Genomic DNA, 243,793 nt, shown 5'->3' with positions numbered 1-243,793 from the left:
ATTTTAAATTTGTAAGATTTTGATTTCTCTCTCGTAATTTTAAGTTTTGTTTTCTCAAAATGTTACAACTATATTCTCATAAGATTTTATATTTTTACCTTTTTTTTAAATTTATGACAATTTATTTATTATTTTAATCTCATTATATTTAAACTTTATTCTTGAAGAATTTTGCCTTTTTTTAATCATAATTTTACGCTTTTATTCTCAGTAATGTTTTTACATTTTCTAACTTTTACTCTTTTTTTAAAAAATTGTATTTATCTATATAGCGCCTTAAAATGACTGCAGTCAAACAAGGTGCCTTACATTGAAAACCCAAGTTTTAGGATTTTTTTACAACTTTATTCTCTTTAAATTTCGACTTTTTTTTTTTACAATAAAAAATAAAGAGTTTTCCCTTAATTTGATTATTTTTTTCTGACTTTATTTTCATGAATGTATTGTTGTTTTCTTTTATGGTGGCCCTAACAAAATTGAGAAAAAACTGAAGAATACAGATTTTTTTTCTTCTCGAAACTAAAACTAAATCATAAAAAAGTAAAAAAAAAAAATATTTTTTCCCCCCGCAGAAATACTCTTTTAGATTTTATAAATAAGTCAATCTCTGAGGGTTTCTTCACAAAAATATCATGTTTGCCTTTTTTTCTGCATGAAGCTGCACACTCTGAACAATGCGGATGATGGACGCGTCGTCTGACCGACATTTTTACATCATTTCATCCCACAAATGTGTAGCTTCCACACAAGTGGAAGGATTTTTTTAAAGACCCTTTAAACGGTTTTAGTCCGGGTCAAATCCTTCTCTGTCCTTCAACATTTCACGTGAAAAACCTTTTCTCTCCAGAACATCGTCAGAACACCATCTGTTCCCTGGAGGGGGCGGAGCTTGAGCCGCGGCGGCGGTGGTCACAGGTGCTGCAGAGCCTCCTGCGCCTGCTCCGTGTACACGTCGTCCTTCCACAAGCTGAAGCTGGAGTGAAGCTGGCCGCTCTGCTGCGAGCTGCGCCGCTTATCGCGTGAGAAGAAGCTAAACCTGCAGAGAAGAAAGGCGGGCAGACGTTCTTCTTACAAACTTTTACAGCAGCATTTTAGAAACAAACGCTTAGAAACCACACAGACTTCGGTTTAGCCACGAAAAATCTGATCAAAGAAATCCTGTGGACACGCCTTAAAGGTTACTTTGCTGTAAATGTTCTTTTTCAGGGAAAGTTTTGTCCTTTTGTCACAGCGAACAATTCACAGCTTAAAATCAACCTTTGACCCCTAACCTCAAGCTCAAAACACGCTCACTGCAGAGGACGGCCAGGATGTTTCTGTCGGATTAGCATGAGCGCTTTTAGCTCTCCAGCATGTGAGCTTGTTTTTTTTGTCTTTTCTTGTTTGCGGCCATCGTGTTAGCTTGTTTTTATTTGTTTGCAGCGCACATGTTAGCTTGTTTTTTTTGCAGCCAACACGTTAGCTTGTTATATTTGTTTGTAGCTTACGTGTAAGCTTGTTTTTTTTTCTTTTTTCTTGTTTGCAGCTAATGTGTTTGCTTGTTTTGTTTTTTAGTAGCTAACGTGTTAGCTTGTTTTTTTTGCAGCTAACATGTTAGCTTGGTTATTTTTTGTTTCTTTTGCAGCTAATGCGCTCGCTTGTTTTTTTCTATGTTTGCAGCCAATATGTTAGCTTGATATTTTGTTTGTAGTTAACGTGTTAGCTTGTTTTTTTGTAGTTATTTTTGTCTTTAGCTAACGTGTTAACTTGTTTTTTGTTAACGCTATTGTGTTAGCTTGTGTTTTTTTGTGTGCAATCAACACGTTAGCTTGTTATTTTTGTTTGTAGCTAACGTGTTAGCTTGTTTTTTTATGTATGAAGCGTGCGCTGACTAAAAGCAAACCGTCACCAGAAGCCAGCTCTGAGCAGGAGCGTGCGCAGACGTGCAGCCAGGACTTACAGGCGTTTGATCCCTGACTCCTGTGGTGGAGAGGAGCGCGAGCGATTCCTCAGTTCAGGGGAGGGAGACGGAGAGGGAGTCACGATCTCCTCCTCTGCTTCATCACTGCAAAGACAAAAAGAAACTTGGCTCAGACTATCACCTGGAAAACAACAGGAACCGTGTGATGAAGGGGTTTGAAGCCAATCCTTTACATTTTTGATTTCCACCATCTTAACAGGATATGACATCACTGAACCTCTTGAAAAATGAGTAGGAAGGCGGCAAAGCTGACTGTTATTAACACAGGGAACTGAATGCAGGTTAGTTCCACATGTAACCTGTAGATGGCGTCTTAGTCAGACAAACGGACTCAGTGTTATCTTCTGAGGAGGTTCCATTTAACGCCTGACAAAAATGTACATTTCATGAATATGAGCATTAATAACATCATTGAGATTAGGTTAGAATGATTGATTGACAGATGGTCGTGGAACCATATTCCAGGTGAGTGTATTGCACCTGTTTGCCCATTTTTGGAAAGGTCAAGTTTTGACCACAGAGCTAAAAAAGTGGTTCTAAAAGAACCCAAACAAACCAAAAGGTCCATTTGTGGATGAATGCTCACCTGTTCACTTAGACCACGCCTCCATTTGACCAGATTTAAAACGAAACAATGGGGTTTAGACAAAAAAATATATTTGACAAAAAAGTGGAAAAACCTTCGTGAACTGGCCGTAAATGGGTTTATTGATTTAGTAGAACTAGATGGTTTCACATTTCAGTGAAAGGAGACTTAATCCTGTGTGTAAAGACTCTGACCTGACTCGGCTCCAAAGAATTTGGTTTTCAAAAGAGCTTCATTACGGAAGTAGACAAAAATGATAAACGGAGGACAAATATGACATATTTAGAAAAATCTGGAATCTTTTTCAAATCAATGCTGACTGTGCTCTTTAGATCCATAACAACATTTTTTTTAATTGTTAAAAAGAGTTTCTGAACAAAAGAAAGGTTGTGGTTTTTGCAGAGGAGAGCTCGGAGAAGGGAAAGAGGCGGACCTTTGACATCCAGTCGCCGTTAAATGAGGAAAAAAACATGCCGATCTTCACCTTTTGTAGTACGTCAGCTCCTCCTGCAGCAGGAAAACTTTGGCCTTCAGCTCGTTCCTCTCGTGGAGGACGTCCCTCAGCTCCTGCAGGGTGAAGCGGGGTCTGTTGGGGTCCCTCAGGTCCAGGCCTCCAGAGTCCTCCTCGCACAGCGCCTCCTGCAGGGAGAACAGCGCCAGCAATCAACAAACAGGAGGAGGCGGTGAGGAAGGGTGGAGGGGGAGAAGGTGGAGGATACCTGGGTGAAATATTGGAACACAGCAGGCATGTCTTCACCGCACATCGCCTCCTGGTGGCACATGTCCAAACTACAGGTCAGGCATGGCTGTTTTGTTCCAATACAGACTCCCTTCTTTTATTTGGAACTTTTTTAGTCATTTTTTAACTCAAAACACAACGATGCTTGTTAGTGGAAAAACCCCACAAACACACATTTCTCTGGAGAAAAAAATGTTCCTTCCAACGGAAATCCTTCATTTCTGGGAAACAAAGCGGCGAACACAGGAAGTGAGACAATAAAAGTTTCTGCAGAGAAATAATCAGCTTTTAGCAAACACATATTACATTTATATATAAAGTAAAAGAGCCACCAGCTACAATAAATGCTATAAATCTTAGTTTATGAATGTGTGAAACCTGGGAATCTTCTTTCTCTTTCGGCTTTTCCCATCAGGGGTCGCCACAGCGAATCATCCTTTTCCACCTCACTCTATCATGAACATCTTCTACCCTAACGTTAGCCAACTTCATGTCCTCTGTTAAGACATCCATGTATCTCCTCTTTGGCCGTCCTCTTACCTTCCGGCCAGGCAGCTCCATCTCCAACATCCTTCTACCAATATATCCACTATCCCTCCTCTGAACATGTCCAAACCATCTCAGTCTGGCTTCTCTGACTTTGTCGCTAACACAGGCAACATGAGCCGTCCCTCTGATGTACTCGTTCCTTATCCTGTCTAACCTGGTCACTCCTAAGGAGAACCTCAACATCTTCATCTCCGCTACCTCCATCTCAGCCTCTTGTCTCTGTCTCACTGCTACCGTCTCTAACCCATAGAGCAGAGCTGGTCTCACCACTGTCTTGTACACCTTTCCTTTGAGTCTTGCTGGCACTCTTCTGTCACACAACACTCCTGACACTTTCCTCCAACCGCTCCAACCTGCCTGCACTCGCCTCTTCACCTCTTTTCCACAATCCCCATCACACTGAACTGTTGACCCCAAGTACTTAAACTCCTGCACCTTCTTCACCTCAGTCCCCTGTAACCTAACGCTTCTACCTTGATCCCTCTCGTTCAGACACATGTATTCTGTCTTACTACGACTGACCTTCATACCTCTTCTTTCCAGAGCAAACCTCCACCTCTCTAGCTGTTCCTCCACCTGCTCTCTACTCTCACTGCAAATTACAATGTCATCCGCAAACATCATTGTCCAGGGAGATTCCTGTCTTACCTCGTCTGTCAGCCTGTCCATCAGCATAGCAAACAAAAAAGGACTCAAAGCTGATCCTTGGTGTAGTCCCACTTCCACCTTGAACTCCTCTGTCTGACCTACAGCACATCTCACCACCGTCATACTTCTCTCATACATGTCCTGAACTACTCTGACATACTTCTCTGCCACTCCAGACGACCTCATACAGTACCACAGCTCCTCCCTCGGCACCCTGTCATACGCCTTCTCTAAATCTACGAACACACAATGCAGCTCCTTCTGACCTTCTCTGTACTTTTCCATCAACATTCTCAAAGCAAAAATGGCATCAGTGGTGCTCTTACGGGGCATGAAACCATACTGCTGCTCACAAATCTCCACCTTCTTCCTAAGCCTGGCTTCCACTACTCTTTCCCACAGCTTCATTGTGTGGCTCATCAACTTTATTCCTCTATAGTTGCTGCAGTTATGCGTGTCACCCTTGTTCTTAAAGATCGGAACCAGAACGCTTCTCCTCCATTCCTCAGGCATCTTCTCACTCTCTAAAATCCTATTGAACAACCTCGTTAGAAATTCCACTGCTGTCTCTCCTAAGCACTTCCATACCTCCACAGGTACGTCATCAGGACCAACGGCCTTTCCGCTCTTCATCCTTTTCAGAGCCTTCCTAACCTCATCCTTTCCAATCTCTGCTACTTCCTGCTCCACAACAACCACATCTTCCTCCCTTCTTTCCCTGTCATTTTCCACGTTCATCAGTTCCTCAAAATACTCCTTCCATCTTTTCTGTACACTCTCCTGGGTTGTTAGCACCTTTCCATCTCTGTCCTTAATCACCCTTATCTGTTGCACGTCCTCCCCATGTCTGTCTCTTTGTCTGGCTAGCCTGTACAAGTCCTTCTCTCCTTCCTTTGTGTCTAACCTGTCATATAGCTCATCATAAGCCTTCTGTTTGGCCTTTGCCACCTCTCTCTTCACTTTACGCTGCGCTTCCTTGTACTCCTGTCTACCTTCCTCAGTCCTTTCTACATCCCACTTCCTTTTAGCCAACCTCTTCCTCTGGACGCATTCCTGTACTTCCTCATTCCACCACCAAGTCTCTTTACCGTCTTTCCTCTTTCCAGATGACACACCTAGCACCTTCCTACCTGTTTCCCTGATAATCTCTGCTGTAGTTTCCCAGTCCTCTGGAAGCTCATCCTGACCACCCAGGACCTGCCTCAACTTCTGCCTAAATTCCTCACAAGTTTCTTCATTCTGTAGCTTCCACCACTTGGTCTTCTTTTCTGTTTTCCCTCTCTTCTTCTTCCTGACCTCCAGAGTCATCTTACACACCACCATGCGGTGCTGTCTGGCTACACTCTCTCCTACTACCACTTTGCAGTCATTAACCTCTCTCAAATGACCTCGTCTACATAGGATGTAGTCCACCTGAGTACTCCTACCTCCACTTCTGTATGTCACTCTATGTTCCTCTCTCTTCTGGAAGTAAGTGTTGACTACAGCCATTTCCATCCTCTTCGCAAAGTCCACCACCATCTGTCCCTCCAGATTCCTTTCCTTCACACCAAACCTGCCCATCACCTCCTCATCACCTCTGTTGCCCTCACCAACATGCCCATTAAAGTCTGCTCCAATAACAACTCTCTCTCCTCTGGGAAAACTCTCTATGACCTCATCCAACTCACTCCAGAATCTCTCCTTCACTTCTAACTCACAGCCAACCTGTGGCGCATACCCACTGACTACATTCACCATCACCCCTTCAATTTCTAACTTTAGGCTCATCATCCTGTCTGAGACTCTTTTCACCTCTAGAACACTGTTTACAAACTCCCCCTTCAGAATCACTCCTACCCCGTTTCTCTTCCTATCAACACCATGATAGAACAGTTTGTATCCTCCTCCAATACTACGTGCCTTGCTGCCCTTCCACCTTGTCTCCTGCACACACAGTACATCTACCTTCCTTCTCTCCATCATGTCTGCCAGCTCTCTGCCTTTCCCTGTCATTGTGCCAACGTTAAGAGTCCCTATTCTCAAACCTATGTTCCTGCCTTTTCCCTTCTCTCTCTGGCCACGGACCCTTCTGCCTCCCCTCTTTCTTCCACCAACAGTAGTCAAATTTCCACCGACACCCTGTAGGTTAACAGCATCGGTGGCGGTCGTTGTTAACCCGGGCCTCGACCGATCCGGTATGTCTAAAGTGTTGTGGATGATTCGCATGGTTATTTTGGCAATTTTTTACGCCGGATGCCCTTCCTGACGCAACACAGAAGTTACTGGCTTGCAACCCCTGTGGCTAGATTGTGTGAAACCTGGGAATAATTCAGCTTTATTTCTGCCGAACGCACTATATAGGGGTTAGGGTGGGAATTCCGATATAACCTACAATTCCAAAATCAGGTGACCTGGAAATTTCCCAGAAGTCTCTGCAAAAAACCAGTGTGCATCGATGCTCACTAGATCGGCGAATATAGACCACAATGCATTGCATCTGATCAATTTTAGCCAAAAATGTTTTATGTCATTTTTTAAATAAACCATCAACCTCAATGACGTCATATCCGCCGTTTAAAAGAAAGAAAGAAAAAAGTAGTGAGCATGGTGTCTGAATTGCTTTTAAAATTCAGGGCACTTTATTGACCCGCACTATATATTTTTTTAGTAGTTAGGGGTTAAGGGCAGGAGTTCTGACAGGGGAAATGTCTATAAAATTAATATATTTAAATATCTTTAGATGTGAGTGTATCACATGCAGTTTGACTGTATTTTTTTATTATTACTTACAAATAAAATATGCTATAAAAAGCTTTAAAAAAATCCAATGGAGCAGAAGTTTGGTTGCAGAATAATTTTCCCTTTAAAATAAAGCAGACATGGGATGAGCGCCCCCTGGTGGCTGGTTGCAGAACGGACATTTCACCCAAACAAAAGATAGATAATCGGGAACTAAACTTCACCAAAACGCAGCAGATTCCATAAGAAATTGATGTTTGCTGTCTGTTTATTCCAGTATTTAAATGTTAAATGTCACAATTGTTATTTTTAGGATTTAGTCAATCATTTAAAAAAAACTTTTCAGCTTTAGTCCATAAACTTTTTTGCTTTCCTCTCTAATCTGTCAAGTTTATTGTCAGAATTTTAAATTAAAATGTTATCACAAAACCCTGAAATGGCTGTGAAACAGGATTGGGCTGACAGGGAGTGAATCATCAGCCAAAATTGTCAAATTCCTTTCCTTTTTCTCTCTCTCAGTAAAATCAAAGAATCCTCGCCTTCATCCTGGCTTTCAACTATGGCTGAAATGAGGAACTAATGAGCTCAGGTTGGTTCTGCCTTTCACACTTAAACCAGTTTCACGCAGTATTTCAGTTTCAGTTTCCATCTGAGTTGCTTTGAGTTTCATGATTCATGATTGTGAAGCACAAACTCCAGAGCTGTTAGGTGCAGACGGACGTCTGCAGCTGCAGTCGAGGAGAACAACCTGCTGCAGATTCGGTTAGTCCTGCAAACGTCATGCAAAACCGCCTCTGCCGGCTTGTCACAGCATCACACAGGCAAAGTCAGGCTTGAACTTCGGCATTACCCAGAAAAACACTGCTTCGTCCTCTGCCTCCTCATCCTCATGAACCTCAGAACTGAGGGAGCCTGACCGGACCTGCGGGGTCGGGTCAGACCCAGCGGGCGTCCATTTAGACGGGTCGGGCCATCGCGACCCACCCTGAGCAGCTTGACCACACTGGTGGAGTGAAAACACTTCATTTCAGCTTCACCCACGATGTCACTTCCTTCCGAAGCTTTTATTTTGAAAGGCTCAATTCAGAGGAACGTTTCAAACTGAGTTCTGGAAACATAAATAAATAATAAATAAAAAAACGGCCGAATCTGAACTTAAATTCATTGATCTGCAACACGGAAGTTGAAACGAAATATTGAAATATTTGAAAAAAGAAAATCCTGGTTTTGTTTAGGCAAAATCAGATTGTGAGGAAAATCTGAGCCTAATGCTCAACCGATGAAAATCAGTTAATTTAAAGACTTTCAAGCACATAAATCCGGGTTTTAATAACAGAAAACTTTGTTTGTTTTTTAAAAAGCCGAAAACCCTGGAATGAAATAAGAACATTCAAAGAAATTAATTTTAAAAATGTTTAGAGCACAGAAACATTTCAGAACTGAACAGCAAATTAAAAAATGTGTCGTGTTGAACGTCACCACTAGAGGGCACCGCTAGAACCTATTTTTGTACAAAAATCTGAGGTTTTAGATTGAGAGAGCATCATCTTGTCACGTGACGTCCTTTAAATACGTTTTATGTCATCAATAGTATAATTAATTATAAAATTAACGTGTTAGAAAATGAAACGATGATCCAAAAACATTTGGTTTAAGTGGCCTCTGCTCTGTTTTCTACACTCAAAACCTTTGGGCTCTTCTCTCCAACAGCCGTTTTACCTCGGCAGGGGACGGCGGCTGTGGTGGAGCGTTCCCAGAGTCCCCTGCGGGCGGCCCTCCCTGAAGTCGCTCCCGTAATCGCGCCACTTCCTGCCGCAGAGCGCACACTTCCTGCGCCTGGGCCTGAGCGGCGGCCTCCAGCTCTACCTTCTGGCCGATGAGCGCCTTCCCTTGAGCCTCCACCACCGAGGTCTTGTGCCGCAGGTCGTGGTTGATTTTCATGAGGCGGGACTGCTGCTGCTGCAGCTGCAGAGACAGAGGGGAAAATCTGCTTCAGAAACGATCCTCACGGAGCAGAAAAGCACAGATTTATTTATTTTATGTCTTTTATAATAAATAAAACAAGAATTTGATGTTTTGAATCATTTACAGTTATTACTAATAATAAAAAATGCTGCTTTAAACTTAAAGATCACATCAGAGTAACCACTTTTTCATAAAATCTCAAACTGTAATACATGAAAACGGCCACAGGGGGGCAGCTCAGTACACAGCAAAATTGGTTGCTGAAAGTCGTTCGTCACTCTTGTTTAGAGAATATCGCCACTTGTCTGAATTATCCAGACACTCAAAAGTATGTTTTGGGTTTTTCTGGGTCACAAAAATCTGTTTTTCATGATATTTAAAAGTTTAGCGACATTTTAAACACTTTTTTTTAATTCTGTCAAAAAAAACTTTCCACAGAGCTTCCTCTTCAGCCAGAAACTGTTTTAACAAGAGCAGCTCTGCTGTAAAAACCTACTTCTGTTGTAAAACGTAACTCGATAAAAAGACTACAGCGTCTTGGTGTCATTAGACCAATCAGAAGGGACCAGGCCTCCATGTGGGCGGGGCATCACCCTGAACTATCCTTGTTGGAGTCGAGCCGAAAGAAAAGGATCAATGTGATTTTTCTGGAAAAGTACAAACAATTAAGCTGAAGTGAAATATCTCAAATTAAGATAAGATGTTCCACCATGATGTGACGAAAAAGAGGCTTTTATTTTCTAAGCTGGAGCGGCGGTTCCGCCGGTTTCCTGTGCTTACGGCCTCCACGTCCTCGTTCTTCAGCGTCAGCTCGCGGTCTTTGGCTCGGATCTCGTCCCTCTGCTTGTCCACCACCTCCTTCAGCTTCACCATCACCTGCTTCTCCCTCTCCGTCATACCTGGGGAAGCGCAGGCGGAGGAGTGAGATGGAGAAACAACGCAGACGCGTCTGCGTCCTGCAGGTGGCCTGAGGGACTGAGGCGGCTCTGTCTGCGGCGGATCTGTGGCTCCTCTGTGAGCCGCTGCAGCACAGAGAAGCTCTTTGTCAGATTTCAACCACATTCTCTTCACATGTAGCGACGTTTCTGAACACACTCCTGCAGAAACGTTGAGGAGATTTCTGGAAAATCCTGTGTAGTGTCGTCAAACATTTATGTTTTTAGGAGCTTTTTATTCCTGACTGGAGCGTCGGAGCGCGCGTTCTCACCCTCGTGCCTCTGCAGGTCCTCCTCGTTCATGGTGTCATTGATGGACATGTTGGAGAGGAGGGCTTTGTTCTCCTCCTGCAGCTGAGCGATCTGGGAGAGCAGATCCTGAGCTTCTCCTCGCCACACGTCCTCCACCCGCTCCAGCTCCTGCAGTCACAAAGCATCCATCAGCTCCACCTGCACGACGGCCTTCATGTGAGTACTTCTGACAAAAACGGAAAAAACGTCCTTTTATTGAAGATTCAAAGGTTCACTGCAACCCTCTGTTATTTAAGCTTCAGCACATTTATATTTATTCTTGTTATTTAGGTTCTTCCTCCATCAACAGAGGAACCAGATGTTCAAAGATGTTCGTGGAGCTCAGAGAAAAGATGAAGAAAAAAGGTGAAAAAGTCGGAATAGGTTTCTTCCGTCTGAACTTTCTCCTGACGGTCAAAAGAAACCGAACATTTCCAGAAACGCTGATGAAGAAAAACATCAAAAACGACCGTTAATAAGAGCACAAATCAAAGTTGAGCTTTTAAGTGTTTTATAATGTTCATTCCTCACAAAAAACAACCTCAAAGTGTTTTTTGGATCCATTCATCTCTGAGTAGTCCTCTAAAAACCTGCTCTCTGAGCACCAGCCCCTCCCAATCCACCGAAATGACATTGTGATGTCACAGAGTGAGGACCCGCCCCTTCCAGGAAGAGTCTGCACTGCCAGCCCCGCCCTCAGGCTAAAACACACACGCCCACTTTCTCCGTGGAGCTAGCGGTGATCGGCCAAAATGCTTTCCTTTTTATATTAACAATTCGCACATCCGTCTTTGTAAAAGTTCGGATGTTGTTTGTTTTTGTGGACGAAACGCAGACGAAACGAGGCCGACACTAGGATGACATGATGAAATGGGCGGCACCCACAAGGAGCGAAAGTCGTCTTACTTCCTGGTAGGAAAATGAGCTGTGGAAACGACTAATATTTAATTTTCAGAAATAGTTCTATAGTGTGCCAAATGTACTAAATGACCATAAATGATGGATAAAGTTTACGCTGAAAGGCTTGTAATAGCAGGATTTATGGCCTTTTATTTTATGACAATTATTTATGGAGCTGCTGTTTCTGATGATGAGAACTTGCAGAATTTGTAAAAAAAAAAAAAATGTAAATACAATTTTTCTACTGACATATTCAAACACAATGCATTGTGGTCTACAATTGCCAAGCTTGGATGCCCTCCAGTATAGAGCACCAAGTAGTGAGTAGTGAGGGGATTCGGAGCCTCCTTAGTGATTGGTCCAAGTTCGTTTCTATGGCAACCACTCCCACCAATCAGAAGGGGGCTTGTTGGAAGGCCACACCCCCACAACTTGAAGGCGAGCCACGAGAAAACAGCTGAAATGTTTCAAATATTGGGTGGGCAGCAGGCTCCACCTACTTTGAATTGAGACGTCCGATTGGTCCGTTTATAACGAACTACAGCAAGAATATGAAGAACAAACAGGGGATTATCAAGATCAATAAAGTGAGCAGACATGGTTCTTCTGATGCAGTAACAGCGGTTCAGTTCTCTACAGAAGTCGATGGGGTTTTGGATTATTGGAGCCACTTCCTGTTTGGAACGCCATGGGGGGGCGGGGTCACTCAGCCCAGGTCTCATTTACAGTGTTTTCAGGTCAGAGTTCAAAGCTTTGATGCTGACAGTAAAGTGTGGAATCATTAAAGTCAGGAAATCAGGAAACATTTACAGACATGTATGGAGGGAAGAGACCGCTGGACCTGAAAGAGTCACCAACGCCAACCTTTTACGACGTTTTCCACAGTTTCTATAAAAACGTTCCACACGGGGTTGAGGGTTCGACACTGACCTGAAGCTGCTCCCATGAAAGCCTCAGACATAGGAAAATGTTTTAAAAAGCCCCACTTTAACTGAATATAACACTCTATGGAAGAAAAATCTTTTTATTTTAAACAGGAAGTATGTTTTTTTTTCAAAGCAAACGTGTCTTTTTGATCCTTCATTGATGTTTAACCTGCAGAAGCCGTCCACGCCATGACTCGGCGTTAAAGGAACTTCTGCTCCGCCTCTCAGGACCCGTGGGACGTTCCTCCCCTTCCTGCTGACATCGTTGGTGAGAAATTCCCCGGCAGCTCAGAGTTTCCTCTCACGGCGGTCACGAGTGACCCGGTCACGAGAGGCTGACCTCTGAAGCTGTTTATAGCTGTGGGCGTCGGCCCGCCGACCCGCCCGCCACATCCACAAACAACCAAGATCGGATTTGGAGCCGTGAAAATCTGACTGATTCTGCTGTGATCCACTTAATAAAAAAGGGTGAAAAGTTTTCATTCATTCTTTTTAGGGAAAACAGGAAATGATACGTTTCCTTCAAAATAAAAGTCTGTGAATCTTCACAAAAACAGATGTTCGCTCCAGACATCAAGAATGGGGGTTTATGTTTGTAAAACAACTGCCTTATTTTAATTATTATTATTATTTTTTTTATTCATCTTTGGCTTTTTAAAATCCCATCATGGTCTGCTGGTAGTTTCTGATTTAGATCAGAAACTCTGTCGAGTTTGTGACGGTTTTGTTTTTTTCACAGAAACAAAAAATATTTAATCCCATTAAAATTCAAGACGGATCTTAAGACACATTCCACATAAATAAGGCTGCAGTTTTTCTGACTTCAATTTAAAAGTCAATTTGTAATAATATTTCATTTTAAACATTTTCCTTAAAATAAACAATAAAGGTGCAACTTCTGTTTGGAACTCTACAGACGTTTATATCTAGTTTTACTAATTAAATAGAGAGTTGGAAGAAATCCTCTCAAAATTTATGTTGTTTGTTTTTTTAATGTCAACAATCTTTGTAAATTACTGTAAAAGAATGAATGAACGAATGAATATTTCCTGAGGCTTTGTTCGTTTGTGGCCCCGCCCCCTGGCATTCCAAACAGGAAGTGGCTCCAGAAACCCAAAATCTCACAGATTCTATAGAGATACAAACAGCTGTTACTCAGTCATTCTATTTTGTAAACATCTTCTGGATAATCCTCTTTTTTTTTCTTTTTTTTGTAGTTCAAGTTCAAAACTGACCAATCAGATGCCTCAATTAAAGTAGGAGGAGCCTGCTGGCTTCCAACATTCGAAACATTTAATTGACAGTTTTTGTGTAGCCTGGTTTCGAGTGTTAGGGGTGTGGCCTTCCAACAAGCTCACTCCTCATTGGCCAGAGTCGTTGCCATAGAGACATTGAAAAGCCAAGCTTTAACACACTGCAAACATGAACCGGACTACGTATGAATTCCCTCGCCTACTAGTAACCAAAAAACTCTCTTGTGCTCTGGATTTTAAAAGCGATTCAAACGCCACACTCGCTGATTTTGTTTTTAAACGGCAATTTGGTTGCCTGAAATAACAACCTAACAAATACGAGCATTTTACGACGACTATTTATGAATCCACGTCTTCTGATGATGAAAATGTGAATGATTTATTTACAAAAAAAAATTTCGCGCAAAAATTGCTCCAATGCAATGCATTGTGGTCTATATTCGCCGATCTAGTTAGTGAGCATCGCCACAGACTGGTTTTTCGCAGAGGATTCTGGGAAATTTTAGGGCACTGGATTTGGAATTGTGGATTCGGACAGCACACAAAATGAGGAACGCCCAACATGGAGCGCCATTCGGACACAGCATCGTGTAGGCGGGGCGTGGCAAAGGATATAGCTTTATTGGCTCCACCCACATGCCAATCAAACAAAAACACGCCCCACATAATGCAAAAATTTGAGCTCTAATAAAATTTAAACAGCAGAATTTTTTAATGTTTTGGATGTGGTCGGGGTTAGAGATCTGGAGGTTGGATTTTCCACAATGACGTCAGCTTGTGACGTCAAAATCAGTGAAGCTTGTTTTCATCGACTTAAAGTTCTGCATAAAAACTTCACAGACTGCATCATTAACTCCATAGTGTGCTTCCTTTAACATCTCCGGCTGGAGTGGAGGTGGACTCGTGCGCGTGCGCGCGCGTTGCGTTCAGGTGCGTCCTGACCTGTCGGTGCCGCTTCTCCTTCTCCAGCCGCTCCAGCCGCTCCATCCGCAGCCGGTCCAGCTCCAGCCGCAGCTCCTCGGTCTCCGGACTCATTCTGCGGCTCACCATCACCTCCAGGATCTCCAGAACCCGAACCACTTTGGGCATCAGGCGGGACAGAGCCTCGCAGCCGTACTGGTCTATGATCCGCTCGAACTCCTGACCCACCACCGCGGCCATGTCGTACACGTCCATCACCGTCAGGTCAGCCACGTTCTTCTCCAGGGCCGAGCCGGCGTCCTCCATCATGTCGGGATGTTGTGGCCCTCCCCGGCGCTCCCGTCGCCACAGAAAACTTCCTCCCGACTCGAAACCAGCCGAGCCGCTAAGTTAATCTCTGCGGCCGAAGAGTCACAAACTGGGTCCAGATTGACCCGGCACGCGGCGGAAAACACTAAACTGAGCGCGCGCCCGCCATTCGCGCCGCAGAGCAGGCTTCACTTCGATTTCTTATTTCAGGTATAAATCGGCGGTGACCCATCGCTGTCCCACCACAGGCTCTTCCAGCAGCGGTCACCATGCTGGAGACTTCCGGCGACGGCCTTTTCACAATAAAACCCTTCTGGGAAAAATAAATGTATAAACGCTAATGCTATCTTTAACGTTTAAAACCCCACTCCGGCGCATTTTTTCCCCTGATGTCGGTGGACATAAATAAAGAAAATTTATCTTGAAATAGCATTTTCTAAATATAGTTTTTCGCATTGTTATGAATCAGGAGCAGGCATGAAAATGGGGGTTTGCAAGAGGTTGTGTTTGTGACGTAGAAGATACTCCTTTACACTTGTAGATCACTAGATCCATGTATGTCTTCATTTTCTTCGTCTGAGGATTTCTCCAATATTGCGTGTCACAAGTTTTTAGATTTTGTCTAAAAACAGCACAATCAAAATTAAAAGACAACCGGGAACATTTTAAAAAAAAGATGATCGGAGTGGGACTTCAGCAAAACTTATATTTTACAACAGAATATATTACTTTCTGCATGCACTGATACCACATTTACTTTGCAGTACTAAAATATGTGTAAAAGTTATTCGAATTTCCATGTTTTCATAGGTTTTTACCAAAAAAAACAGGAACTATAAATGACCGATTTAAAGATTTTGTAAACTGTTATAAATAAAACATTTTCTGTCAAAATTCTTTACATTTAATATGATTTAATCCTTGAAAACGTTTTTTTTTCTGCAACTGTTCCTGAACTCTCATATATCATGCCTTTCTTGTTTAAAGGTAAATTCTCTTTTTATGTGTTCTACATTAACAAAATTGGCCAAAAGTTCTGTCTTTAATGAAATAATTAACACTGGTTGTTCATTCAAAATAAAAGCAGGCTACCTAAATGATGACCATTGAATGGACAACAGTTTCACCAGTAAAAACAATTCCAACATCCAATGTCCTGGTGATGATTTAGTTTTTATCTTTTGAGTTTGATTTGAAGTGTCCTCACAGAAGATAAAAAAAAAACCTATTTAATAAGCCTAGCTTTAATATTTACAAAATGTGTTAGTACTCAATCCAGTCTGTGAATAATGGATCAAAATTCACTCTGAACCATAAATCTTAATTCAATATAAAAGTAGTACTTTAACAGTGTTTGCTAGTGTGGAAATACAAAAGTTTTCGTCTTGTGTTTTATTATTTATTGCAATACAAAGTCAAAATGTTTCTTTTTTTTGATAATTTTGCCTTTAATGTTGAAGGCGAAACTGTCCATTTCCGGTTTGTTGCCTCGTACCAACTTTACCCCCCTTCTCGTTTCCACGGTGGTGAGACTGCAGTTTCTACTGCGCATGCCTGAAATATTTGAAGAGCCGAGCTCGCACAGAGACGGAATAAACACGAAGAAAACTTTACATTTAGGATCAATTTGGGCTTTTAATAAATTGCTCAGACAACAAAACCATCAGTCAGATTACAAAAATAATAAACATTAATTTATTTCTACGTTTGACTTAAAAATTGCAATTAATTAGTAATTTGTCATTTAAAGAGTTAGCCTGTCATTTTTTCAGGTGAATACTAGAATCATCGACTCCTTCGGTCTTCAGGACTCTCCGCCTCCAGTTTCTCCTCGTTTGAACTGAAATGAAAAAGTTCAGCGTTGAACATCCTGAGCAGCACAGAGAAGAGGATCCGAGAAGGAGAACCGACTCACCGCGTTCTTCAGCAGGTTCCCAGACTTGGTGAAGATGCTGGGTCTCTTGAAGGCGTGCTTGGGGGAATCTGTGGCGTTCTGCTGAGGAGCAGGTTTGGCCTGAGCCAGGCTGGATGTGAGCGACGAGGGAGGGGGGTAACTCTGGGCTGGGTTTGGGATGTAGGGTTGAGGCGGGATGTAGGGCTGTGAGGGGGTGTAGGTTTGTGAGGGGGTGTAAGATTGTGAGGGGGTGTAGGTTTGTGAGGGGGTGTAAGATTGGGAGGGGGTGTAAGATTGGGAGGGGGTGTAAGATTGTGAGGGGGTGTAGGTTTGTGAGGGGGTGTACACCTGAGGCTGCATATAGGCCTGTGTCACCTGGGGGTTTAAATAGGGCTGGGACTGACTGAAGGATGGCGGTAGTGGAGTGGAGTCCAGTAGAGTGGGCGGCGGCGGCGGCGGGAAGCTGTCCTCTTCCTCCTTTAGGTTGGAGGTGGGCCCAGACGCCCCGAGATCGTAGTGCCTCTTCCTCAGTTCCCCCAGGCGGACGCGCTCCTGTTCCAGCTGGTTTTCCAGCTGCAGGACCTTCACCTATGAGATCCAGAGAACTTCTTCAGGGAGTCTATGCTTAAACAATTTACCTTCCTCATATTTCCATGACATGTACATTGAATAAAAGGGGAAAATAGTAAAGTAAAACTTTAATGTATTAATAATAAGAATTTATAACAGTAGTAATAATTAAAGCCGTGAATAGCCCCTTACTCTCTCGCTCTGCACGTAACACCCTGATGCCACATGACACATTCATGAAAAAAACAAAAAAAAAATTCAAAATGGCGGCTTTTCAATTGGTTTAATCTCCATAGAAACCATTTTATTTTTTGGTCGCCTGGAGGTGACGAACAGGTCGATGTCATTTTTAGAAGAATCAGCAAAAGTAAGTTTTTGGATTTCCTTAGCAACAGAGATTTTTTGTGAGCCACGCCCACATTTCTCATATGTTCATATCGCATGATATATGGTTTTGTTCAGCTTGAGCCAGGGATTCATATATCAACCTTTCACAATATTCCAGTAAAAAATGCGCGAGCTTTCCTGTTGCTCGCGCTTTTGGGAGCTCGCTACGCTAATGCCGTTCGAAATCTACAAACGTTATTTCTAACTTGAGGAGTTAAGAGGTAATAGACTGAATCCCCAGGAGGAGTTTAGATTTCACCCGTACTCTAGCCAGTAATAAAAGGGACGGCCTCTACCCGGGGTGGGCCTCAGCTGGGCCTCACACCGGGTGTTTGGTGTTTGCCAGCTTTGGTGAGTTTTGTGAGTTTGTGGCAGCGGTGAAATTTTTATGAATAGTTGTTTTAATGTCGTTAGAGCTCAATTTTGTACGATTCAGAGGTGATCCGCCCAGTCTCTACACCTTTAGAAAAGACAAACTTTCAACAAAAACACAAAAAACCCTGAAATTTCACTTATTTTCCTTTCAAACAACAATAATTGACTTCATATTTCCAAATAAGTGTTTTTTTAAAAGGTTAAAATGTTCTAATTCCCCATAAGGAGATGCTGTGTTGTTGTTGAAGTGAATAAACCTGATGAAGATGAGATCATCCTTTCATCTGGAAGAGGGCTCACTTTCTTTTTGGGTTTTCTTACCTGAGCTTCCATCTCCTCCCTCTTCAGCTTGATCAGAGACATTCCTGAGAAGTCCATTATCCCTACAAAGCACCAAACGCCAATGTTTACAGGTGAGGGATGATCAAAAAGGTTCAAACAGGTGAACTTCAAAGTTCTGGAACGCGTCTCACCGTGATCAGAGATCTGCTTCTGGCCGTGTTTGGTGGAGGTCACGACCACGGCGGCCATGTCGTTCACGTGCCGCGACGCCTGCTGCAGCGTGTTCAGCTTCTTGTTGCTGCGGTCGGCCTTCACCTGAAACACCAGCAGCCAGTGAGAACTATCCAGGTGACGTGGTTCTGACCCAATATACATGTAATGGTGGCACTGATCAGAAAAAGGCGGTTTTGTACCTTGGAGGCTGCAACCAGCTGGGCGGTGCTCCCAGCAATCTCGTGAGAACATGCGATGAGTTCCTCGTACGTTCCCTTTTCACACACAACCCGGTCAGCCGAGTCTCTGCAAAGAGAAGATGGAAAAGTTGTGACGCGCTTCGTGGTGAAGTGTCTTCTAAACTGGCGGCTTTCGGATGCTCACAGCAGCTGAGTGGCGCCCCAGCCCACGGCTTTGGAGGCAGAGATCAGGCCCTCAGTCCAGCGAGAGTTCTTGGCGTAAAACTCAGTTGTGGATGCTGCCCCCTGCAGGACAAACGAGGAGAAACCAAACTCTTCATCATCGTCTCTGTTGTTACGCTGGTTAAGGACATTTTAAGAGCAGCTTTGGGTTCATTGTGTTTGTGTTTGTTGTGTTTGGGTTCTTTGGGTTTGGGTTTGTTGGGTTTGTGTAGTTGTGTTTGGGTGAGCTGTGTTTGGGTGAGCTGTGTTTGTGTTTGTTGTATTTGGGTTCATTGGGTGCGTTGTGTTTGGGTTTGATGTTTGGGTCAGTTGTGTTTGGGTCAGTTGTGTTTGGGTCAGTTGTGTTTGGGTCAGTTGTGTTTGGGTCAGATCTGGGATCACAGACTTACCCTGCCTCCTTCCACGATGTCTTTCTGCAGGTCGGTTGCGGCCGTCACCAGGATATGAACTGCCTGGTGAGAGAAAAAACCCACCAGACTTTTTCTTTGGCGTCCACTAAACCAGAATCCACACACATCACGACTGGTTTGACAGAATTCTTACCTTCATCAGGTCAGAACAGGATCCCAAAATGCTGTAAAACAGACGAGAATCAAACATTGGTCATGAACAGAGAGGAAAACGTCTGGATCCACCGTACCTCTGGTTGACCTCCAGCTTCAGGCCCGTCGTGTCTTTCTTCGCCTGCGTCAGAATCTCCTGGAAAAGGAAGGTGACGATTTGTAGCTTGAAGGAAATCCAATATACTAAAAGCAGCTTTAAAGAACTGTATTTCTGACCGACAGAAAGCTACATTTCTATTGAGATGATGACGCGTTTTCCCTTACGTCCATACGCAGCACGGCCTCTTCAATGGCCGTGGACGTGGCCACCATCTCTTTGTCCACCATGGTGCCCAGCTCTTCTCTCAGCACGTCTTGTCCTTTCGGCCGCAGATCCTGAACAAGAACCGTGCGACAGGGGAACTTGAGAATCCATCGCCATGGCAACCAGGGGGCTTCTCTTGTTAACCATTTCACACCGAAGCGGTCGCCCGCGACGGCAAAATAACACCTGCTCTTAGAACTGAAGTAACTCTTCGACAGGTTACGGACCTTTGGGGAATCTGACGTGTTGCGCTTCGGCACAAAGCCGCTTTTCCCACCGTCGGAATCAGTTGGAAGGACGGAAATTGTGTGAACGGTGTGAAACGGTTACAGTGTTTCATAGGATTAAGGATGGCCAAAGCCCAGCACTTATGGAGATAACATGAACAGACATGGTTGCGATCTTTATTTTGCTGTTTTTAACAGAGTGAAGGAGATATTCTAGACCAACTTTTATAAAGTCCAGCTGCTCCGAAAAGCAAAATCCTGCCAGAACACGACTGAAAAGACCTGAGAAAAAACCCAAATATAATATTTTTATAATAAAAACTTTAGTGGAATAATTGTTTACTGTCATCAATTTTATATTAAATGTAATCCTTGAAGGTTATTATAGCATTCATTGTCATTTTGGGAGGCGGGGTTGAGGTCTGACTCTGTCTGTAATGGTGGTCACACGTCTCACCTGACCCATGGCGAGGATGCGCTGCACGCTGTAGCGAATGGCAGCCGCGTTGGCTTGTGGTAACGTGGCCTGGAACTTCAGGTCCTTCAGGAACTGCAGGCACTGATGGGCGCAGTCCCGGCAGCCGTCGCTCAGACCTGCGGGACACAAACAGTGACCGGTGTGCTCTCCGCCCGCCAGCTTCAGGGCGCCGCAACTCTGACTGTCTTACTGTCGGCGTGATCCACAGGGGCGGAGTGGGAGGTCGCCGCTCCGTTTACGATGGTGTCGGCCGCCAGGTGGGAAAACTGCGTGACCGCTCTCAGCAAGCCGCTGGCGTCTGCAGAGGACGAACAGCATGAGGACAGCGAAGACAGAGACGGGGGACGCCGACGACCTCTGACCTACCGTTCCTGTTCCCCAGGTAAACCAGGTGACTCTGCTGCAGTTTGTCGATGGATCCCAGAGTGACTTCAGCTCGATTCACCAGGTAATCTGAGAGAAAACGGCGGAACGATCACTTTTCAGTCAAATTCCATTTTACTCCACAATTAAATAAATTCATCAGAAGATGATTTTTGTTTTTGTTTACGGAGGAAACGACGAAGAAACATAAACAAAAATAGTTTATGGTAGAACAACAAAATATCATTAATTTAAACTAAAATTGAAGAAAGATGCACTTCCATACGGGGTATCAGGTTATGGAATGATCTTCAACCACCAATCAAAGAGGCTAAATCAATACATATATTAATTCCAAATATATGATCATTCTGTTGCTCAGTGAACCCGTAGAGTAAAAATGTTCATTTTTCTCTGCAGGCAACAGGTCGTAGCGAAGACGTATGCATGTAAGGGTAAGTGGTACACATGATACACGTAACACACCCACATCAATGGTACGTTCCGTCTTCGTTTTGAGGTGGCCATATGAGCCTCAAGGGAACAGCAAGATGCACCTGCGCTCCCCTAAAGATGCAGCTGCTCCTCTCTACGACCCTCCACAGACCCGACAACCTAGAGGCCCGTGCGGGTCAAGACTCGGTTTCATGGGATCGTGAATGTGTGTGCGGGGCGTCTTTACCGGGAGAGCTGACGCAGCGTATGTGGATGGGGTCGTCCAGTTTGGCCACGGCGTCCAGGATGATGCCCTCGGCCTCCACCACCGCACACTGCAGCAGAGCGAACTGCTCGTTCTGCAGCTTCTGGGCCAGCTCTGTTTCCCGGTGGGCCTGTGGAGACAGACGGCGGTTAACGGAGCCGTCAGATGCGTCGCCTCGACCTCGGGGGCGCACGGTGGCGGGCACCTGCTGCTGCAGCTGAGCCTGCAGGCTTCCCAGCTCCATGCTGCTCCTCTGCCTCTCCTGCTCCAGGGAGCTGTGCTGAAAGTGGGACTGCTGCCGGAGGGAGTTCAGCTCGGCCTCCTGCTCCCGAACCGACCGCAGCAGCGCCTCCTTCTCCGCCTGCAGCCCAGCAAGACTGCTGCTGAGCTGAGTGCCGCTCTGAGGAAAACAGGCCCGTTGGTTAGACGCTCCATCGTCCCACCGAACAAACCCCACAAAACGAGGGGAAATCTCCCACCATTTCTCTGCTTTGCAGCGCGCTGTTCGCTCGGGTCAGTTCTGCTCTTGTGGAGTCCAGCTCTCTTCTCAGCCGGTCGATCTCCTGCTTCTGCTCAGCGTTGATGGCGAGCTAAGAGGAAAATCCCATTCCAGTCAGATAAATACTTGACCGGATGTGGTGGAGGTGAGGCCCTCCTGTCGGCGGGTACCTGCTGCTGCAGCTGAGCTCTCAGCGCCTCCAGCTCCCGGCTCATCCGGTCCTTCTCCAGGTCCAGGAAGCTCTGCTGCTGCTGCGCCTGCTGCCTCAGCGAGGAAAGTTCTGCGTCCCTCTCAGCGGCAGATCGCAGCAGCGTGTCCCGCTCGGCCTGCAGTGCCGCCAAGGTGCCGCTCACACGAGATCCCTCCTGAAGAGGTTCAAGGAACATCACAAAAAGGTGAAATGAGTTTTGGAGGATCATGTCTTCATTTGGGATCCTTTAGCTATCCCCGCAGCCTGTCGTTTTGGACTGTTGACCCGCCTCTGCTCCCTGTAACCTCATCACTCCACTAGAGTTCCTCTCATTTACACCCAGATGCTCTGTCTTACAGCTGAACTTCATTCCTTCTTTCTCTAAATCAAACCTCCACCTCTCTAGATGGTCTTCCACCTGCTCCCTGCTCTCACTAAAAACCACAGTGTCATCTGCAAAAGTCATGATCCACAGAGATTCCTGATCACCACAGCAATCAGCTGATCCTCGATGCCGTCCCACCTCCACCTTCAACTCGTCTGTAACCCTCTCAGTCCTTGATTATCAGCAAGGCTAATTATCTGCGCCGATATTTATTATTTGGACGTATATCGGCATCTGCCTCTCCGGCATCGTCCCGCCCAAACCAGCCGCAGGTAGAGCCAATCAGAAGACAAAACTGTTTGGAGGGTTAGGGTTAGATAAATAGAGCTGAGGGCTCCTCCTCACCGTTTCTTTGCTCTCCAGAGAACTGCGAAGGAGCGCCACCTCCGCCCTCTGGTCCTGCAGCTCCTTACTGAGGCGCTCCACCTCCTGCTGCTGCTGCTGCACCTGATGGAGTAGAAGCACCATCGTTGAGCGCTCAGCCGCGTCACGGACGAGGCTGGCGTTGGAATGAAGAGCTTCACCTTGTTCTGTCTGTCCCATCGGAGGTTTTCCAGCTCCTTCTCCAGATTCATCTTGGTGCGGAGCAGATCGTCCTGCTCCTGCTTTGAACTGGACAGCATCCTCACCGCCTCAGCGTTCTTCACAGAGATGTCAGGAAGCAGAGACGGTCTTTCACTGGAGTTTAGAGACTGAAGGTGAGCAAAAAACCAAACAGACCTTCTTCATTAAGTCAGCGTGGCTGGTGACGAGCTCTGCGTGTCTGTCCTTCAGCTGGGAGAAGCGAAGCTCTGCAGCTTGAGCTCTGCCTGCAGACAAACAGAAGCAGGAAAAACATCTCACTTTGAGACGTTCAGACGTCCGTCTCTGCTTCAGAAACCAAAACTTACCGTCTGCCTCCTTGTAGCCGATCTGCGCTCCCACCCCGACGACATTAGCCGCTCGGAGAGCCTCCACCTCCATCCTCAGGTGTTCGTTTTCGATCAGCGCCACCTGGTTGTGGGTACGCTGCACATCCAGCTCGGCTTCCAGGTGGCTCAACTGAGTCGTTAGTTCGATTACGGACTTCTGAGCCTGAGGAAGAGGAGGAAAAAGAAGGAAGATTAGCCTGATTGGCTGATATATCTGGTGGATGAGTGGGAAAGCATTCCCTTATGTTGACTAGGAAGATCTTTTCTGTCTAACACAGCCATTAATACTTTACAGAAAAAGTTTTATTGTTTTGTTGTAGGAACTTCTAATGACCTGGTTTATGACGTTCTAATACGAAACTTTTGTTTTTTATAAATCTATAGTTTAAATAACACATAAATCTGACAGCATTCATGAAAAAATCCCCTTGAATAAGTCTATATTTACAGCTCAGACATCAAACCATCTCACCTCATTCTTGATGATCTGGATCTCTGGTTTCAGTGGCTCCATCTCCCTCCTCCACCCATCAGTCTCCGTTTCTATGGGTTCAGGTGGAACTTCAGGAGCTCCCATCTGGCTGAGCAAATAGTACTGTTCCCACAAAGACCAAACTGTTAGCATGGCTGCGGAGTAAATCCTTTCATTTCGGGCATATTCAGGCGTACCTGAGGCATTTGGGGCGTCTCCCTGAACTCAGGATGAGTCTCCACCTCCTCCTCCTGGTAGTCCTCACCCGGCATCACAACCACTGGCTTTTTATACTCCGCCAAAGCTGCAGCTCGCAGGAAGTTTGGAGGTTCCTGCGACGCGAGAGAAAGTAAAAGACAAAATGTAATCGAAAGAAACTCCCTGGACAAATGCGCATGGAAGTTCATGATCCCTACATCTGGAAGATCAGGAATCTGGATCACACTTTTGAAGAACTCCATCTCCCTGGCTCTTTTGTAAAACTGCGTGAGGCTGCAGAGCAAACACAGCTGTAAACCAAACAGGAGGAAAAAGAGACGACTTTTGGCCCAATAGTGAAGACCTACCTCATGAAGAGGTCTCGAAACCTCTCTCTGTGTCCGAGAAGAACATCTGAAGATACACCTGGACCAGAAATGAGGAGGAGGTTTAAAGCTGGACCTGCCACGGAGGGATCAAACAAAGCAAGGGTTTCCACTCACGACTGTGAAGCTTGAACATCAACCGGACGGAGAAGTGATAAAGGAAGCTGCTGTCCAGGATGAGGGGGATGAGGGGAGTCAGTCTGCACTGTCCGGCCGGGGTGGTGGATTTGGCTCCGTTGGCGTCCAGCTGACGCAGGACTGCAAACGTAGAGACGAAAACGGCACCCGTTTGAGGACAAGTCATTTCAAGACGTGGACATGTTTGTCCTCAATCAAAACATCTATTCATGTTCCATAAACTGTCCTTTAACGAACATTTATTTAGGGACATATTAATGAACGTAGCAAACAAATGTAATTAAAGCAGCATGGTATAGGCCGTGAAGGCTACCCACCCCCCTGCCTCCATGGTCCAGGATGCATGTGGCAATTTATCCCCAAAAAAAAAAATAATTTTTTTTTTTTTCAAAAATGGCAGCTATTCTATGGGTTCATCTCCATAGCAACCACTTAATGTTTTGGTCACCTGAGGCTGACGGACAGGTCTAAGTCATTTTAAGGAAAATTGGCTAAAGTAAAATTTTGGATTTCCTTGGCTACGCCGATCATCTTCTGATCTGTAATCAAATTTTTTTTTTTCTTTGCCAAAATCTAAAAACCGGTGTTGTTTTCTAGGACATAACTTCTGCAGAGCGGCAGGAGTTCATCAGAAATTTACCTCTGAGTTGTAAGCGTGCATTCATTAATATGCACTTTTAATGACAAATGCACTTTTATCTGGCAACAAATTAGTTTTATTTTCCTGTTATTAGCCACAGATTAATGCACTTTTTATGTATATTTGTTTTCAAGGTGATATGTTTTGAAGTTTGTTTTAGTGATGCACAGACAAGAAAGCACTTTTTGAATTTCATTTTACTTGTAAGAATGACAACCATCCTGTTCTTTTATACTCTCCCCGTCTAGCTTACAGCCCCTCATACCCCAACCTAACATTAGCGACGAAAATCGGGATATCGGGATATGTATCGTATCGCCAGACTCTTGCCAACACACACCCCTAATATTTGCAGTTATATATACAGGACACACACTGAATTCATTTAATATGTTTGTCAAATAGGGATTAAAAAATGTATAGACAAACTTATGTACCTCCCTTTTTTATTTATTTTTATTTTTACTTTTATCATAATTAGGTTCCTAATAACTATTTTATTATTGATACTTTTTAAAAACCCACTCCAATGAAAAATGTGTTTCCAACATGTAGCATTTTTCACATGATGAAGAATATATATATAAAGATTTAAACTGCATTTATGAGGATTTCTTTTATCAAATCGTTGTGAATCAGAAGCAGAGAAAACGCCTGTAGCAGCGACGTAGGTGCTACAGGCTGCAACATCCATGCAGCTCTTTGTTTTCCTCATCTGAGCTGGTATCTGGATCCAAACTGTACAGTTTATTTACATATTTCTAGAAAGCAGTAAAGCAAAAGTTCCAATGAAAATATTGGGGGAAACCCAGCGTAAGAGCCCAACTCTGATTGGCTGCTGGTTTCATTGCCTCAGAATCATAAATTTAGCTTTAAACCAGGGGTCGGGAACCTTTTTGGCCGAGAGAGACATAAACGCCACATATTTTTAAATGTAATTTCGTGAGAGCCACACAATATGTTTAATATGTTGTCCAAATACAAGTGAACGCGTGCGTTTTATGTGCATTTCAACACTTTTAAAGTACAATAAGTCTGTGGATTCAGTTTTAATAACATTCTATTGTAGCTGACTGAGTTGGATTGGGTTACGTTCTAAGTTCCGGAGTTCATTGAACGCATCAAGCAGAGATGCTGGTTGGCCCTCAGTTCTGTCACTCAGCCTGTCGCTGGGGAGTTTGGACCAATGGGGTTCAGCTATGGGCCGAATAAGGAAATAGGAGGGCTGGTGCGAGGGAATAAAAAGAAGGGGGGGGGGGTGTCTTTTGGTGGGAGAGTTGCTGAATAAGTTGTACGGCGTTGGTTACGGCCTGCAGTAACCAGAATAAAGAACCTTAAAAGAGGCTAATTTCCACACGCCTCAGTGTGGGAAACGGACGCTGCATTATGCTGTTGCTATTAAATGATCCATTAATGTGACTCCTGGTGCTGCGTGGTAGTTTTGCTGATGGTCTAGTCTGGTTGATACGTGGTGAGTTTCAGGTTCATGCAGCCGTTGAGACTTCCATCCGTTAAACGTGATCATAGGTCTGAATGTTCTTTAGATGTGAGACAGACTGCTCACATGCAGACGTCAGTACAGCCATGCTCACACGCTGCAGTGTGTGGTATGTGACGGGCAGCGTGTTCTCATCAGAGCGCCGTTTCACCTTGCTGCCTGTGCCCACTACCCCTCCCCCCTTTTCATTCTCAAAGGTGGGAGCGTCCATCTGCCGGGACGGCAATTCACAGGTTTCAGGCTGCTACAAACTGGCATCGCATCGCGCCCGAGAAGGACTGGTCTAATTAAACTTTTTTTTTTTTTTAACAATTAAAGATTTGTCTGCGAGCCAGATGTGGCCATCAAAAGAGCCAGACATGGCCGCGGGCCATGGGTTCCCGACCCCTGCTTTAAACGGTTTACATTTCTACGGGGTGACGGTAAAATCCCTTTGGCCTCAAGGCCATGTTGCCTGCCGGTTGTGCTAACTGTTGCCAAGCGGGTTAGAAGCTAACACAGCTCTGCTGCCCGGTGAACCCGAGTGTGCACGGACACGAGCAGGTTTCAGATCTGACCTGTCTCAGCCATCTTTAGTCCAGCATCCAGGGAATCCAGAAGCTCCTGGGTCATATCTAACCTGCAATACCAACAAACAAACACACATGTCATCCTTTTTTCCTCTTAGAAGCACTCGGTTCAGATTTGATTAAGGAGACTCACACTTTAGTCATGTCAGTCCCTGCTTCCTTTTCCAAAGTGTCGTCTGTAGCCTCCATATTACCTGGAATCACCTTGTGCTGGACACAAAGAAATGTATTAAATTGATCAAAATTTACCCAATTTAATGCAACTTTACATTCATTTTATTCAGTGCTTACAACAAAACTCCTCACTGAAGTGTTAGACTTTAAACTCATCCAAACCATCACATAAAGTACATCAAAAACAATTTAATCCATAACAATGCTGTAAATGTTTTAAATATACTTTGTTTTACAGCTGCCTCTAACAAACAAAAGCTCAAAAATACAAAGGAATGGCTAAAGATAAGGACATTAGGTAAAACACAGCACCAGAACATCCAATAGAACGGATGTTTTCACCTTTGCGTGAAATTCCATTTTCAGGTGAAGGTATTTGGCGTACAGGGCAACGATGTGGCCGTATCGATCATGCAGGTTTCCCTGAAAAAAAAAACCAATAACAACCTGAATTATATCCACACGATCGTTCTGTGTAAAAATGTCTAAATTAGATCATAAAAAAAGACAAAAAAAACATATTTAAATAAGAGTTTATGTCTATTTGTGAACAGAAAATTAAAATTACGTGGACTGTAAAAGTTTTCACATTTTTCTTCATATTTATCATTTCTCAAGGTTGACACATAATGACTGCATCCCACCCATAAGGCTGTCATGGCAACCATTGAAAACTCATGCCGTTGTTATCCTAATGTTCTTTATAAAACCTTAAACCATGGTCCGGGTGAATCCTCAATTCTGATTGGTGTTTTTCGACCAATTTTCATTCGTGCAATATGCGAAAAATGTCCGTCGTGGCTGTGTGACACGGCCTCAACACATCGTTCGGCATATAAACCACCTTCCTCTGCTGGCTAGTCCCCATACACCGGAGTTAGAGGCAGGTTCTGTTACCATGACAACGCTTTTTTTCCCCCTGTAGGACAATGCCCTTCCAGGTGTCCATTTGCATTCGATTGTTGGTTCTGCCAAGCCTCAAATATTATCCCCCAACATATTCATCAGTATGGTTTCTCAGACTATTCTAATAAAAATGTGACTTTCAGCTCACTTTTGTTCAATGCAGCTGAGGCAAACACACAAACCAATGAAGATTTGGACCGTTCAGATCTGTTTTCCAACGGGACCAGACTTACCCATAAGACCCCCATGTCTCTGACTGTGCGGCTGTGTCTGTGGGAATCTACCACACTCTGTGGATCAACCAGAAACAATGACGGTTACATCTCATCATCACCAGCAGATCCAGGACAACCAACGAGGAGGTGCAGATCCTGAACTGACATTTCGGTGCCCGTCCCTGAGGACTTTGTGCAGCAGGTAGCAGAACTTCCAGCTGACCATCGAGTTGCTCGACACAGGCAGGTTCACAGCGTAGGACCAGAAGGTGGTGGCTCCGGTTTCTTTGTAGGTTCCCAAAATAATGCCTTTGAAACTGTTAAGGACACTCAACACTTATGACAAATACCAACCGAGGCTAAGAGAGACCTCCCTAGTGATTATTGTATGTTCTGACAACGTTAACGTCTGATTTTTGTAGTTTTACTTTGATATTTATAATCAGTATCAATGACAAAGAGCTCAGTTTACCCAACAAACCTAACTACAAGCTATAAACCTGTGGTGCAAATGAGGTGCTTTTTTATCTGCCTACAACAAAAAGCTAAATCTAGAATAGATTAAAAAGTCTGTTTTTGTCTGAAATACTGTCTCTCTATATAACTAATAAAGACAAAAATGTCACAATAAATGAAAAAAGAATGACAATAATTGGCAAGTGGCACTTGATATGACAGAAATATTATATTAGTAACATATGGAGCCACTTTAAGGTACGATTTTACTTAATAATAATAAAATGCTATAATCTCGGGGGTAAAAAAAATCCTTTTATGTGGCTTAAATAACAGCCTAGTATAAATGTATGCTGTACATTTACCTTTGACTGTAACATCAATAATATTGGATAATCTTTAAACCATGACACTATCAAGATTTTTGGATTTTTTTAAACATTTTTCCAAGTCAATTAAGTCCAAATCTGTTTAAAACCATATTGGCTGTGTCTGAATTCCCTCACTAACCCTAACCCCTTAAAGACTATACAGCATTACAATTCAGGGCCTTTCATTTTAATGCTATTCAGACACACAATTAAAAAAAAATATATATTTATAAAGCTGTCAAACATTGCGTCACCCATTTTTAAATATGAAATATGAATAAATCCGTTGTGTTCTAAACATGAAAACTTACTCATTTCTTTTTTTAAATACATTTTTTCAAATGACAAAAATTTCAAACGCAACACATTGTTGTCTATATTCACCAATCCAGTGAGCATAGATGCTCACTGGATTATTGCAGAGAATTCTGGGAAATTTCCACTGAATTTTTTTTTTATTGTAGATTTGTGGACACCCCAAAAAAAAAAAAGGTGAACGCCTGATATAGTGCACCAAGTAGTGTGTAGGGAAGGACACAAGTTTTGTTTAGGTTTAGCCAAAAACTGTACGTTATCGTTTTGTTTTGTGACAAAAAGCCTCAAAGGATACTGCGTACATACTTCTCCTTAGGTGGTGTTTCAGTTGTGGCCACGATTTTACTGAGGCTTTGGAGCTGAAAAATAAATGAAACAATTAAAAAACAAACAAAAAAAACATGTTTTCCAAAAGAACTCAAAGCAAATCATGTAATCAGTAACTATAGAGACAGATGCTCCAAGTTCAGTCTTTCTGAATTTAGCGCTGAGTAATGTTAAAATGAGGAATTTGTCTAACTTTTTTGCTGAAGAAAGTTCCTTTATACTCATCTAATCTAATTAAATACTTTAGTACAGCAAACTGGCTTAAATATCCAATGCGATAAAAAAATATATTACATAATCAGCCTGAAAATGTGAGAACCTGAAACATTTCATGTTTTTTTTTAAATCAAGCCGTAAGACTTTAGGTTTTAGGCTAAGACGAAGTAAAAAGAAAAAAAAACAGTTAAAACTGCGTTGTAAGAAAGGAAAACCAAAGTTGTTGAGAAAGGAAAGACTAAAGAAATTCTTACCTGTTGTTTACCAAACTGTTCTTTTTCTGCAGCCAAAGCTTTTTCAGTCTTATTTTCATTTTTTTCTTTGGTTTTTGCTTTGCTCATATTGTTAACCTGAAGTCAGATTAAAAAATCCAAAAAATAAAGAACAAAGATCCTAATCTTGAAGCTCAAATCGTTCAGAGCGTCACTCCTTCAACAGCACAAATAAATCCAGATCCAGATAAATAAAGCTTCTTTGGGGCCGAAAAGAGGCCAATGTTGACAATTTACTGTTAAAGTTATCACTGCCTGGGTTAAAAAAATTCACAGGCCTCAAATTCCCTCAAAATACACCAAAGAGGAACGAGACAACATCCAGGTTAGAAGATGAGAGAAGCTCTGAGAACAGCAGATACTTCCTCAGAGTCAGCAGGTAAATCTGGAGGCAGTGAAACTGGAAAGACGACACGCCACTCCTCCGTCCTGTAAGACTGGTTTATGCCACCTTCAATGTAAAATAAAGCTTTCAAAGAGGTTTAAAAATGGCCTCTTTGTCCATGTTAGTCGGTATCAGAATAAAATAATGATGTATATGCAGAAAATATCAATAAAAACTTTATAACGTTACAACAACATTTCTTTTTTTGTAAAATGTCTTCATTAAGCTACATCTGTTTAGGTTTTTTCCCGCAGTACAGGGTCCCTGAATGTCACTTCGGGAAAACACCACGGAAAGGTCCGGCGTTCCCGTGTTCACGCCGTCCACGGCGCCGAACTGGGACAAGGGCAGGCTTCGGGTGGAGTTGGACTCGCCTGTTGGGGTGAAAACAAAAACCAGTTGCATCTTTTGACACCCCAAACCACAGCACCTTCCAGCCTCCATGCCACACCCTGTGAAAACAGAAAGTCCTCATGAAACCGCTCTACCTGGACCCGGGAGGCGTTTGGCTGCTGCTGACGCCACGGAAACCCTTCCGGGTGACGTGGTTGAACGGTTCCGCCATCACCAGCGGAGTCGGTTTTCTCCGAAGAAACCAGGAGTTCGTCCATCAGCCGCTGCAGAGAAGATCCGGACAGATGACCTCCTCCCTGACGGGACGCACAAATAAAACTTCAATTTAAAGGTCGTGTCACAGTCGTTTTGTATGTTTTGCACATATTGGACAAATATAAATTGGTCATACATGAATATACGTGGAAAATGTGTTGTCTTTACGTGAAATGTTCACAGATGTATAACAAAAGAACCACGCTAAAACCAGAAGAAACCACGCAAAGAACACGTAAACAAACGTAGAACATGACTCGTGCGCGATTATTGTGCTGTTTATATGCAATTCATTAGTGATTCATGCATTAATTACATAATTGGAACATGATCTCTGAGCCGTGCACACACTATAAAAGTTATACATCGGTGGTTCATGCGTGAAAAGACGTTAGACGAGCGTGGAACGGTCGTGGAAAGACACAAATCCACGTATTCATTTTGCAAAAAATCACGCACAATTGTGGACGATTTACGAAACAATTGCGTGTAAACTACGTAACAGCTCAAAAATGAATGAACATAAGGACCCGTCGCCTGAAATCCTCAACGGACTTCTGAGCACGTCGACAGGCAAGAAACACGTATGACGTACATTGAAATTTCATACATGGAAAATCAGCAAAATGTGCATAAAAGATGTGAAAATGAGTGAATTTCCAGAAAGCAGCTTTTTCCACCTATTTTTTTCTTCACTTTTTCTGTTTTGAGTTTTTAAATCTTCCAAAAAGGAGACAGGTCCACAAATAAAATAATTACTTTGCTAAAAGTTGAGTAAACTCAGAAAAAACGATTTAATGTTAAAAAAACGTCTGAATTAGATGTAAGAGTAAAAGTATTTATACAGCGAAACAAATTAAATTCTTACTTTGTCGTCTACCCTGTCTTCAATTTTGAGATTTATTTCAAACGTGTAGAACAATAAAACATAGTCCAATAAAATAAAACACAAAATAAATAAAGTCAGACTGAACACAAAAAAATACATGTTTGAAAAGTTTATTTAAACCTATCACTATACTTTTCACATATTAGTCAATGTATATAAACAAATACACAAAAATACAATAAATACACAAAAATACAAGTAATAATAATTCAATTTAAACCAAACAGGATCTTCTGATTTCTATTTTTTAAGCTTTTTAACAAATTAGCTCTCCGTGTCAGCCTACTTTCACCACATGCAGCGTCTCAAAGTGTCAACGACACAACAGAGTGATCATCTTTAATGAAGGATTTGGGTTTTTCCACAATAAAAGCACATCTACATGCACAGTAAAAGACAATGATACAAATCTTTAGGTTTATGGTTCTGACCCTTTTATCAGATCACAAATGACTTAAATGTTTCAGTTTTTCTAAAACTCCTATCAAACGTTTAGAGTGAGTTGTGACGGGGATTTTGTGTCTCACCTGTGTCAGGTAAGGAGGATCCTGCACAGGTGGAGGCGTTTTCCCTCCCAGCGATGAAGGCGACTGATGGTTTACACATTTACACGTCGGCTCCCCGAGGCTGGGACACAAAAACATGTTACTTCTGTCAATTATATTGTCATGCTTTCAAACTTTTACTCGTTTTAAAATTTTTAGAAGAGCTCATTTGTAAAAATAACCGATGAAATGTCTTAAGTTTCTTCACAAAATCTGTGTTTGAGGTGAAAGAATGGAATGTTAAAGGACCCATTAATGACTGATTTACTTTAATTTTTAATTGTAAGTTTTTATGTAAAGACAATAAACGTATTTCTTTCCTTGTTTGTGGATTTTTCTCCATAGAATGGCAAAGGTTATCTATAAAAAGGCTTTTTTTCTACTTTCCGAGTCAAAGTGTGCCCGTTTCAGTTTAATTTCATTTAAGAGATGCTGAAAACAAAGCTCACAAAAACCTAAAGTTATCTTGGCTAAAAAGGTTCAGAGAGCTAAAAGAACAAAGTTAAAACTTTCAAATGGAAACTAAAAACAAAATTTGTTAATGGAAGCTAAAAATAAAGACATAAAACATCGCTGAAGAGTACTTAAATGCTCAAATTAAATCATGAAACTGTTGATTAAAGTGCTACATCAATTAAAAAACATTATAAATGCTGCAGAATGCCAACAATAAATGACAATAAGCTGCTAAACGTAGCTCCGTTACAGGTTTTATCAGCTAAACAAACTAAAAGAGTATCGAGAAAAGCATTGAAAATATAAATAAAAAGTTAAATTTACCGTACTGTTAAAAAAACGTCTGTTCTAAACTAATTAAAATAAACGTATGACGTCAAATATAGTATTTGCCCGTCATCATCAGGAAATGCCACAAGAACTCGTTAAAAGCAGTTTTTTTTTTAAAAAGCTGAACCGCTATAGATGCTAAAATTACCTCAAGCATTTGACACAAAAAAGCAGCAAATCAAGAACGATCACAGGATTTTATGAAAAGGAAATCAATAAGCCGTTCCTGCAGATCAAATGCATTATTAGCTAAATAAGGTGGATGCAGAAAAAAACACAAAGGATTTAAAGCTTCCTCTGATTTTAGCTGTGGACTTAAAAAAAACAAAAGCCAAAATTTATAGCAGAAATCATTTGAATGTTTTGACTTTGGATGCATTTTATTCTAAAAACTCTTCAGACATAGTTGCGTCTTAATCGTCTTCTCATCTGGATGCTAGTTGAGGTTATTTCAACCTAAAAGAGAATTTGCTTCATCTGCGGGTTACTGTGTAGCGTGAAACCTCACGCCGTCTGCCGTTTTGCTTCACCTCTCACTGGTCTTCTGCCTCAGAGCTTCGGGAGCTCTTCCCTGGTTCAGATGTAGAAGCTGCAGCTCCTGCCTCTGATTTTCACACACCTGGACAATGCAAACAAAAAAAAATGTTGTTACGGAGCCCCTAAAAAATATTGAAGGAGAAAAAAAATTCAAATAGAGTTAAAGTAAAATATGTCCAACACAAGAGGCCTTCAGCTCTCATCTGTCTGCCCAGCTGTTGGACAGGACAATTAAAAAAAAAAAAATTTCAACAAAAAAAACAGACAACTAACAGGTGTGCACCAGTTACTAACAGGTGCGTAGTAGGAACTGGTTCGCACCAGTTAGTAACTGGTTCCCACCTGCTACAGGTGTGCACCAGTTACTAACAGGTGCGTAGTAGGAACTGGTTCGCACCAGTTAGTAACTGGTTCCCACCTGCTACAGGTGTGCACCAGTTACTAACAGGTGCGTAGTAGGAACTGGTTCGCACCAGTTAGTAACTGGTTCCCACCTGCTACAGGTGTGCACCAGTTACTAACAGGTGCGTAGTAGGAACTGGTTCGCACCAGTTAGTAACTGGTTCCCACCTGCTACAGGTGTGCACCAGTTACTAACAGGTATGCAGTAGGAACTGGTTCACATGTAGCAGGTGGGAACTGGTTCCCACCTGCTACAGGTGTGCACCAGTAACTAACAGGTATGCAGTAGGAACTGGTTCACATGTAGCAGGTCGGAACTGGTTCCCACGCACCTGTTACTAACTGGTGTGCACCAGTTAGTAACTGGTTCCCACCTGCTACAGGTGTGCACCAGTTACTAACAGGTGCGCAGTAGGAACTGGTCCGCACCAGTTAGTAACTGGTGGGAACCAGCAGGTGGGAACCAGTTACTAACTGGTGGGAACCAGTTCCTACTGCGCACCTGTTAGTAACTGGTACACATGTAGCAGGTAGGAACTGGTGCCCACCTGCTACAGGTGGGCACCAGTTACTAACAGGTGCGCAGAAGGAACTGGTTCCCACCTGCTACAGGTGGGCACCAGTTAGCAACACACCTTTTTTTTAATTACTTTAATTTTTCTTCTTGAATGTCCCTTTGGGGGCTCCGTAGGCTGCTTTTGGTTTGTGCAAGGAGAATCTTTTGGGAACATTTCCTGACTGTGGTGCTCAAACCTGTCAAAGGTGTTTTTTTTTAGGAACAAATCAGATGTTTTCTTCATGAATGTGTCATGACGGGATAATAATGGATGATTTTAACTGAAACTTTTGAACAACGTTGACTTTCTTTTTCAGAAAGTTTAGAGTAAAATCAAAACAATATCTAAGCCATCCAAAATGAGTTGAGCTAACTTTTAACCGCCTCTGTCCGTGACACAGACTGGAGCAGCAGAAGACCTGCAGGCAGGAAAAATGCTGCTGAACCAGAATTTCCCCTCAGACACGGGAATGAGGAATGAGGAAGCCGCCCTGTGGCCTGATGCGGGACATCTCCTTTGTTTTAAAGTGAATTAGGAAGCTGATTGTTTCTGATAGTGTGTTTTCGTGCGTCTTCTGTTAATGGGTTACCTGCCTGAGGCAGTGGAGTTCTGCCATGATGCGCTCCTGTTTGGACCGGCACAGATCCAGCAGCTCATCTTTCCAGCTGTCGCCCTCTCCTGGTGAAAACAGGCACAACAGTTCCCTTCAGATTTAGGCAGAGAAGGACCTGTTCCGTGAGTCCCATATCCACCTGTCCACCTTGATAATCTGACAAAAGTCCCTCTAAAAACAGTTCTGTCTTTTCTCTGAATGGATCAATGTTTTGGGAAGGAAACGCCTCATTAAGACACACAGTCTGTACGGTTTTTTTCTGATTTTCTCTGTTTTAGAGCCGTTTCCTGATGGGATAAAGCATAACGTTCTGACCCTGTTGCCTTTTTTACAGTTGGAAAAAAGATAGTTTAGTTTTTTATAAAATAAGGGTTAATGTGTGCACATTGGTGGTCACTTTGTATTAGCTGGTTGTTCCCCACACTAGTAGTAATGGTTTGGGAGGGAGCACGTGATGCTGTAGTATCGCGAGAGCCGACGAGAGGAGTGTGGTGAGTTTACTTGGCGGCGCGTAAGTTGTGAACAAACATTTTTGATTTATTTAATTACACCGCCATATTTAAATAATCCAGAAAGTTTAAAAAATAAAAATCTGAAAAAGTTTGTCAAGCATTTGCCAGCCTGGATGACCTGGAGGACCTGGAGGATCTGGAGAATTACATCGACGAGTGTTTCAATACCTGCCTCATGAAGAAATCCAACACCGCCACTCCGTCCACCAAACGCAACCGTCCCGAAGACTCCCCGGGGGCTGCCTCCTCCCCAGGCAGCAACATGAGTGATATCCTGGATTCAATTGATAAAAGGCTCTCCAGCCTTGATTGCCGTTTAAATCTGCTGGAGATCCTCCATAAGGAATTCCAAGGTCTGCGAGAGTCTCTGGAGTTCAGCCAACAGCAGGTGCAGGAGCTCGCAGCGGAGAACCAGGCCCTCAGAGAGACCGTGAAGATCTTGGGCCACGACACCGCCCGTCTCTCTGAGGAAAACCGATCCATCAAGGAAACCCTCCTGGATCTTCAGGCGAGGAGCATGAGGGACAATCTAGTGTTCGCAGGGATTCCAGAAGAGGCAGGGGAAGTCCCGGAGAACATTGTTAAGTCCTTTATAGAGGTCCACCTGAAACTCCCCAAGGAAGAAGTCCAGAAGATCTCCTTCCACAGGGTTCACCGGCTCGGAGGAAAGAGGCCGGACAATCAGCGTCCCCGTCCTATTGTTGCTAAATTTGAACATTATAAACAAAAGGTGCTGGTAAAAAGCAGAGGGCGAGAGCTGAAAGACACACAATACAGCGTGAATGATCAGTTTCCAGGCGAGATCCTCCGCCGGCGGAAAATCCTCTTCCCGCTGAGGAGGAAGCACCTGTCTGCTGGAGCACGCGCGGTGGTTGCCGTTGATAAACTTTTTGTGAATGGCAAGCTGTTCCGGGACCCAGAGGTAACACCCTGGCTGTGCTGAAGGCTTTCAGAGGCGCACTGACATCTGCGCTGCCCAGAAGAAACCCGCAAACTTATTTAACTAGGAAATAATCGGATCATCAATAATCCACACCTCTCAGGAAAAGTGTTTTTTCTTTCTCTCACATTCATGTTTCTGTTGTTGTTTCGTTGTTTTTGTTTTTTCTCTTTCCCTCTCTCTTTTCTCTTGTCCCCCCCCCCTTCCCATCTCCTCATATGTGAATCAGGTAAAGTCAACGCAACCACGGTGAGTATTTATTTATGCACGGAACGGGCGCGCGCGCATACTAGCGCACATAAGAGCATGCTCACGCGATCCCGCACACACACGTTGATAAACTGCAAAAACCTCACTTAGGCTCACACAGGACGCACATAACATGCAGCTCATAGCCAAGACACGTTCACCCACAACGCATAGCGCTTGTCAGTGTAGCAGGTACGCACAGCGGGCACGCGCACACGGACGGGCACACGCACTATTTAGCCTTGCACTCTCCCGGTTAGAACAGCTATGAACAGTCTTAACATCGTTAGCTGGAATGTGCGTGGACTTGGTTCTGGGCCAAAGAGATTGAAAGTGTTAAATCACCTGAATGATCTTAAAGCAGATATAGCTCTGCTGCAGGAGACCCATTTATCTTTATCAGCTGGTCATCTCCTGTGCTGTTCCCAGTATCCAGCTATGTATTCTGCCAGTTTCAACTCCAAACAAAGAGGGGTTGCAGTTTTGATTAATAAAAATGTTACATTTACTCATAAGGATACAGTTACTGACCCAGAAGGCAGATTTGTAATCATTAATATATCCATTCAGAATAAAGACTTTTGCATCGCCAGCATCTATGGTCCTAATGTTGACGACTCTTCCTTCTTTCACAGATTCTTCACCTCACTCTCAGTTCACTCTGACTCCACAATCATTATAGGAGGAGACGTCAACCTTGTTTTGGACCCTGAACTTGACAGACTCAGCACAGCAGCAAACCAGCGTACATGGCAGTCTGCAAGTATTCTAAAGCAGTACATGAATGATCTGGGTCTCTGCGACGCTTGGCGCTCATGTCATCCAAGCACTAAGGGGTTCACCTTTTTTTCTCCAGTTCACCATTCACAATCTCGTTTAGATTATTTATTAGTCAGTAACTCCCTTTTGAAAGAAATTAAAAGTTCCAACATTCATCCAATTATTATCAGTGACCATGCACCAGTTTCTGTTACTATTTCAAGGGAAGTACCCAGACCCTCGGGTTCAACCTGGAGGTTTAATACGTCTCTGTTAAAAGACCAGGAATTTATTGAATTCTTTAAAAAAGAGTGGGCAACCTTCTTAGAATTCAACGATACTTCTGAAATATCACCAAGTATTCTTTGGGAAGCAGCAAAAGCAGTCATGAGAGGGAAAATCATCTCTTATTCAACGCATAAAAAACGCAAGGAGAAAGCAGATTTATTAGAATTAGGAAATAAAATAAAAACTCTGGAGACTGCTTATGCTGCTTCTGCACAGGAACACATACTGGGGGACCTGAAAAATTTAAAGCTGCAGTTAAATGACATCATCAATAAACAAACACAATTCCAGATACAAAGGCTTCGACTGGAAAGATATGAAAACTCAAATAAATCTGGCAAATTTCTAGCTAATCAGCTTAAAATTAATAAAGAAAAATCAACAATCACTTCGATTATGGACCAAACAGGGAATGTCACCCATGACCCGGTAAAAATTAATAATGCGTTTAAAGACTTTTATCAAAACTTATACACTCCACAGATCAATCCATCAGAACAAAGCATCAACTCATTTCTCAACAATATAAACCTGCCCAGGTTAAACGAAGATCAAATCACAAATTTAGACTCTCCGCTCTCGTTGTCTGAGCTTCATGAAGCTCTGTTACTTATGCCTAACAGCAAAGCACCAGGACCCGACGGCTTTCCTGCAGAGTTTTATAAGGAATTCTGGGAACAACTGGCACCAACGTTTTATAAAACGGTAAAATTTATCAATGAAAGCCAATCTCTACCACCTAACATGAACTCTGCCAACATTATCCTTCTTCTAAAACCAGACAAAGACCCCACGAGTCCTTCAAGCTATCGCCCTATTTCTTTAATTAATGCAGATGTAAAAATTATCTGCAAAGCACTAGCACAGAGAATAGAAAAAGTCACTCCTCACATAATTGACTTTGATCAAACTGGATTCATCAAAGGCAGACACTCGGATGACAATGTCCGCAGACTCGTTAACATAATAGACTTTGCCACCATCAAAAACCAGGAAATGACTATACTATCACTGGATGCTGAAAAAGCCTTTGATAGAGTAAATTGGAAGTTCCTCATTGCTGCCCTCCATAAGTTTGGGTTTGGAGAATCATTCATCAATTGGATCAAAATATTATATCACAACCCCAATGCATCAGTTAGAACTAATAAACAGACTTCCAACAGGTTTTTTCTTGGAAGAGGAACTAGACAGGGTTGCCCACTCTCCCCCTCTCTTTTTGCAATATTTATCGAGCCTCTAGCTGCAGCAATAAGACAGAATGAGAGTATTAAAGGAATTAAAACCAAACACAGCCATCATAAAATTAGTCTCTATGCAGATGACATATTACTGTTTTTAAGTAATATACATTCTGTAAATGAAACGGCAACAATCATTAATGAATTCTCTTCTATATCAGACTATTCCATTAATTGGAATAAATCTGTTTTATTACCACTGAACAGTAATGCGGAGCAAGGACTCACAATACCAGTTAAATCAGGCAATATAAAATATCTAGGTATTTATTTTTCCCCCAAAATATCAGAACTGGTGCTGCTAAACTACACCCCATTACTGAAAAACATACAGGACGACCTAACACGCTGGACCAACCTGCCTTTGTCCCTTATGGGCAAGGTAGCCACGGTTAAAATGAAAATCTTACCCAAAGTTAATTATCTCTTCTCAATGATTCCCACACAACCGCCATTAAAATGGTTCAAAACATTAGACTCATCCATATCAAGCTTTCTATGGAACAATAAACCTGCAAGAATTAGTCTAAAAACTTTAAAATCTGCAAAAAGCTGTGGAGGATTAGAATTACCTAACTTCCACAATTACTTTCTTGCAAATAGATTACAATACATCTTAAAATGGTTAAAAAATAATCCAGAAACCAACTCATGGTTAGACTTGGAACAGGCGTTATGTGGAAAGATCAACCTGTCAGATCTTCCATTTATTAGTCAAATAGTTAAAAAACAGGATTGTTTCAAAAGTATTAATATAAATGCCACTTTAACAGCCTGGTGGGAATTTCTCAAAATATCAAAATCATCAATTCAACCGTGCAAAATGACACCCATCTGGAACAACCCAGACATCCTCATAAACAAAAAAATTATCCACTTCCCAGCTTGGCAAGCAGGGGGCATAAAACAACTAGAGCACATAATTATTGATAGAAGATTCATAACTCCCCAGGAACTTCAAGACAAACATGGAATATATAACTTCTTGGAATATCAGCAACTTAAATCAATTATTACTAAAAAGTTTAAATACAGAGACAACGATTTAAAGCTACCAGATGTAGTTACCACTCTGATCAATTTATCAATGAATAAAACTCTCTCCAAAATATACAAACTTTTATGTAATTTAGATAACAATATTTCACTTCCGACAACAAAATGGGATGCGGATTTGAGCATCAGCACAGATGAAAGTTTTTGGTCAGAACTTTGTCTAAACACCTTTAAAATGACAAAAAATCCAAATCTGCAGCTAATCCATTTCAAAACTCTTCACAGAATTTACTACACTGGACAGAGGATGTTCAAGATGGGTCTCAGTAACTCAGACATTTGTCAGCACTGTGACAGTAATCTACCCGACAATTACATGCATGCACTATGGTTCTGCACGCCTGTCCAGGCTCTCTGGCAGCAGGTATGTGCCGATCTATCAGTCTGGCTTAAGGTTTCAATCACAGCTTCACCGTCACTTTGTGTGCTTGGTGACATGAGTGCCATCGATGTAGAAGGAGGATTAGGCTCTATCATTTTCATAACTCTTTGCATTGCTAAAAAAACTATTTTAATAAATTGGAAAAGCAAAAAAAATATAAATATAAGTCAACACAGAAATCTGCTGCTTGATCATATCAGCTTGGAAAAAATGTCAGCCCAAAGTTCAAGTAACTTTGAAAGAATTCGGTCTCTCTGGTCTCCCATAGCTAACTCCGTGACTTAGGGGGTGGGGGGGCATGGTCGTCGCTGCTCCTTGCCCTTCTGCCGTGGGCCGGGGTGGGGGTCGGGGCCTCCGGTGCCTGGCCGGGGGTGGTGGGGGCTCCGTTGGTCGGGGGGTCGGGTCCGGCGCCTGGGTGGGGCGGCCTGGGGCGCTGCGTGGTCCTCTGGGCTTGGGTGTGGGGGTGCGTGGTGGGGGGGGTGGGGTGGTGGTCTGGCTTGGCTTGGGGGGGTGGTCCCTTTGCCTGTGCTGGGGGGGGTTGGCGGGGGGCGCTGCTCGGGGGGGGGGCCCACCGGCGCTGGATGGGCTTCCCGTCTACACCTGGGGCTGGGATCGGCCCTTCCCTGGCTCTGGGGCGGGACGGGACAACCCTCTTGGGGCCCCCGGTCGCTCTGGGTGTCATCCGCTTCGGCTGCGGGGTCTGGGGGTGGGGTGGGATGGGGGTCTTGTCGGCCCTGTCCTGTGGGGGGGCATTCTGGGGGAGGGGGGGGGCTACTATTGGTACGGGGCAGGGGGGGTTGACGGGTCGGGGTCTCCGCTGAGGCCATCGGCGGTTTCCCCGGCCGGTTGGCTGCCTCGGTCCCGTCGAGGCCTGACCAGAGCTCTTCTAGGGCCGGCGTTTGGGGGTGGGGGCCTGGGCTTGCTCCGGGGGGGGCCGGCGCTTTCTGGCTCCCCTCTCTCTGTGTGGGGGTGGTGGTGCTGGGCCTGGGGTGTCTGCGCCTCCGGGGGTGGGGCCCCGGGGCTGGGTGGGCCTGGCCCCCTTGCTGGGGGGGGGGGGGGGCGGGGGACGGCTGTTTGACCACCGGGGGACAGTCTATCATCTGTCCCCAACTTACCCCCTTCCTCATATAACCTCATAATAGGGTGAGGGGGTGGGGGGCTTAGCCTGCGATGAGCCTTGGGGGGGGGGTTTAGTAGGCAGTGACCCCCCTCCTGTGGTTGCCGTATGGAGTGGGCCCCCCCTCTTTCGGTTTTATTTGCACCTTAGACATGTAGGGCCCTTGGTAGGGGGGGTGCTTGGACATCACTGCCAGCAAGCAGCGGATGTCCTCCTAGCACCCTACCCGCCAATTTTAATCGCACCCCCCTTAGTACACACACCCCTCCCCCCTCAATATATACATCCCAACATAAACACACACACATGCACACACACACTCTCTCAAACACACATACACGCACACACATTTTGCAAGGAAGGTGGGACCTAGGACCATCTGTCCCCTGCCTCTTCCCTGGTGGGGGGTACGGGCCCCTTTGCAACGGCGGCTGTGTCCCCGGGTGCTGGCTTCCTGGGCCCGGCGGTGCTCTCTCCGCGCGGTGGGGGGGTTCACATTACATCTGAGCCGGGGGTGTTCGTGTCCCTGGGGGGTGGGTTCTGGTCCTTGCTCCTGAGTGCTGGGCCCCGCCAAATTTCCAACTGTGGCCGAGCCTGGTCGGGCCATATTTACAACACCCCTTGTGGGCCCTCTTTTTTCCCCGGGGTTCCCCCCTCCTGGGCGGGGGCGGCGGGCCCCTGCCTCGCTCCTCCCTGGACCAACCGTGGGCCGGGCGGATGGCTGCCTGGAGTGCGGAGTGGGTCTCCCTTGGGGGGTCCTGGCCCGTACCTGGGGTTGGGGCGGGGGGATGCCCGGAACTCCTGGGTGGTGGTGGGGTGCTCGTCTGGGGCTGTGGGCGTCCTTCTCCGGTGGGGCCCTGCGTTGGGTTCTCCCGGCGCGGCGGGGGGGCTGCTCTCCTGGTTGGGCTGGGGCGGCGCCCTCTTTCCCTCCATGCCTCCCTGCTCTCTGGCTCTGGGGGCCTTGCGGCGGCCCTGCTGGCCCTGGCCTGGGTGGCGGGCTTGGTCGCCCGGGCGGCGGTTGTTCCCTGCCGGTTCCCGTGTGGTGTTGGGGGGAATCCGGCTGCCGCTGCTGGTGCGGTGGGGGTCTTGGGGTGGGGATGGCTGGGCACTCTCCCTCCTTCTTTTCACGTTCCACCATCCATTTTAGAAGAACATAAACACTCACCTGAGCACAGGTGTTGGCTCAACAGACTGAATGACTGAAATATTTCACACTAGTTGGTTTTAAGGCATAAGTATGCGTGTGAACACTATCTGTTTTGTGTACATGTCGACAGGTGGACATTTTTGCAACTAACAGGTGTGTTTATAACATTTGAGTGTGTGTGTGGACAGGCTCCGCCCTTTTTTTTTTTTTTTTTTTTTTTTACATTTGAACCTTACCATAATGATTAACAACCAGTAAACTTGTTGCTTTATGCTGCTTCATGGTCTTATCCCCCTTCCCCTCCTATTATCACCCCCTACCCCCCCTCTCTCTAACGTCCCTCTTTCTTCTTCCCCTCTTTCCTTTTCCGTCCGGTCCAACACCAAAGATTTTCAGACATGTTTGAAATTAATAAAGTTTGGCCTCAATTACAAAAGGGGTTTATTCAGACATACCTTTGGTTTGTCTGAAGATTAATAACCCCTCTTGTTAAAGTAAAATATGTCCAACCCAAGAGGCCCTCAGCTCTCATGTGTCTGCCTAGCTGTTGGACAGGACAAGTTAAAAAAAAAAAAAAAAAAAAAAAAAAAGTAATGGTTTGCTTTAGCATAAAATGTCCACCATGTTACTTTTTTCGACCATGTAGTGTATTTATTATTCATTTGATAAGGATTTATTGGTTAATGCCCAGTTTAGATGTTCCATTAATATCATAACTATTGTTCTACCACACAGTAGAAGCAAAGTCCCCATAAACTTTGTGTGCAAACCCGGAGTCAGACCTGCAGCTGACTTTAGACGACAGACGCATCACAGGAGTCAGGACTGGGTTTGTTTACCGCTGAGAGCCACGTCTCTGTGAAGAAGCTGCAGCTCCTGCTTCAGTCGGATGATCTCCTCTCTCTGCGTGCTGCTCTGCACCGCCTGCTGCTGCACCTGATCTGTTCACATGTGCAAGAAACACTCTAACCATCACTCTGATCTCAATCCAGACTTCAAATCTAAGAATATAAAGGGTTTGTTTAGCTCAGGTCTTAAGTCTTTAGAAAGATCAAACTGATTAGTATTTATGTTATTCTTTCTATTATGATAAATACAAATAAAGTATTGTTTTTGGTGTCAATAAATTATAAACATATAGAGAAATTACACTTTTTTTTACGTTTATACCTTTTGAAAGAGGTTGATATGAGTTCCTTTCAAAATAAAAGCCCCCCTAGTACCATGTAGGATCATTTCAAAGCAGCACATGTAGTAGTGGGGGAAAAATAATAATGCCCCGTGTGTTTTACTGTAGTTGGTGCACCTCAGCTAGAAACTGAAGAGTAAGTGACCCTTACTGCAGTTTGGAAATCCTTGAAATCTCCTATGGAGTAATATTTATGCCACCACGTTGCAAACAAAACTTTCTACGTTGCAAATGAAAATATTAAATTTTGGCTTTCAAATACTTTTATGTTTGCTTTCAATTTTTATTCTTGCTTTCAAAAATGTACTTTTTGTATGTATTCTGGGTTTTACTCTGAAAGAAACGCCCCTGAATGGTTGAAAACGGCAGATTCCCGTTCGAACTGAACCGATACAAAGTCCATGTCTGCCTCTGAGCACAACGCCAGACAGAGACCCCTGATTGGTTAGAATCCGGACCAATCAGCAGCTGTTTGATGGCAGCTTTGTCACGCTAAACTGAAACTTACGAGACCAAAAATAGGAAAACAACGCAAAAATATTTTTCCTAATATCTTAAGCAAAAAAAATTTTGAGAAGAAAAACAAATTTAAAGCACAGATAAAGTATTTGAAAGCAAATATTTAATACTATCATTTGCTACTTAGAATGTTTTGTTTGCAACGTGTTGGCATAAATATCCCGCCATAATCTCCAACAATAGGAAATCCTCCTTATTATCCGGCGCCCTGTGTGAGCATTCTGGTTGTGTCCGTACATTCATGCCAAATTTGGTTCTTGTGCCAAAAAAATGCCCAATTTGTCTGAAATATCAACCAAACCGGCTCCACTATCTGTTACACCACGGAGACGGGAGTCGGGTACCTTTGAGCCATGAGGCTTCGTGTTTGGCTTCTTTGGAACGCCGTTTGTGGTCGTCCATGTCTCTCAGGAGTCTGCTCTCCTGCGAGCGGCTCTCTGTCAGGAGCGCCTCCACGTCTCGAAGGCGTCCAGAGAGGCTCAGGATCTGGGCCGCGGCCTCCGTCGCATCTTTCTCCTGGCGGATAAAAACACCACTCAGACGCACATGGGAGCTTCAGACGGATCCCAACCGAAGGTCTCATCCGGTCACCTTCAGTCTGAGCATGGAGCTCAGCTCCTCCTCTCTGGCCTGCAGGGAGCCCACCTGGGTGGACAGCGCCGTGACGGTGGAGCTGAGACTCTGGTTCTTCTCCTGGAATATGAGCAGAAGAACTGTTGCTGATGCTGTTGACATCAACCCATCTGACAAAAGAAATGTCTACGGCCGATGCGTTGGAGAGAAAAACCTCAGAGGGTCGATTGGAGCCGCTACCTCACAGTCCCGACATCTGTCTCTGATGACCCTCTGCTCCTGCTGGAGACCACAGAGCTGCTGCCTGGCCGCGCTCAGCTCCTTCTGGGCCTCCTCTTCTCGGCTTTCCACGGCCAGCATGCGCGTGGTCACGGCTCCGATCAGCTCGTTCCGTTTCTGCACCTCCTCTGTGCCAACACGGAAGAGCAAAAAGAACTTCAACAAGGGAGGAGAGGATTCTCAGTGGAGTTTGCATGTTCTCCCCGTGCATGCTACATAGATTCATGCATGGGTGTGTGATTTGTTGCCCTGCGACAGACTGGCGACCTGGTTACCCACGAGTGACCGGGATAGGCTCTGTTAGCCCCGTGACCCAGAAAGGGACAAAACGGGTTTACAAGACGAATGATGACCTTCCCTGAATTAAAAAGGACGCCATCCAGACGTCACCACCAAATCAAAGTTCAACCTGGTTTGACTGGCAATGGCTTCACGTTTTGTGCGCAGAGGCCAAAAACAGTCGTAGAAACTTGTTTTTAACAACACCGGAACCGCAGGTGAAGCTCAAAACGCACATTTGCACGTGTTTAGATAGACTTTTTATTGGGTTGAACGTACACTCCCAACACCGGTGGGAAGCTTCAAGAGGAGCGCAGGTCTTGCCGTCCCCTTGGCTCGTACACCTCAAGGCGACGTCACAAAAATGGAACGTACCATCGTCGTGTGTGAGGTATTGAGGTGTATTTGTAAGGTTAATGGAAGTTGCACACACTTATGATGCTTTTGTGCAGTGTACTTACGCCACACTCTAGTTGTTAAGTAAGGTGCGAATACTGGCTCTTTACTGACCAAGGGGAAAATGCGCTTGCACAAGGTGTGCACATGATATGCAAGTGCCCATAAGTTACAAAACACATACAACATGCCTGTGTCTCACCCTTATGTGCTGTATAAGTGCTCACTACAACCTGTTGCCTGCTGCATGTCCTTAGAACAAAATGTGCAAGAACCTTTTTCTCTCTATGGGTTCATCAAGAGCACTACGACCTTGATATATTATGTGCGGGACACCTGCGTGACCGTTTATCCACCCCCAGACAACCCGTATCCACCCCTAACGACGGTTGGCACTACGGCCTAAAAGACAGTACAAACACGATGACGTTGGGGTGGAATTGGAACCCTCACCATGTAGTCGTGCACACCTCTGCTCTAACATCCGCACCGTCTGCCGGTCTTGTTCCCAGACCTGATGCTGTTTGTGATGGGAGGTTGCCATGGCGTTCAGCTCCACCTCTCTGTCCTTCAGCTCCTCCATCAGCAGCTGGATCTCCCTCCTCTGCCTCTGGATGGTGGAGCCGCTCAGATCGTTCACGGGGAGCTTTGGGACCCAAAAGAAACAGGACAGTTTCAGAGTAAAATCAAGGAATTGGTTTTGTCTTTTAGTCATCTCAACTCAAATTCTTAGCAAACCAGGTCAGATAAAGTCAGCAGATCTGAATCAGCCTGAAATGTTTGACTGATATGCAGTCAGGTCTGATCTTACCTTTGTTTCTTGCAAACTATAAAGACTGTGAGAGTCCGGTGGATCCAAAGAAGAGCCTCTGAACCCAGGGTTTGTACTTCTGTCCATCGGCCCTGACGGCTGACCGGACCCAACGCTCCTCTGAAAAAGTATGTTTGTGCAAATTAAGATATTGAATTCAAATGTTTTTAAGGCCCCTGGAGAAATGTTTGAAACTTCAGACCTCTTCCAGTTTGAGGAGAGAGTCACTGACCTGTTTGACAGGAGTGCTGTGCCAAAGCTGAGCGGCGACGTCTGAAACAGTCATGACTGGATGGTCAGTTTCTGAAGCTCCTCCCCCATCAGAGCTGTTCTTCAAAACCTTGGACTGTTTATCTTAGGAAGTGAACTGAGTGGCCCCTCCCCTTTGCCGTTCCAAATAACAAGTTCCAGCTGGCTCCCAGAAGCCAAAATCTTTTAGACTTCTATTGAGAACTAAAAGTAGGCGGAGCCTGCTGGCCCCCCACGGCCAAAACATTTGATTGACAGATTATGTGTAGCTGCTTAAGAGTGGTAGGGGTGTGCCCTCCAACAAGCTCACTTCTGACTGGTTGCCATAGAAATGCTGGCTCTGACCCCTGAGTGACTAAATGTGATGTCATCCATAGAAAATTGTTACTTCCACCTTCAGCAACCTGCGTCCATTTCAGCAGCGATTTTACAATAGTGGCGCCACCGTGTCGGAGCCGGAAATTATCAGTAAAGCAGTGATTGGTTTGAGTGGGTCTGAGTCAACGTTCCTATGGCAACCACTCTCGCCAATCAGGCGTGAGCTTGTTGGGAGTCCACTTAAAAGTGAAAAAACAAGAATGTTCAGTCTGACCAATAGAATGACTGAGAACGGTAACAGTTGATTAATTCTCTATAGAAGTCTAGGGGATTTGGGCTTCTTGGAGCCAGCGGCTACTTCCTGTTTGGAACGCGAGGGGCGGGGTCACTCAGTCCAGTTCTCATATACCACAGGTCTGCAACCTGAGGCTCTGGAGCCACTAGTAACTCTATTATTCCTGCATCGTGGCCTTTTGATTTTGATGAAAACTGCAAACAATTTGAAATAAGTGATGGGTTTGTGGTTCAGGAATGATAGTAAAGTGTTTAATCAACTGATTTATTCTTAGAATGAGCTAAAAGCTCAAATTGTTATCATCTGCTGCACAACAGTGTGTAGTTGCTGTTCTAAACTGTATAATTACATTTACATGTTTAGATCTTTTTAAAAGGGGTTCTACACAGAGGTTGTCCAGTTTAATTTTGCCAATATAAGGAAAAAAGGATGAAGAAACCCCAAAGTCACCATGTTTGATCTTCTCATATTTTTGCACCAGGACATTTGACACCGGATGTGCTTTAATTTGAAAGGAACTTGAACGTTACTGCTGTCAAGTTAAAGTTAGAGGAAAAACAAATGACCGTGATAAATAAGTTGTTGTGAATGTTTCAAAGCTACACGTTATAAATGAGGGCTTTAATGCCACAAAGACATAAATGAAGTGTATTTTTCCAAACACTGAGGTTGAACTGGGTTAAAAACTGGACCAAATGTCTCTTAGTGTTAGAGATTGCAGACCTCTGTGATATACAGTCAACATTCATAACTAACCCGATAGAAACTGTTTTACCCTTTGACCAGAGGGAGCGGACTGCCTTTCCTTCTGAAGGTTTTCCTCTGTCAGCCATCACTTCCGTCCGTTTTCCCTCTTTTTCACCGAATTCAGCGTCCGCGTGCGACCTCACATCCAGCCTTCCTTCCCGCTCTTGTTTCAACTATTTAAAATACTTTTCTAAATAGTCCAACTATGTTAAAAAACTTCCCACAGCAAAGAATGAAGTTATTTGTCCTTCACCGGCTCCAGCTGCTCATCTTCACTTGATTTTCTAAAAGAGTCACGAAAAAAAGGGAAAAGAAGAAAAGACAATTTCATGGAGATTTAAAAAAAAAAAGAACGTTTGACGTCATCAGCGGAAACAAAACATTTATTTTCGAAATAAGAGAACACTTCTTCCAAAATGAAGTAAAAAAATGAATGATGAAAATAGAAAAGTGATCTTTACACCAATGGTAACCCCGTGTTTCTTAAAACCATTACTACAAAAATACTTCAAAATTACACCGACCGGATTTGACCCGGCCTCACCTGCTGAGCAGCACTGGATTTTTTATAAACAATGATTTGAACAGGGACAATACCCATAATTAACATTTCTGTTCACTGTTATCTGCAAAAGATCATTTTCAACTCTGAGCAAGGTGAGGTTCTCCAACAATAAACAAAAAATGACATAAAATCTGTCAATCTGTTTTAATTTTCTGAAATAAAAAGTTTGTAACAAAACATTAATAAATAATGACACCTGCAAGTTAGCATTTTTTTAGTTTATAGGCAAATGAGTTAACCTCCGAAGCACCAGGTGGCGCTGCAGCACTTCCAGCGCTGTAATAACTCAACCACGAAGCTCCGCGAGGCGTGCTGACAGTACGCGAGCCAAACCTTTTACATTGAGAATGTTGTACTAAATAATCAAACTACAGTTAATAATGCAACGAGGCCTATTCGGGAAAATACGGGAAATCTAGATAAAACTGTGTGAGGTAGGTTGATGGGTGTTTCTTTTCAGTGTAAAATGTGTTTTATGCGCGCAGACTTCTGGGTAAGATCGTCGCGCTAAGCTAGGCTAACGGTGACAGCTGGGTAATCAAGTGGTGAATGGGAGCCTCTGGAAGCGGTCTCTAAGGGCTCTCATTTCACTAGGGTTTGCGTTGTAGTCGACGCAGTTGAGTCAGGAAAAGTACACAAGATGAGTTTGTGTTCGTTTTACTTCTTTTCTTGTCAGATTTCTTTGAAAACACAGACAAAAACACCATCACGACGACGTTTTTGCGCGCTCAGGCTAGCTTTTTTTTGCATAAGGTTGGTCTACTTCGGCCTTAAGTTAAATTACAAAACTCCCAGTAAAGGAAAAAGACCCATTTCACGTGGCAGATGGTTTTTGAATTGTTTGGATTCCCCGTGTTTAATCTTTAATTCCAAAGGTAGGAGTCCTAAGAGGCTGCTAGCAATAGCATTAATTGTGAAGAGGTTTCTCCATAATTACAGGAAAGAATATTGTTTTCCTGTTAGATGATTTTGAAAATAATCCTTCCAGAATGTACAGGTTAGTACATTCTGACTTCATATCTAACAATATTCTTAAAGGTTAAATAATCAAACTTTAAGCACCTGTATAATAAATGTTAGCTGTAGTGAGACATACTGTCCCTTCTCACCACAAAATGAGAATATCGTGGCAAAGTATATTTATCTTCATTATTCTATTACCAAAAAAAAAATCTACTTTCATAGAATATAGCGTCAGGGCCCTCTAAGTGTTTATTTTTACCTCATTTATGGTTCCAGCTCATAAAACCCTCAAAAACAGGATTTCAGAAATTTAGCATACTCTGGAGAAATCACCACTTACTTCCAGTTAAGCAAAAATCAAGATTCTAATCAAATCGAAATAAAGTATTTTCCAAATAATATGTCCATCTTCAATACTTGGTTGGGAATCTCTTTGCCTTAAAATCCTACTCCAACTATATTTTCATCTAGTATTAGTACTAGTTTAGTATTCTCCAATTGAATTCTATGCTTTTATGATCCTTTTGATTGTATGTTCACTTTACAATTACCGGCACGAAGCCCATTGAGACGACTGTTGTTGTGAATTTGGGCTATGCAAATAAAATTGAATTGAAAAAAATTTCGCAGAGCGGCAGGAGTTCATTAGAAATTCCCCTTTGAGTTGTGGGCGGGGACTGTTGGTCCTAGAAGGAAGCCTCCACTGATATCCCATCATCCCATTGTTGACACTCTCCCGCTAGCTTACAGCCCCTCACAAACCCAAGCTAGCATTACTGGTGCAACAAAAATGGCGACCAACATCAGAGCTATCCAGCCGTACATTAGATCCAGTTTCCATTTTAGACGAGGAAAACAAAGACGTTCACGGATCTATTTGTCTGCAGGTGGATTCATCAGAATGGAGCAGAGCTTGTGATCCGTAAACAAAATATAAAAACGTCTTTTTTTTCATCTGATTCATAATTTCATTATTAAATAGTCAGAAATGAAATTATTTTCTTTAAGTCCGTCGTCATCAGAGAAATTCCACAAGAACTTTTTAAAAACCGAATTTTCCTAAAAGTGGGTCTTCAACTCATCTTAAAAGCGTATGAACACTGTTTTCCTTTTAATTTGGGTTATTGATTGAGATTCTTTGAAGGTGAACTGACATTTGAACACACAAAGTCAGGATTTGAAGACTTACAAAGTATTTTTCTTTGAGTCAATAGCTTTCCAGACTAATTTTAGCATTTGTTTTCTCTGCAGATAATTAGTCATGGCTACTACTGAAATGGAACCTGGGTCAGAACATGGAACAGCTGACCCGGATTCAAAGTACCCCCTGAAAGTTCTTTACTGTGGAGGTACGGTCCAAAGAGCTTTTATTTATCGCAGCTTTTCTCAGAGTTTACTTGGAGGTTTTGATCCCGCTTCCCCTTTCTTCCTGCAGTTTGTTCCTTACCAACAGAGGTGAGTTTCCGTTTATGCGGCGCTCGTGTTTTTCCCTGACAGACGTGGCGTCAAACCATCTGTGTTCTTCTGCACAGTACTGCGAGTACATGCCCGAGCCGGCCAAGTGCAGGCAGTGGCTAGAGAAGAATTTTCCCGACGTTTTTGCCAGGATGACTGTTGGTAAGTTTCTCCCAAGATCTCCATTTCTCCCATAATGTTGATATAATGACAAAGTGGAACTTCGTCCGTTTACTGCTTATTCGGGTCTGAGTTGTGGAGGCTGTAAGGAAACCTGGACCTCCGCTCTCCTCCTCTTCCCCTTCTGGAGGACTCTTCTGGTCAAAACGCCATTGTGCTTTCGTTAGAAGCTGATGGAGTAGTTTTCCTGTCCTCAGTGTGGAGGACAGATGCAGCTTTGTTCCACAGCTCATGGCTGTCCTCAGGCTGTCTTCATACTCCAGCGATGCGGATGCATCCGTCCGTCAGAGCAGACGTGTCCCGACTCCATCCTAACAGGGAAGAGGCCTCAGACTCGGAGGTGCTGGTTCTCACCCTTCCCACACTGAGCTGGAGGTTGAGGGCTGATGAGGAAAAGACGATCGTGTCATCTGCAAACGGCAGAGTTTCTACTGCTAGAGTGGCCGCTCTCCTGCTTCCGTTCCATACCACTCTGGAACCCACTTGATCCAGGTGTTGGTCTGGACAGCAAGCCTGAAACTCAGCTGAAAGCACCACGACCAAAGTTGCGTTGACCTCTGACCTCAGGAAAAGGCCACCATCTTGAATGTAAAAAGAGAAATCACCTTTAGACCCGCCTATCAATTTAAACTCCTCTTGGGTAATTCCAATTCATCGCCTCCTGACTCCTGAAGCATCATTGGGAAGCTACTTGGGGAAAAAATGTTTGATTTAAAAGTTGTGGATTTTTAAACGCCAAAAGTGGCGTTCCAGTTTTTCTCTCGTATTTTTTACCGGAATACTTTCTCTTTGAATTCCTGGAATAAGCTGAACAAAACAGCATAACTTACCATATAAACACATCAGAAATTTGAGCGTGATTAAAGAAAACAAGCAAACAAAAAAAAAAAAAAAAACTCGGATGCCAAAGAAATCCAAAAAATTCTTTTAACAGATTCCTCTAAAAAAAATGACATAAACCTGTTTGCCAAACCAGACAACCAGAAAATAAATGGTTGCTATGGAGATAAAACTAACAGAAAAGCCACCATTTTGAAAAAAAGTGTTGTTTTTAAAAATAAATTACCTTGTCAGAGGGGGGGAAGTCGAGTGAGGACTGGTCAAAAGGGGATGGGGTGGGGTAATTAACGCCACTTAGGCATTGATGATCAGTTTAACACTCCTTTGTCATTGTCATCTCTTGATTTTATTGACTGACGCACCTTTTCGTAGCTTTAAATTGTAATTAATTTCTTGTTTTTAAATGGCTATTACAATTTGTACATTAAAGACCAAGTCCTTCACTTTTTCTTTACTAGTTGCAAATTCCGAATCTCTGAGCCACAGATACGTTTAAAACGGTTGAGGGGATCCCTGTGGTATCCATAAACTGTGTTTTATCACAAAATAAAACAAAATGTGAAGTTGTACTCCATCTGGGATGTCAGGATCAGTCCTGCCACACCTGGAGAAAGTCTGTTAACAGTAAATCTGGCTCCTATCGGAATAGGGTCACCGTGGGTTTTAATGTCGTCCTCTTCCTCTTGTGCTCCACTGGTCCAGCAGCAAAAGCCCCCAAGCAGGAGTCCGGCACTGGAGAAGCTCCCCCTGCTGGTGAAGAAGAGGAGAAGAAGAAGCAAAAAAGAGGCACGTCGCCAAATATGAAGAAACTATGGAGCCCCTAAAGGGACATTGAAGGGAGAAAAAAGTTTAAGTTTAAAAAAAACAGCCTGGTAATTACTAACTGGTATCTTGTGTGCCCCCATTACTCACTGGTGAGCACCAGTTAGTTTTTTTATTTATTTATTTATTTTACTTCAATTGTTTTCTTTCCCCCGTTCTCAATGTCCCTTTAGGGGCTCCGTAAGAATCTGCTCCTCCAGTTCTAAAAAATAAATCCTTTTGGATACACTTTCGTGTGTGTCCATCTTCAAATGTTCAGGTGACTCTGACTCTTCTTTCACCTCTTAGGTGGGAGGGGCCAGATCAAACAGAAAAAGAAGGCGGTGCCTCAGAAAGTCACAATAGCAAAAATCCCCAGAGCCAAGAAGAAATACGTGACGCGGGTTTGCGGCCTGGCGACGTTCGGTGAGTTTTGCAGTTTTTTTTTTTTTCGTTTTGATTTTGTTTTTTTGCAGCTCCGAGCTCAATGCTGAACTTTCCGGGTTTGCAGACATCGATCTTAAGGAGGCTCAGCGGTTCTTCGCGCAGAAGTTCTCCTGTGGTGCCTCAGTCACAGCGGAGGATGAAATCATCATTCAGGGAGATTTTACAGACGATATCATCGACGTCATCCAGGAGAAGTGGCCTGAGGTGAGACCGCTGTCGTAAATCAAGCTGTCAGTCCAACGTTTTATACTTTTTTTTACAACAAATTCCGCGTGTGGAGTCTTGAAGTTGAGTCATTTTCCGCCTGCATGAGCAGCGGTCCATGAGTCACTTGGTGTGGGGCTGCAGACAAAAAGAGGTACCTTTGGTTTTTTATTTAATTTTTCATTCTAAAGGAACTTTTATTTTGAAAAACTTCTGGATTCTGTCCCACACACCCATCTATTACTTGACTCCAGTCCAGTTCCAAGTCCATTCCCCTCAGTCACCTGTGGTAAAACATCTCTGATGGCTAAATCCAAAGCTAACTACGTTAATAAAAACCCAAAGGGAGCCACTCAGTTCATTCAGCTAAAATTCCTCATCTCTCTCTTCCGGTGTTCCCCAAGGCTCTGTTCTCGGTTCTCTCTTATTTATCACTTGCCTCCTTCCACTTGGTAACATCTCCTGTAAATTCAATATCAACTTTCATTCTATGCGGATGACACCCAGCTCTACCTCTCCAGCAAACCCAATTCCTCTCTATCCCACCCTCCTCCCCTTAACCTCCTGCTTACTTGAAATTAAAAACTAGTTCACTCAATACTTTGTTAAACTTAATAGTGATAAAACAGAACTATTACTTGTTGCCTCTAAATCCACCGTTTCAAAAGTTCCACATTACACGCTCTCCACTGACTCTGCTTTAGTTCCCCCTCCCCTCAGGTAAAGAGTCTGGCTGTCATTCTTAATAGTTCAGTCTCCTTTACACGCTACATTAACAGAATTACTCGGTCCGCCTATTTTCCACTGACTAAATCGTCTTTGCCCCCCCCCCCCCCCCCTCACTATCCACTCAACTTCCTTTTTCGTTCATAGTCTGGTCACTTCACGCCTTGATTACTGTAATGCTCTTCTCCTTGGTTTACTCCAACTGGTCCAAAATTCAGTCGCTCTCATCCACCGTACCCCCCCCCCCCCTTCAGCAACTCCACTGGCTCCTAATCAAACTCACAATATAATTTAAACTTCTTCTTTTGACTTCAAAGCTGTCCATAACCTGGCTCCATCTTATTTATCTGATCTTCTCCATATCTACACTTCCTCCCGCTCTCTACAGTCGTCCTCGTCCCTGCAGCTCTCTGTACCCCCCCCCATCCGTCTGGCCACCATGGGGAGCGGAGCCTTCAGCCGCTCGGCCCCCCCTACTATGGAGCTCTCTCCCCCCTGGACCTCCGTATCGTTGACTCACTGCCCGTCTGTAAACCCAGACTCCAAACTCACCTCTTTAAATCTGCCTTTCTGCTATGATTGCCCATCCATCCGTTGGCTGATTTTATTGTCTTGATTTTATGTATTTATTGTATTTTCTGTAATGTACAGTTTCCTTGAGTGGCAAGAAAGGCGATTCAAATAAAATGCATTATTATTATTATTATTATTATTATTGAGAAAAAGGAGGAGAGTCTTCAACTTCCAAGAAAAATAAATCTGCTTTTTACAGACAAAACCCAGAGTCTTTCTTGAAACGTGGACGTATCGAGCCCCTGCCGGGCCGGCAGAAGCTCAGACATCTGATTTATTTTTTCTCTCGGTTTCAGGTGGACGACGACAGCATCGATGATCTGGGTGAAGTGAAGAAGTGAAGACCAAATATGCACTTTTACAGCAGCGGATGTGACCTGTCGACAGCAGCGGCCCGGCCAAACGTACACGTTCAGTCATTTTATACCTATTTTATTTACTGTACATACAAAGCTGCGGACTTGGACTCTCACTTGGCATTTTTTTTTTTTTTTTAGTTCCTAGCTGCTTTCTCTTGTTTGCCAAAGGTGTGGTTTGACCAGAGTCCTTCACAAATGTTCTTCACTCAAGCAAAACTGTAGGCTAATAAATTTCCGTCTTTCGCCTCATGACTTCTCTCCGGTGTTCCTTCCCCTCAGACGAGGGTTCCTCTTCTTCTGGCCGCTTGTTTTTCCTGCCCTCCCGGGAGTGCAGCCATTTCCCTGTGTAATAGAGTTTTAATGAAGGTGCTCGCCACGTCGGATAAGGTTTACGGCTGTTTCCGCTCCTTTGGGTCAACAGCCCTTCCCCACAGATGAGGAGCAGCAGATGCTTTTGTTTGCATGAAGAGCAAACACGGGTTTGTTGCGGTGCGGCGGCTACACCGCCTCTTTACCGACCCGTTTCGAGGCAGCCGCTCCCGGCATGAACCAGTCGCGCCCTGACGTCTGCTGCGCCTTCGAGGCCCCCGTCCTGGACCGGGTCCTGCCTCCCGTCCTGATCCTGGAGTTCGTGCTGGGGCTGCTGGGGAACTTCGTGGCGCTGTGGATGTTCGTCTTCCACATGGACGAGTGGAAGCCCAACACCGTCTACCTGACTCACCTGGCCGTCGCAGACTCCATCGTCCTCTTCTGCTTGCCCTTCAGGGCGGACTACTACCTGCGAGGGAAGAACTGGATCTACGGCGACGCCGCGTGCCGCATCCTCCTCTTCCTGCTGGCGGCCAACCGCGCGGCTGGGATCTTCTTCCTCACAGCCGTCGCCGCCGACCGCTACTTGAAGATCGTCCACCCTCTGAACCGGGTCAACCGTCTGGGTCTGGGGTATGCTCTGTGGGTGTCGCTGGGCCTCTGGTTCTTGATTTTCCTCGCGACGGGTTACCTCCTGGCAGACCAGCACTTCTTCCACAGCGGCAACCGGACGCAGTGCGAGAGCTTCAACATCTGCATGGGCTACACGCCGCTCTCCACCTGGCACAACGCCTTCTATGTCCTCCAGTTTTTCCTGCCCTCCGCCATCGTGGCCTTCTGCACCGCCAGGATCACCCTGCAGCTGAACAACAAGACCCTGGACAGGCAGGGGAAGGTCAAGCGGGCCGTGCAGTTCGTCCTGGCCGTCGCCCTCATCTTCATCACCTGCTTTTTCCCCAGCACCGTGTCTCGCGTCGCCGTGTGGGTCCTCAAGCTGTGGTACGACCAGTGCCGGCACTTCGAGGAGGCCAACCTGGCGTTCTACACGTCTGTGTGCTTCACCTACTTCAACAGCGTCCTCAACCCCATCGTGTACTACTTCTCCAGTCCGGTTTTCAGCGGAACCTTCCGGAAGGTTCTGAACAAGGTGCTGCGACGCTCCGACAGGCCGGAAGCTCTCGAGAACATTTCCACTGTTGAAGGCAGGAGGATCTAAAAATCGAAAAAATGAGGCCGATGTGAGTTTGAGACGCAGGAAAAGAAGTGATTTTTAGAAGGAAACAGTTAATTTATGAAACTGTTCATGACGTAAAAATGATGAAAAGCCGAGTCACCAGGAGAAATAAATACACTGAATTAGTAAAAACCAAAAGATTTAAAAAATGGTTTATCAAACACAGTGGTATTGATGCTGACACATTTTTATTTAAGACATATGATTAGGGAAACTTTATGATTTCAGAATTTTTACTTTTTCATACCAAGCATTTAAATCAAAAACATATTGCAGACCAGTTATTTTTTTGGTGAAGACTTTTATGAACCCAAAAAGAGGCCGACTCACTGAACCGCTGCTTTTTACTCTCCTGTTGGGACGCAGTTTGTTCCTCTGCTGCTAAATTAGTCTCTGTAGTCTCAGTAGATCACCAGTGCTGCATAAACAGCCGGAAATAAAGCAAACGTGACACGGATCTGGGAGTTTCTTTGATGAAATCCTTCTCAGATTCACAAAGAAAATGACATCTAAAGAAAACTTCACTGTTACTCTTTTTTTAAAATGCTTTTTCTCCACAGTAAATATTAATTTAACTGATCTGTTCAGGGTTTCATCCTGAATTTCGTCCTTTAATTGTATCTTGCAGCAGTCCTGGACTGCAAGGACCGTCACTGCCTGATTAGCGCTGTTTTGTTGTGCGTGTGGCAGTATATGCTGCCATTACAGAGATAAAACCAGCCAAAGCCACCATTTTTTAATGAATTTTTCCCCCGCACAGGGTGGGGAAATAAAATGGGGTGGCAATGGCACAGGTGGGTATTGCTGTGGGGCAAACAACGCCGCTCGCAGCTTTACTCAATGATTTTGTACAAAGTTTCAACCTATATTTACTTCCTGGTATGCATCGCTCATTAATGAATATTAGCTTGTATATATATTTGGTTTACTAATAATGTGTCCAGAACTTACCGCACCTTTGCCCAACAGCAGCTGGTATAGGCTCCAGCAGCCCCAAGACCTCAAAGGGCAGGAAAAATGGATGGATGGAAATGTGTCTGCAAAATAATGAAATTGCATTTACGCTCATTCATGCCATGTTGTCACCATGAATGAAACAAAAACGAGATTTTTGTCTTCAGAATTTTTTGGGATATAAAAAGACGTCTTTAGTAAACAAAACATAAAATTCCGTTCTGAAAATTTGCAAATTTTTAGTAAATCTACATTTTTTTTTAGCTCTATTGATCCTATTTTTTGAGTTGCTTTTTACTTTTTTTAATTGGATTGATGTGATACATTTAAAAAAATTTTTTTACTACAGATTAGAAAGTTTAAAAAAGTGTTGGAAAATTCTAAACATTAAAACTCTTTTGATTCCCTTTAGTGAACAGTTTGTTTTTCTTAAAACAAGAAATTGTTTTCTTTTCTTTCCACCAGCAAACTTTTCTTTGCTTTTTTTATTAAAAAAATATTGAGCGGGATCATCTTCTTCTCCCATAGATTTCAAAAGGATATCAACACCAGCTGTTCTTTTTGCAATAATCATCCAGAAACCATTACCTTTATTTTTGTCAAATGTAAATTTGGGCAGATGTATTTAAACCCTAAAAAATAAAATAAAATAAAAAACAAAATAAAAAAACAGATTGTTCGTGTTTCTTTTTCTTATAAGCAAATTGTTTTTGATTTTTCTTTAAATGAAATTGAAAGTAATTAGGTCAATTTACTCGAAGTTAAAAATGTAAAAGGAATGAATAATATCTGGTGATACATAAATAGATGGATGACTTTATTAATCCCACAATGGGGAAATTTCATTTATCTGTGGCAGCAAACGACATTCAGAAATAATCTAAATAATATAACATCAATAAAGGACATCACAAATGACATTTATATAAAATAATTAAAAATATTACTAAAATTATTATGAAAAATTATCAAAAATGAGATAATTTTTCATAAATATAAATATTAAATATTAAATAAATACAGCTGCAAAAGTGTAAAAAACATGCGGTCTGCGAAACATGTAAACTGTAAAAAGGAAAACATTACAAATGTTTTTCAAAATACAGAAATAACAGAAATAACATTATGATGCTGTGATGTATTCAAATGTGCTCTGTAATCATAATTAAATCTAATTTGTGTATTTTTCTCTCTCTTTTGGCATTCCTGTTCATTCTGTGCTTCTCTGATGCTAAGTATGGATATCAAGTTCTGTTAATAAAGTTTGCTTAAAAACAAACAAACTTTTCTTTCCCTGTGGACCGATCGTGTCATGTACAAGCCGGTGTTGGTGTCCCTGAAGGCAGCGTCAGTTCCCATGGTGACGTCAGGCTGCATCGGTCGGGCTGGGCAGGGAAACTGGAGTCTGGAAACCCGTGTAGCGGTATGAGGCACTCCGCGCCCTCCCACGTCGACCCCCGCTGACTCCCGGTCCACGCGGGGAAACCTAGTAAGCGGTCCCGGTGAGCGTCTGCCTCGGTGGGCGTTAACATCACCTCGGGGTCCGGTTGTTGTCTTTTGTCACCCCCGCCTGTGTTGACTTGCTAAAGCTAGCTAGCTGTGAAGTCCATCGGGGACTGTAGTTTTTTTCTGCGCCACTAAAAGGGGTTTTCGGTTGTGGGTTTAATCCCGCCGAGCTGACGCTCCGAGGGGTTTATTTTCTGGGTGGGTGATGGTGGGGCGTTCGGGTGTCAGTGAGTTATCCTGTTCTTGAACCCAGACACAAACAAAACGCTCCCGCCTCGGCTCGTCACTCGACGATGCGTTTATGGACGCAAAACACATATTTCCATGTTTATGAGCGTCACAGCGATCCGTGATGGTGCCGGGGACTGGAGCGTCGGTTTGACAGCTCCAGGTGTGCTTGTTGTTTTGATCGGGCCGCCCCGGCTGGCCTGGGCGGGGCTTGGATTGGTGAAGGCTAACCTGGCTGTTTGGATGAGTTTTCAACACATTTCCATCACTCTGTGGGTTAAACCACGGGGGGTCACTAAGTTTTATAAGAAAGGAGAATAGATGGTGCTGTTCTGAAAACACCTACGTTTCTGAAAGCATCATTTACATTTATCAATTGAAGTGTTCAGTCTCACGGTGGATTTGAAGATGGATGGATGGATGTTTAGATGGATGGATGGATGGATGGCATCAGTCATTTCTAAAACTCTTACTTGTAAATTTGGTGTAAAATATGAAATGAGTGTTGAGTTTTTTTACACTTCAGCCCTCTCAGATGTGCTGTTTGGTTCTTAAATGCTCCTCTGGTTTCTAGCGTCATCACATTGGGACTGTGCGGTGGGGAAGGCCTCGGACCCCCCACCCATGGACAAACAGGGAGCCCCCAGTAAAGCCAGCGGGCTGAAACCTCCCAGTAAAATAGTCCGACCGTCTGGGGTGCCACAAAGAACATCGCCGTCATCCAGTAAGAACTTCTCATTATGGTTTTTTCATACATTGTCATGATGTAATTATGGGATGCATTTCGACCTGACAATGGAAGGCCACACCCCTTTTTAATGCCATATTTTACAAATGGGATGATAGTAAACTGTGTCTGAACTACAAGAAACAAAAGAGTTTTATCGATTGCCCTGGATTTTTGAAGCAGTTTGGACACCATGCTCGCTACTTTTTAAAACTTTATGTATAGCGAGTATGACATCACAGATATCCTGAAGTAAAATTTGTAAATATGAACATTTTACGAGGACTATTTATGAATCCACGTGTCCTGATGATGAAAACCTGGAGGGATTATAAAAATACAATAAAATACTTTTTCCTCCCATGAAAAATCATCATTCATTCATTCATCTGCTAAACCTGGTTCGTCCCTTTCGGGGTCACGGGGCTGCCGGAGACAAAAATGTTTCAAACGCAATGCATTGTGGTCTATATTAGCCAATCTGGCGAGCGTTCTATGCACACTGGTTTTACGCAGAGACTTCTGGGCAATTTCCAGGGCACCGGATTTTGGAATTGTAGATGTGGGCAGCACTTTAATCTGGGGGTCGCCCTATAAAGGGCACTAAGTAGAAAGTCGTGAAGGAATTCGGACAAAACCCGAGTCTCAAAAGCTAAAACGGAGACACCAGACTGTAAGTATTTAACTTACTTTGCATTAGAGTGAATGACCCCTCTATTTTAATGTTTACCTGGTGATCTGACTTGGCTCCTGTTACTTTTGTTTTCAACTGCGTTTCAACCTGGAAGTTAAAACGTTGTTGTTGTTGTTTTTTGGGGGGTTATAACGTGTTTTCCTGAGACGATGTTCCTGCTGAAATTCCAAAGGCTTTCTTAAAAAGGCAGAACTCTTCCGCTGTTGTTTTTTTTAACCCGTCAGTGAAGTTTAAGACGGTTCTAATTTCAGACGCTCCAAAGGCTCCTCCTCCTGAGAAACCCCCCACCACCGTGACCTCCCCATCTCAAGATGCGAGCACAGACTTCCAGACCGGAGACAGGGTCTGGGTCAACGGCAACAAGCCCGGCTACGTGCACTTTGTCGGAGGCACACAGTTTGCGCCCGGCCAGTGGGCAGGCATCGTGCTGGACGAGCCGATCGGCAAGAATGACGGGTCGGTGGCCGGCGTCAGGTACTTCCAGTGTGAGGATGGGCGGGGCATCTTCACCAGACCCTCAAAGCTGTCGAGAACAGCTCTGCCGGAGAAAGAGGAGAGCAGGAGGCAGGCCAGTCCAGCTCAAGGGGGCGGGGCTACCAACGAGTCGGCGCCAGCCGGCTCCAGCTCGGCGGGTAACGTCAGAAAACGGATTAACCTTTCTCACTTTTTCCACTTAGATTCACGTATGACCAATTTTCACAAATATACGTTTGTGGCTGCCTGACACGGCTGTAAGGTTTGAGGCAAAGTCTTACCCTAAAAAGTGATGATTTGCCTCCTGAAGACCGTCTGCCACATTTTTGAAAATCCTTTTCATTTTCTTTTCTCGTCACCAAGAAGACGTTTCTGTGTTTGTTCAGCTCAGGGCACCGGCATAAAGATGAGCGCCCTCACCCGGATGGCGGCCTCCAGCGAGTCTGCGTCCAACCTGTCAGACCCAGACTCCCTCAAAAAGAGCAGGCGGGAGCTGCGGCTGGGAGACCGCGTGCTGGTAAGCACCAGCCGTCGAAGGTGGGAAGCCTTGACGCGAGAACGTTTGGTTTAGTTGTTGCTCTGGATCTTTGTGCTGCAGGTCAGCGGCAGCAAGGCGGGAGTGGTGCGCTTCCTGGGGGAGACGGACTTCGCCAAAGGAGACTGGTGTGGAGTGGAGCTGGACGAACCTCTGGGCAAGAATGACGGCGCCGTAGCCGGGGCCAGGTGAGGTCACGCATGACCCGCGGGTCAGATGGGGGCCATCCCCTTCAGATTCACTCGACATCACTGTGGAGGATTTTGCTATAACTGAATCTCACAACCAAAAGTTTACAATTTTAAGGTTACCTCGCCTTTTCTTCATGAGGGACATTTCCTGCATTTAAAGTGAAACAAATCCTGTAATTTTCAAAAACAGGAAATCACAGATCTTTAAGTCCCTCCAGAATTTTGCCGCATTGTGATCATTTCAATTCCCACACATTTTTGCCGACACGGCAACTTTGTCCAATGAATCACCACAACTTCGGCCAAAAAGCTCCAATTTTTCCAGCCAACCAACCCAAAGGCTGCGACATTAAGGTTTTCTTATCTACACTCCATTGTGACAGGGATACTGACATGCTCAGTGGCCTTGAGGTAGAGTGTCCGTCCTGTGACCTGGAAGGTTGTGAGTTCAAATCCAGGCTATACCAAAGACTCTAAAAATGGGACCCGATGCTTCCCTGCTGGACACTCAGCATTAAACCACCACATGGTTCCCGACACACCTAGGTGTGTAAAATTTCCCAGATGATGGGGCTTTAACTCTTGAACTTTATGACCGATAAAGTGTCTCAAGTTCAAATAAAAATCACAGCTAAAGATCATTTCACATATTCTATATAAAAGTGGGGGTAAGCTGGTTTGTTCTCCTTGTAAAATGACTAAAAGTCTGTGGACCTGTGTGAATGTACTTTTTGTGTAAATTTACTGTTTGGGAATATACCATGTGTGTTTAAAGAAATGTAGTGTTCAGGTTCATCAGGTGAAATAGTTGAAGGGTCTGTATCCTGCTATGCTTTAGCCTTTCAGAGCAAACTATATCCATATATATGAGAATATACTACCCTTGAAACACTAAAGAACATGTTTTTTTATTAAATATGAGTTCTTTTCCAACCCGGAAGTAAGACGACTCGATCTCTGAGGCTCCGCCTTTCTTTCCTTGTGGGTGCCGCCCATTTCATGACATCATCCTAGAGGCGGCCTCGGCAGCAGGTCAGCGTTTCTCCCACGAAAACAAACCACATCTGAACTTTAGCAAAGATGGATGAGAATATTGTGGAGCCTTACGAAAGCGTGTAGCCGATCACCGCTAGCTCCATGGAGAAAGTGGGAGTGTGTGTGTTTGCTTGGGGGCGGAGCTGACAGCGCAGACTCTTCCTGGAAGGGGCGGTTCCTCACATTGTGATGTCACAATGTGAGATCCCGCTTGTTTTTATGGATTGGGAGAGAGCCGGTTATTAGAGGAATACTCAGAAATACGTGAACAGATCAAAATACCGATTTGGGGTTGTTTTTTTGTAGAGAATGAACATTATAATACTCTGAAAAGCTCTAAAAGTCAATTTTACATAAAATAGGCCCTATCGATTTGTCTGTTGGTCACTTAGATTTAATTCAGTTTTTTTCATTTTGTTAATGCAAAAACTGAATCTGAAGCTGTTACCAATAAGTTTATTTTTAATTTGGTAATATTTTGTAATGAAAAAATAAATATATTTTCAATATTTTTGTCAAGTGTACAACGTGCACTTTTGAGTTTAAAATAGAATATTTCAAATTTAAATATATTTCATTCACTTATTGTGATTTGACTCCATATGAAAACGTGAATCAGGAAGTTTGGTTGAATCTCTTCATCCTTGTTGCAGATTTTTAACCCATTTTTCCATTTGGTTCACACAGTACATGCAGTCAAGACAGTTTTTTTACCCAATTAGTGTAGAAAAAACTATATTTGTACATAATTTGGCCACTTATGGAAATTAGAGCATTCATGTGTATTGAATGTTAAAATTTAATTCCAGAATAAAAGGAAGGTAAGAAGAAAAAATGGAACTTCTAATTAAGTATTAGTAAAAAAAAAAATTAAAAGAAACTCAATTCAAAGCTTGGCGACCAGCAGACACGTTTAAATAAAACCCACACTAGACTGAAAAACGTGTTTCTTTCTGAAAATAAAGAAAACATTTTATTTTGAAAAAAGTACAGTAAAACTTACAAATTGTGCTGCTATTGTGTGATTGTTTAAGTTTGACCGTTGGTCTTTCACAAACATGAAAAATAGAGTTTGAAAAGGAATTTAGTCAAAGCTGTGCTTTTCTTATGCGACTGATTGCTCTTCAGTAACTGAATAAAAAAATCTACTTTAGCCTCAAAATGTTGTTTCGTCTTGCAGCCTTCAGTTTAAAATGATTATTGAATTTATTCACAACTTTTTTGTGTCACAACAATCACACAAAATGCTCAAGAGATGCCAAATTAAAACAAAAGAATAGGCACAATTACAAATACAAAGGTACAATTTTAAAAACACAGGAAAAAAAAGTCAACGGAAATCAAGACTTTTCTTTGAAAAAACAAAACAAAAAACAAATTCAGCTAAAAAAAAGGATGCACTAATATTTGGTTAAACTCTTTCCTTCCAGGTACTTCCAGTGTTTGCCCCGGTTCGGCCTGTTCGCACCGGTCCATAAGGTGACGCGGATCGGGTTCCCCTGCACCACCCCCACAAAGGCCATGAGGTCAGGGAGGAGATCCATGCTCAGGAGGAGTCCCAGCGCCTCCTCCATCAGCTCGCTCAGCTCCGCCACCTCCTCCATCAGCGGCAAACCCAGCCGGGCGGGACTGGTGAGGCCCAGACTCAGAGCAGAAGCACTGCAGCCTTTGGAGTTTGACTTTAAATAAAAGAAACACACATTTTAATTTTTTTTAATTTTTACCTTTTAAAAAAATAGTTAAAAGTAATTTTGCGGCGTAGCTCGATTTGCCTAAGGGTGTGTGCTGAGGGCGTCAGAGTGTGGTGACATCAGCCAACGCCGCTTGTGCCGCTCTCCAGCTCACAGAGACGTCGGCCCGGTACGCCCGTAAGATCTCCGGCACCACGGCGCTGCAGGAAGCGCTGAAGGAGAAGCAGCAGCACATCGAGCAGCTGCTGGTGGAGAGGGACCTGGAGAGGTGTGAGGTCGCCAAGGCCACCAGCCACGCCGGGGAGGTGCAGCAGGAGCTGGTTCTGCTGAGGAAAGGCCGGGAACAGGTGGAGTCTGAAAGAAAATCCTGAAATCTCATCAGCTGAAAATACGGAGGTCAGATCAGGTTCAGATTAAAGTGAGGAAAAAACAGAAAGTTCATCTGAAAATTTGATTTTGTACATTTGAAAAGACAAAAAAGATTTTCAACATAGGTCTGAACTATATAGAAACATTGTCAACTTGAAAGAAATATTTTTAAAAGAACTGTAAATTTGAGAAAAAAGTTGTTAATTTGAAAAAAATATATATAATTTTTGAAAAACAAGCTGTAAATTTGAAAAGAAAAAAGTCAAGTTGAAAAAAAGTTGTTAATGTGAGAAAAAAATTTGTTAATTTGAGAAAAAAAAGTTGTTAATTTGAGAAAAAAAAGTTGTTAATTCGAGAAAAAAAAGTTGATTTGTTAAAAAAAAAGTAAATTTTGAAGAAAAAAAATATGTGAATTTAAAACTAAGCTGTAAATTAGAAAAATAAATTTGAACTTGAAAAAAAAAGTAAATTAGAAAAATAGGGTAAATAAGAAATAGCTGTAAATTAATTTTAATTTGAACGAAAAAAGTACAATTGAAGAAATACAAAAGAATTGGAAAAACTATAAACCTAAAACTTTTACCCCCAAAAATATGTTGTTGTTTTTTGGAACGATTTCTTGTGACAGAAGTTATATCACTTCTGTTCCAGAACAGCGTCTGTGGCCTGTGACATCCCTCATCTGCTGTACAAAATTTGGAAGAGCATTACTTTTTTTTAAATTAGTTTTTAATTGAACGCCTGAAAAATACATCAAAAAAATATAACATTATAAAAGTAAAGTGTAAGAACATAACACAACTACAAAATATGTATTAGGCACAATTATTTCTAACTGCTGTTGAAAATACAAACTTAAGTAAATAATATATATATATTAGAAACTGACAATATAGATATACACAAAAAAAAGAAAGGAAAAAAAACTGCCAGAGTTGATTTAAAATAACTAGTCTTAAAAATATTTTTTTTCTTTGTTAGTAGTAATAGTTTTTCAAATATTGCTGAAGTTCTATTTTCAGTCAGAAAGGTCATTTCAGCAAATGCAGTGAATATGAGAGCATTATAGCTACCGTAATGGAAATGACATCAGCATAAGCTGTCACCCGATGTCACTCAAGTCCCAGAAGCCAATGGGATCATAGCCACACCCCCGTGTAACTTTAAAAATAAATTTAAACTGAAAATTGAGGAGTGAAAGGAAAGTATGGGAGAAATGAAAAAACAAAAATTGAAAATTTAAAACAGCAGAATAACCGTTATTTTATTTAATTTGGTAGGCTAGTTGTTCTGATTTCAAGTTTTTTTTTCAAATTGAAGAAATATAATTTTTCAAAATGACTTTATTTTCAATTTTTCTGCTAAATGTACTTCCGAGCTTAAAACGGTATTTTTCTCATTTATATATTTTTTCCTTCACTTTAAGCTTATCCTGATTTGACCCCATATGAAAACGTGTCTTTGTAAAGCCCAGAGGTTTTGTCGAATCTCTTCATCCTTGCTGCAGATTTTTAACTCGCACTACATCTGCGCTGAGTTAAGACCGTTTCTGTGGGATTTCACTTTCTGGTTCTGACGCCATTTTATAGTCTGTGACATCATGAGTTTGTGTGATTTTGGCACGTTAGCTATAACAAACACACATAACAGGGAAAGATTAGGAAAAATGAGACAAATTAGGGTCAGTTGTGTCATTATCTCAGGAAAAAACAACATTTTTACATAAATTGGTCTGGAAAAAAAAAAAAAACCTTCTAATTTTGGCCCTCACTGAGTTCCATACAGACCAGAAAAAACTGTAACTGCAGCTATGTCCAGTTCCTCTTAAGAAAAGACGGCGACTCAAACTGGAGGAGGGAAAGATGACATGGGCTAAATAAGGGTGGAAACCTCACAGAAGCTCTGAAGGGAAACGTCACCTGTGGGCAGAAAGAAACTGTGAAAGTCATTGATCTGAGCTCAGACTCAACATGAAAAGGAGCCGACATCTTCTTCCTGTGGATTTAGTACGCCGTGGAGATGGAGGCCAAGCTGGACCAGCTGCGCTCGCTGGTGGAGGCAGCAGATCGAGACAAAGTGGAGCTGCTCAACCAGCTGGAGGAGGAGAAGAGGTGGGTGGTCCCATGTCCTCCTTGGCCCCACATTAAAGTCCCACTTCGATCATCTTCTGGTCTATTTTCAAAGCCAGTGGTCCTTCAAGGAGGATTATGACGTTTTTAGCCAAAATCAGAAAAACTTGAGTTTTTTTTTTAGGACATTATGTCTACAGAAAGGCAGGAGTTCATTAGAAGTTGAGTTGTGGGCGGGAATGTTGGCACAGAGCAACCCCGCCCCCTTTCCCCTTCCCATTACTGAGAGCCTGGAGCAGGGAGACTGTGTCGTCTGCTCCTGATTCACAGTGATTTGAGTAAAGAAAAACTTGGAAATGTCACAAAACACCAAAAAAACACCAAAAACACCTCTTTTTTTTTATCGGAGTGGGCCTTTCTAGCTTTCTAGAGGCCTGCTGCAGCTGTTGCAGCTGCTGCCGCCTCTGAATGACGATGGTCTCTACTGCGACGTCTGACAGGAAGGTGGAGGACCTGCAGTTTCGTGTGGAGGAGGCGTGCATCACCAAAGGAGACCTGGAGGTAACCTGAAGCATCACTTTATTTTCATTGAATGATCAAACATCCTAAATCTATACTTTCCATCCTTTTTTTAATGTAAAAGTTGATTATTTTTTCTGAAACAGAACTTTTTCTTCATTTTGAGCTTTTCTTTAAGCTCTAATTATATTTCATTCCCACATTTTTCATCCTGCCTGTTTCTAAAAGCTGTTCCTGTTCTTCATTTTTCTCTGCTTGTGCCTTATCCTCACCCGGCAGAAGAAGGCTTTATTTCTGTAGAGAAATCTAACGTCCAGCAGGGAGCTGCTGCTTTTTCTGTCCTCCTTCTCCCGTCAAAGCCGGCATGCGAGTGTTGCATTGGTGTGTTCTCCTCCTTCTCCTCCTCCTGCTTTCTCTTACTAACAGACGCAGACCCGGCTGGAGCATGCCCACATAAAGGAGCTTGAGCAGAGTCTGCTCTATGAAAAGACCAAAGCTGAGAAACTCCAGAGGGATTTAGAGGACGCTAGGGTAATGTCCCCGCTCCCACAGAAGCAGGACAGCAGGACCCGCTTTCCCCCAAAAGGCTTATTAAATGTATTTGCTGAAGGACCTGTAGACGAAAGCGCTGTGGACAAATGTCCTGTTCCTCTCACGCACAGAAACTCTCAAGTAAACAATTCCTGCTTAATTATAATTAAGGGGGAAAAAAAAGTCTTTGTTTTTGTTTCCGTTGATGAAAACAGTAAAAAAAAAAAAAGGTTTAAAAAACAAAAGGATCTGCTTGTTAAATTATCGCTAAGAATTTAAAATATAAACTATTTTATTCAATCATGTCTAAAGCAACTAAAGAGAAGAGTGAGGAAAGATGTAAATTCTCATGGGATTTTCAAAATAAAAGTCTTGGAGGGCCTCATATTCGACAGCAAAAGAAACGTGAAATATTTGCAACTACAAGATTTTTATGAGCTTTTTCTGGTCAAAAATAACTTTATTTGTATTTTATAGCATAAGAAAAAAGTTGAAAGACATTGAAAGAGGTTAAGGTGACAGCAAAACATAAAGGCTCTTTTCTGGTGGAATAAATAAAAGGAATTTGACTGCAGTGTGCGAGTATAACCCCGTGAACCTCCTTCATGCCCCCTCCTGCGTCTCCGCCGTAGGTGGCGACCGTGTCGGAGCGCTCCAGGATCATGGAGCTGGAGCGGGAGGTGGCCGACCTGCAGCTCCGTCTGCGGGCGTCCCAGCAGAAGGAGGACGCCGCGTCTCTGTCGCAGAAGCAGATCGGCAGCCTGACCTCGCAGGTCCAGGCGCAGGAGAAAAAGGTCGGTCTCCGTTCACCTGCTGGAGCTGAAAGTGCCGGCGTTAGCGCGGTTTCAGCTCGCCGCTGCTCCACAGATGTGTGGCTGGTTTGGACTTGTTCTGATCTTCATACTCGGCTGTATTACTGTCCTCCACGACAGATCAGTGAGCTGAGTGTGGACCTGGAGAGCAAACAGAAAGAGCTTCAGTCTGTGCAGAAAGAGAAGAGCTCTCTGGAGGATCTGCTGTCCAGTCTGGTGAGGAGAACCGACTCAAACCTGTAAAAAACCCAGATAACCTGAAGCAGCGACAGTCGGTTTTCATTCTGCACAGCCATAATGCAAATTGAAAGCAGGAGGAATTCATTAGTTTGTTTAGTTCTGTTTTGTCCAAATTAGTTTTCTGTTTCCAGAGGCAAACTGAGATAAGTGTTCTTCTCAAATCAAATTCAAAATATAAAATTCAATGCAGTAAAAAAAAAACAACAGAACTAGTACAAATTCTTGCCCTTCAAAGACACTTTCAAATCTTGATGTTAGCTATAAACCCTCATATTTGGGTATATCAATCCTAAAATAGTTTGGGGGAAAATTTGTTAGTTTCCTAAACCTTCAGCGGAACTGAACTATTTAAATATTTAAAGAAAGGCAGACTAGAAGTAACGAGGAGAAACAAATCCCAGGGCAACACAGACAGGAAGTAAAAGTCGAACTTTCAAAATAAAGATTAAGGCAATAAACTGTCTGTTAAAAGATATCCAAAAGAAAATCTAAAGGAAAACGCAGAATGTGTTGTTGTTTTTTTTAGAGAAACGAAGACTTTTCCTCGATGGACTTTGTTTTCTCCATCAGGTGTTTTGCTCCGGTACATTGGCGTGATTTCATCCACAACGTTTACATGTCTGCTGGATTCTGTCATTGTTCCTTTATTAGCTCAAGATGAAGGAATGCTGCAGCATGAGCGTGAACTCGCCGGCGTTTTTTCTGTTTCAGAGTCAGAAGCTCCAGGTCTCCGAGGAGGAGAGCAGGCGGACGGCGAAGGCGGCTGAAGGTAAACGCTCGGCAGATGCTTCTGCTGCCTTTGACTGACGATCAACCGCCTCTGCTCTGTTTTTAACGGCAGAGTTGGAGCAGAGTTTGGAGCGATCAAAGAAGGAGCGGGAAACCCAGAAAGAGGAGAGTCGGAGCAGAGAGACGGATCTGAGAGCGCAGCTGACACAGGTAACTCCACACACCTGTCCTGAGGCCGACTGCTGAAAACCCAACGTGGAAGTGAAGCCCTTCTGGTTTTAAAATATACTTAAAAAAATATTAGTTTGATGCGTCTGATGTCAACTCTGTCTGCAGGACGCCTTTCTCTCACCTCAAACTCACATTCAGGGTTGGCAGATAGAGTCATGGTTTTCCAGCCCAAAAGTCATCTAAAAACTGCTTAATATCATACATCAGTATTTTTATAAACATAACAGGTTCATATTGGATCAAGGAAAAGAGTAGGACTCTAAAAAAAGCACCAAAGTGAAGGCTATAGACAGAAAACAAAGGCTACGTTCACACTGCAGGGCTTAATGCTCAATTCCGATTTTTTGAAAAAAATCAGATTTTTTTACAAGGCCGTTCACATTTCCAATTAAACGTGAACTTTTGTGATCTCCTTTGTGACCGTGAAATGACCCAGAAGTGACCCGCATGAGCAGAAGAGTACTCAACGGTGAACAACGTAACTCGTTGTTTGTGGAAGTAGCTAACGTTAACAATGGATGTCAACAACAGTGTTGTCAACAGCGGAGCTCTTTTTGCATTATTACATTTATTTTCACAAAGGAGCCAGCACAATTACAATCTACTCATTTTAAGAAGGCATTGGAGCCAGGATCGTCTGTACCCACTGTTGTGGAATGGGGATGTGTATGTGCTGGGGCCGCGCGCGCGCGTGTGTGTGTGTAAGAGAGAGGAGAGAGCGCGTGCAGCGAGGTAGAGATTTAGGGAAGCGTATCAATGACGTACGGGTCGGATTCATGTGGCCTGGCTGGTCAGACGGAGGTCGCATTTGTAAAGATCGGATACGTATCAGATTCAGGACCACATACCCAAGTGGCCTGGGTCACATTTGAAAAGATCGGGTCTGTGTCGTTCAGACTGTGTGCGGAATACTCGCCGCGCTCTGCAGGATACTCGCCGCGCTCTGCAGGATACTCGCCGCTCTCTGCAGGATACTCGCCGCGCTCTGCAGAATACTCACTGATACTCGCAGCGCTCTGCGGAATACTTGCCGCGCTCTGCGGAATACTCGCCGCGCTCTGCGGAATACTCGCCGCGCTCTGCGGAATACTCGCCGCGCTCTGCAGGATACTCGCCGCGCTCTGCAGATTACTCGCAGGATACTCACCGCGCTCGGCAGGATACTCGCCGCGCTCTGCAGGATACTCGCCGCGCTCTGCAGGATACTCGCCGCGCTCTGCAGAATACTCACTGATACTCGCAGCGCTCTGCGGAATACTCGCCGCGCTCTGCGGAATACTCGCCGCACTCTGCGGAATACTCGCCGCGCTCTGCGGAATACTCGCCGCGCTCTGCAGGATACTCGCCGAGCTCTGCAGATTACTCGCAGGATACTCACCGCGCTCGGCAGGATACTCGCTGATACTCGCAGCGCTCTGCGGAATACTCGCAGGATACTCGCCGCGCTCTGCAGGATACTCGCCGCGCTCTGCAGGATACTCGCCGCACTCTGCAGGATACTCGCTGCGCTCTGCAGATTACTCGCAGGATACTCGCCGCGCTCTGCAGGATACTCACCGCGCTCGGCAGGATACTCGCTGATACTCGCAGCACTCTGCGTAATACTCGCCGCGCTCTGCAAAATACTCGCCGCGCTCTGCTGAATACTCGCCGCGCTCTGCGGACTACTCGCCGCGCTCTGCGGAATACTCGCCGCGCTCTGCAGGATACTCGCCGCGCTCTGCAGGATACTCGCCGCGCTCTGCAGATTACTCGCAGGATACTCGCCGCGCTCTGCAGGATACTCACCGCGCTCGGCAGGATACTCGCTGATACTCGCAGCGCTCTGCGGAATACTCGCTGATACTCGCAGGATACTCGCCGCGCTCTGCAAAATACTCGCCGCACTCTGCGGAATACTCGCCGCGCTCTGCAGGATACTCGCCGCGCTCTGCAGAATACTCGCAGGATACTTGCCGCGCTCTGCAGGATACTTGCCGCGCTCTGCAGGATATTCGCCGCGCTCTGCAGGAAACTCGCCGCGCTCTGCAGGATACTCGCCGCGCTCTGCAGGATACTCACCGCGCTAGGCAGGATACTCGCTGATACTCGCCGCGCTCTGCGGAATACTCGCTGATACTCGCAGGATACTCGCCGCGCTCTGCAAAATACTCGCCGCACTCTGCGGAATACTCGCCGCGCTCTGCAGGATACTCGCCGCGCTCTGCAGAATACTCGCAGGATACTTGCCGCGCTCTGCAGGATACTCACCGCGCTCTGCAGGATACTCGCTGATACTCGCAGCGCTCTGCGGAATACTTGCTGATACTCGCTGATACTCGCTGCGCTCTGCAGGATACTCGCCGCGCTCTGCAGGATACTCGCCGCGCTCTGCAGAATACTCGCAGGATACTTGCCGCGCTCTGCAGGATACTCACCGCGCTCTGCAGGATACTCGCTGATACTCGCAGCGCTCTGCGGAATACTTGCTGATACTCGCAGGATACTCGCCGCGCTCTGCAGGATACTTGCCGCGCTCTGCAGGATACTTGCCGCGCTCTGCAGGATATTCGCCGCGCTCTGCAGGAAACTCGCCGCGCTCTGCAGGATACTCGCCGCGCTCTGCAGGATACTCGCCGCGCTCGGCAGGATACTCGCCGCGCTCGGCAGGATACTCACCGTGCTCTGCAGGATACTTAGCGCTCGGCAGGATACTCGCCGCGCTCTGCAGAATTATCGCTGCGCTGATCAGCCACACTCGCTGCACTCAGCCGGTCCAACCTTGAAGCAACATGTTGACGCTGATTTTCACCCTGCCAGAGGAAAGCCACCTTTATAAGCCCTCTGCAGGTGAGCAGCGGGGGTGTACAGGTGGAACCAATTGAGTAAGTGGCCCCCTCCACCTTCCACACCTTGTTGGAATAATCTAGGTGTAGCTGGACTATCCTGCACTTGACTGATTTGGCTAAAATGTAAGGAAACAATTGTACATGAGTTTGTTTTTGTCCTGATCGGATTCTTTTTTTTTTTTTTTTTTTCAAATTCAAAATTTCTTTCAAATTTAGAACCTGGTCATGTTTCAGCCATTAGACTTAGATTTTTTGAAAATTCCCACAAATTCTGATTTTCAGCTTGTTTTCATTTTAAACACAAATAGAGCAGCACAAACAAACACACTGAAATGATGCATTTGGCTGATAACGATGCATCAACAGCACAGAAAAATGTTATACAAGAAAACCCAGATTTCATAAAAACAAAGGCAAAAAAAAACTGTAAAGTTTGAAACAATGGTCAGCTTCTTTTTTTTTATTCTTATAAATGACTTTGCTCAGTGACCTCTAAATTCCACACCGGCTTCACGATGCACTAAATTTTTGAATCACAGGCTCAACAAACCAGGAAAAACTAACAATTCCTGATTTTGTTTTCTAGGCTCAGGAAAAGTCCGAGAGGAGCATTCAGTCACTCGCGCAGCTGACTGACGAGAAGAAGATTCTGGAGATGGAGGTAAGCAACTTCAGGTTTTAACTGACGGCACCCAGAACTGAAACTCTCAAACATTAAATCCAAATTTCTGCATTTTTAAACAAAAACGCTTGCTGTGTTTTCTCACTGGGTTCTCGGGTGTTTTCATGCACTAAGATATTCCTGTTGCAGTCGCTCACTCATTGTTTCCCTCATGATAGAAAAACTGCTTTTTTCTGAGTTGAAGAGAAAGCCCGTGCATCTTTAACGGAGCGGTTAGCATCAGCGCGCACCTGGCTGTGCTCTGTGGATTTGTTCAAGCTCAGAATCTGCAGCCCTCATGGTTTCCTGAGTATCACTGCGGTCAGTCACTAAGTCAGCGCCTTTAGCCGCACGTGAAACTCCGCCCCCTCCAGCCTGAAGTCTCCTCCCACAGAAATATGCTAGGGTCGGTCATTCTGTGGCTCTCTGCTGCCCTCTAGCTGTATTCCTGTGCGTTTATCTTCACTATTCAGCTGCTGAATAACATTCAACCCAATTGTGATTGTGTTGTACACCGATGCCACAGATCACTTCATTTTCAACAGATAGTTAAAGCAATGCAATGCTCGTTACAGTCTCCGCAGATAACCTATATTCAAATCTACATTTTATGACTGAAGACCTGCTTGTTTTGATTGACACTGGAGGATTCTGGTGGACCTTTAGAACCAGTGAGATCAGCAGACCTCACACTGGGAAATATGGAAGTTAAAGTAACTGTGTGGTTTTACATTTGACTGTATATGAGAACTGGACAGAGTGACTCCTGCCCCCTGCATTACAGACAGGAAGTACCTGGTGGCTCCAAGAGGCCAAAATCCCTCTGACTTTTATAGAGAAATAAACAGCTGTTACTCAGCTGTTCTATTGGTCCGAATAACCATTCTTGATCTGAAGCCTTTTTAAAATATTCTTGATAACCTCTTTTTTTAGGGCCCGAGCACGGAGTGCAAGGACCCTATTGTAATTCGAATGTTTATTATTATTATTATTATTATTATTATTCTACCGGAAGAGTCGCCTTTTTGAGGCCTTTAACATACCCCAAAACTCACCAAATTTGGCACACACATCAGGAGTCGCGAAAAATTTCGTATTTTATAGGAGATTGGCATGGGCGCAGAAAAACGGCTTGATAGCGCCACCTACAGTGACTTTTGTCCCGACGCCCCGCATACGCTTTAACGTACAAGCTTGATTTTTACAGGGCATGTTCTTCAGATGGAGACCTACAAAAAAGTCTGAAAGGACCCACCTGTCACTCGCACAGGAAGTCTGATATATTGAGGTCAATATGTCATTTTTGCTTCATTTTGGACATTTGCAGGCCTCACTCTAGAGCGAACTCCTCCTAGAGATTTGTGAATAATGACTCCAAACTTTGGTTTTGTAAACTAAACACATGTCCGATGTTAAATTGCGAAGCTTTTACGTTTTTAAGGTTGTTTGTGACCGTGGCGGCGCGTCGAAAATGGAGGTCATTTTGAAAACACGCCATGAAAAGAAAAATGGCCATTACTCAGCCATGCAAAATCCAATATTATCCAAAGTTGATATGCATGATTGTAGTCTGACTTTGAACACATCTGCAGTGGAAGAATCTGGAATAGGTGTAGCGCCACCTGCTGGTAAAAGGAAATGACATGTTTTACTTGGAGCATCACTGCTCCAAGTAGGATGAGCCGACACACCTCAAAATGATGTCCACCTGTTGAAAAGCCATTGATGTTTACTCTGATAAAAAGCCATAACTTTCAATGCGGGGGTGTGGTCGTGACAGAGCGGCGAAGTTGGGCGTCTCGCCATGCACACAAAAGTTGCTCTCACGTGCACATTCCTTGTCCAATCTCACTGAAATTCAATAGAGGTGATGAGGCTTCCATTCTGAACCCATGGATATGACAATCTTGGACGAGCTCCATAGCGCCACCTAGATATTGACAAATACATTTTATGTCACATTCTGACCTATCTTTTCTCTGTGCTTTGTCCGACATTCATAAAATTACAACAGGAGATACTCATAAGGGTCTTCTCTCATCGTCTAAAGTTTCATGGGTGTACACCTGACGGTGCCTGCGCAAGCCACCACCAAACAGGAAGTGGTTGATTGCGTTGCAGTCAGATAATTAAAAATTCATAAAAAATCAGCCGTTTGTATCACGAGGCTGAGATTTCAGAATGAGAGGCCTCTTACATATCTCCAACTTAGATACACAGCACTTGCATGGGTGAACAAAAAACGGCTCAATAGCGCCACCTACCATGTTTGTTTTTGAGAGCCCCGCCATGTTCTTTAACATACAAGCTTGATATTTACAGGACATGTTCATCAGATGGAAACCTACAAAAAAGTCTCTTGGGACCAAGCTGTCAGTCGCACAGGAAGTCTGCTATATTGATGTCAATATGTCAGTTTTGCTCTATTTTGGTCCTTTGCAGGCCTCGTTCTAGAACGAACTCCTCCTAGAGATTTTTGAACAATGACTCCAAACTTTGGTTTTGTAAACTAAACACATGTCCGATCTTAAATTGCGAAGCTTTTAAGTTTTTACGGTTGTTTGTGACCGTGGCGGCGCGTCAAAATTTGAGGTCGTTTCGAAATCACGCCATGAAAAGAAAAATGGCCATTACTCAGCCATAAATAATCTAATCTGATCCAAATTTGTTGTGCATGATTGTAGTCTGACTTTGAACACATCTGCAGTGGAAAAATCCGAAACAGGTGTAGCGCCACCTGTTGGCAACAGGAAATGACATGTTTTACTTGGAGCATCACTGCTCCAAGTAGGATGAGCAAACACACCTCAAAATGACGTCCACCTGTTGAAAAACCATTGAAGTTTACTCTGATGAAAAACAAATCTTTCAACGCGGGGGTGTGGTCGTGACAGAGCGGCGAAGTTGGGTATCTCGCCGTGCACAAATGTTGCTCTCACGTTCACATTCTTTGTCTGATCTCACTGAAATTAAATAGATTTGATGAAACTTCCATTCTGAACCCATGGATATGACAATTTTGGACGAGCTATATATGTTCATAAATGATCATGAAGCATGATCATATAATCAAGCTTCATAGGAAATCAGCCGTTTGTCTCAGGAAGCTGAGATTTCAGAATTAGATGCGTCTTACAAAGCTCCACGTTTGAAAAGCAGCACTATACGTACGAGAAACATTTAACCACCTTAATCACCCTATTGTGCTGAAAGCAAATTTTTGGACATTTTGACTCAAGCAAATATTTTTATCATAACATCTGTTTAGTTTATCACCACCAAAATAAAAAATATTTACATTTATAAAATGAACTGGTCAACTCTAGGATTTTATTTATTCAATCTTACATCCTCAAGCTTTTCATCAGTCTCCCCTGCTGCAGGAGTGGAGTTAGCCCCCCCCCCGGCTGTGTGCTCACATGTAAATTAGCCACGAGTGGCAGACAGAAAGTAAAACAGTTAGAAAGCCTAGTTCAACACTAAAATACAGCAATTTCCTTTGTTTTGTTTGTCTTTTATACATCCTTAGCACTAATCATTGCTTTTTTATTCATCCAAAATACAATTAACTTTATATTTTATCTTTTTTTTTTTTTTACAAACAAAATATATGAATGTGCTCCAAAACAAAACCCAGTCTCAGTACACTCCTACAGATGTAACATCAGACAGTAAATGTCTCTTTTATGCTTTTTTAATCAATGCTGCAACTTCTTTTCATTTCCTTTCAATACATCCAAAGAAATTAAACTACAAGGACAACAAACACAACATATAGCAAATGTCTCTAAGAAGATTGTGTATATACATTATGTACCACCTTTAAACACCAAATAAATAACAAATCTTTCTAATACAATCACAAAAAATGGAACACAAAATGTAAAACCCAAATTAGAAATTGCAATTTTAAAAAGATACATTTTTCAGCAGCTTTTCAAAATCAATCACATATTTTACTCTTCTGTGGATGAAACAAAGAAGTCCAGAGCAATGTAGCCACTTCTCCAAAGTCTCTGTCACCTTCAGTTTTAAACAAAGTCTGTGAAAATCCATTATACATTGGTCACATGTATTCAGAGACCTTCTAAAAGTGCACAATTGTAAAAGCTCTTTTATATAGACAACTGTTTGTTTGCTTAGAGCTCTAAATATAAAAAAATGCTTTTCTATCACCTAGACACATGTGGAGAACGACATCAACTGGATTAGTAACAAGGAAACATGTTTAGGTTTAAACTTACATCAATAGACAACATGAAGCTGTTCATCACATTTTTGACCTAAACATGTAAACACATCCTTGGCTCTGCGGTTAGGAAATGGTAATTGGGAATCTCTTCATACCAGGAGCCAGCCTGAACATTGGAACATCACCACAGTGCCCATCCAGACTGGGACAGCAACGGGGTCCACTTCACAGCCGTGAGGCTGCTATGTTTAACTCCAGCTGTCCCAGCAAGGGAGACAACTGCAGCAACATCCACTGACCAAGCCGGCAAGCCCTGGCAGAAAAGATCCCCACAAGAAAAACACTGGCTCAGGCAGGCTGGTCAATAAAAAAATATAGTTTTGCCAATGTCTTGCAGCTCGCAGATCAAGTGGTTTAGTTTTCCAGTAATGTCAGTCAAGAATACAAGTTCAGATTCACCATATTCATATTCACCATATTCAGCAGATATCTCCACCAATAGCACCTTAAAAATCCTGTTCTGTTTTGCTTTGCAGCTGAGGTTTTTTTTATGATTTTCACAATAGGAGTCATTATGTGTCCAGAGCCAATCACTTCTGCACATAAGGCCTACTGGTGAATGACGCAGCAGTAATGCAGACATTTTGGAAAGTCTGGGTCAGCTTTACAGCTTACAGTGAGTGATGAAACCTGTCTGCAGTCACTGCTACTGGCTTTTCTAATGGTACCTTTTTCTGCACAAAAACTCCTTCACCGTGTTATACATTTCAACTCCTTTTGTAGTTGTCTGTTAGGGCAGATGTGTCAGGAGTTCTTCTCTTGTGGAAACCAAAGGCTATGCTGTACTGTTGCCGTCCACAGACTCATCACACTGGACGTAAACCCTCTGCACTTTGCAAGATCCCGGTCCAGCTAATTGGCCAAGTTATCAGACATAGCTGACACTCATCTAGACATTGTAGTGGAAATTGAATGAGTTCTATTGTTCTCATTCTTAGGAACAGTGATAGCAATTATCATCATTGCTTGTTTCTTAATCTGATAAAAACCTTCTTCTACTTGATGAGAAATTGAGCAGGTCTAAACGAGGCTTAGATTTAAGAATTTTTTTCATGCTATATGCATAAGTCTTTGTCCTTTAAGGAAACAGATTACAGTCCCCCCCCCCCCCCCACAGGCTGCTGGCCCTAAAGTCCAACCTTCAAAACATTTGATTGACAGAGTTCAAGTATCTCGCATTCAAGTGACCTTTCAACAACCTCCCTCCTGATTGGTAACAGTGGTTGCCATGGAAACGCTGACCGGCTCGGACCACTCAGTGCTTACAGACAATGTCTGAATTGACTTCACTTGGTTGGAGCTGGAAGTAAACGTCACAGTCGCTCAGTCCAGTTCTTGGATACAGTCATTGGGTTTTAACCCCATGTCCAACCTCTCTTACTGAGTGTCAAGCAGGGTGAAGTTTCTAGAGTCTGTTGTTGTCACCTGACTGCCACCTCCCACTTTCAGGGCTCTACCATTAGACCGCCGCCCTGGACCCATCCACTTCACAGAGCCGGTACAGCAGCAACACTGATTGTCTCAGCAGGCACATAGTGAATACATGAGGCAGATGAACCCAGTTAGTTAGTATCAGGCCGCTAGTCCAAAAGCTAATTTTCAGGTTGCTGCCACTTTCACGTGATTTAACTTTCGTTAACTTTGGTTAAATCACGATCTATTTATCCATCCATCCATCCATCCATCCATCTGTCCATCCATCCATCCATCTTTCCATCCATCCGTCCGTCCATCCATCCATCCATCCATCCATCCATCCATCTAAACATCCATCCATCCATCCGTCCGTCCGTCCGTCCGTCCGTCCATCCATCCATCCATCCATCCATCCATCCATCCCTCTGTCCATCCATCCATCCATCCATCCATCCATCCATCCATCCATCCATCCATCCATCCATCCATCCATCCATCCATCCATCCATCCCTCTGTCCATCCATCCATCCATCCATCCATCCATCCATCCATCCATCCATCCATCCAATAAAAATGAAAATATTGGAGACTTTGAGACATTCGTTTGTGACACTTTTAGTCATTTTTAATGTTACATCCTTTTTTCTCCAAGTGCTTTTATGATAAAAAACGTAACAAACGTCTGGCTTTATGTCTCCAGTTTCCACATCAAAGAACCCCTCATTCGAAGTGCAGAGCCTTCATGCAGGCGTGATCCTGGCAGATGAAGTGAACCCCCCCTACAGGAAAAACCTGCACATGTTCAAACACTCTGTGTCATTACATGAAACATTGAAGGAGCAGAACCTCTGAGTGTTGGGAGGAAAACGAACACGCCGTCGAGAGATTATTCGGGGGGGTGCTTTCACATCTGCCCCCTCCCCGAGGCTGTGATGTAATCTTGCACATGTCAGAGCGAGACGCGCTCTGTGATGAGGAAGTGGATGAAGATGCAAGGCTGGAAACAATGTCGCTTGTCAAACCTCATTGAAAACTTTGATCTATTATTTTTACGGACATATTTTAAAATATACTTTTCCTGCAATTCTCCTTCATCTTTCTAACCCCCAAGCTCAAAAGCACGCAAAGAATTCGTAAGCACCCAGAACGCGGGCAAAATAAATTTTGGACATGGTGATCGACCCCCCCAAAAAAAACCAAACAAACAAACAAACAAAAACAAAACAATGATGACATCACAGCAGGAGACACTGTAAAAAAAAACAGGAAATCTCTTATGGAGCTCAAGGAAAATGTTTTAAGTCCACCAACGGAACCAAAACCCATCTAAATGAAGCTTTGAAAATATTATGGGATGGCCACGGTGCGATACTTATTAAATTTTACACACATGCCGCCAGCTTCATAACCGCAACCGAAGTTTCAGGGAAGAAATCTCTCACAGATTTGGATCCATCGTCTCCAACTCCTTGAATGTAATTGTCAAGCTACTTAGAAAAAATAGTTGGACTTAATATTTGTTGATTTTAAGAGCAGTTAGGTTGGCGAGCTCGCAGAAATGGCGTTCCCCTGTTGCTCGCGTATTTTTTACCAAGATGTTCTGCAAATTCAACCCGTGTCGTTGGCTGCTGCTGAACGAAATGAGAAATCGTATGATATGACCGTCATAAAAATAAAAGAAACCACAGCTGCCAAGGAAACACAAATATTTACTTTTGCCCTGTTTTTCTAAAAATACAGCTGTTTGTCACCCTAACATGAAATGGTTGCCATGGAGATGTGCTTTTCTGCAAATGAATGATAAATATATTAGAAGTGAAAATCTCATGTTATTCATCTCTTGACCTTTTCAAAGCGTTCCCAGTGGTCTTTTAATTATAATGATCCCTTCTTTGGCCAAAATCAAGTAATCGGTGTCGTTTTCTTGGACATAGTTTCTGCAGAGCGGCAGGAGTTGCTTTTCTGGGTATTATCTTATTTCAAATTGTTGTGAACCAGGTTCAGACGAACAAATTAGGTTGGAAAAGATCGTGTTTGGTGGTGTAGAAAATACGCTGGGCGGGGCCACAAGCTCCCTACTCCACTCCATTCTGATGCATCCACCTGCAGACAAATAGATCCATGAACGCCTGCGAAAATGAATTTTTCTTTTAATGAAGTTTAATATAGGCGATCTTTCATTTTACTTTGAAAGTTTACTTTATAATTTATTACCTTTGGCACATTAAAAAACCATAATTAAATGAAATTTGAGTTATTTTTCGCAGTTTGTTTTTCTTCCCAGAACTAAGACGACTGGACCTCTGAGGCTCCGCCTTTCACTCCTTGTGGGTGCCGCCCCTTTCATGACATCATCCTAAAGTCGGCCTCGTTTTGCCCACAAAAACAAATAACGTCCAAACATCCAAAAGGAACGTTTTTTAGCTTGGGGGCGGAGCTGGCAGTTAAGACTCTTCCTGGAAGGGGCGTTTCCTCACTTTGTGACATCACAAAGTGGAAACCCACTCGTTTTCTCAGATAGTGAGGGGCTGGTGTTCAGAGAGCAGGTTTTTAGAGGAATACTCAAAAATACATGAACACATCAAAATGTCACTTTGGGGTTGTTTTTTGTGACGAGTTAACTTGATAATACACTTAAAAGCTAAAAAAAAAAGGTTAATTTAGCCGGAAATAGGCCCTGTAATGCCTGATATGATCAAGTTTGATCATCATGCTAAAGTTTAATATTAAGTTCTCTATTTACTGGTTTTTGACATTTCCCAGCGGGAAGAGATTTCAAGTGTTTGTTGGCTGTATTTTTTTTTTTTTTCAAAGGTAATTATTTATTAAAGAAAGCAGTGGCTGAGTCATACAAGGCTGAGATTCTGAGGGACTGGGGGGGCCAAAGCTTTCCGGGGAGCGTGAACGTGCAGTTTGTTTGTCAGGCTGGTGAGCTGCAGAGCGCTGAAGCAGGGGGGCGGAGTTAACTCAGGCTTACATAACGGGGATGTGAGGGAGGCAGGATGCTGCTCGGGTGACCGCCTCTCTATTTTCCCCTGATGGTTTGCTGATGCACAGCTAAAGTCTGAGGCGCAGCGACCGCACGCCCGCCGCCGTCAGCAGCAGCAGCGATGGATGTAGCTGCTCTGCAGCAGCGCTCCTCCAGCAGCATCCACTAGCCTCCCTGTCAGGTAGGACTGTGAGCTGATCTGCTGCTCCTCTTCATCAGCTCTGTCAGTGCTCGTGTGACCCCGGGGGTAATCTGACCTTCTGGAGGCGTAGATAGACAAAAGCGGACCTCCAGCTGGAGGCGTCCAGCGGTCGTGACGTGAGCAAACACAGCCGTGACGCCGAAGGGATTTCTGTTGGCTGAAGATGAAAAGCAGACGTTTTTTTGTTCTTTGTTTTAAACAGATTCAGCAGCAGAGGAATGGCAGAACTTTTACCCACAGGGGGAAACTTGGACTTTAATGCTTGATCTGAGCTTCTTTTTGAGCTTCTTTTTGTTAGTACTTTGCATTTTGAATAAAAAGTTTTTGCAAGATGAAATTGCTTTTCCAGCCAACTTACTTCAGGAGTGTTTTTGCTCAAAGCGTGGAGCTTGACTCTCATCAAACTAACATGTTTGCCGTCCTGAACCGGAGGACCTGATTGGTTTGGCATTTCTTCTTTTTTTCCTGCGCCTTTCAGCAAAAACTTACCAAAAATTGCCTTTTTGGTCTGGTCAACCACCCCACCCACTCTAAAATAGAAAATAAATACAGTAAATAAAAGATGACATCACAGCGGGAGAAAACCATCAAAGAAAGGAACGGGGACAGAATCTCTTAAATTCACTAACGAAACCAAAACACGTGTCAGAAATATTGAAATTTGAAATTATTATGGGATGGTCACAGGACCTACAATTTGACAGCCTTTTTGTGGCAAAGTGTGAAAATTGGCAATTTTTGACATTTTGCCCCTTTAAGGGTAAAAATCAAACAAACTTTTTTTCGTGCAGTCTTCACACACACGCTGCTAAGTTAAGTCTACAACCACAACCCAAGTCTAGTTGACCTTTGACCTCAGCAAGAGGCCACCATCTTGAATTCCCCATCCTAGGGATTCTAATCTAGCGGGACTTAACTCCTCGAGCATCACTGGGAAGCTACTTGGGAAAAAATGTTGTTTTGAAAGTTAGTAGATTTTGATCGACGTTAGTGTGGCGAGCCCGCAAAAGTGGCTTTTCCCTTTTACTTGCATATCTTTTTCCCAGAATATAAAAAAAAAAAAAAATTGTATCAATATAACATACAGTATGGACAAATTAGGAATGTGGACATGGTTAACTAAAAAACTACGTTGCCAAGGAAATCCAAAAGTTTACTTTTACCAAGTCTTCTAAAAAAGACAGAGATCTGTTGGTTATCCTCAGGCGACCAAAAAACAAAATGGTTGCTATGGAGATCAAAGCAACAGAAAAAATCCATTTGTCTCCAGTCATATGCTAACGTCATGTGTTCACCGTCATGTGTTCACCAATGTAGAACGTAGAATCCAAAACCATTTTTTAATTTATTTTAATGATCGCACTTTTAATATTACATTGAAATGTTCCTTTAAATGTTTTATGTAAATGTCTTTGAATTGTCTTTGTACAGTTTTAAATCTAAAATCTTTAGATTTAAAAATAAAACTGAGATCATTTCAGTTATTTTGTATATATTTCACTTAAATCAATACTGTCAGACAATGAACCTTCTGTCTGTCTGATGTGCAGTTTATGTGTCTGGGATGTTTTATCGATTGAAATTCCAAATTTCAAAGAAACAACTGACCAACAACTGACTTTTCCCATGGATATTTAGGAGCTTCTGGTTTTTTCTTTGGTATGCGTGAAGCCTCACTTTCAGAAAACATTTGTGGAATTTTAACGGATTAAAGGAGTGAAACGGTGCTTCAAGACAGAGCTTATGATGACAGCTGCTCTAATTTCAGAGCTTCCATAACAGAATGAGACAAATCTGAGGAGCTGCATCCCTGGAGAAATAACCGGGTTATTATTATATTCTAACTGGGAATTGCGCGTCTCCTTTGCAGCTGGAGGCTCTGAACCAGCAGAACTCCAAATATCAGGAGGAGCTCAGAGTGTCCAAGGAGCGGGGCAGATCGGAAAACCACCGGATCAAGGTCCTCTGCAGGGAGATGTGAGTGCTTTTTTAGTTTTGTTTGTTCCTTGCAGAGACACCCCCTTCCCTCCTCAGCCTGCCAGTTCGTCACTCTGATGCTGTGAAACTTCCCCTGAACCCGTAAAAGCTGGTTTTTCAGCCTAAATTGTGCACAAAAATGTGCAAATGTGAAGAAACCCGTTTCATTTCCCTCTACAGACGCATAAAAACGACTTTGCGGGTCTGAGGGAAATGTTAAACGTGCTGTTAAACTCTCCACAGAGATGATTCTGCCTCTACATTCTTAAGACAATAAAAGCCATAACTATCAGGGATGAGGAATGGAAAAATATCCAGAACCCGTTTTAATTGTGAAGCGTGTTGAATGAAGGCTTTGTCTGACACTAAAGTGCTTTATTAGGACAAACAATGTAGCGTTCAGCTTTACAAATCTATAATCCTGTGTGGTTTTCTAGGACGTCATTTCTGCAGAGCGGCAGGAGTTCATTAGAAATTCACCTCTGAGTTGTTGGCAGGAGCGTTAGCCAAGAGTAACCCCTTTCCTCTCAGAATGACTGAGAGTTCTCTGTTTACATGCTAGCTTACAGCCCCTCACACCCACATTACTGGTGCAACAAAAATGGCAGCAATATCGTTGCTATCCAGTCGTACAGTTCTGATCCAGATTCCAGCTCAGACGAGGAAAACAAAGACGTTCATGGATCTGTTTGTCTGTAAAGATTCAGCATCAGAATGGAGGCGGAGCAGTGAGCTTTGGCCCCGCCCAGCGTGTTTTCTACGTCTCAAATACAAATATTTTTTTCTACATTTTCTCCATCAACAGAAAAACGCCTCAAGAAGATTCTAAAAACACCAAAGAATCTCATTTCCATGCGAGTGGGTGTTTAAAACGTTTTAGTTCAGACAGTTTTACCCAAACTCATAGTTTTTCTGTAAGAGGAGACGAACAACCAATCTCCATTTTTAGAAAAGATACTTCAAAAGTGACGTTTGTTTTTAAAATCAAGACTTTTCTTTGACAGCCTCTGAAGATTTTTCATAAAAATGACCTTTAAAATTCATTTTATGTGAGTCAGATAACAGCACTTAAAAGATTTTTAGGGACTTTTACAGTTTTACAAAAATGTTTCTTATTTAACTTGACAGTCGGATTTTTGATATTCACGAATGAAATGTCTCCTCATGAACATTTTTAAATCAACTTCTCTGTGTGAAAACGAGTGTTTGCCAAACAAAAACTCTCCAGGAAGCCGTTCATCATTCAACATACATCAACATAATCATCATTTTAACTATTTTATAAGCAAATTATGCAAATAATTCACTTTTTCAGTTTTACGTTTACTTTTGAAGGGGGGGGGGGGGGCCAGGACTGTAACCTCTTTTTAACCTGAATTTGCTTTTAAACCTGCTGCTATGATAAAATCTTTTACTTTTGGCTGCTGCCTCCAGGGGGCGCCGACACCCTTCCACCCACAACCCTCCGTATTTAGCCGGACTTGGGACCAGCACACCAAAAGCACTCGATCCCGCCCCCTTGTGCTGCGTTTAAAAGCAATCAAAGGAGAAAGTCGTTTATGTATCGTGTGCTCACTCTTCTTTTCCAAAACATTACTAATCTCTGCTGCGCTTCTGCAAAGTCCTTTGTTTTGGTTTATCAAAGAATTTTAGATTTTCAGTTAGATTTTGGTTCTGGTTCAAATCAAATCAAATCAAATCAAATCAAACTTTATTTATAAAATAGCGCTTCTCATGCACTTTGTGCAGCTCGAAGCGCTTTAACACTAAAAACAGTAAACACACAACATTACAATAAAAACCCCAACCCACCCTTCACCCTTACCACTCCCCTCCATTAAACCACATGACCCATGGCTCCCACGTACAATGAAATATGACTATGTAACTGTAAAAGAATAAATAAATAAATAAATAAATAAATAAATAAATAAATAAATAAATAAATAAATAAACAAACAAACAAGTATGGCTTGGCTCTGCTGTGAGGAAACAGTATCTGGGAATCCTTTCATACCAGGAGCCAGCCCGGCCACCGGAACATCGCCACAGTGCCCACCCAGACCGGGACAACACCGGGGTCCCCCTCACAGCCATAAAGCTGTAAAATTAGACCCCAGCCGCCCCAGCAAGGGCAACAACTGCAGCAACAACCGCTGACCAAGTCGGCAATCCCTGGAGGAAAAGATCCCCTCAAGAAACACTGGGGCTAAAATCATAAGATGCTAAAATTAAAAACATAAAAAAAAAAAAAAAAACATAAAATTGAAAATAGGATGCGTAAAATTAAAATAAATACATAAAATAGCCTATACTAAAACTAATAGAATAAATTAGCAGTTAAAATCAACTAAAAGCTAAATTAAAAAGGTGGGTCTTGAGCCTCTTCTTAAAAACCTCTACAGTCTCTGCGGCCCTGAGGTTCTCCGGAAGGCCGTTCCACAGGCGAGGACCGTGATGGCAGAACGAAGCCTCACCATAAGTTTTGGTCCTCACCTTGGGAACAACTAAGAGGCCAGCACCGGAGGACCTCAAGGTCCGCGAGGGCTCATATTTTAAAAGAATATCATTTAAATAATCAGGCCCAAGACCATAAAAACATTTATAAACCATTAAAAGAATCTTAAAATCAATCCTGAAACGCACAGGGAGCCAATGCAGCGATTTTAAAACCGGTGTAATGTGTTCTCGCCCTCTGGTTCTCGTCAGAACTCGTGCCGCTGAGTTCTGTAGAAGTTGTAAGTTTGAAAGAGACTTTTTGGGTAAACCAGAGAGCAGGGCATTACAGTAATCTAAACGACTAAAAATAAAAGCATGCATTAGCACCTCTGTGCTGGCAAGAGAGAGGAACGGGCGGACTCTGGCAATGTTCTTAAGATGGTAAAATCCTGTCTTAACGACATTTTTAATGTGTGGGATAAAATTTAGCTCAGAGTCAAAAAGTACGCCCAGGTTTCTCACACATTGAGAAGGTTTAAAATTATGAAAATGTGGTAAAATCATCTCTCTCTTGTCTTCAGGACCGATGATTAATACTTCAGTTTTGTCCTGGTTGAGCTGTAAGAAATTTTCTGCCATCCACAACTTTATATCTAAAATGCAGTTTAAAAGAGTGTTGACAGGTTCAAGGTCATCAGGAGACACGGCGATGTAAAGCTGTGTATCATCAGCATAGCTGTGAAAGTCAACGCCGTGTCTCCTGATGACCTCCCCAAGAGGCAACATATACAAATTAAAAAGTATTGGCCCTAAAATCGACCCTTGGGGAACCCCACAACTTATTTCGTGGATTCCTGAAGAGCACGTATCCATACTTACATAAAAGTGTCGATCTGTCAGGTAAGAGTAAAACCACTTAAGAACATTTCCAGAGAGGCCCACTAGACTACTAAGTCTGTCTAATAAAATCTGGTGATCTACTGTATCAAAAGCGGCACTAAGATCCAGCAGCACCAGAACAGAAAGTTTCTGTGAGTCGTAGTTTAATCTTAGATCATTAACGATCTTTAAAAGAGCCGTCTCTGTACTGTTCAGATTCACAGATGTTCTGGAAGCGGCCCGGGAGGAAAACATGAATCTGTTTCTGTCACGTTTATGAACATCTCAGTGCTGACGTCAGGTTTATTTTTAGATCCTCTGTGTGTGTGTGTGGTTGTGTGTCTGTGTGTGCGTGCGTGTCAGTGTGTGTCACGCCCCCTCCCCACCCATCAGAGCTGCACATGGATGAAGACGGCTGAAGGCAATCAACAAATGATAAATAAATAAAAGCTCAGATGAGCTCCTGATTCACAGAGCCATAAAGCGTCTGGATAAAATGAAGAGCAGAAAACCTTCATCCACGTCTCTTTCTGCACCCCCCCCCCCCCTTCCATCCTGTGCTCTTCCAGCTGCCGTCCTTCCTCCCTCTGCTGTTCTTACGTAACCGCCTCTCTGCTCCTGGAGCCGCCTGGTTCCAACGCTGTCTGTGACATCACTGGGTACATGTGTGTGTGGGCATTCTAACGCACAAGTTTGTGAGTCCATGTGTATGTGAGTCTGTGTATCTGTGTGTGTCCCTGTGCGTGTGAGTCCATGTGCGTTTATCTCTGTGTGTGTGTGTGTTCTTGTGCACTTCCTGGTTGGTCTTTGTGTGTCTTGGTGCGTGTGTGTGTGTCAGTCCCTTGCACTTGCACTTGTTAGTCTGCAGGTGAGTGTGTGTTTGTCGTCTGTCCTTGTGCGCGTGTGTGTGACCTTGTTGGTGTTTGTCTGTGTGTGTGTGAGTCTCCGTACACATTTTTTTTTTGTTTGTTTGTATCGGTGTCCAGGTGCTTTTGTCTATGTGTGTGTATGGGTCTTTGCACACATGTATGTGTGTCCTACACCTGTGTGTGTGTGTGTGAGTCCATCCACACATTTTTTTTGTCTGTGTGTGTGTTTGTTAGTCTGAGTATCTGTCTAAGTGTATCCTTGTACACGTGTGTACTCCTTGCTTGCACATCTGGGTGTGTTTGTGTGTGTGAGACCATGCACGTGTTTGTTTGTGTAAGTCCCCCTACACATGTGTTTTTGTTTGTTTGTGTTAGTATCCAGGTGCTTTTGTCTATGTGTGCGTGTGAGTCTTTGCTCATCTTTGCTCACGTTTGTGTGTCCATGCACGCTTTTGTTTGTCTGTTTGTGTCAATGGGGACTTGTGTTTGTGTGTGATTTTGTGTGAATCAGCGGGTCTTTGTGCCTCAGCTCCGCTGATGTCAAACACCAGTCGTCTGGTAACACAAACACAACTGTTTTTTCAGTCGTCCTCACAAACATTCCCTTCACATTGAGTCGTTTTCGTCTTTTTTTATTGGCTGGTGTTATAAAACAAGCAGCTGATCTTCATCTTCATCTCCAGCTGAAGGAGTATGATGCCTTCAAGGACAACCAAGTCTGTTTGTTTTTTCAGAGAAAGTTAATTTAGACCAAAAGTGTTAGTACATAAAACAACGATTTTAACAGTTTTTGTGGATGGATGGATGGATGGATGCATAGATAGATAGATAGATGACTTTATTAATCCCACAATGGGGAAATTTCATTTATCTGCGGCAGCAACAATGACATTCAGAAATAATATATGTACTATAACATCAAAAAGGACATTCATATCAAATTATTAAAAGATATTATCAGAATTAATAAAATTATTATTTATAACTATTATTAAAATTATTATCAAATATTAAAATAATTATTAAAAAGGACATTCGTATTAAATAAATGAATACATATTAATATTATGCTGCGAAAGTGCAAAAACATGTGATCAACTATAAAAAAACATGTACAATTTTTTTTTTTTTTTTTTAAATACAAAAAATAAGTAAGTAATAAAGTACACACCAAAACAAACAACCGTTCAGGAACAAAAACAAATGAAAAACAACAACAACTGCAACAAAAGTATATTAATAAATAAGTGAAAGAAAGAAAAAACACCGCTGGGACCGTGAAGTGTCACTTTAACACGGTGTTGGACAGTCTGATGGCTGTGGGGAGGAATGATTGTTACCCTTAAAGTGATATTTTTTTTGTAAATAACAGAGTTTTTGAAAAGAATTTGATTTGTGAAATATTGTAAAAGTTCTTTCTTGATTTGACCTTTTTGTTTTAAACCTGGCTTTTATGAACAAATGTTGCTGAAAAACAATGAAACTTCGAATCACTCAGCTGATTTTCTTCTGCAAATATGAGTTCATTGATTGCTGTTGCACAGAAACTAAGGATAAAAAAAGTTTTTTTTTAATAATAAATACTGTTTTTGGAAAGAAACAAGAGTAAAACTGGTCTATGGGCCCTGACTTGATACTGTTTCCTATTTCAAAAATCTTGTAATTTTTAGGATTTTTCCTAAGTTAAAAAAAGCTCCTTTATGCAGATACCGTTTTTTTCCCGCTAAAATGATTCTATAAACCTCCATCCACCTGTTTTCCGAACCCACTTTGAGCCTTTTTGGGGTTGCTGGAGCCTATCCCAGCCACTAAAGGTTGGGCTATCCCTGGACGGTGTTTTCGTTTTTTTAACCTTTTCCATCTTATTTCAATTTAATCCTTGAAAATCATGAAAACGTCTGAAATCTGCTGATTCAGCCATGAGCGTCTTCGGTTTGGAAATACCACTAAAGGCTTGAACAGATGTAATGCCACCTATGATTTATTTATTTGGTTTGTGTCTTTGTGCTTCAGAATAGTGTAGGTTTTTCATTAACCCGTATTTACTTTGAACAGACTATAAACCAGTTCAGGTCTAAACTCTCATCTCAGCACTTTAACTGCATCCCCTCTCCTCTGTGTTTCCCTCCAGTGAAGAGCTGAAGCTGGCCTCCCACAAGCACCACCACGAGGTACCCCCCACCCTGAGCTCCATGTCCCGTAAAGCGTCTCCGTTACAGATCTGTGTCCCGCTGATGAGGAGGATTTGGTGCAGAGCGCTGACCTCCTGCTGAGACTCTGTTGGAGCTCATGCAGCTTCAGCTTCTATTTTAAGGTTTCTATTTTTGTGTTTGCTCTGCAGCACAATGAGGAGCAGAACTGTCAGCAGCCAGACATGAAGACCAGGTAGGAAAAATATCTTCTCTTTGCGTTTTTGTTTCTGCTTCATGGGATGATTAGATAGTTTCATGTCACTTTTAGCTGTTAACTCCTTCAACAGATGTTTGAAATGGCTAAAAGAAAAAACTTCTCATCATTTTCATTTCTTCAGCCTTGCTGTGCTGTAATTGCTCTGCAAACTTAAGAAGATTGGATATTTTTCTCCCATTTTCATCATTATCACATATGTTTGGGTTAGTTCATGATTTGGTTTAAACAGCAGAAGCTGACATTTTCATGTTTTTAAGAGCTTTAAGTCTTCATCGAACCTTCAAGCCTTTGCACAAAGAAAGAAGCGGAAGGACTCAGTTTCAGGTTGAAGTCCATGTCAGACAAGCAGAACATTTTCTGGATTCACGTTTGAACAGTAGACCTTCTGAACAGGTTCATAGAAAGCAGCGTGTCATCTGCGTACTGTATGACAGCGTTCCCCTGTTTATTGCAGGATTTGCGTTCTAACGATAAACCTGTCTGTGAAGTAGTCATCTTTATTTTTACAATAAGTTCAAACCAAATTTCCCTTCAGGGATTAATAAAGTTGATCTTGAATCTTGAATCTTATGGCAAAGTAAGTCCAGGATTAGTCCAAATGAGTCTGAGTCATTGTTTCTATGGCAACCACTTTCACCAGTCAGGAGGGAGCTTGTTGGAAGTCCACACCCCTACCTATGCAAAAGCAGCCTATGTCAATGAGAACAACACAGTTTACTAAAAAAAAAACTTCCCATTAACTCATCCGACCAATTGCCGGCTTCTTGCCCCCTCCAGGCATTCTGGGTAGCGTAGTCAAACCACATTACAGTACTGTGTTGTTCTGCTTTTTACAACCCATAATCATATGGTATATGGTAACTTGTAAAGGCATCTGACCTAAACTTTGTGATGAACAGAGTCACATTTTGCTCGTGTTGGAGTATTAACCGACCAGCTCAGGTTTCCTGTGTCTGAGGAAAAACCCCATGAGGTAAAGTAAACTTAAATAAGAACAAAGAACATCAGAACAGAAAAAATACAATTTGTTTGATCAGATCTGTTTTTTTTCTATGACAGGAAAGTCAAATCATTAAAAGCAGAAATTATTTATTTTATTTTTTGCTGTTTCATTTAAAGCTCTTCTCAGCTAAAGACAAATCGGCAGCTTTCTGTGTCAGAAAACATCTGTTAAAGTCACGACAGAAGCAGGATGAAGGTTGTAGGTCAGAGATGAGGTTTGAGGGCCGGCAGGTGGCTTCCACCGGGAGATGAAGAGCTGGTGCAGCTACAACTAGAGCAGGAGGAACAGATGTGGAGGAGGAGGCGGCTGGGATTCTGAGAGATGACCTTGTTTACCTGACGGGATCCGTCTAACGACTGGATGTTGATGGTCAGGTTTTATTTTCAGTGACACAGATGACACAGCAGCAGTTTGTTTAGTTACATTATTCTGCATTTTAGAGCGATAATTATTGTGTATTTTACATCATAAATCTCAAGACGTTGCAAATATTGGTACTTGATTTTTCTGGAGCAGACGGTGGATTTCTGAGTTATTGAGCCTTTTAACATCAAAAATGATCAACTGAACCCAAATCTTTCATACAGTCTTGAACGGGGTTTTCCAAATACTGAGGAACACTTTGAACATCTTCTTTATTTATAAAAACTTACCTAAAGATATGAGTTTTTCTGTTAAAAAAAGTTTTATTTTGACCCGATGCGCCTTTCTCTGCAGAGGATCCATCTCCAGCCGCGACGCGGAAAGAGACTTCCAGACGTCCACTGCCGGCTTGATCTCGGAGAAAGACAGAGAGCTGGAAATTCTCCGGACTGAGGTGTCCGCTTCCCTGGAGTTTCCCAGTGTCCTGCCCTTCATGCTGTCCGCCGCAGGTTTGAAACCCGTCATCTGTGTTCCCCGTCTGTGCAGATCGAGGTGCTGCGAGGAGAGAACGCCATGACCAAGACGCTGCAGTCTGCCGTGGAGACGCTGGAGAAGGACAAAGCTCAGCTGCAGGGCCGCGTTCACAGTTTAGAGCAAAGGCTGATGGGAACTCAGGGCTCCGAGGGAGAGGAGTGGGAAGCTTCCGCCTCGGGTGAGGACGCGTCTCTTCTCAGCCTGGAGGATCTGGTCCAGCTGGATTTCATGTTGCTGATGTGCTTGTGCAGGTGATGCAGCGCTGCAGCAGCTGAGGGAGGAGAAGGAGTTCGCCGAAGGACAGGTGAGTCCGCCCGCACTCTGGTCCGCATTCTTGCGTCATGAGCGTGTAACTCGGCGTTGATCCCGTGCGATTGTCTCTGTCAGATCAACTTCCTGAACAGCGTCATCGTGGACCTGCAGCGGAAAAACGAGGAGCTGAAGATCAAGCTGAAGAAGCTCGCCCTGGCCGAGTTCAACGGAAACGACGGAAACGACGGGTGACCATTTCTAATCCTCATGTCTAAAAAACAATACACCCCCAGAAAGAAAGATCTATTTAATGATGGATCTATTTATTTATTGGAGGGGAGTAAAAACATTTTTCGGTCACAGAAACAGCCACTAAAAAATCTGATCTGGGATGTTTACCATAGAGAGACAGAATCCAGAAAATCACATTATTTGGATTTTTTTTAAATAATTTATTTGTATGAGGGAGCAGAAAATAAGAATGTAAGCCTGGTTAGTCTTCACACTGTGGCTGCAGTCTTCCCCAGGGCGGTCATGTTTTGTCTAAAATGACTCACTAAAGATCGGATGGAGAGCATCAGGTGACTGTCGGGATCTCCTCGTGTCGCAGGCTCAGCGAAGGCGTGCCGAAGCGCGAAAAGAAGGCGACCCCGCGGCTTTTCTGCGACATCTGCGACTGCTTCGACCTCCACGACACGGAGGACTGCCCCACCCAGGCGCAGAGCCCCGACTCCGTCCCCCACTCCACATACCGCGGCAACCCGGCCAACGAGAGGCCCTACTGCGACATCTGCGAGGCCTTCGGACACGCCACCGAGTCCTGCAACGATGACCAGACCTTTTGAGGCATTTCCCACAATCCCCCTAATACCCAGATTCGTCCAAAATGTATTTTTCTACGATATTTATGCACAACGCCAGTAGCCGCTGTCCGGGTCTGAAGCAGATGAAAATGCAGAAAGCTCATCCAAATATGCTGCTCATGTGCAATATTGATGTTTATGACAACTTTGTTTCTATGCCGAGCAAAAGTCACAGCTGCTGCTTTTTACGCTTTTATTGTTGTTGGCGACAAAGTGATGCAACCCGAGTGAGCACAACTAAAACTGAAGGGAAAGTGAGGATCTTCACCTCAACACTGTTTACTTTTTCACAATTCTTCTCTGACTGATTCTACTGAGGTCTAAAAATAGCTCAACGGTCATGAAAATCCCTCGTAAATGTATAAATGAAAAGCGGTTAGTTATCTGAAGCTGTTTTTCATAACATCCCTCCTGAAGAAAGCATTCCACTAGAAGTCAGTATTGTGTCACTTAAGAGTCAACATGCAAAAGCAGTGATAGCCTAGTTTGGCTCCGCCCACCAAATTAACTTTCAGAATATTTACAACTTCCTAAATTTATATACTGTATATATTTATACATAAATATCTATTAGTTTCAAAATCATGTGTGTAGTTGTCATTTTATTTTTTAAAATTCTAAGTCATTTTTAGTCCCCCCCCCCCAACCCCCAAGGCTGTGGACCGGTACAAAAAAAGGAGGTATTATTTTGAAAAACTACTGGCTTCTCTCCACCACATGTGGCTTTATGTGACTAAAATCCACGTCTGATACTTTCCTAAATCGGCTGCTCTGACTGATAAAACCTCCAAGTTAACAAAAACAAGCAAATTTGGAAAGTTTCTTTTGGCAGAAAAGAGGAAACAGAAGACTTCAAAATAAAAGAAAGCTGCATTTAACAGACAGAAACCAGGAGTCTTTCCTCCAGATATGGTTTTATTGTGACAGTTGTCACTATTATAATAATGCAGAATATTCAGTAACCAGCTAATACAGTTACGTTGACTATTATATTTGGAAAATATCACTTTTAGTGACCATTTTATTTGGCTGTTTCTTTCTATCTGTCAGACGAGGCTGAATTTGCCGTCGGATTTTTTATTTTCTACTAACAGTTATGGGTTTATGGAAAATCTGGATCACATTTTAATGGTTCCTGCAGGATATCTAGTTTACAAATAAAGTTTAACGCAGCTGCACATATCTTTTGAGGATGAAGATAAACTTTACCCTCAAAAGTTAAGGAAAAATAGAAGCTAAAAAAATAAAAAGTGGCGTTAGCCTTGAACAGATCGGTCCATGACAGTCATGTCTGACATGAAAGCTGGCCGGCAAAAGGCCGGAGACCACTTCTCTGCACAACACTGCCAAGAAAAACCTAAAACTAATGCTTCACGTTGGAAGATGTTTTTATTTTTTAAGTTTAAGTTCACATGTAGGATGCTGTAATTGTTCCTGCATGGAAAAATGACAAACCTTTACAGTAAGTTTTTACAAAAGTTTACGTTTTTGAAGTCATCTTTTGGATGACGGCTCCTTTGGACGTTGTGAGCACAAAGTTCTAATATTTTAGGCTACATGTTGATCAATCTTTAAAAACATGGACTTGTTTGTGTCTGGAAAACTTAACCAAAAGGTTTTTAGTATCTTGAAAAGAAAAAAAGCTCAAATAAAAGTTAAATAGTTTGAAGGAACAAAAAGTTGTAAAGTAAATCCACACTTTCTGTATGGTAAAAGATTATTTTTGAAATAAACAAATTATTTTGTTGATTTCATATAATAAGTTAGAAAAAAACATTTTTAAAACTAGAATCTATTTTTGAAATTCTTTAAGCTGTTTTTGAAGACCTCAGAAAAGCTTCAGATGTTTCTTTAAACCTTATTTGAACCTTTTTTAATGACACTATGCATCACAAGTCTGTTATGAATAGTTTTTACAAATTTCAGTTCTAAAATCCAGTTGACGGGTTTTTACCGGTGACTCTTTCCGAGCGTCTTTGAGCTTTTTTCCCTTTGGTGTCGATTGATACTGCTTAGAGTTTAACGATAAACTTTGTTGTTTTATTTACAAGCCAATCATCACGAGCTGGAGCTGAACCCAAATGCAGAGCACAGCTGAGCCCAGTAACAATGTAGGAACCTCAGCCGACGTGGTTTTGCACTTTCTACTAGAATTTGGAGTTTGGAAGAAACGTCTGAATCCAAACGGGTTCTCTGAAGGAAGACGGAGCAGAACCGTCTGCACGGACCCACTGTTGCACCGTTTGACACTTTCAAGGTCTTCTCATTCACGTTCAGTTTGTTGATGTGATCCAGACAGCAGGTTGTGCCGCTGATTCTGTTCCATTCGTCCTCCCTTTATGACCGTAGATGATCCGGAAGCTTTACTGATCGTACTTGTGCAGAAATGGAGCCTAAGCTACGTTCACAATCGGCAACGTACATCCAAGCGGCTCCTTCCCGTGTCAAACGGCCACTGCAGACACTTTTGTACATTTTTTCTTTCGTGATCCATGCGTGGTTTACGTCATTCATACGCGTTTCTTGCGTTGGTCATTCGTCGATGTGCTCAGATGTCCGTCGGTTCGGTTTTGAGCTGTTCAAGATTTTTGGTCGGTTGAGAATTACGCTGTTTATGTTTTTTAACGTAGTTTGAACGCAATTATTACGCAAATCTAATGTAATTGTGTGTGATTTTTGTAAGATGCATTGACAAATTTGTGTCTTTCCACGGCCGTTTCATGTTTGTCTAACGGACTTTTCACGCTTGTCCCACCGAACTTTTATATTGCGTAAAAATTCCGTAATTGATTCGGTCATTTCAGTCAAATTTGGCCCAGATTTGGCTTTTACGTTGACTTACGTGTTCCTTGCGTGGTTTATTCGTACTTCTTATGTGGTTTTAACGAGGTTCATTCCTGATATATCTGTGTACATTTGACACACATTTCTGCACTTTTTCCACGCCTATTCATGTATGACCAATATTCATCCGTGTCATGTGTTGAAAATGTCTGTACTGGCTGGGTGACGTGGTCTTTATCACGTTTTTTTGGCTTCACGTTCAAAACTTTCGCATTCACGCGTTGCTATGCAAGTTTCTACGACAGTTTTCTAGCTTTACCTCCAAAACGCACGGCCATTGAACACGTGTAAAATTTTAAACTAGTTGCCTATTCAGGACTTAGCTATTTTAAATCAGACCTTTAGCTTCAGTGTCTACGTTCTTTAGACCGCCATAACTCTTTAACGTAATTCCAATGGATTCTGAAGCGGAGAGAAGCTGCCTGGAGCTGATAAGCAACACTTTAGTAACATGTCACACGTCAGTGCAAAGCTAACATGAAAATGCGCTTTTCTCTGCATCAACGAACGCTTGTTAAAAGTTAAACCGGTTTAACTTTGACCAATCAGGGACTTGTATTTTTTAGGGACGACTGGACAGTGTCCTTTTCAAAACACGAAAGCGCCAAAATTGATTATGGAGGAGAAATGAATAATTGCAGTTTGTGCCTAGATGGAATTATTCGACACAGAGTCTTTCATTAATCAGAATAGAGCTGTGAATGAAAAAGATTCACCAGATTTGCACCACTTTGATATTTCGCACCAAGACTCTTCCAAGAATCTATCGGGTGGACACAGTCCAGTGCGGAAGCGTGTTCAGAAATGCCGTTTAGGTTGCTCTTGAACGCGGTGTGCACGTCGCTTTAGGCCGAAACAACCGTTGTCAATAAATAAATGGATGACTTTTCACCTTTTTTATTTTTTTTAGACAATTTAATTCAGAATATCTGAACTGTATAGAAGAAGTTCACGTTAGACGTGTTTCATGCAACTCTTGACCTATAAACTGGTGTTCCAAGCCTGGAAAAAAACAGTCCAAACCACTTTTAAATGTCACTCTCAGAGCTAAACACCAAAACTTTCCCACCCAGCTCCTGAATTCTTTGAATTTTTAATACTAAAAAACTGTTTATTGATTCATGTCATGGACGAAGTCATTGATAAAGTTTGTCTTTGACGAAGCTATCTTAGTTAAATACGGTTCGGATAGAAGTCTGACGTCAGGAGCTGCTAAAGAATTTAAATATAAGTTTGGATGTGGTGTCGGATACTAGGAGAACAAAATACATGTGATTTCCTTACATATAATCAGCTGTTGGCATTTGAATGGAATTGTTTTGATAGATGTCGGAAATGTTTTGGTCAAAATAGAGAAGCTGCAAAACTGCCCCGTTCCACCATGTCTGGAATGCAAAGGAGCTTGGTTTTTTTATAGAGGGTGGAGTCAGCCAATTGACTCCTCCCCTTACCTCATGTCATGCTATTTTCTGATAAGAGTCCAGCAAATACGTGATGACACAAACGTGGACAAAGATTTAAAAAAAAAAAAAGGATCGTTTCAACAAAGTCCATTAATTCCTGATGATGGAGACGCTTAAAAAAGATAAATAAATACTAAATGATATGATAGTACTTTAATCCTGTTATTTTTACAACATTTTAATTGTTTTTCACAAGAAGCAGACTATGGAATATGCAGTGTGATGCGTTGTCATGGTAACAGCAGCTCCATGTAGAAAGTCGTTCAAATGCTAAACTGAGGGAAAGTTCACGTCTTACCGCGTGTTTTTGTCCAGATGATGCAGATAAAGGTTGTTTTCAAATAAACAAAGTCCTCGCAAGTGATTGATTTGATCAAAGAAATATCCACCATGAACTCTGATTAATAAATGAGGATCAATAAAAAATATAGATATATATATACATTTCTTTCATTAATTAATGGCAATATTATTTATTAACAATGTTCCAAGTCTCTGTTGTGACCGGAACTTCTTCTTTAGGTGTCCATTATTAGCCAATCAGAATCCAGTATTCATCCAGACCCTGATAAATAAAAGGACATCTGCTGGAAAAAGCAGCAAAGAGTTATGACTGTTTTTTTTTTTTTTTTACTCTGAGAGCACAAAGGAACCGTTACATTGAGGTGAATAAGAGAAATTCCTAAAATGTCAAACTGTTCTATAAAATTCCGTGTTTGTTTGTTTTTACATTTACAAAGCACAACTTTGGATGGTGTTGAATCTTTTTCTGTGATTTAAAAGTGTTGATCCAATGCTTTGTGAATACGGACCAGAACCTTTACTCTGGGTTTACAGTGGAGCAGAAAGAGAACTTTTTATTGGCCACACTTCACCTTCCTGCCTGTTGTTCAGACTGACGTGTCTGGAGATTTGCATTCCAGCGTGAAGACAACTCTTTGTACAGATTGGACGGGTGTGTACTTTGTACGTGATGAGTCTAACTATTAGTGTAATGTTTTATGTTCCAGCTTCAGACACCATCTGTGGTTTGAACCAGTTCACAGAGTCAGATGTCACTGTTTCCTATGTACCGTTTACTTCTCAACTCTTAATAAAACATAAACTTAACACTTTCCTTTTTCCCCATTCGTTCAGGTTAAAAGACTTCCTGCCAAACGTTTCAGTTGTATGTTTTGAATGTGTTCTCTGTAGTATGTTGGAGCAGTACATGGACATGTTTGCAATGGTGATGGACAGGCTGACAGATGAGGTTAAACAGGAGTCGCCGTGGATGATGATGTTTACAGACCATACTGTGATTTGTAGCGAGAGCGGGGAAAAGGTGGAGGAGAAGCTAGAGAGGTGGAGGTTTGTCCGGGAGAGGAGAGGAATGAAGTACATGTGTGTGAATGAGGTCATAGGGAGGAGAGAGGAAGAAGGTGGAGGATTTGAAGGATCTATAGGGTCAACAGTCCAGAGGAATGGAGAATGTGGAGAAGAAGCGAGTGCATGCAGGTTGGAATGGGTGGAGAAAAGTAAGTTTCCGCTCAAATGAAAGGAAAGAGCAGCCATGTTGTTCAGCCGAGAGACAGCGGTTCTGAGGAAAAGACAGGAGGCGGAGCTGCAGGTAGCAGAGATGAAGATGCTGAGGTTCTCTTCGGGAGGGACCAGGATGGATCAGGCATGAGGACATCAGAGGGACGGCCCATGTTGGAGGTTTTGGAGATAAAAGTCAGACTGAGATGGTTCAGACATGTCCAGAGGAGAGACGGTGGAAGGATGCCGAGTCTAGAGCTGCCAGAGGAAGACCGAGGAGGAGGAGGATTCTGGATGACATGAAGGTAGCTGCTGTTGGAGGAGAGGATGCAGAGGACAGGGTTAGATGGAGGAAGCTGATTGGCTGTGAGGGAAAAGCTGAAAGGAAAAGAAAATTATGTTTTTTTTTATGTATGATGCATGTTTACAAAAGTACCAGTTTGAAGCCCGTTCAGCTGACTATTGTTGTAATATTGGGCTTTATAAATACATTTGAACTGAATTGTATTTCAGCCTCCAGAGCCTTCACATTAGTCTATTTTCTATGTCATTACACAAGAAATATATGTTTCTGAATCATTTGATTATAAGCTAATACAAATTAAAAAAACATATCAACTAAAAATGGAAAACACTATTTTGCTCAGTTTAATTAAATCATAACAGAAAAATTTAAAGCTTTTTATTTTTCAGTTCAGTCTAGTTTTCTGAAAATCGCTGCACGGTTTCCGTAACAGATTGATCGTCTGATTTGGTCTCTCTTCACGGTTTTCGTTTGGGATTCTGTGAAGTTCTATGGACACTAACTGTGAGCTGAAGACCAACAGCAGAGACAAACTGCAGGACAGAGAACCACAGACAGCGGGTCAGGGTCCACTGTGGACAAACAGAACGTTGTGTGGCGCTGTAGGCGGCGCTCAGCAGTACGTCTGGGAGTGTTGGTGTTTTTATTGTCGTTTGCACATGCAGTACATCGGAATTTTTCTTTGGCATCTCTCATGTCAGGGTAGAAATAAAAAGGACACAAATTTAAAATAAAGTAAAATTAGACAACAAAAGTACAAGTACATTGACCCACAATGCAAACTAATTCGCTTCAAATTGAAACCGCTCTTCCTTTAAGACTTTCACGCTGCCTGTTTAGGATCGCCTGTTGCCTGTTCAGCTCAATGCAAAGCTGCCCTGAGCTGAAATGCAGACGACTGACCCAGAAAAGGTTCACGCAGAGCGACCTTAACCAGAAACCCGCCAGCAGCTTCTAAGATTCCTGGGTTTTGTACATTGTTATTTAGAACTTCAGTTGTGTGGTAGTTGTCATGGTGCAAGGAGGAGGAAGCTGCCTGATGAAAGAAACGCCGTTTACTGATTTGGAGAAGACAATGAAATCCAGGAACTGGTTCAGGAGGTGGTCAGGGCCTCCAAAATGTGAAGGCTGAACTAACCAAACATGACCAGCAGAGGGAGACAGAGGCCCAGAGACAGGCCAAACCATGACAGTTCTACCTCCAACCAAAGTCCTTTCACCATCAAACTGGACTCCTGATGCACAGGCTGCCTTTGACCAACTCAACCCACTGTCCACCGGCTCCTATCGTTCAAATGCAGTGTGTAAAATCTTCTCCTTTTTACAGATAATTTGATCATTTTTGATCATTTTCAATAATTCTTTCTACAGCAGAATCAGAAAATGTTCGGAAACTTTTATTCTTCTTCTCATAATTATTGAAAGCTTTTTTTTTTCTTCTTCTTGTTCAGCATGAACCCCGTCCGTCTGTCTCCGGTGCGACTTCAGTGTCCGCAACTTTAGAACCGGGAAAATGTCTGCAGGCCTTCGGCGGTTCATTTGAAGATTTCTGCTTCATGACGGCACCACGCGGGCATTTTACAACCAATCAATCAATACCACTTTAGTATAGATATTTGGTCAATAGCGTCCAGAAACTCAATACTTTGGGTGAAAGATTCCTCTCGTTTGCGCAGTTTCCGCTTCTGCGCAGAAGCGACGCCCGCCGGTCGAACTGCGGCTGTGGAGGAGCCGTCAGAACGCATGCGCGAACGTAAAGCGGGTCATAAATCCATAAAATCATACCGTTTGTGACGCAGCACGTAACTCGTCGTCATCATTCAGACAGATGGGGGAGTATTGCGTCATGACTACGATTGTTTTGCAGGTTATTGGCTTATTCAAAGTCGGATGACATTATTTGACGTCATCACCAACATCTATTTATATCCCTGCCTGAACTCACGGAGTGAAAGGTGGAATCAAGGGGCTTGGAAAGTATATACTGGAAGGTGAGCGCAAAAGACTTGAAGCAGCGAGAAAACAGTTCACGGAAATTCTAGAAGAACGTTTGAACAGGTCTCTGAAAGAAAGTAGGCAAAGTGCGGAGAACATCTTCACCCAGAACTCCATGTTGTCCAGTCAAATTGAAGACATTGGCAAAAATCTGTCCAACATGAAGGATTTGGAGAGAACCCGCAAGAACCTGGAGAGGGAGAGGAAAGCTGCTTCTCAGAAAAACCGTGAACTGCTCAAATCTCTGCAGACATTGAACACACAAGTTCAACAGCAGATGAAAATCCAGCAGAGATGTGACGCAGAGAGACAGAAAGTTGCGGACTTCTCTGAAAACATCCGTGAAACCAAAGAGAAAATGACCACTCTGAAGTCCAAACTTCAGCTCCGCAAAGAGCTGCTATTAGACCACAAAAGAGTGAAACAGGAGAGGAAAGCCATGGAAAAGAAATCTGCGGTTCTGAAAGCCGAGCTGCAGAAGCTGCAGAGAAAGGTCGCCCACCAAGCAGTCCTGGAAATGGACTACAAACTGGAGTTCAACCATGTCCACGCTCTGGAAGAGGAGACCACGGCTCTGAAAACGGAGCTTCAGAAGCTGCAGACAGAAATCCGGGAGCGAGACCAAATTAGAGAATCGTTTGCCACTATGGTGGAAGAACGATACCGTTTGGAGGACCTCAAGAAAGAGCTGCAGACAGAGCTGTCCCGGCTGAGAGAGCAGCCGGCTGACGCCAAAGAGCTCAACGTCCTGCATCGCAGACTCACCCAGGAGCTGAAGGAACTCACAAAAGAAACCAAACATCTGCAGAGAAGACGGGAAGGAGTCCGACGCTCTGTTCAGGATGTGGAAAGGCTGGAATCTGCATGTCAGAAACTCCAAGCAAAAACCAAGATGGCGGTCCAAACCAACTCTGACCTCTCAACGGAAATCACAAGACTGGAAAACGAAGTCAGTCAGAATTGTGGTTTGGAGGACAGAGTCACTGTCGCCAGAGAGGAAAGTGAGAGGATGGAGAAGGAAACTGTCACTCTTCAAGGAAAAATCAAAGACTTGCGCTTCCAGATCCAACAGTTCCAGCGGCAAACTGAGGATCTGAACCAGGAACATCGAAAGCTGCAAATCCAACGCCACAAAAGAGACCAAATGAGGGTGAAGTATTCCAATAAACGGGAGGAAATTGGCTGCTTGCAGAACCAGCAGGCGGCTTTGGAAACTGAAATCTCAGACCTGAAAGTTCAAGAAACTGAAGCTCAGGAACGGATTGAAGAGTACAACAAGCAAAAGACTGAAGCATATCTTCTTCAGCAGAAGAACCAAGAGCTCCAGAAAACCAAGGAGGATCTGATAGAGTCCATCAATCACATGAAAGATCTGGAATCTGCACGTCAGGGCATAAGAGCCCAAACAGAGACGATTGTCAGAAGGAACATGGATCTCGCCTTGACAGTTACCCAACTCCAAGAAGAAGTCAATGGCTTTGAGGATGTGCAGAGAAGAATTCGGGCTGCACACGTGGAAAGGGATACTGCACAGGGGGAGACCATGGAGCTTCAAGAGAGAGTTGCAGTTTTACAAGATCAAATTGGACATTTCAAACAGCAAAATGCAGTTCCTGACTGTGAGATGAAAAACCTGCAAATACAAAATCAGACAAGAGACCAAATGAGGCAGCTCCAGGTGACTTCAGATGATGAAGAGTCCGTGAATTCCCGAGCAGGAACAGGCTCCATCACTGAAATGAAAGATTCTGGCTCTTCACTGACTGAGACAGATCAGGTGAAAAATGAGGAAGAATGTGGTGAGGATGATGAGGAGTAAGGATTAGGGACATTATTAGAGTTTTAGTAGGAAACAAATTAGGGACAGTTTTAAATTTTTAGTAGGAAACAAATTAGCGACATTTTTAGATTTTTAGTAGGAAACAAGAAACTAGGGACATTTATAAATCTTTAAGGGTTTTTATTAAAGACAACCTTTCAACAGACTTTAGATTTTTTCTGTTCTTTGTTTTTAGGGTTAGCTTAGCAAAGAGCAAAGCTACATTAACATGTGTGCATTAGGGTTTGGGTTAAGTTTGTTCTTAATTCCAAAGAGGATGAATTTCTAAAATATTTGTATTCATTCATTCATTCATTCATTCATTCATTCATTCATTCATTCATTCATTCATCTTCTTTTTTGTCCCTTTCGGGGTCACAGGGCTGCTGGAGCCTATCCCAGCCACCCGTGGGCGAAGGCAGGGGACACCCTGGACAGGTCGCCAGTCTGTCGCAGGGCCACAATCACACATCCATTCACACTCACACTCACACCTATGGACAATTTAGAGTTGCCAATTGACCTATGAAGCATGTTTTTGGACAGTGGTAGGAAGCCGGAGACCCCGGAGTAAACCCACGCATGCGCGGGGAGAACATGCTAACTCCACGCAGAAAGCTCCCCATTGGTGTTCTGTTTCAGGTCCCCCAGCTGGGACTTGAACCAAGGGCCTTCTTGCTGTGAGGCAAGACCGCTAACCACTGTTCCACCGTGCAGTATTAATATGATATTTTTATCATAATATTAAAAAATACCTTTTTGTGAGTTAAAAATGTTTTTTTTTATTATTATTACCATAAGCATTATTAGTAAAAGTATTTTTTATCCATTGGGACTTTAAACTGGATCCTCTTCCATTGAAGTGGAACCTTCAACCTAATCTTTTTTAATCTAAAAATGCCATGGAAGCACACTGAAGGTTCTTATTGAATGGAAGTCACAGCAATTTTTCCTGCACTAATTAGATTAACTTTGATGAACTAATGCTCTTTTGATTAGCGCAGTGGCTTCACTGTAAGAGGATCGATCCAGTTAGCACGGGGTCTCTCCGGCTTCCCCAGATCCAAAAAGAATGGAATCAGGTTTGAGAATACGCAAATAACAAATTTCCCCACTGTGGGATACATAAAAGTAAGTTGTCAGCAGTTGTGCAGGAGCTAGAACTCAAACATATGTACATATATACTAACACAACTCAGCGCTTGCATGTGCTGGTCCCATGTCCGGATAAATGCAGAGGGTTGTCGGATTTGCATCGGACATAAAAACCAAACCAAATCAATCATGAATGGAACTTTCAAACTGATAGGGTCGTGGTCCGCTTAACAAGGACCGCTGCCGGTGCTGTTGACCTACAGACTGGAGCTAGGACTAGGGTTGGTGGAGGAAGGAGTGGATGAGGGCGCGTTCTTCAGTAGGAGCAGAAAAGGAAGGCATGACTGAAGGACTTGTGCTGCGTTTACACCAAACTTGATTTGTGCGGCACATTCCCCTCTGCCGCCTTTTTTTGGCTACGCCGTGAATTTGCTCCTTCTGGTGCATCCAGAGGTCTGATTCCCCTGACATGAATTCATGTGTGGGAGGAGCTACTGTACTAAACGGTATCATTGATACATTACATATTGTAGTTCCCTCTGGAGAGCCTACGAAATGCGCCGGCGAGCACGCCACAGTATCATGAGATCCTTCAGAGACGCTCCCAGTACGTTGGGCTTCACCATCGACTGCAGGAACTGCGTCTGAATGACGGCCAACTACTAACTAATGTCAACTCATATTTAGAACTTTGTATTTCTTCAGGTGTGTCTCCATTGGAGACTCCTTCAGGAGCACAGCTAGCAGCTTCATGGTCTGCAGCTTCATCCCTGAGGGGGTCACTGCCATCTGGGAGAGCCTCGTGGGGGAGTTCATGGCTGTACCTTCTGCAGAAGACTGGAGATAGCAGAGGACGTCCGTCAGAGGAACTGCTGTGGATCCCCAGAGGTCAGGTACGTTGTACGTTTTCTTGTCCAGAGAGACCCTCCCACTGAGATGCTCCTTCAAGAGGCACTTTTCTGCAGAAGAAGCAGACCACAACAGCTCTGTCAAGCTGACTATCTTGCTCCCGCGATGCCAGGGGGGCCGCGCAGTAGTAGTGGTTTTAGGCACAGGTAATACGGGCAATTGCCCGGGGCGCAAATTTAACGGGGCGCGGTGGTGACAGCGGCTCAGTTCTCGGAAAAAAATGTGCGTCACTATTGGTTCCTATTATCTGTTCTATCACAGAGTTTGTAACAGAAACCTGTGAACTGCCGTCCCTGCAGCTGCTCCTGTCTCCTGTCACACGCGTGTGTGAGAAGGAAAGGGGAGGGGTAGTGGGCTCAGGCTGCCACGGACATGGTCCTTCATAGATTCATGGTTAATCCAAAGGGCATGACAAGGTATCCATAATGGCCAATGTGTGTGTTGAGTGCGGTTCTCCATTTGACCCCATTCTTTGACACGAATGAGATGGTAAGTTTGGTGACGTATTTGGTCCCTTGTAACCATTCAAAAGCACAATTAACGAGGAGAAGAACAGTAATCCAATTTAGTCGATAGTCGGTAGTCATTGACAAAAAAGAACCTGGCTCCTGCAGGTGATAAAGATATTAACACATTAGACCTGCTTTCAGAGAATCCTCAATGTAGGTCCGCGTGGCTTCACGTTCTGGACCAGACAAGGAATACAGACGACCCTGTGGGGGGATGGTTCCTGGAAACAGATCGATGTGACAGTCAAAAGGTCTGTGGGGTGGTAGAGAGGTGACTTCAACTTTGTTAAAACATTCTTTAAATTCAAGATACTGAGAAGGAACCTTAGATAGATCAGGATACTCTCATCAGACGAAAACTCAACTCAATGGATAACTCCCACCTGACAAACACACCGCTGTAATCGTGTCCTGGAGACTCAGTCACATGCACCTGTACATTGACACGAACGCGTCCTGCAGCTGTTTGGGTTGTCCGACCCGTGGGGGGGTCGTAGAGAGGAGCGGCTGCATTTGAACTCTTTAGCACCGTAGAGTAATCAGCGTAAATCAGCTGATTCTGTTGCCGCGGCTGCAACACTTTACGTGAGTAATATGCTGCATACATGATGCAAAGGCGATATGAAAGCCTCTTTTCTCTGTGTCAGTCAGCTGATTCACATCAATCATCATCATCATCATCATCATCATCATCGCTGTCTTTATTTATAAAAGCGCTGTGACACAGTTAAAAAAAATGTGAACAAAGCACTGTACATTAAAGCCACACACAATAAGAAAACTGTCAAAAACGAATTTAATAAGTGACTAAAAACATAATAAACCTTAAAATGTAAAATAACATCAAAATCTAATGTGTGACCAAAAGCTTGGTTATAAAAATGAATTTGGGGTAAAATGGGGTTGTTTATAGTGAGAAATGAACATTATAATACACTTGAAAGCTCAAAAAGTTGATTCTGCACGATATAGGCACACTGTCATCACGCCACACTCCGATTGGTTCATTTCCACATTTCCAACAGTCGGGTGGCATCAACGAGTGCGCACGTGTCACGCGAACACCACCAAGGAGATCCTTGTCCGTATGACACGCCTACTTCCCCCTTACGTGTTGTATAATTATTCACTACGACCTGTCGCCTGAAGCATGCCCGTAGTTTCTCTCTACGGGTTCACTGAGCCGTCTACCACCTCGATGTTTTGTCACCGTTGTGACCGTTCAGGTTTGACCATTTTTCACCTACCGGTCGTGAAAATCACTCAACTCTCAAAGGGAGCAGCTGGATTCAAGTCCCGCCGATGCTCCTGATGGACTGAAGGTGTGGAAACCGGTCAGCAGGTTTTCACACCAACATTCCCATTGCCGTGCTCTCAGGAGAAGAGCTTGGAGCTCACATGCAGTTTAGATCTAATGTTTCTCAAACATTTATCAAACCGACTCGCGTGTCGGATCTGTCATGCTGCAGCTGCAGCTTCCCTTCTGTCAGGAGAGAATCCCAAGCATTTGTGAGGACACGTTGGCTATTTTTGTTTCTAATTCAATTTACACTGATGGATGATGGCGTCACACCCACAACCTCTTTTCTCATCACTGTCTTCTTCACATGCAGACAACAAAAGGAACGTCCTAAAAATATGCTGGACAGATCTGGTGGCATCAGATCGACGCGCCGGCGTGTTCCACAGTCGTGCATCCACGCTGCCGCGTTTTCTGCTTTTCCACACCAACAGGCGGGGAAAGGGCGGAGGAACTCGCTCATCCAGAGTCTGTGTGAGTGTTATTCTAGGTCAGCCCCTTCCCTGGAATGTTCTGCCTGCTGCCAAAGAGAAGTCACTGCAAAGGAATGCACACACAACACTGCAGGATGACTTAAAAAGGCCTGAAAGTGAGGAGGCTGCACGGCTGGAGCCAAAGTTGCTCACAACGCCGAGAGTTACCAAACAGTCCAGCACATGGTGTTGATCTCATCTGTGCAGAAACCCTGAGCATGCTGTGTTTCCACAGATGGAGCAGAATCTGCCTTTGTTCCTGCTGCAGCGCGGCGGCGGCGGCGGCAGCGGCGGGCCGTGGAGTCACAGAGGGTCACGCAGCCTCCATCCTGCGACATTGTGAAATGACTGCAGCAGATTGTGTATTCTTGTACAATGCGGCAGGTCGTGGGGGAGGAAGGCAGCTGCAGAGTGAGGAGTGTAGAGGTGGTGGTGGAGGGGGTGACACACACAGAAACGAAGGGGGGGGGGGGGGGAGTCTCAGGAACCGGTTTCCAGGGTAACAGGGGTCTGAGAAACACAGGCAGGTTGGACTTTTTCAGTCTCCATGCTGCACTGCCCTCAGGCAAACCCCACCACAGACAACACTAACCGGGATGGCGCTCCGGCAAGCCGTGCCGCCACACGCGGCCCTCTGCAGCTTCCAGAGGTGCCTGCAAGCGCGGCGTCAAACGCCACGCTGCAGGTTGCATGGAACAAACATCATCATTCTGCAGGTGACGTCATCCTGGAAGATCACCCCCCCCCCCCCCCTTTTTTTTTATTTCCCTCTAAAACGAGGCTTCTCAGATCTGCAGTCATTCAGCTGCCAGAATGCAGGAGCTCCCTCCCTGGGGGGGGGGGGGGGGGGGCAGCCACCCTTATGAATGACATTAATGCACAGTGACGTCATTTTTATGTCTATTTCATCTACTGTCAACTTCGGTTTGAAAAGATACAGAAATGTCAGCAGCCCGGGAAGGCATTGATCAACCTCTTGTCTTGTTAACCTGACTGCGACACCAGGCGGAGGTGCTGCGTTCACTGTCACTCGGAAAAAAGGAAATCAAACCTTGGATGTTTGGATTTTATTTTAAAATATTTTTTTTGATATCGACAAACTTGCAGCCCATGAACTATAGAAAACATATCGAAAAACTGAAGATAAAAGACACGTTATACATTAGTTTTTTGACTGGATATTTTAATTGGAGAAATAGGGTTAAGGCCACCTTTGAAGAAAGAAAAAAACTGAATGAATTTAAAAACCTATGAGGAAAAAGTCAAAGTTTTACAAAAATAAAGTAAAAATTGTGATAGTCATACAGCAATAAAAATATTCAACAACTTATGAGATTAAACTTGTATATTTATGGTTCAAAAAGTTCTATTTTACAAGGAAGTTGTGTCGTTTAGACAATAAAAACATTACATTTGACTTTTTAATAGTTTCAACAGATGATGCCGAAAAAATCAGATGGACGTCCCCCTCAAGCATTTATCCACTTTCTAAAGGCAAAACAATATTTTCACAAAAAAACAATACTTTTGAAACAGCATGATTTTTTTCTTTGTAAAATTTGACTTTTTCTTTTCATATTTTACAACTTTGTCATAAAATTATGACTTTGTTTTTTATTATTATACAACTTAATTCTTGTATATTTTGGACTATTTTCTCATACTTGTATAATTATGACTTTTTTCTTATTATTTATCTCATTACTTTATACTAGTATATTTATAACATCTTGCTAATACTTTTATGACTATTTTCATAAAATTATGACTTTTTTTCTCACAATCCTAGGACTTTATTGTCATTAATTCTCATATATTCTTGCAAATTTGTGACTTTCTCATACTTTTACGAATTCATTGTTTTACAATGACGAGTTTTTTATTATACTTTTACGAGTATTGTTGTAGAATTACGCATCAACTTTTTCCCCATAACTTTATGAATTTTTAGTCGTAAAATTATTATTATTTTTGGCTAATTATATGACTATTGACCTCAAGTTACCACTTTATTAGCATTTAATTTAATGACATTATTGCCATTTATTTATTTTAGTACATTTTAGACTCTTTTCTCATACTTTTACAACTTTGTCGTAAAATCACAACGTTGTAATCATAATCATATGACTTGTAAAAATGTACACTTTTTTCTTATCTTAACTTTTGTCTTAAAGTTACTTTTTTAATTTGACGCTTTCCTTTAAACTTTTAAAACTTTATCCTTGTGAACTTAAAACTTGTTTCTCATAAGTGTCCAACTGTATTTTCATACAATTTTTCTTGAATTTTACTATTACATTGTTCTAAATGTTTTATTTTAAGTTTGTTGGCCCTAACACTCCGTCGTACGTTAAGGCTAAAAGGGGCAGAACTGAAAGTTGAGGTTTTCCCTTTGTAACCATGATGTTGCGAAATGTGTTTTGTTTGTACTCTAAAATCCGATGGTTAAAAATATACCGAGTTTTGGAGGTTCCTCAAACGCAGCACCAGCTAACGCTCGATTAGCCAAGCTAACATAACTGTCTCCTATAAATCGGCTTCATCGTGTGGCAGCTTCCGCGCGCTCCAGGTAAGACACCGGCTAATTAGCTAAGAGTCGGCGGGTCGACAGCTTTAATCCGCCGGGCGCAGACAAAAGCAGCTAACTACCGGCGGCGCCAGCGGCCGTTACACCAACTTAACCCCGCGAGTCCGGTAGCTTGCTCCGGTTAGCTGCTGGCGGCGGCCGCTGGCGGCGCGTCTAAGCCGCTCCGCCGCCACCGCACACCGCGACGCGGCGCTGAAAGTTCCCGCCGCCACCGCGGGGCTCCCCGGCTGCACCTCCGGCCCTGCGTCCCCGCATTTCTGACCGCCGTACGCGGCGGCAGCCTCACCCTCAGCCCGGCCGGTGTGATGTGAAAGAAAACATCTGCTTTTGTCATTAGTAAACGCCGGGAAACGCATTCCCGCACGCACGCATGCACGCGGAGCCTGGACCCCTCCACGGCACGCACGGCACGCCGCTGAAAAAATGCTTTGTTCTGATCTGCGGCATTGTTTTTGTTTTCACTCGCATTCGCGCGTGTTGCTGGCTGCTCACGCGCCTGCAGACACGTGTGGATGCGGTTCATGCCGGAGGGTCCGGAGAAAGCCCCGCGTTTGACGCGCGTCAGTAAAGATGCGGGTCTGAAGCAGGTGAGCTGTGGATGCTCTGCTGCGGGGGGAGACTTTTGGAGGGAAACTGTGAGCCGGACATCATCCGTGCGTTTATGTAACCTCTCTGCTGCTGCGTGAAGACGCATTGTGTTGTGGCAACAGTTGTGCAACAGACTGCCCACAAACTGCCTGTTTCTGGTCCACATCCTGCTCCAGAGGGCTTCCACACTGCGTGCGCGTCCTGGCGTGCACGCTCACATCTTTGCATGGCTCCCTTTGAGATGCAAACACATGGAAATTGGGTTGAACTGAGGGGAACTTGCAGGAGGAAGGCATCCTAACAATGGACCCGTCCCTGATGTTCTCCACCTGCTTCATCCGGCTGGGGGGTCAGGGTGGAGGGGAGGCGGCTCAGCCAGGATCCGGTCTGGGAAAAACCGTCTCTACACGGATCCATTGTCATTCCTGACACAGAATAATCATTTAACTGCTGCCCTTTGCTTTACAACACCAAATGAACAGATTCATTTCAAATGGGAAGCACTTCAAAGGAAATGATTCGTCCTACACATGTTTACATTTACAAATAAAAGCTAACACACGTGGACATTTTCACACGCGTCGTTCTCGTTTAAACTCTGAAGTTTTAAACATTTGTAGAAAAATGGGTCCAGGATCATAGAATGAAAACAAAAGATCCGCTCGCAGTCGAAGATTTAATTCATTTTTATGGACTATAAGTCGGTCTGGAGTATAAGTCGCAAACGCAAAAGAAAAATTCATTAGAAAAAAAAGTATAATAGATAATAATAGAATGAATATCTGCATGCTTCACTACCGTAACACATTGATTATTTATTTAGCTTCAAGAAACGTACTTTAGCGAACATATGAACAATTATTTGGATAAAGAACACGCTAACGAGTCAACTAAACTCTTTGCATCTCTTCAAATCACCAAATATAATTTAATCGTTTTCTTTTCACTTTGGAACAATTCCGACTGAGCGGTGCTTCTTCTTCTGTTGCTATCAGTAGCTAATAGTGATATGCACTCCTGGTGCGCCCTCTGGTGGTTGTTAGTGGGAATGTAGTGAACATGTGAGCCTATTTATGTTTTTTTAAAAATCACGTCATTCACACCTGAGTATGAGTCGCACCCCCAGCCAAACTATGCAAAAAAACTGCGACTTGTTCTCCGAAAAATACGGTTTTATGCGGATTTAGTCAACTAAAGGCATTCTGCACAGAGGACATTGAGTGACAGTGGTCTATAGCCAATCAGGACACAGTGTACTGTAAAAAAACAACAACAAAAACCTGTCTGAGTGAGTGAAACTTGCAGCATCTTTGGCTGCCTCGTGCAGTGGGGTGTTGCTGATGTAGTGTCGCCCCCTTCAGGCCTCTGCATAAATGACGGAACGTTAATATCTGTCGCTGACTTTTCCTCGGCCACAGACGTTTTTTGTTGCGAAGAAAGCCTCTCAGTGAGACGTGGGCTGCTTCTCAGCAGTCATTTAATGAGGCACAGCCGCTTGTTGTGCTGCGGCGGGTTTCTGAGGTGAGGCGGCCTGTTTTTGGTCCCTGTGGCCCTGACTTCCTGGATGTTTGTTGGGCACAACAACACGTTGTTGTGCAGCCGGGCTCTGGCCTTTTGGACGTGTGTTGACAGGAGAGGATGTAGTTATGTTCATGAAGAGCCGCAGAGCTCGGCTCTGCATCGACGCCAGCTGCTCACTGTTTTCAATGAAACATACATGTGAAGCTGTTTTGGGCACTGCTGGCGCCAATGAAGCGTTGCATGTGAATTATGATGCAGAAATCTGATCTTTTCTGGTTTCAGAATTCTCACAAGTTTCAGCCAAAAACTGTCCAAACAACTTTCTGCATGTATGCTCTGTTTTGTTTACGTCTCAGCGCGGCAATGCTGACAGCTTCGGAGCAGGCGGTGTACGGCGTATCCCGTCTGGTAACATGGAAGGGGAGCTTTTCACAGCAGAGGCCGTCTTTGTTGTTGTCAGAGGAGCTCTGGATCAGGGAGGAAACATCTCATGTGCCTCCCAGCCTGCTGCTGCTCTCCTGCCTTTGACGCGTCCCTCAGATCCTTCTGAGACTCTGAATAAGCTCCTGATCAAAGAACACCTTCGGAGCGGATCACCGTGTGGCAAACGCTTAAGCCATTATGCTTGTTAACCGTTGGACTAACGGTGTTTTTCAATTGGAATAAATGGTAAACAATAATACAATGATAAATGTCCTATTTGCTAATCCTGAAAAAGTGTCGGAATTAAGAAAAAATCTATTCTAATCCAGTTTCGTTAACGCCCTGACTTCATTTAATGCCGGGAGAGTTTGGGTTCAGTTCATTTTGCTTCACAAGGCGGTTTGTTTTCACGATCACAGCTTCTTCTACAAGGTTCCCTTTCTAGAGCTTGACAGACAAAATGTCTATAAACTCTCCAAACCGAGCAACTCAACCTGGGCCTGAAGGGGTGCGGGTGCATTGGGGGTGGGCTCTGGGCTTCATGTGGTGAGATTGGTTTAGTTTATTTCTTCAGACATCGTCGTCTTGGTTCCTTCCAGATCTTGAAGGTCTCCATGTCTCGTTTGTTCATGTTTTGGGGATGGAGGCGTCTGACTGATGGACACTGAAGGAGACAGGATTGCACAGGATGGTGTTGATAGTGCTGCAGCCTTTGGGACAGTCTTTGTTGACCCGAGGCCTTCATTGGAACTTTGTCGGTTCACACAGATCACATTGTTTGTTCGGGCAGGAGCTGGAATCAGCTGAGGGCCGTGGTGTCATTTACAGACTCATCGCTGCATATTAGTAATTTTTTTTTCTTTTTTTACAACCTGGGTAATTTTTGAAAGTTTAATGTTTTCATTTAAAAAAAGCAGTGGTCCTCAACCTCTGGGCTGCAAACAGGTACCGGTCCAAATTAAACTTAAAAGTGCATTTGTTAGTATTTCCTTATTTAAATCATTGTGAAGCAGCAGCAGAAAAACTGCGATCGTAGAAAATACGCTGGGCGGGGCCACGACCTTCTTGCTCCGCTCCATTCCCATGCCTCCACCTGCAGACAGACCGATCGACGAACGTCTTTGTTGGATCAGAACCGTCCAGCTGGACGTTTCTTTTGCACCGCTGCAGTGTTGGGTTGGGGGTGTGAGGGGCTGTAAGCAGTGGAGCGTGTAAACACATTGCCCTCAGGTATGTGGAGGGGAAAGGGAGGCGGGGTTGCTGTGCATCGGCAGTCCCACCCACAACTCAGAGGTGAACTTGTAATGACCTCCTGCCGATCTGCAGAAACTATGTCCTTGAAAACGAACAAGATTTCTGAAATTTTGATAATAATAAGACCACTGGGAACGATTTGAAAATAGATCCGAAAATGATCGGAGTGGAACTTTAAACCACTGCTCTGGGATTGACTAAAATACTCTTCTTAATCCAGGGGTGCCCAATTCCAGGCCTTGAGGGCCGGCCTCCTGCTGGTTTTCCAGAAATCCCGCCTTACCTGCTGCTGATTACCTGGATCAGGTGTGTTTGGCCAATAAGGAGCTTCAATGGCAGGTTGGTTGGAAAACATGGACACTGGCCCTTAAGGCCTGGATTTGGCATGGTGGCGTGGGGCTAATCATGTGGGCTTTAAAAAAAAAGAAGAGTCAGATATTGCTCTAAAGTGAAATCTGACTGACTTGGCAGCAGAAGCGACTGATTTGAAAGTGTGTTTCTGATGGTTGTTAGGCTGAAGGATGGAGTAACCTTAGAAAATAATGGATGTTGGTCTTTCAGCTCCTTTATTTAACGTCCTGGAATTGATCCATGTTGAGTTTGGCACTTGTCTTTGAACTGTTCAGGTTTATAGACCAGACTGATCGATGGTAAAGGGCTCATTAAGGCCTCAGTGATGTCGGTTTAAAGACCCTCTCATTCGTCAACCTCTGCACACGCCGCTGATCCAAAGAGACGGGCCGTTCGCCGCTGATCTGATGGTCCGTGACAGCAGGGAGGTTGGAGGACAGGAACAGACTGAGGAGTGGAGGACAGGGGAGTTGTGGGTAAAGGAAATGTCAAGCAGCTGAGGCCAAACGAGGTGAGATGACGGCGAGAACAGCGTGTCGGTAACCGCTCTGCAGGTCGTCGCTGTGATCTCCGCGTTCCGTCCCCGCCTTGTGCGCCGTTTCCGTCCGGATGTCTGTTTGATTGAGGGGGATTCACGGCCGTCAGGTGGTCATGTGATCTGAGGGACACCCCTCCCTTTGGCTCCTTTTATGCAAGATGTTTGACCCAAATCTGCAAAGTGTGAAAGGGAAACGCCGCAGAGGAGGAAACAGGGGGAGAGGACGCTTGACACTCGGGGATGTCAGGGAAAATTAGCACGTCAGCTGGTAACCGCCAAATAAAGAGAATCATTAGGAGGAGGTGGGAGGAGAGCAGCGAGGAGGAGAGAGGAAGCAGATCAAGAACAGCCTCATTGCTCTGTCTGCTCCTGGAGTGTTTATGGAGATGTGCTTTTGAAGATCTGTGATCTTTCTTCTTCATCGCCGGGTCACACTTGGAAATGGGGTGGAACGTTCCATCGACTTTGGTTCTCCTAGCGGGAATTCGTGAAGAACTTGACCTGGTGCTTGACTGGACGGTACCAGTGAATCCACGTGTTTACAGAAGAGAACATTTATCCCAAAAACACAAACAAAACCACTTCCTGCAATAGTTGAACGACCCTGACATCCGCTGGCGCCTGTAGCTCCTCCTCTCCTCTCTCACTGTAGTCTTCTTTCTCTGCAGACATGGACCTCTCTTTCTTCTCTCTGGTACCTTCAGCATTTATTGTCCAACATTCAGACGTTTCAGTCTCCACCGTCCTCATCCGAAGTTAAAAGTATTCCTATTAATCAGCCTTGAAGGACCAACTGTTTGCGGTTAAAATGGACTTGTGTTGAGAAACGACCGTCCTGTTCTCTGAAGTTAAAGAGGCCTTTCTAAACCATCCTTTCATCTTTTTATTTGATTTATTCTTAACGATTCAAATCTGTTTATAATTATTTATTTATATATCTTTTTGTCTGGTTCTTTACATTTATTAAATAAAACTGGTTTTAAAAATTGGAAATTGTTTTTGTGTGAAGCTCTTTGAGCTACTTTTGTCAGAAATAAAGTTTGAATTGATTTGATTTGATCTGATCTGAGTTGAAGCTGGTGTTTATGGTCTGTACGTCGTTCAGACGTCTTTGTGCGTTTCGTAGCTCAGCTGGGATGTTGTGGGGCCGATTCCGTTTTTTGTTCATAATGACGGCCCCTAAAGTTCTTTCTCCATTTGAGACTTAACGCCAAACGTTGTCTTTGGTTTGAACTTTGGTTCGCACAGATTGTGGCTCATTGCTCCCTAGTGGATCAATCAAATACAAACAGGTGTGATTGCTGATGGTGCTTTCTGGCTACCGGCATGGCGCCACCTTCCATCACAGAGGGACATCAGGACAAAGACGATTTCAAACTTTTTGGAGCCTAATCCAAAGGATTTGTCTTTTGGTCATTTCAGAGCATAAACAACAAAACTATCAGATTTACGGAATTTTCTCAAACTGAAAAAACTTAAAACACAACAAGGTTATATAATCTTTGTGTGTTATGTTTAAGGTGTGGGTGTGGCTAGTCTAAACCTATTGAAAACGGTAACATTAAATGGTAAAATGGTAAATATATACTTGTAAAGCGCTTTTCTACCTTCCTCAAAGGGCCAAAGTGCTTTACAGTCACACACTGATGGCGGCTCCGCTGGCGAACTCTGGCGCCTGCCTCCCACCAGACGCAAGGTGGGGTTCAGTGTCTTGCCCAAAGACACTTCGACACAAGATGGGAATAAAACGTGCAATATTCCGATCAGAGGTTGACCGCCCCACCGCTGCACCACAGGAGCCAAGAAAACTGAACCGAGTGATTGCAAATCATCCATAGAAATTATTTACTTCCACTTTCGACGAAATGACCCACGTTGGAGTCAGGCGTAGTCCGTAAGCAGTGTTTGGTCGGAGTCAGTATGAGTCGTCCTTTCTATGGCAACCATTATGGCCAACCAGGAGTGAGCTTGTCCAACGTTTTAAGCGTTGGACATGGAGGGCAGCAGGCTCCACCTACTTTTATTGAGGCATCTGATTGGTCAGTTTATAACTTGAATAACTTCAACTACAGAAAAACTATCAATTCAAGAAATAAAATGAATATTCTCAAGATGTTAAAAAAGGTATCAAAGTAAGAATTGGTATTCTGACCAATAGAATGGCTGAGTAACGGCTCTATAGAAGTCTATGGGAGTTTGGCTTCTTGGAGCCACTTCCTGTTTGGAACACTCAGTCCAGTTCTCATATACAGCACCAAAGATGCAAAGCTTGTTTATTGAATGGGTCTTCCCCTGAGGGGAACAGAGTTGGATCATTGAACCAGAACGTGGGTTTGTGTTGTTCTGTAGCGTTCTCCGTCTTCTGAGCTTTCATCGGTTGAAATGGTGACGGATTCAAATCTTTTGTGTCACGAGGCCTGCAGCAGAGTCAGGTCCTGGAAAGATGAAGGAGCGCCGTGACCTTCTGGGAGCAGAGATATCCGAGGGAGGAGTCCTGCTCGGCGGTGGAGGAGCCTATGATCAGGGATCGTACGCCGGCAGAAGAGCGCGCCTCTTCACATCTATGTTCTCTTAAATTCTTTTTGAAACCAGCAGGCTATATTTAGCGCCCCCCCCTCCAGAGGTATTGGGGCTGCAGCAGTCAGCGATAGGCCGTTTTGATGTGCGCAGTCCTCACACACGCGCACGAGCAGCAGAAAGTGGGAGGCGGCTTGTCTTTGTGCAGCCTGTAGTGATGACAAATGGTTGCTGTGCAGCAAGTGAGCGCTTCGTCTTCTTGTCTTTCTGTCTGTCAGGGCCGCAGCTCCAGGACAGCGGGGGCTCTTTCATGGTCCCCCCGTTCAGCAGATGAACCCCTTCAACTCCATGAAACCCTCCCTGCCTCCCACTCCACACAGGTACCCACGCACACTCGCACACCTGCAGATCCTCAGGTGAGCCGGGAGGCTGCACCCAAAAACGCCGGCCCCATTGACCCCTTTGGGAACTTAAAGACGGAGGAATTCTTCATTTTTCTGACTCAGCTTTCTATTTGTTTTTAAATGAGTTTTTAAGAACTCTTTCTGTTTTTTGTACAGAAAAAGAACTTCTCTCTTCAAACTAGTTCTTAAATTTCCTGTAAAATGCTCAGAAAATCTTCAGCAGAATTTCTTTTAAAAACAGATGACAATCCGAAAAAACGCTTTTCACATAAAGAAAATAAGTGAGGCCTGTTTCTATTTGCACGATTGAATGAATTAATTCATTCAATCGATTTTTTTTTTTGCCCAGGCCTACCATGTAAGCGATGAACACAGTTTTTTTCGGCAAGCATCGAATTTGCCACGCGTCGAAAGAGATGCACTGAATACAAATGTGCCAAATCAGACATCGTAAAGTCATATTTAGCACCACAGGAGAAGAAAATACTCGCGAAGAACAACGAAAGAATAAAATCAGACTTTGAGTGACGACGTTTCACAAAAAACAAAAACTCGAGAAGAAGAAAAAGTAACTGGTTTGTAGCTCTACTGAAACACAATCAAATTTTGAGGCTTCAAACAAACAGGAAACAGTGACATCTGCTGGCCAAGTCGAGTCATTACAACCTGTCACACAGTCATTGTTTAAATCTGTTTTTTGCTGTTAAATAATTTCAGATGTTGTCCGTGTACTAATGATTAATAACAATGTTGTTAGAAATAGCAGGTTACTTTGTTAGAACATTTTTTAAGAAGAAAGACTAAAATGCTGACATACATGCTTAAAACATCACTCTGGATAAGCGTACTTAAAAAAAATTAATTTCTTCAGTTCAAGTTAAAATAGAGACGTTGGATTTAATCACCGGAACATCCGTCGTGCACAGAAAAAGCTAAAACCAAAACTCAGTCTACTGAAATACATATGATTGAACTGAAACGGTAATCATTAGATGGTTGATAAGATTGAAATACCAAAAGTTCATCTGTTCTGTTAGTAAGGTGGGAGGGGCTATAGAGGGTGTGGTTTGGTGTGGTTTTTTCCTCTGGTTTTGGAGGAAGCTGTCAGATAAATAAACCAGGCTCAGACGAATTGTTAGCTCACCAAAACAAGTGATTCATTCGTGACCTTTTCTCATCCGTCTGTGTGTTGCGCCGCGGTAACTGAGCTCCAACAAGGCGGAGGACTCTGTTTTGGCGAGAAAGCGATGAGACGCTTTCACTCTGATATTGTGACATTTAGAGGTTTTTGATATCAGGATGCTCTCCTCCTCACATCAACCATCCCATCGTGTCCCTTTGCAGAGCTGACGGATCCTTCATAAATGAGCCAGTCTCCTGGCAACCAGGAACCAATCAGCACGCAGGATCTCTCTCTGTAGTAACCACAGTGTGGGGCGTGACCAATCCCACGCAGAGCCAGGTAACGACGGACTTTGTTCTTATCAGGTTCCCCTCTATGAAAGTAAAAGAAAACACGGTCCAGTTATTTAGGATGTGGAGTTTATTAGTCATAATTGCAAATTGTTTCCATGACAACCAGGCTAAGTTGAGGTATTTACAGTAGAACATGTCCACACAAACTAGATTCTGATTGTCTTAATTTCCTCATTTAACGTTCACCTGAACACAGCACGAACGTAGAAAACAATGTACGTGAACTTTTCTCTCTACGCTTTTCTCTCTTCACTGAGCGGAGCGCTATACGACCTTGATATTTCCTGCGGGTCACCTGTATGCCCCGTACACGTCTGACCAATTTTCAGCTGCACACAGCCCGCACCAACCCAAGGTTGCGACTAAAGGCTGGGTCACACAGCCACGACGAACATTTTGCGCATTTTTCATGTAAGGAATTCTAGTCTTTCATGATAAATGCGTGATATACGTAATTCATATGTGTTTTTTTTGCTTTTGTGATTTGTCGATGTGCTCAGATTTACGTCGAAGGTTTCTGCCTTTTGGTCTTCACATGAATTCGTTTTTTTAAGTTTTTCAAAATTTTTGGTCGGTTGACAATTATGCAGTTTACGCGTATTTTACGTAGTTTATTTTTTATATAAATCTTACACAATTGTGCGTGATTTTTGGGAGATGCAAACGCAAATTTGTATCTTTCCACAACCGTTCCATGTGTGTCTAACAGAGTTTTCACGCATGAACAACTGATGTATAACTTTTATATCGCGTATTACGTAAAAATTACGTAATTGACGCACGAATCACTAATGAATTGCATATAAACAGCACAACAATCACACATAGTTCATGTTCTACGTTGATTTACATGTTTTTTGCATGGTCTATTTGTACTTCATTGGTTTTAACGTGGTTCTTTTGGAATACATCTGTAGAAATTTCACTTAAAGATCACAACGTTTCAGTTTTTTATGTATATTTACGTATGACCAAAACTGTCCGCTAATTTTACGTAATGACAGTCTGACATGGCCTTAAGGTTTTCAAAGGTAGAGGAGCTGGAACATGACATGACCAGCAGTGACCTTCGGGATGACCGGGCAGCACTTGGACAGCTACCATTGTTGTGTTGCTCTTCAAGATGATGACCTTTTCTGACCTGGACCGCACAATTTTTAGCTTTAAAACGTTTAGTTTTTTTTAAACCTGGTTTCTGTTGGTGTGAACTTCAACAACCAGTCTAACCTCACCCTGGATTTGTTGAAGGACCGCACGGCAAACAGATCGCCTCTCTGTGTGTTTAGGTGTTTGGTGCACCCATGGGCCCTGGCGAGAGCTCCGGTGGTCACATGATGCCCGGCGGCAGCATGGGCTCCCAGTTCATGGGGCAGCAGTCGTACGGAGACGCCGTGTCTAAAGGCTACGGCCAGCCGGTCATGTATGGACGTCCCGGCGCGGCGTACAACCCTGGTTCAGCGTATGGAGGAAGGTACATCACTTTCATTTTAAATGGATTTTAAACTGTATGGAAGCCTAGCAGGGACAAAATACGCGCTGGCTCTAAAGAACTGGATTGATGCTTATTTAGATCGCAGTTGCATTTTCTGTTTCTATGTTGTTTATGTAAATGTTTTTGGCTAAAGTAATATTTTCCTCTCCTTACATATCCTTTGGTTCAGATCAGTCCGATAACCGAAATGATCTGCGCTGCAGTAATGTTTATTCCTCGTGTTATTTGTCTTTACGCTTTTTCCAGCAGCTGTAGTGCATGACAACCGTGGAAAAAACATACAAGTTTGGCCTTAAAAATCAAATTATTGTATTTTCCATAGTATAAGTTGCACCAAAGTGTAGGTTGCAGGACCCAAAAAAAATGCATAAAAAGACAAAAAAAAACAAATATAAGTTTATGAGTATAAGTCACACTAGTGGAAAAACAAAACCTGCGACTTCTCCTCTGGAAAATGCGATATAAATCAAGAAAAAAGTAAAACATATCCAATAAAAGACAAAGTTTGCAGTGAAAGTCTCTGGAGTAATGTGCATAAAACGCAACAATCACTTTTTAATATTTTTTATATGGGATTTATCTAAATCTTTGGTTCTTTTTAATCATAAATCTCCATCTAAACCTAACAATCCAAATGAAAGCTCCTGACAGCTTCGATACCAAACTGCTTTCCTGTAGAATATTGATCGTCTTTTAAGCTGCAGGATTTTACAATGTTAAAAGTTGAAAAAAATGTTTCCATAAAGTGCAAATTAATCATCAAATCACTAATTTATTTATGAAAGGAGTTAAAAAAAAACCAATTGTTTTCTGGCGTAACTTTGTTGAATTAGTTTAAGCCGAAGAAAAAAGATAAAAACAAATCAAACCTGATCGTTGTTGAATTCTAGAGAATCACAGGAGTTTCTAAAAAAATATATAAATATTTTTAATTGTTAAATCCAGATGATGTTAAATAGCAATGATGATGATGGGTGCACTTTAAAAAAGAGGTCAAAAGAAGGTCAGAGTGGGACTTTTAGGACTTGTTGCATATTACCGCAAAGCCGAAACGAACAGCTGCTTTTCAATCAGCTGATCGCGTGAACGGTCCAGGAGTTACGGTTTGTCAAAGAGTGTGACACTCAGCTGTCGCCGGTGACATCTCAGGTGTTTCTGGAACTACTTTTAAAGTCTCTAAGTCTAATAGCATGTCAGCATGTTCTCATGTTCTCATTTGACACGACGACCGACTCACGCCGGTTCTCTCGGTTCACCGCGGCCTTGTCGTCCATCTCCCCACAGTTACTCCGGAAACGGCGGAGGTGCCGGTCTGGGCGTCCGGCCGGCCTCGGATTTCACCCAGGCCGCAGCCGCCGCTGTTGCGGCCGCCGCCGCCACAGCGACCGCCACAGCTACGGCGACCGTGGCAGCGATTCAGGAAAAGCAGAACCAGGAGCTGAGCTACGGCCAGGTAAGAATCGCAGCCAAAACGCTTCCTGTCCTGTTATTGGAGAATCCGTTTCAACAAATTGGAATCTCTGCTGCTGAAAAAACATTTCCAAACATAAGTTTGCCGCTTGTCTCCGAGGTTTAAGTCGGTTTGGGGCGCCGTGATGCGTTGAAGGTCCTTGTTACTTTGGAGATGGTTGAAGCAGAGGTCAAACCTGAGGTCAAAGTTTAGCAGCTTTTTCAGGATGTTTCCTCAGGAGGCTTCAGTCAAATATCAGGTTTTAGTTATGAAGTATCCGAAACATTTACATATATTGCCACTATATATGACTGTACAGTCTTAAAACGGGTCCCTTCTGTCTGTGAAGCCGTTCTGGTTTTGCTTTTGGGTTTTTTGGATCACAAAGTTGTGCTAGGGTCACTAATGCGACCACCGATGGAGAGGCAGCGGCAGAATCTTCAAGGTTTCATGCCACCGCCTGATTTAAAAAAAAATCGTTGGCTTGGTCATGACAGTAGCCGGGGATAGCGCCATAACGGAATGGGAGGCCACAGGGTGGTGGCAGCTCTGGTTTGGACGATGTGTAATTGTCTCTGGACGGCGGCTGTCCATATTGAGTGCCCACCGCCGCCAGCAGCCCAGGGTTATATAACAATCAGGCCATTTTGTTTTTGACTCAGATTCGTCTTCTTCTACTTCGCTGTTCTTGTGTGGGTTGCTCTTCTTCTATTGGCGGTGCAGAAAGCGCAAAGTTCTGTCTTCTTCATATTCTTCTCACCACCAGTTTGTCAATCTGCAGGTGTCAGAGGTACCAGCGTCACAAAAAGATATGGTCGCCGCGGTGCTGTCGATGGCAGGATGAGTTTTGTGCAGCATCAATGCCGTCACCCCATTTGGACCCACGGTGGCCAGATTGTCGTCTGGTCATCCCGGGGGTCATCGCGGGGCCCCCGGCCCATGTCCACAGCCCTCTACGAGTTACCGCGCTGCTACCGTTTGATTTCAAACAAACCGGACGGTGGCAGCGGGACGCCAAGTCTGAAATCGGCCAACCCTCAGACGATTTTTGGGACCTTGGAGCCCCTGCTATTGCTCAGTTACCAGACTGTCACCCGTCTGTCACTGGACTGCCAAATATGCCCCATCTACTGATAGATATCAAAATTTGTTCGGTTGCTGTCAAATTATAACCAGTTCTTAAAACCTCCTTGGTCGCCGCACAGCGTGTAAAAATGCGACTTCTGCCTCCGGGATTTACTGAAAAACTTGCCTTTAGGTCGCCGGGCGTGTATGTAACTGTGGTCTTATAAATAACTAAAGTATTTTGGTTTTGTTACTGGAATCTGTGTTTTTTAAAAGTTGTTACAGTTTGAGTATTTATGAATTTTCTTCCTTCAGAGATGTGCGACAGTAATATTCGGTTAATTGGGGGTGGGGGGGGGGGTGATGCTGTATATTTGGAATTTTATGTTTTATTATTAAAGTAAAAAGTATTTAGTTGTTGAGTTCCTGGTGAGTCCATCAGGTGGCGCTGTGAAAGCCGTGACGTTTTTTCCGGTTTCGGTTCAAAATAACTTTTATCTTTAGCTTCATCTTTTCTGGTTTCTCCATTCCCTCCACAGATGGGCGGAGCTTCCTCTTACAGCACCCAGTTCCTGTCTCATTCGGGCCCCCGTGGCCCCCCAGGGATGAACCCTGGCGGGATGGTCCCCTCGCGACATGGACAGCCGCCCCCCTCTGGGGGCTTGTACCAGTCTCACCCCGCTCAGACTCAGAGGATGCCTCTGTACGGGGGCTACACGGGGGGGCAGCAGGGCCTGAAGCGGCCCTTCCCGTCGGAGGTCAGTCGGCAGTTTTGACCGGCGAACGCCGGGACTCTGGGTTAACCTGCAGCCTCTTTTCAGGGTTTTCCGGGTCCGCAGTACGGTTCTGGGGGGATGTCCGGGTATCCCGGCCAGCCTCTGCAGTACCCCACCGCTCCACAGCAGCGATGCGCCCCCTCACCCTCCTACCCCTCCAGCCGGATGCCCCACATGGGGCAGTACTCCTCTGGGTCGCACAATCCGGGGCAGTTCCCCCCCAGCGCCGGCCAGCCCAACCCTCCCCCCCAGTATTACAAGGTTGCTCTCACACTGCGTCACTTTAATTCGTTCCAATCAAAGCACAAAGACGGTCCAAACGAGACCCAAAAAATAAAATACTTTAATATTACAAACAGAACAGCAAGAAGTAAAACTATTAACACATAAACAAAGAAAAAAAGAACCACTTCTCCATAAGTTCACACATTAATTAATGAGTCATTATCACTTAAAAACTGTCAGCTACTCTTTGACTTTAGTGGATTTCTGGATGAAGATTGAGGCTCTGATGATGTCATGTTGACTCCAAACCATTGACTGTATCTGTGACCTGGACTGAGCGAGTAGGACGTCGCCTATAGAAAATGTCTAACTTCTGGTTCCAACCAAATGAAGTCAATTCAGCCGTCATTTTTCCACGACATTTCTGTGGCCACGTTGGAACCAGACCTCCTTAGTAATCTGTCAATCAGATGCTTCGAACGTTCGCCGCGAGGCCACCTACTATTATTGAGGCCTCTGATTGGTCAGTTTATAACTTAAATAACTCGCACTGCAGCAAAAATATCATGAAAATAAGGAGGATTATCAAGAAGATGTTAATAAAAAATCATATCAGATCCAGAATGGTTCTTCTGACCAATAGAATGACTGAGGAAGAGCTGTTTATTTCTCTATAGAAGTCAATGGGATTTTGGCTTCTCGGAGCCACTTCCTGTTTGAAACCTCATGGGGGGGGAGGAGTCACTCGGTCCAGTTCTCAGATACAGTCAATACTCAGAATTTCGATTCCAAAAGAACCTTAAATGACTTCTGGTTCTCTCAGCGTTAGGCTGCACTCTAAAGTGGACCGACCCGCATGAAAACAAGCTAAAAGCTACCTTAAAACAGTGTGGAACCAGCCTCAGGACAGCCTTAAAACACCTTGTTGATCAGCTTAAAAAGCCTTAAGCTATATTCACACCGGGCTCAGAAAAACGCGTTTGAGCGACCAAAAAGTCTGTCAATGCATGTAGATGCGCTTTTCTGGCTTCTTAGTTCAAAATCTGCTCATTTTAGGGCAGGATTTGAGTTTTAGGCACTACGTACAAAAAGTGTGGCGACTGAGCGCACATTTTAAGTTAAACACGTTGAACTTTGACTGATCAGGGACTCGGATTTGGTAGTGAGGTATGGAAAGGAGCTGTGACGAAAAAAGCTGAAGAAAGATTTGCCAGATTTTCAGCGCTTTGGCATTTCACACCAACGCTCCTCCACCTGTCAGAACATGCGCCAGTATCAGGTGCAAAACACCATCCGCTACAAGCGGGTACAAAAACCCACGTTCAGCATGTGCTCGGTCTTCACGTAGCATTAAAACAGCGTGAAAAAAAGCCTCTCGACAGCCGTAGAACAGTTTTGATACGACCTGGAAAAGGTCTTAGAACAGTTGTTAGTTCGTTTCACATTTATCATCATTTTTATTTGTTGCCTTTTCCTGTTGTTGTTGTGACATCCTTGACCAATTGTGGTGTTGTTTTTTTCGGTTTACAGTCGGAGCCTTTCAACGGTCAGGGCGGTCTGCCGCCGGGGGGAGTGGGGGGCTACAACGCCTTCACCCAAGCAGCGGTGAACGGGGTAATAAATGCCGTTCTTTGAGACGTCACAGTTTTAGTTGACAAAGTTAATCCTTTTTGTTTTAATGCTTTCATTGCCGTAAAACCGCTTTGTTGTTACAGAAACCTTTTTAAAAAAAAATCATTTTGTTTGTATTAAACATCAGACACGAGAAAAATCAGAACCAGGACTGAATCAAGCCCGGTTCTGTCAAGGCTGCTCTAAACATGAACATATTCCACTCTGTCCCCCAGCCGGCTCGAGGTGGCGTGATGCCCGGGTACCCCAGCTCGCCAATGGGAGGCAACCCCACCCCTCCCATGACGCCCGGGAGCTCCATACCCCCCTACCTCTCTCCAGGCCAGGACACTAAACCGCCATACCTACCACCTGACTCCAAACCCAACATCAGCGCCCAGCCGCCCCCTACAGGTGAGGCGCCTTATGACACGCTGGGAAGTTTTAGGAATGTGGCCGCGACCCGCCATTGCAGCAGATAGCCAGTAACTAAGCAAACAAAAAGTCTTATCCAAAACAAATGAGATAAAGTTTCAGGGAGCCTGGAGATGACGAACCGTCTGCAGGACGTCCTGAAGTTGAGTCGTGGCATCGGGACGCTTCAAGATAGAAGATCTGAAGTCCAAATTCCATGACTCAACTCGACGCGTTTTCCTCCAAAGGTAATCCCAGCGACGACCTGCGGCTGACATTCCCGGTCCGAGACGGCGTTGTGCTGGAGCCGTTCAGACTGGAGCACAACCTGGCCGTCAGTAACCACGCCTTCCAGCTCCGGGACCCCGTCTACAAAACCCTGATGATGAGGTGAGGAAGAGGACCTCAAACGGTCCTCCGTGGGTTTGGGTTTGGCTTTGTTTAGGATTTTTGTCAGACCCTTCGGGTCGACAAACGTCAGTTTTGTTCGACTGAAGCCAGGATCTTAATCCTCCAACGGCTGTAGGGTTTTACCTTCTGGGTTTCTGTAAGAGTCCGATTTGACGGGTGAGCTGTGTGGAAGTGCAGAGAGACCTGTGATGCTCGGGTCAAGCAAAGAGGACCAGAAACAAACCAGGATAACCCTACCCAGACCCCCTAAAGCTGTGCGCCGTCTCCCCCCACAGGCCGGACCTGGAGCTGCAGTTCAAGTGTTACCACCACGAGGACAGACAGATGAACACTAACTGGCCGGCCTCGGTGCAGGTACTGATGGGTTCTGACGAAGAATTGTTCTGTTCTGTTTGAGGGTTCGGGGGTCAATGACTCATCGTAAACATGGCGCCGCAAGCACAGGAAGCTTTCATCGGGACGCTCTCCTCTCTGCAGGTCAGTGTCAACGCCACGCCTCTGTCCATCGAAAGAGGCGACAACAAAACCTCCCACAAGCCCTTGTACCTGAAGCAGGTGTGCCAGCCGGGGCGCAACACGGTGCAGATCACGGTGACGGCCTGCTGCTGCGTGAGTCCCCGCCCCCTTCCCCGACTGCAGAGGTTCTGTGCCGCTCACACCTGAACACCCCCCTCCCTCTCTTTTCCAGTCTCACCTGTTTGTGCTGCAGCTGGTGCACCGACCGTCCGTCAGGTCCGTCCTGCAGGGCCTGATGAAGAAGAGGCTGCTGCCGGCCGAGCACTGCATCACCAAGAGTGAGTCCCGCGCAGGGGGGAAAAGGCGGGCAGAGCAGGAAGTCCAACGGTTCTGACATGTCACACTACTCAGACGCTGTTTGGATTCTTGCACCAGTTAAAGTTTTCATCTTTTTTAATGAATCCTTCCTCCTGAAATGCCCTTCCACCCTCTTCAGCTTCTCCTGGTTTCCCGTCTCTCCTTCGTCCTTTCCACCAAACGATTCTCAGGTTTACACTCTTGACGAGTGGATGACGTTTTCTTCATTTAGAATGCTTTAAAACCAGTTGGTGTTTGTTTTCACCTTAAAACAAACTGATGTTTATGGAGGTCATGCTGGCATAAATTAAGTTTTTTTTACAGTGATCCCTCGTTTATCGTTGGGGTTAAAAAATATAACCAGCGACAGGTGAATCCGCGAAGTAATTTATTTTTTAAAAATAATTCTACATATTTTAAAGTCCCACTCCGATCATCTTCTGACCTATTTATTCAGGCAAAACCTATAAATCTGTGTTGTTTTCTAGGACATAGTTTCTGCAGAGCGGCAGGAGTTCATTAGAAGTTGACTTCTGAATTGTGGGCGGGACTACAAGTAATCCCAAGTCCACCAGATGTCGCCATCATTGAATTCCTAAAGCTCCGAGTCTTTTTCAGTACAACTGTCATGAAAATCTCCGTGCTTCGTGAAGCGTCACTCAGCCACCGCTAAAAAAAAAAAAGCTGAATTTTGATGTGATGCAGCTTACACACGGCATTGACTTTCGACCAAAGCCTTTTGACCGTCAGCATGAAAAAAGCCAAAATGCTTCCAAACAGGAGCTTTAGGCGAAGTCTGAGCCAATCGGATCACGCGGTCTGTAGGGTCAGCCATGTTTGCGTGCTCTTCGGAAATGTACGAGTAAAGAAACGTGCTGCGCGTTTAAGTTCGGCTTACTGCTTTTACGCTAAATCACATTCATTTTTTTCGATTCTCGGTTATGTAAAATTCACAAAACGATTCAAAATGGATGCGTCTGATAACCCCCCTGTGTGGGAGGAGCTTGCCTCTGAACTGTCTTCCCCTTTTTGCTTCAGTCAAGAGGAACTTCAGCAGCGGCACCATTCCCGGGACGCCGGGCCTGAACGGGGAGGACGGCGTGGAGCAGACGGCCATCAAAGTGTCCCTAAAGTGTCCGATCACCTTCAGGCGGATCCAGCTGCCGGCGCGGGGCCACGACTGCAGACACATACAGGTGAGCTGCGCTGCTGCTCGGAGGCGGGCGCGCCTGCATCGGGCCGGCCCGTCCTCACGTCTGGACCCTCTTTTGCCTTTCCAGTGCTTCGACCTGGAGTCGTACCTGCAGCTGAACTGCGAGAGGGGGACTTGGAGGTGTCCTGTGTGCAAGTAAGTGTGGCGACGCTTGCTCTGCCTCGCCCTGTCAGAGTGGAAGTGAACCAGCTGCTCGCTCCTGTGTTTTGTAGTAAAACGGCGCTGCTGGAGGGGCTGGAGGTGGACCAGTACATGCTGGGGATTCTGGTCTACATCCAGAAGTGAGTCTCCGCCCCTGAACGCCACACAGACCAACTGCTGAGCTCAGGTGGACCTGACAGCTTCTGCTTCCCTCCTCAGCTCCGACTACGAGGAGATCACCATCGATCCCGTGTGCGGCTGGAGGCCGGTTCCGGTCAAACCGGACCTGCACATAAAGGAGGAGCCCGACGGTCCGGTCCTGAAACGCTGCCGCACCGTCAGTCCGAGCCACATGGTGCTGCCCAACGTAATGGAGATGATTGCGGCACTCGGGCCGGCGGCATCGCCGTACCACGGTCTGACAGCAGGGGGCAGAAACACCCCCGACTACAGCCGGCCAGGTGACCCCCCCCAGACAAAGCCCCGCCCCCTTTAAAATAACCATATAACTTTATTTACGGAAATTTTACATGTTGACATTTAGGCAGATTTTTTTCAGATGCAAAGTTTTTAAATTCTGTTTATTTGTAAATTAATTTTTATTGTATTATTTTTAAATTATTTTTTATGGATTCTTTTGATAAAATTACAAAAAATCTTCTTACAAACTAAATACTAAGGTCTAATTTTTTTAAATTAGGGCTCTTTATATACTTTTTCCAGGCGCCTGGAAAGCATTAGAGAAGGAAGATTTAGTCATTTACTTTTCTATCACTGTGGACAACAATGATTTCCTTTGACTGAATATCAAAATGACCTTTTACCTGATCAGCTGTTTTTTTTACCAATCCTTGTTGCGCTTATAAAGGCCTGTTGGCGTACACCAAAACCAAAATGGCTGAGCCAACAAACATTTTTTTACCCGCCAAATTATTGCACTATTTTAAACAGGAAAACTTCGGGTGTTTTACTTTCTAAAATGATAATATGTTGAATGCAAACAGAGGAAGTCACAACAAAATTAAAACTAATTAGAAAATACCTATTTTTATAATTTTGTTGTATTGATCTGTCGTCTTAAAGTCCGGTCTGCCTGATATTTATACGTGGTCGCGAACTGGTGATCCACGGAACTGTTCGTTAGCATAGCAGGTTGGGATCCTAGCATCACAACGCGGCTGTCTCCGTGGAAGGGGCGTGTTCTTGTATGGCGTGCGCTTGTTTACCTCGTGCACAGACCGTAGAGGAGGAGCACGGGAAAAAAATGAATTCACTAAAACCAGAGCTAATAAACATCAATATTTTGGCGCCAAATGAAACGTGTGTTCGTCATCAAAAGAAGTTTCCGCCAGGGTGCCGCCTACTTTTGAGGCCCCTGATCTATAGATGGAATAACCCTATGCAAATTTGACTTCAGCATTTTATGTAAAAGTGCATTGGGGAATGCAAAAGACAAATGAATAATAAAATTAGCCAAAAAGGTACAAAAATTTAAAAAATATGCATCACTGCTAAAAAATTATAGAATTGGATTCAAAAACTAAATAAAAAATTGTAAAACTGTAAAAAATGTGAATAAAATCCAACGCTATAATTTTATTTTTTCCCTGTAGGGAGTCAGGGGTTTTCCAGCCAGTCTGGATTCACAGACTTCCCTAACACTCCTGGAACGCCGACTCTCGGAGAGTACAGCTCTTCCGGACCCCCACCTCCGCTCCCATACCAGCCTGACCAGGTGAGGCTCGTCTTCAAACACGACTCTGGACTCAGGATTTCTGAGGAGGAGAAGTCTCAGTTCCACGAAGAGCGTCGTGGATTTCTTTGTCCTGAACGTTTGCCTCTTTGTGCCCAGACGCCTCACTCTGGACGGATGGAGGCCGTTCTGCTGCAGCACCCCACGGGTGTCCATGGCAACCAGGGCCACGGCGACGCCGGCAGCCCGCTGCCCCAGCGGACCGCCAACACCCAGAATCCACGGCTGCAGGGCGAGGGCTCCTTCGGTCTGGGCGCTCCGGGGGGGGAAGGGGCGGAACACGCTTTAGACGTGAGTGGAACCCAGTTGGTCATGTGATCAAAGACTGAAGGTCACGTGATCCAGCTCAGAAGATGAAAACATTCATGTGTTTCTCCTGGATGATATTTTTTTCAATCAGATCAAAGCAAAATATTGTTTTGTTAAAGACACACTAGGTTTCATGTGTCCAGATGTAAAGAAAAAAAATATCTTACAATTTTTCATGTATTTGACCTGAAAAGGTCACACCAAGGTGTGGGAAATTCCAGAAACCAAAACGTAAAAAACAAAAAGAAAGGAAAAGGAATTTCCAGGAATTCGTGTAAAATGGTAAAAAACGACAGAAAATAAGAAACCGGAAAAGGTAGGCATTATGGGACTGTCACAAGAACAGGCAGACAGACGGCTGGATCCAAATGCAGCAGGTTTATTAGCTCAGCTAAAAGTCCACAAAGCTAAATCAGGGTCAATAACAAGGGTGAGGTCATCAGAGGAGAGACAGGGGTAGTCAGGATCCAGGCGAGGGTCGGGGCAGGCAAACAGTGAGGAGACGGAAGATAAGATCCAAATACAACCCTCAGTAATGAAGGCAGAATCAATACTTCGCACTGAGTGAGGCTCAGTGCAGAGCTTAAGTCTGCTGTGGTTGATTGAAGGAATGAGAGTCAGGTGTGCGGCAACCAGGAAGTGTGTGCAGGGGTTACTGGGAGGTGTAGTGTGGTTAAAACCCTGGAGATGGTTTTCACTGGTGATCGGGGGGGGGGCACTGAAGGTGACACTGAAGGCCCGTACACACCGGGACGAATATCGCGCGCGATTTTCGCCGACGTTTAACGCCTCGTGACTAAACAAAGGGCACCAATGTGAGTGTGCACACCGACGCGAAAAAATGCCACGCGTCAAAGCGTCAAAAAAAAAAAAAACTCCTCGGGTTCGTTTTTTTTTTTTTTGACGCGTCGCGTCGAAATCTATTCGACCAATCTATTCGACCGCTTTTGCACACGTGTCTGGAGCCTCTGAAGTTACAGTAAAACACAACTTGGGGGCGCTCAAACACAAAACTGCCTTTCTGAGCACACATACCAGCGAAGAAGATAGACGCCAAGTTGCATCTACACAGCCGCAAAGAAATAATGACGGACATTCTAAAATATCCCCGAAGCTTGAAATATTCATGTTTTCTTTGTATGATTCTGACAAGCGTGTAAATACTTGCTCTCTTCTTCTGAGTGAAAAGCGACTTTAAGAAGCGTAAAGTTGCGCAGCGCCACCTTGTGTACAGGAGTATTTCTGTTTACATTAAGCGCCATCTAATGTCAGGGAATGAAATTGCATGTTCGCTCGGCTCATCGTCAGCGAAAATCGCCTGGGTGTGAACACAAAAAACGTGGCGAAAAACGCTGGCGAGTAACGCCTGGCGAATATTCGTCCCGGTGTGTACGGGCCTTGACATCGCTGATTGGATGACGATATCCTGTATCGCTTACGTCATCGTCCAATCAGCGATGTCCCATAATGCCCACCTCTTGTGGTTTCTTATTGTCCTTTCTTTTTTAACATTTCATTTTGTTTTCTAAAAATTACTTTTGCTTTTCAAAATATAGTAATTTTCTTTAATTTGGAAACCAGAAAAGGTAGGTACTATGGACATCGCTTATTGGATGATGATGTTTTACATAATTTCTACCAAATGTTATCATCATCATCATCATCATCATCCAATCACTTGTTTCTCATCGTGTTTGTTTTTCTAACATTTTTTCTTTCTTTCTGGAAATTACTTTTGCTTTCTGATTTTTTTGTTTTTCCTTTTTGGTTTCTGTAATTTTTTTGTTCTCTAAAATGTAATGCTGTTTTTTTATTATTTGTTTTGCTTTTTTAATTGTCGTTGTGATCTGTAAAATGTTTTTGGGTCGCGTGATTTGTTGATGTGGTTTGGACTTCAGGGCCACCGTACGACAGGCTTCAGACTGACTGGACTGACATTAGGACTTTAACTGAATCCCAGATTTTTATGTGCTTGTTGGGTTTTTTTGTGAGAAATCGGGTCCGATCACGTAGTTTCGGACTTGATTGGAGTCAGATTCTTATTTTATTGTCATTATTATGATCAGTTTATATATTTTAAGCTTATTACAGATATATAGTCTACCAGAAATCTGCATATCATGAACAGATGTTGACATTTTATCGTCGTAAACGCAGCAGACTACGGCACCAGTTTGAGATAATCAAAGATTCATACTGGGATTTATAACTCTTTTAATAAGTGTTTAACAATGACAGCATGTCTCTCTAGAAGTTTGTTTTAATGCAATCAATGACCTACGAAGGCATCTTAACCCTTGTGCTATCCTAGGCACTTTAACATTGGGAGTTGGGTCATCTAGACCCACTAAACAGTGCGCTGAACCTTTTTTCTTCAATGATTTGTGATCTTCACTGGTTTCCATGGATTACATGAAATCTTTCCACCTTTATCCACCTTTGTCATGGTAGGAATAACACGTCAATGTAATGGTGGGGTCATCTGAGATAGCACAAGGGTTAAACAGAAAAAGTTCAGGTTCTTTTTTTGCACATTTATGTAAAATTCTCCTCCATAAATTGAGTATTAAGTATTACATGAGCACATTTTTTAATGTTTTTGTCATCCAAACACTTGAATTAGCTCAGTTTGTTTATTTTTCAATTTAGAGCTTTTAAAGGTTTTTTTTTTTAAAGATTCTGACATCCAACTTTAAATTGTGTTCACTTTATTTTTTTTTAATCTGTTGATGTCTGCTTGGAAAATAGCTGATGGGAGGGGCCTACTTTAAGATTTTGCACAGGGCCCCCAAACCTTTAGCTCCGCCCCTGCCTGAAGCTGACCTACACAAAGATGCTGGACGTCCGGCTTTAACTGCTGCTCCGTTTTGCTTCTGAAGCTCCTCCCCGAACTCACCAACCCGGACGAGCTGCTGTCGTACCTGGGCCCCCCCGACCTCCCCAACAACAGCAGTGACGACCTGCTGGCGCTGTTCGAGACCAACTGAAGCTTCCGGCCTCCCATCCGCCGTCGCCGGGTGAACGCCCTGCTCTGTGTGTGCGTGAGTGGCAGTGTTGTCGTGTGTCATTCCGTTCTCTAAGCTGGACTCCGCCCACGCCGCCTGCGACACGTCGACTCAGAAGGTTTGACCAGGAGGAACTCGAAGCTTTTTGAACCATTTCTGCTGCGAGAGGCAGGGCGCCCCCTGCTGGAGAGTCATTGTACAGTCACGCTGAGTCCAAACGTACCAAACCAACCTTCTAGCACAAAAACACTAAACTCTGGTGACATTTTGATTAAAAGACACGCAAAAACAGCTGAACGTGTCTGCCGTCTGCTCTCCAGACGTCTTCAGTTTGGTCACAGGTGCCGCCTTTCAGTTTTTAAGCTTCACCTACAGGTTTAACAACGCTCCCATCTAAACATGAAAACATAAGAAACTCACATTTATAACGTCCTACAAAGCTCAGTGACTCCACCCCCAAACTGTCACCATAGAAACTGCACAAAACGAGGTTAAAAGATCTGCTGCGATGATATCCCAGATCTTGATGTAAAATACCAACATGTCAGATGAGATTTTTATTTTTTTGGAACTGTTTTCAAATGTATTTAAACTCATTCCAGAGGATTACAGCAGTGGTGTCCAACCCTTTTCAGGCCACAGACCGGCTTCATGTCAGACAATATTTGCACCGACCAGCCAGTACAAGGATGAAGTTGGCCTAAAATCTTTTCTTCCTTTAAGCTTCCAGTTTCCCTGAAAAACTGTCACTATTAATCCACATTTGAAGGAAAGACGCCTGGTTTTTGTCTGTTAAGTGCAGATTTCTTTTATTTTGAAGTGGAAGGCTCTTCTTCTGTTTCCTCTTTTCTGCCAAAAGAATCTTTCCGTTACGTTTGTTTTTGTTAACATGGCTAGCTTGAAGGTTTCCGTTTATCAGTCGGAGCAGTCGCTTTAAGAAAGTATGGGATGAATCTTCCACACGTGACCGAGCGACTTGACCTGCGTCAGGAATGAGTTGGAAGTGGTGAAGAGAATCCAGTAGTTTTCCCAAAATTAAACGTCTTTCAGAGTCAGATTAGAAATAAAACGGAAAGGTGGTGTTTTTGGTTTTTATCTCTGCAGCCCGGTACCAGCTGCCCAACGGACCGGTACCGGTCTGTGCTCTGGGGGTTGGGGACCACTGAATTACACAACTTCACACCTGTTTCTTCAGTCTAATCTAGAAATGCAGCTCGTTAGAAAACACATCAGTGACTTTCGCACTGCACCGTTGTTAAGGTGGTAGTTTTTTTAAGGTAGAAAAAAAAAATTTTCACACACAAACACAGCTGTGTTGATTAGCAAATGAAGCAATAAACAACAGCAGCATCTTTGACACCAGACTGTATGTTAACTTTTAGTGCAAGGTCATGCCTCTGGACTCTCTACTGAAACCAGCCTCAAGTGGTCATTTGTGGAACCACAACATTTGGTATTTCTGGGGTTTGCTTCATGTTTGTGAAGGGAATGTGCAAAAACGCTGGTTACTAAGGAAAATTGGAAAAATTACTTTGACATGGAGATTTTAAAAAATGATCAATGTTTTTATCGACCGAAAAGGTGAAAAAGAATCTATGGTTGCTATGGACTCGTTGGCTCCAGTAAGCCACCATTTTGAATCAAAATGGGACTTTTCCAGCTGTTGTCAATGTGAGCTGGTTGGTGCCTGAAGGAGGCGTGGCCAATGCCAAAGCAGCAGTTTACCTTGAGGTGTTTGGTGTCTAAAACAAGCTTTGAGTAGGATGTTGAGGGTCTTCCAGAAAATAAGAAACACAAGAAAAATTGACCCTCCATAAAACAAAAGTAGCATTCTTAATTTGTCAACTTTGGTACAAGGTTTCAAGTTGTTTTTTTAAATCATCCTAATGAATCTGTTTTTCTCTGCAATTTCAATATAAAAAAAAAACAATATAAAAATTCCAAACCCAACAATGTTTGTCTGTTTGAGGTAAATTCAGACACTATTATTCTCTTTTTTGAATAAATTAATCTGGTTTTCTAACTGGATATTTCATTTTAGACGATCCCCTTTAATAGAGACTTGGTATGAAGCTAAAGTCACGGGACCAGATGTGCGAATTTACCCCAAATCTCAAGTGTTAACATGTTAAGGCCGAGTCACACGACCACTAGGTAAATTTTGCGCATATTGCATGGATGAAAATTGGTCATATGTGGAAAAAGTGTGAAAAGTTGTGGTCTTTACGTAAAAATTTCACAGATGTATCACAAATGAACCACGTTAGACCAATGAAGAACGAGTAAACCCCGCAAAGAAGCGTGCATGATTTTTGCGCTGTTATATGAAATTCATTAATGATTCGTGCGTCGATAACCTAATTTGTGATATGTGAGCTGATATAAAAGTTGTACATGGGTGGTACATGTGTGAAAAGTCTGATAGACATACGGTCGTGGAAAACCATCTCACAAACACCTCGCCCAATTGCGTAACATTAACGTAATAATTGTAGATAAACTATGTAAAATACACGTAAACTGCTTAGTTCTCAACCGACCAAAAAGTTTTGAACATCTCAAAGCCGAATTCCCGTCGGATGAAACCCTCGACGGACATCTGCCCACATCGACAGATGACGAAAGCGGGAAACACTTATGGATTACGTTAGTCACACGTGTATCACAAAAGACGGACATTTCATACGTGGAAAACGCACAAAATGTATGTAGCTGCTCTGTGACACAGCCTTAAGAAAATCAACATTTTATGATCAGTTTATAGTTTTCTCTGAACAAAACCTTTAGCTTGAAAAAGCTTTGGCTCCTGTGTTGACGTTCTTTGAACTACCGTAACTCTTTGACCGTTTACGCAATCAACACTTATGCAATTAATGGAAACCAGCTGATTCTGACTCTCAGAAAAGCAGCGTTGAAATCCGTTGAAATTACTCCAATTTCGTAAACAGTAGAAGAGTTACGCTAGCAAGGACGTCTCTTGAATTGCTATACCACCCTTGGCCACTAGGGTGTGGTATCACACTTTATAGCCTGATAGTTTGAGCAGAGATACAAGAACTACTTTAAAATTTACATCTGTCCAATCGGGTATTAGATCGCAAAAATTTGTGTCCAAGCAGTTTTTTTTTTGTTTTTTCGTTTGTTGTTTTTGTCTTTTCTATAACAAATGACAGAAAACGTCACGAAGCTTCCCACAAACACCAGAGCGTAGAGGATTCTCCCACATCGAAACGGTTCTTTGAGGCAGAGCTGAGGTTTTCGTTGTGTCCCGCAGCACTGTGAACGCCCCACACACAAACACTGTTGGTTTGCCGCGGGGGGGGGGGGGGGGGGGGGGGGGTGTTGAACTTTTTCTGTAAATGAACTGTGTGTCACGGCGTTTTCTGCCACCGGAAAGTCATTGTATGTTTCTGAGCGGTCTGACACGTAGAGCCCATCCTGCCGCGGGTTGACGTACTGTATACTCAGCTGTTTTCATTAGAGAACGTGTGTTTATCGAATCAAACGATCATTTATTAACTTTATTGTCTGTGGTTGGATAATTGTTGTAAACATTCTGTATGTTGGAAACTATACCGCAGTTGTAAAAAAAACAAAAGTGTCACAGTCATGTGTATGTACATGATGCATGTATGACGGCGAGGGGTGTGGTGGGGTGGGGGGTTGGCTCTGTGACGGCGCTGCTGCACGCCATCTAAACAGCTGTCTTGACAAATCTGAGCAACACATATTTGAAAATAACGGACTATTCAACTGCAAAATTTGTTTTGAAGAGGTGTTTTTTTAAATATGTAAACTATTCCACATATTTTGTAACACATTGTAATTGCCATTTTTTTCTATTTATTTTTTAATCATGATCATCATTGTACACACAGTTACTTTGTCGCTCTCCTGAATTGAAATTAAAAGTCACTTTATTTAGAAAAAGATTTTGTTTTTAATGGTGATGAGTTTTTAACTTGTTTTTGAAAGATTTTTATTTTTATCAATCCAGTCATACACAAAATACACACATTTAGCAAAGTCTTAAAATAAAGAAATAAATGAAATTAATAAATAAATATAAATAACGATAATGATAGCAAAAAAAATGTGTTTTTTTAATCTGCAGCAGTTTAAAAACTTTCATTATGTTTCCAGGAAGTGTAAAGAAAAATTCCATACATAAATGTCACAAAACCTAAGTTTAATATTTAAAGCAGAGGTCTCACCTATCATAAGGCACTTAAAATGCAAACGTGCTTCACTAATTGTCCAGTTGAACGCTTTACGTCATACTTAAATTATTTCAATTTTTCCCCGCCTCCTAAATTGTCAGATTGTGGGAAAAACCTCCAAAAGTCCGCCATCGTTATGAAGACAGCGGAGGAAGCTCTGTCAGAGGCCCCGCCTCTCTGCGTCGTGATTGGTCCATTCTGGCGGCGTTCGTCTGACAGAGACTGTGACGTTTGAGGAGGAAAGTATAAAACCCCACAGCAAGCGGGCGGAGTGCGGTGAGGCGTTCACGGACATTTTACCGAACAGCGAAGCTTCACACAAACTTCGCACGAAAGATGGCAAACCCGAAGGTTTTCTTTGACATCAGCATCGACGGCGCGAACGCGGGCAGGATCGTGATGGAGGTGAGGCAGCCGTTCCACCTGGTGTCAGCTTCGCGACGACGGGGCCGCGTTTCGGCGCTAAAGGCTGCTGGGAACGCCCAGCATCCTCTGATCTGCTGACATTTCTGCAGCCGGAAACGATCCGTGCATCCATTATTTACAAGTAGCAGCTCTCCTTCACATAAATGCGACATCTTTAAGTTTTCTGCTGTTCATTCTAAAAAACACTTGAGATATTTCTTGCATTTTTACATGTAAAATTATTCATTTATATTTGAGAAATTAAGGGTTTGTGCTTTAATTATATACACTTTTTGTTGTGAAAGTACATGATATTAACCATGATTTTATTAGACATGTTATTGTTTACACAGACATTCAACATAACGCCTAAAAGGTTGCTAAATCCACTCATGAAGGATCCAGCTCCGACAGATCCTTCTTGCTCTGACTCTGGTTTGTTTCTCCTGCAGCTGCGAGCCGATGCCGTCCCAAAGACTGCAGGTGGGTGAGCTCCAGTCGACCTGAGACGTCCATCAGCATCTCCAAAAGGGAACCGTCATGATGCATTAGAGAGTCGAGCGTCTGTCCCACTTACACATTGTCAGAAATGTGACCTAGTTTCTCAGCGAGGCCAGAAAAAAGGGCTGATGGGTGTTCATGGAGGAGAGAGGACGGTCCCTGGGACGCAAAGAGCATCGCGACGATGGTTTGACCCCAGGGTCGAGAGGCCGTGACACACAGTCCACCACCTGAGAAAAAAACAGCGAAAATAAAGAAACAAATCAACCATAAACAGAAACCCTTTTAAAAATGAAATATAAATATTTAAAGAACATTTTCTTTTTCATTTTTGATTAAGCATTAAGGTCCCCAAAAACATGCCTGCTGGAATTTGATAAAAGATGGATTGGTAGAACAACTTAAGTAGTGAATTAGGATTCAGTTAAAGCAGTTCTCCAGCATAGAACAAAATAAGGAAAAAATGACACAAAGTGCAAAATAAATGATAAAAAAATTAGTAACTACCTTTAAAAAAAGTGATTATAAAACAAGGATTCCTTCTGTTGAGTGTAGCTCTTTGATTTAAGAGTTTTATGGTGTTTAAAATAAAATATGTCGTGTATCTGGTAGAATAAAGCACAAATGTTTCATTTTGTAATATTTAATACTGAATGAATTAAAAAAAAATTCTAATGCGTCATGTGTCAGTTTAGAAAACCCAGTGAGTATGTTTTCTAAAACCATTTCATTCCTACCCAGCAGAGGGCGCTGTTGTTTGGCCAAAATGCATTCAACGTCAGCAGCTTGCATAGCCAGCATTTGTCTGGACGGTGGTCAGATAACGCTCTCCTAAATCTGCTTTTTAGCACTAAAGCTGCGTTCACATCGCCCTCGGCAACGCGCCTTCAAGCGACCACTTCAATGAAAAGTCAAAGTAAATACGTGTTTTTTTGCTTCCGGCTTCAAAACGTATTCACGCAAAGCAATGCAGGTTTTTACGACTAGCTCTATGTACAAAACCTGTGGCCCCTGAACGCTCGTCGCCAGTTAAACCAGGTCGACCAATCAGAGACTGGGATTTGGTAGTGATGTAGGATTTGGTTTTTCTGGTGAACCCGGACACGACGACAAGCCTGATGACGTCTGCGCTCGTTTTTTAAATAAAGATAAACCAAGACCACTATCCTGACGTGATGGTTCACTCATATCCACCATTGCAAGGACGCTAGCAATGAGCCCAACCGTTTGCATTTTTATGCCCAAATTGCGACATTTCGCTCCAAGCCTCTTCCAACTGAAGGTGCTGGATATGCTTTAGTAAACAGTGGAAAAAGAAGAAGCCCCTCCCTGCTTGTCCAGTGTGAACACCACAGGGTGTTCCCATTCAAGAACGGGCGTCAAAAGTCCGGTGTGTACATAACTTAAGCAGGAGGCAAACATGCTGGACGGCGAGCACTGAGGACCAGCATTAGAGTCACGTTTTCTGGGGATAGTGGTTTCGAAAACTTTTGAAAAAAAGTTTCCTCTTCGACACCCGAAGCCAAGCGTTTAACCCTTTAACACTGGACACGTCGCCGATGACGCCTAGATAACACACGCTCTTTGAACGACTTTGACTCGCGGACCATTTATGCAGTTAACTTGACGGATTCTGACGTGGAGAAATGTGCACGATATGTCACACTTTACGTTAGTTAAAGTGGATTCTTACGCTAGAATCGGCTGATACACGCTGATTGCATAAAAATGTTACTGTTGTGCTAGTTGCATATCACCGCAAAACTGCTTTACCCTCTTTCTTTTTTTTTTTTACAGAAAACTTCCGAGCTTTGTGCACCGGAGAGAAAGGTTTTGGCTTCAAAGGCTCTTCTTTTCATCGCATCATCCCCAAATTCATGTGCCAGGTACACCGAAGCCAAGACAAACCAGTCTTTGTTCCAGTGGCTGCGTGGACTGGACTTCTTTGGTTGCTTTCAGGGCGGAGACTTCACCAACCACGACGGCACCGGCGGCAAGTCCATCTACGGGGAAACGTTTCCCGATGAGAACTTCCAGCTGAAGCACAAGGGAATGGGGACTCTGTCCATGGCCAACGCCGGCCCCAACACCAACGGATCGCAGTTCTTCATCTGCACGGCCTCGACCGACTGGTGAGGGGTGTGTTCGGGTGTGTTCAGGGGTGCGTTCAAGTGCCGTTGGTTAAGCTAGTGTGCTGCTCGGCAGGCTGAACGGGAAGCACGTGGTGTTTGGAAGCGTCCTGGAGGGCATCGACGTCGTCAAGGCCATGGAGAAACACGGTTCGAAGAGCGGCACCCCCAAAGCCAAGGTCATCATCGCCGACTGTGGGGAGCTGAAATAGAGCCGCCGCTGATCTGAACTTAGCCGTCAAATGTCGTGTTTAGTGCAATCAGATAAACATTTAGACCTAAAGTGCTTAGGTTTGTGTTTCTATGATATTTTTTACCTGGTATTCTTTCCTGTAGAAGTTATATTTGTTAAAAATGTTCGTTGCAAATGGAAATCTGCGCTCGGTTCTGACCCTTCTCCTGTACAGAGTCTGTTTGTATTGCTGGTATGACATAAAGGTCTGTAAAATGGGTCTTTCGTTTGCGTTTCTTTGAGTGTCTTTGTGCAGAAGCTTCCCTTCTGTCCACATCGTTCTGCATCCAAACAGTAGACAGACGAACACGTTTGATTGGGCTGCCCTTTATTTTAGTTTTTTATTTTAACATCTGAAAACGGCAACGTGGCTTTAATGAGCGGGAAAATCAAAGTTACCAAGTAAACTAACCACAACTGGTAAAAAAAGATAAAAACTTCAGAGGAGACTAAAATCTCCTGATGGTTGAAAGGTTTGGTAAGAACCAAAATTCCTTAAAACTGACTTCCATTTAAATATATTTTGATAGCAGGGCTTAAGCTTTCATAAAATCTGGTAAATATTTGGTAAATACAGAACGTCTGGCTCCCCTTTTTCCAGGTTTCCGTAGCTAAAAGTTTTTATTTAAGCGTACTATAAGTATACTTAGTCTGTACTAAAAGGGAGGCAGTGTACTTTCATTTACTATCCATATATTGTAAACCAAAAATGTATTTAGTTGATATACATCCTACATTACAAGTATAAGTATAGTATACCTGCAATACTTATACTTGGAATCTAGTATACTTCATTAAATAATCTTCAAGTGTACTACTTTTTGCTACGAGTTACGTTTTAATTACAAAACAAAGTCTTAAAAAAGAAAACCTGCAACACTTTAGCAGACCTCCAACAAAGTATCTACAGATTATTGTTTCTAATAACGACTTGTAAACAAAACCATGTGACTAAAGATATCTTCATTCATTGGCCAGGAAGCACGAAGCAAATCAACTAGAGACAGAAATAAGAGAAGTCCTGCATTTTGCAATCCTTGTCAGGATAGTTTCTATTTGGCTCATGAATTTTAAAAAACGTCAGGTTGAACACTTTTTACTTTGGTACGGCGCAGGCATGCTGCGAGGCGGTTACCATGGAGACGAGGGCTAAGAAGGTTCGCTGATACGTGTTTATGACATATAGATCTGTCGGGAGAACAGTGAGAAGCAACGTGGATCTCGTTGAAAGTTGTCTTATTGAGCCTGCATTCATCGTTTCAATGAGTTTACACTCTGTTTACGTCCCGTAATCCCCGGCGACGGTGGCCGTTTTGGTTTCGTTTCTCCGCTCCAGTAACGGATTGTATCCAGACTGAGGAATCTCAGAGTGAACCAAAGCTCAGTCGAGACCACCTCCAAAGATGATCTCTGGGTCAGTTTGGGTGCATTCAGACTAAACATTGGTCCCGGATTATCGCGGGAAACGAACTGTGGTTCACTTTAAGCAGTCCGTTTGTCCCCGTTTCGTTTTGTCATGTTGAAGTTTATTTATTAATTATTTCAATCTCCTGCATTTTGGTTCCTGACAGATTTTAGATATGTCGGCTGCGGAAGTAACTTGGATAAAAAGAGTAAAAAACACCATCAGGACTTGAGACTGCAGTCTGATTTCAGAAATGATCGTTTAGTGAGAGTAAAATAGGCTACTCCTGTGGTTCATTGTATTTATAAAGATTTGATTATCAAAGAATAGTAAATAAATAAATAAAAAGACGAAGAAGAAAAGAGATTTGATTAAAAAATTAAAAAAAGAGTAAAGGCACAAGTAACATCAATATTGTTTTGACATTTGGAAACCAGCCGTGTCGCCCTCTGGTGCCCTATCAAGAAACTGCACACAAACATGATCAGTTGGCTGATATCTAATAATCTCAGGTGTTTTGGTATAAATTAAAAAGTTTATCAGATGATTACAAAAAATGTAAAATATTTATAAACAGTCGCTTATTTTGAATGCAAAAATTCTTCTTTTCTTCACATTCATCTTTCCATTTCCAAGTAAAACAAAAATTCACCACAGAGTCAGACAGTTTTTCTATCATTTTTATTTGCAACCAAGTACACAAATTATCAAAACAAACAATGAGTCTCAATGTTTGGTGAAGAGTAAAAACGTGACTCAAAGGGCCGGTCGAGCCATCAACATCTCCGAGGAGAGCGACACAATAAGAATCTCACAAGAAGTCAAGTTACCTGTGGAAAGATTACAGTTAGAACGAAAATACAGGAGACCAACAAGAAAACACGTCACAACAAAGCCACAGGGAACACACAATTGAACAAAGTCACATGTTAAAGTACAGAAGACGCTTCTGAAAACTGTTGTTTGTCTGAGGACTGAGGAAAGTGTTTGTACGTCCACGTCTTCCGCTGTTCTGGTTCCTGAAACGGACTGCATGTCTCCGTCTGGATGTGGAACCAAACCAGGTCTTTTCGGTTATAAGGCAACGACGTTCCGCACCGACTGAACCGCTGGAAAGGCGAGGAAGCACACCAGAAGGTCACGACGCAAACACAACCACATGACAAAGAGGTTAATCTACACACATCAAGAAAAAAGGTCCCTGTGAAGGACGGAAACATTAGCTGCCACGCCCATCGTCAATGCCGCCAACCAACAGGTGGTGGCGCCGTTTCTCCACATCTTGGTTTTTCTTTTTTTACAGCGGAGAGAGGAGATGATTTTTTTAAATCTTTGTCTCAACTCTGCTTCGCCACCAGCCCAGAAGGATTCACGGACTTCCCTCTGAATGTAAACATTTACTTCTGTGCAGACTTTTCAATCTAAATCAAACAGCTTTGACGAGCAGAGCAAAGGTCGACGTAAAGGTCACGCAGGTCAACACGAAGGTCTCTGCAGCAAAATCAGTCCGCAGAAAAACAGTTAGGGTTCCCATGAAACCAAATGGAGGTCTAGGTCTCCTTCAGGATCTACCGTGAAATAACGTCTCCGTTAACAGGTGAGAACGGCGTCATGTGACGCAGAAAGTCTACCTGACAGCCTGAGATGACCGAATACACTCTAAGGCCGTGTCAAACAGCCACGACATACATTATGCGCATTTTCCACGTATGAAATTTTGTTTTTTCGTGATTAATTCACAAGCGTTTCTTGTGTTCGTCGATGTGCTCAGATGTCCATCGAGGGTTTCGGCCGACGGGTTTTTACGTGAATTCACAGATGAACCATCGATGTATAACTTTAACATCGTGTATATGGCGCACCTGTCACATTAAAATCACGTATTTGACACATCAATCACTAATGAACTGCATATAAACAGCACAACATTCACACGCAGTTCATGTTCTACGTCGATTTACGTGTTCTTTGCGTGATTTATTTGTGATACAATGCAATGCAACTTTTCTCTGTTTTTCCACATACGACCAATTTTCATCCGTGCAATATTTGCTAAATGTATATAGTGGTTGTGTGACACGGCCTTCAGAGAGATCGCAGTTCCTCAATCCTGGTCTGTAAGATCCACCATCCTGTCTGGTTTTGGGCTTTTCTCTCTGTTCAAGCTGCTCCTTTCCTGAATCAGACTTTTCTGTGTTTTAATTGGCTAAACACCTGTTCCAGGTGATCATCAGCAGCGAATATTTATGGGATGGCGGGAAAAACGTCCAGAGTTGGTCAAAGAGTCTTCAATGGACCTAAACTACAAATCTTTTACCTCTAAGGCAGATTTGTTCTTTTTTTAAAATAGTTTTAATCATCAGAAGCTCAGTTTTTCGTATAATTTAGAAAAATAAATCAAGATTCAACCAAGGGGATCAAATTCTGAATCAGAATCAAATTGGTCAAAGATTTGTCATCAATAATCAACCACATTCAGGCTCTACAGGAAATGTCTTCTATCCGTTTCATGGGAACCTTAAAGTCCACCGGTACACCGTCTAAAGCAAGAACTCCGCCCCTCAGCTTCTCCACATCAGGAGAGTCAAAACAGAACAAATGTTTCAAAAATGACACGGAGGAATCTTCAGGAAGTTCATCGTTTGTTGTGTTTCTTTGCGGCCTTTGTGTGACTCTGATGTAAACAAAGCCTTTCGTCAACCCGGCAGTTGAGAGCTGTTGCAATGGCACGTGCGGTCTCTCGTGCTACAGGACGGCTAACAGTCACGGCAACGTTTGAGAGAACCACCGGAGGCGCTGAACACCCGACAGATCCGCCGCTCTAGGAGCACGTCAACAGGGTTCATCGATCTGTGAAGAAACGAACTCCAAACCTGAAACGTTTGTTCTCACCAGCAGACGACAGCCCGGTACGGCGTCATGGAAAAAATCACCAGTGGGCTACACGTGTGGCTGTTTGGTCCAGTTGGTTGATCTGAGTAGGTGTGAAGGCTCACCTGCAGGTGAACCTTGGTGCGGTTCATCACACTGTTAAGGCCAGTGGAACCAAAGACGGAGAAGGAGCTTGGTAGTTTAGAAGAGCCGAACCGCCATAACTGGATCCCTTTAGGAACCAGAGTACCCGTCACTGGAACCACCAAAGAAGATGACGGCGTAAAACTGTAAAGACTAGCTGGACCCGGTCCGTCCTCTTGACTGACGTTTTTTCGCATTGATCGGGGTCTTTTTGGGTGACCACGCCCTAAAACGAGGAGCTGCAGTCTCTGTTCCTTAACTGTTCAGTCAACACAGCTGTCTTAACATCGGGCTCAACCTTCACTGAAGGCGGGTAACAAGCAGCCATTAGGCCTAGTGATAAAACACTGCCTCACGTCCTGGCGGAGCGGTCCGATCCGTCCGTTTCCAAAAAAAAACATGTTCTTCATGATGACATGGCACCTGTCCTAAAGTAAAAAACACAAATATCTTTGTAGAATTTGTTTCTTTTGTTTTCGTCTGGTTACTTTAATGGGAGGAGCTCTCAGAGTAAAGGATTACCTTCTCTGTCGAGTTGGCAGTGGTTTCAGAAATGAATGCGTACAAAAGGGTTAAAAATTCTTAATGAACTATTAAGATCCTGCTGACTCACTAGCATTTTGTGGGACTAGCTTTGATTTTAGCTGGAAGGAACGGTGAGTGCAGTTTAGGCCACGCCCCTTTCTCAACGCGTTTGCTTTAGCCTGGCTGCGACAGGAACACCTTCACATTGGCTTTCTTGCTCTAATGTGTCATAACCTGACTAAAAAACAGAAGAACCTCCAAATTATTCCTGGGGACCTTAAGGTCTGGACCCTAAACCAGCGGAGCTGAAAAGCCCATATAATGACACTTCTTCCACAGTAGGATCTTCCCAGTTCATCCATCTTGTGTTCAGGAATGTTTTTTTCTTTTTGCTTTGAGCTCTTGGGTTTGGTCCAGACTGAGGAGAAACGCAGCAATCAGTCGCTGCTGTGACCGCCACAAACGCTCCTCCGGGGCGGGGGGGGCCTCTGACGCAGTTCTGTTTGCATCTGGATCTTCCCGGTTCCACAAAAAGAAAAGAAAGAAAAAACGCAGCGAAACGAGGTTCCCCCCAGAGACACCCTCCCTCAGACACTGATAAATGTTCGGCCCAGATGTTTCCACAAACATCCTGACCTAACTTGGGTTTGGGGGCGGGGCCTGAGTAATGCAGGATAACACTGAGGCAACAGGAGAAGCCACGTCTGGACTTGAAAGAAGTTCTGTTTACATTTCAGAGAGGATCTCAATGTAAAGACGGGTTCAAATAATGCTGGATGTTAAAGATTGTGGCCCCTCCCTCCCTCTGAGCTTCCTGTTTGAAGCTGATGGCATAACACTGTTTTGATGCAGCGGTGCGTTCACTGACGGTCTGGAGGTCAGAAAATGTGAATGACAGAAAAAGCACAGATTTTTCTGTCGGAATCACGGTAAATCTGAATTTTATGAATCTAAGAGAAATTTTGGAGAACTTCCTCTGCTGATGCAAAATCTGCTAAAATTCTTTTTTACATTTTCACAATTCAGACGATTCGAGGCGATTGAAAACTTTGTGTTTCTGTTTTTTTTCCAAATTGGTCACAGAAATTATCCTCAAAACCACGCAAGACGATGGAAATAAGACCCCGCCCACACGGACACCTTTGGTGAGAAACAACATCTGCTATTTTTAACTGCAGATTTAAATTTCAGAAGCCAAAATGTCTGATTTCAGAGGTACAGTGAATGCAGCACGACTTGTCGAGGATTTCGTTTCCAGTTGTGTTTTGCTCCCTTTGGCGTTTTCTCCCTGACACTGACTCCGCCCCCCTGATGCTCAGAGACTAATGCTTGTTTTGTTTTGTTTTTTTGCTGCTGAAACTTTCTGTAAAGTCTGACATCAGTTTGTGAAAAACCAGAAGCTTCCGTCTCTGTTGGCAGGTCGGCAGCGTTCAAAATCGCTTCTACGCTAAAAGACGGGAAGCTGAAGAGTTTGGTCCAACAGAACCAGAACCAGCTCAGAGGAATGTTTCGGTGTCGGGAGGATAAAAAACCTGTGCTCCAGAGCAGAAAAGTCCAGATCCAGAGACGGGTTGAGTCTAGAGGTTAAAGTTCCATCCCATAATCTGGAATATTTAGGTAAAAGAATCCCGTAAAACTACATTCATACTGTTTGGAGGAAGCACCGGCGCTTAAATGTGACGTCTGCGGTTCGGTTCTGCAGTTTTGCCTCCGCTTTCCCTGATCATGCGAGTTGTTCGCAGAGGCTAAGGCTTTTGGGCGGAGCTCCACCTTGTTTTGGACGATCATTGTCCTGTCCTTGGGAGGAGCTCCGCCCCCCTCCGTACCGCAGTGTCTGCTGGGTTTCAGCTCTACAGCGACGTCCTCCTGCTCTCCCTCAGGATGCCGTCCAGGCCGCTGAGCTGCCGCAGGAACCCTCGGTTGGGGATGACGCCTCGGTGGTCCTTCACCGTCTTGATGGCCTCCACCAGCGTCAGGTTCTGTCGGATCATCAGGTAGGCCAGAACCAGGGTGGCGGAGCGGCTCACCCCCACGGTGCAGTGGACCAAGACCTTCCCTGAGAATAAAGCAAAGCGCCGGCGTTACTCAAGTTGAAACCTCTACTTAAAAAGCAGAGTCAACAGAGAGCAAATTCCTTTCGCCCGTGAACCGGTTCCCGGAGCGTGTCGGACCCTTTGACTCCGGTTCTGTTCCGGGTTTTCGTGGACACAGACCTCCACTGCACATAGCTTTGTGGATGAACTCAGCAGCCGGATAGAAGTTGACGCTCATGTCGAAGGTGGGCGAGTCGTGCGCCTCGATGCCGTGATAGGTGATGTTCATCCCCGCGTAATACTCGGCTCCGCCCCTCCACTTGCTCTGCGCACAGTTCAGGATGTGCGTGATGCCGAGTCTGGCCAGCTCACGGCGGTCTGACGCGATGTTTCTGCGGAGAGGAGGAGGGAGGGCGTGAGGAACCGCCGGACGACGAACGGAGATGTTTCTGCAAACTGTCAGTGAACGCATCACATCAGCGGATCCTTCAGGAAAAAACTGGTTTAGCTCTGAGAGCCAAAACAAAAACTTCTCCTCCTCACTAGAACTAAAAACTTTAATTGTTTTGAGGAAATATTTGGTTGTTTATTAAAAATAAATAAATGAATATTTAGACTAAATGTTTTAAACTTTAACCAGATCATCAGCATTTATCTGAATCATAAAAATGTGATCGGATTATTATCCTTTAACAGGATCACCAGCATTTAACCGGATTATTGAAGTTTAACCAGATCACCAGTGTTTAATCAGATCATCTGCGTTTAACCGGATCATAAAAATGTAACCAGATTGTTATCGTTTCATGGAATTATCAGTATTTAACTGGATCTTCCACGTTTACCTAGATTATCAAATATTAAACAGATCATCAGTATTTAACCAGATCATCAGAGTTTAACCAGATCATCTGCGCTTAACCAGATCATCAGTGTCTAGTCAGATCAGTGTTTTAAATGGATCATCAGTGAATGAGCTTGCCCTTAGTCAAAGATTTTTTAAATTTTGGGCTCAAAGTCGGGTTCTGGGATTATGTTTGTGGTGAACAGGATAATGTCATCAGCATAAAGAGAAACACTACCAGAGACTGGAATACTAGGTCTTGAACGCAGAGTTCTGAACCTTGCGTTTGGTCTGTGTTCAGACTGGCATCAAGCGGGCCATTCTGATCCGGACCAAAGCTTGTAAACAAAACCATGTGACTAAAGATCTTGTCAGTCATTGGCCAGGAACTACGGGGGCGAGTCAAAACAACAAGAGAACGACGGACGTGCTTTACATTCCTTATCGGTACATTTAACTTATTAAAACTTTATACTTTACCGTTTTATATTTTACCGAATGTGGGGAACAAAACCTTTTACTTGTTAATTTGGTGCGGCGCTTCAGGCTGCAAGGCGATTATTGACAGGAGACGTGGCGTGTGCTTTAACTCAGGATGCTAGCAACTGCAGTGATGAGGAGCCGGCGGGCATGAAGGAACGCTGATAATGTTTATGACGTATAGATTGTCGGGAAAACAGTGAGAAGGGATGTGGATCACGTTAAAATTTGTTTTGATGATACTGAATTTATCAGATCACATTTCAGGGATTCACTGTGTCTCATCGTTGTGGTCTTATATCAGGTTGGGGAAACTACAAGGAAGCTTTTAAGATGATGTCACAGCAGTGCTTGCTGTGAGACACAGAAAAGCCTAAAATGTGTTTTTTCAGCTGTGTTAAAATAAACGTTCTGACACATAAACAGTTGGACAATTTTTCTGTCTGATAACACGACAACCGTAGATTTACATTTATCCGCGGCTCCTCTCCTACATTCCTACTCTGTTTACGTCGCCTACGGTGGCCCTTTTGGTCCAGTTGTTTCCCTCTGAGGACAGATTGTATTCAGTCTGAGGAATCTCAGAACGAACCGAAGCTCAGTCAGATTAGAAACGAACCGAGACCACCTCCAAAGACGGGTCAGAGAGCGGTTCCTGGTCCAGGACCAGGGTCCGCTTGGGTGTATTCAGACTGAAAATTTGTTCTGGATCATCAGGAGAAACGAATTATGGTTCACTTTAGCGTGTCCGGTCTGAATCCACCCTAAATCCACCCAACGTTTTACAGTTTTTGAAACTTTCAAAAATTAACTTTTAAAATAAACAAATAATCTTAATTTTAACGTGTGATTAATAAAACGATTCCACACAGTAGCAGAAATCCCACTTTTTTTTACTAGGCTAAAGGATAAACAAATAAATCCCGGAGATTCTGACCCGTTCTGGACCAGGATACCCTGTAAAAAAGCATGTTTTACAGTAAAACAATTGGAATGTGCTCCTGTGAGTCTGATCTGAAACCACAGCAGGATGGATCTCCATGGCCACCAGCCTGGGTTCAAACCATCTAGATCCATTCTGACAGGATTTCTGGAAAGTTCCGTTTCCATGATCCTTGGGGGAGGGGGGTTGTCCGGTCCAAACTCACTGGTCTCCGATGTAGAGCCGCGGCCACACTTCGTCCGCGTGGTTGCAGGCCGTCTTGCCCGTGCACAGCAGCCTCTCCAGCTCGGACACGCTCAGGTTCGGAGACGGTTCGGATTCTTTCCGGCTCGGAGACCTGGAGCTGCTCCGGGACCGGGAGAACCGGGACATGAACGCCATTTGTTCTGGATAAGAAGCAACCAACAGCTCAGAGCCCGAGGTTTGGGTCAGAACCTCAGCAGGGACATTTCTTTTGGGCCCGCGGACAGAATCGGACCTGTGGCTTCTGTCTGGGGGGAAAGTTCCGAGTGCTGGGGGCGTTCTCAAATATTCACCTGGATGATTGTGTCAGTGCGGGAACCGCTGCACGGCCATGTTGATTCCCTGGGAGGAAGAAGGATGAGGATGAGGAGGATGCGGCTGCTGCTGCCGCTCACACGCCCCCGGACGCCTTTCCCTCCTCCTCCAGGCGCAGCATCTCCATCTTCACAACAAGACCTCCACGAGTCGCGCGTGACTCCGCGCGCAAGTCTCCACTTGTAAAGCTACGCGTGAACGGACGTGTCTGTGGCGGAAAAGCGCGAGGGCAGTTTCTGGGGTGCGCGCGCGCGTAAAGCAGCAGCGGTTTGTGTACAGCTGTGGCCTTTGCGTGGTGTTTGGCGCCCTCTGCTGGACATTAAAGGAACACATCACTTCTCTGTAAATCCTGAAAATTATTGGGGACAAAATAATAATCCAATAAATGAAACAGTTAAATGAATATGAAGAATAATTGAAACTTTTCTGCCGGTGTTTTATCTCTCAGCGAGACATCCACAGAATCTTCTAAATTTATTTGCAGATTATTTTTTTAAATTCAGCAGTTGAGGACATTTAAGACGCGAACATGCTTTTTTTAGGACTTTAATAAGAGCCAATTTTACTTTGTTTAAATAGCAAATTAGCTGAATTAATATAAATACACAATGTATAAAAAGCTTGAACTTCTGAAAGAGCCGAAGAACAGTGAAACGAGAGAACAGTTAAGATTTTACATGAAAGCATAGGAGAGGACCTACAGTGAGAATATGTTTGTACACTTATTATGTGTAATGATGACATGATTGCCATTGTACGTTGGTTTTTATTTTCTTGACCTATTGTTTCTTCTTTCTTTAAACCTCCAGACAATTTGTAAATTTGTGCTTGAAAAACAGAATAAACTGAAGTAAAGTATCTTTAAACAAGTCAAGCTTTGACTTGACTTGTTTAAAGATGTCAAGTTTTCCGCTCGATGCCAACATTTCCGATGGTGTTTGAAGGTGTCATGACGTCATAATTTTGCGACTCGCACGTGAACGCAGCAGAGATGGCGTGCGAGCGGCTGCAGTTTCATGAAATGGGTTTAGACGACCGTCTGCTGAAGGTAAGAGTGCCTCCAGAGAACTCGGAACAGGTTCTGTTGGAACCCAGCGGAAACTCGAACCAGCAGGTTCCGGAAAAACTCCGTAGAATCGTTTTGAAACCACAGAACCCGAGGAGGCGAGGACTGTGCTGCTGCTGCTGCTAGCTCCCCTCGGCTCGTGTTTGTTTGGCAAAATGACGAAGAAACTCGTGAAATTAATAATTATAAATACGTTTTATTCCGCAAGTAATATTTTTAGTTTAGTTTTAAGCATCACTAGCGGCACTCGGTGACTTTAAGTCGCTCCAATGTTCAAAAGAAAATGCAGAAAAAGTTTGGAACTCGTGTTCGATTAGATTTTATTTTATTGAGAATTGTTATTCGGTAAAACCTTTATATAGATTAAATTCAAATCCTTTTTAAGGGACCACTTTTGTAAGAAACATGCGTTTATGGGATCCGCAACAGAGTTGTCTCTTCACCAAACAGCTGATTTAGCTACTTCCGGTTACTCTGTCTGACAACTTCCGGCTCCCTAGATTCCACTAAACTGAAGCTGTTTGTGTATTTTCTGCGTTCCTTGTGTGACTTGTTTAGACTGTTTCTGTTTGTTGGATGCTTGAATAGTTACTCGGTTGATTTAATTTACTTTTGTTTACTCATTCAGTAGATATTGGGGAACTGGAACTAGTTTTTCTGGAGTTCTGCTGCTGCTCCTCCATGTTTGTAGTTTATATCCTATCTTGCTGCTTCAGTGACTGTTTCACTAGTAAAAGGAAACATTGTTGTTGTGATAACATCCTAATAAAGAGTCCAAAATGATATGCAATCAGCGTTATTAAAGGCAATTTTTTGCGTTAGTGTATATTGTAATTTATTTCTTTTTAAAAAAACTATTTTCCTACATATTTCTATTTCTTCGTGTGGTTTCTTTTTTTAAATTATTGATTGTTCTCCATGTTTACTGTGTGATCTGTAATTTCACGTGTGCCTTATGTTAAGATATACATTTACATGAATTTCAAATAGTTTTAAGGAGATTATTTTTTATAAAATCCATATTTGTTGGGACATAAATTTGGGTTATAATATTCTTTTTGGTCAAAATATGAGGTTTTTTTTTTTGTGAAAAATGTTTTAGCGTTGGTTCATTCAGGCTTTGAAGTCACGATTTTTACAGAGTTGTTATATGTTTTAATCTTTAACAATCTTTTATTGTTTCACAATACTGAAATAAAAAATTTAGTCTCCAGGAAGACGTCAGTGTTGGTGAACCTGATGCATGTTCAGTTAACTTTAAGTAATGTCCTAACATAAATATTGTCATATTGTTATTTGATGTTTTTAGGTTTAAGTTTTAAACAAAATTAAAGTATTTTAACTCAGATGTAAAAAGTTTTCTATTTTATTTTATTGGTTCAATATCAAGAAATGATCCGTATTTTTGCACAAACACCTTTAAATCAAACTGTACATTAGAAAAATTCCTGAAAAAACTGTGTTTTAGTGAAACGCCGATTCATTTGGACAAAGAGACGATCAAATAGTCAGAAAGCTGAAGTTTTCTGCTCGTCGCCAGACTTTGACTTTTAAAGACGACTTGTTTCATCAGAAGGTTTTCTGTCCTCATGACTCCCTCTGCTGCTCCACAGGCGGTTGCAGACCTGGGCTGGTCTCAGCCCACCCTGATCCAGGAGAAAGCCATTCCTCTGGCTCTGGAGGGGAAGGACCTTCTGGCTCGAGCTCGGACCGGATCTGGGAAAACCGCCGCCTACGCCGTTCCCATCATCCAGCACATCCTGACCTCCAAACAGGTGAAAATGAGAATGGGGTGCAGAATCGGAAACACCTGCCGACTCGTCCCCGTCACCGGCTGTTCGCTACATCGTCCACAAAAACATCATGAATGCAAAAAACATGAAAACCACAAAATATTTAAAACACTTTCCCACAAACGGTTAACAGGAAAATTTAAAAATTATAAGGAAAATGTCAAGAAAACATATGAAAGAGTGAAATGTATGTTGTATAAATTAAAGCCGTTCGTGACATCCTGTGGCTTGCAGGCGCTACGCCCCCATTACCCCCTCTTTCCTCGCCTTGGGGGGCTTTTCTTTTGGTTTATTTCTATAGCAACCATTTTACGTTTTGGTCGTCTGGAAGCGATAAACTTCAGGGCTCCAGACTGCGAGCAATTGGTTGCATTTTGCGACCAAAATTTGAGAGTGTGCGACTGAATTTTACATCCAGTCGCACATGTGCGACCAGTAAATTTGCCTCCCCCACCCTCCGTATTTTTTTATACATTAAACGTGGAAGGGGCACGTCAATGATCAATGAAATAATCAATGAGACGCAAGCCACACGGACGCAGGCAGACACACACACTCGCGCACATACTCATGAAACGCGAGCACGTATACTCTCGAGTGATGCCTGTGTGTGAGGCGGCCACTGCGTGTGAGAAGAATAGGGAAAGCCACTGTAAGTGGCTAAAATGCGTGGAGGGGGAGGGGCCTAGAGATAATCGAGCGCGCGTAAACATCTGTGGGAAGGAAACTGAGACAAATATCACAACCTGATATGTGCGTCTGAACTATGGGTAAGCAAACTATTGATTCGTTCTTCCGACCTGCAGCTAGTGTACCAGTGCCAGAGTGTACAGCAGGGGTCTCAAACTCGCGGCCGCAGGCTATTTGCGGCCCCCAAGATGATATTTTGCGGTCCCCGCCTTAATATGAAGGTTTAATGTTACTGCAGCCCGCCAGTTTGTATGAATGACACTTTTTCATTGTCGTGCGCGGAGCTGACCAACCAATCACAGTGGGGTATATGACTCTTGGGGGCGTGACAATGACAGGGTTTTGCAAGCAGGACACCTGACAGCCCCCTCCCTCCCCGGACCACATTAAGAAGTTCCTTACTTTCCTTTTGAACGTATTTATTCGCTCGTGATTTTCTACATACATGCAGTCCGTCCTGAACTTTTCTCTGGGTCTCACAGACCCGGAGGAAGGTTTAGGTTTTGGTTATGGCGGCGCATCAAACGGTTTATGCACGGCCGTTACGGCAGCACACCGCTCCCGCGGGAGTCGGGTCAGCTGAGAATAAATGTCCCACGCGTACATGCGTGACAGCTAACGGGGCTTGAACTTTAAACACGCAAAAACATTAGTTTTAGACACACTGAAAATACGTGGGGAAAATGCAACGATAGACGTGTTTGAGATGAACCAGCACCTCGCCTGGATCGTTGGGGAGACGGGGGGGGGGGGGGGGGCTGTGAGATGAAGGCGAATCTGCAGCAAGACTGAAGGAGGACAGGAAATTGGAATTGTCCTTAACATTCAATTTAGTTTTAATATTCTTCTCCCCCTTAGTATGATCTGTGTTATTACATATTTTATGATTATTTTAATGTTTTGTAATGTATGTAGCCTTTTTTAATGAATTGGTATTTTAAATTATTTTAATTAATCACTCCACTACAAAAACCATCAGGACACATGTCCCATAATGCATTGTTTTGTAGTCTCTAGTTTCCAGCTGTGTCCGGGTAGGTTTGCCCCTTGCTCCCACCCCTTTCTCGCGATATTTTTGCGATGATTGACAGTTGATGTTGGAGCAAAAACAAAAATATATGTCACACACCAGGTGATCTGCGCAGCGTTGAGTCCACCTGGGTGATCTCAAACACGCTTATTGTGCATCTTGGCTGCACCTATTTGGTGTCACAAAGATAAATTTCCATCCGTTTTCTTTACTTATTTGTACTGTCATGACAGCGATGGTGCTGTCAGTTTACCTTGTTGCTGCATCTTCAAAAGTGCAGATTAAAATGTGACACTGCATTTGAAACAGCACATTGTAATTTCTGCATCTATTATTAAAGTATTTATTAGTAATACAGTGGAAATTAGTAGATTTGGTTATAATGTTGATTTACGGTATGCGCCCCTAAATTTTCTGGTTGCGCCCCTAAATTTTTCAGTTAGGGGCCACTGTGCTCCTAGTGAAAAAAGTTAGTCTGGAGCCCTGAACTGGTTGATATAATTTTTATAAGAATCTGGAAAAGTAAATTTTTTGATTTCCCTTGGCGACGGAGGTTTTGTTAGCCACGCCCACATTCCTAATATGTTCATATTGTTTTGTTCAGCTTTTTATTTTAACAATATTCCAGTTAAAGTTAGCATTTCCCTGTGCCAGCAGCGGTGAAATGCTACCTTTGCTAGCTCGCCGCGCTAACTTTGTTCGAAATGCCAACAGTTTTTTCCCCAGAGTAGCTTCCCAATGAGGTCGGAGGTGATGGATCAAAATTTCTAGGAAGATTTTCAATTTGTATGTGGGTACGGGGTCATTAAATTTAAGTTCCTGTGAATCTGAAAATCGGCAAATGTCACTTTTTCCAAAGAGTGGCGCCAAGCCGTTTGATGGAAGGAAAACCTCGGGCGTTTCCTCACCCCGTCGCTTTCGTTCCTCTTCCCTCAGAGCGTGCGGGAGCAGGCGGTCCGGGTGCTGGTCCTGGTTCCAACCAAAGAACTGGGCCAGCAGGTTCAGACCATGATGAGGCAGCTGACATCCTTCTGCTCCAGAGACGTCCGCGTGGCCGACATCTCCAGCAAGGCGGACGTCTCCTCTCAGAGGTCGGTTTCTGCCCGTCAAGGGTGGGAGGCGGACCCGGTTCTGCAGAACAGCTTAGACCAAATCCAGCTGATCTTGTCTGTGGACAGGCCCATCCTGATGGAGAAGCCCGACGTGGTGGTGGGGACGCCGGCCCGCGTGCTCGCCCACATCAACGCGCACAACCTGGACCTGCAGGCCTCCCTGGAGGTCCTGGTTGTGGACGAGGCTGACCTGATCTTCTCGTTCGGCTTCGAGGCCGACCTCAAGAGCTTGTTGTGGTGAGAAGTTCTGGTGTTTGTCACGTTCTGCTGAGGCTTTTGCTGAGAAGATGAAGGACAAACCCACCGTGACGGAACCGGTTCTGACCTGTGTGAAGAACAAAACCGGTTCTGAGATGTGTGAGCTTTAAAGAGGAGGTCATTGTTGCTCCAGCTGTTTCTTTGAGGTCACGTTGTCATGGCAGCCAGTCAGTGATTATTATGGTCTGCTGAATGCTCTCATACTAATATGTTTGAACTGAACTTTATTGTTCCGTTCTTCAGAGAACAGATAGTTTTTCCTGTTTGGTCAGGAGAGGATTTCTCCGTATTTGACCTTCAATTCGTGAATTTTTTGCTCTCCAGCCACCTGCCAAAGATCTACCAGTCCTTCCTGATGTCGGCCACCTTCACGGAGGACGTCCAGGCTCTGAAGGAACTGCTGCTGCACAACCCCGTAAGCTGCCCTGTTGAACTTCCTGGTCCGTTGGAAGCTGCTGGTCCAGGAGATAACGTTGTTCTCAGATAACGTTCAGAGGTTCTTCTCTGGAGCTTTTTCTGAACAGCTTCCTAAATGCTTGTAGTCGAATCGGAACGGTCAACTCCTTCAAATGTCAAGGCTGAGCATTCAGAGGAAATGTCTGGAAAAGAGGTCTCGCTTTAAAAAAACGTTTTCTTTTTTTCTGATGGCGGTCAGAAGACTGCAGATCCTGTGTGTACAATGATGATCACTCCGACAAAAACATAGCAGGCAGCTGGAGGTCAGGAAAGAACCGCCCACTTTTTCCACTGAGGTGTCAATCATCCACCTTTGGTTTGATGAACGGAGGAGAAAATGTCTGAGCAGAAGCACAAGGGGGCGCTGCACCTGCATCTACTCTGAAACGCGTTTTCTGGGATTCAGTCGTGACCGGACCTCCCCGGTTCTGTTCTGACCTGGACCCGTGTCCCCTCAGGTGGTCCTGAAGCTGCAGGGCTCTCAGCTGCCCGACAGCAGCCAGCTGCAGCAGTACACCATCAAATGCGAGGAGGAGGACAAGTTCCTGCTCGTCTACACGCTGCTGAAGCTGCAGCTGGTCCGCGGGAAGACGCTGCTGTTCGTGGGCGCCGTGGACCGCAGCTACCGCCTCAAGCTCTTCCTGGAGCAGTTCAGCATCCCCGCCTGCGTCCTCAATTCTGAGCTGCCCGTCCAGTCCAGGTGAGGAGAGCGGCGCCGCCGCCATTCGCACGGTGGGAAGGGAGCGTTGAGTAAGCATCTCTCCGCTCTGCCGCAGGTGTCACATCATCACCCAGTTCAACCAGGGCTTCTATGACATCATCATCGCCACGGACGAGCAGAGTCTGAGCCCTCCGGCCGGTTCCTCACAGACCAAAGGAAAGGAGAAGAAGAACGCAGACAAAGGAGGGAAGTGAGTCTGACTTCATTTCTGAGGACGGATTAACTCAGGTTTGAACTGGGTTTTATCTGGACTATTGCAGGATTAACTCAGGTTTGAATTGAGATTAACCAAAATTTAATTTAAGATTAACTTTGGGATTAATGACTTCAAGAGCAATTAATGGATGAACTCAGGTTTTATTTTGATTCAACACTGGATTATTTTTGGTTTAGCTGCAGATTAATTCAGGATTAAATGGGTTTAAATCGGAATTACTTCAACATTAATTCAGGATCAACTCTGGATTAACTCAGAATTAACTCTGTTAAGTCAACATGAATTTAAAATGAACTCAAGTTAATTTAAGATCAAATCAGGATTGATTTAGGATCAAGTTGGGTTTAACTCAGGTATAACTGGAAATCAAAGTGGATTCACCCTGAGGTCAACTCGCACTTAATTTGGGATTAACTCAAGTTTAATTAGAATTTAACTCATGATTAACTCTGCTTTTTTAGTTTGATGTTTTTTCTAAATTTAAGGTGTTTTATACATTTTTTTTTTTGCCACATTCTTTTTATTGAATTTTCAAAGTCATAAAAAAAATACATAAACACAATTTACAATTACAAATTTCACTTGAGTCAGCCATTACAAAAATTACAACTTTATCAACAGTTTTTAGGTAATGCTTTCTCTTATTCACAGTCTTTTTTTAACCCCCCCCAATAACAAGAGTGCCTCTCCTTGGATATTGACAAAATGAAGAATATAACCTTAACACACTTAAAATTAAGAGAAGAAAAAATAATAAATAAAAATAAAAAAACAGAGGTCTGCGTACCATCCAAATTAACAATCAACATTCTATTCCAGAGGATCCATATTCTTTACAAAGTGTATGAAAGGTTGCCATATATTTTCAAATTCTTCTACTTTGTCTTTCAAAATATATGTAATTCTTTCTAAAGGGACCCCTGACAGCATTTGTTGGAACCATTGGTTTATGCTTGGACTGTGAGTGTTTTTCCAGCGTTTAGCAATACACATTTTAGCATGAATCAAGCTGAGATTTATAAATGCCCTCTCATCTTTGTTGTAGTGATGTATTTTAGGAAATATACCTAATAAGAAAAGCTTTGGCTCCAGTGGGATCTGTTTTAAAGTAATTTTCTCTATTGTGACTTTCACCCCTTCCCAAAAAGTTTGTATACATTTGCATTCCCAAGTACAGTGGAAGAATGTTCCTTTCATTTCCATACATTTGGAGCAAACATCTGGTATATTTCTGTTATATTTATTTAAATCCGCTGGTGTTACATATGTACGCATTAACCATTTGTATTGTGTTAATTTTAGTCTCGAGTTAATTGACACCTTTTGAGCTGCAGCACAAGCAGCCTCCCATTCCTCAGTTGTAATTTGTTTCTGGAGATCTTCTTTCCAAGCATTTACTTTGTATTGTGAACTTTCATTTGAATTAGACAAAAACAGATTATAAAACTCAGAAATGGCACCTTTTTTGGAACTGTCTCTCACCATGAACTTTTCTAAAATTGAGCTTGGTGGTTTGTTGAGGGTCTTCTGTGCTTTCCTAACAAAGTTTCTGACCTGGAGAAATTTATAAAAATGTTTTTTGCTTGACTCATATTTATTTTTTAATTCTTCAAATGACATCATGATATCAGAATCTGGAGAATATAAGTCCCGGATGGCGGAAAGACCCTTTGCTGCCCATATTTTAAAGGTGGCATCCGCTCTACCTGGGGTGAAGAACTTGTTCCCCCAAATTGGGCTGTATTGTGATAATGGTTGAGTTTGGTTCATGTAATTTAAGACTCTGAACCATATGTGTATCATGTGTTTAAGAATTGGGTTCTTTGTCTCTTTGCGCAGCTTTTTTGAGGTGTTTGAGTTAAGAAATAATGGGAGGGGCAGCTTTAGATCATGGGATTCCATTTCAACCCAATGAGGTGTATTTTTGACTGTAAAATGAAACATTATAGATCTAATCTGTGCAGCCCAGTGGTACCATTCAATGTTTGGACTTTTTAGTCCTCCTCTGTCAAAGGGAAGATATAGTAACGTCAGACGGAGTCTTGGTTTTTTGTTGTTCCATATAAACCTGGCGAAAAGTTTCTTTAGTTTTGAAAATAAGTCTAGAGGTGGTGGCAGGGGTATGTTTTGAAAAAGATAAATCAGTTTTGGGAGTACACTCATCTTTAATATATTTATTCTTCCCATTATTGAAATTGGTAGTGTCATCCATTTCTCTATGGAGCTGTTTATCTTTTCCATTATAGGATCATAATTTGATTCTACTACCTGTTCTAGTCTTGGTCTGATGTTAATTCCCAGATATTTGAAATTGTCAACTACATTAAATTGGATAATTTCAGAAGTTGGATTTTTTCTTTCTTCTTCATTAAGTAATAAAATAGAGGATTTTGTTTGGTTAACCCTGTATCCAGAGACATCACCATATTTTCTGATTATTTCCATTAAAGAAGGTATTGATTTTCTTAATTGAGAGAGAAACACAATCACATCATCTGCATATAAAGCTATTTTGTGTTCAACTGAACCCACCGTGATTCCATGTGTTTTATACATTTTAAAGTTCGTTTTTTCTTCTTTACAGTTTAGTAAAATAGTTTGTCTTTTAACTAGTTCCCAATAATAAAAGAACTCAAGCATTAGGTTCTGTCGTCCTGGTGTTCTGTGACTGCCCCCTGCTGGTGGTTTGAGTGAGCTGCGTCTGTTCAATCTGTCAGTTTTTCCATCAGGATTACTGCTTCATAAACGTCTTAAGGCTGTTGGTTCAAAGCCCCTCTGCTGTTGGAACTGCAGGATCTCTAAGGTTTTTTGTTTTTTGTTGGAGTCAAACACACCAGGAAGTCTCTGATCTCCGATGAGGATTGTCTCCTGGGTTTGTGGAGCTTTTGAATCATGACCTTTTTTTTCCTTTTAAGAGCAAAAGATAAGGAGTTTGGAGTCTCCAGAGGCGTGGACTTCCAGAACGTTGCCAATGTCATTAACTTTGACTTCCCCACGACGGTGGAGTCGTACATCCATCGAGTCGGCAGGTACCTGCCGCCGGAGTGGGCTCTTTGATCTCCCTGTCCATGTTCTTTCTTTCATGACGGCTTTTTTTCCCGGCTTTTGCAGAACGGCGAGGGCGGACAACCAGGGCACAGCGCTGTCCTTCATTTCACACACAGAGCTCCCCCTGCTAGTAGAGGTGGAGGAGGCTCTGAGCACAGGTGAGCTGCTGTGGCTCAGCGTCTGTCAGTCTGGACGCTCTCTGGTGTTTAGAGTTTTATAATGACATCTGGAAGGACAGCTGTAGTTTATCAGTGAAGGTTTGCTTGATCTTCTGAACGGTTTTGAGGTTTTTTTTGTTGGTTAAACTTCATAACCCAAACGTCTTCAGATCTGAAAGTTTGAGTTTGGACACAGAGAATGTGAAAACGAGTCTTTCTCTGAACCACAAACGTCTCCCGGTTCTCTCAGATAACGCAGAGTCGGTCCTGAAGCCGTATCAGTTCAGGATGGAGGAGATCGAGGGCTTCCGGTACCGCTGCAGGGTGAGCTCCGCCTCCTTTCTGCCACACGAGCAGCTTCGCAGCCCTTTTCCCCGCCAGCGCTGACGCGGCCGTGTTTGCAGGACGCCATGCGCGCCGTGACCAAGCAGGCGGTGAGGGAGGCCAGGCTGAAGGAGATCAAGCAGGAGCTGCTCAACTCGGAGAAGCTGAAGGTCTGACACTCTGATGAGGATGAGGATGAGGATGCAGGAGGAGCTGATCAGAAGCTTCTGTTTCACAGACGTACTTCGACGACAACCCGAGAGATCTGCAGCTGCTGAGACACGACAAAGACCTCCACCCCGCCGTGGTGAAGCCGCACATGAAGAACATCCCCGACTATCTGAGTAAGACGCCCTCATCTTCATCAGTTCTTCAGCCGTTCTGAACCTTCCACAGATCTTTCAGATGAACTATCCGTCCGTTTTGTACAAGTTTGTTTCCTCAAAGCGACGTTCCCAGTAAACTCTGCTATAAGAAAGAGGCCCGTCGTTGTAGAAACGGCTTCCCGCAGTGGGAGATCGGCTTCCGCCTCTTAAACATCATGCGCTCCTTTCCAGTTCCCCAGACGCTGAGAGGCGTGGTCAACCCGCTGTCGGGCAGGAGGAAACGGTGGAGGGTCAAACCCCCGGCGGAAGGAGTGGCGAGGAGCAGCTTCAAGGTGAGTCTGAGGCTTCAGATGTTCAGGTGGGCGGAGCTAAGACTGTTTTAGGGACTCTGCTGAACATGAAAGCGTCTAATAACATTTATCGGAATGAAAAAATTATTTAAAAAAAACACTTAAAGCCGTGAGCAGGGTAGTATGGCGCTACCTGCCCCTGCCGCCCTCACTCTACCCTTCTGCCCCTAACACCCTGGTCGCAACTGCATTTCACAAATATATTTGAAATTAACCCTTTTTTCAAAATGGCGGCTTTTCTGATGGTTTATCTCCATAGCAACCATTTAATTTTATGGTCGATGGGGAGTGACAAACAGGTCGATGTCATTTTTGGAAGAATCGGTAAAAGTAAATTTTTGGATTTCCCTAGCAACGGACGTTTTTTGTTAACCACGCCCACATTCCTAATATGTTTATTTTGTCATTTAGTTCAGATTGAGCCAAACGACTCCTGTATTAATTTCACACAATATTCTGGTTTAGAAAAAAGAAGTACACGCCATAGGGAAGCGCCACTTTGCAAGCTCGCCGCGCTAACTCAGTTCATACAATTTTAGGCCCACATCTTCTGAAAAAAGCTGCCTTTGTGTTTCATTCCGAGTGTTTTTCTGCCATCCTCCTCTTCCTCCTCATGTCCCGAGTTTCTCTGCTTTTTGTCTCTGCCAGAAGAACGACCCGAGCAGGAATCCGCTGAAGAGCTTCCGCTACACCAGAGGCAGAAACAAAGCCGCCAAAGCCGGGAAGTCGTAGTTCGCGCGAGGCTGGAGCAAGAGCCGTTACCGTGACGACTGACAGACTCTTCCTGCATATTGACGGCCAACAGAGACAGGTGGTCATTGAAGACTCTTTCGTGTCGGAGTCGTCTGAAGGGGTTCTTAAAAAGCTCTGCTGCTTCCTGTGGACTGAGGAGCTGTGGTCAACAGGGGGCGCCACAGGGTTGGAGATGTGCTCCCAAACTGAGGAAAATCAAACAGAGAGCCTTTTGTCTGCTTTTCTTCAGCCGCCCTTCCGTGGACAGAAAGTCTTCATCCTCCTGCAGGTTCAATCAGTTCCTGAAAACCCGACGGCCGATTTAGCTCACAAAAACGTCTTTCTGTTTGGATCTGATGGTGGAAAACTCATCCAAACATTCAGACGTTGAAACTGTTTGTTGTGTTTTTTTGTTTATATTTGTTGTTTCAGAAATCTGATGATGACAAAGCAGTTTTCGTCTGAATTCCCTGTTTTATGGGGTCAAATCAGCTCAAAGGGAATGAAAAACTAGATTGAAAATGAATAAAAAGTATATTTCAAATTGTTTTGAAAACTAGAATTTTCATGTTTGGTCTTTTCTAAACCGGAACTGCAAACCGGGTGAGTTTTATTCATAGAAACAGAAAAATAGCGATTTTACTGCTGACTGTTCTTTGGAAATAAACCTTTACTTCAATTTAGCCTAAATGTTGATTAAAAAACATTAAATAAGAAAATTATTGTAGATTAAGAAGCTCTGTGCCATGACAGTAGAAAATAATGTTATTTAATAATTTTCTTCTTAATCATCTTGCCTGGACAAATAAAGGTTATGTAAGGGTTAATGGCCGACGAAGTGTGCGGTTACTACTTTTTAACGCACGCCGTGGAAGCCTGAGCGGAGGACGGTTGCTTCCGCGAAGTGCGTTAAAAAGTAGTAACCGCACACTTCGAAGGCCATTAACCCGCTTATACCATGGTCACTTACAAAAGCAATACATATTAACCAGGTTTTAGTCCTTAATTCTTGTTTTTTTTTTTCGATTTGTATCACTTTTCTCATAAACAGCGTACTATATGTTACGTGATGCGGCGCGATGCGCCGCATCACGTAACATATAGTCCGCGTCGCGCAGCACCACCGCTGCAGTTAAGATTCGGCGATATATATATGCTGATCGTCCCGATGGGTTGAATAAAGCATCAATTCAGAGGGAAAGTTAATCGCTTACCGCTTGTTTTTGCCCAGATGATGAAGCAAAAGGTTGTTTTACAGAAGCCGGCGCAGTGATACAAATCATTTAAGCTAGCCGACCGGAACTTCTTTTTTCACCGTGCGGTTATCAGGTTTTAACGCATACCCAGCAGCCAATCAGAATCGAGTATTCAACCGGACCATGGTATAAATAAAAATAAAGCGGCGTAAAACACTTTAAATTTTAATTTAAAATAAGCTTTATTAAGTTTATCTAAAATCAGCATTTTAACTCTGTTTCTTTCTCTAATCACTTTCTTTAAAGGGTTTATATCAGTCTATTCTCAGCCTTTCAGAGTAAACTATATCCATATTTATGATTTATTACCGTCGGCCCACCAAAGAACCATTTTTTTTTAATTAAGTGTATGATTTTTGCAGTTCAGAATCCAGACGACTCGATCTCTGAGGCTCCGCCTTTTGCGTCTTTTGGGTGCCGCCCATTTTTTGAACTCAACCTAAAGTCGTCCTCGGCGGCGTGTCTTTCTCCCACGAGAAACATCCAACCAGATGGATGTGCATTTTGTTCATAGAAAATTAAAGATTTTAGCCAATCACCACTAGCTCCACAAACAAAGTGGGTGTGTCTGTTAGGCTGGGGGCGGGGCTGGCACACTTCCTGGAAGGGGCGGTTCCCCACTTTGTGATGTCAGAGTTTTTTTTATTTGTGAGGAATGATTATTATAGTTCATTGAAACGCTCAGGGTTAATTTTACATGATAAAGGCCCTTTAACGTAAAAAACATTTTCCTTCAAAAATAACTTTATTTAAAGCGCTGCATAACAGAATAAATCAGTTGAACCGAAGCCTGCTATTACACTTAATCTAAAAAAGGTGACGGGAAGCAGAAAATGTTGTGGAAGTTCTCATTTCCTGCTGAAGTTTCTGCTCTGCAGAGACTGTTTTTTTCATAAAATACTTCCTTTAAATGCCCCAAACATAACGGTTCCGTCTTCTGAGAGGAGGCGTTTTACAGGAATCTGTGTTTGTGCCTCTCCATGTTTGTTGGTTTCGGAGACGCCTCTGCGGTTCAGTCGATGGTCAGTTCAAACGGATAGTCCTGCGTGGGCTGAGAGTCGAAGCTGATGATGTCCAGCGGGTTCTCCGTCAGCCAGTTGTCGTTGAATGAGTCGTACCAGGAGGTGGTCGTCTTGGTTTTTGGCGCCGCAGTTGTGGTGGTGGTGGTGGTTGTTGTTGCTGTTGTGGTTCTGAACACGCGTGACCTCTGCTGCTGACGCAGTCTGCGCAGACGCATGAGTCGCAGGCGCCTCAGTCGGTCTGCGTTGTGGGAGGTGGCCTGCGTTTCGGTGGCAGCGGTGGTGCTGGGGGGCGGCGTAGTCCTGGGTGGGCGTTTCACCAGCCGGATGGGCCTGTTGCCGCGCAGCGCCATGATCTGTTTGATGCGGCTCCAGTTGGACTTGGCTAAGGTGAAGCTGCAGGGCGTGGCTCCGGGCTCGTACCCCACCAGGCACAGCCTGGTCTGGGGGGTGTAGTTGTCGGCTTTCGCCGTCACCTTGTACTCTCCGGGGTTCAGGAGGCGCCAGTAGTCCCCGCCTGCAGCTGCGGTGGCACAGGGGTCAGGCGGGGTCGGTGTGAAAAACAACCAACGGTTCTTCTCTTCTTACCGGTTCTGACGTCGTGCTGGATTCCCTCCACAGAGATGGTGGCGTTGGGCAGCGGGTTTCCCTCCACGTCTTTCACCACACCTTTAATCCCCCGATTCACCTGTCAGAGCAAAGACTTCAGGAGAAACGGCAGAGACTTCTGTCTGAGGTTTCCCACAATCCCACAGTGCTGATGTTTCTGCACAGTTGGGATTGGAACAGTTTAGGGTTTCCACTAGAATACCTCTGCTCTCTTTCTATTAATGGATCACCTAGAAACACCCCCCCACCCCCAATTACTATATATGAGACCTGGACTGAGTGACTCCGCCCCCTTGGCGTTCCAAACAGGAAGTACTGGCAAAATACCGTAGACTTCTAAAGAGAAACAAACAGCTGTTATTCCCTCTATTGGTCAGAATAACAATTCTTGCTCTTTTTTTTTTATATCTTAATAATTTTTTTTTCATGATTTTCTTTTTCTGTAGTTCAAGTTATAAACGGACCAATCAGATCTCCTAATAAAAGTGGGTGGAGCCTGCTGGCCCCCAACGTTCAAAATGTTTGACAAATATCAGGTAGCCCACTTTGAAGTGATGGGTGTGGCCTTCCAACAAGCTCACTCCTGATTGGCTCCAGCGCGTCGGTGTCCGTATCGTGGGAAAATGGCGACTGAATCGACTTCATTTGGTTGGAGCCAGAGGTTACTCATTTTCTCACTCAGTCCAGTTCTTTGATACAGGCGATGGTTTTGCTTTTTCATGAATCCAGAAAAATCACGCAGTTACAACACCTAGTCACAGGGGGGCACTGTTACCTCAATGGAGCTCAAACTAAAAGCATGAAAAAAGACGAAAACTGGACGGTTCTCTTCTGGTCATTAAGTGAGGAGAACTTCTACTACGTCGTTCATGAACAGAAAGCCTGATTTTTTTTTTTTTTTTTAGTTCGTTCGGTTCGTAAGTCCTTTTGTTGACGGACAGTAACTGTGCCGCCTCGTTTATGATCAAATGGAGGCTTAAAAACTTTGGTGACTTTCTCTCCGCCAAAACATTTGTAAATCAACTGCCAGAAACAAGCAGCCAAACTCCGGCCCTCGGGTTCCACCGTCCTGGTTGTGGTCCAGCCATCCCTAAGGGCGGCAGAACACCTGGATCACATGATCAGGTGAGCTGAGTCCACAACCTGATCCAGGTGAGCAGCATCAGCAACAACCAGCAGGTCCCAAATTAGCTGTGATTCCATTATGCTCAAAACTTAATCTAAATTCTAGAAATGTCAGAAAAAAACACAATTTTAACACTGTTTCCATTAAATCCTAATTATGAGATTAAACGCAAACCAACTCACACGATTAGTCATTCAGAAACACGGCAAACGGATGGGAACAACTGATTGACAGCAGATACATTCAAATTTCTGTCACTCTAGTGCTCATCATCATCTCTCAAAGGAGACGGCGGCGTCTTCTTCAGGCTGTGGAGCGGCGAGCTCCTTACACGTGGATGGGAGGGGCTACGGAAAAAGGCATTTTGGGAAATGTAGGTTTTCAGAGGAGCTGTGGATCCAATAATTCCACATCAACTTTTGATGAGCTGTGTGATGCTGGGGGAGCTCTGGTGGCGCCCGCCGTGCAACGCCCAAGGCCGCCATTTCCTACCAAGAAGCGCATCGCCATCTGGTTGTTGGTCACATGACTCATTTATTTCGAAAAAAATTGTTTTCATTGCAGTTATGGGAAACATGACAGTTTGGATACGCCTCAAAGACCTCCAAGAGCAATTTTTTTTTTGATACATGCAAGTTTTTTTTTTTTTTTGGTCGTGTTTCCGTTGGAAGAATTTATCACAAATCCATTTTGCACAATAGCCAACGGAAACGCAGCTATTATGATGTTTCACAGAAGATGAAAAGATGTCAAATTATCAAGTTATTTCAGTTATTCAGTAAACAAATGGAGAGTTTGACCCTTAAGGGTCAGAACATAAAAAAAAAAAACAGTTACAGAGCAGAAAACCTGGAAGCCCCCCCCTCGTATTCAAATCTGTCCGGCGCTCACCTGCTCGATGAAGGACAGCAGAGCCTCGCGGTTGTTCTCCCACTCCAGAGGCAGCTCGCTCTCGTGGGGAAACTTGTCGCATCCCAGGAAGATGGAGAGCTCAAAGCAGTTGGTGTGCAGGTAACTGAAGTCGTTCATGCCTGAGGAAGAAGCGGGTTGACATCATCGTCAAAGACCAGAGGAACGCGGACTGTTGTCCGTTAAACTGATCATCCAGGAGACAAAACTGTGTCCAGATGAAACCGGAACAGGTTTAAAAGATGGATTTAGATGTGACATGTTGACTTTAGACCCGCTTTCCATGATATCAAAAGAAGCAAACCCCCTTATTCGTAATAAGACTTTCTAGACTGAATAACTAGAGCAGCATTTCGTCAACACACACCGTCCGTCTGCCACTGAGACCTTCAGGATTTAAAGCTGCTGCACAAACACAGTTAAGAACATCTTCTGGCTTATGACTCCAAATGTTTATGTCTGGTTTGAGCTTTTTCCGATTCACTTCGATGCAAATCTGCCTTCTGATAGGTCCTTCACTTCTGTTGGAGGTTTAATATCCACAATAGATAGATGAAAGTTCATTGTTTAAAATATTAGTTAAAAAAATTCTAAAATAGGGGCGTGGTTACTTAATGGACACCTGGTTGTTCCAGTTAAATCTCTGCATCCGTCTTTTATAGTATTTTTAGCTCCGGTTCTGTTTTTGTACTGACCTCTTTGACAGATGGACCTTGAAAAAGAGATGCTGGTCTGAATGGATCTGTATTTGGGCAAATACACTAAATGAGGAAGGGTCATGCCCCCATCTGACCCGTCTGTGAGGGAAGCGGTGCCGTTTTTACATCCGTTAAACTACATGACATCGTAGACGTTGGTAAACGCTCTCTCTTGCTAGTTTACTGTCCAAAATCTTTCATGATCGCTAGTCCAAAAGTTAGTGACTCTCTGCCCACTTACTGCCCACCACCGGCTTCCAGCCCGCCCTGTTGCTGATGCCCTGCCCACCAGTGACGTCATCACCGTGACACGATCCTCTGTAGGTCTCCGTCATGGTCAGGTGACTGTGGGCGTACGACATCGCCAGCCAGCGGAACATGGCGTCGTCCGGCGTCTCCCTCAGGGCCCCCATGTTCTGCCGCTGGATGCGGGCCCACGACTCCTCGTTCATCTCCGAGTTCACCCTCCAGCGCCGGTTGTCTGTGAGCTTGAACATCAATGTGGCTCAGAATAAGCGTCTCAAAGCTAACTACCGCGTTCATACTGGGTCTTCTCTTACAGACTGTGGGGGCCGCTGCATGTCGAAGGGGTACACCACCAGCTTCTCCCCCCCCTGCAGGTTAGCCCCCAGCACAAACGGGTTCCTCTCCATCCAGGAAATGATGGCTTTGGTCTCCACTGCAAGCTGGAAAAACCGGACATGAGGTGAAAACTGCGTGAAAGTCGAGGTTTCGGGCGCTGTCGACAAACCGACTCACGGAACCGTTGAAGAAGTTTTCTGGGATGGGGATGTGATGATTTGGAACGATCCGGGGAACCCAGTCCCTGTCCTCGGCGCCCCATAAGATGCTGTTCAGGTCCGGGAAGTTCTCAAAGATGTCGTAACCTTCTTCCGTCCAGTGGCCCAAAGCCCAGTTTCCCATCTCAGAACCCTGTGGGACATCAGGGAGGACCGCGTGAGGAGGCGCACACCGCCAAGAGGTGAAAGAAGCCTGACTGTAGCCTCCCGATTTAGTAAAAATGTCACATTATTTTAAGTACATTTATCAAATTTCCGTCTTTGCTCTGAGGTCAGAGGGCGCCGGTTTACCATCTCGTAGGCGAGCTCATAAGCGTCTGGGTTCAACGACGGCACCAAGTGAATCCTGACTCCGTCCACCAGGCGGCGCACTCTGGGATTTTCGTCCTTGTACTCTCTGCACAAGAACTGCATCAGCAGCAGGAGAAGCTCCCGACCCAGCGCCTCGTTACCGTGGAGACCGGCTGTGTAGCGGAACTCCGGTTCACCTGGAGGTGATAAATTTGATTCGCGGGTTGTAAGCATTTTTTTTTTTTACATTCTTAAAATTCCCCGCAGAAGAAACCCTCACCCGTCTCGTGTTCGCCGGGGTTGTCGGAGATCTCCATGGCGTACATCTTCAGGCCGTTCGAGCTCTTGCCGATGTTGTAGATCCGGGTGATGTTGGGACACTCTTCGTTCACAGTTTTCATCATCTTTAGCAGAGGAGATGTCAAATGAACGGTTATTTTGTTCCGTTTGTCTAATCCTGACCTCATAAACCAATAACTCTCCTGAACAAACTCGCCTGCCTCATCTCCTTGTAGTTGTGGTGTCTGAAGTCCAGATCATCAGAGGAGTTGACCTCATTCTCACTGTGGAAGCTGCCTGGAAGGACAGCAGAAAAACTTTATTGTTCTGCTCCATCTTCTCACCTGTCTTCTGAATGAAGATGGAGCAGGTTCAGAAGTTCAAGACCAAAACATTTTGGAGCTACAAAGAATCATTTTTTTGACAGAAAACCTCTTGGTGACCCTCAGGACTTTGGGGAAACTCTTCTGTAGATCAGGGAGGTCATAGTGGTTCCTTTTGGAAGATGTTCGTCCTGCTAAACCTGAACTGGAAGGCGGCGTTTCAGGAAAAGGTCACACCAACAGTTGAACATGGTGGTGGGAGTGTGATGGTCTGAGGCTGTTTTGCTCTTTCAAGACATGGAGGCCTTATTTTGGTGAATCTACCCTTTGATTTTAAGCTGAAACGGAAGCAGGTTCTGGTTCTGATCCAAATCACACCAGCTGGTCCACCTCTGAAGGGTTAACTTTTTTTTTCTTTTCCTTTCGACTACCGTAACTCTTCAACCATTTACGCAATTAACGTTATTCCAGCGGATTCTAAAGCGGAGAAAAGCAGCTTTGAACCGACATGCAACACTTGAGTGATGTACTGCACGTCGGTGCAAAGCCGATGTGAAAAGCATCTGTGAATCTGCTGCTTCACGGCATAAACAGTCAAAGATTCAAGGTATTTCACAGAGCGTGTGTTATTAAGATCGTCTCTGGTGTTAAAAGTTTAAGAAAAAACTAAATGAAGACTTTGGAGCGGCCTTGTTAGAATCCTGACTGGAATCAGACTGAAATGATTAAAGCCTTTATCACAACCGTACGACAGCAACACCTGTAGGTCAGAGGGTGCCTGGAACTTCCATTAGCCCTTCCAATACTTCACAATACGTCTACCACTGGCACAACAATGGTACGTTCCATTGAGGTGGGTGTATGAGCCTCAAGGGAGCGGAAAGAGACCCCTGCGCACCCCTTAAGATGTGGCTGCCCCTCTCTGTAACCCTCCACGGACCTGGACAGCCTAAATCCTGCAGAACCCAAACGGGTCAACACGGGCTTTTTAGTTGAGTGTGAGCGGTCTAAAGGCCATCCCTTTCCACATGTGGACTTTTTTCAGTGTTTGCTTGCTCAGACAGAACAGAGATTTTTGCGGGGTCAGAGTTCGAGGCCTGTAAATATGCGGATGCAGCTCAAATTCGGACAGGAGGGGTTCTGTTGACTGACTGGGGAGCTGGCAGGCCAGGATCTCCGCTCTCAGACACAGCGAGCCGTTCCAGCTCTGAGGCAGGATGCGGATGTAACGAGCAACCACCGGAGCAGCCAACTGGTTCATCACAGGCGTGTCCTTGTCCACATTGCCGTAGAACAGCTGCAGGAGGGGACAAGCGACTGTGATTGGTTGCTACCATGTTTGAGCGTCACATTGACTTGGTGTTCTGCTCACCCACTCAGCGTAGCCATCATGCAGCACCGTCCAATCACGGCTGTCGTTACTGAAGGCCACGAAAAAGGACGACACGAAATCCTCTCTGAAACGACAAGTGATTGTTATCCACGAACAAACGCCACTTCAGGCTCATGAACGAAAGGATTTAAGGGAGGAAACTGATTTGCTGGGGCGACCCCGAAGGGAAAAGGAGAAGAAGAAGAATGGAATAGATTTATCAAAAATTCAATCACAATTGGAAAAAAAAACAAACTTAAACCTACGGCGGCCCTGAAGTGCAAATCAGTCCACGCAACAACATATTAAAGATTACAACAGCAATAAAAAAGCAATTAAATACTAAAGAAAATTAAAACATTGAGACAAAATTCCAAAACAAAAATATAAATAAAAGAAGTAATTTCAGAAAATAAAAGTGAAATGTTCAAAAGGAAACCAAGAAAGGAAGGTGGTATTCTTCTTTATTTTGAAAAAATAAACAAACATGCAAACAATGAAACGGACTGTGGCCTATTTATTTAGCTGCATTCACGTAAAAAGTCTATGTAAACGGGTGTAAATGTGCGTTTCAGGGCCTCTGCGTTTCAAACTCTTCGTGTTTGCGTGATGCTCTGCACATTGAACGCACATTAACGGTTGAACCAGTTGAACTTTGGTCAGTCAGAGACTCAGGTTTGGTAGTGAGGAAGGGATGGTGTCCCCTTTGATTCACTGAACCGTTTGTAAAATGATCATGAAGAAGATATTAATCAGTGGGGTTTGTGCCCGACCACAATTCTGACTCTTTCCTATAGCAGAATCGAGCTGTGAAAGAAAAAGAAAAAGTCCAGCGTGAACAACATAAATGTCGATTCCACCGCATTCTTGAATGAGGGTTTAGGACGTTCTTGAACGCACGTGTCCTGAGCCTATCGGCCCCTCTGGAGGCTTCAACTGGAACATCAGCGCTACACACAGGACTGCCCAATCCTGTTCCTGGAGATCTACCACCCTGCTGTTTTCCAGATCTCTCTAAACTGCTTTGTGCTGATCGCCTGACTAAGGCGCTTATTCTGATTACCTGATCATACCTGATCCAGGTAATCTGCAGCAGAGAGCTGGAAAAATGGCAGGATGGTAGATTCCAGGATCATGATGGGGTTCCCTCCTTGACACCAGCTGTCTTCTCTCAAGGCCGCGTCACACAGCCACTTCATACATTTTGATGTATGAAGTTTCGGTCTTTCGTGATCCATGTGTGATTTCTGTAATTCACAAGTGTTTCTTGCGTTTGTCATTCGTCGATGCGCGCAGATGTCCATTGAGGATTTCAGCCAACATGTCTTTATGTGAATTTGGTTTTGAGCTGTTCACAATTGAACAGTTTACGCGAATTTTATATATTTTATGCACAATTATAGTGCAAATCTTACGTAATTGTTGCAAGATGCATAAGCGAATTTGTGTTGTTCCACCAGTGTCTAACGGACTTTTCACTCATGAACCACCGATGTATAACTTTTATATCTCGGACGTGCCACGTTAAAATTACGTAATTAATGCACGAATCACTGATAAATTGCATATAAACTACACAATATTCACGCACGGTTCTGTTTTACGTTGGTTTACGTGTTCTTTGCGTGGTTTTAATGTGCTTCATTTGTGATATATCTGTGAAAATTTCACGTGAAGTTCACAACATTTCTCACTTTTTCCATGTATATTCACTTATGACCAATTCTCATCTGTACAGTAGGCACAGTAGTGGCTGTAGAACAACGCCAAGCAGGTGCAGCACTTTTTAATCCTTAAACCAAAATAGACGGATTTCTGTTATTCGCTTAGTCTGATAAGGATTAGTTTTTGTTTTCAGAAACATTTGATACTAATTAAGACTCATTTGTGTTTTTTTGTTTTGTTTCACATGTCAACACATTAGCTTTTGTAAAAACTGTTTTCTCGTCATTTAAACACTAAACTGTAGCAGTTTGTCGTGTTCATTTTAACGCCTCATACTCACTGCTTCTCTGAATTCCTCCCCTGTGTGATGATTCCACTGAACTCCACCTCTCTGCGGGCGTCCACTTCAAACCAGTGCTCCTTCTCCTCCGTCTCTGCGCACCACGCACCTCCATAAATGTCATCTTCATCGTTGGTGCTCTGTACACAGAACCCAGAAATCAGTCTCTGCTTCCTCCTCCCACGTTTACTCCTTTTTAGCATGAGTGTCTGTGATGAATCTTGTTTCTGCACTACATCCACTACATTATTCATTTGGAACCATGTGACCTACAGGAGAAAATTCCTTTTGGCTTCAGATAAAAGACAAACTTTATGACGATGATGCAGTTGTATACCTCTAGGATTCTTGTGAAATATTCAAGCTAAATGTGAAGCTATGTGTTTATGCGTATAAAGAATTTGAAATTAAACTCGCTCCTTTACATTGACTGTATCTGAGAAGTGGACTGAGTGACCACTCCCCCCTAGCATTCCAAACAGGAAGTATCCACTTGTTCCGTAGACTTCTATAGAGAAATAAACAGCTGGTGTTTCTTATAGAACCCCTCCACACCCCCAACAGTGGGCACTATATTCAGGACCTCATGCTTTTGAAGAAAATCAAAACTTCCATGCTTTATCTGTGGTTTCTCACTAGCTTTGAGAAATAATCCCTTGTGGTGAGTCTGCTGCAGCTCATAGTTGCCACATGTGATGCACAACAAAGGGTTAAGGTGTCTGAGGCCACGGTAAGTTTAGCTTTGGATTCATCTGGAAAATGTCAAAAGTCTTTGTGGTGGTGGAAAAGATAGTTCTGTACTGGGGAGAACCTGCATGTTGAGGCGTCCTCTCTGAGCAGAGAAGCCATGGTGAGACTGGGAAGACGCCAGCAGCTGGTCGTCTTCCACTCGATGAGACTCCAAGCCAAGAGGAGGACAGTCTGACGGGAAAAACAGACACAAATCCTCAGGAACAAGGATGAAACAGATGGAGGAAACACCAGAGACTTCACTGATTCGTGGAGTCATATCTGACGAGCTTTCAAACCTTTTGGTTTTGCTGGCGCTGAAGTCTGCCTCAGTCTCTCCTCTTCCTCTTCCTCCCACTTCTTCCTCAGCTGCTTGGCTTTCAGGGAAAAAATAGAAAATAATTAGGTGAACTCTTAGTATTCTTATCTGTTGTGTTTCAGTCTTTAGAATCTTAAAACCCCATCCAGACTTTTCTGTTTGGCCAAAGGAAATCCCCTGAAAGTGTCTGGGTGAAAGACATAAGAATCGTTCTGGACGTGTCCACGTTTAAAAGGGATTCTTAAACAGTATAAAATGGAAATGATCTAACCGGACTTTCATTTCTTCTTGGTCCAATCTGCTTCTTTTGGTTTAGAGTTTTGGTGCAGTTCTTGTGTTAGAGTCAGCAGTGGTTAGTTAGCATGGAAGTGACCGCTGAATCAACCGCTGAATCGGATTGACGGAGAAGGTGGCGCAAAAATGGCGGGTTATCTACCAGAAACCTTCGCATCTAAACGGTCATTAACCCTTGTGCTATCCTAGACACTAACATTGGGAGTTGGATCATCTAGACCCCACAAGACAATGTGTTGAACCTTTTTTCTTCAATGATTTGTGAACCTCACTGGTGTCATGAAATCTTTCCACCTTTCTCATGGTAGGGAGAACACGTCAATGCTCTTCTTGACCCCATTGGAAAGCACAAGGGTTACAGGAACAAAGTGAAGCAAGAACCTTTTTCTTCCTTTTCCTTTCGCTCTCTTTCTTCCTCTTCTTGTTTTTTCACTGCCACTGTGGTGAGAGAATGAGAGACAGATTAGACCGACTCGTTCCTGGTGATGGTAAACCATTATCATTGTTGCCGAACGCAGACGCACAGTCGGTGTAGTCGTACTCTTCATACCAGGAGCCGTTGAATGGAACGGAGGTAGTTTCCTCTGAAGTGGAAGATAAGATAAGAAAATGTTGTCATACTTCTTTATTGAGTCTAAACTCAAATCATGTCAACAGTTTTGTGTTATATCAAAGGGTAAAAATAAAAACATCAAACTGTTTGTTAGAATTAAGCATCCATCCATCCATCCATCCTCTTCCACTCATCTGGGAGTGGGTAACAGGGACAGTAGTCTAAGCATAGATCCCCAGACTTCCCTCTACTTGGCCACTTTCTCCAGATCCTCTGGGGGGACCCCAAGGTGTTCCCAGGCCACCCGAGAGCTTTACTTTCTGTCCCAGCTCTCTCTTCACCACAACAAACCGGTACAGCGACCACATCACTACGGATGCCGCTCCAATCCGCCTGTTGATCTCATGCTCCAATCTTTCCTCACTCCTGAACAAGACCCCAAGATATTTCAACTCCTCTACCTGGGACAGGAGCAGTCCACCCACCCAGAGATGGTAAAGTACCTTTCTCAGGTCAAGAAACATGGCCTCAGACTTCCTGACACTCATCCCAGCCGCTTCACACTCGGCCGGGAATCACCCCAATGCATGGCGGAAGTCCTGGCTAGATGAAGCCAACAGGACAACATCATCTGCAAAGATCAGAGAAAAAATCCTGTTGTCCCCCAAACCCCCTGTGGTCTCTGGCTGTGTCTAGAAATTCTGTCCATAAAGACTATGAACAGAATCTGTCATAAAGGGCAGTCCTGTCCAATATGCACCGGGAACAGGTCCAACTTACTGCTGGCTACGCAAACCAAGCTCCGGTTTACTCTGGTCAAACAGAGACTGAACAACCCTTAGCTAAGCTTCCCGTACCCCATACTCCCAGAGCGGCCTCCACTGGACGGCACAGGATCGAAGGCTTCCTCCAAATCCACCAAACAGATGTGGACTGGATAAGCGAACTTCTACGAACCCTCCAGCACCCTAAAGAGAGTGTAGAGCTGGTCCACTGTTCCAACCGGACTGTTGTTCCTAAATCTGAGGTTCAACTATCGACCAAGGTCTAAGAGTTGGGCTAAGATCAAAGCAAAACCATCTGAAGAGCGATGCAAGAGGACTCCAGTTCAAGAAACTCTACTGGTAATTTCATCTTCTGCTTCAAACCGATCGCCTATATTTTCCTTCGTTTTTGTACCAAATGAATAGGCTTGATGGTCAGAAGAACTCCGTTCACTGAGGTTACCTGGTATGTACATGATGACCTCCGTGGTTGCGATTTCTTTCTGGTCTGTCTGTCGAACTGTTGGCTCATCTGTGAAGAGAAACTCATCAAGACCTTCATTTTTCTCTTGCTCAGGAAAAAGAGAACGCTTGAGTGGAACCTAACGAATCACTGGAATGTCTGTTAAAAGTCAGAAAAATAATAATAATAATGGATTGGATTTATCTGAAGACGGATGTCGGGAACTCTTGTCCTTTTATGCGAACCTCAAACATCATCTTAGAAATACTCCAGAGGAAGTTTGAGTGTCTCAACAAAAACATGGAATGTACCATGTGGTGGTGGGGGGCATCCAGAGTCTTACCTTGACCAGGCTCAGTAGGCTCCTCAGGAGTTGAAGGTTCAATCGCTGTGAATGTCAAGCAAAGTTTTCAACTTATTTAACCCGACATGATCCTGAAATTCTCCTCCTGTGTTCTTGTACGGTAAATCTAAAACATTCTCACGTGTTTTCAGGCCCAGCTCGATCAGCAGTCTCTCCTCCTCGTCTAGAGGTGCTGTGGTCGTCGTTTTCGGCCTCCTGGTGGGTTTTGGTTTCTTGGTTGGTTTTGGTTTCTTGGTTGGTTTTGGCAGTTTGGGCTTTTTGGTGGGTTTAGGACCTTTCTGCTTTTTGGCTTTGGCCTCTTTCTCTGCAGCCTTCTTCGCTCTGGCTGCAGACAGACAGAAATATTTGGTTAATTAGGAGCAGAATGCGGAGTGCATGAAGACATAAAGAGCAGCAGATTTGTAGCTTCTTGAAACATTTTTATTGTGGCTCTACATGACGTTTAACTATAGAATGTTTTTCCACAGTTTTCTTTATAGCCATGCCGATGTTTTTAAAGCAGTCATCAATCTGAAACACATGTGTCTTCATTTGTTCCAAAGCAAATGAAAAGACTCCGAAATGGTGAAATTCCTCAGCTGTCTGAGCCACAAAAACAGGAAATTCTACTTTTAAAACCAAACGTATTCCAGAACGTGTCAAATATTGTTCTATTTTATACTTAAATAAGGGCTGATTAACATGTAAATGTTGCTTTATTATACCATGATATTGATATTTTAGAGGATTCTTGCTGCAAACTCGTGAACAAAAAGAATGAGACCAGGATCTATATTTCAAATCTATTTCAGGGTTGCTGTAGCCAATCCCATCCCAGGCAGGGATTGGGTTCGCAGTCTTGGGAGGCACTCTAGTTGATTCACATTGTTGGAGTTTGGGAAGCCGGATAAACCCACAGAAAGGATTCCAACCAGCGGTTTCTTAATGTAATGCTACGATCACATATCCCCAAAATGCCACCACACAGCCACCTTAATACAAGTAAATCCAGCAGGTGGTCATTTGGCAACATTTTGTTATCGGTAGGCAGCAGTCACATTTTTACACGCCGGAGGTTTTAAGAAAAATGTCAAATTTTTCAACAACTGGATGATTTTTTTCTAGAAGTTGATCAGTGGCCACCCAGGCACATTTCAAGGTCACACAGTGAGAGACCAGTGACCCACAGAATGGCCCACTTTTTATGTACCCCCAGGCTACTGGGCGGCTGGGGGGCAGTGGCATTTGATATAGACGGCTGGAGATCTGGCTGCCACTGCCCTGTGGCTGCCCAGCTGTCACCCCATTCCATAGTGGCGTCAAAATCAACCTTTTGAGCTTTTAAGTGTATTAGAATGTTCATTCGTCACTATCAACAACCCCAAAGTGGTATCTTGATCCATTCACGTATTTCTGAGTCTTCCTCTAAATACCTGCTCTCTGAGCACCAGCCCCTCCCAACCTGTGAAAACTAGGAAGTTATGACATTGTGACATCACAAAGTGAGGAACCGCCCCTTCCAGGAAGAGTGTGCGCTGCCAGCCCCGCCCCCCAGGCTAACACACGCCCACTTTCTCCGTGGAGGTTGTGGTGATTGGCTAAACTAAAATATGCACATCAATCTTTGCAAAAGTTTGGATGTTTTTTATTTTCGTGGGAGAGACGCAGACACGCTGCTGTGGCCGACTCTGGGAAGACGTCACAAAATGGGCGGCACCCACAAGGAGCAAAAGGCGGAGCCTCAGTGATCGTGTCGTCTTACTTCTGGGTTTGAAAAACGCTTGTTAAAATAACATGAATAAAAAACATGTTTTCTTCCTAATTCTTTCCTGGTTAGTTTGAATCCAAAAATGAAGAACTCAAACGTTGGGTTAAGTTTTGCATTTTTCTTACCTTGGTGAAAACAAAACATAACTTTTTGCTAAGCAACCATACATGATCAGGTTTTCTGTACAAATGTGTCTAAAAGTTTTCTGGTTTCATTTAAACTAGCCGTTGAGGCTAGTGTGGTCAAGTTGGGATAGGCCCCAGAATTATATATATGTATATATATGTATATATATATATGTATATATATATATATATATATATATATATATATATATATTATAAATTATTATTATTTTTAATTAGTTGAGGCTAAAAATGAACCATTTAAAGAACCACAATGTATTTTAATTTAATTTTTTTTACATTTTCCCATAGTACATATGTTATCTATTACTTATTTTGTGCCCTAAATATCTCCAGATTGTCTAAATTCAATATGGATCAACAACAACAACAACACAACTTAACCCCCCCATCAGGTCTGATGGATACCACATTTATGGAGGCGATCTGGGACTCTGTATTTTTCCCTGCTGCCCCCTCAGGCGTCTGATGACAAACTTCACATGAAGCTGAAAGCTTAAATTGAGGTTCATCCCACGTTCTTGGGATGTTTCAGAGGCTGTAGCTTCACGAGAAAACCCCCCATCAAACACCAACACTGAAGGTCGTCCTCCACTTCTCCTACATTCATTCACAGTCCAGCCATTCCTCATCCTGAACGCACAGAACTGCTGGGTTTCAGTCAGTCGCCCACAGTTTCTGTATTACACAGTAGTAGATGCTTCTTTTCTTTAAATAATTTCTGTCTTTTATGTTTTATAATCTCATTAATATCCATTTCAAAACACATTTTTTATAATAATTATAAAAATAATGAATGGTTTATGTCTCAGGTCATCTTTCTGTCTCTAAAAACAGCAAAAACATCAAAAAACAGAAATCTGTTGGAACAGATGAGACTCAGGGGAGATGAACGGATCAGGAGAAGATCTGATCGCGAGTTCCAGAACAGCTGAAAGCTGCTCCCCATGGAGACGAGAGGAGCGCAAAGGGGTGCAACAGGGAGGAGATCCAGGAGGTGTTATGAAAGTCAGAAGAAGGGTTTAGAGATGGATGCGGGAGCCAAAGGAGCTGCTGGAGAACCGGAGGGAGTGGTGTTTGTGGCTACAATCATATGTTTGATCAGAAAAAAATATTCCTGTTATTCTAAAAAGACGTAATTTTTTTATTGTGTCAAATAGTTTCTTATATTTTAAGGGACTTTTGTTTTAATCACGCTAACTTGTTTTGTTTTTTCCCCTACATTTTTGTTTCAACCTTCAGGTCCAGTCTTTGTACTGAACTTACTGACTTTTGCTGCTTTTCACCGTCTTTCAGTCCAGTCCAAAAACTCCCTTTTTATCACACGAAAACGGCATTTTCCTTGAATTTGAGCCCCTATTTTAGCTGCTGTGCTGCTTTTTTAGTTCAGTCCATGAACTCAACTTTCCATCATTTCAAAACTGCTACTTTTTAACAGATTTTTTGCTCAAATTTCTTAAAACATTTTCTGTTTTTGCTGTTTTCTATTTCATTCATTTTTATTCCTGCCTAGCTACTTGATTATTTGAAAATGAGCAGCTTTTTCACCGATTTTCAGCTCAGTCCCTAAACATGACTTTTTATGATTTAAGAAAATCCAAAATTTTACTGAATTTCAGCTGTTTGACAACTATTTCTTAAAAAAAGTTTTTTTGTTCTGTATTTTGTTCATTTTAAGCCCAGATAACTGTAATGTTTTTCAAAATAAGCTTCTTTTTCACTAATTTTCTGCCTATTCCTTAAACGCCACTTTCTTCTGCTGCTTTTTCTTGTAGCCCAGTTCTTGAACTCAACTTTCTTTAACTTTTTCAAACTTGTTTTCTTTTGTTTGAAAACAGAATTTTTTAACTGAATTTCAGCTCTTTTCTAAATGTTTTTTGGGAAAATTGCTGTTTTAATTGTTGTGTATTCTGTTTGTTTTTTCCCAGCGCGCTTGCCTGATATTTTTGGAAAATACACTATTTTACTTTTTCCGTTCAGTCCTTGAACACAACTTTAGACGTTGGCTGTTTTTTACTCTGTAGTCTATGAACTCATTTTTTTTAACTGTATTTCAGCTCTTGCACATATTTCCCAGAATATTTTCTGTTTTTATTGTTCTTTTCAGCCCAGCTCAGCTGCCTAACTTTTTTTTTAAATGAGCAGCTTTTTCACTGAGCCTTTTAGCTCAGTCCTTAAACATGACGTATGCGATATAAAAGCTGCATTTTCCCTGAATTTCAGCTCTTTGACACGTTGTCTCAGAACATTGGTGCTTGTTTTGTGTGTCGGTGAAGGTTCTCTCATCCAGCTGATCTTGCCCAGAAGTCGCGTCGTCGCAACTGGACCTAAAATCCTCTTCTTTAAAACATTTTGCCGCTCATCCAAGCAGCTTTGTCTGTTTCCATTCTGTATGTTGTTCATTTTAAGTCCAGCGCTGCTACCTGACCCTTTTTTCTTTTTAAAGAAGCTGCTTAATTTCTGATTTTCAGCTCAGTCCTTGAACACGACTTTCTCTAGAGATTTGCAGCTTATTCACTCTCTATTAGTCCTCTCCATGACTTCATTTCTTTAGTAGTTATCTGGTTTTCTCTTAAAGTATGGCTGGTGATTATATACAGCTGCATCTGATTTGTTGATGTTTTTAATCCTGAATCCTCCTTGACATCTGGAGACACGTTGTTCTGGGTTACAGAAGTTTTAACTTCAAGTCCTGAAATGATCAGCAGCTCAGAGCCGATGATTAATTTTTGCTCCGCAAAGCTTAAAGGGAAAAAAAAACCTTTCTGGTTTTTGTTAATTGTGGGCCGTCGTGTAACTGGAATCAGCAGTTTTGCTTCGTGCAGCGGAAAGTTTGAACCTGAGAGCATCAGGGAGGCTGGAAGCTCATTTATGGGGAACATGGTTGTGGAAAGTTTTCTGCTGTTGCTCAGACTTTTCCCAGATGTTCCCTCCTTCTCATGACAGATTCTCAGTTTCTGTCAGCGAGGCGGGTTTAATCGTGGGGCGGCTGAATATTCTCCAGTGAGGTGCAAAAGCACTGCAGCGAACAGGAAACAGAAATCTGAAGAAAATGCAAATAAATACATAAAACTGAGCATTTTACAGAAATGTTTCAAAGACAGAAGCAGCTGAGGAACATCTGAGTCCGTGAAGAAGCTGCATCCATCTTTGGTTCTGACTCAGTTCAACCGGGTCACTGCTTTCTGCAGATGTTGGCGTTCTAAAGTCAAGCATGGAAAGCATTTTAGTTGTAAATAAAGATTTGAAAGTTTTCACTGAATCTTTGCAGCTTTTTTGAGGATTTACTGAAGCAAAACTCTGCTCCGCTTCTTTTGAAAGAAGGTACGTATGAAAGAAATGTGGATGAAACTGACCTTTCTTCTGTTGTGGACCTTAACTATGTTTTTGGCTGCTGGTTCAGCTCCCACTGAAAGGCGTTTTTTCTCTCCAGAGTTGGGAATCTGCACATACCTGCCTCGATTTCCTCTGGAGTTTTTTTCTTCTTTGGTTTTGTCTTCCCGTCTTCCACCGCTCCAGCCGGCTCGTCTGACAGCTCAGCGTCCCCCTTGCCCCTTCCTTGGCCCTCTTCAAGCGGCCCCCCGGCCTTCCTGACCCAAGCCAGGTCCCTGGAGAGCTCCTTCTCCTCAGGGTCTACTTGCTGAGTGCAGACCGGGGTGCAGCAGAGGGTCGCCCCGACAAAGACGAGCAGCACCTCGGCCCTCATCTCTCCACCAAAACACAGGATGAGCTCCAGCAGAATATGTCTCCCCAGCTGAGAAAACAGCTCAGTGTCTGACTTGCAGATGCCAAGAGGTGGGCATGAGAGGGACGGACTGGTGGAGGTCTGGAGAGCTTCCTCCTCTTTGATTAGTCGACTCAGTCGCAGAAAATGTGGAGATCTGGCTGGCGGCCCTGCAGAGGAGGAAAGGCATCTGACTGGAAGTGCAGCTGCAGAACAAAACCTCCCCGGTTCCTCCTACCGATTCTGCAGCCACATCTCTCCCTCATGGCCCTTTACCCCCTTTTCTCCCCTCACCCGTCTCCCTGCAGAGGGGAGGAGCGTCTATCTCGTGACATTCCTGGGAAGGAGGAGGAGAGAAGCAAAGTTTGGGAGACCTTTTTATTTTCATTCTTTGAAGATAAACGCAGAAGAACTTGAACCTGGGGTCAGAAGTTTTCCTTGCAGAATCAAAGGACTTAAGGTGTAAGCATCATTTTTTAAAGCAGCCAGCCGAGTTGATTTACAGTTTTACAGTTTCAGATAAAACTTCAAAACTGAGCATGTAAGTTCCTCAGAAATGATGTGAAGCTTTCAGGAGGAGAATCCTCATAACTGCAATGCGCTGGAGTGTTTGCTGCTAACCCTTTTCAACATATATGTGCTATAGAACATGAAATGAGGATCTCTCTATTATGCATCATTTCTACAAACATCTGCAGCCAGTTGTGGCAAAAGAATTTGGAAAAATCTGATTTCTGCTGATTATCTGAATTCTCTGCAGTTAAGAGACAAACAAACCCCTTCACCACGTGTGCCATTATGTACCATTTCATACATGAAGTCATTTAGTTTGGCATCACTTTGGAAGAAAAAACACATATGTTTATAATGTAAATTGGAAATAACTTTAATCCAGACACGATAATCTCTAAACTGTCTGAACCTCAGAAATTATCTTTTTTTTAGTCCACTTTTGTAGTTATGGTTAAAGGTCCTATATCCTGCTTTTCTGAAGCCTTTCGGAGTAAACTATATCCATATATTTGATAATTAATAACTTTTACACTAAAGAAACATTTTTAAATGAAATATGAGTTATTTTCGTATCCCATTTTCCTACTCGGTCGTAAGACAACTCGATCTCTGAGGCTCCGCCTTTCTCTCTTGGTGGTGCCGCCCATTTCATGACGTCATCCTAGAGCCTGCCACGGCAGAGTGTCTACGTTTCGCCCAAGAACAAAGCTAGTTCCACGGAGAAAGTGGGTATGTCTGTTAGCCTGGGGGCGGAGCTGGCAGCACGGACTCTTCCTGGGAGGGGCAGTTCCCCACTTTGTGATGTCACAATGTGAGAATCCACTCGCTTTTGTTGGGAGGGGCTGGTGCTCAGAGAGCAGGATTTTAGAGGAATACTCAGAAATGAATGGATCCAAATACCACTGGGTTGTTTTTTGTGAGGAAAGAACATTATAAGACACTTAAAAGCTCAAAAAGTTGATTTGCATGACCAGACCCTATAAGTCACAATTGTCTATATCCTTTATATTTTTAAACGAACTGAGACTAAAGCTATATTCACACCACCCTGGAAAATGATGAAAAGTCTATGTAAACACACGAAATAGCGCGTTCCGTGTTCAAATCTTTTGAGTTTACGCATTGCATTTTTACAACTGGCTATTGAACACGCGATCTAAGTTAAACTAGTTGAACTTTGACCAATCAGGGACTCAGATTTGGTGGTGATGTACGGATGGCGCCCCTTTTAATTCACGGAAGTGCCAACCGTTTGTAAATTGATCATTTATATCATATATATTAATATATGTGGTTTGTGTCCGGCCACAATTCTATGACACCGCGTCTTTAATATATCAGAATCGAGCTGTGAAAGAAAAAGCCTGAAGCGAGAATCACCAGATTTCCAACGCTTTGACATTTCTCACCAACCCTGAACAGCTGAAAAAGAACAGAAGCCCCTCCCTGCTGCTCCGGTGTGAACATCACGGGCTAAATGTGCGTTCTTGAACGTGCGTCACATCCAGTGTATCCGTAGCATCCCAGTCTGCTCTACCTGCTCCATCTTCTCTGTCTTGGCCTGCGAAGTTCTCCTACAAAATCAGGGATCAGATGTTTTCCAGACTTTATCAGGGACGTTCAAAGTGAAGTATAATCAAAGTTTTTTCCATTCGTATGTGAAGTTTGTGTTAAATCTACATCTCATGATGATTTCTAGCAGATCCTCTGTGTTTTCTGGAATTGGTTTGAAGGTCTGATTTCCGTCAGAGCAGCAGCTCTCCACATGATGACCACCATCACATCTGTGGGAACATCTGTGTGAGGTTTCACTAAAATAGCTCTGACTCGGGTGTTTTACAGCCTCAGACGACAGACTCCAACGGGTGTCAAACCCAGACCTGATCAATGGAGTCAAAGAACATTTTCTCTCATTTCCGGCCCGGCTGTTCGGGAACGGACCTCCTCTCTTTCTGCTCCTTTTCCCTCCATCTGTTTCCAATCCGGGTTTAAAGCAGATGCGTTCACACTTTGATCCAGCAAACCTCTTAAGCATCAGTGAACAAAAACAAGATCATCCATCATGGAAGCCGAAAAGTTCTCTGAAAAACCTGTTTCTTATGAGAGGCCTGTGAAGGAAGAAGTTCGGTTTGGACGGTTCCCTCACAGCATTCATCTGTTTCCCGCCTGAATCATCTCCTAAATCCATTTCCTCAGGAAGTGAGATGCATTAAGCCTGAAATGGAACCAAAAGAATGCCTCATTCTTCTGTCGCTGAGCCCAAACTGATGCTGGAAGATGGTTGAAGGAAAACCGTCAGCCTCTTTGTTCTGCTTTGGCACCAGAGATGCTCTGATGCAATGAAGCAGGAAGGCCACAAGGGGGCGTGGCAGCAGTAGGGTCACTTACCGCTACAAAACGGTAACGCCTTCACGTAGTAGATCGATCAAGATGTTAATAAAGTCTATATTTTGACTGTGAAATGCTGCCGAGTTCTCGTTCTCAAAGGATTTCCCCAGCAGACTGCAGTGGATGCAGTTTATTTTACCAACAGAAACGCGGCCGTAGAGGTTTTGTTTGTGCTTCTTCAAGAAAGACGTCGTTGCGTTAAAAACTTCAACAACTGAAGCTGAAGAAGGTCTGGACTAAAATAGACTGAGGGCTGTGCTTTAGTGGTTAGCACTCTCAGCGAGAAGCCTCTGCTTCGAATCCTGGCTGGGTTCTTTCTGTGTGGAGTTTGGATTTGGACTCATTTCAACAAGTGTAGAGCAAAGGGGAGTCAAACCTGTTAAAATATCTTAGATGTCTAAAAAAAGGCTTGAAATCTTTGCAAAGATCAAGTATTGTGTGGAGTACGGTGGCCCAGAAGGGTCACAACACAACCGTATAGTGGAGCACCATGGGCCGCTCCTTCCCCCTGACATCCAAAACGTTCGTTTACTACCTGACCGATAGGAAGCTAAGACCTCTCCTTCCCCATCCTACATTCTCTCTTTGAACCTGAACTCACTCCCCTCTGTTGAAACCGTTTTATAACTGTAAGTTTTTGCGGCTGTTTCTAACTTTGAGTGTCTATTTTTTGTCCGGGGATCTTGGGTTCCAGGAAAGGCGTCAAACAAATAAAATGGATTCTTGTTGTTGCTATCATTATCATTCCAGTGTGTTTTGCAAGCAGTTTAAAGCAGCATCTCTGAAAGTGATGGTGTGTGTGTGCGCGTGTGTGTGTGTGTGTGTGTGCAGTTTGAGCAGCTGCAGGTTTTTCATTTTTTTTATTATAAGGAGTTATAAATATGCTTATGGAGCAACATCTGCTTCCCTCCAGGGAATATGGAGTTCAAGGAAGAACCACAAACTGCAGCAGGTAAGTTGTGTTAATTTAATTATTGTCATTTTGTTTGTGTTTAGTGTTATTATGTTCTTGTCAATTTCTGCATTGTGTGATTGATTAAATTACTATTCATATTCGTGTTCACAAAAGTTCTGCAGCTATACCAAATTCAGCTGAACTCCAGGAAGTCACAATAGGTTTCAGGCTTTGGTCTTAAATGAGGATGCTATTGGAAAAAATAAAAAACACATTTCTGCCTCAAATGCTCTGTTTGGCTTTTATTGGAAATGTATTTATAGGGCTCTTTACATATGTTCAAGTGAATTTCTAGTTTAATTAATTATCTAGCTGTTGTTTTTAATAGAGCTACAATTTCCTCCTTGTGGGATCAAGAAAGTTTTATTCTATCCTAAATATTGGCTGCATTTTTCAAATGGCCTTTGAACAATCCTCATGCATGTTTGTGTAGTAAAATGCTTGTAAACCAGCCTCCTTCCATGGAATTCTGTACATAGCCTTTTGGCATATCTGCAAGTCAGGCACTGAGCTGTTTTTTTTTTGTTTTTTTTTTTGTTTTGTGTTGTTCAAACTTCTGCTCTTACTGTGAGTCATAAAAACCAAAAGGAAAACAGAGAACAAGAAAGAAAAGATCAACAAAAGAGAAGAAAACAGCAGTTCTGGACTCAAAACGGTCACAAAATATAGGAATTTATACAACAAAACATTTTCAGGTTTGATTTTTCTGCCTCATTTTTACCATCACAAAAGTTCAATAACACAACTTTATTTATACCTTATAAAAATAAATTATAACATCCTGAGTTCCATCTTCTTTCAGCAGCCGCATTTCTCCTGAAAGTCACACTGGTTTTCGTCTCTGCTGCTCACCCAGGTCCTTTCCGCGCGCCAGTTCATCCGCGCGCCTTCATGCGTAATAGCGGTAAGGCGTCAGCGGCGCAAACAGCTGGACTGGAGAACGCATCTGGCAGTACAGCGGCGCGCATGACTGGGGCGCGCAGAGCCCCGCCGTCTCCTTCCTCTGCAGACTCTCCTTCTTCCACTTGGTGCGACGGTTCTGGAACCAGATCTTCACCTGGGTCTCGGACAGGTGGAGCGCCGAGGCGATAGTGTGCCGCTCCAGCACAGACAGGTAGTGGCTCCTCTGGAAGCTGTGCTCCAGGATCTGCAGCTGCTCCAGCGTGAAGGCGGTGCGCATCCGCCGGCTTCTCTCCGCCTGGCTCTGAGGCTTCAGGGGGGGCCCTGGCAGCAGCCTCCCCTCACCTGCACCTGCCGGGGGAGGCTGCACCTGTCCAGGGTCGACCCGGGCATGATGAGCATGAGCTCCTGCAGGAGAGATAACCCACGTGAAAATAAAGGTCTCGCCGGGCTTTAGAAAAGCTCCGTTCTGCGCAGACTCGGCGCCTTACCTGCAGCCGCTCCACCACAGCTCGGGCTCCCTCTGAACTTGTCTGGATCCAGGATGTCCTCCACGGAAAACGCGGTTCTGCGCGCGCGCGGCTCCTTGGCTTCACCTGGTTGCATGTCAGCTGTCGGTGCGCGCAGGCGCTGTCCGCGTTTATAGGCAGCAAGCCCCCCCTCATAAAATTTAAATGTTATTTAAATCTGCTGCAATTCGCCCCGTGGGAACAATAGCACCCCCCCCCCCTCAAAGGTGAGGACACGTGGGCCCCCCGCAAGGGCGCTGCACAAAGTACCCGTCTCGCCTCAGCCAAAGAGGGGGCAGCGCGTCATCGGGTCCCGCCGGGCATCTGGTGGAAATGCGGCCTCCTTTTTCCCCGCCGTGTAGTCTTTTGTTGTCGCGCATGTCATTCTTTGCAAATGCGCGATTTTACGCCGGTAGGACACGTGAACGCGGCTTGTGATGCTAATTGATGGAGTTCTCAAAGGGAAAGTGGGAGCCTTTTCTTCTCCTTCCATGTTTCCAAAGACGCATTTGGGCCGTTAAATGCCTCTCAGGGAGGGGTCAATGAAGCCCCCCAGACGAGTTTATGACCATCTGATGATCACAGGAGCGCATCTGATCACTGCTGTGATCCAACACCAACCAAATTTCCTGGAAATAGAAAGTAGAAGCAGGTCTGGAGGTTCAGAACTTTAGCTTCTCTGCTGCAAAACATCTGGACAGCAAAGGAGCTAAAAACAACAACATTCAGAGAGCTTTTAAAGACCCACTCTGATGAAAATTGTGTTTTTGTCCTTTTTTCATTGTTCTGGTGATGGAGGAAAGACAATTAATCTCAAAATTGCATTTCTGAGAATTTCTTTATTTAACATGTTGTGAATCAGGAGCAGATAAAAAAGATTGTTTTATTAAGTAGAAAATACGCTGGGCGGGGCCACTTTCTCCCTGTTCCGCCCCCATTCTAATGCATTTACCTGCAGACAAATACATCCATGGACGTCTTTGTTTTCCTCGTCTGGGCTGGAGTCTGGATCTGAACTGTACGTCTGGATGGATCTGATATTGTTGCACCTATGATGTTAAGTTGGGGGTGTGAGGGGCTGTAAGGTAGCGGAAGAGAGTGCAAACAAAGGGATGATGGGAAATGATGGAAGGCTTACTCTGCGCCAACAAAGAAGACAAATCAAAATGAATCAATACAACATTAATTAAGTAAATGAATGTGCCAAAAATCACTAAAATATAAATGTGCCAATAATGAATTAGAATAGCAATTAATTTAATGTAAGCAACACATTTAATTATTTCATGTTTTTTGTTGCAGCATTTTGTTATTATCCGTCAAACTCACCTGTCAAAGTCAGTGGGCGGGGCTAATTCAAAACCAGCTAATTCTAGGAAATCAACCGTTCGGTGGGTAACCAATCAGGTGCCACAGGCCCCGCCCGCTTGACTTTGATGGGTGAATTTGACAGATGAAATCAATTCATAAAGTTCTGCCACATCAAACTATGAAATAATTAAGTAAATAGTGAAATAACTCAAACTTGTTGTTTTTTTTACACTGTCATTTTATTAAATAATGACACATTTTCCTTTTTTTGAAAACCTTTCTGTGTTTCACTTTAAAATCAACTTTTGTAAATGTTTTTTTTCAAGCAATCATGGCAAAAATAATGCATAAAACAAAACAATCAGCAGTTTTTCATTCATACAACAACTTATCAAACTTAGGATAATTAGATATTAAAACAAAGATTGCTTGAAAGGGAGTGGAAGGAAGCGAAATTCTATAATCCCACCCCTATTCTACCTTAACCATTTTATCACATGATTTATCATTATCCAGTTCATAACTTTTTATCAGATATCAATGCCTTACCAACACAGTTTCTGGTCATTACGAAGTAACAGCAAATGACATGACAATGATGAATTACTTGATAATTATGTAAAATAGACATAACTCTATTTTATATATGAATGTACCACATACAGATCAGTCACTACATCAGAAAATAGACATAACAAATCATGACTTTTTTTTGGCAAAATAAACAGTAAAGCATCAAAATTATGTAAAATGTAAGGTTTAATTTATGTAAAAATGAAGCCAAACAAGATTCAGCTGCTGGTTTCAATGATTTGTTTCTCTAACGTTCTTCTATAAAAAATACCAAACCATTTGGAGCCTCTGCCTTTAGGTTTTTCATTAACTACACTTTAAAGACACATTACTGCTGATGGTTTCCTAATAACCGCAGTAACCACTCCTCTCAGGGTAATGAAGAGTCCTGGGGGGGTTAAGAGTCGGGGGGATGTAAAGTTTCCCGAATGTGGCAGCTGCCGCTGTTCTCCCAGCTACAAAAACCCACAGAGAAGCTGGCATTGAAGGGACGAGAGAGGCCGTCCCATCAGGACAATTAGCAGATGTCTTCAGCCGGCCTGACCCGGCGTGACCCTGGGCTTTGTCTGCCACAACAAGGAGCTACATGGATGGACTCAGTTGGAAGCTGGTGCAGAAAAAGAGCTTAGAGGCGGAAGAAATGATTAACCGATCAGAATGCCGGCCGGCACTTGGACAGTGAGGGACGGATGCAGTCATGGTTTGATGTATTTGCTCAGGCACGAACTCCTGAACCGTTCCTCCTGAAAGGTGTCAATACATTTTTATCCTGGAGAAGTTAGAGCTTTGATGAGTTGAGAAAAGACTGTTGTAGAAGAGGTGAAGTGTCTCCTGAACTAAAAGACAAAGTCCAGTTGACTGATTGTTACCTTTGATGGAACCTTTTGATGAAGGAGAATCTCAGCAGACAATGCCATAAAGTGTTTAATGCAAATGTGTCCTCTGTAGAGGACATTTCTAAACCTGATTATCTTCCAACTACTGTATGTTTCTATTGGTATTTACAGATGTCCTCATCTGTGGCTTTTTCAATGACACCAAATGTGAAGGGGTGGGGCTCTGGACATTGTAGTTTTGGGTGGATTTAAAAAAAACACAGACTTTTAACCCTTTTGCTGTCTTAGATGACCCCCCCCCCCTTACATTGACGTGTTCTCCCTACCATGACAAAGGTGGATTACAGGTGGAAAGATTTCATGTAATCCATAGACACCAGTGAAGATCACAAATCATTGAAGAAAAAAGGCTCAGAGCACTGTCCAGTGGGTCTAGATGACCCAACTCCCAACGTTAAAGTGTCTAGGATAGCACAAGGGTTAATGTGGTAGTCGGAAGGATAACTAATTGAATTGTATGCTGTGAATGAAGCAGGACTTGATTGACTTGTATGAGGGGAATGTTTAAAGCAGATATACTTTTTGGTGGGGATCGCTCATCAAATTCACCTTCATTTTAGGTGAACAACCCCCCGTCCGGTTTACCTGACGGGGTTCACTTATGCACTTTGTGCCGATGCTCCATGGACTATCCAGAGGACCAAAAGGGAGTAAAGGATGTAAACTCTGCACATTAGGGCTAAAAACCTTCCACAGCATGAACCTGAATTCCCAGGATCTTAAGGCCGTGTCACACGGCCACTACTTGTGTTTTGCCCATTTTCCACATACGACATTTCCGTCTTTTGTGATACATGCGTGATTGACGTCATTCGTAAGTGTTTCTTGCATTCGTCAATGTGCGAAGATGTCCGCCTAGGGCTGGCCAACCCTGGTCTTTAAGAGCCTCAACCCCGCCTGTTTCCTAGTTCTCCTTGACCGTCTTTCTGCTGATTAGCTGACTCAAGTAAATCCACATCCTTGACTGATTGAACACACCTGCTTTAGGTCAGCATCAAGCAGTCCATTGAGAGCTGGAAATCATGCAGGGTTGAAGCTCTCGAGGACCAAGGTTGGTCAGTCCTGGTCTTTTCTTAAACATTTCAGAGTAAAACTATATCAACAAAAATGATCATGTGTTACTGTTGGGTTAAAACAACCTGCAACATCAGAATGACAACATAAGGAAAAAAAGACAACAGACCAAAGGTACCTTTTTACGAGGAAAACGAACAGAGATAATACCCAGCAACAATCTCTCTCCACTCTGGTGCATATTCTGTCACCTCCTCTTTTATTAAGTTTGTTGGTATTCCCTAATTTACATATGCGCTGAGCTCTAAGGAGGGGAAACAGATAAAACACAGCTGCAGCGCTATCAGAAAACATTCATTGCAACACGTCTGTCTATTCACAGTCTTCCCACATCATCTTTGGACCTGCAAAGTCATTTCTCACGGATAACTGACACAGAGAAGCCCTCGATTCCGGTCTTGACACAGATAACACACAGCCTTCACGCTGATGCTGGGAAGACGCTAAGATAGTCGGTCTCCTCCCATGAGTTTCACCTCCACCTTCCTGTGAAACAAACTTGGACACAGACGCTTCTGCATGCATGATTATATTACCTATATACTGTAGATAGGTAGTGCATAAAAGCAAATATGAGATAACTTAGATACGTTCTTCCAACAGTTGCCTTTGGCACACTAAAGAACACTTTTTTTGATGAAATATTTGTCATTTTCCTACCAGCAAGTGAGAGGACTCGGTCTCTGAGGCTCCGCCTTTCGCTCCTTGTGGGTGTCGCCCATTTCATGACGTCATCCTAGAGCCGGCCTTGGCAGCGTGTCTGTGTTTCGCCCACGAAAACAAACAACATCCAAACTTTTACACGGACGGATGTGCATATTGTTCATGTGAAATTGAAGTGTTTTAGCCGATCACTGCTAGCTCCACGGAGAAAGTGTGTGTGTGAGTTAGCTTGGGGGCGGGGCTGACAAGGCAGACTCTTCCTGGAAGGGGCGGTTCCTCACTTTGTGACGTCACAGTGTGAGAACCCACTAGTTTTCGTGATTTGGGAGGGGCTGGTGCTCAGAGAGCAGGTTTTTAGAGGAACATTCAGAGATGCGTGAATGGATTAAGATGCCGCTTTGGGGTTGTTTTTTGTGAGGAATTGACATTATAATACACTTAAAAGGTCCAAAAGTGGATTTTGTATGGTTTAGTTCCTTTAAGTCAGGGGTGTCAAACTCATTTTCACTGAGGGCCACATCAGTATAGTGGTTGTACTCAAAGGGCCAGATATAACTTAAACATGTAACTAAATGTAATGAAAAATAATTCCTTTTACATTTTAATCTGTCAGGTTAGGTTATATGGACAGTGTTTAAGAACTAATGTATAGTTGCCCAATCCTATATTTCAAGTCCCCCTAGATAGAAATTAAAAGCTTTTATGCTCTCGCGGGTCACATAAAATGACATGGCGGGCCACATTTGACCCGCGGGCCTTGAGTTTGACACATCTTCACCTCTCACGTGTTTGTTTTTGTCCAGACGATGAAGCAAAAATTTGTTTCAAAGAACAATTATAGTGTTAGCGTACATCACCACCGTCGTGAAACACAAACTGAGACTTTCCAGATATTTTTGTCCATTAAGATAAACTTTGTGTAACACCTCTGACTTTCACAGCAGCCTCTGATGCCTGAGGAAGTGTTTTATGGTGCCGTGGCTTTAATCCTGCAGTATTTTCCAAAGCTAAACTAACTTTAGTGCATTTACTTTAGATGAAATTTCATCTAAACAATACAGACTGACTCAAACGGATTCTCTGCTGACATTCCTGACTTCACAGATGTGTCTCTGCTGGAGGAGGAAGGAGGAGGAGAAGCCTCTGATCTGCCTAACAATGTCTTTACAGCAGCACCCAGGGGTGCTTTCAGCATCCTCACTCTGCTTTGTGCCACGTCCAACGGCACACTTGCCTTTGTGTTGGCTGTGTTTTTAGTAGGTCTGGAACGCCGCCGCAAACGTTTTAATAACTCTGTGAACATGGGGTGGTCTGCCGTCCTCACAAAGACTCTGTTTTGCTGCTTCTTACGTCTGACAACTGTAATCTAAAGGAGGAAAGGAAACGGGCGTTTGCACATCTGAAAATCAGGCAGCGGATGTAAAAGTCAGGGACAAACAACGCATATGAGCTTAAAGAAGTGTGTCTTGGTGCAAACGCCTTTTAATCGTCTTTATTTAAGGTTATTACAGGTTCGATGCATTAGGATTCTTTGTCTTATTCCATCATTAAAACATTTCACAGCTTTTTATTTCACAGTTGAAGATGTCAAAGAAATATCAAAAGATTCCAAATGAAAAAATTATTGGTATTTAAAAAATGTGGCAGATGCAGGTTAGAAAAATTTAACCCGTTTATGGTGACAAATTTCAATTACCTAATTTAATGGGACCTAAATGCTACAGTTCTTTTTACCCATCTAGCAGATAAAAACAAAACTAAATCTTGTTATTAAATATAAATAAACATTAAAAATGAAATGTTTAAATTTTACAGCACTTTTCACAGAAAAAGTGTTTCACAAAAGGAAAATAATAGAATAAAACAAACAAGAAATTATAAAAATTGTCCCATGCATGAAAAGTCAAAGGCTCTTCTGAATTAAAACATTTTATCTCGTATTTTAAAACACTCAATGGAGTCGATGTGTCTTAATAACAAAGCTGGCAATTCTCAATTAATATCATTTTTACCATGCTTTTTCAATTGTAATTGGTCTTTTTCACAATTAAGTTTTACAATGCATTTCCTTTAACCAAAAGTGGTTCACTTGAAGTTTATTTTGTTAAATATACTCGAGTATAAGTATAAGTAGTGCTAATATACTTATGAGCGGTGTACGAAATATACTAACCGACTACTTTTTCAGATTACATTGGAACATTTTGAGTTTACAATATATGGATAGCATATAAAAAGTTAACTTCAAACATACTGCATCACTTTTAGTATATAAACTAAGTATTCTTGTAGTACAATCTCTGTTCATTAAAGGGTGCTGAATTGGTCAAATAAAGGGATACCAGATCACAGAACCAATAGATGGATTTCAGTGTTTAACCTAATTCTAATTCAAAGTCTCTAAAAATTTTAAAAATTGTATTATTACCTAGAAAGTAACTGAAACTACAGGATTCTTTAAAGAAGTTAAAAAAAAAAACCTTCTCACAGGTTCACTTGTGTTTCAGACAAAAATGCACCAGAGGTGTCACTGTTGAGTCACGGAGCAGTAGTCTCGCGAGACTTCAGTTTTGTTTTCATTGATTCCCACTGTCATGGCGTCTGAAGTGGAGGCGGGGAGCGCTGGTCCACCGGAGCCGGAGGTAGGAGAAGGGTAAGTCCTCTTTACGCGATGCCGTTTTGAAGTTATTGTACATTAAAATTACACAATTTCAACGTGGATGGAACAAACTAAACATCAGGTCGGCAGGTTTTTTCATTGAAGCCGTAAGCTAAAAGGCTAGCTAACTAGCGTTAGCATCATCATGCCTCAGACCCACAAAACGTTAAAATTGAGTTTATTTAAATAAAGCTTTTATTTTGGATCTGTAAACGGGTTTATCAGTTTATTTTCAATGTTTTATCGGTGTCATAAGTCAATCATTTTAAAAGGATGAAACGACGTGACCATACACACAGAGAGACACACACAGTCACACACGTTTTCATAGTTAACTTAAGTTAAACTTGCACTGCTGGATCTACATTACTTTGTATGTTAGTTATTTATAACCGGTTTACTGCATTTATTGCCAATGAGGCCTAAAATAGGTTTGCACTTTATTTAATTGAGAATATGACAAATAAGAGGCATGATAGCCCACTATATCATTCACACAAGATGCTTTTTATTTATGAAATATGAGTGAAGCTCTGTCTCTTCAGGGATGCTTCCTTTGGAGAACCACCAGTCAGCATGGACACAGAGTCTTCAAATGGCAAGGAGGGAACGGTACATTCTCATTTTCCTTTTTTCTGAAGGATCTGGTTTGGTTTATTTTTGTTAATTCACCGTGTGTTTAAGTCTGATATTTCATTATATGTTTCCTAAAACCACTGTAAGATTGAACAGACCTGAGGAAAGAAGGACATTTCTTCTGGTTCAGTCTTTCCTCTCCTGTTGCAGTCGATCCACAGAGAGCTGTTGTCAGTGGAGGTGTGACTTTGAGTGCCGTTAATTGTGTCACTTTCAGCTAATGAACGGAAAAGTTGTCTGTAGAAGAAGATTAAAACTTTGTTCTTTTTCAGTTTGTTCATCTCTCTGAAAGATGATGAGCTTGAGTGTGAGAGCTTTGACCTGAAGTTGGGATGTTTCATCCACTGGAGCGGGCAGCTCTTGGGGCCTTGAGGTTGTGATTCTGACGGGTGATTTGTGTCGTTTCAGGAGACGGCGGGCGAAGGCTCAGAGGCCGCCGACGCTCTCATCGGTTCGGGGGATGAGGAGAGCGGGCGGCAGTTGGGGGACGTGGAGCTGCAGTGTGCTCTGTGCATGAAGTGGTTCACCGCCGACACCTTCAGCATCGACACGGCGTACGTTTTTAGGCCTCCAGCAGCTGTGCGTCACTGACGGCTTCACCAACTCCTCCTCTTCCTCCTCAGAACCTGTCTCCCCTTCATGACCAACTACGTGTTCCACTGCAACGTGTGCCATCACAGCGGCAACACCTACTTCCTCAGGAAACAAGCAAGTGGGTATTCCTCAGGTTCCCTTCAGGCCCCCCTCCCTCTAAGTTCCTTCGTAAACCGACCTGTTTTCTCCGACAGACCTGAAGGAAATGTGTCTCACGGCTCTGGCAAACCTCACCTGGAGGTCCAGAACGCAGGACGAGCACCCAAAGACCATGTTCTCCAAAGACAAGGTGGGTTCCTCTGACGGAAGACGCCATCGTTGATGCGTCTGACAGAACAAACGTTCTCTGTTTGCAGCGCTGCAGTTTTTTCCATTTAAGCTGGAAACAGAAGTGAAGCCAAAAGTTCAGAGTTCATACATTTCCGGCGTTAGTTGGTGTCGGCTGGAAGCTCAGAAACGAAACTTTATGATTATTATTTGTAGTGTTTATTTATGCAATTTTCATCTTTACCTTTTTTCATAATTTCTGTGTTCTTCTGTAATTTTTGTTACGTTTGATCCCATTTTTATTTCTTCTTGTTGTTTTCAGCCAGAAATTTTGTAATTGTCTCATTTTGTAATACTTTTGTATTGTTTCTTCAGTTTTAATGGATTTTTAGACTGAATTTATCTGTTTTTAAACAAAACTTTAGCCAAACTACGTTTTTTTTCATGAGATTTTAAAACAATATTTAGACAAACAAGTTGGGATCAAGAAAGCATGACTTAATTTTAGTTTCCTTCTAAAACATATTTTCTGTTTTGCTCTAGACAAATTTCACTTTTATATAAATAAAATTATAATAAAAACTTAATATTTAAGGTGGAAACATCACAATTTTCTTGATTCTTTTAATTTTCAATGAACTTTCAAGGGCATTTAAAGAGGAATGACTTTGTTTGAGGGTTGAACGTGTCAGTCAGACCGGGTCCTCGTGGATCCTCTCTCCGTTCTTCAGGACATCATTCCCTTCATCGATAAGTTCTGGGAGTGCATGACGACTCGGCAGCGACCGGGGAAGCTCACGTGGCCCAACAACATCGTGAAGACGATGGTAAAGAAACGTTTCCTCCTGCCAGACGTTCGGCTTCTGTTTGCGTTTCTGAAGAAGGATCAAAGTAACTGAAGGTCGTCGCTGCTGCTGCTTTTTTGCTGTTTTTGGGGGTTCTCAGAGCAAAGAAAGAGACGTTTTCCTGGTGAAGGAGCATCCCGACCCCGGCAGTAAAGACCTGGAGGAGGAGTTCCCCAAGTTTGGTCTGTTGGATCAGGTATTTCCTGCTCAGCACACTTTCCCACAATAAGACCTCTTTTATTTTCTCCAACGAGCATTTCAGTTTCACACAGAGCTGTTTGGGTGGAGACCTAATGTTCCTGTGTTTCCTGCAGGATCTGGGGACCATCGGACCGTCGTACGACACGCAGAAACAAAGCACCGGGACCCCCACAGCCGGAGGCCTGAACGGTGAGGATCCAAACCTGCAAACATTTAAGCCCAAAACTCTATCAGCACGAATGGAGCTGGGATCAAGGTGGATGCTTCTGGGGGGGTCTCCTCCCCTCCTGCTTTGGCTCTTTAGCCTCATTCTTTACTAACAGTCATCATCCATCATCAACAGAAGCAGATTAACAATTACAAAAGTGGAATTTATGGAGAGGAAAAACCAGCAATTAAAAGTTTTTAGCCGTGTTGAACTGCTCACTATAAACTCCACAGTTACCATGGTGACGTCCTGCAAAAGGCTAAAGCTGTTAGTTTTTGGACCGTGATGAACTCATTTTACCAAGAGGTTAAGAAACAGAATGAAACGGATCAATGAAGCTGATTAGGTGCAAGTTTTTTAGAACTCGACTCAAAATGATGAGCTTCAGAAAAATCCGCTCATCACAAGTCTTTGCTGATGGATTTTGCCAAAAGAACCCATTGTTATTATTATTTGTGGCATTTATTGAATTTTTTAACTTCCCTAAAAAAGATAAAGAAAAAAGAAAGTCTGTTTTATTTTATTTCCTTTCAACATAAAGTTCTTGACAAAGACAGAAGTTAAAACACCAAAGAGTCATAAAACTCAACAGACCAGGGATGTCTGAACCTTTTGCAAAGAGGCTCAGATTTGGTGAGGTGACGACATTCTTTGATCTATTTTAATTACTAGACAACATTTCATTTCAGTGGCATACTTTCTTCACACGGAACACAAATGCAGCAAAATATGTTTTTACCCAAACTACTGTGGATTTGTTTGATTTTTGCTCCGTTCATTCTCATTTCCGTGTAGCTTGTCGTGGTTAACGTAGCCCACCTGGTTGTGCCTTTTGGATGTTGATCTCCTTGGAAACAGCCTCGCTCTCTTGGCATATTTGGTAGACACAGTGGTTTTGTATTTCACAGAAATCATGTACCGATTTCCACTCGTCCTGGAAACAGTGACCCTCACTGTCAACATTTCCTTTTTTTATTTACTGTTGATATTTTGGAAATGTGTTTCAAAGAAGGGTCACAAGGCGATTTTACCACGGCTTTACAACGGCTTACAACCCTATTTACACCCAGTTTTTAAAAAGATCTGGGGGCCGCGTATGATTGATTCAATTAATGGAGCCTGCGGGCCGTTGGCCATTTGGACGTGGGCCGCATTTGGTCTTTGGGGCCTACATTGGAGACGCCTGGAATAGACACAACAGTAAATAACACAACAATAAAACAACAACGACAATTAAAAAACAAACATCAATGGAACAAAACGCCGTGGCTAAAAGTTTGAGAGCGATTAAAAATGTACTGAAAATACTGAAAAGCCAAACAAATAAATATATAAAATTTTAATTTACATTTAAGAATCTCCACTGAGGCTGAAACTCTCAGATCCTCAGGTAACATATTTCACAAACAAGGACCAAAAAAAACGAGGCCTAGCTATGAGTCGTGGTGCCCACAACACTTTTGCTATAAAAAGTTACACCTTCACTTTTGATGGGTCATGTTTTTTAATCCGCTATGATATACTCGACAAAAAGTACTTGTTATAAAAAAATAGTTTAAAACATGACAACACATTATAAATTAGAGTGGTTGTCTTTGAGTTTCAACTGTGATATGTGTAACAAAATAAAATAGAAGAACATAGGAAGTTCCTAAAAAACACGCTCAAAAATGACAGAAAAATTAAGAATTTGAGAACAAAAATTCCTAAAAAATAATAAAATGACACTACAAAATTTGGTCTTTGGTCCACCCGTTCCTGGGACTCGTGAGACTTTCCTGGTCAAGGCACAGACTCAACACGCGACGGATTGAAATTCACGTAAATAGTTTTGCTCGGGTGAAAATCACCCGAGCGATGGTGCTCTAGGGTTAAGAGAGCAAAACCCGAGGATCTGAGGGTTCTGGAAGGTTCTTAAGGACTGAGGATATCTGATAAACGGGAAGGTCCCGGTCCATTAACGGCATTTAAAAACTAGAAGGAGAATCTTCAAATCAATCCTGAAGCTGACGGGCAGCCAGTGCAGAGACGTTAAGACAAGAGTGATCCATTAGTCAAGTCTGTACGTGATCCAAGCACGGATTAAAGTCTCTGTGCTGATTCTGGAGAGGAACGGTCTGACTGGCAACCTGTTTTTAAATGGGGAAAAAAAGATCCTTAGTTGTGTTTGAGATGTGACTTTTGAAGTTCAGATCTACATAAAAGAAAACCTACCTACATTTATGCCAGAGTTTTCAAGTTTGAGTGTGGCTTCTTTTCATAGTTTATACACACTTTTTATCTAAATCTTACACAGTTGTGCGTTATTTTTGTCAGATGCAAACGCACATTTTTGGCTTTCCACGACCGTTCATGCACGTACCACTGATGTGTAACTTTTACGGCGCACAGATCTCCTTAAAATGATGTAATTGATGCACAAATTTTGGGCCAGACTTGGCTTTAATGCTTTTTTTATGTGATCTTTGTGTGGTTCTTTCGTACTTTTGTGGTTTTCACGGGGTTCGTTTGTGAAAATGTCACATAAAGGCCACAACTTTTCTCACCTTTTTCACGTATAACCAATTTGCATCCGTGCAATGTGAACAAAATGTTCTTAGCGGCTGATGGACACGGCCTTAAGTCATCAGGAGACATGGTCACGTAGAGCTGTGCATCATCGGCATAGCTGTGGAAGTCTTCAGGTTTCCTTCAGTAGGAAATGGCATTAACGTGACTTAGATTATTACTGTCCTGGCTTCCTGTTTTGAAGGCTGTTTTCAAAATAAAAGCAAATGGAACTGCGTCAGTTCAGCAGGTAACCAGCAGGGGGCTTGTTTTGAAAGTGAGGTTGTACCCATAGTCCTGCAGAATCGCCTCAAACTGATGGATTTGCCGCTGAAGTGACCGTGTGTGCGTTTTTTCCAGGTGGATCTTCTTTCTCAGGTGAATATGTGACGTTTCTTCATCTGCAGCTGATCACTGTCTCTGTGTCTTGTTACCCCCCTTTCCTCCCACCCGGACAGAAGTTGGCCTTGAGTCTCCAATCATGCCCCCCCCACTTTTTATATTGAACCTAAATGGTCCTCAAAGAGCAACTTGGGGGCAACTTCATCCACATGCAGCCTCCTTGTCTCTGCATCCTTGTAGCCCCTCCCCGCTGCATCTGTTTACCGCTGCCCCGCCCCAAGCTCCTCCCACGTGTCTGGCTTGCTGCTAACGGGCTTCAAAAAGCTGCTGAACGGCGCTCTGTCCTCCACGACAGCTGACGGATTAGAGCGCTGTTTTTGATCCACTGTTGCCTCATCTGCCCCCTCCCCCAGAAATGTTCACTATTTTATGGTTTTGGGCCAAAATTAGGGTGTTTTTGTGTGACTTTAATTAAAACAATGACAGTAAAATACTTGAAATTAAAAAATCAATTTCGTGATTAAAACAAAATTAGAATTTTGAAGTTTTCTCAAATCTTGCTCCAGGCACTTAAACGCTGACTCTCCTGGATCAGAAACCAATCAAAATAGATTTTTCTAGATTGTTTCTGCTTTTTTGTGTCTTTTGTCTGCTTGTGTTAACCTGAAAGCTGCTTCTTTGTGTGTCTTTACAGCGATGAACAACATTTAGATCTTTACTGCTTTCTGTGTTTTGTTGGATTCTCTGGTTTTTGGTTTAAATCTTTCAATGAATCCAAGATTTGATATAAGTTCATTTAAGAAAATACTTGAGTTTTTTTTTATAAACAGTTCTTCCCAAAACCAAAAAATCCACTTTTCAAAAGTTCTTTAGTTAATTTTCAATCGTTAACATTTTGGGTAAATGATTGAAAATCAAGCAGCTTAATTTTATTACTTTTTAAACCTATTTTTAGGCATTAAAGTCCCACTCCGATCATCTTTTGACCTATTTTCACTGGGTTCTTTTAATCAGGATTATGCTTTTTTAGCCAAAATCTAACTTGTGCCATTTTTTTTAGGACAAAGTTTCTGCAGAGCAGCAGAGGAAGGTTATTAGATATTCACCTCTGAGTTGGGGGCTTTCCGTTCCCGTCACCCATAACTGAGAGCTCTATGTTTGCACTCCAGCTAGCTTACAGCCCCTCACAACCCCAACATAACGTTAGCGGTGCCACGAGAATGGCGAGCTATATTGGAGCCATCACGCTGTACAGTTTAGATCCACAGTCCAGCTCAGACAAATATGTCTGTAAACGAATGCATGAGGATGGGGCGGAGCCGGGAGCTTGTTGCCCCGCCCAGCGTATGTTCTACATCACAAATACGATCTTTTCATCTGCTCCTAATCCAAAACAATTGGAAAAAAAATACTCATAAATGCAATTTTAAGCTTAATTTTCCCACTTTATGCCACAAGAACACCATTTTCATCGGAGTGGGTCTTTAGATAAATTAGTATTTATTAGCTTAAAAGGCTCTAAAACGGATTAAGCAAACTGAATTATCTTCACTTTAGAAATATTTTTGTTAATTCATTAGTTTCCTTCAAAGCAACATAAACAGATTCCAATGAATGTATCACCTCAGTTTAGTTTAAATCCATATTTTCAAACATATTTGATGGAAACCAAATCAATATTTAATCTCTGACAAACTGAACTGATGGATTCTGTTTGGGCACTTTAAGCTGCAGCAGCAGCCTGGCGGCGTCGCCTGCATGTCGTCTCCGCCGCTGACGGCCCACTTGTGCGTCTTTGTGTGTTTTCACGCCGTTCACTTTGTGGTGTTCTCCTGAAGGTGCTCTGGCCCCCGGTCCGGGAAAAGGCAGAGGAGCCAAGCGCAAACAGCAGCAGCAGCAGGAGGGCGCGGCTGCAGGGGCGGCGAAGAGGACGCGCAGGTACGCCGCAGAAATCCACCCTTAAGTCCCCGGGAAAGGTTTTTTCCTGGACAAACATCAGATCCTCTGACCGGCTGCAAACACAGCAGCTTTTCAGGAAAGTGTTGAAGACTTTCCATGCTAGAGCAAAATATCCCTTCCTAAACTATGGAGGTTAATATTTATATTAATCGTTTGTGTTAAACTAAGGCTTATGCAAAAGTTTTGCAAACCCCGTTGTGAGGTTTTAACTTTGATTCTTGACTTAAAGGCTTTCTTTGGTTGTTTTCACCCTTCTAGTTGTAACTGACAGATCTGATCAAAGGTCTTCACTACTTCAGCCTTCACAATAAAAGCTGTTGAGGATTCTGAATAGAAAAATTCACGTGTTTCTGCAGGAAAGGGTTGTGATTTTGGTATGAATGCTTTAAACTCCTCAGATCTTGTGTGTTTTTCTCCCCGTTTCCTTCAAAAATCATTCAAACGCTCAGAAGCTTCAGTTACAGAATGAACAGAAACGATATGAGGGCATGCAGACCTCTGACTGGGACGGTCAGGGTTTTTGTGGTGCCGTCTTCTTCCAGGAAACCCCTTGAGCAGTGAAGGAGCGTTTCTCCATCCTCTGTTGCAGTGACCCTCTGTTCTCCGCCCAGCGGCTGCCTCCTCACGGTTACCCACTCGAGCATCCTTTCAACAAAGACGGTTACCGTTACATTCTGGCGGAACCGGACCCTCACGCTCCGGACCCGGAGAAACTGGAGCTGGACTGCTGGGCCGGCAAACCCATACCCGGGGATCTGTACAGGTCCTGTTTGTATGAGAAGGTGCTGCTGGCCTTACACGACAGAGGTGCACAGAGAGGCAGTTTGACCATCTCCAGGCTTGTTTTCAGGAGTCACGATCTTGTGTTTTGTTTTTATGCTCTGCAGCACCGCAGCTGAAGATTTCAGATGACCGGCTGACTGTTACCGGGGAGAAGGGCTACTCCATGGTCCGGGCCTCACATGGAGTCCGGAAAGGCGCCTGGTTCTTTGAAGTGACGGTAGACGAGATGCCTGCAGAGACGGCCGCCCGACTCGGCTGGTCTCAACCTCTCGGTTCGTATCTCGAAACATTGATTAAAAGTCGTACTTTAGCAGTTTTTCACTGATTTGGCGTGTTAAGTTAGCATTTGTAATAGTGCTCAGCTTCTTTTTTTGGCTAATTTTATAAATTAGCAAATAATCCTGTAGAAAGCCTCAGCTGTAGTCCTAAAATATGAGCAAAAAACAAAATTAAAAAAAAAATTTGTACTTAAAAAAATTAAAACGTCCAATTGTGCCAGTCACAATTTTTTTTTAAAAAATCCCGACTTTAAAGTCTTACATTTTACAAGATAGAAGTCGTTACTGTAAAATTCCAAGAATAAAGTCGCATCTTTTCATAGACTAAGTTTATGACTTCAAAAATCCCTGAGAAAAATACCAAAGTTGTCTGTTTATCGGTGTCATGCTCAAAGACGCTGTATAGATTTCAAAAAGGAAGAAAGTCTGATCCTTTTGGTGACTTAATCACTTTATTATTACCTTTATTATTAGCATAAGAACACTGCAAATGCTGAAAACTGGGCCTCTTCAGACAAAAGCGTCACACGGACTTAGAGGAGATTTTGTCTTTGGTGGAGGAAGAAAGGATGGAAGTGGACAGCTGCAGAGATACCGATGTCTTCATCAACGGGCTGCAGAGATCCTGCAGACCCCCCATCAATGAACAAAATATATGTAAACCATAAATCACACAAAGGAGCTTCCAAACATTTGTAATTTGTTTGTATCAGCGTGACCAACCTGAGTGTACAAAAAGTCGGTCTGCGGCTGCACGTGAGGTTCACTTTGACTTAAATCTCACAATATAATAGTTTATTTTGTAATAAATATATTTATTGTTGGCCCTAATACTCCTTCGGAAAGCCGAAGATTACATGTTTTTTTTTTAACTAAATGCAATACATATACACTTGTATAGCATCCTTCAGCACAATATTTAACTTGCTAAGTTTGTATTTAGCATTTATATTAGCATTTGTAGCAGTGTTCAGTCTCTTTTTAGCAGTCTTATGTAATTGAAAACATGCTAATCTTACCTGCTAGCAATGCATTCTTCAGCTTTTTGTCAAGTTTAAAAATATTTGATCAGCTAATTTAGTTTTTATCATTTTATTATGTAACATAAAGCCTTTTTTTATTTAGAAGGTTATCCTGTAAAATAGCAGGAAGTGAAGCCCACTAAATGGGCGTGGCTTTGTGTTTTCTTTGCAGGGAATCTCCAGGCACCTCTGGGTTACGACAAGTTCAGCTACTCGTGGCGCAGTAAAAAGGGCACCCGGTTTCATCAGTCCATCGGGAAGCACTACTCCTCGGGATACGGCCAGGGCGACACGCTCGGCTTCTTCATCGAGCTGCCGGACGGCACGGAGACGGCCAGGTCTCTGCCCGACACCTACAAAGACAAGGTAGCTGCCGTTTTCTCCACAACCAGAACCACATCAGCTTTGTTTTCCACGTCCTTTGACTAAAAAGTGTGTCTGGTTTTTCAGGCGCTCATCAAGTTCAAGAGCTACTTGTACTTCGAGGAGAAGGACTACGTGGACAAAGCAGAGAAAGCGCTCAAAGCCACGAGCCCCAGCAGAGTGAGAGCTGCTCCTCGACGTCGGTCCAGATAGAAAACCTGCTTCTGTTCACGTCCCTGTCTGCGTTTCAGATGATTTTCTACAAGAATGGAGTGAGCCAAGGCGTTGCCTTCGAAAACCTCTTTGAAGGGATCTACTACCCGGCGATCTCCCTCTACAAGAGCTGCACGGTCTGACCTCACGCCGACCTCCAGCCTCTCAGTTTTCGTTCGCGTCTTTTATCTAGCGCTGCTTTTTCCGTAGGTCTCTGTCAACTTTGGTCCACATTTCAAGTTTGCCCCAAAGGACGTCCAGTACCAGCCGGTGAGATCCTGGACCTCCTGACCTCTCAGCTGCAGCTCCTCTCTCTCCCTCCCTTCAATGCCTTGTTGTTGTGTTTTTTCTTGCCAGATCAGCGACATGGGCTGGGGGGCGGTGATCGAGCACACGCTGGCAGATATGCTGTACCATGTGGAGACGGACGTGGACGGGCGCCGCAGCCCGCCCTGGGAGGGATAAAGTCAGTCAGAGCAGATCTTCAGACAGCAGGACAGTGCAGGTGAAGGCGGCTTCCTTTCAGCTTCCTGTGGCATTAATTCAGCCTCAGAAGGTCAGATCTACCTGAGTTTAAGCTCCAGGCGGACGGCTGTAACCGTCCGTCCTCACGGGAGGTAAATATTAACATTTAGAGAGAACTTACTGGACGTTGTACAAACATCACTTTAGGTGGCTGTTCTGCAGGTGAAAGCCTGTCGTAGCTTTCTCTGTTTTTCTAATTTCATTTGGTTGTCATGGTGTGCCAGTTCTTCACTGTTTTATACTTTGGATTAAATAAAAAAAACTGCAACATGGAAACTTTTGCTTTGACTTTGATGGGAAAAATAATAATTTAGAAAAATACTTGGAGAAATTGTGTTTTTTTTTAAGTGTAATTCATTTGAGGCTGTGACATTACAGTGATTAAATAACTGATTTGGGAGCACAGTGGTATAGTGGTTAACACTCTCATATCACAGCGAGAAGGTTCAAATCCTGTGTGGAGTTTCTATATTCTCCTCGTGTCCAAAAATACGCTTCATCGGTTAATTGAAGATTCTTAGTTGCGATTGTGTGACTGTGTGGCCCTGCAACACTGTCACACAATGATGCTGGGATAGGCTCCAGCATCATTGTGACCCCAAAAGTTATCCAGCGGCTTCAGATATGGATGAATAGATAGATGGATGGATGACAAGTGATTTACTAAACTAGGAATTATCTGAAGACTGTATAAAAAAATTTAATTTGAAGTACAATAATGCCAAACCTTAAAAATATTTGATTACCTCTCACAGAGCACAACTTAATGTTAGCTTAAATATAGCTAACATTAAGGCTGCACGATACGAGGAAAACTCACAATATGCGATATTAGGGATCAATATTGCGATGACGAAATGACTTGCGACCAAAAACATCATTTCCATTTCACAGCAACAGTTTAAAAATGATACTCCAAAGGACCCTCGTCTACATAGGAGGTGAACATCTAACATGAAACGGCTCCATCCGATTGGTCAGCAACGTGCCGGCGTCCATCCGATCGGTCGAATTCAAAAAAGGGATTTATTTGATTCCCTGATTCCCTAAAGCTGCTAAAAAAATGTTTTTAGCAATTTTAAGGCAAAACCATTTATCGCAATTTTTACTGACTTTTGCGATATGCACATTGCACAGCTTGATATCGCGATAAATGTGCAATTTATTGTGCAGGGCTAGCTGACACGATAAGTTAGTGGCTAAACGCAACTAGCAAACTGTCAGGAGTGAAGAAGCCAGTTCAGCTTTTGTACATTAGTTCTGTTGTAGCGTTTAGCTTTAAATTGATCTCTTTTTTTGTCTGAATATTGAGTAAAACAACCATTTCCATCAATAACTGAAGTTTTAATCAATAAATTAACTTTCTTGTATTAAATATTTAAAAAAAAATCTCAAATTTGATCATTTTTGAAACAAAAAGATGACCAGAAAAAAATCAGTTTATTCATTTTGTATCATCACAGATCTTCAAACGGACACAATAGGATTTAAAAACAACTCAAACGCTAACATGTAGGATAGAAAAAAGCTTTCAGAAGCTATATAAAATACCAGTACTCTCCTTTAAGGCATTAGAGGAACAGGCGCTGGAGTGTTTGGAGGATGGGGCAGTGCAAATCCAAACCAACCTGCCAAAAAAACGACTGTTCTCTTGCAGCGTTGCTACAAGCTTTTTTCCTTCAGAGCGTCGCGCTGATGAACTCTGGGTTCGCTGCGTCTTCTCTGGGCTGTAGCTTCTGTCTGCTCTCCACATCCGAGTCTGAGGGATGCTGTTGGAGGACAGCACAAGTTCAGGACTGATCACAACCGTAAACCTCCAGAGAGAGACTCTGCACCAAACTCACCCGTTTGTGGAAAAGTTTGCGAAACAGACCCTGTTGACCCCGTTGACCCCGTCTGGAACTGGGCTCTTTGTTTGCGGTGTCCGACCACACAAGGTCTGGGGTACGCTTTCCTCCCGGCCCAAAAACATTCAGCTCTTTGAAACATCCGCTCTCTATCATCTGTGTGAGAGAAAAATATCACTTAAATCCTCATTCCTGACCCAGTTGGACCACTGCTGGTCTGGTTAGACATGACATTACCTCATTTTGCCAGGACAAGGAAACGCTTCCCGTGTTGAATTTCTGGTAAAACTGGTCGTCCTTCTCTGTGTGAACACCCCCTCTCACCGTAGAAAACTCATCGATGTCCTGCACGTCGCTGCAGTACACATGCCTGGGCTGCAGGGGCACAAACAAACCAAAAGCGCTCAGTCAACCACTGTTTTCACATACCTTTATTCAGCATTTCCTCATAAAAGTCCTCGCATCTTCCCTGGATAAGAAGTAAAAATGTCCCAACAAGGTGAGAGGTGGTAATGCGTGACATCCCCGGATAAGATGCTCTCTGGCAAGAGCCACTAATTTCTCTGTCAGATAAATGGCTGGATTTACTTCTCTTGGTACGAGGCGATAACATCTTCCTCAGGTAAGAGGCGCTAATGTCTTGTTTTCGATACGAAAGTTCAAACTTCTTCTTCCCGTCTGTCCGTCCTTCCAATAGAGGATTTGTCAAACGAGTTCACTTTCCTCCAGAGTCTACCAAGTTTGGATGCTCTCTGCTTTCTGCTGTCGACTTTTGTATTGATAAACCTGATTAGTGTGGAAGAGTTTCATTAGAACCAGGACCAACTTCTTCATTGGTTTAAGGCCCGTACACACCGGGACGAATATTCGCCAGGCGTTATTCGCCAGCGTTTTTCGCCACGTTTTTTGTGTTCACACCCAGGCGATTTTCGCTGACGATGAGTGGAGTGAACATGCAATTTTATTCCCTGACATTAGATGGCGCTTAATGTAAAACAGAAATACTCCTGTACACAAGGTGGCGCTGCGCAACTTTACGCTTCTTAAAGTCGCTTTTCACTCAGAAGAAGAGAGCAAGTATTTACACGCTTGTCAGAATCAAACAAAGAAAACATGAATATTTCAAGCACCAGTAGCTCCAACTGGTACTTGGTTCGGGGATATTTTAGAATGTCCGTCATTATTGCTTCGCGGCTGTGTAGACGCTACTTGGCGTCTATCTTCTTCGCTGGTATGTGTGCTCAGCAAGGCAGTTTTGTGTTTGAGCGCCCCCAAGTTGTGTTTTACTGTAACTTCAGAAGCTCCAGACACGTGAGCAAAAGCGCCATTCTCATTGGTCGAGTAGATTTCGACGCGACGCGTCGAAAAAAAAAAACGAACCCGAGGCGTTTTTTTTTTTTTTGACGCTTTAACGCGTGGCGTTTTTTCGCGTCGGTGTGCACACTCTCGTTGGTGCCCTTTGTTTAGTCACGAGGCGTTAAACGTCGGCGAAAATCGCCGGCGAAATTCGTCCCGGTGTGAACAGGCCTTTAAGCTGCAGGAAATTGTGAGTCTGTGAGGGATTAACTGTATATAGATCTGTTCACTGCAGACCAAAACATTCCTACCGAAGCTGGAGGTTAAAGAGATTCTCTGATCCAGTCGTCTAAACGTCTAAACTGTGGCTTGTTGCTAGCATTGGCTGTAGATCAGAGTAAATATCAGCTGACTCCTGATTGGCGGGAGTGGTTGCCATAGAAATGTTGACCAGTTACTGCTTACTGACATCGTCAACCAATGCAAAAAAAAAAAAAACAGCGACTGAGTTGATTTAATTTTGTTGGAGCTGGAAGTTCTCCGTTTTCCATGGATGACGTCACGCCGACTCTGCCCAGTTCTCACATACTAGTCAATGGTGAACACCTTTAACAGTCAGTCAGGGTTCTGTCTAACTGATTTCTGTGTTCACCCAGATTTGTGAGGAAAGTACATGACGGTGTGTACAGTTATTATACCAAACACTGAGTTATGGTCCTCCAGTTGGGTTTTTGTCTTTACTTCTGTCAGAGTCAAAGGTCAAAAGTTGCTGTGTTTGTGTGTGTAAACTGGTTGTGGCGTTCAGTGTGACTCGTCTGGAATATGAAGGTACTTACATCCGGTTTAAAGGGCGCCTCGATCAATCCTGCCTCCAGCATCCGGAAGTTGATCTCCTGAAAAAACGGGTGAGCCTTGACGTCCCTCCCTCCGGAACCCGAGCAGCCCAGCCTTTCTTTGGGGTTTTTCTTCAACAGCTACAGCAGACACAACAGCATCTCAGACACGTGAAGCACTCCTTCATGTGTTTTTAAAATGTGGTTTTCGTGGACTCACCGCAGTGCAGATGTTCTTCACCTCGTCGCTGAACCTCTCATCGTACGTCTCCTGTTCTTTCGTGATCCTCATCTCCAGCTCTTGCCTCATCACGTTCTCTTTTCGACCTTTGAAAGGAGGCTTTGCTGCAGTCATCTCGTAAATCAGGCAGCCGAGGCCCCACCAGTCCACGCACAAACCGTATTTATCACCGCTGATCACCTCAGGAGCTGGAAGTACAGTTAAAGTACGAGTTAAATACAGTTTGAACAGCTGTCTGAATACACCCTAAGTGAACTCTGGTCCAGCTCAGCTACATAAAAAATGATCACACCGCAAATTGATCAACTGACTGATGGAAAGGCTAGAAAACATTTTGGAAATAAAAACAGTGAAGTGAAGATGAAGGTGCTTATTGTTAGAAGGTTAGGGGATTTTCTTTTTCATGCTGGTCACCCTCCAAACCATCATCCACTGTGACACACTTGTCTGTGGTTTGGTTCGTCTGGTTCCAGAGCAAACCGAAGCAGAGTGTAGTTGTTACGAGCCGTACTGGGAAGTCTGCCAGACTATCCAAAGCTATAAGCAGCTTTATACGTTTGTGTCTTCTGTCTGTATATTCATGTTTGCTTTCATAGTTTTGTTCTGAATTCCGAAGAAGTTTTTTTTTTTTGACTTACAATTGCTTCCTCATGCTTCTCCAAAAATAAAATCACATTGTCGACATGTGAAACATTCCTACTTTGACATTTGTTTTTCCTCTTTAGAATAATTACTCTGCAACAAAACTATTACAGTCCTTTTTAAAAGACAGGGGAAAAGTTCATATCTCTTCTCTAAAGTGTAATTTGTGCATAAAAATGTTTTTTTCCCATTAAATTAAGAGCCAGTCTTGCATTTTTAGCATTATTTATTGTATTTGGCCGTTTTCACAAGAACCACATACTTATATACATATTTTCTTTAAGTTGCATAAAGCTTTCCAAATGAACTCCTGCTGCTCTGCAGAAACTACGTCATAGGAGATGAAAGTTTTTTACATTTTGGGTACAAAAATAGCATAATCATAAATCAAACTTGCAGACGCTTTAAAAATAGATCAAAAGATGATCGGAGTGGGACTTAAAATTTTGAGTGTTGCCTGTAACCAAAGCTGGATTTGAACCCTAAACAATTTCTTCTCACTTTGACCTGTCACCAAAACTTTGGATAACCACCAGAGACAAATGCTTAGATGTGGGAGATGTGATGGACTACAGCAGAACAGGTAAGTCTGGCAACTTATTTGATCAACTGAATTCATAAGAGAATTATTTGGACGTCAAACTAAAGCAGGATTGGAGGAATCTAAGCTAGAATGTTTTTTCAGCAAGTGAAACTAAACAACATTTTTTCTTTCTCAATTTATTTGTTGGGTACATAAAAAAATTACCTTTGTTTTTGGTAAATTTAAGGAAATTTTATGTCAATAAGTTTATGTTTGATTTATTCTTTGGAAACTGTTCAGTTACACTGAAAGGTAAAGCAAATTGTTTGAGATTTAAAAGAATCCTCTAGAACTGCTTTGTGTTTCTCTGATATCCAGGCTGATTTAGAGTAAAGATGTTAATCCATTGTAGGTTATAACTGAAATCTAAACGAGGCCCAAAGGCTAAGTCTGGAAAAACCACCAAACGACCTTTAAATCAGCTTCTGGACATTCCTCAAAAGCTTCTGTTTAAAGCGGATTTTCTTTTTCCCAAACATGTCCGTCATCCCTGAGGTGATCAGCAGGGGGCAGAGTATGGAACGTTGAAGAACAAGCAGGACAGTGGACAACCGCTGGAGACCACCTGTGTCTGTCACCCTAAATGTTTTAACCCTAAAGTGACAACTGCTTCCCAGAGGGAGGGAGGTTCATTATGTGGGTTCCTGCTGCTGTGCAGGTCTTTGAAAGCGGTTCCGCCCACTTACCCATGTAGCCCACTGTGCCCACCGTCCCCCGCACCAGCCTTCCCTCAGATAGCTTCACGGCCAAGCCCAGATCAGAGATGCGGATGTGTCCTTGGGGGCAAAAGACAAATGCGGCAACAGGTTTAATGAGAGGTTTCTCTTTGCTTCTCACACACTTTCTCTTTCTGCTTCTGCTGCGATTCTGCATTCTTCAGACCAGTTCCTTGTAATTTGACTCCAGCAAAAACACGGCGGGCAACACCCCCCCCCCCTGCTTTCTTAGAGGCGTTTTGTTTCCCTAAACGATGGAATTGCATCAAGATTCTTCTGCTTCCTCTTTGTTGATGACGGAACACAGATGCTTGTCTGGCAGCTCTGCTTCAACTGGTTTCAGAGCTAAAAATAGCCGGTCAGGTTTTTCCCCCAACAGCTTTCAAATTGGCTTTAAACCCTAAGGCCCCCACCTGCAAAAAACAAGCAAGTGTAAAATGTTGCTCCGCATACCTTTGTCATCCAGGAGAATGTTCTCTGGTTTCAGATCCCTGTAAGATGAAAAAGCTGCATTTGAAGCAGGACCCAGAGCAGCAGGTGAGACTCTCAGACGGGTCGCTCACCTGTAGGCGATTGACTTTTCGTGGAGGTGAGTGAGACCGCAGCAAACCTCTGCGGCGTAGAAGCACACTCTGTGTTTGTCCAGTTTTTGCTTCATGTTGTAGATGTGAAACTTCAGGTCTCCGCCGCTCATCATGGTCAGGACCATGCACAGAGTGTGCTTCGTCTCGTAGGCGTACGCCAGGTTCACCTGCACACCACACCACGCAGCCCATTACAGCAAAATCCAACCGTACGTCTGAGTTTAATCCAGATTATCATTATCATTCAGTCTGCTCCAGACATTTCCAACAAAGCAGATAATCCAGGTATCAACTTTTAGTACATTTACAGCCAGGCTACATTATTTTACGGACTTTACTGGCTCTGAAGTAAAATGTGTTACATGACTCCTAAAACCTCCTAAAAAAAGGTAATAACGACAAAAAAACAACAGCTGTTGGCTCCAGTGAGGAGAATGAAAATGAAAAATTGTGTTTTGGATCTAGGAATTAAAGTAAAAGAAAGTCCAGTGACTGAACAAAATAGGGAAATACATTAAATTTGTGTTATTTTTATCTCTTATGCCTCCTGCTTTTGTTGCTTTGGACATTGCATGATTGTGAAGAAAACACAGATGTACTAAAAGAGCTTAATTAAAAATTAAACGAGGCGTTTCACCACTTTTAAGATTTTTTTAAGATTGGTGAAACGGAAAAGGAAACTGTCAACTGTTTGCTTTGTGTCACATATTTTAAAGTGAAAACATGAGAATGTTGTTGGTGACATAAGAATGAAGGAGGGTGTAGGTTGAAATCCTCCTCATTTGAAGCCGGCACGATGTCAGCTTTCGTTCAGCTGTCTCATTAGAAACCAAAAATAGATTTTTCTAAAAAAAGAATGAAGAAGGCACTGACAGAAGTTTGGACTGAAAGTGTCTTCGGGGGTTGGCTTGTTTATCATGTTTCAACTTGTAGCGACAGTAAAGCCTTTAGGAATGAGGAGATCCTTTTCTCTTTTTTCCAGGAAATCCCTTTTTTAGTCTTTAACAAGAGGTCGGTTGGACATTCAGGTGTTTGTGTTCTTGGACTCAAAACCTTTTCTTCTACCTGCTAAATACAAAACCACATCATTTTGACTGTCTTTTACTTTTGGGTAGAAAACTTTCTGCATAAAAACTTTATGTAATCCCAGATAATATTGATGCAGTTCTGCTTATTGATCCACTGATTAATTGACTGTGATCAGTGTTATAGCTGGTATAAAGAAAGAATATAATTATCTGGGGCACGATGATCCTTCAAAGGTTCTACTCTGCTTTTTGGTTAACAAGAACCTACAATCACCTGATTCCAGCCAAACATTTGTGATTCAGGAGGGAAAACCAAACCTAGTGGTGAATCTGGAGGACATGAGTTGGGATTTCTATTTTGGAGACAAAAATTACAAGAGATACACGTTTTGAAAGGAAAGTGTCTATTCCTTTTTCCTCTGATTGGTTCTCAAAGCAATCCTGATTCTCTTTATGATTGACCAACTTGTTCCTGTTCCAGGAAATCACAGTTTGGCCACATATCCCAAAATGCCACTGTGTGACGACCTAAATCCAAGTTTTTCAGCAAATTCGACAGGTGACCGCGTGGTGACCTTTGACCTTTCATCAGGAGACGGCAGTCGCATTTTTACACGCTGTGCACCGGCCAAGGTGGTTTTAGGAAAAAGATCAAATGAAACGGCAACCGGAAGATTTTTTTTTACTTCAGTCAGTGGTCGCACAATGACAGGTCAAATCAAATTAAATCAAATCAAATCAGACTTTATTTATAAAGCATTTTCCCCCCAAAAAAGTGCTTCACATTAAAACAAAACAAATAAAAATAAAATCAAGCACGGAAATTAAAATGGAGGGCCCTCCCCAGACCTACACACAACCCCCCACCTCTATCCCACCTCCCACCCCAAACTGATGGGGATAGACGATGGGAAATAGGTGGGTGGCGGGAAGGCAGCAGCGCCATAATTGACTGATGGGAGGTTCTGTCTTGTGATTATGTGTTGCTGCCGTAATAGGACACACGCAATGCCGTCCACATTCATGACTACATCGGCTTCGGCGAATCCTGAAGATTCTGCCGATGCCTCCCCATTGCGCTGTGGCAGTTGTACTTGTGACCGTAGATTAACCTCGTCATGGCGTATAGCCAAATCATAGTGCGGTCGGTTCTCAAGGACAAGTGGAGATATTTTCCGTTTTGGGGAAAGTCGCATCCCATCAACTGCCAAGAATAAAGATGGACGATGGGATTGTTTTTCACGTGTTGGATCTGAAAACCGCCCTGTGACAGATTGGACACTTGTGCGGGGTGTACCCCACCTTCATCCAAAACGAGCGAGGATAGGCTCCAGCAACCCACTGACCCCGAAAGGGATTAAGTGGTTTGAAAGAAGAATAGATGGATGATCTGCAAATCTCACAGTTAAGTTAAGTCTCAACTCCATTCTAGAATTATCTAAAGTCAAATGTGAGACTATAGGACACCTGGCTGTCACTGCATCCCATGCACTTCAGACCTAAGCAGATGTTCCTTCCAGGTAAATAAATGTGAGTAATCGAGTGTTTTTGGAAAACCCAAGTGAATTAGATTTATGAAAAGAAGCAAACTCACCACGAATCGACTGTCCACCTCCTCCAGTAGCTCCTTCTCGTTGAGAGCCAATTTCTCGCCTCTTCTCTTCTTCACGCGTCCTTTGTCCAGCTTTTTGCAGGCGTACATCATACCTGTGGTTCGTACCTGACAAGCCCACACCTGCAGACGAGACGCAGCAGATCAGGACACCCGTTCAGGCGACCTCTGTCCTCCAGATCCACGCATGCCGGTCTGGAATTCACTATCATATTTAAACAAAACTATGGTTTCTTCATTTGTTGTAAAGAATCTGATCGATCGCCCCCATCTTCTGTCTTTGTCCTGGTCAGTCTTGTTCTAAATGTGGTTGTTTTTCATGCATGTCTGGGTGTGACCGGTTACTGTGACACGTCCCGCTACGGCATGCACATTTCTACCAAGAATAGATGACAGCTCGAAAGCTGCTGGAATGAAAGATAACATCTGATGATAACAAACCCTGATTCAGAAAATAAGAACGTGAAGTTTCTAATGACTTTATGAGTTTCTGAGGACTCATGGGAAAATACTATGTCAGCACACAACTGAAAAGTGCAGAGACTAGTGATGAATGTAAATGTTTTAAACAAAATGGGCAACAAAAAGCTTAACTATAGAGCGTTAATGGGAATCAGTCAGGAACAACTGCTTGATAAAAGCCTGCTAAATCCTGGGTTGGCTTTAGCACGAGTTTTATGGCAAGTACGTTTATGTTTAAGCTCCAGTGTTAATGTTATTAACATCAACACTCTTCAACTGTTTACGCAATTAACGTGAAAAAAAGCCTGTTATTTAGGAGTTCTTTAATGTTATGTTAACTGTATATAAGAACTGGACTGAGCGACTCCTCCCCTTGGAGTTCCAAACAGGAAGTGGCTCCAAGAAGAGAAGAGAAAGACAAGACTGCTACTCAGTCATTGGTCGGAATAACCGTTCTCGATCTGATACCTATTTATTTTTTTACATCTTAAACTGACCAATCAGATGCCTCAATAAAAAGAGGTGGAGCCTGGTGGCCCCCACATACAATGTTCAAAACGTTTGACAGATTTTCTGTAGCCCGTTTTGAAGTGGTGGGGGTGTGGCCTTCCAACACGCTCACTCCTGATAGGTGAGAGTGGTTGCCGTAGAAATGTTGCCTCAGGCCGACTCGGACCAATCCCGGCTTACTGACGACGTGTTCCTCCAACATCTGTATCGCAAAAAAATGGCGACTGAATGGACTTAATTTGGTTGGAGCCGGACGTGAACCATTTTTTACTGGTGGCGTCACACTCAGTCAGTCCAGTTTTCAGATACGGTCGATGTGTTGAACTTTTGTTTCCTGTCATTGAATTTGTCTTTGCTGTTTGCTCGTTAGAGACGGACCTGCAAATAATCTGAAAGAAGAACAGAGTTGAAAAAAAAGTGTAGCTACAAATTCAGCTCATCGTGTTGGTCAAACTTTCATCTTTTCTTCTTTTTTTAACTTTTTTTTTAATTCAATACAATAAATTGCGGTCAAAAGCACATTTTAAAGGGTTTGAATAACTGCAGGTCAAGCGATCTGATACTATGAACCAGCGACTAAGCTAATCAAGGAATAACTTTAGAATCATAGATTGACATCCGTGATGGAAAAGGCAAAGCAGGTTTAGAAAAGAAAACTAAATTATTTCAAGATTTCAGTCGCAGCTTTTAATTAACTTTGGTTTATCTGTTTGATCCATTTTCTCACGTTTGGTTTTTCAGTTAAAATTATTCACGGAAGCAGAATAGTCTTCTTTGATTGTTTCTGTAGCCGCAAAATTGACCTTTAGATATAAAACATTTCATTAAAAAACGTCAAATAAAACGGCGTTCCCCAAACATCCCAAACGATAAACCCGGTTGTGGGAGTGTCTGACTGCGTACCTCTCCGAACCCGCCTTTGCCCAGCAGCCGGTACTGTCTGAAAAGTTTCTTCGTGATCGGCTTCCTTTAAGACAAACAGAGGTTCTCATGAATGAAGCGCAGTCGGACACAAAGGGGGAAAACTTAAACCAGTATCTTGTATCCGAGTACCTCTCCAGCATCTTCCACTGCAGAAATCGTTCAAAGAACATGCTGTTCTGGTACTGTTTGAAGGGCTCCTGGCTCAGGAATCTGTGCAGCTCTCTGGAGTCGGTCACACAGAAGAGATTTCAGCTTCACGGAGGACAGAGGAGGGCAAAAGAGCCGACGCCGGACTTACTCCTTGCAGGGGTAAAAGACGTAGGGATCGAAGTTCACATCCCGCTTGCAGGTTTCCTCAAACTTCAACAGGAAGGGGATGCACATGTTGGACTGAGGAAGCACGGCGGCGGGAAAACGGCTTTTAAGATCAGACTCGAGGAGGGAAAGCGGTTCAACAGAAGCGTTTTGTCAGACCTGCGGCGCGAGGAATCTCTTGACGATGCTCAGGCCCAATTCCATCCTTTCCTCGTCTGCCTGCATGTCGTACGAGTCCTGACGGGGAAGCAAACAAAACCCCAGCACAACTCAACTTCTGCAAATGATGACTACAAAGCTGTTTTCCAGGAAAACTCCACTTCAAATCAAAATGTAATTATATTTCAAACACAATCAACTGTTTCCTAGTGGTAAAAACCCATTCACGTCAATAGATTTTTAACATATTTGTTTAAAAATAAACAACAGAAGAAAGTTTCTGATTCGATATTTCATCAGCAGAGATATTTGAAGAGCATGACTCATTAAAGATTTATAATCTGCCGTGTAAACTCTCCAAGGCATGCAAAGACAAAACTGAGTGACGCCTTAACCAAACGGTCGGATTCATGAAGTCTGTCTTTGTTCAACTTCTGATGTGCTTTCCAGGAATTTGACGCCTTTACATTTGCATTAATGTCTATTTTCCTCCTTTTTCCGAGTTTTTACTTCACTCTTTTCAGTTTCATTATTAAGTTAGTCTTTTAAAGCTTTGCTAAGTCTTTTGTTATTAATTCAAACTCAAACAACATCAGTATTTCATGCATAGGATAGGATCTGTTCTCTGAGTTAAATGATTTTGATTCCTTCTACTCTGAAGATATTCTTCCTATATGCTGATATGCTTGCTACAAACGTTCCCTTCCTGAGGACAAAACAAAACAAGTTTCTGGGAGGATTTGTGAATCTCCTTTTGGGAGGGTTTATGCTGGCGTATAAAATAAATGTTAGTATCAGCAAAGACAAGAAGAACAGCGCCAAAGACCCATGGAGTAAGCCCGCCCCCACTTCCCGCCACACATCTGTTTACACACTCCCTTGTTAGCTTACAGCCCCCTCATACCCCTAAGGGAACATTAGCGGTGCAACAAAAATGGTGAGCCATATCAGAGCTATCCGGCCGTAAAGTTCTGATCCAGATTCCAGCTCAGACGTTCATGGATCATTTTGTCTGGAAGTGGATGCATCAGACTGGAAGGGTGCTTATGGCCCCGCCCAGCGTAGTTTCTACGTCACAAATACGATCTTTTTCAAGCAGCATGTTTTCATCTGCTCCTGATTCACAGCAATTTGAATAAAAACATTTAAAATATAAATAAGGATACAGCTATTCGTGCTTTCATTGTTTTGCAGTGTATTGTGTCTGAGCATTTTAATTACTGACAGTATCGACATGGATTTCAGAGTTTTTTGCAGTAGGCGTTCTGCTTTCTAAGCTTGAATTTGTTTGTGTTTGGCTGCATTCTTGTCCCGGTTAAGCCTACCAGATCACTCAGCAGAATCATGCAGTTCTGCAGGTCCTGCCGAGTCCAACAGTACTGCTGAAAGAGTTCCTTGCCGATTGGCTGCTTTACGCAGAGACTGTAGTAATCCCGCTCTGATGGAAGAAAAAAAAAGGGATGTGTGAAACGCCTGGACCTCAGCAGGTCTGAGGCACACGCCAACGCATACGCCAATGGACACGCCAACACACAAACCAATTCACACGCCAACACACAAACCAATTCACACGCCAACACACAAACCAATTCACACGCCAACGGACACACCAATGCACACGCCAACACACACACACACACCAATTCACACGCCAACGGACACACCAATGCACACGCCAACACACACACTAATGCACACGCCAACACACACACACACTAATGCACACGCCAACACACACACACACCAATTCACACGCCAACGGACACACCAATGCACACGCCAACACACACACTAATGCACACGCCAACACACACACACACTAATGCACACGCCAACGCATACGCCAATGGACACGCCAACACACAAACCAATTCACACGCCAACGGACACACCAATGCACATGCCAACACACACACTAATGCACACGCCAACACACACACACACACCAATTCACACGCCAACGGACACACCAATGCACACGCCAACGGACACACCAATGCACACGCCAACACACACACTAATGCACACGCCAACACACACACACACTAATGCACACGCCAACACACACACACACCAATTCACACGCCAACGGACACACCAATGCACACGCCAACACACACACTAATGCACACGCCAACACACACACTAATGCACACGCCAACACACACACATACCAATTCACACGCCAACGGACACACCAATGCACACGCCAACACACACACTAATGCACACGCCAACACACACACACACCGATTCACACGCCAACGGACACACCAATGCACACGCCAACACACACACTAATGCACACGCCAACACACACACTAATGCACACGCCAACACACACACCAATGCACACGCCAACACACACACCAATGCACACGCCAACACACACACCAATTCACACGCCAACGGACATGCCAACGCCATGCCAGTGCACATACACCAACGCACACCAACACACGCACCGATAGTGGCGGCCAGATCCTGGCACTCGCTGATGTTTGGGAAGCGCAGCATTTCCCTCCATTTCCAGCTGCGGGCTTTGCTCCCGCCATCTGCAGGAGCAAACGGCAACACTTTCAGTGTGGAAACGTGACGAGTCAGTCAGGATGGCATGTCTGTCAACAGGATGTCATCACCACGCAGTCCGTCAGGTTTTGCACAATACTATGTTCCACTACAGTGAATGACCTATTTTTAGCACCAGGAAGAGTCAAAAGCCGGCGTGACCACATTACTCGTCAGGCCTCTTTTGGTTTTCAAGCTGTCACTTAGAGGAGGAACCTTTTGTCTTTATTGACCTACCAGCTCAGCACATTCAGCGCTGAGAGGATTGTGTGACTGAACCACAAACGTACACTAAACCAACACAATTATATCATCTGTGCCATAAGTGCTTGAAAATACCTTCAAACTCCTTATGTTCTCCCTAGATTCCCAAATATACCACACAGGTCAGAGTCGGCGTAACCACAGATACTACTGATAACCCATGTTAAGAATTACATTTTTCCTGCAGCTTCCTTACCTTCTCTGGCTTTAATAAGTGCACTGTTCTGCACCAAATTTTCTATTTCCATGTTGGAGAATTAGTTTGAATGAAAACTCGTCCTCGTCCTGTAGTCCAGATCTTCAGAAGACATCCAGCCTTCAAGCACAAACCACTGCCAAACCAGAGCTCATCAGCAACCGCGACTGACTGCAGATCTTCAGGTGCTTGAAGTGCTGAGGCGTGCTCTCTAACCTGCGACTCGCAGATGAATGGAAACACTTGTGTCGTTCTGTGATGACAAGGAATTCCTTCGTCACACAGGCGCCACGCCTCCTGTCTAGAGCTGTCTGAGTGAGATGGTTGTTTGGAAACGTGTAACCAAATCTAAAGATAGGAACACGGCATGCACAGGTGGAAAACACCAAACCGAAAGGGGCCAAACCAGGTGTAGGGCTGGCTCATCACTCATCTCAGCAGATGAACCAAAGGAAAACAATGTAAGGCATGGTGGAGGTTCTATCATGCTGTGGGTCTGTTTTGCTACACTGAATATTAGGGAATCTTTTTTACAGTATCTCAACTTTTCTACTTTTCCTTTGGCAAGGCAACATTTGATTGTTGCTTTCTTGTTGAAGACATTCCCAGATTAAAAATTGTTTATCTTAGCAATGAAACACATTTAAATTTATAAACAGGCCAAAGAAAAAGAAGAAATTAGATATACATATATATATGCATCTTTCTAACTCAAATGTACATTAAAGCCTGTGTCCTACCAAACATGAAACTGAAATGACCCCAAATGACATCAAACTGACGCCCCTCTTTCTCACATGCACCCCCATGTGGGTTCTGTTGGTATTGGGGGGGTTTCTGAGTCCGTGGGGGGTTGTAGAGAGGAGCGGCTGCATCCGAGCTTAAGCGAGTGTTTCTGTTCCCTCGTATAGCCACCTCAAGGGACGTCATAACAAAAGGGGACCCTACCATTACCTACCTACCCAATGGAAGTTACACGCACTTATGACGTATGGGAGAGGCCGTTGGACGGCAGCCTTATGGTACACTAGTAGTTAGGTGGTTCGAGTACTGACCGTGCACAAGTGCTGCACATATAGAGTGCGCGCGTGATACATAGGTATTCATAGGACACCCGTAGGACGTCCAGACAAACTACACTGATTGGCTAATTGGCCTGCGTCTTACCGAAGTGTTCAATAAGACCTGGCGCCTGCAGCATGCTCGTAGAAAAAAATGTGCATGAACGTATTCTTCTCTTTGGGTTCATTGAGCGGTCTACAAACCTTGATAATTTGTGCAGATTTGGCCATTTTTCCCCTGGGATGATGGTCTAGCTGTGACTAAAGTGTTTCCACTGAAGGCTGCTCTAAAACAAAGACTTGTTTGAACATGGTGGAGTTACTTTTACACACTGTGGGAGATTCTACGGGTCATCTATCTTGCAGGCAAAAAAAGTCTTCAGCAGTCATCTGCAGTCATGGAAATCCAAATGGAGGAGTGTTCTGACCTCTGACCTTCATGAGAGCACAGTCATTAGGCGGACAGACTGCTGTAGACAGACCTGTTCTCTGGTCCGCTCTATCTACACGCGACATTAGTATAAATCCAGTATTAGTCTTCACGAGGACGCCTCCATCTGCCTCCAGCTCCTTCAGAAGGATACTGAGATGTTTCTGGCCAGCAGGGAGATGCAGGGTCTCCACTGTTTCCTCGGTCAACCACAGCGCTGCACCTCAGAGGAGATCGCAGCCTCCCTGAAGAAAGCTCTGATTTAGTTGGGATCTCAACTGCTTGTTAGGATTGGCTTGGAGGGACTTTTCCAAACCTTTTCACTTTTTCTGGCGCAGCCATGGCCTCAGACTTTTCCAGCTTCTGTCACTCAACTTCAGATTGCTCAGTTGGATCATGGCTTTGAGAAACAGAAACAACACATCTTCTCCAAAAAGCTCCTAGATCTAAACGTTGTCACTTGGCTGAACTGAGAGAAACTCTGTTCAAGTCTCAAAATCAATCCTGGAGGACTCCAACCTTCTCCTGGAACAGGTCTGACTTTCTGCCGTGGAAGGATCAAGCCTGCAGTCCAAAGTCTTCTCCAAAGACACACAAAGGACAAGAAAGATTTATATGCATTCCTTTTTCCTTTCAAAAAAGAAGAGAGGGAGAGGGAGAGTGGGATGTTAGAGATGGGGGGGGTGCAGTCCATAATACAGAGTCATACCATCAGACAGCGCAGCAGCCCGGCCGATCCAGGCATCCAAGATCGCCACCGTCTATACTTTTTCATTATTTCTGATTTCATTTGCTGATATTTTAAGAAAATGTTATTACTTAATCCATACCTTCCTTTCAAGTTTTCAAAAGAAACAAAAGTTTTATCTGGAATCACATGTTCTGAATGCCTTCCGGGTTGGAAAGTTAAGCATTTTCTTGTTTATCAGGATGTCAGGATTGTTCCTAATGGATGTCAGTTTGTTCAGCATGACAGAGGAGTTCTGAAGGAAATCCCACCAGGCTGTTCTGATGCTTTTACGGTTCATTTCTCAGAGAACCACGCCCTCTTCTGGACATCAGATATCACTGCAACCGTCTGAAGGTTTCACCCTCACCAGACCTTTCTCCTCTTCCTGACCTTTAACCCACAGATCTGTGAAGGATTTGGTCAGCAGGGAGAAAAGATGTTCTGAAGGAACCCGTCCAAACGCCGAGAAACAAAAACAAGTCTGGGAAGAGGTAGAGGATCACCTGGGTCCCGTGACGCTGAAGTCATGTAAGGTCACTGATGAATGAGCAGCGATAGAAATGGCAGAAAATCTCAGAATTCTTCAGGATTTTTCTCCTTTCATTCCTCTCAAAGGTTCTAGGATCAGATCCTTTTTGCTCTTTTGGGTTCTCTCACTTTTATTCTCAATGAAACTTTTAAAGTCAAACTTTTCAAACTACTTTTGATCATTTAATAAACGATCATTTTTTTGTTGCTTATGTTTTGATCATTATTTGAATAGAATCAGCTTATCTTGATGACCTGAGCTCGGTCAGCAGTCCTTCCAGCATTTGTTCATCATGTTCTTTCCAACTCTTTTACATTTGTTTTAGCTGAATTAGCATCTGCTTTTTGACCCGTTTGCATTTTCATATCAAATCAAGTTTGTCTGATAAAGATTTTATTTTTAGCTTTTTCAGCTGAGTTTAAATTTTAACACCTCTGGGTGACCGTGAACTCATGCATGCTGGGTAATGAACACTGGTGTTCCAGTCAGAACAGTCCTGTTGTTGTTGGTTCTGTCACTGCAGACCAGGTTCCCATCAGACGCCGATGGAGACCCGCCACCCTCAGACTGGGCGGTAGGAGGCGTTGCATCTGTTTCACTCATCTTGTCTGACTCCAACTGGATTTTTTTCCTGAACTCTGCTCGTCTGGAACTAGACTTCAGAACATTTACACTGGAGTTTTTTTTATGTGATGAACTGTAAATATTTGTGAAAACACGTCAACAATCTCTGAAGAAAAAGCTTTTTTCTGACCAATTCTTTCAGGCAAGTCTGGTTGCCGCTCCTCTCATTCCATGTTTCTCATTACATCCCATAATATGCATTTCTGAGGAATTCTCCAAGACTTAATGCTAGGATCTCCTCTTCTTTCACTGCAGTGGTCTGGAGACTCCAGACTGGTCTGTCGATGAAGATGCCTGTTTGAGTCATTCAGGAAGTTTTGGTTTGTTTCTTTTGATAATTTCTTTCACCTGAAGCAAACTAAACTGAAGAAGAAAGAAAATGATCATAAACAAAACATTCCTTCTAATTCTAAGGGGACAAACTGACTCCTAAAACGTTCTGTTTGTGGTTTAAATCCCTTTTTTTTCATGCAGATCTTTTTCCAAATCAATCTGGGAAAGTGGGGACATTTCAGAGCTTCAGAAAGTGTCGCATGTTGCCATGACGCCGGCTCTCTTCCTTTACCCGTCCTTGGTTTTATGATCTGCAGAATTTAGGTCTTGTTGTTGTTGTTGTCTGAATTGGGCCCTCGGGGGCCGTTTCAAACTGACTAAGAGCCGCTCTGACGCCTGAAAACACTGTCTGCTGCAGGGTAGCCTCCAGTTTCATAAACGAGACAAAAGTTCCTTCAAAGCAGACGTTTTGCTGCTATTACATTTTATTTTGCTGGACTAACAGGCCAAGGCAAATTCTTAGCCTTTTTTCATTCAGAAAATCGCCCTTTCAAGGCTAAAATGACCACAGATTACACAAAAAAGAAGATTGTGAGCCAGAAGTAGTTGAAGACATTTGTCTTTTGCAGCAAACTTTAGTTCTGGTTCTTGGTTTTGCTGATGTCCGTGTTTCCTGCAGATTCTAACACAAACAAACAGATCATAGTCGGTGCTCTGCGTCCTTAAGATGCTTCCACTGGAGTTTAGAAACAAAAGCTGCAGAGAAGTACTGCTGACAGCTGGATTTGACCAGCTCCTGGACCCAGACTTGATAAGGGTGACCCTCCTAATAACCAAACAGAATGGAGGGAACGTCAAGACCAGACAAGATTCTAATTCTTGGATCTTACAGAAAGTTTTGTAGATTTACCTCTGAAGATTTTAGCTCCTGATGTACGCTTTCAGGTTTGGAGTAAAATTAAAACATATCTCTTTAGCTGTCACACACGGTGGTGGAAGGCTAATGGTATGGGCTTTTGGGTATCCAGACGCCAACAGTCACTGGTTGGACTACGGTGTGAAAATGGAAATCATTTGGCCGTTTGTATAAATGCCACTGTGATCATGGACAGTCATTTCCGCAGCGTTGGGGTATTAGTCACAGCAGAGGGTGATTTGCCAGCACTTTTTGCCCCCAGAAGCACGAGGAGCTCTGGGTGGAAACTTCCCCCTTTCATTCGCCTCAGGTCAGCATTCTGGAAGGAAGACTTGAGTTCCCTGGTTGATCAGAAGCGTTGCTTTTTCAAATCAAATGTCATTTGGGGACAGATTTCACACGGCAGTCAGATGAGCGGCTGTGGTGGAGGCGGACGTCATGTGCACGGTCGGCAGAAAGGACGCCCTTCATCCGCCGGGTCCGCAGAAACCATGAATAAAGATCCAAAGGTTTCATCTCCCAAAGCCAGCGTCATATGTTCTCATGAATCCGAACGCTTGTGGGCTCTTCTGTCTCACAAAGACTCATGTTCCCTCACAGGATTCATGTCCGATTAAAGTCAGAGAAACCTCCAAACCCCCTCGCAGTTCTGCAGGAGCTGCAGCTCCACACTTCCCGGGGTTCGAATTAAAACGTTTGACCAGAAAAATCACCACTTTTATACTGTTGGCAGTCAGTTGTTAATCTGGAAGTTCTGAAAGACATCTTAGAAAAACATCAAAGTTCCTCACAGATTCCACCGTCACACCACCCTGCTGTAGTTATGGAGTCACCGCACCGCCCCGCCTTCTTCTGCTGCTCCTGTATGTTATGGGGAACTGAGGGTCTGAGGGCCTCCGACCCTCAGTTTGGCGGCGGTTTGAACCGCTGCCGTGTTGGTAGAGGAAGTGATTTGTGAAGAACACGTTCGGGCGTCGATTGTTGAATTTCTCTGTGAGGAACGGTCAGGAGAACGAAGACAAAGGCCTGTTTTGATGGGCTGCTCTCACAAAACCCAAATTTGTTTCCGTATGTTTCTCACGCAACGCTCTTGAAAGCCACATATGCTGCTCCCATCGTGACCCTCCACCCTGAAAACAGGAAGACTGGGCCCATGAGAAACGGTTCATGAAGAGTCTAGAGAGCTTCTGCCAGCACCAGCCTGGGTTTTCTGGTTTCCTCTGAAGAAGAAAAGTCTACAAACGTGAGTTTAGGGACACGGGATCGCTAAAAGTAGACGACCTGTGGAGACCAGAAGATTTCAGAACGATGCTCATCATGATGCACCACCAGACGATCAGTCACCACAGCGAGATGCTGGACTCGGGTCAGGTCAGAACTCTGGATCCAACAGTCAGAAAGAGACTTTTCAAGAAACATGGATCCATGGAGGCCAAGGAGGAAGACACTGTTGAGCAACAAGAACTCAGAGAAACGGCTGGATGATCCACAAAACGACTGTCGGTCCTCTCCTTCGGTCTGGATCGTACAGAACATCTTTGCTTGTAGTTCTGTTCATATTCTAATTGGACATTTTGAAAGTGGAATAAAATGTGTGAACAGCAGCAAGACTTTCCGTCCGTAAAAGCAACCACAAACCTTTCTGCGTGATCATGAACGTCATCATGGCATAAACGTTCCATGAAAACCTTTATCATCGCCCACGGTGCCCTTTCTGGGAACAATGGCGGCATCCTTGAGTCATCAGACCTTCCTCCCGTCTGCCTGACATGTTCTGGCAGAAGGTTGGTTCTTGGAAATTTGGTAAGTAAAGCTAAAAATCATGCAGTTCAAAGGGATGAAAGTCCAACGATCAGATTGCAGAGAACAACCCTCAGGTTCCAGCTGTTCAGTGAAACTGCTGCATCCGTCACAGATCCTTTGTCATCGTTGCTGTTCCACCAGAGGAACATTTGTTTACGGCCCTCTGGTGAATGTCCTCTGCGTTACATAAACTGTCAGGCCTTCAGTCCCAAGTTTCATCCAGATCAGTCAGATTCTGGAGCAGATTTAATGGTTTTAAATACCTTTTTTTAATGTTTGCATTAAGGGTGAGCATCATGTGATTGGGCAGTATATTTGATGCCTTACTTCAAAAGAAATAAAAAAGTTATTTATTATTATTGTTTTTTTTGTACGTGTAGTTTAGGATTGGATCAGGTGGTTCTGGTCCAAACCATTGACTGTATCAGAGAACTGGAGTGAGAGAGTGTGACGTCAACCAATGTTTACCTCCAGCTCCAACCAAACAAAGTCGCCATTTCTTCGCGATACTGACGCCGCCATTCGAAGCCAGACGTCATCAGTAGGCACTGATTGGTCTGAGTCGGTCTGAGTCATCGTTTCTGGCAACTACTCTGGCCCAATTAGGAGTGAGCTTGTTGGAAGGCCACACCCCTACCACTAGAAAGCAGATCAGGAACCATGTTTGCATGTTTTGTCCACACTGGACCAGGTGGTCTCCTGAACTCAACAGACTTCCTGATGAATCCAACTCTGTTGAGGAGCAAACAGCCCTTCGTTTGGGCTCTTTAACGAGAAGACTCTTAGGATGAAACGGGATGGTGGGAGCATCTCAAACGCCGGGCCATCCACGCAGTGGCTCCCCTGTTAGCTTAAACTCTGATGGCAGAAACCTGAACATTTCTCTGCAGAAGCTGAAGTTCTGCTCAGCTGCTGGTTTGACCTGCAGGATGTTGAAGTAGGCAGGAACGTTGAGATTAAAGCTGGAAAAACCGGAGGTACTAGTGAGGAGGAAGCTGCTCTGCTCAACAACACCTCTATTGTTCTTGGTTACACATTTCAGCAGCATGCAGTGCGGCTCATAATGCAGCTGCAGCATGAGGGGTCCAACCTGAGGGTGAGGAGCCAATGTTGGTCTGGAGTCTGGCTCCAGATCAGTTTGACTTCATATGACGGGAAAGAGCACGGATCAGGAGCTGTGTGAGAAGTTTGACATTAAAGACCGCACAAACATTGCCAAAAAGCTTCAGTCTCCCCTCAGAAACCATAATTCTTCTTTAACCTAAATCCTCATGTTCCAGTTCTCCGCGGTTCTCCTGCCTCTCGTAGAGCCGACGTGTTCATACCAGGCGGTGAGTCTGCTCTGTGAGCTGCAGATCAGTTCTCACAGTCTTACAAAGTCTGGGGTCACATGACCTCAGGGACCTGCTGGGGGTGTACGGCTGCAAAAGGTCTTTTATGTAGACCGCTGCTTGGCTATTAAGAGCTGTGTGTGTTAAAACCAGGATGGGGAGCCAGTGCAGCTGGATTAACAACGGGGTGACGTGTGAAAACTTGGATGATTTCGTTCAAAGCCTTGCAGCAGAGTTCTGGACAACCTGGAGCCGTTCTAAAGAGTTTTTGCTGAAGCGTGTGAAGATGGAGTTGCAGTAATCAAGACTAGATGAAATAAAAGCGTGGATGAGCATCTCCAACTCAGAACGTGACACAACTGGACTTAACTTTTACATCGCATATACGGCACGCTTATTACCTTCAAATTGTGGAATTGATGAACACATTTTGGGCCATATTTGGATTTAGTTTAGTTCTCTGCGTGCTTCATTCGTACCTCCTCCGTGGTTTTAGCGCGGTTCATGTGACATCTGTGAACATTTCACCTCAACTTTTCTCACTATTTGCAGGTAAATTCACGTGTGACCAACTTTCATCCATGCAATATGCACAAAATGTGCGTAGTGGCTGTGTGACAGGTCCTTTCCAAGTTTATTTTGAATTTTCGTAACATTATTCAGTAAATTTTGTCTATTTGTTTTTGTTTTTAACTCATTTGTCCCTCTTTTGTCCTGACAGCAGACCACACACAAACTGATGTAGCTGCCAGGATGATGGAGGAAAATGGAAGTTTATGCGTGGATTTACCTCTGAACTCTTCTGCTTCGTGCGTGAGAACTGCGGCGTCCGTGATGCCTTCAGGAACACGAAAGCCACCATCAGACCAGGTGATGTAAGGACTGACGTCTCACTGTGTCTTGTGATTTGTCCTCCTGCCTCTCCTCACATGAGTCTGAACGTCTCCATATCTGCTCCTTGATTCAGTTGCGTTTATCTGCAGGACAACTGAGTGATGCCGTCAATCACCTCAGTGTTGAGTAAAGCTCTCCGTTTGCAGAAACGTCAATCCAGATCAATGACACCTTCAGTCATCTGACTTGTGTGGGATGGACACAGCTGCAGAGCCAATGAGGAGAGGATGGAGGTGGGCGGGAGGAGCTGGACCATAAAAGCAGCCCACCCCCCCAGCCCTGCTGCTGTGTCTCTGCTGGTCTTCAGCAGCTCTGTCCGTCACATCTTTGGTTTTTCTGACCATGGCCATCGATAAAGCCAAAGTAGCCATCGGCTTTGTGGCGGCGGGGGCCGTGACGCTGACGTTCGGACTTATTTCTGCCTTCACGGGACCGGCTATGATGAGGTACCAGGTCGGGAAGGTGAGTCCCCTGAGGCGGTTTGCAGGTTTGAAACCCAAAAGCGTCCTCCTCCTGCTGCTGCGTGAACCTCAAAAGGTCAAAGGTCACGGATAAAAATGACAAAATAATTGTTCTAAAATGAATTTAAAATGGACAAAAAAGGAGAAAAACTTACAAAAGCAGTAAGATAAGACAAAAAAGTGGTTCCTGGCAAAAAGTTTCAATATTTATTTATTAAAACGGGGAAAATTAAGAATAAAAATGCTGGATTTTAGCCACAGGCTAATTAACACCCGTACTTCCCTAGCAGGTCAATATTATAGAGGAAAAAACAAACTAATTTTAATAACTACTCAAAAGTACATAAGAGGTAAAAGACAATATACAACTGGAAATACTGTATAAAAGTAAACAAATCTATTAATTTAAAATCTTTTTTGATTTAAAATAACAATAAAAACAAAATAATGATAAATAAATACATTAATCATAACCAAAACATCATTATAGAAATTAATCTAATGTACTGACAGTGTCATATATGGTATTATCTTTAAGATTCTTGTTATTTTTAAAGTAATGACTCTAAAAACTGTGTCTGATGAGGATTAATATAACAACATGTTTGTGTGAATGCAACTATTTTATCTGACAAACCTTTTTTTTTTTAAATCTGTCTCATTAACAAACTTTCAACTGGATTCTTTTTTTTCCAAAAATGTCATCAATGTTAACTTTTCATGTGTTTTTACTAACATGGGTTTCTAAATTCTTTCTTTGCTCCAGCTAAAGTTGTACGCTTTTGTGAGATGTTTTGTGGAAACATTGTCACCGCTGCCGCTTCTTTTATCAAACCACCGTGAAAACAGGATCGGTTTCCTCCAAACACTCATTTGCAGAGTCGTAAGAACGGTTTGGATCACTAGTTTGCTTCATATGATCCACGTTTCTCAGCTGCACAGTCTCCCAGTCATCTCATATGAAACCGGAGCCAAATCCTGGCGTCGCTCGTTTCTCTGTGACGGAAAACGCTGAGAGCCCAGAAGACTCCAAACAGATGCAGTGCAGACGAGCAAACACTAGCTTTTTGTAAAAATGTCAAAATGTACTTCTATGAGGAGAAACATCAACTTGTCAAACTGAGACGTGAAAGGAGTTTAGGAAAGGCTGTTGGATTTACGTCAGCAGGCTTCTGCTCTCCAAAGCCTCCAGGCCTGGACCGGGTTTTTGGAGCTGGTGAAGGTTATTCTGGTTTTCTTTCTTTTGAACTTCATCAGACAAAAAAAACTGTGTCCCTTTCCTCTTTTCCTCTCAAGAATGAGTCAAGACAAACACTGGTTTCCCTTCAAAGTGTGGCGATTGAGGATTCTTTTCTCTCCAGAGTCATTTTATTAAACAGGTGAACCTCAGGTTAGAATCTATTTCAGAAAAGATGCTTTTTCCAGCAAATGTTCAGGCGGGAACGGTGAGTTCTGCTTAAAAGTAAAGCTGAAAATCCAGAAGTTACCATGTAAAACATGTTTTTTTTGTCATTTATATGCTTCTTTTTTGTGTTGTTACTTTGCTGTTGTTGTTATTTTTGTTATTGTTTTTATTTGGTTGTTGTTTTTATTTATTTATCTATTTATTTATTTCTCTTTAATTGTTTTTGTTATTTTTGTTCTTCTTTTTATTTTTTATTTTCGTTTTTGTTTTACTTTTACTTTTAATTTTTCTTGCTGCTTTTGTTTTTTTTCTTGGCCATTTTGTTGTTCTTTCCCGTTCTGTTTTTAGTTGTCTCTTTTATTTTTTTGCTCTTTTTCTCCCTTGTTGCTGTTTTTTGTTTTTGTTGTGAGCTGAACTTCTTGAAATAACTATAATCTGTACTTTTGCATTGCCCCATGGATCATATATATATATATTCCCTGACTAAAGGTTACTATGGGAGCATCATGACATCCACCTTAGAGGAATTGTGAAACTGTTATTATAGTGGCAGACCTAGAAAAGTCTGTTTGTCACATGACCTATGGTCACTGAAGGTCATAAATGAGTTATATTACCGAGATATTGACAGCTGAGTTTGGTGGATTTCATTGTGCGGCAGATCGAGCTGAAAGGATTTACTCATTCAAAGTCATTTACAGTGTTGATTATTTTTTATTGTAGGTGTTAAGTTTCCAACATTGACTTATCTTTATGACACTATCAAGCAGCAGTTGACGTTCTCCATTTATCAGATAAGAAACTGTGGCGCAGATCATAATATGATTGCACCTGTTTTTATGTAAAAAAGCAAACAGCTAAAGCAAACATTTATCTTTGTCAGCTATATCACGAGGGGCTATCGCCGCTGCAAAAGTCTAAACTGCATCAGCTTCTCATAAATGTGGCTAATGTTTAATCTGTGAAGTAGCAGAAATGCTAATCAAATGTTATAAAGTAAAACACACTTATGTTGTGTTGATGTAGTAGTAAAAAAAAAGCTTACTTAAAAAAGTTGTAGTATAATACTAAGCCTACACAATAATTTTTTTAAACAGGGCCATTGTTGGTTTATTTTAATTTAAATAATTTGTGGAAAACTTTATTTATTGTAAAAAAAATATTTTTTTTAATCTTTTTTAACAAAACAAAAAAAAGAATAATAATAATAACTGGCTGTCCAGGATGTGTTTCCATTTAAATCTTCTAAAAATTCCAAAAATTATCTAACTTGTATCAGATGAACGACATTTCCCAGAGTTCCTCGCGCGTCGAAAGCGTCACCACTAATAGACTTTAAATGGGGCAACAACATCAGAAGGTCGGCAACGGTGATCAAAGGAGTAAACCGGTGCAGAAGTGGACTTTGGGTGACCATGAAAGTGTGCAGGTGGTGCTGAAGGTGGAGAAGCAGAGAAGCTAGCTCGCTGGTGCCGCTCGGCTGAAGTTTGGACGTAAACAAAGCGCGGTTCTGCCGAACTGTCACTGTCATGGGCGTAAATAAAGCCAGGCTGACAGCCGGCTTCATCGTGGCGGGTGTGTTGATGGTGTTTTTCGGAACCGTTCTGGTTTTTGTGGGTCCGATCATCATCGACGACCAGGTGGAGAAGGTAAGCGGAACCACCGAACCGCCAAAGTACTTCGAATTTATTTAGAAGTGCGAAGAAAATCTTCACGTCTGTAAATAAAAGCATCGATAAAGTGCAATTTAGGTGTAGAAATGTTGTAAAAAATATTTTCAAAAATTATTTTATTACGAGAAATGTCAGATAAACACAAAAAAATTCACGTTATTTTCTAAAATGCTATTGTAAAATGAATGAGGCAACCCCCAAAATACGGTCAAATCTGCTGACCCTCCACTAACGGAAATGGAAGATACCAAGATAAAAGTGACAGAAATGGGACGAAACCTAAATTACTGTCGCAGAAGTCATGAACACGCGGATGTTTTCCAAATAAGATCCAAATTCCTGGTTCTGTTTTCTGATGCATCGCTGCCGGAGATAACTTATCTCTGTTCAAACGCATAGATATGATTAAAGGGGTAGAAACGTGCGGGATGTCCCAGTTTTGTGGCTCACTTCTTTTCCCGCTTTTTATTCTCTCGGGACCGGGACAGACCTCAGTTCGAATAATGACTCCGACCGTTTTTAGGCCGATTCAAATCCAATTCTTGATAGAATAATTAGAAAAAATACGAAGATAGACCTAAAAACTGACCTTAAAACTGCTGAAAGGGTTTAGCCCTGACACATGTTCTCACACTTAATCAAATTCATTGAATTGTCTTCATTTCTTTTATTCAAATGTCTTGACATTAAACCGAAATGTGCAAATCCAGACGATTCAATAGATTCTGGATTCAGAACCAAAAATGCTTTTTTCCCCCTTTTTTAATTTTTACTTTGTATTTTTTGTTTCTGTCAGAACACGATGATCGACCCGAAGAACGACATGTCCTACACCATGTGGAAGGACCTGCCCGTGCCCTTCTTCATGTCTGTCTACTTCTTCAACGTCCTGAACCCTGAGGAGGTCCTGAAAGGAGAGAAGCCCATGGTGGAGCAGAGGGGCCCCTATGTGTACAGGTGCGCCGGGACGGGACGCTCCACGCCTGTGTCCCTGTTGCACCAACACGTCCATCCAGCTCCGTCCATCGTTCAGAAACAGGCTGTGGAAGCCGCGTCACACATTTTCCACGTATGGCGTTACGTTCTTTCGTGAGCCAAGCGTGTTTTCTGCGTTCGTCGATGTGCACAGATGTCCGTCGAGGGTTTTGTCCAATGAATTCGGTTTTAGGTTGTTAAAAATTTTAGGTCAGTGTAAAGTTATGCGTTTACGCGTATTTGACGTAGCCTATACTCAAGTATTACGTAAATCTTTACGCGGTTGCGTGAGATTTTTCGTGAAATGCAGACGCAAATTTGTGTCTTTCCACGACGGTTCTACATTTGTCTGATGGACTTTTCACGCATGAACCACCAATGTATAACTTTAATATCGCGTTTCCGCGCACATATCGGGTTCAAATTACGTTATTGATTCACGAATCGCATATAAATTGCATTTAAACAGCACAATTTTAACACATGGTTCAAGTTCTCGTTTAGTTTAGGTGTTTTTTTTTTCCGTGCTTTATTCGTACTTCTTCTGTGGGTCATTCCTGATCTGTGAAAATTTCACGCAAAGACCAACTTTTTTTACTTTTTCCACGTAAGAAAAAGCACCAGTGCAATATGTGTGACATCACCCTAAGAAGACGTAACATTACTGTAAAGATCTAGATCTGCAAATCCAGAATCATACGGGCTGTAAATTTATGTCAAGTCTGAGGCTCCAACCCGAAAGCCTTGAAAAGATATGAAATCAAATATATCGGCTCCACTTCTCCTCTGCACCAAGGTCAAGGTCGTGATGACGTCTGTGACCGGAGGCTTTGGTCAAACCCAGGAAGAAATCCAAAGTCTGACAGAAACTGGTGCTGCTGCTTGAAGGTTTCTGTCCTCTGAATCTACATAGAGGTGGTGGGCCTTTCTGCCAGCGCTCTGATCTGTGGAGGTCGTGTGGTTTTGGTGGACCTCCTTGGTTCTTTGATCAGCAGAAACCGCATTAGATTGTTCAGCTTAGAAACGTTGAAAGGCTGAGAAAGAGGCAGCCTGGAACCTCTCAGGAACCAACGTCTTTCCTGAAAACCAGGAGTTTCCTTTGTGTTTTCCAGGAAGCGCTGCCAGAAAGAGAACATCACGTTTCACCCCAACTACACAGTGTCCTACAGAGAATACCGGACCTACTACTTCGAGCCGTCCATGTCTGTGGGGAACGAGTCTGACCTGGTCACGGTTCCCAACATGCTGGTTCTGGTGAGGCCCGGGCGACCGCTGGACGTCTCCCAAATTTGTGCGGTTGGTTCCTCACGCTCGGCTGTGTTTTGCAGAGTGCCGCCGTGATGATGGAGAACCTGCCCTACGCCCTGCGTCTGCTGATCAGCGCCACCTTCAAGACCTTCAAAGAGGGTCCCTTCCTGACCAAGACGGTGGGGGAGCTGATGTGGGGCTATGACAGCAAACTGGTGGACTTCCTAAACCAGTACTTGCCCGGCATGCTTCCCTCCTCCGGGAAGTTTGGACTCTTCGCCGAGGTGAGGGGTTCTCCACGAGATTCAGCTGAGGGACAGAGACTCCGGGGTAACTTTCCCTTTTTAAAACCAGTTTCTTTAAATGGGGCAGAACTTTGTCTAAAAAGGAACACGTGTGAGGAAGTGTGACTGCAGAGATCAGCATTTGCTCAGAACACGAGACCAAGATTTTGGTTGAAGGTTTCACAGACGAGTCCAAAATGGGAATATAGGTTTGGTCGCTTCAAAGTGGGCGGGGCATCTCAGACCAAAACACTCCTGTCAGGCAGCAGAGACGCGAGTGATCAGGATCAGTCTATAACTCATGAATGACAATTGAACCATAACAAATATTCATGTTTAACCCTTGTGCTGTCCTATGGGGTCCAGGTGACCCTACGCTTCCATTGAGGTGTTCTCCCTACCATGACAAAGGTGGATAAAGGTGGAAAGATTTCATGTAATCCATGGACACCAGTGAAGATCACAAATCATTGAAGAAAAAAGGTTCAGAGCACTGTCTAGTGGGTCTAGATGACCCCACTCCCAATGTTACAGTGCCTAAGACAGCACAAGGGTTACAAGACAAACACCTTTAAACGGGACGATTGACTTAAACGGATGGGAGCTGCTGTTCCTTCTGAAAACCTTTTCTCCGTACAGGACCTCAAAGTCCCTCTCCGATCTATTTGAAAAAGCGTTCCCAGTCGTCTTTTCATTAGAATTATGCCGATTTTAGCCAAACTCCGTAAACCTGTGTCGTTTTCTAGGACATAGTTTCTGCAGAGCGGCAGGAGTTCAGTGGGCGGGACCAGAACGGAGCGGAGCAGGGGGCTTTCTATGTCACAAATACGATCTTTATAAAGAAACTTTTGGTCTGATTCACAGCGATTTGAATAAAGAAATACTCAGTAAATGCAGTTTTAAGCTTAATTTGAACATTTCTGTCTTCCATCATCAGAAAAATGCAGCAGGAACACGTTAAAAACAGGATTTTCAGTGGAAGTTGTGACTTTTAAACGTTTCTGTCGTGCTTTCAGTTCAATAACTCCAACACCGGCCTGTTCACCATCAACACGGGGAAAGACGACATCAGGAAGGTCCACAGAGTCGACTCCTGGAACGGTTTGACCCAGGTGAGGTGTCGGCGCCACCCGTCTCCCTGTCATGTGACCCATCTGACTGTCCCCCCTTCAACAGCTGAGCTACTGGAGGACCCCCCAGTGCAACATGATCAACGGCACAGCCGGACAGATGTGGCCTCCCTTCATGACCAAAGAGAGCACCTTACCCTTCTACAGCCCCGACGCCTGCAGGTGAACCGCCTTCCTGCCCCGCAGCCTCCCGCCTCAGCCTGACGTTGTCACTTCCTGTTCCTGCTCAGATCCTTGGAGCTGGTTTACCAGCGCACAGGCGAGATGCTGGGGATCCCCCTGTATAGGTTCGTGGCGCCAAGGACCATGTTTGCCAACGGGTCGCAGTACGAGCCCAACCAGGGGTTCTGCCCCTGCAGGCAGTCGGGTCTTCTGAACGTCAGCAGCTGCCGCCACAGTGAGTTGGCGCACGCCGGCGCCCCAAAGGTCGTCTTTACATTTAGGTCCCGCACGCTCTGGAAGGTCAACAAATATTTACTCTGAACTTGTCACGTGTGTGCTGCGCTCAAAACGTGGCTGATGATCTCCTGCACCCTCAGGATGAAGTAATCTGATTACTCTGTCAGAGAAACTGGAGTTTCTGCTCCTCCAGCTCCGAGCTAAGGAGTTAGTTTTTATAATCTGGGTTTTTCATTTGATCAAGCAGATTCGTCATGACAATGTGTCTAAAAAACCAGAATCAACCCTGATCTGAACGCGGTTCTCCGTCCGATCATCCGGGGTCAGATCCTCGCCGTTTTCAGGTTCCTCTCTTCTCTCCAGACTCTCCGGTCTTCATCTCCCATCCCCACTTCTTCAACGCCGACCCAGTGCTGCAGGACTACGTGCTGGGTCTGAATCCCACCGAGGAGGAACACGGCCTCTTCATCGACATCCACCCGGTGAGCACCCCCCCCCCCCCCCCCCCTCCTCCTTTCGCCGTCAAAGCTGCTGGATTCCTTCTGTTGGGTGTGCAGAAGCTCACAGGGGTTTGATGCCTTTCAGATGTTTGGTAGCGTCAGACGCTCCAGCAGAAGGAGGTCTCATGAGGTGGGGTGGTGGGGGTGGGGGGGTTAATGTTCTTGATGGCGTTCTGGACCGAGCATCTTAGTCCGGCGTCGTCCAAGAACTTGTGTCCTTTGCTCAGAGCGTGAGGCGTCCGCGATGGAACGCGTCTGGTCCCGGCGCCGCTCCCTGAGTTGCACGGGGGGAGGGGGTGGGGGGCATGCAGCTGAGACGTCCGACGGTTTCGATGCTCCGCCTGTTGATGTGAAGCAGTTAACCCAACAGAACGCTGTTACCAAACGGCGCCGCCTCCTTACGTAACAGCCCGCTGCCCCTTATCGCTCGCGCCACAGCCGATAAGGTAATTGGAAGCTGCGATAAGGTTCCGTAATGAGGGCCGTTCATAGCGCGGCTCTGGATAAGGAGCCGGCGTGTGCAGATCGAAGCTCAGGAGAGGTTCCTTCAGTCCGCCCTCACGCCCACTCACTCACTCGCTCACTCACTCAATCGGGACGATCCAGGAAACACATTTGCATGATGGGAAAACGGAAACCCGCACATCTCAAATCCAACTGCCACACAATTATCTGAGTGACTGACTGTAGTGTGAGCGTAGACGTAGAAATAAAGTCACTTAAGAAGAAGAAAAAGAAAAGTGGAGTCTGAAAGAAGAATGGAAATAACCCGATAATCTCAGCTGGGAGCTTCTCCAGAAAGCTGATCTGCAGATTCGACTCCTCCTGCAGGCGAATCTTCAGCTCCTTTGTGGTTTTTAAAAAATACCAAACCGTTTTTCACTAAACGGGATGAGAAAGAGCTTCTTTGAATTTTAGAAATGTTCTGTTGCAGAAACCGCTCAGCCTTATAAGCCACGACAAAATATAATAAAGAAAAAATTCAGACTTTTCTAACGGCAGACATGTTTTTAAAAATCCATTTATTTTTCCTGTTAAAATGTATTTAGAGGACTGAAAATGTGGTTTTTACCTTAAAACTTTGACATTTAAAATCCCTATTTAGCACAAAAACATATTTTTAACATTAAGATCTGATTAAACCTGATTTACCAAAAGGAATTGATTCATTTTTTTATCCATGAGGAATTTTATACGGAAACATTGTATTCGATTAAAAAAATGTAATGTGTTCAATTAAAAAACAAAACAAAGTTTTTTAAAACAAATTTTATCGTGAATGTAAAAACAAAGGCGTGATCTTAGTTGTAATTTCTTTCCGTGTTTCTGGTTCTATTTTAAGCCACAGTGTGTCCGTGTTATAGACATGATTTTTAATTTTTTTTAATACTAAACATAAATCTTTTAAATTTTTACTGCTGTTAAAACCAAATTATTCTTAACATCTGCATTTAAAACCAAATTCATTCATTTTTTCAAATGCTTTTAGTTTTATCAGCCTAAGAAATGAAAATTCTCTTTTCTTTTAGATGAAAATAATTTTCCGAGTTTCTTTGTTTATTCAGTAAATCCTGTTTTCCTTCATCCGAAGCTGCACGGAGAACCGCCTGCAGCTGCATTCCTCCTCCTGATCCTGAGCCACTCGTGTCCGCTTTGGACGGGATTAACTGTCCATCAGAACCGCATATGGACCCAATCTGCTCCGTGGCTGCCATTCAGAGCCTCTTTGGGCTGTCATTTTCCTGTCAGCTACACCCTTTATGGCGAGTTTTCTGGCGTCTTCTGACCATTTGCTGAACTTCAGGGAGAAGGAGCCAAAAGCCTCGTCAGTGTGGCTCAGAACCGTCCGAACATCTGCCTCCCATCAGACTGTTGGGTTGATGCCACCTAACCCGGTTTTCTGACGGACTCGGTCCTCCTGCAGCGACGCACAGAGTTTGGCGGTGGGGGTGGAGCCTGCATCTCAGGAGAGCGTCGTCCCAAAGCCCATCCGGGCTGAAGCCCGATTCGAGTCTTTCCAAACGTCTCGTCCTGAAATGATCCCACACAATCCTGCTTATGATGTTTTTCTACCGTCTGAATCTGAATCTGTAGACCGTTCGTCCCTGAAAACCTCCGACCTGAAGCTTCAGCAAATGTCAAATGTCAGTTTTCTATAATCAATGATTAGAGGAAATGCAGAGACATGGCAGTGAAACGCATCCACACATCATTAGGAGGAAAAAAGATGTCTTCATTGTTAAACAGGAAGTGGAATCCTGGACGTTTTGCAAAGTCGAAGAAAAAGCGATTAATGTATCCAAAAAAAAAAAAAACTAAAAAGAAAAAAACGTTTCCTTAAATCCAACAACTTTTCAAAATCCAGAGAAGCTGGGAGGAATTCCTGTGCAGCAACCAGGATAAACGGATAGAAGAGGAGGATTTTCCCTCCACGGGTTCATTCTCAGGCGTCTGTCAAAGCTTGATTGAACAGAAAGATTTGAGCATCAGAGGCAGATCTCCTCTCATGGAGGATCTTTATTTACACTCTTTGGGACGAACCACTGCTGCTCTCCTCAGAAACGATTCAACTTTAGGTTTGGTTTTCCTGGTCCAGGACCAGGGTCCGTTTGGATGTATTCAGACTGAAAATTACGCCTTTTTCTGGTAAAATGTCAACTTTATTCTCATAATTGTACGTCTTTAGTCTAGTAAGATTTCGAATTTCCTTTTTCATCATTTCATAACTTTATTCCAATAGTTGTATGACTTTGTTCTCATGTCTATTTTTTTCTTTTATTGTCGCTCTAAAACATGAAACAGAATTTGTGAAAGTAGTTTTGTTTGGAGTTTTCGACTCCTGATCTTCTTAAAGAAAAGACCTGAAGACTCCAGTCTGCTCCTCATCTTCATCATCGGTCATCATCAGTAATGTAGACTTGGGTTGGGCCGCCTGCTCTGACGTTTGCCGTTGAGAAGGAATGGCAGGACAGGGATTTGAACAGAAACTGTGCGTCTTTAGCAGATGTGACAGAGGAAGAGTGGCTGCTCTGGGAATCAGACCTGCTTCCCTCACGCCTCCTGCAGCCTTGAGGCCTGGACGGCCTGCAGCTGATAGAAGTTCAAGATGCGTCTTTGTTCCCATTGTTGGATCTCACAGCTTTATTGCAGCTTGATGGTGGAACCAAACCATAAAAAGAAGCTTCCTAACCTGAGAATTTCCTTCTTTTGTTGTTTTTAAAAACTGTTTGGAGACTTTCAAAGAAGGTCTGATAATCTGCGGGTTTGTGTTCTGGCAGCTGACGGGCGTTCCTCTGAACGTGTCCATCCGCCTGCAGCTCAACCTCTACATTAAAAGCGTTTCAGGAATCACGTGAGGATTATTTCCAACTTTCTCATGAATTGTGTTTCCTCTAATTCAAAGCCGGTGACAATTTCCTGCTTTTCTTGCACCTTTGTGTGTGTTTTTGTGTGTGTTTTTGTCATTCTTTCAGTGAAACTGGTAAGATTTCTGAGGTGGTGATGCCGCTGCTGTGGTTCGAGGAGGTAAGATGCAGCACAAAGATTTAGCCTGGTTTATAAATGTTATTTCAGTCCTTTCTATACATATTTTTTAGCCAGTTGGCGTCACTTTAAATCACTTTTGTTATATATTTTTTAGCTGTCTTCAGAATTCTGCCAAATCCTCATTTTCATTGAAGCATTAAAGAAATAATGACAGATGTAAAAACAGATTTAGCATCTTCTTTTTAAAAAAAAAATAGATTTTTGGGAAAATAATCGACACGTTAAGAGAGT

The 243,793-nt window shown here is 43.5% G+C and overlaps 16 protein-coding genes and 1 long non-coding RNA gene across 31 annotated transcripts in view; 10 read left to right on the top strand and 7 right to left on the bottom strand.

Moving 5' to 3' along the window:
* Nucleotides 1-568: 568 nt before the first annotated feature.
* Nucleotides 569-15,502, bottom strand: rilpl1 (Rab interacting lysosomal protein like 1). 4 transcript variants are annotated; one of them, XM_023960818.1, is made up of 9 exons: nt 14,416-15,502; nt 10,376-10,523; nt 9,949-10,067; nt 8,923-9,168; nt 8,054-8,206; nt 3,266-3,316; nt 3,031-3,185; nt 1,940-2,044; nt 569-1,036 (listed from the first exon to the last, which is right to left on the bottom strand). In XM_023960818.1, exons 1-9 carry the CDS (start codon nt 14,701-14,703, stop codon nt 910-912), a joined length of 1,392 nt encoding a protein of 463 aa, XP_023816586.1. In that variant the 5' UTR covers nt 14,704-15,502; the 3' UTR covers nt 569-909. The 4 variants fall into 4 exon arrangements, with proteins under 4 accessions (XP_023816586.1, XP_023816587.1, XP_023816588.1 ...); XM_023960819.1 differs by lacking the exon at nt 3,266-3,316 and having other exon boundaries at nt 14,416-15,499; XM_023960820.1 differs by lacking the exon at nt 8,054-8,206 and having other exon boundaries at nt 14,416-15,496.
* On the top strand, nt 10,482-12,698 carry LOC110016025. Its single transcript, XR_002291283.1, has 3 exons — nt 10,482-10,571; nt 10,686-10,760; nt 12,396-12,698. It is a non-coding gene; the product is annotated as an uncharacterized LOC110016025 (long non-coding RNA).
* An 816-nt stretch (nt 15,503-16,318) lies between the features above and the next one.
* Nucleotides 16,319-31,016, bottom strand: hip1r (huntingtin interacting protein 1 related). 2 transcript variants are annotated; one of them, XM_011481429.2, is made up of 33 exons: nt 30,602-31,016; nt 30,100-30,163; nt 28,829-28,971; nt 28,681-28,737; nt 27,884-27,964; nt 27,501-27,577; nt 27,356-27,417; nt 24,640-24,780; nt 24,505-24,562; nt 24,355-24,430; nt 24,136-24,270; nt 23,939-24,061; nt 23,446-23,629; nt 23,276-23,364; nt 23,080-23,196; nt 22,901-23,002; nt 22,151-22,345; nt 21,961-22,071; nt 21,687-21,881; nt 21,464-21,611; nt 20,785-20,871; nt 20,609-20,716; nt 20,398-20,534; nt 19,674-19,784; nt 19,487-19,545; nt 19,390-19,420; nt 19,236-19,298; nt 18,809-18,909; nt 18,625-18,730; nt 18,403-18,526; nt 18,251-18,312; nt 16,619-17,185; nt 16,319-16,543 (listed from the first exon to the last, which is right to left on the bottom strand). In XM_011481429.2, the coding sequence occupies exons 1-33, from the start codon at nt 30,686-30,688 to the stop codon at nt 16,508-16,510; spliced, it is 3,837 nt and encodes a 1,278-aa protein (XP_011479731.1). In that variant the 5' UTR covers nt 30,689-31,016; the 3' UTR covers nt 16,319-16,507. The 2 variants fall into 2 exon arrangements, with proteins under 2 accessions (XP_011479731.1, XP_011479732.1); XM_011481430.2 differs by lacking the exons at nt 21,687-21,881; nt 21,961-22,071.
* Nucleotides 31,017-31,167: 151 nt separating this feature from the next.
* Nucleotides 31,168-49,643, bottom strand: ccdc62 (coiled-coil domain containing 62). The gene is made up of 13 exons (XM_004074480.4): nt 49,317-49,643; nt 47,912-47,952; nt 47,680-47,799; nt 47,322-47,514; nt 46,155-46,321; nt 45,933-46,034; nt 45,686-45,857; nt 44,473-44,574; nt 35,919-36,007; nt 34,364-34,452; nt 33,030-33,129; nt 31,493-31,654; nt 31,168-31,378 (listed from the first exon to the last, which is right to left on the bottom strand). Exons 1-13 carry the CDS (start codon nt 49,372-49,374, stop codon nt 31,319-31,321), a joined length of 1,455 nt encoding a protein of 484 aa, XP_004074528.1. The 5' UTR covers nt 49,375-49,643; the 3' UTR covers nt 31,168-31,318.
* Nucleotides 49,644-50,113: 470 nt separating this feature from the next.
* denr (density regulated re-initiation and release factor) lies at nt 50,114-56,650 on the top strand. Of its 3 annotated transcripts, none has more exons than XM_020707445.2 (8): nt 50,114-50,287; nt 52,068-52,165; nt 52,252-52,271; nt 52,349-52,433; nt 53,997-54,077; nt 54,402-54,518; nt 54,604-54,743; nt 56,339-56,650. In XM_020707445.2, the coding sequence occupies exons 2-8, from the start codon at nt 52,078-52,080 to the stop codon at nt 56,381-56,383; spliced, it is 576 nt and encodes a 191-aa protein (XP_020563104.1). In that variant the 5' UTR covers nt 50,114-50,287; nt 52,068-52,077; the 3' UTR covers nt 56,384-56,650. The 3 variants fall into 3 exon arrangements, with proteins under 3 accessions (XP_020563104.1, XP_004074529.1, XP_011479733.1); XM_004074481.4 differs by having other exon boundaries at nt 53,994-54,077; XM_011481431.3 differs by having other exon boundaries at nt 50,115-50,287; nt 53,988-54,077.
* A 124-nt stretch (nt 56,651-56,774) lies between these two features.
* LOC101164419 (hydroxycarboxylic acid receptor 3-like) lies at nt 56,775-59,536 on the top strand. Its single transcript, XM_004074627.3, has one exon. The coding sequence runs from the start codon at nt 56,946-56,948 to the stop codon at nt 57,924-57,926; it is 981 nt and encodes a 326-aa protein (XP_004074675.1). The 5' UTR covers nt 56,775-56,945; the 3' UTR covers nt 57,927-59,536.
* Nucleotides 59,537-60,180: 644 nt separating this feature from the next.
* On the top strand, nt 60,181-100,838 carry LOC101164172 (CAP-Gly domain-containing linker protein 1). 4 transcript variants are annotated; one of them, XM_023960446.1, is made up of 23 exons: nt 60,181-60,321; nt 61,207-61,356; nt 62,305-62,685; nt 62,914-63,044; nt 63,126-63,250; nt 65,719-65,920; nt 66,129-66,326; nt 68,356-68,459; nt 68,918-68,978; nt 69,363-69,467; nt 70,100-70,261; nt 70,400-70,495; nt 71,231-71,288; nt 71,361-71,458; nt 74,894-74,968; nt 85,699-85,805; nt 92,124-92,163; nt 92,334-92,377; nt 94,122-94,221; nt 94,314-94,479; nt 94,553-94,605; nt 94,689-94,801; nt 95,164-100,838. In XM_023960446.1, the coding sequence occupies exons 2-23, from the start codon at nt 61,257-61,259 to the stop codon at nt 95,396-95,398; spliced, it is 2,754 nt and encodes a 917-aa protein (XP_023816214.1). In that variant the 5' UTR covers nt 60,181-60,321; nt 61,207-61,256; the 3' UTR covers nt 95,399-100,838. The 4 variants fall into 4 exon arrangements, with proteins under 4 accessions (XP_023816214.1, XP_023816212.1, XP_023816211.1 ...); XM_023960444.1 differs by having other exon boundaries at nt 60,237-60,400; XM_023960443.1 differs by having other exon boundaries at nt 60,238-60,387.
* Nucleotides 100,839-101,861: 1,023 nt separating this feature from the next.
* Nucleotides 101,862-107,301, top strand: LOC110016135 (putative WEB family protein At1g65010, chloroplastic). Its single transcript, XM_020707938.2, has 3 exons — nt 101,862-105,317; nt 105,741-105,775; nt 107,160-107,301. The coding sequence occupies exons 1-3, from the start codon at nt 103,656-103,658 to the stop codon at nt 107,299-107,301; spliced, it is 1,839 nt and encodes a 612-aa protein (XP_020563597.1). The 5' UTR covers nt 101,862-103,655.
* zmiz2 (zinc finger MIZ-type containing 2) lies at nt 106,009-137,512 on the top strand. Of its 2 annotated transcripts, none has more exons than XM_020707441.2 (20): nt 106,009-107,347; nt 119,706-119,807; nt 121,176-121,293; nt 122,594-122,778; nt 124,084-124,252; nt 125,854-126,072; nt 126,136-126,351; nt 127,846-127,929; nt 128,163-128,340; nt 128,589-128,730; nt 129,027-129,105; nt 129,229-129,360; nt 129,440-129,545; nt 130,603-130,760; nt 130,845-130,912; nt 130,990-131,058; nt 131,138-131,379; nt 132,532-132,653; nt 132,771-132,962; nt 135,860-137,512. In XM_020707441.2, exons 2-20 carry the CDS (start codon nt 119,758-119,760, stop codon nt 135,965-135,967), a joined length of 2,637 nt encoding a protein of 878 aa, XP_020563100.1. In that variant the 5' UTR covers nt 106,009-107,347; nt 119,706-119,757; the 3' UTR covers nt 135,968-137,512. The 2 variants fall into 2 exon arrangements, with proteins under 2 accessions (XP_020563100.1, XP_011479726.1); XM_011481424.3 differs by lacking the exon at nt 106,009-107,347 and adding an exon at nt 111,782-112,217.
* A 2,945-nt stretch (nt 137,513-140,457) lies between these two features.
* LOC101163424 (peptidyl-prolyl cis-trans isomerase) lies at nt 140,458-143,692 on the top strand. The gene is made up of 5 exons (XM_011481423.3): nt 140,458-140,610; nt 141,063-141,093; nt 142,909-142,997; nt 143,071-143,243; nt 143,317-143,692. The coding sequence occupies exons 1-5, from the start codon at nt 140,542-140,544 to the stop codon at nt 143,450-143,452; spliced, it is 498 nt and encodes a 165-aa protein (XP_011479725.1). The 5' UTR covers nt 140,458-140,541; the 3' UTR covers nt 143,453-143,692.
* A 1,851-nt stretch (nt 143,693-145,543) lies between these two features.
* dusp26 (dual specificity phosphatase 26) lies at nt 145,544-154,172 on the bottom strand. Its single transcript, XM_004074622.4, has 4 exons — nt 153,254-154,172; nt 152,923-153,103; nt 150,631-150,842; nt 145,544-150,473 (listed from the first exon to the last, which is right to left on the bottom strand). The coding sequence occupies exons 2-4, from the start codon at nt 153,096-153,098 to the stop codon at nt 150,268-150,270; spliced, it is 594 nt and encodes a 197-aa protein (XP_004074670.1). The 5' UTR covers nt 153,099-153,103; nt 153,254-154,172; the 3' UTR covers nt 145,544-150,267.
* Nucleotides 154,173-154,217: 45 nt separating this feature from the next.
* ddx56 (DEAD-box helicase 56) lies at nt 154,218-166,115 on the top strand. Its single transcript, XM_004074479.4, has 14 exons — nt 154,218-154,323; nt 155,955-156,116; nt 158,791-158,945; nt 159,033-159,203; nt 159,549-159,639; nt 160,139-160,380; nt 160,457-160,591; nt 163,534-163,647; nt 163,730-163,824; nt 164,075-164,148; nt 164,229-164,318; nt 164,387-164,492; nt 164,706-164,806; nt 165,473-166,115. The coding sequence occupies exons 1-14, from the start codon at nt 154,267-154,269 to the stop codon at nt 165,554-165,556; spliced, it is 1,677 nt and encodes a 558-aa protein (XP_004074527.1). The 5' UTR covers nt 154,218-154,266; the 3' UTR covers nt 165,557-166,115.
* A 1,423-nt stretch (nt 166,116-167,538) lies between these two features.
* Nucleotides 167,539-185,623, bottom strand: LOC101162938 (inactive carboxypeptidase-like protein X2). Its single transcript, XM_011481421.3, has 20 exons — nt 185,076-185,623; nt 179,851-180,054; nt 179,709-179,753; nt 179,366-179,434; nt 178,110-178,169; nt 177,967-178,023; nt 177,272-177,349; nt 177,055-177,164; nt 176,244-176,383; nt 174,239-174,323; nt 174,019-174,163; nt 172,761-172,840; nt 172,545-172,668; nt 172,265-172,461; nt 171,933-172,106; nt 171,734-171,859; nt 171,415-171,661; nt 170,458-170,597; nt 168,420-168,519; nt 167,539-168,354 (listed from the first exon to the last, which is right to left on the bottom strand). Exons 1-20 carry the CDS (start codon nt 185,326-185,328, stop codon nt 167,825-167,827), a joined length of 2,964 nt encoding a protein of 987 aa, XP_011479723.1. The 5' UTR covers nt 185,329-185,623; the 3' UTR covers nt 167,539-167,824.
* A 3,628-nt stretch (nt 185,624-189,251) lies between these two features.
* LOC101162695 (homeobox protein pnx-like) lies at nt 189,252-192,130 on the bottom strand. The gene is made up of 2 exons (XM_004074620.4): nt 190,594-192,130; nt 189,252-190,510 (listed from the first exon to the last, which is right to left on the bottom strand). Exons 1-2 carry the CDS (start codon nt 190,706-190,708, stop codon nt 190,092-190,094), a joined length of 534 nt encoding a protein of 177 aa, XP_004074668.1. The 5' UTR covers nt 190,709-192,130; the 3' UTR covers nt 189,252-190,091.
* Nucleotides 192,131-197,666: 5,536 nt separating this feature from the next.
* ash2l (ASH2 like histone lysine methyltransferase complex subunit) lies at nt 197,667-208,846 on the top strand. Of its 2 annotated transcripts, XM_004074478.4 has the most exons (17): nt 197,667-197,781; nt 198,333-198,399; nt 198,832-198,977; nt 199,047-199,135; nt 199,212-199,306; nt 200,016-200,111; nt 200,230-200,325; nt 200,444-200,519; nt 203,446-203,463; nt 205,266-205,365; nt 205,976-206,193; nt 206,274-206,441; nt 207,642-207,835; nt 207,920-208,012; nt 208,084-208,182; nt 208,256-208,315; nt 208,403-208,846. In XM_004074478.4, the coding sequence occupies exons 1-17, from the start codon at nt 197,723-197,725 to the stop codon at nt 208,508-208,510; spliced, it is 1,782 nt and encodes a 593-aa protein (XP_004074526.1). In that variant the 5' UTR covers nt 197,667-197,722; the 3' UTR covers nt 208,511-208,846. The 2 variants fall into 2 exon arrangements, with proteins under 2 accessions (XP_004074526.1, XP_011479722.1); XM_011481420.3 differs by lacking the exon at nt 203,446-203,463.
* A 1,145-nt stretch (nt 208,847-209,991) lies between these two features.
* On the bottom strand, nt 209,992-223,567 carry LOC101162460 (G protein-coupled receptor kinase 5). The gene is made up of 16 exons (XM_004074619.4): nt 223,351-223,567; nt 222,788-222,877; nt 221,648-221,760; nt 220,323-220,400; nt 220,147-220,238; nt 219,978-220,070; nt 219,828-219,891; nt 217,935-218,075; nt 215,292-215,479; nt 215,182-215,219; nt 214,699-214,788; nt 212,767-212,975; nt 212,550-212,687; nt 210,655-210,792; nt 210,415-210,573; nt 209,992-210,339 (listed from the first exon to the last, which is right to left on the bottom strand). Exons 1-16 carry the CDS (start codon nt 223,400-223,402, stop codon nt 210,250-210,252), a joined length of 1,773 nt encoding a protein of 590 aa, XP_004074667.1. The 5' UTR covers nt 223,403-223,567; the 3' UTR covers nt 209,992-210,249.
* Nucleotides 223,568-232,222: 8,655 nt separating this feature from the next.
* Nucleotides 232,223-243,793, top strand: part of scarb1 (scavenger receptor class B member 1) — a 17,281-nt gene continuing 5,710 nt past the window's right edge. For 3 of the 4 annotated variants that reach the window (XM_011481417.2, XM_011481418.2, XM_011481416.2), the window contains exons 1-10: nt 235,108-235,456; nt 236,277-236,437; nt 237,568-237,709; nt 237,784-237,987; nt 239,004-239,099; nt 239,164-239,279; nt 239,348-239,514; nt 239,880-239,998; nt 243,295-243,368; nt 243,490-243,541. In XM_011481417.2, the coding sequence (XP_011479719.1) occupies nt 235,337-235,456; nt 236,277-236,437; nt 237,568-237,709; nt 237,784-237,987; nt 239,004-239,099; nt 239,164-239,279; nt 239,348-239,514; nt 239,880-239,998; nt 243,295-243,368; nt 243,490-243,541 (1,251 nt within the window). In that variant the 5' untranslated portion in view covers nt 235,108-235,336. Of the gene's footprint in view, nt 232,404-235,107; nt 235,457-236,276; nt 236,438-237,567; nt 237,710-237,783; nt 237,988-239,003; nt 239,100-239,163; nt 239,280-239,347; nt 239,515-239,879; nt 239,999-243,294; nt 243,369-243,489; nt 243,542-243,793 lie in introns of those variants that run through there. The other variant, XM_004074477.4, reaches the window with a different exon arrangement.

This window comes from Oryzias latipes, chromosome 12 (genome assembly GCF_002234675.1).
Source record: "Oryzias latipes chromosome 12, ASM223467v1".
In the NCBI taxonomy this organism is placed as follows: domain Eukaryota; kingdom Metazoa; phylum Chordata; class Actinopteri; order Beloniformes; family Adrianichthyidae; genus Oryzias; species Oryzias latipes.
This window is presented reverse-complemented; position numbering and strand designations above follow the sequence as displayed.

What these genes read in the sequence shown, in the direction of transcription:
- LOC101163424 (XM_011481423.3), top strand. Translation starts at nt 140,542, where the DNA reads ATGGCAAACCCGAAGGTTTTCTTTGACATCAGCATCGACGGCGCGAAC. An exon ending in CGGGCAGGATCGTGATGGAG is followed by an intron (nt 140,611 to 141,062) that starts GTGAGGCAGCCG and finishes TTTCTCCTGCAG; the next exon opens with CTGCGAGCCGATGCCGTCCC. An exon ending in TGCACGGCCTCGACCGACTG is followed by an intron (nt 143,244 to 143,316) that starts GTGAGGGGTGTG and finishes GCTGCTCGGCAG; the next exon opens with GCTGAACGGGAAGCACGTGG.
- LOC101164419 (XM_004074627.3), top strand. Translation starts at nt 56,946, where the DNA reads ATGAACCAGTCGCGCCCTGACGTCTGCTGCGCCTTCGAGGCCCCCGTC.
- LOC101162695 (XM_004074620.4), bottom strand. Translation starts at nt 190,708, where the DNA reads ATGCAACCAGGTGAAGCCAAGGAGCCGCGCGCGCGCAGAACCGCGTTT. An exon ending in CTGTGGTGGAGCGGCTGCAG is followed by an intron (nt 190,511 to 190,593) that starts GTAAGGCGCCGA and finishes TCTCTCCTGCAG; the next exon opens with GAGCTCATGCTCATCATGCC.
- zmiz2 (XM_020707441.2), top strand. Translation starts at nt 119,758, where the DNA reads ATGAACCCCTTCAACTCCATGAAACCCTCCCTGCCTCCCACTCCACAC. An exon ending in TACAAAACCCTGATGATGAG is followed by an intron (nt 128,731 to 129,026) that starts GTGAGGAAGAGG and finishes CTCCCCCCACAG; the next exon opens with GCCGGACCTGGAGCTGCAGT. An exon ending in CGAGCACTGCATCACCAAGA is followed by an intron (nt 129,546 to 130,602) that starts GTGAGTCCCGCG and finishes TTTTTGCTTCAG; the next exon opens with TCAAGAGGAACTTCAGCAGC.
- rilpl1 (XM_023960818.1), bottom strand. Translation starts at nt 14,703, where the DNA reads ATGATGGAGGACGCCGGCTCGGCCCTGGAGAAGAACGTGGCTGACCTG. An exon ending in AGAACGAGGACGTGGAGGCC is followed by an intron (nt 9,169 to 9,948) that starts GTAAGCACAGGA and finishes CTGTCTCTGCAG; the next exon opens with CTGCAGCAGCAGCAGTCCCG. An exon ending in ACGAAGCAGTGTTTTTCTGG is followed by an intron (nt 3,317 to 8,053) that starts GTAATGCCGAAG and finishes ATGTGCCACCAG; the next exon opens with GAGGCGATGTGCGGTGAAGA.
- ash2l (XM_004074478.4), top strand. Translation starts at nt 197,723, where the DNA reads ATGGCGTCTGAAGTGGAGGCGGGGAGCGCTGGTCCACCGGAGCCGGAG. An exon ending in ACCTTCAGCATCGACACGGC is followed by an intron (nt 198,978 to 199,046) that starts GTACGTTTTTAG and finishes CTTCCTCCTCAG; the next exon opens with AACCTGTCTCCCCTTCATGA. An exon ending in CCCTCTACAAGAGCTGCACG is followed by an intron (nt 208,183 to 208,255) that starts GTCTGACCTCAC and finishes CTTTTTCCGTAG; the next exon opens with GTCTCTGTCAACTTTGGTCC.
- dusp26 (XM_004074622.4), bottom strand. Translation starts at nt 153,098, where the DNA reads ATGGCGTTCATGTCCCGGTTCTCCCGGTCCCGGAGCAGCTCCAGGTCT. An exon ending in CGGCTCTACATCGGAGACCA is followed by an intron (nt 150,843 to 152,922) that starts GTGAGTTTGGAC and finishes TCCTCTCCGCAG; the next exon opens with AAACATCGCGTCAGACCGCC. An exon ending in CAAAGCTATGTGCAGTGGAG is followed by an intron (nt 150,474 to 150,630) that starts GTCTGTGTCCAC and finishes CTTTATTCTCAG; the next exon opens with GGAAGGTCTTGGTCCACTGC.
- denr (XM_011481431.3), top strand. Translation starts at nt 52,078, where the DNA reads ATGGCTACTACTGAAATGGAACCTGGGTCAGAACATGGAACAGCTGAC. An exon ending in TTTTGCCAGGATGACTGTTG is followed by an intron (nt 52,434 to 53,987) that starts GTAAGTTTCTCC and finishes TGTGCTCCACTG; the next exon opens with GTCCAGCAGCAAAAGCCCCC. An exon ending in TCCAGGAGAAGTGGCCTGAG is followed by an intron (nt 54,744 to 56,338) that starts GTGAGACCGCTG and finishes TCTCGGTTTCAG; the next exon opens with GTGGACGACGACAGCATCGA.
- LOC101162938 (XM_011481421.3), bottom strand. Translation starts at nt 185,328, where the DNA reads ATGAGGGCCGAGGTGCTGCTCGTCTTTGTCGGGGCGACCCTCTGCTGC. An exon ending in GCCTACTGAGCCTGGTCAAG is followed by an intron (nt 179,435 to 179,708) that starts GTAAGACTCTGG and finishes TTCTCTTCACAG; the next exon opens with ATGAGCCAACAGTTCGACAG. An exon ending in CCAGCACGACGTCAGAACCG is followed by an intron (nt 168,355 to 168,419) that starts GTAAGAAGAGAA and finishes GTGCCACCGCAG; the next exon opens with CTGCAGGCGGGGACTACTGG.
- LOC101162460 (XM_004074619.4), bottom strand. Translation starts at nt 223,402, where the DNA reads ATGGAAATAGAAAATTTGGTGCAGAACAGTGCACTTATTAAAGCCAGA. An exon ending in AGAGATTCCTCGCGCCGCAG is followed by an intron (nt 220,239 to 220,322) that starts GTCTGACAAAAC and finishes GTGCTTCCTCAG; the next exon opens with TCCAACATGTGCATCCCCTT. An exon ending in CCTTGTCCTGGCAAAATGAG is followed by an intron (nt 210,574 to 210,654) that starts GTAATGTCATGT and finishes TCTCTCACACAG; the next exon opens with ATGATAGAGAGCGGATGTTT.
- ccdc62 (XM_004074480.4), bottom strand. Translation starts at nt 49,374, where the DNA reads ATGGCTGACAGAGGAAAACCTTCAGAAGGAAAGGCAGTCCGCTCCCTC. An exon ending in ACAGCACTCCTGTCAAACAG is followed by an intron (nt 47,800 to 47,911) that starts GTCAGTGACTCT and finishes ATACTTTTTCAG; the next exon opens with AGGAGCGTTGGGTCCGGTCA. An exon ending in ATCCTCCTTACCTGACACAG is followed by an intron (nt 31,655 to 33,029) that starts GTGAGACACAAA and finishes GCGTCCCGTCAG; the next exon opens with GGAGGAGGTCATCTGTCCGG.
- hip1r (XM_011481429.2), bottom strand. Translation starts at nt 30,688, where the DNA reads ATGAGCAAAGCAAAAACCAAAGAAAAAAATGAAAATAAGACTGAAAAA. An exon ending in TCAGGGACGGGCACCGAAAT is followed by an intron (nt 28,738 to 28,828) that starts GTCAGTTCAGGA and finishes GTTGATCCACAG; the next exon opens with AGTGTGGTAGATTCCCACAG. An exon ending in GGGACTGACATGACTAAAGT is followed by an intron (nt 27,418 to 27,500) that starts GTGAGTCTCCTT and finishes TTGGTATTGCAG; the next exon opens with GTTAGATATGACCCAGGAGC.
- LOC110016135 (XM_020707938.2), top strand. Translation starts at nt 103,656, where the DNA reads ATGTTGTCCAGTCAAATTGAAGACATTGGCAAAAATCTGTCCAACATG. An exon ending in CACTGACTGAGACAGATCAG is followed by an intron (nt 105,318 to 105,740) that starts GTGAAAAATGAG and finishes TCGGGGTCACAG; the next exon opens with GGCTGCTGGAGCCTATCCCA. An exon ending in TCCCAGCCACCCGTGGGCGA is followed by an intron (nt 105,776 to 107,159) that starts AGGCAGGGGACA and finishes GTATTTCTTCAG; the next exon opens with GTGTGTCTCCATTGGAGACT.
- ddx56 (XM_004074479.4), top strand. Translation starts at nt 154,267, where the DNA reads ATGGCGTGCGAGCGGCTGCAGTTTCATGAAATGGGTTTAGACGACCGT. An exon ending in GAACATCCCCGACTATCTGA is followed by an intron (nt 164,493 to 164,705) that starts GTAAGACGCCCT and finishes GCTCCTTTCCAG; the next exon opens with TTCCCCAGACGCTGAGAGGC. An exon ending in TGGCGAGGAGCAGCTTCAAG is followed by an intron (nt 164,807 to 165,472) that starts GTGAGTCTGAGG and finishes TGTCTCTGCCAG; the next exon opens with AAGAACGACCCGAGCAGGAA.
- LOC101164172 (XM_023960446.1), top strand. Translation starts at nt 61,257, where the DNA reads ATGGACAAACAGGGAGCCCCCAGTAAAGCCAGCGGGCTGAAACCTCCC. An exon ending in AACCCAGCCGGGCGGGACTG is followed by an intron (nt 65,921 to 66,128) that starts GTGAGGCCCAGA and finishes GCCGCTCTCCAG; the next exon opens with CTCACAGAGACGTCGGCCCG. An exon ending in GACGGCGAAGGCGGCTGAAG is followed by an intron (nt 71,289 to 71,360) that starts GTAAACGCTCGG and finishes TTTTAACGGCAG; the next exon opens with AGTTGGAGCAGAGTTTGGAG.